At 38.3% G+C, this 288,358-nt stretch overlaps 5 protein-coding genes and 1 long non-coding RNA gene across 14 annotated transcripts; 2 read left to right on the plus strand and 4 right to left on the minus strand.

Annotated features, from left to right (window-relative positions):
* The first annotated feature begins 15,071 nt into the window (after nt 1-15,071).
* LOC139676624 (uricase-like) lies at nt 15,072-41,894 on the plus strand. Its single transcript, XM_071565792.1, has 8 exons — nt 15,072-15,160; nt 33,659-33,877; nt 34,629-34,745; nt 34,856-34,934; nt 38,095-38,281; nt 38,763-38,886; nt 39,271-39,354; nt 40,284-41,894. Exons 1-8 carry the CDS (start codon nt 15,146-15,148, stop codon nt 40,419-40,421), a joined length of 963 nt encoding a protein of 320 aa, XP_071421893.1. The 5' UTR covers nt 15,072-15,145; the 3' UTR covers nt 40,422-41,894.
* On the minus strand, nt 21,004-54,372 carry DNASE2B (deoxyribonuclease 2 beta). Of its 2 annotated transcripts, none has more exons than XM_071565789.1 (7): nt 54,282-54,372; nt 31,493-31,645; nt 27,511-27,688; nt 25,870-25,951; nt 24,714-24,875; nt 23,013-23,210; nt 21,004-22,454 (listed from the first exon to the last, which is right to left on the minus strand). In XM_071565789.1, the coding sequence occupies exons 1-7, from the start codon at nt 54,296-54,298 to the stop codon at nt 22,099-22,101; spliced, it is 1,146 nt and encodes a 381-aa protein (XP_071421890.1). In that variant the 5' UTR covers nt 54,299-54,372; the 3' UTR covers nt 21,004-22,098. The 2 variants fall into 2 exon arrangements, with proteins under 2 accessions (XP_071421890.1, XP_071421891.1); XM_071565790.1 differs by lacking the exon at nt 54,282-54,372 and adding an exon at nt 48,740-48,797.
* SAMD13 (sterile alpha motif domain containing 13) lies at nt 49,020-59,741 on the minus strand. The gene is made up of 4 exons (XM_071565793.1): nt 59,622-59,741; nt 58,253-58,337; nt 54,282-54,393; nt 49,020-49,163 (listed from the first exon to the last, which is right to left on the minus strand). Exons 2-4 carry the CDS (start codon nt 58,303-58,305, stop codon nt 49,020-49,022), a joined length of 309 nt encoding a protein of 102 aa, XP_071421894.1. The 5' UTR covers nt 58,306-58,337; nt 59,622-59,741.
* Nucleotides 59,742-68,646: 8,905 nt separating this feature from the next.
* PRKACB (protein kinase cAMP-activated catalytic subunit beta) lies at nt 68,647-135,590 on the minus strand. 3 transcript variants are annotated; one of them, XM_071564724.1, is made up of 10 exons: nt 135,118-135,590; nt 86,127-86,188; nt 85,089-85,217; nt 81,440-81,538; nt 81,026-81,108; nt 80,382-80,508; nt 78,380-78,475; nt 76,856-76,978; nt 74,749-74,913; nt 68,647-71,692 (listed from the first exon to the last, which is right to left on the minus strand). In XM_071564724.1, the coding sequence occupies exons 1-10, from the start codon at nt 135,161-135,163 to the stop codon at nt 71,567-71,569; spliced, it is 1,056 nt and encodes a 351-aa protein (XP_071420825.1). In that variant the 5' UTR covers nt 135,164-135,590; the 3' UTR covers nt 68,647-71,566. The 3 variants fall into 3 exon arrangements, with proteins under 3 accessions (XP_071420825.1, XP_071420824.1, XP_071420826.1); XM_071564723.1 differs by lacking the exon at nt 135,118-135,590 and adding an exon at nt 102,629-102,894; XM_071564725.1 differs by lacking the exon at nt 135,118-135,590 and adding an exon at nt 99,026-99,342.
* Nucleotides 135,591-136,685: 1,095 nt separating this feature from the next.
* LOC139676168 (uncharacterized) lies at nt 136,686-152,463 on the minus strand. 2 transcript variants are annotated; one of them, XR_011698611.1, is made up of 5 exons: nt 152,263-152,291; nt 150,153-150,288; nt 144,424-144,615; nt 142,167-142,401; nt 136,686-140,293 (listed from the first exon to the last, which is right to left on the minus strand). It is a non-coding gene; the product is annotated as an uncharacterized lncRNA (long non-coding RNA). The 2 variants fall into 2 exon arrangements; XR_011698612.1 differs by lacking the exon at nt 150,153-150,288 and having other exon boundaries at nt 152,263-152,463.
* On the plus strand, nt 152,426-214,440 carry TTLL7 (tubulin tyrosine ligase like 7). 5 transcript variants are annotated; one of them, XR_011698610.1, is made up of 22 exons: nt 152,426-152,516; nt 172,334-172,509; nt 172,658-172,789; nt 173,671-173,792; nt 174,449-174,516; nt 178,508-178,666; nt 180,583-180,799; nt 183,415-183,579; nt 184,376-184,534; nt 187,982-188,076; nt 188,724-188,871; nt 188,954-189,027; nt 191,903-192,038; nt 192,842-192,928; nt 197,222-197,417; nt 198,115-198,395; nt 201,218-201,352; nt 202,601-202,681; nt 206,365-206,525; nt 209,113-209,286; nt 209,621-209,739; nt 212,544-212,632. XR_011698610.1 is itself a non-coding variant. In XM_071564835.1 (22 exons), exons 3-22 carry the CDS (start codon nt 172,485-172,487, stop codon nt 212,662-212,664), a joined length of 2,736 nt encoding a protein of 911 aa, XP_071420936.1. In that variant the 5' UTR covers nt 152,446-152,516; nt 153,966-154,089; nt 172,334-172,484; the 3' UTR covers nt 212,665-214,440. The 5 variants fall into 5 exon arrangements, 4 of the variants coding, with proteins under 4 accessions (XP_071420935.1, XP_071420938.1, XP_071420936.1 ...); XM_071564835.1 differs by lacking the exon at nt 209,621-209,739 and adding an exon at nt 153,966-154,089 and having other exon boundaries at nt 152,446-152,516; nt 212,544-214,440; XM_071564834.1 differs by lacking the exon at nt 209,621-209,739 and having other exon boundaries at nt 212,544-214,440.
* Nucleotides 214,441-288,358: the final 73,918 nt, after the last annotated feature.

The following is a 288,358-nucleotide window of genomic DNA, read 5'->3' on the forward strand; positions in this document are numbered from 1 at the left end:
AGAAATATTGTTTTCACTGTTGGGTGGTCAGGCATTAAAACAGGTTGCCAGGGAAGTGGTGGAGTCACCATCCCTGGAGGTGTTCAAGAATCTGGCTGTGGGGGGAATGGTTTAGTGGTTTAGGGGTTACAGTGGCAGTGCTGAGTGGATGGTCAGACTAGATGATCTTGAAGGGTTCTTCCAACCTCGATGCTTCTGTGATTGTGTGATTGTGTCACCCAGACCTGCTCACAGTACAAGGACGCCCCAGTGCAGAGCAGAGCGGGACCATCCCCTCCCTCGACCAGCTGGCAGTGCAGTTCCTGACGCCCTCCAGGACACGGCTGTCCCTCCTGGCTGCCAGGGCACACTGTGGCTGTTGTACTGTGTGCTAGGGACACAGCTGGGCCTGGGGCCAGGGTGGCACAGCCTGCTGCACTGCAGGGACCTGCAGGGCCAGGCTCACTGCTCAGCAGGCACTGAACCTGGAGATAAGATCAAAGTATTTAATAGGGATTATTGCAGCAGTGTAATTTATAATAAGGTTAGCTATCAAAATGAGAAGCTTTGAGCAAACATGACACACCAATGGGTTTACAGAAGTGGCAGTAAGTAACATCATGGCCCAGCAGTGTCTGACCATGTGCACACATTTCACCTTCAGACTTTTGCTCACAGTGACTTAAGTTGTGAGGAGGATCTGCTTAATAGGAACCATAGTGGTTTTGATAATAATGTTCCCAAAAGTTATTTTTATTCCATTAAAGTTTGTTAAAACTTGATGTTAAAATGAAACAAGAACTCCTACAGCAAATTAGAGATTCAATTTATATAAAGCTAGAAATGAAGTTTTCTGTTCCTGAGCTGATTGTCCTGCTCAGAGGTGTGCAAATATTTCTGCACTGCAAAGACCACATTGTATCTTATAGAAACTGAGTAGTCAGAGATTTGGGAGGGCTTGGGCTAAATTAAAAGCATTTTTAATCTTAGGCTGCAAAATTCTGAGCCTTGGTGGGACTGATTAGTTCCATTTGTCTCAAGGATTTTTTCAAAGATTGAAGTATGTCTGCTAATTTTATATACAAATACTGTTTTGCCTTACTATGTTTCTCTTAGTAGAAAAGTGCAAAAGAAATCTGTTAACATAAACATATGAAGATAAAGGAAAAATATCTAGAAATAACCAGAACTAGACAAGGTCTAGGCCTTGTTCTGTCCTATAAAAGAATATTGCTCTGCAACTCAACTTGCTTCACTGAGATTACTTCTACTTAACACAGACATAAATGGAAGATCAAAGCCTTCATTATGCACAATCCCATATTTTTCTGGCCTCACTCCCATTTTTGTCAAGAGAAAATATTTCAGCGATCTTAGTGCCTTAAGGATAAGTAGTTTCCATGGTAATTGAGGTTTGGAGGATTTTGTTGAGAATATGTTAACCAAGGACTTGCTGTAACTTTATCTCTCTAGCTGATTCAGATGTCAGAGATTGCAAGGGCATCTCCCAAAGTCAGTAGCAGAGATTTTCATCACTGCTGTTAGCAGCAGAGCATGCAGGGAGCTCTATGTTGTTTGTAGTTGCAATTTGCAATGGTGTTTTTGTTGGGATCCCTGAGTACTTACCTGTGGAAAAAACACATTATCTTTTCTCCCTTCCAGCAAGAGGGATGACAACCTCCTAACATTATTCAAGTACTTTTCTTCTGAGGACTCACAGGAACAAAATAATGATACACAATAATACAAGAACTTCCTAAGGCAGGGGAGGGGCAATAAAAGACACCAGAAACACATTGTGGACTGGGTAGAGATCACTAACAAGGTGCAATTATAATTTCAGTAGAAGGCTCAACTAATAAATTCATGCATAGTATTAGTTTAATTTTTTCATAGAAATTCCAAGGTCTTTTGCTTGTTTTAGCTATGAACTCTATTCTGTGCAAATAACACTTCAATCAGGATACTCGTATTTTAAAACTTCTGTATCATTGCCAAGAAACCATCTTTTGGAAGAAGCTGCTTGGTTCAAAACAACAACAAAAAAAAACCAACACCAAAACCAACCAACTAACCAACCAACCAAAACCAAACAAAAAAGTCCCCCACCAGTAGCTTTGATTTGTATAAAACAAGAAGTCAGTTCTGCAATGGAGAGTGATGAATGAAGACATTCGTTTCATGTCAGCACTAAGGAATTTCGGAAGAAGCCTTTCTGTAAATTACCACTGACCCAGCTGCAATAGCGAAGCATTATTTTGAGTTGTATCAACAAAGCACTATTTTTTTTTCTGTTCTGTCATTTCAAACTATTGAAAAAAGAGTTTGTTATTAAGTTGAAATGAGAAAAATTCATCTGGGAAAAGAAAAGTAAGGCAGAAAATAAAGAAAGGGGTGAGAAAAGGGGGTAAGGTGCCTCTGAATTCAGTAATTTAATATTAGAGAGCTGTTTGTTTTTTTCTTAAGGTTTTGGGTGTGGATTCTTTTAATGTAATAACCAATGTTTTGCTATTTTCCTGTTTTGTTTTTCTTAATTTCATTACCTGAAGATTGACAGGACATACTACCTGTCTTCAAGATTCACTATACTGAACAAAATGCCCCAGAAAATGCAGTGCTTATAACCAAACAAACCTTTGTCTGTGTTGGAAGATAGATATGGAGAGATATACGCTACATAGGATTCTTTATTTCTTTATACAGAATACTGATTTTCACTTGAAAAAATGAAACACAAAGCTGTTGCATATGTTTTTAAATGGATTAATTTTGATTGTAGTTACATTGTCTTGTAAACAAGACAAATGCAACTTCCTCTTAGGATCAGTGGGCCAGAAATCCTTGAGATTATTGTTAAAACAGATAAACCACCAATTGGTAATAGTAATATGAAGAACACAAGATTCTGAGTACAGTTTCTGCCATGTCTCTGGTCTAAGGATTCTTGGTGTGTTAGTAGAGCACAAGGGAGAAGTGACTGATTTTTTCTCTAGAACGAAATGCCCCATGTTACACAGTTGGAATCAGTATCGTTGTGGATCTAAAACTGGTGAGGAAAGGGGAAATATAAGGAACATGAAGTCACAACAAAAGATCACTAAGGAGTGAGGTGGCTCAAGGTTCCATCAAGGGTTAGCTTTGTTGAGGCTCACGTTTATGGCCCTCAAAACCTTCAGTGGGATCTTTAGGCCCTCTGAACACTCTGGTGGTGGAGAAGAACATACGTGAGCTGTTGAAATCACTGCTATGTATCAGTGTCAGAGGGGCTCAAACATTTAACAGCACAGGTGGATGTGGAGGGGGAACATGAACTCAGTCTGGCAGTGTCACTCCACCAGGGGGTCCCCATGCAGCTGCCTGGGGGGCCGACTGGCAGGAGCAGAGTACGGAACTAAGGCAAGGACACTGTCATTCTTGCATTCAAAGCTAGCTCACATCCCTTCATGGTGCTGTGTAGATAATGAAGTGGTACCCCAAAGGTCTGGTTTTGCTTTGCCTGTAAGCACCTTAGCCTTGAGACTGAAGAGCAGTTAGTACAGCTTTGATCACATCTGAGCCTTACCAGACCCCTCAAAACAGACATTCTTGGTGCTCTTGCTCGCAGCTTCTCTCAGGGACTGCCTAACAGCATGAACTGTGTAGCAAAGTTAGTGACAGTGGCTTTCCTTAACTGGTAGTTCAAAAGTTAAAGTAGGCTACAGAAGACAGGACTTTCCAGCCTCTAGAGTTTATCATCTTACCTTTCAATGGAACAATCAAACCACATGCCTGCAGGTTTTTCTGAGGTGAGAATTGTCTTCATTCTTCCATTACCTTCCATTCTAGATGAAGCTATGGCTGTGTGCAGAATAAGAGACAGAAAATGCTGGACCAAATAGCTAGTGGCTGGAGCACCAGTGGCTCTCTTCCTGAAAGGAAGGACCAGTGGACTCCTGGCCAGGTCTCAATATTCTCCCTGTAGTTTCCTTTACAAAGTTACACAAAGCAGAAAAAACTATAGAGAATGGATTGTAATCAGGTTCAATATCTGTGAGTGTGTATGCCCTCATCACTGGGCTGAAGACTGGTTCCTTCTACACTCTTGGCCTGATGCTCTGTTGTTTTTTTTTTTTACTCAGTGAAGAAAGGATAATATGGTCTCGCCAGGGTGGAATAGTCAGAGTGGTGGGAGACACTCCATGTGCCAGGGGCATCTGTCTTTGAGCCCACATATCTTCAACTGAGGAAAGAGCTGGGCATGGGCCCACCAAAATATACTGTCCTATGAAAGTGGACATTTCACTTTCTGAGTGAAAGCCTGCAATTATATTTTGTAGAGATCCTAGGCCTGTGATGCTTGGTGTGTGTTACTTTACCAAGCCATCTGTTATCTCTGCTGCAGAAAAGCCTCTTGCTTACCCAGCTAGGCATAAGCAAAAAATAAATAATAAACTGCTTAGCTCTTTCTAGACTGTTCCCAGACTTAGGCATACCCAGAGCTGTTTCTCCAGGGGTGTGTTTCACAGGGGAGCAAAGTAAAATTATAAGGTGCCTACACAGGAACTGCATGGGTAGTTTCCAGGATCATCTGTTTGAGACTTACAGGCTTGCATTCCTTAGCGGACCTTGTTTACAGTCTTAATTTCAGTGTTTTCAGTTACTCAGGGCAATCTCTCTAATGGATAAAATGGGTATCAGGCACGATAAATCTGAGTACATTTAACATTTCAGAATTAACACTAGATCTTACTATGTGCTCCCAATTCCTATCCTCATCCCATTACTCAACACAAAAACGCAATTATTTTCATATGTTTTTCTGGATTACTCTTGTTTACAGTACCTGAGCTGCATACAAACTTTAAGGTGTTTATTGAAAGAAGGCATGATGTTCATTACACAGATGAGAAAATTAAACAAGTTTGTCAAAGAAAATCTATTAAACATATCTGTGAATTTAGAATGCCCAGTGTAAGATATCCAGAGGTTATTTTGTGAATATTTAGACCATGACTTGAAAACACAACCATGTTCAATAGGTTCACAATTAATGTTACCATGCTCAGGATCATTCTAGATACCAGATTACAGATATCTCAAGTTCATCAGCAAATGAGGAATAGAGACTGTCTAAAGAAGTTCAGTTTACTATGGCTGAATCTGGAGACCAAATAAAATTTTCTTAGTTTTAATCCTGTAATGCTCTGGCTGTTGAGAATTTCTTTACAATCTTCATGCTTTTGTGTAAAAATTTCTAGGTTTAAGAAACCAAACAATGGTAAACAAACAAATAAACAAACAAAAAGAAAACAACAACAAAGGCCCCCGTGACCAGCAGCTTTATCTTCCAGAGTATTGACATCCCTGTCCCTAAGAGGTATCACACCTACATGTGCTGAGAGTGCACTCTTACCTTGTCTAGGCCATTAATAAGGACATTAAGTTTTGATTCCTGTATGGGTCCTTGAAAAACACCTGTAGTAACCAGCCACCTTTTTATGTGGACTTAGCACTTCTGACCAACAGCCATTTTACTGCACAGCCCAGCCAATTATCAGTCCACCTTGTACATTTTTCCACTGCATATTTCACCAGTTTGACTGTAAGGGCACTGTAGGAGTCTGTGTTGAAGGCCTCCATAAAGTCAAGGCAAATAGCAAGCACTGCTCTTCCTCCTCTGTTGAGCCAGTCTTCCCATCAAAGGTTTGCCCTTGGTAAAGCCACATTACACCACCTCTTCTGAGTCACCTTTGTGTATCTCAGGTGCTAGGAAATTTCTTCCAGAAGTATTTGCTTCAGAGTCATCCTGGGGACAGAGGTGAGGCTGGTGGACCTGTGGTTCCCTGGCTCTCCCATCCTGCCCTTCTTGAAGTCAGAGCAGTTCAGGCTCGTGTGCTCCTCTTGCTGTACCATGCAAAGAGCAGCGATCAATCAGTGATGCATTCAGATGTCTGTGTGGAACATCTCCGTGTGCGTGTGTGCGTGTGTGTGTGTGTGTGTGAGAGAGAGAGCGAGAGCGAGAGTGAGAGAAAGAGAGAGAGAGAGAGAGAGAGAGAAGAAACAGAAGAAAAGCTTCTGGAAGCCTGACAGAGCAAGACTTAAGTAATCTAAGGAAAAATGAAGCAAAGGAGACCATTTTAAGAAGAGGCATTTTACATAGCATTCTTGCAAAACACCTTGAAAATGTATTATTCAAAAATTACAGAAATTCCATACTCTGCTATGTTGAATTTTGCACTCATTAGAGTTTAAAAAAATGACTTCACAGTTGTTTTATGTATGGATGTCAGCACAATAGTAATCATATAGCTATAACTGATATTACAATAATTTCTTCCCACAGGATTTATCAAGATGGCACAACTGGCCATTATCTTAATCTGGACAGATCAGTCTGATTAATACTGGGTGTTTGATTTACTACAATCTGTCAGCACTTCTGGTTAATAGATTATAACTTCTAGATAATGCATTAATTGTATATCAGCTGGGGAAAAAAAATTGTAATGGAGATTGCTGGAGTTTCAAGTGGCTAGTGCAGGAAACTTGAATACTTCTCTAAATAGAAATTCCATGAAGAACTTTATCCAGTAGCTACCCATAGCCAAATACTAAAGGAGCATGTACTGTTTCCAACCTGGTGTTTTGCTGAATTCATCATGCTGCTTCTGGAGATCACTGTCCTTCTCTAAAGAATTATTCTGTAAAAGGGATGGTAGGCAATGGCAGCATTTCATCAACATTGTGGGTATGTAGAAAAACTTGTGTTTCCTGGAGGGTGTGGTTTGTAGAAAGTGATGCTGTATCTCTCTGCTGGTGGCAATTACAAGTAGTTTGAGCTGCCTTAATAAAACATTCCTTCACGTAGGGAAAGAGTTTATCCAAGATTAGAGTATGACTCATTTCTAGACAGGTATTTTTCAGAATATGCTACTTTATGCTTTCATTTTATTTATTATATTTGTTACTTTATATTAAGGCATATTTGTGCAGTGGTGGAATAATTTTGCTGAAATAAACAGAACTTGATATAGCAAAGAATTTTGCTTCTTTTTCTGTATGCAGGTTGCTCCCACATAGACAAAAATTTTCTCCTTGTCCACAATTATTGCAATATAATTTGTAGGTGCTACTATAGAAATAAGGTAACTATTTTGCTATAAAGTAAAAGGTGGTCAAGCAAAATTGCTGTTCCCTTGCAAACCACTCTTAACTTCATGGTATCAACATGTATGTTATCAAGAATAAGCAAAATATATTGCTTAAATATTTTAATAAATTTCAGTGTCTGGCTATATTACACTTCATTCTTAGTATACACTTTACATTTTAAGTTGGGAAAAAAGAGTTGGGATCATTTTCTACTTGGCATTATTAATAAGAGAGAAGCATTTATAAATGGCTATGACAGCTTTAGTTATTTTACAAATTTGTATGATAATATTTGCAAAAGAAACAGAAGTTGTAACGTCCTACATGATAAGGAATTAGTCCACAGTACTACAAGAATCTTTGGCAAGGTGAACTAACTTGAACAATGTGCATTTTAATACAGCTAAGTAGAGGTATATTGCTAGGAAAGAAAGATGTAGTTTAGTTATCTGATGGGAGGCTGCACTATGGAAAGCAATGCTACAGAAAGCAATTAAGAGCACACAGAAATGCTGTCCTTGTGGATACATGTGGGGAGCATGGCAGCAAGAGGGTTTGGTTGGGGGAGCAGAATGTCTTGCCCTGATACTGAGACAAAACCCGAGAAACTGGTTAAGCAGAATTGCTTTGGGATCTAGAAACACTTTGGACAGAAGAGACTTAAAAAATCTAATCTCTAGCCCATCAATGAATTACCTAAGTGCTAACTCACCTTGAATTACATAAACAAAGAGAATAATCATGGAAATCTTGGTTTAGCAGACTAAGATGTAGTGTTTGAAAGCTGAGCCATTTTTTATTAAAAAACAAAACCAAAACAGAGAAAACCCTTGGACGAACTAAGCCTTGGGGAAAAAAATTGATAGATAAGCCTGGGAAGTAATTCCTTGTCACTTAAAATCTTTAAATCAAGAAGGTGTATTTTTCTTTTCCAAAGGCAGTGTTCTAGCTCCACCAGAAATGGTGTACACTTCACTTGATCTAATTGTCACCTGTACCCTGCAAAAAGTCAGGCTGGAGAGTCATAGTGCTTTCTTCCACCCTGAAAACCTCTGATGCTATGAAACCTCAAAATGGAGCAAAAAAAAAAGCCCTTTCAAATGTTTTAATAACTGCTATAATATTCATATGGTATGGGGTTGAACACTGCAACAAATGGACTTTTAAAATACTTAAACATGCATTTTTAGCTACATTATGAGTTTGGGTTTTCCTTGCCTATTTGCATTGCTAGATTTTGATGAATAGTCACTAGAATTGCAGTATCTCATTTATTTAAGGCCACCCAGCCCCTTTCCCCATATAAGATTCTGTTTCTTTATTGGTTTATCAATTTTAAGACTGATATTTCAATACTGGCTGTTCAGGATTACTTTTTGGAAACCTGTTTCTGTATTTGGCAGTGATTATAAACAGCATCAAAACCAAAATGTCTAAAGAAAGTAGAAAGAAATTCCAATGCAAGAAGTAGTTCCAAAATGTTCGACAGACTGATAGGATAACTTGGAGGTCTACCAGGAGATTTCTTTCTCTTTCATATTATAAACTCCCTGTAACAGCACCTTTTTTCTTATGTGTTGATAAAATATGAGCATGCTTTTGGACATTTAAATGTGCTAATCACAAAATGACAAAGATAACACATAAGGGAAGACATTTAGCTGGTAACATATAATCGCAGTGTCAGATACACTTTTTTTCCAGCATACATATGTAGCTCTCATTAATGAAACTCAAGCTGCACGTAATTACTAGTAACAGAAAAACACTGGCGTTTTCCTCCCACTCATGGAGCCACACCTTGCCCTCCAGGAAATCCAGAGAGCTTCCTAAGAATTATTCCTAGCTGTGGCCTAGATTTCAGTCTCTTTTGTATCATTTTACAGTAGACGCTTGTCAGAGCCAATCCTGACTGGTGCACGGTGTTTGACTGAACAAAGAAATTAAACTCACCATGAAATCTAGTCTTAAGTTAGACCTTCTGTCACAGGGTCTCTTTTGCTTGGTCTGCATGGGTCAACAAGTTTGGTGCTTTGCTCAACAGAGACTGATGGGGAAGACAATATTTTACCTGAAGTAGAGGAAGCAGAGGACAGAATCAAATGCACCATTTCAGTAAAAGTTATTGTACAAATGAACAAGGAAGAATTGGCTAAATTACTTAGATAAAATAATATTTCCTTTGTCTGTATTTCCAAATGGATTATATTTTCCTCCTGTTTGGGAAAATACTTTATTTTCTAAATTTGTGAGGGATTATTTATGAAAGAAAAGGTTACCTTTGGGAGGAGAGACTTAGGCTTCAAGCCCTGCTTTCTTATTGCACCAGGAGAGTTTTAAATACATCTGGAAAGAAATGACAGCATTCAATTTGATACTGGGATTGTATCCATCAGATGACATCTGATGGATCTGGCCATTGCCTCTGTAATTCAGCCTCATATGGAAATATGCAGTACTGTAGTGCCAGTATGGGATTCAGGAGATCTGTCCTGTCCTTGATTTCTTTCTTCAGAAATAGTTCATGGTAAACTCTGATATGTGCCTTTGTGCCTTATTCTCCTACGAAATTAGTGTGAAAGCATATTTGTTTTATATGAATAAATAAGCAGAATGGATGTTCTAGAAAGAGCAAGGGCCCAGAAAATCTCATGGGGAATCCTCTTCTGGGAAGCAAAGTCACTGAAAAGGAACTGGAGACTAATAGACCACAATCACTACATCTCTAAAATGGTGACTAGAATAGGAAAGCCAACTCCTGATTGCCCAAGCAAGAAAATGTTGAGAAAGAATAGAAAGGTTTATACTTCACCTGCATTTGGCACCAATGCAAGGAAAAGTGGAGTCTTGTAAATGGGGTTTGAGTCCTAAATTCAAATAGAGTGATGAAAAATTAGAAGGATTTCATAGAGTAGAGATGAGACATGATTAAGGGATACTCTCCATCTATTTACAACCATTTTATGTTGTAAATACCCATTTCAAAATCCATGCCTTAACTTCAGCAGACAAAGATCCAAGACCTACAATCTCAGTTACCCCTAATTAACCATTGAGAGGGTTACCAAGAATTATGGTAACTTTTCTGTTGACATTTATATCAAGATGTATGATTTCCCCCTTGAAATGATACCATCTAGTTCAGACAGGAATGAGTTCAGGAAAGTCTGCTCTCCATTATACCAGAAGTCAGACTAGAAGATCACACGGGTAACATCAAGCTTTCTAATCTGTTAATTAAATAGTTTATATAAATTCAGTTTAATTGGATCTGTGTTTGTTAGTAAACAGCATTTTGCTGGTTCATGTTTGACTGCAACCTCATCTAATCTCAATTATTTCTTACTGTATTCGTGTGGTGGAACTTTGTCATTCTACCAGCACCTCCACGTTCTTCCTTAAGGGTTGCATCATTAGCTTGTTACACAACCTGCAGGGTTGATATTATGCATATGATGCCAACCACAAAATCATTGAGAGATGGAGTGATGGCGTTGCTGGAGATCCCAAAAAAACTGCTGTAGATGCTGCACACAAGTTATTTATCAAGACTAAACTCTTTTGTACTTATTTTAAAGCTTAAGTAGAATATACCGCTCAGATGATTGTACTTTTTCACAGTTGTTGAGGATTTTTAGCATGTCATTCCAAACTTTTTTTTTCCTTTTTACAACTAAATTTTCCAGGCTTTTATCCAGGTTGAGACTCATATTTAAAATTTTGTTCTCATGTGTTCTTTCAGCTGTATTTTGCTTGGTAGTCCTGGAAACAGACTGCCACCCTGGCGAGGATGAACCGCATCCATCGGGTGGACAGTTGTTTCTGTGGGTTCCCCTCCAGCTGCATGGAGAGAAGCCTGTTCTTAGCCCCATCTCATCAGGAAGCAGTCCATCCCTTGGGGGACACAACAATTTGCCTTCCTTTGGGCTCAAAATCTTTCATTCCATTAAGCTTGTTGCCATAAAATGAATCAGGTGCCTCTGTTGTTTCAGGTGAGATGTCAGTCTGGTTCCCTCATCTGCTGGCTGTTTTTCTAGGTATTATCCTGCCTTGGGAAGTAGCAGGCACTCCACAACTGTGCAGTTCAAAACTCTTTGAAAAGTGGTGTCCCTTTCATAAATTGTTTCCAACTCAAAAAGCAAGATGCAGCAGATAACTCTCTTCACTCTTTTTGTTGTCACACATTTTGGTGCCAATTAAACTCCTTTTTGCTTCCTGAACCATCTCACCTTTAAATACTTCTTACATTTCCAAGAATTTTTAACAGCCCCTACCTAAAACTTCAATGCTACTGGATATTCCAGTGTAGTCTCAAACCAAAAGTCCACCTACTGTAATTTAGAGAAGACATTATGTATGTATAATACTAGCAGAGGACTGTGTGGCAGAAACCAAACTATGTACTTAGGGTAAAAAGCATTTCACCAGGTTTTAAGAAAAGTCTTGTTATACTAAGCCTAGGTAAAGGTTTAGCATAAAGCCAGGATAATCTTGTGACTAATAATAGATTAAACTCAGAAAAATTGTTCAGGAGCAGAACTGCGACAGTGTACAGGAAGGAAACCCACAGAAGGAAGGAAATCAATGGTTTGAGGCTGTTAACAGTAAACACTCTTCAGCCCTCCACCCATAGATACTCATCTTATTTGTACCACTCCTACATATCCCAGACCAAACATGAGAGCCATAGTACTTAGGGAGCTAAACATATCAAACTCCTGTGACAGAATTAAGTTCTGGGATGAAGACGGCTAATGAGCAATAAATAATACCAGAGGACTACACACTTAATACAAAGGATTAAAAGACCCCCTACACATCATCTGAGAAAGCTGTAGATTTTGTACACAAAACAAAAGATGGTCCAGTTGCAAAGGATAGCCATACACAGGCCAAGTCAAAGTTGTACAGGCAAATGTAGTTCTATACTTCCTCACTTTTTAACGCTTTATTTCATAGTACTAGAGCTCTTCAGGTGTAAATTTCTCCTCATACATAGTATGTGCATACAGCTGTAAACAAGACTTACTGGAATCCTTTTTAGTTCTGAGCTATCCAGGACATGGTGCTATGGGAGTTTGAAGTAGTCCTGGAGTATCCAAATCAGAAAATTCAAGCATTAACAGATACAAACCTTCATCAGCAGTGAAAGAAAAGCATGGGCGTCTTTCTTCAAGAACAAAAGCATGCAGTCTGAGAATATTAGCTAACAGTGTCTACATGTGAAATATTTTAAAGGTTTGTGCCTTTGAATGTATTAGGGTCCAATTTCCAAGGCTATTGAGAATTTGCCAACTGCATCATTTTCAGCTGTAATTATGAAAGATTACTGTCAGAAAAGCTGACTTTCCTTTTTGAAGCCAAATCCTGAGAAGATACTGAAAAACCAGGACTCACCCTTGGTATTTCTGATCATCCTTTTACAGTTTCTTCAGACAGAGGAATGCTGGTAACATAATAGCTTTGCTAGAGAGCTTTTGAAAACTGGTCTCTCAAGCTTAGAAAATCTGTGTGAATAAAGTAATAGTTATCATTCAAACTTGACGCCAAACTCTAATTATTACTTCAAACACAACAAGAACACAACAACAGGATTTTTTTTAATCTCCTTGGTACGCTGCAGTAGCCACACCTACATCCTTTTAGAGGAAACATATTTCTCTTCTCTTGAACACTTTGCAAAAATATGCATTAATTTGTACACTGCATTCATAAATTTGTCTAAAGTTTAGGTCTTCTAATTTTTCCTCTGTTGACCTTATTGTCATACTTAATGCAATACTACATTTAAATTACACTGGACTTACTTCAAATGCTGTTAGGTCTTGAAATTTCCTTTGCAACTTCCCTTGCTTTTAGAAGACACTGTGCTTGTGGTATAAGTGGCAAGGGCCATGAAGCTGCTCAGTTTCACTTTGGCTTTACCACACTAGTTTAACAAAGATAATCAAACCAGTTTTGCTCAATAGTGCTACACGTAAGAGCATCACTTGATCCCGCCAAGCACGGCGCTTATATACCCAGAGAAGATGGGGACTGTGAAATACTGATTAGTTTCTTATCTGCAATACTGTCTTTCAGCTTTACTGCACTGTCTGGCTGACACTCATATCACTTGGACTACCAAGCTAAACCTACAAACCCAAACAGCATTATTATATGATTTTCAAAGCAGCCAGACCACAGGCTTCATTCTCAGACTGATTGTAAATGTGCTGATTGTTAACAATGAGGGCATTGGAATCCAAAGGAATTTAGCATTAAAGAAATACTGTATTTATTAAATAAATTCTTGAAATCTCAAGTTCTATGTACTGGCAGGGTCCTGAGCACTGCTCACTCTCTCAAAGAAAGCTCAACTGTATATTTTGACATACAACACCGGTCTGACTTGAAAAGAGCACAGGTTTTGAAATTTCCCTATAGTTTTCCAGTAGAAGCACAGGCTTCCTTGAGAAATTAAATGTATGAAAAATATGCATGAACTTGTATTTCATATTCACATTTGTGGCTTTATTAAAGGTTGTCCACTAACCTCTTTAAACCCAGGGACTAAAAGTCACTGTATAGTACACAGACATATTAGCATATATTAAACATTGCTCTTTCAAAGGAGCTTTTCTGAAAGTGTTTGCCATTGCTTTCTTGATATGGCCTGCAATGGTCTCGTGGTACAGATGCCATAAGAAACAGAATATGAAATAATGGAGAAGCCTTAGTGAGGGTACACACTGGCATGGAGCATCTCCCTGAAGCACCTACCATTCTCTGGAGTTTGGTTTATCTGAACAAGTCTGTATATTAAGACTTATTTTGGTGACCAATAAATAATGAAGGATGGAGGGGTACCTTTTCTCACAGAGATAAAATAGGACTACGAGGAGCAGATAAACTCACTCATCAAGACTGTAACAACCTCTCCAGGTTGTACAATACACATATTATCATACAATGACTGGATACTGTGTCTCATTATGAGCTCCCCGGAATGGAGTCATCCGAAGGAAAGAGGGAAACTAACTCTGCTGTTACTGGAAGAATGGTGCCTCTTCTCTTTTAATTGCTACTTTGCTATATGGTGCCAATGTCAAAACAAGACATGTAGAGATGCTCAGGAATGAGTTCCCTCATCCCGGCTTTCCCACATTCACAGAATGTAGCAGGCAGTGTGCACCCAGAAGGGGTTCTCAGTCCTCAAGGGAGACCTTAAATCTCCCTGGACAAGAAAAGAGTCTTTATATCCACACTGCTCATCTTCCTCAGTTCTAACAACACAAAGTAGGACAGAGGGGATATAACTTTCAGCCTTCATTCTGCCAGAGACAGGTCTTAAAAAATTACTGAGATATAAAAAATGTACCTCTAAAGGTGGGGTTATCATTTCTTTCTGACTCAGGCACTGAAAGTAAAGCCATGAAAAAAGAAGAGAGAGTGTTCACCAAGAGGAAGTTCATCTCTCCCCAGCTCCCGTGTAGTCATGGCTCAGAGAAGTCTTTCTCTCAAAGAAGCTGCCTGTGCGTGAGGCCTCTGAGGACTGTAGTTACAGCCACCCTGGCAGTGCTGAGGACAAGGCTGTGGTCAGGCCAAGAAGGCGCAACTCCTTCTGGGGACGTTTTCATCACATTGGGGTTGCACTATCACCCTCTAAACACAGTTTGTGTCATAGACTATGGAAAGTTCAGATTTTACCCTTCAGGTTTTATGGGTGATTCCCATGTCTTTGAAGTTCTGTGCCCACTGAAGATGAAGGCAAATTCCTTCTGATATTAGTGGGGTTAGGATGTGTCCCTGTCTCTGTTTTGGCTGTTATTTCCTTTGTTGCAGTAGACCTATTCCTTTATTAAAGTTTTTGCCTGGGGGAAAAAGAAAAGCCACGTTGCTAAATAAATTATGAAATATTTACATTTGTGAAGCCAACCCCTTATGCCTAGCTCCTCCTCTGATACTGAGATGACACTTTTTATAGAGCTACAGCTTTTATACTGCCTTTATTCCTCTGTAGGATCCAAGACTGCGAGGTGACAAAACAGCCACCATGAGCCAAGTGACGGTAAGTAATACCTAGGAATACTTGCCGATTTTGACTCAGTGCAGTGAGAAACTACTATATTAGACCAGTGGTGGCTTGTTTAGTGCTGGAGAGCAAAGTAGGATCAGCGATGAAACTGAAGAAAACATAAAACTGGGGAAGTTTCTAAACAAAGCTTGTTTTTTTAACCTGACAATAAAAGAGTAAATGTTGTCAATGTATCTATAATAATAAATAACAAAAGCAAAGTTAAAGGCATGAGATTGCTTATCCCTATGTATATTGTGCTTATTTTATTTTGCATTTACATTTTTTTGCCTGCAGTTCTCTCAGTGCTACAGAATGAATGCAGCTCACTTCAGCATTACCAGCTGTAATGAAATGATAGGCAGTTACTCTTGTAAATGTTTTGCATCTCTTTTTTTAATTGTATTTTTCTATTGGCTTTAAAGATTACTAGTAGCTTCCTTCTTTTAAAAATAGTGGTTTAGTATGTTGTTCAAATATTTGTGGTTCAAACTGGCTAGCCTAGCTTATGGATTTCTCCCACCTACTTCTACCTATTTAATCTTTTTGACTTTGCCTTGCCTCACCTCTGGCAGGTTTGGTAAACAGAGAGGCAGCGACTTTCTCTCAGGTGTTGGTTTGTTTTGTGTTTTTTACTTGGCTAAGTCATTTCAGTTTATTCCTTTCATTTATATCTCTGTGGTGTAGCCTGTGAAGACTGTATCTGTAAAATGGATAGATGTTAAGTATCTATCATAGGAAATGAAACATTCTGTTAATTGGATTTTTGCAGTTAACTCCTAATGTTTCTCTGTCATCACATTCAACGTCTCTGAGTATTTGGTGGAACATCCTAATGTTCTTTCTGCTCTTCCCTAGCTCTCTGCCTCTTGCTCACCTTCAGTTGTCTTGCTCCCTCTTTTCCCTTTTTCCTTCAAACTCTCTTTACTCCCATTTCTCTGTTTCTTCCCATCTTCTGGCACTAAGACGAGGGCAGGTTGGTGAGTGGCAGGGAATATTACTGCCCAAATTAACCCTATTTGCTGTGCAGTATTTCTTCCATGGTCTTTCTTTGGAAAATATTCCAAGTAACATTGTCAGTTTCTTTATTCTCACCTTCACTTTCCTGAAAGAAATATTTGGAGCAGTTAGAACACGAGAGGAAAAGGTGCAGATTTACTTACACAGTGCCTAGGATTTACAAGGTCAGGATGGGAAACGGAGCATCTTTCAGAGCAGGGAAGGACAGTGGTGCTGACCATACTCATCCCAGTGCAAAAATACATTTTTAAACTGCATTATGGCAAGAGAAATATTGATGTTTGGCTGGCAGAATGTTAGCCTAAAAAGGAACCCTGAAAAAGAGGCAGACACAAAAATGCCCTGGAGATAAATACTCTCACAGTTGAGAAAGTCAGAAGTAAAGAACAAAAAGAAAACACTCAACATGGTTTTTAGTGAGTTTTTGACAGGTTTTGGAATGTAATGGGGAAACCATGTAATGCTGCAGTGTGATATCCATAATCTGCAGGCATTAATACATGTGAAGACAGATTTTTGGATTACTGTATTATGATGCACAACTCTGTGGCTAATTTGCATGCAACATTTCTATGATTAATAAATTAGGCAATGCTAGAACTACTGTACTACAGTGAACCACTTGTAGCAATTGCCATTACTCCAGCAGGCACCATTAAATACTATGCTCTGCTCCTCTAAGCTTTGAATATTTGAATTTCAGTTTGCAGTTCCCAAGCTACAAAGTGATCAAAGGAGTGGAACAATGGTCCTTACTTTTACCACCCTTACAGAAGAATCAGAATAGTCACCAGACACCTCATGTAGAAATGCCAAGCAAGTGCAAATGAAAAAAATAAAATCAAAAGGATTTACTAAAATCACTTGAGTAAAAGTGTAACACAGCAATTTATAAAAAGCAAGATATATTTTTCATGTCTTAATGTTCTGTGTTTAATAGTTTTAGTAGAATGCATATATCACATATGCATAGAATATGTTATTCTTAATACTAGGATAAATAATTTTAAAACTTTAAAGAGAAGCATACAATGGGCCTGCAAAAAAAAATTAGATTATGCTGTCTGAGGCCAAGATCTGAAAGTGCTACAACTCATTTCTGGGTTCATACACAACTTCTTTTTACATTCATGCCAAATTTGTAAGGATTATGAGAAAATTCTGCACATTAGATCTTTGATCTAGTCCAGCCTAAATAGAAAAGTGTCAGATATGGCTAAGGTACTCAGGTTATCAGGATATCCAGAAAACACTGATATTGCTATCCTAGCTTGGAATTGCAGATCAGGCTCTCTGCCTTGTACGGTGAAGAATTTATTCCCTATAAGGGTTTTTTTTCACATTTAGCCTAACATAAATTTCTGTTCATTCTCATTGTTAAATTCCTGTCTTTTTAAGAAATCTCTTATGAAATTAAAGAGGTGCATCATATTCTTGCATCACATTCTGAGCACAGTTAGGCTATGGCTTACTGAGCTTTCAGAGGACGCTGCCAGCACTACTCTGCCTCCTGAACATTTCACCGCAGGCATAGGCAGCTTACATGTTCTGAAGCAATTACTATATTAAGTACCGAGTGATGTATCTTTCCCAGAAACTGAAAATAAATGTACAAAAGAGATTCACACAATAATTTATGGGCGTTAACACATGAGCGTAAGTTTCTCCATGGATAATTATGTGACTATGCTAATAACACAAAGGATGGTTTGATACATTAAAAACATTTCTCGCAATGATGTTATTGAGCATTTCATTATTGTCAGAAGACAGGAGTGTGTATATTTAAACAGGAGAGAGGGATGAGAGGCCCATATGTCTTCGTAAAAATAACCCTCTCCCTTCATGCTGCAGGGAAGCTGAGGAAATCCTGTTTGACACAAGAGCTTACGTTAGATGTGTTTACTGGAAATTTCCTAGTTTTGGGGAGTTTGTTTTTGAGAGCAGAAAACTGCACAGAACGTGCTGAGTGGGGAGCAATGTGTGTGGTTTGCAAGGATAGCTGGAATACTGGGCATTACTGACAGCGAAATTATCACAACCTCCTGGGCTTTGCAGGACTGCTGTACTTTTTAAAGTGCCATCTAGCACACTTTGAAGCAGACTTTGCTCTGGTTCAGAAGTACCCCTGTGGACTCCCATGACAAGTCCAAGCGCCAGGCTAAGTTAGCATGCCTCAGAGAAGGGAAAGCTCAGAGAAATTTCTCCCAAAACTTCCTTTGACTTGCTGACAGGCAGCTGGCATGGAGCCCCAGGTGCCCTTGAGAAATTCTTCAAAACATTACTCATCACTCCCATAATGAGAGCTCAGGGTATGTCCAGTCACTGTGGAGACACCAGAAGCAATTCCACCACGAAGGCTGCCCTGTGAAGTGGGCTCAGGCTGCAATGCCTCTGCCCATTTTCCAGTATTGTAATTGCCCAGATGGAATTAAGCTTCACATAGTTTAAATTTTTAAGCCTTCCCATGTTTTTTAAAATATTTTTAGCTTTTCTTCAATGTCAAATCCTTTGACCTCTTGCTTTAAGCCTGTGTAAAATTGCAGTGTTCCAACACAGCAAACCACTGCCATACTAACCCACAATTACTGGTGTTAGAGAAGCATCCTCAGGGATACAGGGGTTTACAGAAAAGTCATCAGGGCTTTTTGAGCAGTGACAGGGAGGCAGAATCCTGCCCTTGCTCTGGGGTCCAATGGCAGGTGTGAGGGCAGGAGATGCAAGTGGCAGGCCTTTATTTCAGGGGGCTGTCTCTGCATTTTCTGCACCCCATGAGCATGTCAGGCATACTGGGACTAAGCCTCGACTTGTAGAAATGATTACAAGGCAATTTATACCAAACAACAATCCCTACTGCTGTGTTTGTTACAAACTTGGCTGCAGTACAGTAATGTTTCGTGGATTAATAATGTTTGCTTTTGGCCTCACCTATTCCCTCAGCAAACAATTTTCATGTATAATAAATGTTCTCATTTACTCTAACTAGAACAGAGCCCAAGGGTCAGAATAGTCATACCTGTGTGCTGAAGAGAAGAGACCCCAGGTTTCCAGACAAGAGAACAGCTTTCTTCCCTCTCCATGCCAGGGCCCAGTGCTTGTGCCCCTCTGAAGGGTCAGTTTTGCTGGGCATGTCCCCCTTGGTATTGCAGAGGGGTCACACCACATGTCCCCTTCTGCAGGAACCAGTCTGTCCAGTCAAAACGGTCATGGTGGGCAGCAGAGGCAACACAGAATCACCAGGACAGGCAGATATTTCTTAAATGTTTGGCATATTCAAATAGAACAGCACATTTCAAATTTTAAAACTTTATAAATATAAATATAAATATAAATATATATATATATATATATATATATATATATATATATATATATATAAAAAATAGGGAAAAAGTAAGCATTTCACACTAATGATTGATCACAGTGCATGCTGTGAGGACATATGACATTGAGTAAGTGGCTTATGGTCTTTCATTTGCACAGAAAGCCTTTGAGTTATAAACCCTTTAAAAATTAGTTTGTTTTGTTGATTATCATTCTCTTTTTGGAAAACAAAGAGTCTGCCCATGTTTCATCATGTGTGTAGCAGAAATACCACAATATGCAAATATAAAAGTTATACAACAACAGCAAAACTGAATTAAAGCTGTTTACAGCTAAAACATGAGAGAACCAGATCTGCAGCCTTTTTATTGCTACACCACTGAAAAAAGTGTGTGCACAGCCAGGCTATTGAGGTGCTTGTAATGCTATATGGTACAGCTGTTTCTCTGCATCTTCCCACTGCTCTTTATACCTCCTCAGTTACAGCTAAAATAGAGGCAAAGCAGTTCTAGGTATACTGAAAGAGGAATGTTTAAGTAGTCTTGTACAGCTTTATGAAAGCTATCGATCAAATAATTTAGAACAACAATCAGCACTTAAAGCCAAGTGATGGAATGGTGACCCCTAGCTTAGGAAGCAGACCTCTGGTAACACTTCTGTGACAGCCAGTGGGACAAAGACTCTTTGCTATCGAGCTCTGTGAACCCAATGCTGTGGCTGAGCATTTAAAAATACCATAATTACAGGTTGTGCTGTAGGTCCATGTGCTCTCTGCACCACAGGGAGCCTCACCAGCACTGTCTCCAGTGGAGGATTTCTTGCAAACCTACAGGCAAGATACAAGAGCTCAGACAGGCAGATTAGGTCAGTGTCTGCTACAAAAAGGTGGACAAGAGAAAGTAATTTCATCTTGGCTTATCTGAGAGATGCCCTACCATCCCATGGTGCAGTGTTCTGTGTCACTGGCAATTTTCACTGCCACAAAAGGTGTTGCTGGACCACAGCTAGCAAAAACAATGAAAGGTATGTTAAACAGCTTGACAAGCACCAGAGAAAGAAACATTATCACGTAAATTGTTTATCAAATGTTACCTGGTCATACACAGAGAAAAGAAAAAAAAACATTTTGAGCAGGATATCTAAGTTATCTACACCATTTTCTCTGAGCTATGAGACTCAGGTTTGCCTTTGATTCAGATTGGCTAATTTTGAAATCTGCAATTCTACAGTCCCCTTCATTATGAAGGTTTGATATATTATTTCTATCTCTTCAAGAAGTATGCACAAATGTTTTCTGATATTAATTTGTTTGATATTTCTTACACTTTGTTGTTTGGTTGATTGGTCAGGGTGAAGAGGGAATGAAATCTTTGACAATCTCTTGCAGTTGTGAGGATTTCTTTCTGTCTACTTCCTTTAAAGACACTTGTGGAGAATCAGTGATAGGAACTATGAACACAGCAAAACAGAAATATTAATGGGACAGCCAAGTCTTCAGATTGGAGTTTGTATTGAGAATTCAGGAAAAAAACCACAAGTGAGATAGAATCCTATACATACAGATACACTTTTGAACTCCAAACCCAAGAGTGTATCAGGATTTTGCAAATTAGCCTTGTCTTTATAGAAAGTCCATGCAAACTTCAGGTCCTAACCCTGAGACTGGAGGTATTGAAAATTAGTTCACATTTGTTGTAATGTACTTTAAATAACATCTTCCTTAAAATATTTTCTTCTCTTTTCGTTTTATTTTTTCCTAATTGTCTTCATTTTTCCTTTGGCAGCTCTAAAACATTGTAACCAACCTCAAAAAACTACACAGATGGAAGAGGGGGACTGTAAACAGTTTCTGCTCTTAATTTATTTTGCTTATTCATATTTTAGACATGTTTATTTGTTTATATGGTTGCTGTATGTGAGTAAAAGCACTATAAATATTCCCAAGCTATTTGTTACAGATGATTTAAAGATGATTTAAAGCTAATTTGTTCTCTAAAAATGAATCAAGTAAAAATGAAGCCTTCCTGTCCACAGATCTGCTCATCTTCCTATCTGGATTCAATCAGCTCTTTAAGAGATTCAGCCCAAACTGAGCAGAAAGGCTGTGATTTATCTCAACAGTGCCTGAAATATGGAGTGATTTTATAGTATTTTGGGGTACTTGTCCCTTGCTAACTGGCCAGTCCTGACAAAAACCCAGCTCAGGAGTTTTCTGTTGTCCCTCCTGCGCCACATACAGCCTCACGCACAAGTTGCTCCAGGGATGCCTGTGCAGGACACTCACAGCAACGTGCTTTGGTGCAGCCTTGTGCAGCAGCATCCCATTCCATCCCATTCCATCCCATCCCAGTGTGGATGGTCAAAGCCAGGGGAGTAGAGCATGACCCAGCATACCCAGAGCCTGCGCGACCCACACCAGAAAAAACAGCCATAATTTACCTCCCCACCACCTGCTTTTATAGCTAAAAAGGTGATGGTCTAACACATCTGGCAACACACAGGGCCATTTTTCAGAGAGGAAACAGAGTTTAAGGCAGACATTTCAAACATTTTCTATGTAACAAGGGCTAGTTGGGAGGAATGGTCTGTTATATCCCTGTGGAAGCATCACTGCAGCTTTCATAATGGATTATCAAATGTCTGAAGGCTTTGTAGATGTGTTCATTCTGTGTACAGATGAACCCACCACTTCTCCAAGCCTGCTCAGCAGCACGGTTTAAGTCTCCGATGCAGGTCCACTGATCTCTGTAGTTCCTTGAAACAGCCCATTTGGAATGATCATTAATGGAATGAAAGGTGGAATTCAGTGGCATCCCTATTAGGTTTATGTTGTAGACGTGGTAGTCGAGAGAGCAATTTGAGTAAAGTTTTTGGCCAGAACGCTGCCAGGATTCAGCCAACAAATCAGTCTTCAGTTCCTGAGCCATCCAGGCCACATAAATATCTGTGGAATAACACAGGGTGTGGGAAATTAGTCTTTCATGTTCCTTCATTTAAGAATAGACTGAAAAACATCATCTAAATTGTGCTCATTTCATTGCAACGCATAAAGTCAGACAGAGGGGATTTTGCCCCCTCCCCTTATTTTGATTTTTGTTTCAGAATTCATTTCTACTTTTTCTTCTTCTAGAAAACCTCTTACAAACTATCAGCAGGAAAAAACAGGAAAGGAGAAAAACATTGCAAGTCTTCTTCATAACAAAAAGACCCCAGATGATTCAAACCCATATTTCTTCTTTGTTGTTACTGTTGAATAACAGGAAATAAATTTCCTGAAAATATCATTGTTCAACACCTTAGGATGGACCAGATAGCTTTTTGCCTTGTGAGGCTGAGAGAATATTAAGATGGGACACCATTCCTTGCTCTCTGTTACATTTATTTCTGAAGCTGAACTTCTTTTCCCCCCTCAGAGAAAATACTAATTATCAAAGAATATATAAATTAATATATGAAGAATTAATTGAGAATGTGAGATAGACAGAGCAACAGGTTCTCTTACCATCTATGAACAAGTGTGACTTTGCAAAGTGGAGAAAGGTTTCCCCATGAGCTGACTTGAGCTTGGTGAGGTGGTGCAAGGGGACCACAGGCAGCCTGGACTTTGCACAGAGTTTCTGCAGATTTGGGAGATCAGCTTGGAAGATGTTAGGGATGGAACAGCTGTAGATTCCTGGATTATAACTCAGCATCTGTTGGTCTGAGAAAAGCCCACAGAAATGAACACATGCAGAATTAAAATGGGCTAAAGCAAAGCAATCAAGAAAGCAAAGTTCTGCCTTGGAAAGGAAACCTAAATCCTTCTTAATCTTCACAGCCTATCTCCTGGATCAGTTTGGTGTTAAAGTATCTTATTTTAGCAACTAAAAACATGTGCAATTGTTTTGTATTCTGATTGGCCCTGCAGCACATAGACCGACTGGGAGAGTGTCTTCAGGTTTTTCCATTTACACCTCACTATTAGAAGAGCTGTTAACCAGTGGTCTTGGTCCACTGCCACTTCCACCCATGCTTATCTTCAAGCCTTTGTGCAGCCACATAGCACTCAGACACCATGTGTAAATCCAAACCTGTCTATATTTACAAGAGTAGTTTCCAGCCAGTTACAGCTGCCAAGCCAAATGCAAACAGAAGAGCTGCCCAAGTGTCTGGTTTGGTTTTAGGGAGAACAGAACTCGACTTTCAGTGTCTGGATTGAATTTGCAGAAGAAATTCACTTTTCTGAACAGTGCACAGCTTAACTGTAGAAGTCCTTGCCATGGATACCATAAAGAGCAAGGGAACAAATGGGCTTATTAGATGAGTTCATGGAAGACCAGTCCATCAGGAACATTCCAGTCTTTCTGGCTCAGGAAATCCCTGAACCACAGATTACCAGAAGCTTGGAGGATGAGGCAGGAAAAGTATTAGTATATGCATTCTCATTGTCTTGTCCTCCTTCCCTAAACATATGCAGAGATGAGTTTCTACAAACAGGAACCTAGTTTACAATGCTCTAAGGTGTGGCCACCCTGGCAATTTGCATGGCATGTGTGTTTCATTAATATGATTTGAGGTTTGCAACTAAGAAAAGAGTGAAAACCCCATGTGAAAAGAGTTAAGGAGCATGCCAGCATGATTTCTTGTCCTTTGCAGGATTCCAGTACCAGTTATCACTGTCAGATAGTTCTGAATCTTACAGGTATATATTTTGTTGATTTTTTTTGTTTTTAATATATTTAGTTTTGGTGATTTTTGTGGAAAAAAATACTCGGGGAAATCCTGGGCAATATTCATTTCATATTGCATTTTTTTGATGAGTCAAGGTTACTACTCCAACTCAAGCAGTGGTTGCCTTACATTTTTAGAACTGCAGATGATTGTAGCTGAATGAGCTATTACTGTTAAAAATTATTAATCATCAAACTTTCCAAAGACTTTGTATGCACAGACTGAATTTACCCTTGATAAGCATTTTGACTATTATTATCCTAATAGTCCCCATGGGAGATGGAAACAGAGTGGAAGAGCGAATTTCCCACATTCATGCAGGAAATAATTGGATAAACATAACTGAAACTAAGAGTGCTCTTTCCAGACCCAACTTGGTTTCCCAATCTGACAACAAAGGTCAAGAGCAAGGAATTTTTGAGGTGAAGCCTCAAGGAAAGCAATCAGAGAGGTGTGGGGGGGCAAAGGCTTTCTTAGGCAAACCTTTTCGTACCTATTTCTGTGAACTGGCCATATTTGAAGGTTATACAGATGGCTGTCTGTCCGAAGGACTCTCCAGTAGCTGGATACCCATAACCATCCTCAGGCATGGGAGGAAACAGCGGCACACTGTGAATCACCCAGAAGCCTTGTGATTTGTCCAAGAGCAGAAATCCTGTAAAAAACCAAACAACAAAAACTTACTGCAAATGAATTAAGGAGGAAAAAAGCCCTGAGACAATAGAGCTGTGTCCTACTCTGGTTTTGCTGCTGCAGACACCACATTTCAATGTGTTAATGTCTACAATAAACTGGTTCTAAAGTAGATTAATAGATCATAGGAGACACTAATATTGTTTTAAAATTGCATCAATTCTTTCCTGCATAGACTAACTCAAACTATCATCATGTTTCATTTGAAAAAATATCTTTTCGAAATGTCTCTTCTTCTGCTCAAATTTTGTCTTCAAAACTTCTGATGACTTAATGGCTGTGACTCTCCACTGCTCATTTTTCTTCCCTTCATAAAGGGAAACAGATTCTGTCAACACTGTGTCTTCTTTTACAGACCAAATTCTCCACCATGGAGAAGCAGTGGAGAGATGGGCTGTGCTTCCCCCCACAGCTCCTGAGCTGTCCCCATTGCTGTAGCCTGAAAATACAGCCCTCCAAAATGCGTTCATCTGCAGGTCAGGGTGGAAAAATGCCATCTGCTTCCTCAAGGGAACATGTAAACCTTCACAGAAGTTTATTTATAGTCTTGCTTTTCCGTAGCTGCATACTATAGTGCTTCCATGATCTTGGCAGCAGTTTCTTGCCCTAGAGAGTTTGGAGGGATTTATGTTGAGTGTGTCCTTCCCTTCACATCTTGCACTGCTGTTGCAATCAAGAACAGGTTGATGTGCTTTGTACTCACTAAAAGGACCTGTATGAGTTTCAACTCTTGAAACAAAGGGTCCAAAAGCCCTAAGATCCTTCAAGCAGCACAGGCATAGCAAAACCAAAACAGAAGCTGCAGCCTATGTAACTATACAACAAACCACACATTATGCAAATAATTCTCCAGTTATGCTTTAAGCAGGAATTTCAGATATGCAGATATACAAACAAGTAGATGCTATCCATAACTTCGGAAAGGAGAAAATAGAAGCTTGAATCTCTCCCTGTACCTTTGGTGTGCCCACTTTTCCACCCTTTGGAGTCAGGTTCAGGGATCTCGTCGTTGTATATCGCATATGCAATGATGTTCCTCTGCAGGGAAACACGACATTCAGTAAAAAGAAGGCATTTAAGAGAACATCTGCTGTGAATAGAAGAAAGAATTCAGGACTCCTCTCTGTGAGAATCAGGAGCCTAATCCTGCTCCCAGTTCAGCTGACACAGTCCCTGCAGATGCTACAGTAAAATAAACCTGAAGACTCAGCATTAGAGCCCCAGTTAACATGAGAAGTGCAAGTTCTCCCAATCATTGCAGCAGCCCTTTCTCATGGGGTTGAATATGCTTGCTAAGACAGTTTACATGGGCTTAGTGGGCACATGCTTGCAAAAAAGTTCCCCTCTCTGTTTTTTGTGCCTCTCTCCGATTTAGTAATCAGATCCAGGGAAATATCTGCTGAGTAAAAATAGACATGACAAGTCTTCTTAAGAAGGGCAAGCAATTAAAGATTTTTGCAAAATATTTGCATATGGCCGCACCTTATTTCCCCTGAATAGTGAACTTCCCCTCCCAATGTACTAAGAGTTTGTAAACAGTTTATTACAATTACAGTGAGACCTGTGGCAGGACAGTTTTCTGGACTGCCAATATTTGACTCACTTCTGGGAATCTCTTCTACATATAAATTAATGACACTCTACCACTAACCCACAGAAGAAATGCAAAGACACACCCAGACTCTCAACAATACCATGTAGATAAAAAAAATAACTATAGGCAGATCTTGTGATATTTTATAATCACTTCACACAAATATATATGTGAGGTGTCTGACTGTGGGAGCAAAAAAAAAAAAAGGCCAACAAGTACATATCACTGCTGGAGAAGTTGCAGTGATTTCAGGGAGAAAATCAAAATCCAGATTTTATTTGAGACAATGTGTGAAACACATGCACATAGGAAGGCTGAGGACAAGTGTCTGTAACAGTCATCACTGGCCCTCGTCTGAGTTCAAAGCCAGTTCACAGCATCGGATGTTGCTCAACATGAATTGCAGAGAAGCCAAAGGGAGTATGTACCAACATGCTTTTTTGATGGGCAATACTTTAAGTGTATGAAAAGCTTGACTAGAAACTATGAGTTTGAGGATAATTGCTTATTGTAGCCCAAACTGTAAATAATCTGCCCAGCTCTCAAGGTGCTCCCCTAGATGTGCTTTAGTAGATGTAGTCAGTCAGGTACAGACATACCTCTATGTGCTTATTTTGGGAAGTTTCATTTCATTTGCATGTGTGTGTGTGTGTGTGTGTGTGGCTCGGCTTCGCGAACGAAGATTTGGGAAGGGCTCTCCCCATGTGGGTGTGCCATTCCAGCCTGCGCAGTGGATTTTAGGTGAGGCTCAGCGTGCGCAGAACTGGCCCCACCGTTTCAGTCCTGAGGTTCATCTGCCACGGCCGAGCGAGCTTGGACAGTGACAGTGAAGTCCTCAGGACTAGAACCTACAGCACCCGGCATTTCCCAGGAGGTCTCCCATCCAAGTACTAATCCAGGGCTGACCCTGCTTAGCTTCTGAGATCTGACGGGATCGGATGTCAGGGAGGCATTTAACTGCATGTAATATCAAGTAAACATACAATAAATAAATATCACTTGCCTTGGATTTGTATGTCTCATACAGCTGCTTCAGTGTTTGTCCCAGAGCACCCTCTGTCATGTTGACCAGGTATTTTCCAAGCTGCCACTGTGGAGCCAAGGCATCCATGTACATGTATTCCAGTCCAAGCATGGGAATCTCTCCTTTGGAATGTTTTGGCAACTTGTAAAGAGCAAACCTGCAACAGTGAAGAGCAATTACACCACCCTGTTCAAATGCGTAAATCAGTATCTCTTTCCCACCTGAGGAAGTGAAGGGTGACTCCAGGGATATCTTGGTTGGAGAGGAGCCGTGCCATCAGCGCGCAGTGTGGACATCTCAGCCTGGAAGCAATGACCCAGCACAGGAACTAGCTGCAGTTTGGCACCATAATCTCTGCTGCAGACAAATTTCTTCTGCTTCTTAGCAGGCAAGGGAGCACCAAACTCCTGTGTCTGCAGCCAGATTGCTGTTGGTACCCCTAAAGAATTGGAGATAGCCCTTCTTTGGAGTTCACCAAATCCCTATTGCTCCTGCTTCTGGTAGACAACCTCAGGTCCCAAACTCAGTTTAACATTCTCAGGGTCAAACAATTTATACACATAGGGCTTTATAAGTAATACATAAAATCAGGTATTAAAATTTAAAAATGCATTATGTTATGTTTATACATATTACAATCAAAAAATAAGTATAAAGCAATATGCTAAAATGTTGCTCCAATCCTACTCGTCACAAGAGACTTTCACTCTGCTGAACTGTTGAAGCCTGGATATTTGCAAACCATTAGCCAGAAACACAAATCTTTTCAAAACTGTAGAGTACTCAACATTGTCAGTAAATGTTTCAGTTCATACTAAGGTCCCTAAAAAAGTAAATATGTTTTCCCATTGCACAAGTCCATGGGATTAATCACAACATATTAATTTAGTCACTTTCTTTAAGGGCTGTACTTGAGTAATTTATTAGTTATGTCAATAGTAAGGACTAAGTAGCATTATTTTCAATCTATAGTATTTACCAAAAACACAGCCTATGCTTAATCCTTCAAGTAGGAGTAAGCCTTGCCCAGCTGATTTACAGTCTCAAGTTGGCCACAAAAGGCATCTCCAAATGCAGGTAGGAAGTGGAAAGAAAGCATTCTGCTAGAGGAGAAAATTTAATCTGTGGGAAATGTACATATAGAGGCAGAAGAGAAAAGACACACCACTGGTCACTGTGGTAATCCACCTGCACTGACACTGACTGAATGATGTTCCTTAAGTATCCGAGAATAAATAGCTTCTGATGACAGATGGATGAGAAGAAAGTGATTTATATAACAAGGCTGGGGAGAGCTCCCCATGCCTGTCTGTGCACCAGGAGTCACCACCCCCCCGCCCCTTATTTGAAATGAGGATTTGGAAAGGAGAGAAATAGCAGTAGTTACAGTAGTACAAGCTAAACCAGGAATTAGTAGATGAAGACTTTTCAAACTGCTTTGAAATGTAGTGAAAGATTTATGCTTTGGAGGTGTTTACAGCCTTGCATCTAACAAATCCTCCTTAGCAGGTATGCTTATGGAAAAACTAGTCAGTGAGCTATCAGTAAATTGCTTGTCCATTCCCAGTGGATACATGTTTTGGCTCTCTCTAGAAAGTCAGAATGCATTACCAATTGAAGTTGTATAAAGTCTTTACTGCTATTTGTGCACAGGAAATTTCTCAAGAGGTAGGCACTTGTGGGAGCAGAGTAAAAGTTATTTTCCTGAGAACCAAGGAAAAGAAAAGCTGCTTAGACATGACTAGCAGTGTTACATTGTTTGCTTGTGACTGAACATCATCTTACAACAAATAATCACGTTTACTTCTAAATAATATCTTTATTTCTTCCCCTCCCTGCCACTGAAGCAAACAAACAATATGCATCTGTGGCTTCAGTCCTCAACTCAAAACTTCTCAGCAAGCACAGTTTTGCCTTTCATTTGCAGGAAAAGCTCCCACAGAATACAGGGAGGTTGAAAAAATAATGGAAAGACTCTCTACCCTCCTTAGAGAGCCAACCCTACAGCCATTTGCTCCAGTAGCCTCTGTGAGAGACGCAGTGAAGATGGTGGGATGATCTCCTGAGTGGAATGAATGCACAGGGGAGAGACTTTTGCCCACCCAGGCACTGCGTGTGGGTAGAAGCTGCTGGCCCAGCTGGGGAGCACAGATGGGATTAGGTCAGATAAGGCAAGTGATTCCTCTGGTTTAGCAGCAAATGAAAGGGTGTGTGAATACTAATAATGAGTAATTATAGAATACTGCAAGATGAAACCACTGGATAGTAGGAACTCACATGAAGCTTGTGCTAACTGAAAAGTAAACCTGCAATGCTGTGTTTGTTCGAAAGGGCACTGACATCTTTTGGTTAAGAAGCAGTTCTTTTCAGCAGTTTCAGTTCTGCTTCTGTCAGCTTCACAGCAACGAAATCCGTAATCCAAAGGCTGACTCTTTTCTCAGTAAACTAGGATGACCCTGGCAGACAGTCAAGTTTCTCTTTCGTTTGATCAGGGCACATTGAAAAGGAAATTCTTCCTGTCCTTCCTGCTAAATTTGTCAAACAGAACATGGACTTGCCTGTGCAGACATCCAAGTTCCCACCTGAAACAGGCTCCATGACACTGGATTTCATATGGAGGCACAGGTGAATTACTCCTAGTCACAGCTTTCAAAGAATTTCTCAGAGAATTTGGATACAAAAATTACCATTTAAGAAATGGATGGTAAAAGTGTTTTTATTTTTGTTTTTTGTTTGTTTAGATTTTGGTCAGGTTTTTTGTTTGTTTGTTTGTTTTTGTGGGGGTTTGTTATTTGTTAGGGTTTTTTTTTAGCTTTAGCACAAACGCCTTCATTCTGCAATGAATAACTGCAGTTTGGGGAGAAATTGAATATCTCACACCTTTAAGTTGTTAGGTAGCTGCACCAACTAAGAGTCTGATTCTTGAAAAAAATCACATTATCCAGAAGGGCCCCGAAAAGGGTGACAAGTCACAGAGATGGAGTGGACCCTCATACATTTGATGCTACAACAACACAAAGCAAAGGCAGCTTTGTGCTCCTGATGAGTGAGGAGCACCTGCCTTCCCTGCAGTTAGCTCTGTGTGCAAGCAAAGGGATGTGCCTACTTCTTTATCACTTATACCCAAACTAATCATTGTTCCATGAGAAAAACACTTTTATTTTGAAATTGGTCAATACTTATCTTCCGAAAGCATCTGTGCTCACTTTTTAAGAGCCCTCATTTCACTTTTTAAACCTGAACTGGATATTATGGAATGGTACTTTGCATCTTTCATCTTCAAAGCGCATCAATCCCATTAAGCATTTAATACCCAAAGTTGGGGTCGCTGCTGGCACTGGGGTCGTACCAGCTATAACGTGACGGCAGCTCCGGCGGCCGGGAGCGACCTCTGCTCCTCAGCCACGGGGCACAGGCGGCACTACCACAGTGCCTGGCCATCCCGTGTCTCTCCCGCAACCCTCTTGGGGCGGCTCAGCCTCCGCTCCCCTCAGTGACGGCAGCGAGGGGACGAGTCCCGCACGCTGCTGTTCAGGCAGGAGATCCGAGGCAAAGGGCGGGCTGCGATGGTTCTTCCTGCTCGGCTGTTTCATCTGCCAGATGAGCCCTGTGCTGGAGCCCGGGCCCGGGCCGGGTGCCCTCGGGGCCGCCGCAGCCTTGGCACCCCAACACAGGCTGTGCTCCCTTTGATCATGAGGCATGAACGCTGTGTAAAACGGTTATTATTTTGCAGTTAGTCATAATGCGGCACGGTGGTTGGCTCAGTGAAATGAAATCACATTTCAGTAACTTAACCTTGGTTTTCCAAATGCAAACTTCAGCCACTACTTACAGACAAACCGGACTGAACCAGTGATTGCCCTGCATTGCCTCTCAGTGATCCACCCACTTCCCGCGGCTTAATCTCAAGTGCTTTCATTTACTCAATCCAGAGTTTCTGCCCGGCACGGTATTTACTTACCAGTCGACCATCTCCCCATCTTCATTCCTGCAGGAAATCTCAGCTGCCCACAGGGGCACGGAGGACAGAAGCAAGAGCAAAGCGAGGTGGCACCACGCAGATCCTGCGGGCATTTTGGTTTCTCGGCTGCGCAGGACGAGCACCGAGTAGGCTCTAAAAGGAGAAGTTGTGTTGCGTTAGCTGTCAGCTCCTGCCTACGGAGCAGCGAGCGCACCCTGGGCCAGCATGGGAAGTCGGGCTCCCGCAGCAGGGACGGCCATTGGCAGCGGGGCGAGGGCTCCTGGGCGCTTCAGGAAACTGCTCACGATTTCCTTGGGCAACAAAATGATAGTTGTTAACTTATGTTTTTCACAAAACTGTATTTTGACTATTTAGAATATTCACAATATTCCGCTAAAAAATCCCCCAAAGTAACCTGCAGGTCCAGAAACCCTTTTTATTTTCCTTTCTAGTGCTGCGTGTCTGATGCATACATTTTTCACAACTATCTGGAAAGAGTCTTGGCGTTCAGACAAGAAAAACAAAATAATTTCCATGCAACTACTTCTCCACCCAGCCCTCGTAGTGGGCGCAGCCCTTGCACGGTGCCTGCAGAAAGGGTTTCTGGTGCAGCGCTGAGCCCTGTCTCCGGCAGCGGGGACCTTCATTCATCTCTGGGGACTGAGCCCGTAGGGACTGACAGTCAGAGAAACGCTCTGATCTTCAAGCCAAAGTAATTTACTTACAATTAGTTATATTTTTCATTGTCTTTTAAGTGCATTAGCATTACCAATTTCTCTTAGGAACAAACATGTCTGAACTGAGCAATTTCACATCTTATAATCTTTTAGCAACTCACATATAAAAATCTTCAATTTATATTTTGGCATGTAAAATGTTCATTCTCCCTCCTCATTATTCCTACATTAAAAGGGGATGATTTACATTAAAACATGTTGCTACTGAGTATGGGATATTTCAGCCTCAGGGCAAGTTTAGTGCAGTGAGCTCTGGATATTTTAGCGTAACAGAAATTCTCACAAACTGCAGTATTTTTTCACCTTGTGAGTATAGCTTCTCCAACACTGTAGAAGATGTGTAAATGGGATGTGTTTGACAGAAGTAGGGTAAAATTTAGTAATACAGCTTAACACAAACAAAACCAATGATCCCAGGAAGGCAGGATTTTGGAGGTGTGGATCAAGATCTGAATTTTGCTGCTCAGGTTCACTTCTGATCCTTTTTGTGGGAGATCAGAACTGTGACGCAGTTATAAGGAAATGGTTTCAACCAGCCCAGCTTAGTGTCTTTTGTCCTTGCTCTTGAAATTGCAAAGGTGCACAGATGGGCAATGAAACACACAACATGCCAAGAACATGACAGCAGTTTCCATTTTCTGTTTAGGATTTCTATCTGCTTATGAAGCAACATTCCTGCCTCTTGTGGGAGAACTGGTTTGATCCTCATTGCTTCTACTTGTCCTTGGAGCAGGAAGTCCCCACACCCGTGTCCATAGGATGAGACAGCCCTGGCAGTGTGCAGTGCCTCCTGGGCTCTGCTGCTTACAGGGACTCTGCCATGCAGGACACTGACTGTGTTTGCCAGCTCCTGCCGAAAACAAAGAGGGTTCAGTTCATCACACACATAGAGCCTGACAATGGTTGTGAGAGCTGGGAGCCAGAGGAGTAGGAGGTGATGAAAGTCTGTTCGTGGCAGGGAAAATCAGGAGCTGTCTCAAGAGAGAGGCAGCCAAGCTTGGCAGGTGAGGTGCCTGCAGAGGGTGTAGGTGTGAATGCTGCCTGTCCTCTGCACAGCTGTACCTGCAGTAGTGGAGTGTGCTGGGACATGCGTTCAGAAAGAGGTGACAGAAGGGAGACACTGTGAAGGTCTATATAGTCAGGACTAATTCAAAGATGACAAATGAGAGACTAGTTCACCGTTACTCCTGTTCTCTAATCTAGCCCCAAGAACATGTTAAAATGCTATCACAGCTGCTACTTATGTAATAATAATCTCCTAAAGCACTTTTTCTTCCCACCAGGACTTTGCAATTTATAATGGAAATATTCTCATGATCACAGGTAACCACAGAAATAAAGGCCATAAACATTGTTTATGTTTCATTGACTGAGAATAACTAAGGCTTCCACTGAGTTCCTTTAAAACTGCCATGTATTTTCTCTGCAGATCAAGGATGTGGAAGTCCTCAACTGTGAATATGGCAAGAACACAATAAAGTTCCTTCGCCTTCATAGAGAGGGGAAGAAGCACTTTGTTAAAGAAGTGGAAGTGTGTACTCATCTCCGGCTGACTTCTGCACAGGAGTACCTGGAAGGAAACAACTCTCTTGTGATACCTACAGACACCATAAAGAATATTGTCCTTGTGTTGGCCAAAAAAAATGGGGTATTTTTTTTAACTAGCCTTGCTGTTTCTCATGACTTCATTTGGAAATGTTTGTTACATTTTTTATTTCCAATTGGCATGCCAGATCACTACTAAAGTCATCTTAAGTGACATGAGAGGGAAGTTTTCTTCCCCCACTACTTATCCTGCAGACTCCCCCTTAGTTTTCCAAAGTCTTTTTTTCTTAGTTAGCATTATTTTTGTAATTTTGTCATATAAAATCTTTTTAAAGAAAAAAATAATAGCACATAATACTTCATTATTCCTATATACCATTTTTAAACAGGTCTCAAAGTATGTGAGACTCCTCTTAATTCTTGTGTGCTCTTACCTTCATCAGTTGCATCTATCATAATGACAATCTGTAGCACTGTCTGTCTCTGTAATGAAACCCCATCTTTACCATGCAAAACTTAATCAGAATATTACTATGATGAATTTATCAGAATGTCACTGTATCACTGAATCAGAATAATCACTATTCACTATTTCAGCATTATACCCTCACAGTGTAAATCTCCTGTAGCAGTTTATCTCAGTCCAAGGACAACAGCATGGGAAGCTCCTGACACAACCATAGCTGCTGTTTGCAGCATATGCTGCAAGCTGGTCAGTGACTGGGCACACGAAATAAGAGAAATCTGTGTTTTTAACAACACCGATTCTTCTCAAATATTTAAAGCAACCAGAAAAATCTACTTTTGTACATCAGATAATTGCTTTTTTCTAATAATGCTGTTTGCTGTCTCAGATCCCAAGTTTAGAACAATTTGCTATAGATATCTGCAATCACTTCATGACAACATTTTGCCAAGTGGTGTACGTCAAAACCTACGTTCAGGAAGTACCGTGGCAACGTCTGCATGAGGTACATTCTGTTTGTTCATGCTGTAGCCATTCCTCACTCTTTTAGCTCCTGTTTTCAAGGTAAGGTAGTATTTATGGCACTTTTATTTACATATCTGCTCTAAATTGCAGAATGGCGTTCCACACATCCACTCGTTCATATGTGTTCCTGATGGGATCCGCTTTTGTGAAGCTGAGCAGTGCCGAAATGGTGAGAAAAGAATTGGCAACTTCACCTGCTTCTCTGTAAATATTTCTGCCATTGAGAGATAAGATGGCTTTAGAGATAGCTACAGGCACAGACAAACTGCTCCAGAGGTCTAAAACAAGGAATATTTTTAGTCTAATTTTGCAATCGTTGATCTCTGAGACATGGTTGAAGAACTAATGTAGCTCACATTTGTATGTATATTCCAAGCACAGAATGGTTACAACAGCCCATTCAGCAGAACTGTTACATATTGCCACATCATTTAATAACCTTCCAAGAAGAGGCTGCTTACTTTTTTTACCTTACACTACATTCTGCAGTTTTCCATCATCATTACCCTATATCACACTGCTGCAGGCTAATTGCCTAGTTTGCAGTTATTTTCAAACCCCTGTCAACACACTCGAATTTTATTTCCAATAAAGCTGACATTCCATTGCTGCACACCAGGCTAGTGTGAACATCATGAGCAGTCAGGTCTACATCCAAGAAATTTTTCACGTGAAAATACTAGAGTGTGCTTACTATTTCTGCACACCAAAGCACTATTTGGCTTAAACAAGAGTTTTGTGACACTTAGAAGACACAGGCTTTCAAACTCAACTGTCTTGTCCATAAATTTGCATTCTAAAGGAAGTGTAAAAATTATCTCTATTTGCTACGGCTCACAACAAAAGTGTAAGTTCAGTTTCACTGTGATGGTGTTTTGTTTAACCCATCTCTCAGACTACTAAGAACTGAGCTGAGATCACTACATCATTTCACACAATGGATTTAGACATTTGAGACAATAGTTTGGTACGTATATAAACTGCACTAACAAAACTTAGAACTATTTCTCATTCTACAACCAGTGGCAAGACCACTTTGATTTGCAGACAGGACACAAGTTTTGAAAGGCATACTTGAGCACTGTCCCTGTGTTCTGAAGAGGGAGGGAAGAAAGGAGCGAAGGAGGGAGAAATAAAAGCCTCCAGTGCCTCTTGGCCTCATCTTTTTTTAATGTTACTAGTAACATTAACTACTGCTGTACTTCTGGGACCCTCAATAGTACGGACTTTGATGTCTGGAAAATGCTAAGAAAGAAACCCAAACTAAACAAAAAAAAAAAAGAAAAAAAAAGAGAGAGAATGAAAAAGAGTTTATGCTTTCTTGAAAAGCTGCTGCTCTTGAAAAGCTGCTGCTCTTAATGTAGATTCAATTACATTTTTCATCATCTTGAAAATTCAGCATGAAATTCTACAATTTTAGGTTCTACACAAACAAAAAGCCTTTAAGGCTTGCTGAAGAAACCACCTTTCTTTCTTAGACTTCTCTTTATGAAGCCCTTTAGTTGTTTCTTTAGGATTCCCTGCCTAGGTGAACAGAAACCAAAGAGAATCACTTTTAATTCTAAGAGAATGTTCTCTATAGCATCCTCCTATGCACCCATCAGCCAGACACAGGAGTTCAATTCTCAGTTAATCCTATCTTTTAACACTTCTCATCATGAAAAATAAAAAATCTAGTGAGGCTTAATAGGCTTATTTTTTGCCATTATATCAGCTGATAAAAGGCTCAGAGTGTTTTGGAAACTGAAAACATCATAGAGTAACAGAGTAAACGTTTGACAACCAAAGACTCGACAAGCACAAAACATACTGAAAGCACAGCATGGGCTGTTCAACTTGGAAACTCTGCTTAAGTGTTATATCTGTCAGAGTGAGTTTCAGGCTGATTGCTGCACAGCCAGCCTGACTTTCAGTCAATCATTCATTGCATGGTGCTCTTTCAAGCAAGGTTATGTATTTGAATACAAGAAAAATGTATCTCCAGGTTCACTGATAGAATATGCACTACTTTAATACCTGTGTATTACAACCCTATATCCAAGTAATAAATTAATCAATATGTGAACAAACCCCAGAATATCCTGTCCAAGGACAGTCTCAGTCTCTTCTTTAGATTTTTTTTAAAGCTTTAATAAATAAGAGAAGGATATAGGCAAAATTATAGATGCAGCTCCACAGACTTGTTCAAAACCAATAATGAATATAAAGAAGAAAAGAGATAAAAGAAACTCAAGATGCAGTTTCAATAGTTTCCAGTGTCAGAGCAGTTTAAAAAAACCTCTGAACAACCACATGCAATTCAGAAAGATATATATATATATCCAGTATAAATTCCTGCAAAGACAAGGTTTAAAGTCAAAAGTTGTCAGTCTTCCCATTCCAAGACAGGATTATTATGCACCAGAAGTATTCAAGGATTACTTTTGAACTGGCTAGTGTAAGCAGTGTAAGCACCAGGAGCAGCACAGAAACAGCAGGTTGGCTTCAGCCACTGACTATCTGAGCAAGCCCTGAATGAGCCTGCGCGCCACGAAGTTTCTATTTTCTGAATCGGCTTTTTGGCAGCTCTGGTCATTGAAATTTTCAGTTATCAGTTCGGTGTGCTCTAAACGACTCACTGCTTGTAATTGTTTAGCCACCATTCAAAAGATGTGTCAGGAGAAAAAGTTCAGGACACAGCTGTTTCATCTTTAGAAGATGAGAAACCACACATGCAGCAGTGATCCACAACAGCACATTTTATAAATAGTGGCTAAAAGCAAAGTCACTGTCAGTTTGAATCTGTGGGTGGCATCTATATCAGTGCCAGTTCCTGCTCATTAGCTGAGCTGCAGGGATTTGCACTGGCTCCTTACCCTTTCTTTCTCAGGGATGCGAAACTTCCAACAGGATGGGCACTTAAAGCAAATTTCTCACTGCCCTAATAGATTGTTTTTACACTCATCTATGTTGTCAGAAAAGGTGCACCACATCTCTCCTGTACACCACAGCACTAGTAGCCTATTTCATTTCCCTTTAGAGAAATCAGTCACTCCTAAGTTGACATCAGTGACAGCCAATGCATGTCCCAGGTTCAAGCAGGAGAGATGAAAAAGGCTGTCCTCTTAATTCTCTTTAACTGCAGGTCTCTTGGTGGGATTCTCCATTTTCCAGATTGAGCTCTGACTTCAGTAGTTTCTGTCTTGCTTTTTACTGTTCTGCTAACATCAGTGTGCAGAAAATTATTATCTGCTTTCTGGCTCTGGAGGTGTCACTGCAAGTATGCACCCAGATGTTTTTTCTCTCTGCCTGAAAACGAGCTCATATTGTCTTGTAATTTTGGAACATAGGTCCTCTGGTTGTCTTTGCTGGAATTAAAGACCTGAAACTTATGAAGACAACACAGTCTGGATTTGAAGGCTTCTATAAGAATGAACACACCACACTTCCTGAAAGGCATGACAGGATTCTATGTGGAGAGCTTTTCTGCAAATGGTCATATGGCGAATGCAAGGATTTTGACTTTGACTGCATATGGTATATGTCATATCAAATAATATTTATTACCTAAGCTATGGTCACAAAGTCCCTCTACACAGTACAGCAGGTGTAAGGGCCAGCTCTGCATCTGCTGTGCACCAGCCACTCACAGGTCTCAGTGGAGGCACTAAGCTTGTTACAAGGGGTGAGGCATGCCTTGGGGGTACTCCTCTCTCTGATGGTGTCCCAGTTAACAGTTCAGGGTTCAGTACAGAACACTTTAGGAGAATAAAATAATGATTTGTTTTAATACTTTTTGCAAAACCTATTTGTGAGTTCTAGAGTTGGTGGGGGGGAGCTGGGAAGAATTTGGAGGCGACAGGACAAATACATCGTTCTTCCACAAAATCCCATGTGCTATATAGTTGTCATAAAAAACCCACAAAAAGTATAAACAAACTCATCCCTCAGTAAAACATTTTGGATCTAAACAGAAACAGCTTATACAAGGTTTTGTAAGAATCTGTGTTACTTCTAGGAACAAAATCCGTGAATGTATACTCGAAGCCTTTTCTGGACCACCTGACTGTGGGGAATATTCACCCTCTTACCAGAAAACCGTCAACTGTATCCAGATGCATGTCCTTTCTAAAGTGTCACAGGTATCTTCTTTCCTCCTTGTGATGTTTTATTTAAACAGTAGTGCATGTTAATTGGATCACTGAGAAGACCAATATTATGAGTATTACTTCCTCTGTCAGACTGAAAACTGGTGGTACAGCCAGATGGTCAGAAAAAATATGATCACACTGAGAAGTTCCTGTGCTGCTCCCCAGCTGTGAACACAATGGGAGAGAATATCACTCAGTGCCTGGCAGCACTTGAGTAAAAGTGAAAGGTGTGCTGCACATGTTCACTAGATTGCATTTGGTCAACTGTACAGGGAGGGCTGCATTGTTCTTTTTTTACAGCAAGTAAAAAGCCTGCCAGGCTGTTGGCTACAGAGGTGCCCTAATTCATTGTCTCATCCATTTTCATGGTTTCAGGTACAGGTCATAGAAGTGGTCTTGAACAACACTTTTTATAATGTCCTAGACATGAAGAATCTAGGCTTGACCAATGACAAAGAAGTAAGTAAATGCTTCAAACACAATTTGTCTGCACTCTTTAGAAACAGTCAGCCTTAAAGCATAGAAGCAGTTCTGCATATAACAGAGCCAAAGGTCTTTCTCCCCTAGACCCAGTAAAAGCTCCACCTTACCTCTGAGAGATTTACAAAAGAAGGATAATTAATTGCCTTCTCACATTGTTGATAAAAGCTAAAGGAGCATAGTGGAATGCTTTAGAGATCAAAAGGATCTGTAACAGAGACTCTGAAAAATCATTCCTGTTTTCCTGTTTTCAAACTGAAATTTTACTTTCAGTTGTAATGTCAGCCTGTGGAGTTTTAACCAAGCAAAATACACAGCCAGGCAGTGGGCAACACTAGCCCACTATAGCTCTTCTTTCTGCTCCACTGGCAGCACCACTGAGGCCAGGGAGCATCCTTGGTGCAGTGGGGTTACAAGTAGGTCAGCGAGACCACAGGTTAACTCCAGGTGACAGACCACCAGAAGCCTAAGGGAACACTGAAGGGATGTTTCTGTAGCCATTAGGAGCCAAAGCAGATTGGCCCAACAGTGGACAAGGTACAAGCTTGGGATCAGGCAGAGGGTGAGAGATGTAACTGCCAGCCAGGTCCAGATGAAGGTCTGTTACATTATCCTCACATGGAAGAGAAACAGGGTTATTCCATTTTGCATCGACAGTCTATAGTCTGTTCATGCTCTAAAGTCTTGACACTGCTGCCATCCCCTCCTATCCTTGCCCTTTTTCAGGTGGACATTATAGATCCACTTCTACTTGTGATAATACCAGCATCTACTGTTATATTCATGAGAGAAGGAAAGGGCCTGGGCATGATTTTATACGGAGGTGAATAGCTGCAATTTCTGCTGTGATGCTGCTGGCACATCCCTGTCTCAAAAATAACCTCTGTGTTTGTGCTCATCCCTCTCAGGTTTTGATTCCTGTGGAAGCTCCTTATGGCTCCTGTGCTTGCACACTTGGCAGGAAGAAGTTTTTCGAAGCACAATGCCATATGTTGAAAGACGAGAGGAAATGTCAGTTTGGACTGGCAGCTGCCCAGGGAAACTAAAGCTCTTGGCTATACTCACACCTTTCTGATAAACTTAACAGCATGGCTTTTCTATCAATGTTTACTCCTTATTGGCCTCTTCCATTGCTGACTCTTTTTCCCTCTATGAACTCCTGAGGATGGGATTTATGAAGGACCCTCAGAAATTCAGAAAACAAAGTCTGTTCCTGGATTTCAGCCTGATTTCCAGACTGAAATCCCTTACGCTTTTTGGAAAATCCCAGCTGAAAACATTATAGTCAATCAAATCAGCTATTCCCAGACCCCTTAATGAAACAATTAATTCACTATCTGTAATGGTTTTGACATGTAAAATCAGCAACTCTGTATATTCTATTTATTAATATTTCTTCAGTAAAATTCATATACAGGCACAAGACCTGCTGTTTCATTGACACAACTTGTCATAACCCCTTGATGCTACACTGATCTACAGAGTTGAGGTTCTGACCCAGTGACTGAATAGGGAATCAGTCAGACTTGGATTTCTTTGCACAGGAAATGAAACACAGAAAAAAAAAGAATCATATCTCCTTTGTGGTGTGAATAGTTACAGCTGTTGACTACTTTTGCTGCTGCTACTCATCAGAGCATAAAGTTACTATATAATTTATAGTAATCACTGAGGTGTTTGAGGGTTTGGGCTATCTCTGTAGGCATAATTAGTTTTCTTCAGTCTAATAATCCTGTCATGACATGTGAGCAGGCAAGTCAACCTAAGTAACCCTATTACTTTTGGGAGGGGTAGGGAGGAAGCCAGCCAGCCAGCCAATGTGTATCTTCCTTTAGTTACCCCAGGTGATAGCTTCGAACATAGAGATAAAACTGTACAGTCAACAATTCTCATCTTGCAAACTGTGGCTACCACATTTGCAACAGAAATCTTGCTCAGCCTCTGACAGCTGCTAACCATTGCTCTCACTTTCTCTGAGCGTCATTTTCAGACTCCAGGTGACAAGAGTGCAAGTCCAATGGGAAGCGCACAAAGTAACTTCTAAAAACTGCAATTCAGTTGCCTTAGTGCCTCCTGAGTTTGGCAGACCTGCAGCATTCCTCTGGGTAAAATCATTAAGTTCATAGGCACCAAATACAAGAGAGATGTCCTGCATTTGTGACATTTTGAGGTGCTTTGCAAGATAGAAACTTGCCTTGGTGAGCAGGATGTAATGGGTTTGAAGGGAAGACACTGTTCACAAGCCAGAGGTATCTCCTGAAAAACAACAGGATGAATGATACCACAGAGTGAAACTGTCCCAGAAAGGATGTTTTCTGGTCACTAGCCAATTCTGAAAGCCTTATTAACAACACTTCTGCTGGGGACAATCTTGCTTACCTTGTGAGATTGTGTTGTATTGTACTTGCAGGCTTATGTCTTGCTCCTTCTGCCATTTCCATGAGCTTGTACTTTATTAATGTATCTTTTATGGGCAAATAAAGAGCAACATCAAAAAAACCCCTAGTTTTTGACTATTTACCAAAAACGAATTAAACCATTTACTATGTATATATAAACACTGTAAGTAAAAGAAATATTTTAATTCAGCCAATTTTACCTCAAAAAGTGACCAATTTTGTTCCAAATGACAGTTCACTACCAATAAAGGGAACAATAGATGAAAAAGAATCTTACTGAACATTTCAGCATTGACCTCTTTTCGAAACAAGGCAGACCTGCACAGCCCACTTCCTTTCTATCTTGTAAGGCATTTATTGCTTTAGGCAGAAGGTTTCCTTCATTACTCTCTGTGCTTCATTTGTGGGCTAGTAAGGTAACAGTGGACTAACCTTCATGGCAGAATGAGGACACAAAGCAGTAAGCAGTTGTTTACTGAGATTTTCCTGTGGCAACGACCCCACATGTACACTCGTTCAGTGTGGTTTGTATAAACCTCCACAGACATGCAGAGATTCAGTAAGTCCTTAAAAGCATTTCGGAGCAGCTCCATCCAGCACTGCAAACCTGAGTCACTTATGTGGGCAGATTGATTCTAAAGAAAGTACTTAGGCAATCGGAAGCAGCCCAAATTTTCCATATGGCAATTAGATTCAGATAACAGAGGCATAAATCATTCTTGAAAATGAGACTCAGACAGACTTACTTGGGTCTGAAATTTGACCAAATTCCCATTGGCTTCATTAGATTCAGTCTCCACAATGGACTTGCATTTATTTCATTCAGACAGATTTTTTTTTCAGTTTCTGTCCTGAGGAGCTATTGAAGTTGCTTACTGCGTTTAACTCAGAAGCAGCTGTGAGGCTTTGCTGACAAAATCACACTTGATGAAAAAGAGCAGCAGCTAGCAGATTGTAAAATTGCTGTTTAAAATACAACTTCTTGCTGATAACATGAACCTTGCTGGTCCTGGGCTACATCCCAGTAGCTTATAGGGCCTAAAGACTCCTACCAAGAAACAGGGTATTTCAAGTGCACAAACATATTATCATTTTAGTGTCCGATTCTTTCACATCCTGTTTCTGTTCAATTCTGACAGCTGCCCAGGACAGCTCCCCTCAGCTGCTGATCCTGCTCTGCATATAACCAATGTCACACAGATAAAATGCACTAGGTAAACCAGAGAGCAAATATCACTGTCAGGGTCAGCACAAGTGATCTGTCTTCCCTGACTGTATTATTCAATATATATTCAGGCTACCTGCTTTCCAACATACATTTAAACATGTCAGCTTTTGTTAACTGTTCCAACTACTCCCCCCCCACCACCCCGCTTCTTTAAAGCTGTCTTTTTCTTTTTTAAATTTAATGTTGCTTTTATCAGGAATACATAATCCTTATCGTTCATTGAACTGAACTACTTTAAAGTGACCAAAAAACCATTTCTGCCTAGAACTCTGAATATAAATACTTCTGAATTTAGAATTCCACTATTAGTATATAAACAACAGCCAATGATCTTCCTCCTGGGAAATGCACAGCTGTATCTATAAAGGAAACTTTATTAAATGTCTCCAGCTATAGGATCAAAAATGTCAACTCACATCTCAGCTTCAATATAAACTCTTTTCTGATTCTGAGATGGAACCTTACCATTCATAGCAACTGAGAAAGAAAAGACACATTTGTACATGAATGTTTGCATACACACACATATTCATAAAACATGCATAAATAACACTAGATCAGCTGATGTATGACTGATCCATAGCAATCAATAAACAACAGGAGCTGGGGTTAGTCCTTACTAAAACAAAAGTCCAAACCAAGCAATACTGGAGGGACTCAAATTAATAAGGGGGTAGAGAAATCTTTGTACAGAGAGAAATGTAACAACAGAAGTCAGAATGCCTGAGTACTGTGGGAAGGTTCTGCCACTTCTCAAAGGTGGCATTAGGCATGAATTCCCCCATTAACATAGACATCTGTCTGAAAAAGACAAGAGTTCAAGTTTGAATGGCATTGTACTCCCACAATGTTTTCAAATGTTTTAGACAGATATTTCCAGGTGGAAAAGCCCAGGCAAAGCAGCATGTGATATTTATACTGAAGGGATCAGTCCTTGTGAAACAGGGTTGCTGGGGCACACTCACTTCCACACTTCTCTCCCTATGGCTTTGCTACCAGCTTGGGAACAAACTCAGCTGCAAGTTGTTTATGCTCTACTTCCTGCCATCCATTGGGACAACACAAAGCAACATTACCCTTGAATCAAAGACTGTTGCAAATGATGAGCATTCCCTCACTTTTTTGATACAATTTAGCTGCTACAAAGACAGAGGCATCCTCAACATACCAAGTACTGCAGAGTGTTTATAGAGGGGCAGCTGGATTATAGCAATCAACCAAAAAGAGGAAGAGACATCTTGAGATGAGTGCAAGCCTGCCAATGACATTTGCTGTTGCGCCTTATCAGCAGATCAGCTGATGATACAGCAGTTCTAACAGCTGACTGCTCCTTTAACAAAGATCCTCATGAGTGCAGCATATAAATAAAATAATAGTCTCCAGTACTAACCAGCAGCCTCCAGCAGCAATAAAACTCTCACACAAACAATAAGGACCACTTACAGTCTTCAAGGTGCTCCTCTTGGGCTCTCCAGGTGTTTGAGGTTACAGCTGTATTCCCTAAATTTACAGTGACTACCAACCAATGTTACTCTGGGAGTTGAATACACATCTGGAATCCAAATGAACATCACTAAATCAATTCCCTAATTACAGGGACTAAGCAAAAAATAATTTAATGACCTTGCTACAGTATCATATTAAAAAGAAGACAGCCTTTCCCAAAAGGAATAAAAGCTATTTATTAAATGAGTCTACCCATTCTTCCAATGGACACTGCACCTCCTCTGGGGAAGTTGCTGTACAAACTGAGCAACACAGAGGTGAAGGTGAATGGAGACCTCAGGTGTGATGGAATGGCACATGAATGAGCTCTCTTGGCTGACATCCCAAAGCACCAAGTCATCTCATTAGATGAAGCAGAAGCCAACCCATTCCCTGTGTAAATTTTCCCTGAAGTAAAGGAGAGGGTAGAGGAGACCTTTCTCCATACAGCTCTGCTCATATTGCTGCTTCCTGAGCCAGTGATAGTTACACTGTTCACATGCACAGCAACAGTCATTTAATTTCCCACGACTTCTGGGCCAAAAGCCATTCTTGGAAGGGAAGGAACTGCTGTTCTGACTTGGGAGTAAAGAACTAGAATGGAGACAAAGTGAGGTAAGGTTTTTCTGGTCTTAGATTCAGCCTTCAAATTTTAGACAACACTGCCATTAAAAAATGAGAAATCAATTTGTAGCTTCCTCCAGAAAAAGCAAGACCCTCTGATTTTAAAGCTAGCTTAAGTGTGGTAGTAGAAAGAAGAGTGTTGAAGATAACAGATAATTAAATGCTGATTTATAAAAGAAGTAAGACATAAATAATTTGGTAGTATTTGAACACAAGCAGTGAGAAGAGAGAAGAGTTCATTTAGCAAGTAGTCACTGACAGTGAGGGCCTAACAAGACATTTTGCCTGAGCCTTTTCTGACCAGGAGTGATGCATGGGTAGCTACTCCCTTCATTACAGTGGCCAAATTTTGTCCTATAATTGTAAGACCAAAGGATTTTCTACAAGTTGGTAAAGTGCAACACATTAGAACAAATTTGGAACAATAACATGTAGGGATGGGAGATGTAGTCAGAACAATTTTCTCTGGGCTGAGAAAGTGATCTGGAGAAAGGCACAGCCACAGACCCCATACATTGCTGACAGCTTCCTTATCTGTTCGCTTTTTGTGGTACTTCACACCATGTTTGGATACAAAGAGAATATACTATGCATTGTGTATTTACAACTTGAGAGGAGACTGACCAGAGCTGCTGAACAATACTAATATGTATTTCACAAGCATTGGATCAGAAAAGGCACACAGTAATGCTTTCAAATAATTTTTCAAAGTGTATGAAAGATTCTGATAGATATGCACTACTGGTATTATGCAAAGGGTAAGAGGAAGGACAGTAAAGTTTTATGCTGATCAGCAGCAGGGCAAGGAGCTCACAGCTGCTTTGCTCCTTAAAGCTTCCTCTAGGAGAAGGAGGGCAGACCCTAAATCTGGTTCAGTGTGAAAGCAAAGACCATCGTCAGGCTCACACCCAGTATCAGCTCAGCAGTCCGACACTGGCAGCTTAACTATCACCCAAAGCACAGGGAGGGCTTTTTAAGGGAGAGGGACTCAGCTGCCTGCAGGCACATTTAAGGGCATGTTATAAATTGGTTTCCTGCATAGCTCTACGACTCAGAACTGCAGTAGTGACATGGTATCCAGTAATGCCTATCAGTCGCTTCCTCATCTCAACAGCAGCTGTGTTTTCTGCAAGAGGAATCGTAGCTAAAAATAATCTGGCTTTGATTTCCTCTTTCAAACGCTCCAGTCTCTTTTAAAAAGATTTTTCTGTTCTCCCAGAAACAGCAAGGAAAATGTAAGAGACAAAACCAGAATGGTCACTCACACAAAGAGAACAGTAAGAACCTACAATACAGATCAGGAATAGTAAAAAAATTGTCACAGTTTTGAACAACATCCTACAAATTCCCTTTTGCACTTGCAGGAAGCTTTCTGTTAGACCTTTACTTGTATGACTCAGTTAGTGGTGCTGAGCAAAATGGGAATACAATCTGGATGTTTCTGAATGCAATTCACTAGCTCATTAAAAGAAATCACTGTGCTCAATAATCATCAAATGCATTCTCACGTCTGCACAGCAGAGATTTGTACTCCCTCGTAAAACAAATTTGTTTTACTTTTAATTCTGTGTCATCCATAGATCCACAAAGTATGTGAATCCCACACCAAACACACAAATGGAGAAAAAGAGAATGTTCAATTAATCAATCCTTCAGTAACGCAGCACTATGTATCCTCATCCAAAAATAATTCTACAAATAGAAGGCTGGTAGGCATGTCCAGACTGCTACACGCAGCCTTTTACAATCCTTTTTATAAAAGTACTTAATTCTATATTAAAATATTTAGGAGTTTCATATATAATTTTTCCATTGCCCAAAATTAGCCTGATACAGACTATAGCTCAAAACTCCCCAAGGAAGCGATGATGATCTCTGTTTGAATCTAGTCTTCCATTACTCTGCTTCCAGTAGGTACTTCTGGACATGACCAAACTATAAATAAAATCATAAGCAGAATTCAGACCATGACTTACAAACCTGCTGCTAACAGCTGAAGTAAGCACAGTACAAGGCACAGAAAAGGATGTGGTGAATACATCTCCATCCTATTGCCTCAAATTCCAAGTAAATACATTGTACCATGCTAAGGTTAGAGAGTATACAAGAAAGCAAGCTGCTGTACATACTTGATGTATTATAGCATATACCATGAACTTTACCTATGGCATAGCTATTAACATGGGTTTATCCCTTCTCAAATCTCAACACCAGAAACCATAAGCAACCCTCTGAGCACTGGAGCATGAACAGCCACCTTGCACTTGGTCAAGTCAGAGTGAAGACAAGGCCACCACCTAAGCAGGACACTACAGGAGCTTCTCCTTTCTCTCCCTAAATCCTTTCTCCACTTGGCAGAAAGCAGCAGCCACCCCTTCCACCACCCCCCCCCCCATCATTTCCACTTTACCACACTCTCATGCTTATTTCCTACTTCTGGCTCCTTTGCTCAGCCTCACTAAAGCCATCCCACATCCCAATTTCAGGGGTCACCACAAAGTTCTCTGGGTCAGAGATCATGGTGAGCCCAGACAGGGCTAAGCACCATCCATGGGGTGTCTCCCAAACATTTTGGGGGAGATCACATCACCCTGTGTACCAGGGCCAGCACAGCAGCTCTGCACCACTGATAGCTCCACACAGGGACAAGGGAAGGTGTCACTGGTGAACTGTGACCAGGGCTTCTCCTTCATCAGTATGTAACACCAGATAAGAAAAAGCAAAAATAATTAAATCTTTAAATACCATGATAAGTGATGTTAAAAGTAATCACAAGAACATAGAATATTAAGTAGGTTTTGGTACCTTTTTAATAGGAAAATGGAGAAAAACAGGAGCTCTGATATACCACAAGAAAGAAAGAAAGAAAGTAAAAGATCTGTAAAGTAAACTGAATTCAAACATAAGCAATGTTTTATTGGGATATAGCAAGCAACCTATCAAATAAGGAACTGGTACAAACAGATTGAACAAGACTCTCTTTTAACAGAGATGTATGATGATGAGACAGCTTCTTTCAGTTCTTAAAACAATATTCAAACTGTTAAGTAAAGCATTAAAACCCCCCGATCATTACAACACCAAAGACAGACAGTATTAAAAATGTGCAGAATTTCACTTTTTACAAATTTCTGCATAATGTTAGAAAACAATCATAAATTAAAAAAGGAGTAAAATGAAGCTTTTTTGTTTGCAATGCAACACAAACCTTTAAAAACCAACTATATTTTACATATGACTACTATTAAAAACAGGTGAAAACAAGCTGAAAATTTAAAGAACAGCAAAAATACACAAACCAGTTTCACCTGTCAGCAACGCCTTCTGCTATCGAAGGAGTTGTTAGTTGTATGTACAGCTTTAAACATTGCAGCATACCACAAGTAAACCTTAATAAGGTCAAAATAGGACCCTCTGCAAAAAAGGGTGACTTGGCAAGTGTCAGTCCCATTCTAAAATTATAAGCAGTAATAATTTTAGTAGGTCTTCAGTTTAAACCAAAACCTACTTTAACTGGTTTCTCTCTCCTAAAGATGCATGTAAACTTTATTTGGGGTTTGTTTAGTTTTTTGGTATTTTAATTAATGAAATCAAAACCATGTCTGGCTCAAAAATGAGAATGACATACCTCCCTTTTGTTCTGGATACAGTGATGTAGCTATCTCAACATGCTCATTGACACTTCCTAAAAGAGAAAATCATTATGTACTACATAAAAAATACACACCACCTCTCTCAGTTCACACTCAGTAGATAGGATATTACCAACTCTATCCAATAGGATATATATATAGTAATTTGGTTTAAACTCTTAATAGATATATTCTCTCTTTACAAAGTTCCATCACATGAAACCAAATTGCTTATTTTTCCTTTGAGGCACAACATGACCCCAATTAGACAATTCACTACAAAGAGTTGTTCTTTAGATGTTGTGTCTGTAGAGGTTTTACGTGATATTCATAGATTTTCAGCGCAGGCCCCAGTTTTAATGAAAGTCCAGTCAGTACATCATTTCTTGTCATCAACAGTAATGATTTGCCATCAATTTCCTATAAGAAGAATTAAAGAGTTGATAAAGACAAATGTACAAATCTAACAGATGAGAACAGTCATGCAATAAAAGACTACTACAGAGGATCAGTGAGAAAAGAAATAGCAGCCTTTATTTTCCTGAAAGCATGTTTATAGCTGCTGAATTCTGCTGTCTGCTTTTCAAGTGTTCACCTGAGCTGACTAAGGCATAAATACTATTTAGTCAAGCACAAAATTCAAATGAGCCTAATTTCAAAATTCTCTCCTTGTAAATCTCTTTCAAATTAATAGGTACAAGCGGAGGTTGCCTAATTATCAGCCATTAAGGAAAGGATACTTTCAAGAAGGCAGCTTACGAAGCGCATTTCAGAATTACTATTGAAAGCAATATGCAAGTTTAGACTAGACAGTATCTGTAATAACTTCAGGTGCCTTCATTAAAATGCCAACCTTCCCATGTATCCTGTGGGGGAAAACAAGTAGAAGATTCTTGCCATCAGAAATTTTAGAGGGGCCTAACTAGAGACTGACACTCTGAGGGAACTTTTCTTCTTCCATTAACAATGGAGGAGGAGGAGAAAAGCAGCAACTTGCCAGCTTAGGTGTCAACAACCCTTACGCTTTCCCGCTTAAATACCTTTTGTAAATCACAGATGTGGTGGCATTTTTTTTCTCTCAGACCTTGACTTTCTGATCTGCTTAGGTTAAAAATCCTATACAATTTGAGGCCTTTTCCCATCTCAAAACCTTGTCATAGGTTTGAAAACTACCTCTAAATTATTTTTCAAAGGCGATAAAGGAAAAGAAGGAATCCAAATCTCTCAACTCCCCCCTCCCTTTTAGACACAGGACCATCTTTTTCATCACACTTTCCTAGTTCAGTCACACTGCAGGAACAGGAGCTACAGCTACACAACAATGCATGGATTTCATAAAACAGCCAGACCTCCAAAGGGCATCACAGCTCAAAGTACTATATAGCCTTTTCTGACATTCTCCTGCACCGGATTTCACTCTGCTGTTGCATTCTGGTTTTTTCACTTTTAACTAAAAATACCTCACTATTAACTGTTGAATTTGTTATCAATAGTCAACAATGAATTCAAATGCTGCTATATTGCTGTTGTCCTTTAATATATTGCCAAAATTTAGTATTTTTATAAGTACTGTAAACACACACATCAATTTATCAAACTGCAGCATGTTCCTTAGGAATATTAAATGTTGTCTTGGAACTGTTAGAGGTCCCATTCTTGATTACAACTCAAGATGAAAAGAGGAAGACATATTACAGTTCAGCATGAATTTGTCCAGACTGATCTCTCTTATGATTTGATAAACTTGATAAATACAAAATACATGGACAAACCACAATATGGTCAAAGATCAGCTGAAAGTGTAATTTCTTTAAAGTATCCCCAGGATACATAGGACCGTTAATCCCTCAGGAGCACAAAATAACAGTATTTCTAAAAGAATAAAAAGTTTCCAATAACTTTTTTACCCAATTATAGCAGGTCTCTTTCCAATTACTGTTGAGAATGTTAATGGTTAAACCCAGTTTCTATCCTCTCTTTTCCATTCGTCACAATTCTGTGGGAATTTTGACACCAGTGAGTACTTTGCTCATTGCTATGACCGATCTGAAGTTGCCTTTTCTGATGCTGTTCAACGATGCTATGGAGGAAGCACAGCCTCCAGCTTGGTAGGATCCCAAGAAGTAAATCCAGTACCTGGAACAGGAGAAACTCCAAGAATAGGAAAAATGCATCTATTCCTTCCTGTTCTTCTTCCACAGGGTTCCCCGTGATTTCTAAAAATGCTGGTAAGTACTAAGCCTTTCATTGAATAGGAAATTGATTCTTTAAACACATCTGTGTAGAAATGGGTATTCAGAGTTCAAGCATTTCATACTTTTGTGTCTATTGTAAGCTTTACCTCTTCCACTTCCTTTAAGTTTTCCACATAAACATGCTTCTGCAGAATTGTCACTCCATTTTTTTGGCACCAGGTAAGATTTTGTATGCTTTGGCGACTTCTCTGGTTTCTTCTCTGCTACTTTCTCTATTTTCTGGATTTTTTTTCAGGATGCAACTTCAATGCCAGCTTTCAGTACGCCTTTTTAATGCTACCTTCAGAGACCTCTCTGCACAACTATAGCTAACAGTAATTCCCCACTGTGCCAGGATGACCTGAACAGCAGTTGAGTACTGTCTTCAGTAAATAACCAGAGGACTGGTCAAGGTCCTCCCGCCACTCTTTCTGCCCTTTCTTGAAGTGACTGAGAACTGCAAGGTTTTACAGTACAGCCAACACAAACACACAGCAGCCAGCATGCTCACATGCTCCTCCATGCCATGGCTCTGGTAGGAAGCAGCAGTGGACACAAGCTAGTATCAAACCCTAGTTTTCCTTCTGGTAAGGGATTGCAGTGAGGACACTAAACTAGCACTGGGTTCTTGGGCTTATCTGGCTATTGCAATACTAATGTTTAAGAAGGCACATGGACAATAACAAAGGGTATAGCACTAGTATGTCTTGAGACTTTGCAAACAGCTTCAGGTGTTCACACTCTCATCCTGCACCTGGTGTTCCTCCCTCTTGAGGTATCCTGTGTCCCAGACTTCTTGGCTTGTCTGATTTGCTTGCTGCTATTACAGTTTTTTATTATTGGGCAATATCTTTCAGTTGAATCTGTTTTCATCAATGAGCTCTTTTGATTTGCTGACATCAGTGGAACTCCAAGAAGGAATAATGTATAACCATCACACAATCATCACTTATTACCAGCACTTACAATACAGTTTTTATAAAACATTCTGTGGTCCTTAAAATGTCTTCTCATCTTCCTTAAAATATTATAAGACAAATTCAGGTCTTAAAATTTTTTGAGTCACTTGTTTTAGACGAGTCCAGACATACACAGATTCATCAAAAGAACGTATGGACTCAGTTACTGCTGTGTAAAAGCTGAACAAAATAGCAGAAGCCATGACTACATTCTGGGCTATGGATGTTTTGTAAGGAAACCATTGTGCTACCTCTACTGAAGCAGTTCAGTTGAAAACGATTTCCCAGTGTCATAAGGTGACACTGAATACTTTCCTTTATGACTTACAACCTCATTCCTCTTCCAGTACATATTCGGGGCAGTAGCGGATCAAATGAAACTGGGTTTCTGGGGCCCACGCAAACTGCAAATGGTAGAGGAAAATAGAGATGGCCAGAACTTCAGCTGCATGACTGGTGGTCTATAGCCAGAGGATGGCCGGGGTTCAAAGGGAACTTCTCTGCACTGCCATACCTGGAAAATCCTGATAACAGATACCGTAAGAAGACAGAGCTAAAGTTAGTGGCTAGTAAATAGTGTAGAAGAAACTGAACATCACCACTAGTAAGAAGTTAGGGACAGGGTTGTTTATGGGGCTGTTTCAGGTGCAGACAGGGAATAGGCTGGCAGAGCTGGCATGTAGAACCAGGCGCTCACTGCTCCTTGTGCTGCTAAAGGAAAGGAGGGGCAAAGAACTGCCAATCACTTCGGCTGTGATTGTCCATCCCACAGCTCCTGCCCACAACCTGGTGGCAGCTGTCTGCCTCTCTCTCCAAGGCTTTAGCATAAAGTGAAGTTGGCAGCAGAATCACAGCCACATTTCTGCTTATAGTTATCCTAGCAGAGTCCTCAGTTACTCTACTGAAACCACTTGCCCTCACTGCAGAATACTATTAAAACCTTTATACTCTACTTCTATGCTGCTTTGCATAAGGCTGTTCAAATTGCTTTGCTAAAACTCATGAGTTCACCTCACCTTGCTGCTGCAAGATCAGTAGTAATTATTGCAGTGTTATTGACGGGCAGCTGAGGTGCAGAGAGGTTAAGATATTTGATGAAAGTCAGAGGTATCTGTCAGTATAAGGAAAAACCTCCCAGAGGACACAAGTACTTGGCCTGTGTGGTTTTTAAGCCACATTTCCAGGGCTGTTGAGGAGACATGGATGCTGGTATTAAGGAGTGGATACATTTAACATTTTCTTTTTTGGTCTCTCTATCCATCTTCAAATTCTTAAAAATCAGTAGCAATTGCAGAAAGAGCCTTCCTCTGCAACCTGCCAGAGAATCATCCAATAGCAGGCTTTTTAACTCCAAAACGAAAGAGCTAAATTTAGATAATTCATTATATTCATCAATTACAATCAGATGGGATTTCGCAGACATGGTGTTGAAGGTCAGCAACATTAACCTGACCAACAGCGTTATTTCATATGAGATGCAGTGTCCCTGCAAAGCTGCCAATAACTTGCACTAGCCCACTGCCTTGGAAGGTCAAGCCATCTGTTTTGATAACTAAGTACAAATGTTGGTGACTAATTTGCTGGTAGTCCCATTCAAACCTACAGACTTATCAGGGAAGCTGCTGAACTGACAATCCGAAGATGTAAGTTACTCCTCTATGGAAGAGGCGGGCTGTAGGCCAAGCAAGCCAACTTCTCTACTCTGCTCCACCAACACACCTTTAACAGTGTGCTAGCAGGTGAGTTACAAGGGACCATCCGACTGTTTAAGTTCTTTGCTGATCAAATCTACCAAAAGAGCCATCCATTACCATCAGCAGTTACAATGCCCAGAAACACCCACACTCTTTCTCAGACTGAGTCCTACAAACACACTGCTCCCCTGTCAACTTATGCTTTCCATGTTCACTTGTACTGGAAAGTTCAGTGTAACACAGCAGCCCTTTTTTCACTCTAGGCCTTCAAAAACAACTTATTGCTTAGGAGTCCTAAGTTTATAAATACAAGTGTATTTGCACAATACACTAAGAAAGAAGGGAGTTACTATTCACTATTCAAGACAGTGAAACTGAGTGGGTATAGGGAGACTGAGGTCAAGCTACAAAATTTGTTTAGATTTCTCACCTTTCTAATGACTATTTTAAACAATCTCCAACCCCTTATCCATAACTTGTAGAACAATATTATTACTCAGAGATCACAGACCTACAGATTGTCACCCAATAACAGACTCAAATTTCCCCATCAAGGTGAGATTTTCACTCCCATTTAATGTTATATATATGGCAAAAACGTGCAACATGAGAAACTGGTGTTAGTCAGAAGGTGTTTGATAACAGATTTACCTGTTCTTGAAAAGCATTGGCTTGTTCTTCAAATCCAGCTGTTCTGAAATAATTCACAACATCGGTAACAGCCCAGTCAGCAGGATCTGGAGGTCTCCCGTTCTCTATTGAACTGCAAAGTGCAAATCCAGACAAGTAATCACTAAATGCATGCAGAACATCTGCTGCTTCTTTGTGCACACCCCACGTACATCCCCTCCTTCCTTGTATCTTCAGGAAAAGTATTGTTTGACATACCTCCCCCTGCCCTGATACAGAACTGCCATTCCTGTTCTTTTCCATTTCAAAGACCTAATGCTGGGGACAACTGAGGTACCTTTCCCTTCAGAAAAGAAAAAATATATGAATCTTCACATTGGTCAAAGGTAATACGTCAAGATCTTCCTACAAGTTTGCAGACTTTGCTGTTGGAGAATGAAGACTGCCATAACTGAGGTACCAAATTCCTATCTTTCAAGCTTTTAGCTTGTTTTCAGCTACCAAGTACCTAAAGAATTGTACAGAGATTGTTCTTTTCCCAGATGAGTCTGTGTTTCCTTGTAACATGGCTAGAGATTACTGGTAACCATCTTTACCTTCTAAAAGAACAACAACAAACAACAAATAAAACACAAACAAACCCCCAAACAAAACAAAACTGTTTTTAGACTCATCTTTGGAAAAATCTGTGGACTTTTAAAACAGCAATGAATCTGAGAAAACATCTGTTAAAGGCAGTTGTTTTCCACAGTAGCAAAACCAACCAAAGATTCACATTACTATCCTTATCCTGCATTTCTTTTCCTCAAACTGTATTCAACATATCACAAAGATAACGTTTGTGTATCTGAAATTTCTTGGTAAAAAAGACACCAAGAGAGCTTGATTGCCTTTCCTATTGTGATTTATGAGGCTGAGAAGCAAGATATCAAAGAGCTTCTTTAATGTGTTTGTCCAACTAGAAGTCCTGAAGTTCATGAAGTATTTTCCACAGTTCTGCATGCTTAACCATAACACTAATGAAGAAATACCAAAAATGTACAGATCAAGGCAGATATCAGAATCTTGTCCATTTCAGGTCTGAAGCTTAGAGGCAGGACTTTGATTTCAACAGCACCAGCTGGAAAAGAAACAGATTATACTCTGCTGACACTATTTTTGTTCTGTCCTCCAAATTTTTCTTCTCCAGCTGTCGCCACCTCTGCCTCGCCTGGACTTTCAGCAAAACAATTGGGTGAATCAAGGGCTAACCGTTTTTCAAAACAGCCAAACGAAATGACATAGAGCCTCCCAACATCCCAATTTCTACAACTATCTGAACGCTGGGAAGGAGGACTAATGAAAACCATGTTCTTTGCCTCTTCCCTAACTCTTGAAGTGTAACTGTCAATATGGCAACAAAATCCGACCGTAGGGACTTGTCCACAACCTATGCTGCACTTGGCATTCTAAAAGCAGTTCCTTTCATTTATCACACTCAGAGCCATGAACAAAGGACCAGAGTTTCTTACTTTTGCTCATGCCATAATGACTTACTTTGTGAATTGCTTCACTGATTGTGATTCTGTAGAAAGCAATACTTTCTACAAAGCTGCACTTTTATCCTTTTTATTTTTTTAAACCAAAGAATGCCTTTCAATTAAGATTTTTTGGTGTTGTGTACATTCTGAGGCCTAAGAAGTAAAATATGAAAAGCGCCACACAAAATCTACATATATTTATACAGGCAGCATTTGAAGAATTACATTTACATCTTTGCATTTTCCCTAAGACATAGACTATCACTTCCAATAACTCAACTTCTACTTAAAATTAAAGATAAACAAACAAAACCCCAACAACTCAGTATTAAGAAAAATCCTAAAAGATACTGAATTTAATCCTTCCTAAACAGCAAATAAAAGGTTCAATCCATAAAAATACCTCCTAGCTGTAATTTGCTTACTTCTCCAAACAATTTAATTTCAAGTTAAATATAGTCTCAAACCCTCTTTCCCACAGTTGTGTATCAGCCCACATGCATTAGAGGTTTTTGTAGCTCTTCTTTTATCACTAGGGAACTACATCTTGGTCCAGCCCTATCCTGGGCTCAACTGCAATGACTTCAGGAGCTCTATGTCAGGCATTAACTAATCGCAGGAAGTAATTGCAAGTTCCTGCCTCAAGGAATAGCATCATGCTGGACCTCAAGTGGAGTCAATTTCCACAGCTACAGCTGCAGCAGACTGGAAGGCATGTGGCAGACTGCTGGAGGCTGGCTGGATTTTAACCCATCTACCCAACCAGATGCTCATTTGGCTTCTAGACTTTATTAGTCTCCTCCTTGCCCTGCTGTTGGCATGGGTCTATTCTTTAGACAAGAAAAGGGAATATATGACATCCATAGCTTAGCTGCTTTATGCCTGACATCCTGGATGCTGTAAAATCTTAAGAGGACTGGCATTTTAGGCTTTGAAATGAGATACTAGATGCACTGACAATGAATAAAGATTAGACTTGTCTGCTTTTCACCAGTGTCCCTGTGCCTCTATTGCCATCATGTGGCAGAAGCAGCAAGGTCTGAAAAGATACAGCTGAGAACAAACAGATTTCATCCAAGCTATTTATAACCAAGTGTCAAATACTTCCTTTGTAGATATGCATACAAACATTCTCTACACATTCATCTAGAAACCACAGCTCCTGCTCAGTTTAATTACAATTCCCATGCATTCTAAAAAGCTCCCACAGCAATCAGTATTTGAGACTTTACCATCCAAGCCTTGGGGAAAATTATTAAATGTGAACAGTCCTTGCTTCAACTGCCTCCCTTCTCTTCCCACCAGAGTATCCATAGTAGAAGCCAGACTTTCAACTGAAGGTGGCTTCTGAGGAACATACACGATAATCAATTCATAGTCACTGAATAGGAAAATGCTCTTTATGTTGGTGTGGTGTAGCCAGCATCTCAAGTGAAAGGGCAGGATGCTGATTTTAATGGCTGCCATCAGATCTTTTGATACTGTGTCATAATCAGGTGTTCTATCAGCATCCTGAAGTGACCATTATTATTATTATTTATATTACTCTAGTGCCTGGTAGCCTGAGCATTGTCACGTTTTCACGGACAGCTTACATAAAAGGGATCTGAAGGAGAAGAATGAGGTGCAGCTGTACAGAAATGTTGCAGTTTGAGAGGACAGACTACGAACTCACTCTAGCAGCTTTCTTTGTGGTTTGCTTTCTTTTTTTGTCTTTTAATAAAAGCAGCAAGGCCAGATTTTTCCACACAGAACTTCACTTCTCAGATCATGCCTTCGTTCAGAATCGCTAGTCCATATCTTTCAGGATAAGTAACTGCCTACTAAGAAGTAGCTATGCCTTAAACCTGTAGTTTACCACACAAAAGAAAACAGTAGAGCAGTGCACACCATATCTCTGTCTTATTCCCACTCTAGGTCTTGAAGTAAAAATGCAGCAGTTTAGCCTTCTCCAACAAACAGCTTAAAGTATCTGTTTCAGAAGAGAACTGACACTGCTGCTGCTACTTCTCAGCCCTGGACAGACAGACTGTCAGCAGAGAAGGGCATTTGTGTGAATGAGACAGAAAGCAGATTTCCACACAGGATACTTCTCTCCATAAGGCATTGGTTCTGCAAAAGCCATTAGCAGACAGGTGAGCAGATGTTGAATATTGGTTACAGTGCTACCACTTTAGTTTGTAATTGAAAGGAAAAAAATCAACGGAGAAAGGTATACCCCTAACTTTAGTTAGTAGCGTCTACATCTTTCCATTGCTATACAGTCCTTCTGCATACCACTTTTAAGCAAGTCAATGCCCTAGACTCTTCTGTTTCAAAGCTGAAATACAATAAAAATAATTGAGAACAGGGAAGGTTTGAAATGAGCAAAGATGGAGATGCCTACAATTGCCAACCACATTAAGTCAAAGAAAAACTACATTCAAAATCTGTGTGCTGTTTACATAAAATGAATGCTATGAATTCACTTACTTTTTGACATCCAGAGAGCCATTTTCTTTGTTTTCCATGTCAACAATTAGCATGGGGAGGGTAGAGGCTTCTTTTACTTCAGAAACTGATCAATAGAGAAGGAAAAAAAGTAGCGTTTAATTGTTGCCAGTATGACAAGAGCAACAAAATGTAACAGGAACAGGCATTTTACAGGGACACAAGCAAGCTTTCACCTGAGAGAAATGGTGCTATCCAAGACTGATTTCCTCAGGAGCTTGGCAAAGCTGATAGGAGCTAATGAACTAGAAAAAAGCTGACCTGTGTTTCAAATACAAGAAATATTTATTGCCTGAAAATCAAAGAAGCTAACACTACATTTGATCCCTTTTTAAAAGTGTTACAATTTTTATCAAATTATATATTCATGTACAAGGAGATTGACCTACAATATATAGCTATGTATCAAGAGAGCCTAATGGGCCTTCAGTCATTCTGCGATACAAAGGGTCCAAACAAACACATGATCTTATCCTTAGAGAGGCTTGGAAATCCATAGCCTTGTTTTACAAATGGGGACTCTGGAATACAGATGAGCACCGTTACTTATGCACATTTCACACTTAAAAAGGGTAAGCAAAATTACTAATTGAGCATCAAACTCCTGAGGCCTAAATCAGTATCTTATCCGTAAGACCATCCTTCCCTGCACTAGCTTCTTCTATAGGTATGGTATAGGAAATTCCAAATAGGAAAGGAGCACATGAAGGACACAGGAGAAAATCCAGCTTGTTTCCCTCCTTACGGTGTGCTGGAGTACTTTCACCACATCGCTTTTTCCACTACTCCATAGAACATGCAGAAATGACCCAAGCCTTTTCTTTCTGTTCTCCAAGTAAGCAATTTATATTTCAGAGAGCTCCAGAGAACTGACCAAGGACTCAGGATGTTCTTGCTGTAGCATTAATGGATGCCAGTGAAATATCACAAGCTCAAGGAAGTACAGAACAGGGAAAAATCGCGCTCTTCAGCTAAAACTTTGCAAAAATAGAGAATAGCAATTAATGCTGCTGTTGAAAGAAAATAAAAAAGACCCTTTATTAATTATCTAGCAGCATGTAAGGCACCTCGAGCACAGTAACAAACTCATCGAGAAGATGTTCTTCCTGCAGCGGTGACCGAACAACTCCACGCGTTCCCTCAATCACTTCTCGGTTCACCTGAGGTGACTGCAGGCGACACCGCCCGCCCTCCCCGCGCAGCGCCGGGTTCGGGGGCGCCGTGCGGGGGCTGCCCTGCCCTTCCCTTCCCGCGGCTGTGACAGCGCTCCGGGTGCGCCCCGAGCCCGCTCGCCCCGCACCGCATTGTCAGCTCGGGCTGGGGGCGGGGAAAGCAGGGCAGAAAAACCTACCTCCGAGCAACTAAAGCGGCGCATGGCTCCCGGCTGCGGCGGAGCGGCGGAGCCCGCGGCCCCCACCCCCCCGGCGGCAGCGGGCGCTGCGCGGCGGCTCCGACTGACACCGGGAGCGGCCCCGCCCGGCCCGTGACGCGCCCGCCACACACGGCCCGCCCAAGTCATGGCCGCCGCCTTAAAGGCGCCGCCTCCGCGGGGCACCCGCCAGGGCGCCAGGCCGGGGCCGGGGGCGGGGCGAGGAGTTGCGGGCGCGGCGCCTCCGGCGAGCCGCTGCACACCGGCCTCGCCTCCCCGCGGGGCAGCACCGGTACCGCCAGTGCGGACCTGCCGACGGCACAGCGAGGGCGGCATTCGGCTCCCAGTCCGTGACCTGAGTGCCCGGGGACCTGCTCATGGATGTTCCTACTCCTCCTACCACGCGAGGTGTGTGAAGTAACGGAAAGGGAACAAAGCCGCAGATGTTTTTTGAAGGATGCAGTATCTGCCGAAGAAATTTTACACGAAGTGGAAAATAGGAGTAGCCAGATTTCAGGAAAATCGATAAAGTTACAAAAATTCATTTCTAGAATGAGTTGGTGAGCACGCATGTGAATAACAAGCAGGCGCTTGGCTTTCTCTGGAGCTTGCGCAGCTGCAGGCGCAGGGTGATGGAAGGGAATGACACAACCGGGACACCAGCACCGGGGAAAGGGGGAGAGGCACACACCGATTCCCGGGAACATCCACATCTCTTAGTCGTCTGAGCTCCAGACTTCATTTCACAAGAAGAGCATACCCACGGGATTTGCTGTATGGGAATGTACAACTCAAAGTGCCTACAAAGTCTGGCCCACTGGCAATAAAATCTCACCTGCAGAATTTAATACAAAACTTGTCCAGTTTCTCTGGCAACAGCACTTCTTTTTTCTTTTTTAATTATACTATTTTTTAATTTCTTCAAAATTTCTCTTGATTCACACAGTGTTTTCTAATGGCATAGAAGCATTACATGGATGACATGCTGTCAGTGCTAGGGAAATCAAGCAAGCAATACCAAGCAACACATCCTGCCTTTCCTACACATGGGCTTTGCAGCCAGGACTGTGTCCCAACCACAACGCGGTTGCTATTACCATTTGACTCTCCCTATTAGCCTGAGTTATTTCAAATCTGTGGGTTGTTTTACTTGCAGAGTTTCCATCTGAGTTAAACCACTCAAATTACACCTTTGCTGTTTGCTGTGAGGCAAAGGGGATGCTGCAAACTACCTGGGGATTTGTACAGAACCTCCTGGTGACTGGCCTGATTTCTGCAGAGCTCTGTGACACGAGTGCCCGAGCTAGCACAGCCAGAGCCTGCTGGCCAGCAGAGGAGGCACACGGGGCTGTCCCAGGCACTGCTCACTGTCTCACCCCCAGACAGAGCTGACTGTGCCCTGGTTGTGCCGAGATCCAGGTCACCTAACTGCTAACCGGACACAGTTACGAGCACTAAAATCACCAGAAAAGTGAACTTTTGTTCAAAGGACTGTAGACATGACTTCCCCAACCGCGTCATTTTGTCTGATTTATATGCTGTCATATAAATAACCAAAACTTGTAAAAACAATACAAATAACGGCACTTAAGTATCAACAGAAGTGTTGAGAACAGAGAGTAGTGACAGTCCTCACTGCTTTGGGATTTAAATAAATGCAGATAAACCAAGTATTAAATGTACTGTGCCCTAAAGAAAACTTTAATTCACATCCCAAAGCATACTGTAAAACGTGGCATATTTGTGTTGGAAAAGTAAGCTCAGCAAGGCAATTCTTTTCTCTCTCTCAAGAAATAAGCATTCTAAATGAGGCCATAATGAGTTTTCTGCATCAGCTGGTTTCTAACTTTGGTAATGAACTGACATTTGAGTATACAAATATAAACGAGTTATTTTACTCACACTCTCCCCTTCCTTCCATCATGTTCTTCAATTAATCCTTTGAGTAAAGTTAGGCTCACACAGTGCATGTGGTTCCTTCTAGAGGACCTTGAACAGCAAAGAGAGGAATTTTATTAAAATGGGTTGTGGAAAAATTCAGTGTGAAATATGATCTGTGGCTTGTATTTTCATTCATTTGGGTAAGGTAATTTAATTATAATGAAATTATGTCTGGGGGGAGAAAAAGCAGAAAAGTGAATTAGTCTTCTGTTTGACTATTTGCAGCCCACTTCTGGCCAGAGAATATTTCCAAGACAGAGGGAACAAGGTGAGAGCAGGGTTCGTAGATCCAGGTGAAGGGCTCAGCCCTGGCTGGGTGTGTCTGACCTGCTGTCACATGGGGAAACGTGCAGAGGTGTCAGTGCAGGTATCAACCCTGTTTTATGGATATTGGAAAATGCCAGTTTTCTACTGAAAACCCCTTTTTTTTTTTTTTGTCCCTGGCGATGAAAACAGTAGATGAAGACAAAATGCACGGCATGTGTGGCAAAGGAGAGCGCAGCACCCTGTCAGCTCTGCTGTGGGTACTGAATTTCAGCTCCCCCAGAGCTAAATAAAGCCCTTTAAACCTTCCTTATTCCAGCGTCCTAGGTAAAAACACAGTTATACATGAGGGAAAGCTAAATGAGGTAACAAGACTTGTGTGGTTTCTCAGTAAGCTAGCCTTATCCCTGTACAAAATACGGGTTTTTTTGCCAGGAAGGACTGAGCCTTCCAGAGGGAGCTGCAGCCTGGCCGCAGCACCCGGAGCGGCTCTCAGGCCCCCCAAGCCACACATTGGAATTAGCACTGGAACAAGCTCGCGTCCTCCTCTGGCTTTTCAAGGAGGCATTTCAGCACTGGCAGCGATCACTTGAGGTTCCCACTGCTCACAGGGCAGAAGAAATCAATCCAGAGGTAGCCAAAATGTGGAGATTTCACCAAAATGTGCTGGCAGCCAAAAAATCGTCAGGTCCTTGAAAGCCACAGCACTGGCGGCAGGGGAATCAAACGGGGGCATAGACTTTTTTAAATAATTTGTCACAGGAGTGGAGGTGACACTGGATGTAATATGATAATTTGTCCCCCAAATGATTTAAGACATCCTTGTCTAAAGTACATAACTAGTTACTTAACTAACTTAACGACTTAACTAAATAACTAGTAAGTAGTTACCAAGTAAGTAACTAAAGGTCTATACCACAGTCTCTGGCAACTACTGTATACCCAGAAAGGGGCAAAATACTGTTATTGCTCCAGGTTGCACCTTTCCAGCACTTTACTCTTGGAAAACTGTCTTTCTTCAGTTGAGATCTTTTCAACTCCTGTTTATAGTCTTTATAGTTTGCTTGAATGGAACATTGCCACTTACTTTGCTGCACAGCATCAGCAGTTTAGTATCTCTTGTCCTGCTTTCCCTTCCCTAATTCAGCACTGCATAGAGGAATGAGTAACAGTTCCTTTCAAGGTACTCTAGTCTGCCTATGAAGCGCCTCTATTCCATTCCTGCCTTGGCCAGGAAGATCCTCCAAAAATCTTGCTCTGTCTTCTTCACAGTCTTCTCCTGACTTGCCAGGATTTTCTGCATGGCTGAGCATTGTCATGTTGCTCTGAAGTTCTGCATAAAGCCCAGACAAAAGGCTAAAGATAGCACTGGTGTTAAGAAGTATGGAGGGAAGGGAGGCAGAAAACCCGTATCCAGAGTATGGCAGAGTGTCTTGGTACCAGCCTGGCATTCATTTTCAAAGCAATTAAGTGTACAGTGCTATATCAGAGCACAACAGCCAGCCAGCCTCAATTTACATTCCATGCAGTTACCTGGGTACACTCTTATAAGGTAAAAAAAAAAGATCTGTAGATGTGCAAAAACTCGTCAAAGCTCTGTGTGTCAGGACCAATGCATGTGTTGAGAGCTCTGCAGGTGCACACGCTGAATCAGTGACACAGCTCCCAGCTGCAAGGCTGGGGGAGACGAGCCCAGCCCAGACTTACTGACAAGGCAGGGGGGCAAAGACCCTCAGTTTTTGCTGGAGTCCCTTAAATCTTTGCTTTAGTACCCTTAGGTACTTTTTATACAATATGCATTATCCAACTTCTTTTTTTTTTTGTAATCATATGCATCTCCAGTAAGATGACTAGTGTTCCACTCTCTTCCTACCAGTCTAAAAATGAACATGTACAGCAGCTGACTGCTATGCAAGGCCAGCAATACCTTTCTACTTTTGCTTCCTCTTGTTTCCAGGACTGAATGGCTTAAATAAATCTTCCTGCATGTGAATTATATCCACTTCACTGAGAATTTCCTGCCCTACTTATTTGGTTGTGCAACTCCTTATTGTCGTAGTGGCTCATATTTAATAAAGCTTCTGTCCAGACATAAACCTTTGTTATTTTAAAGCTTATATTTTATATTAAAAAATCATCATATAAAACACAGCTCATTGTGCCCATACTAGCAGTACTACCTGCCACATATTTGTCCAGCTTGTAATAATGTAGCAAGAAGCTTATAAAAAAATATTCATGTCACATACCAACATTGTTAAACAGAATCCAGCCTAATAAAAATATTTTATATAAACAGGGCTCAGACGCCTCAGTGAAACAGCTATGGTAAATCTGAAAGGTAGCACTTTGGTTCTATGAGGTGAGGCAAATCAAAAGGACAACATGCTCATGCACACAGGGATGGAAAACCAGTTATAAACAATAACAACAACAAAAAAATCAATAAAACACAAGCAGAAATACCAACTATATTTCAAACCTTAAGAAACTAGTGCTAGGTTTTTTCCCATTTTGCTGGGAAGCTTTTCTCCCAGGAGTGAAGAACCTGCCTGTGAGAAACACCCACATTTTTAAGATTCGTAAAGCAACCATGTCCTGGTAAATACTGGCATCTTCTTTCCATGTGATTATTTTGGTATAACTGACAAAACTGATGCCAGCTGTGGAAGACCAGAATACAGCATTTCATTCTTTGATCAGCCTTGGAGGATGCTGGACCTCAGTCCTCTGAAAGCACCCTGGATCTAGAGAAGGGCATTTTCTGCAGCTCTCAGTTACTGATGCCATTATGGGTGCTCTGTCTGCTTATAGGTACTGGACTGTGAAGAAACCAAAAGAAATTACATCCCCATGCTTTGTGTGTAAATACGATGCTTTGTGCTCAAAGGATGCACATGTTATTTGGTGGACAGCGGTTGCCAGAACTACCACTGGCTGCAAGAAAGGAACTGCTGGTACAACGGTGTAAGTATTTCAGGCTCACACTAGATGACCCTGGTTTCCCCTTCTCCTCTCCTTTGACATAAACTAAACCCAGATATTCACATCTGACCATGAGCAGACATGGCATTCAACAGTGCTGCATTAAGGTTGTAACACAAACTGACCATTTAAAAACTTGCTCAGCTCTTAAACTGGTTGATGAGGGTCTGATCAGAGGTGCTCTCAAGCGTATGTTTGCTGTAACTTTATTTTCTCTCCAACTACTCTGGTGGTCACATCATTCAGAAAAACATAACACAGTGGTTTCCAGAATTATGGACAGTGGATACATCTAAATTTCATCAGCATTCAACTTCAAAAAAATTTATATCCCCTCTATTATAAATACTATTTATTTAATGAATCCGCTTAAGTGCACTTTTCAGTTTCGGCAACAATCTTTGGTTAAAAGAAGCATTATTTTTGAACTTTCAAGCACACATAGTACAGAAATGTGACTGTGTGCTATTAAAGCAGACACCTCTCTCTGAATGTGGCTTCTAATAAAAATAGGATTTACCAGTAAGGGATTTTTGGTGAAATTTTCATATAGTATGTGCAATGATACATATTCTGAAAAAAATGCTTTTGTTCAAATTACTGTCAAAACCTCCTTTTTTTGCTGATGCTGATATGAAAAACAGAAAAAAAATTGCAACTATTAACTCTAAAAGAATTTAAAGGCAAAATCTACTAATGTATAAAGAACAAATACTCATGGCTGGTATTGCAGATATTATCTGATAGGCACAGTCCAAATTTCTCATTTCCTACTCTTCTTAAACATTTTTCAAGTCTCTTGTTCTTACTGTGCTCTGCAGCTGACATTTCTTACACAGTGTTCCACACACACCATGTAAATGTGACATCTACTGGCAAATGAACGTAACTAGAGCAGCTGGGTATAGGAAACTAGTAAAATTGCAATCACAGAATTCTTTGGGTTGAAAAGGACCTAAAGATAATGTGGCTTCATGACTTATTTTAGTTTACAGGGTTTTGTAGTAACATGGAACATTAAAAAAAAATCAAGAAAAAGTCAGAGTTGAGTTCTATTAGTTAATAAGTAATTGCAGAATTAAGACCAGTTTAGTAACTTCAGACATATTAGGAATGCCCTGAAGCATAGCTTTGGGTTGTACAACGAGGGTTTTGCTAAGCTTGCCTGCTCAGTCTCTCCTAGTTTTTCTCACTAGTAAGCAAGCCTGTCAGATGTGTACTTCCTGATGTATATGGTAAGAGAAAAAAGGGAAATAATGTATTCACTGGAGACACATATTTCATTTTTTAGGGAGCCAGTTGAAAATAGATTATTTTATAAACATTGACCATTTATAAAATAACCAGATACTGATTGCTGTGAGATAGGTGAATCATGTTTTACTTATCCAAGGTGTTACCTGTTGTTAATGGAGTCCTGACACAAGATACCTACTTCATGCGAACATCAAGTAGAAAGATGACAGTAAAGATAAAAGAAATTGAAAGGACATCCCAATCAAGCATTCATTTTGTTGAACTGTAACCTTGATAACTATGTATACACTCCAAGTAGCAATGCAGATACACAGTAAAGAGCAATACTTCTGGTAGAAGGCAGTTCTACCATTGCTATGTAGACCAAAGCATTAATACACCCCTAAATGTACATGAGGTGTTGCACTGTTTTGGTTTTTTTTTTTCATTGAATCAGATCATCTTTGTAGGGGAAGAAATTAAGACAGTTAATCAAGCGCTCCAGCACTCCAATCTTCTCTTTGTTGCCCTAATCATCAGTAATTTTTCCTGGAACTGACTGGACACATCTGGAATGTACCACAGTCTGTACAGCTGCTGACACCTCGCTCCATTTGGGTCAACATACCTACAGCTATGTCCTTTCCAATCTTCCATAGCACCTTGGAAGCAAAGGCAAAGAGAGACATTTCCAATGGCTACTTCCCAGCAAAGGAAAACACGTTATTGTGGTTGTGTACATACAGGAACAGATCACCAACCGCGATCCTCAAACTCCTTCCAACTACAACAACCATTCATCCTAAAAACCTTTTGTGCTGCAACCTTGTGCACATGTAGGGCAGTGCCTTTATCTCGTCCTTAGCACAGATGCCTCACCTAGACAGGCTGCTTCCAATACAGAGCAGCATTTGCAATCAGACTCTAGACTGCCATTGTGTGATCTAACAAAATCTAAATCACATAAACTGAGCACCAGTAAAAAGTGTGCAAGTTTGTCACTGGGCTTTCCATACATGCTTCACTGATCACAAACTCATGCAAATGAACATCCCAAGTATGTTGTTTTTAAATTTTAAAGCAAAGAGCTACATAAACACAATTTTTAGAAATAAATTTTTGCAAAGACATTTGTATTTGACCCTCTGAGGGAGGGAACAGGACAACAAGGCTGTAAGGATTCTTTACTGGCTTTTAAAGATGCTGTTGGGAACTCATCCAAAGATTTTGTGGAAACCTCAAGCTGCTGCCATCCCACTGAGGTAAGAACTTTTTGTAGTGGTCAGTTATAAGCATAAATTTTCAATATATAAAAAGTTCCCTTCAGGCAGGTATCCCTTTTTGTAGTATAAAAACCCTCTCAAAATCCAAACCAGAAAACAATAAAAAAGGTAAAAAATGTGACTAGACCTCAGATTTTATTTATCCTTTTACTCATCATCAAATTCAGAAGTTAGGGAAGATACCCTGAGATCCTATCTTGCCTCAAAATACTCATACTTCTTAAAAAATCCAACACTTCACATGATCCTTACGTAAGATGACAATATTTACATCTATAAGGCATTTAAATATCCTTGCATAGCTCTCTTACTGCCCAGCCTGATGTTAAACACTCTTTATATCAGAGGACTCAAATTAGTTGATTCCTCAAGCCTTCAACTAAAAACATTTTTAAAATGTGTGCAAGACCCACACTCGTAAAACTGTGGTGGTCAAACTCTCTTTTTCTTTTTTTAATCACCAAACACATCCAGATCAGCTATATACACCCCAGTTGGAGAATGGAACTGCCTTTTACAATTTTCTTATGGAACCATTCTCAAATTCTGATCTGAGTCCTCCTTACACACAGAAAATCAAAAGAACACATTTGAATGACACCTTCAAATCTATGGCTCAACATGCTGTGTTTGCATGGCAGTTGTAGTAAAAGCAGAAGACAATATTTCTGCATGCTTTTTAGCTCAGCTTTAGAAAAAGTACAAAGGTCTTTCAAATGCAACGTAGCACTAGTACTACGAAACCAAGAACACAAACCTGCAGTCAGGAGGTGCACAGCAGCAGAGGCAGAGGCCAGAGCTCAGCTCAGACAGTGGGAATAGCAGGAGCTTTGTTACAGAGCAGGTCCCAGGGCCTCTCCAAACACTACTTGCAGAAAAAGCCTCAAGACAGACAATGCCAAGACCATGAATAGTCTTTACTTCTATCAGTTTGACAGAACAACGAGGCACAGCACAAAGTTTGTACAGTGGGATCTGCAGACAGTTTAAAAACAGGCAATTATCTTTAATAAAAAGCATTGAGTCTGAATGAATATGGAGACAAACAATACTGAAGCTAATGAACACCTTGCTTCCTTTTGATTGTCTACGAAGTCCAAGACTTCTCATAGTGCCTTTAATGTTCTCCACATCACCTTCTCCAAACACCCTAGTTAGTGTAAAGCTTCATGTGCCCCAAATCAGACATGTGTGAGGTTTCACAACCTCTTCCTCTTGCTCTCAAACCCTACTTGCAGTGTATGGGGAGATGCAACAACTCTCATCATACATTCTGATTCACAAAGAAGCAGCACAAGTGTTGTACATAATTTAATTTGCACTTCTGTATATAAATGTTTACTATATTGCACACTATTGCAGCACTTAAAAACATTTAATTATTTGCAAAAATTAGTAAAATACTTTAAAGGATTTAAAAATAAGGGTTTTAATGCAACTGACAAGATAATAAAAAAAGCAATTTACTTAATGAGATACAATCCTTTATGTTGGAAATGAAAGTTACATACAACTAGAGTACAATTAAAATATACCATATAGTTCAACACTTAATTCCTCAAATGTGTAAAATTAACAAGCTTCTACTGTCATAGATATACAATTTTTCCATATTGTGAAAAGGATTTTTCAAATTAAATACAGGTAACATAATATTCTGTAGTTATATTTCATGACTGTGTTTAAATGAGAGGGTTGTATAATACTCACATTGTCAAATGTACTCACTAATGCCTTGGAAATTGCACACTTCCCCTCCTTTTCCAAAATAGAATCTCATTTCCATACTGAAGTCTATTATGCCGTATTGGAAAAGTGTTTAACTTGCTGACAGGATTTTCATAAAATTAAAAAACAGCATAATATCATGGCATTATGATGACTTTTCCACTTAGACCCATGTAGAATTTAATCTGGATATCAGACAGACACGTCAGAACCAATTTCCTAGACTTTTGTCTTATTGTACACGCAAGATGAATGATTACAGTATTTTACAAAACAGAAAAATCTCTGAACCTTTCTAGAATTATAAATGTAATGATTAAAAATTAAAATCATAACAGAATCAAATTGTGATCTCCAACATTTATTAAAATCTTTAAAGTTCATAAACGACAACAAAGTTACTGTAGAATTTATCGCATACAGCTAGCATACAGCAGCATGTCCTTGGTCTAAATGAAATACAAAAGATTTTAACATTTTCATACAAAGGATTTCTTTAAATTTATTAATGTGACGATATATCTTTGTTACATAAAATTTGCTACAGCAAAGTATCTTATACTTTTCTTGCACGTATGTAAATATGGGTGGACAAAGACTGCATTCAGAGTCAGCCTCCTAATGACGTTGTGCAAAAATGCTCAACAACCTAAACATACAGAATGTCAGGTGGGATGTTTCATACTCTTTTGTAAAATGTCTACAAAGGCTTTTCTTTAGGGAGAGTCGTACAGATTAAAAGGAAGGAATGCCAGCTGTTTATCTGCACTGGCATTCAAACAAACACAATGGCTATGTACCAATATAGCTCAGTTTTTTAAAAAACAATTCATCCTTGTATGCATGTAAATTTATCATAAAACATGAGTCTAGTTTAAATTGTTTAGATGTGCTGTTTTAAGACAGGTCACTGAGACAGCCAGAACCAAGTGTACAAATAAAACTACTATGAATAACTTTAAAAGCAACCCCCAAAAAAGTGCTGAGCCGCTGATTATTAACATTGAAGTAAATGTGTGAAAGTGCTCAAAGCTAGCACATGGTAGCAATATTCTTTAAGTCAGTTGGTGAGAGTATACAAAACATAATTAAACCCAAATACCTGTATCTGTGTGACCATACATTCTGGTTGATTGAAAGAAAGTAGGTTAAAAATGAAGACACAATGCAACTAAAAATAAACTCAGCTGTTGCAGTGTTTAAACTTTATCTCTTTTCTTCATGAATGAAGTGCTGTAATTAAAAAGAAAATGATTGTAGCAGTACTCCATCCTCAGTTTACTAATATAGTATACCAGAATAAAAACTTGGCAATAACCTCTTATTCTTAACAGCAAACAAAAAATAACCGTGTTCATCCAGCGATGCATCTAGAACAATATTTTGCATTTGCTAAACCATTTGTTTTTCATAGCTAATGGCAGAGCGCATTTTGCTTTTTGTGGCATGATGGTTTTTATTTTAATGGATACCTTTTTTAAACAAAAAAGGCTTGAAATAAGGAATACTTTGGGAGCCCAGACACTGGCTACTTAAAAAAAACAAAACAGTGGATCAAAATGAATCATATTCTCTACAATACTGACCAAAACTTCCTTTAAAAGTTTAGGGTTCTTGATCTTAAAAAAGCCATTTCATACCTGCCAACTGAAATGCTGGTAAGTTGACTTGATTTAATATGGTCCAAAATCCAGACCAGGTGGAATTACTCCCTCTCACAAGACTGTACGAGATGGTACAGTCTGGTTATGGCAACTTACCTACTGCCTAGGTGGGAAATATGAAGGAAGGAGGCAGTGATGAAAACTGCAGGGATGTAGAAAACCAAGGCACGGGGTCTAGCTACTGTCCCCTACTTAAGCCATCCAATTGATTCTACTGAATTTTGGTCAGCCCCCAGGAAGAAATGTTTTTAAGTTAATTTAGCAGACATTTATATGGCGATAAATACTACCTTCAAAAATGCTAAAAATGTTGGCTAGGTTTAGTCTGAGCTACTAAAAAATTATTATAAATTGTAGCATCAGACACATGACAGACATGAATTATTGGCTGGCACAGACTAGAAGCAACATTTATCTTTCACTTCAGTCTAAATCACACTAGCCGCAACACCTTCCATTTCACTCACACAAATAATACATTATTCAAAATAAAATGGAGCATTCTTGGGTAAAAAACTACTTCATTTCAAAGGGGGAAAATGAACAATACACAGAAACAAAGAACGACAGAAACCAAAGTTAAGTAGGAAAGTGGTCTATTATTCTGTGTTACTGCACAAACAGTGCTTGCTTAATTGTGCCTAGTTAGAAGGGTTGGTGCAAACTGCACACATGGAAGATGGCAATAAAGACCTCAGTCAGCTTTGTGGAATGAAGTAACTAGGTAACTGTTTTGACATATGATGGTCTCAGCTCCACCTCATCTGTTAACAGAGTGCAAAGATCCCAATGTGAGCCCTGATGTCATCTTGTCCTCTTACTCCTACTAAAAATCAGCAAATTCTTTTGCACATTTTTCTGTTAGAGACGCACGAATATCCTCTTCTTCATAGTCATCGAAGTTGCTGGTATCCCCAGGACCTCTGCACTTTGGTATGAATGGAGCTTCTACCTATATGGGTGGGAGACACAAAAAAGTGCACAAAATGTTACTGGCCTAACACCAATAGATTTAACGTCGTTATGAGCGCAGCAATACTTCTGTTATCCCCCAAATCCTGCCAAGAAATGAAGTATTAGAGGCTAAAGTTGTGGTCCATAATAAAACCAGCCTAGGAAGGTACAAGTCTAGATGTGTGAATCTAAGTTGAAAAACACTAATATGTCGCCGACAAACTTCATTCTTCCACTTCAAAACAAAGTTTAGTTCTCTCCTGCTCCCTTCACCTCATCAGTTCTGAGGAGCAGTTCCCAGCACAGTCACAGCAGAAGCAGAGTGACTGCCATTAACACTACACAAAAATCTTAAGGCAGTTTGGAACAACTCTCCCTCCTACTTTCCAACAATCCTCTATTTCCAAATAAAAACCTAACACGAGTGTAATAGAATTTGTTCTGCCTCTCCTACGAAGTTCCTCCTAGGACCTTACTGTGAGAAGCTGAAAGCCTTCTCAAAATTAGGCCACAATGAGACACAATGACTGTAGAGCAAAATTATAACAAAATTATGAAGGTGATGCAAATTTAAACTTGGAAATGCAAAGTCATCAGACAAGTATCTCTCTCCTGGACACCCCAAGGAGTAAGTGTGCCAGAGGGAGCACTGTGAGGAGACAGCTAAGCAGGGCAGGCACAGCTCCGGCTGTGCTGTGTGCGTAAATCAGTAAATTAAAGAGGTACAGCACAGACTAATACAAATGATACTGTGCTGACTTTGGGCAATACGCCCCAAGACATAACAGTAATTCCTGTCTTTGTGTGTGCAATTTTCATATGTGTATCCTTCTGTTTCTAAAACAATACACAGGTTTTAGTGATTTACCATGACTGAACACACACAGCCTGTGTACACAGCTACCCAATAAAGCCACACGTCTACCATTATCTGAGTTCTGTCTCTGTGTCTTCTGAAATTGATTTTCAGTTTACTCCATTACAACAAAACTAAGAGCACTGAAAATATCTAATTTACTGATGGAATTTTAGAAAACTGTCAAATTAGACATGTCAGACCTTTTCCTATTATCTTCACTATGGACATCACTAAAAAGAGATTACAGGAGATGACTCTGGTTTATAGTGGAAATACCTGTTTGGCCCTAAATACAACCATATTATCAGGCAGTATGTTAATAAATAGGCATGAAAAACACAAGGAAAACATAGCCAAAATATTAAGTAACTGACTGGTTCACTTATGACTGCAGCATTACATTAAAAAAAACCAAAAATCATTTGTGTGACATGAGCTGCTAAGGAACACTATGTTTATTGAGGAGGGAACATGCTGTGGTAACAGCCACTGTGAGAAGCTAGTACAAGCCCAAAGTTTATTGCTGTATTTCTATGACTACTTAAGTTATATTACTATCCATGCTGTTGTTTCATACCCTTAGTATTACAGGATTTATTCCTTATAATTAGAAGCTTCAAACTTATTCAGCATCAGTTTTCACAACCCTTTAAATCTAGTAATAGCTATTCTGAGTGTACTGCTTGTTAACATTTTAAAATATTTCTTATTTCTGCAAAGGTAATTCTCTACAGCAGTACACTAGCAATGCTAAGAATATTTAGCACAGTTTTAATATTATGGGGCCTGGGTGTCCCCAGACAGCCTACCAGCAAATGAAACAGTGCATATAAATCTGCCTTGAAAACAGACATTAAGAAAGCAAAGAACAGACAATTACAAAACTAAAATGGGGAATATTTTCTTAAAAATATGTATACTTAATGCAAGGAATACAGGATGCATTAATTGCACCCTGTCTACTAGTAATTAATACATTAGTGAATACTTCAACAACTGTACTGTCAGTTTGTGAAGACAAACAACCAGTTTCTTTTTATAAACTATTGTAAGTATCTAGGTTTGGCCTTTAAAATACTACTGTTACAAGCAGTAAGGTCATGCCTCTATTGTCTAGACTGCTAAGGGTATCAAATTTAAACCAATTTTTAAAAATATCACTTATCTCTAGCCCTTTTTCCAATATCAAGACACAAAATTATTTCACCACCTGAGTCTTCCGGGACAACACCAATGCAGTTCTTTTAGTCTTTTATTGTTGTCTACTGAAAACCCATTAATTCAGAGATTGCATTTAATAGAAAAATAATTTCTTAGGAATCTGTTTCTAGTTAACTCACTAATCTACAAATATTTAACTTTGACTCTACATTGAAAGGGAGAGGGAGCTTTGCAGCTACTAGAACCTAGACTGAATTATCATCATCCTCATCCCTTTTGCCAGCTCTGCTTTGTTCATCCTGGCTGCACAAATGTATTCCCCTTTAACTTGATACATTAATAGCTGCTCAAGCGCTGAAAATATTCCCAATTGTCTCTGTTCCTTTCATTTTTATGCAGGTCCAAAGCCCAGTGCAGACTGAGCATGGATTTTCTAAAAACTGTATTGCAAGTTGTGTTGGTCAGGCAACTAGAAAATGACTCTTAAAATGCCAGGCAAAAAAAAAGCATTCAACACTTCCCATTGCTGCAGCTTATGGCACCGCAGCCAGTTAAAGTGCTGTGTCAAGAGACAAAAATTCCAAGCAAGAAGGAGGGAGCACGTTCCTTTAGGAGGAAAAAGAAAAGCTCTAGCTTTGGCTGGAGCTTCTCCACAGTGAAGCACAGCCTGACTGCTACGAGCTGGCTGGAAAGCAAAACAGATTCCTCTCTGCTGTGGAGAATTATTTATAGATGCCACTATAGCAGGGGTTAAATAAAAAGCGAGAGAGGCAGGAGATGGCTCATTCTGAGATAATCCAGAAATAGACTAAAGCACAGAGAACATGAATGCACACAGAGGTCCAAGATAGAATACCAACAAGAAACAAACATAATTCAAACAATACTCCTTTAGAATCTTAATAGATTAAATTACTTCCACCTTTTCTCAATTTAAAGTGACATTTTTAGGAAAAAACCCCAAACAAAATAATTAGAGAATTTTACTTCAACCCGTTAAGGACTGTAATAGTTTTGATCTGAAAGGGTCTTACCTTTCTCTGATAAATGGCAATCCAATCTGTAGTTGCAAACCACTTGTGGTTCTTTATGTCATTTACACCATTCTTGAGATTTCCATATCGTTTGGTCAAATCTACCTGGAGTAAATTTCTTAGAAGATCCTTTAGGTCTGAACTGAAGTGTGATGGGAACCTCACCTAAAATTATATACCCACAACATTAAAAAAATACAAATTTGATTCTTCTCCCTATGAAGTGAAACACTTCACTCAAAAGGGAACAGTAGGCCTGTTTTCTATCCTTCCTCTAAAACCAAATCAAGTAGGAATGCATGAAGACAGAGATTATTATTTTGCACATGCATTTCTACTGTCAGAGTATTATCAACAGCGCCATCATGTCCATCTACCATTTCTGGAACTGAAAGGTTCTAGTGGGCAAAATATTAATTTAATGTGATATAAAACCCAAGTTTAACTTTGTGTCTTGCCAACATAACATCACCTTAAGACATTCTCAACTATTTTCTAGGAATAAACTTTTAGATTATATTACATGAACGCACACATGGGAGATAGTACAATATAGCATATATACAACATATAAATATACAGACTCACTCTGAAATAACTGTACCTTCAGCAATCATACATGAAAAGTCAATCAGGAACTTTATGATGTATTGCAATCTATTTGATAACTAAATGCACCAACATCAAAAGCCTTTTAAAACTAGCACAGCAGTATTTGAAGATCACACACAAGTGACTTGCAATTCATTCAAACCTGGCTAAAGGACATTTGAAGATTATTCCTGGGATGTAATTACAAAGCACATGATCTACTGACACCATTTGAGATGGTAAAGAGAAGGAAGGGAAAAGAACAGGCAGAAAGCTGTATTTGTCATCCTCACAGTCTCAGTGTTGGACACTCGCTACATTCAGCTGATCGGTTATGATGTAAATACAGAACATGGAATTACTTAACATAAAAATATGTTATGAAATCGAGAAGTCCAGTGATCAAGGACACAGCTTCAGTTTACCTCTCAATACAGCTCTGTTGTATATTATGAACAATTTAAGTAGAAAACTAAGCGAATGAGGTAGAAATGAAACACCTCAGGTTATAAAGAACTGCTAGCTGAAGAGTGAATGTCAGAGTTTCCAGAGTTCATGTCCAGTGCTGTTTTTGCAGCCATCCATGGACTCAGTAAAAAAGGTAGATCATCAACAGTACAGGTGTCAAGCCAATTAGATAAAACTGCAAAACTGCTCAACTTTTTTCTTTTTTTTAGAAGAAAAAGATTTCTTTAAAGATAGCTCTTTGTAAATTAATTCCCATATATTCATAGAGACAGCTGAATGTTCAGAGTATTAAAGCCTTTCAAAGAGCAACCATCTTCTTGATTTAAATTAGAATCCATCTCAGTGCAGTGCATCACAGGCCTACTGGGGTACTGCCCTTGATTAGAATGCCAGAGGTACCTGGGATGCAGCACAGCATGTGTCTGTGTAGGGACAAGGAAGACAGGAGCTCGAACAAATCAAGTGAGCACAAAGAAACACAGAGAGACAAAAATGGCTTGGCAGGAGAAACCACAGAATGGCTACACTTGGGTGCTATTCAGCACCAAAGATAAGAGCCATTAATGAAAAATAAAAGGGAAACATTGGAAACGCTCTTAAAAATTTTGTATAACAATAAAAGCCAAACAGAACATTAGCCATGTCTTGAACAACATGACTGCAGAAGTAGAGACCTACTAGGAATTATGGAAACTCTTTAGATCTTCTCAAAAACTGCACAAATGTTCTAGAAAACAGCTAGGCAAATTAAGCATACAGCTAAGTAATTGGTAATAGTCAGAACACTTCAATCCAAGCATGAAAGGCTTTAATACCTCAATGTCTGTAAATTTAATAATTTCCATTTTAAATCTGAAGGCAGGGAACAGATTTTCAGAGCTTTGATTTTCAAGTAACAATGTCTGTACACCTAAAGTGCACATGACACACACTTTTCCTGTGTTCTTTCCAAACTGATGGCTACTGACCAGTAAATTCTGCATCTCCACCAAAAAAACATGTTCTACAAAGACAAACATCTTGTGTTTGTGAAAACACACAAACTAACCTTGCCAGACACAATCTTCTCGTAAATTTGAATGGGCTGATCTGCAAAGAATGGAGGATATCCAGCTGCCATTTCATAGATTAACACTCCTAATGCCCACCAATCCACTGCCTTGTTGTAACCCTGGATAAAAACATACCACTGTTAGTACCATTTCTAACAGAGAGTAAGATTTTCAATATATACCTATGGAATACCAAGAAAGCAAATAGACTGTTTGTTTAATACAGAACTTAATACCTAACTCAAACCAAACTGGCAGTCACAGATTCCAACAGCAATACACTTAAAACCTAATACAGTGATGACAGGGAAACCATGACGGAAGTGAAACATTTTGCATACATTCGTGTGATGAGTGCCAGTGGTGTCTTTACACTGATGTGACAAGACTCTCTAAGTGACAGAAATGGGCACAAATTATTTATTTAAAATCAAAATCTTGTTAGAGAATGATTCAAAATTCTTCAAAGCTTAGAGCCATTTCATTAAATATAACAATACTTTCTGGACCGTATACTGTCATCATTTTGCTTGATTATCTGCATTTCAGAACATTCATTTTCACATGCAGTGCACTAGCTACAAGAGCTTAGAAGCTTAGTTAATTAGCTGTTCTAGCAAGTTAGGATATGATTTCATAGGTGTTCCCTGAGATCTTTTACAAAGCTCAGACTCATCTTTACTGAAAAATCTACGATGAAGAATTTGTAGTAGATATGTTGCAATTTCTTCTGCTGTTTTAGCTGCAGTGGGACAAAAAAGGTGCAAAGAACTAACAGTTTTTTCCCCCAGACAGAAGTATTTTTTATTTTTGAAGACTTGCTAGGGGTATTTAATTAAACCACATACTAAATGAACAATTTAACATTATGCATTATGATTATTTATAGCATAAGCAGTTCTATAAACTATATTTCCCCCTTGCAAAATTATAGGGCTACAGTTAAACTGCTATATGATTAATACTTCTGTTTGAATACTTAGAGCAAATACAAGACAAACTGATCAAAAGTAAGCTTAGCCTGCATGTACTTTATGTGTAAAACCATTGGATCGTCATGGTTGATGTCATGTAAACTGCCTTAAACCTGAAACATTCTGCAACTAGTTATGTAATGACTACTGATTCATCCCATATGTGGTTCCTGTTACCTCTGGAGTTCCTGTTCTAGTCTGTTAACACTTCAAAATATAACCACTCAGATCTGTTCTGATAATGATGTTAGTTAAATAACCTCGTTACATATTCTTTAAATCTCTTTTTCCCTCACAAGCTGCATGGCAAGAATATGTAGAAAGTACTATACAGTTACGTGAAAATTCCTGATTTTAGCATAAGTTTTAGTATACTAAAAAAAACATTTACAATGCAATGATTGCATTTTAGGTAATTCACAAAGAACTGACTAGTCATGATTTGATTTTTTGAAGTATCAGCAATTGTTTATCCCTTAGAGTTTAACAATTAGGTGATAATTTTTAACTGCATCAAATGCATGGCTGAGTAACAAGCCAGAGTACCTTGCTGAGAATTATTTCAGGTGCCAGGTATTCTGGAGTCCCACATAACGTCCAAGTTCTTCCTTTTACTCTTTTTGCAAAGCCGAAGTCCGTGACCTGTCATTAGAAGAAATAAATTGACTGTAAGTGCATTGCTCCAAAGAAACTTAAAATTAAGTACTTTTAAAATATTTTGGAAAATCTTTTTACACAGAGGAAAAATTTATTTCTCAAATCACACAGTCAGACATATAGTCAAATCATATAGTCAGACATACCTTTAGTAGTCAGTCCTCCATAAAAAGAAGGTTTCTCATATAATTAATAAAGAACACAAAATAGGTATTATCACCTAACATAAGCTTCTACTCATAATTTAAAAAATCAGTAGGAACTGTGGCTTACTAATCTTCCACGTGCACTGCAATTACATTATTAATTTTTCCCATACTTTTCACATCAGATTGTTTGTACTGCTGAAAGTTTAAAGACCATGAACAAGATATTTATCTTTTCCCTTAGTTAACAAATAAATGAATCTCAAAAAGGGTCAAGACATGAGACAGTCTTGTAAATTGTGGATAAAGGTTATATGTAAAATTAGTGTGGGAATAAGACAACATAAAAGAGGTCTTCCAGTAAGTTCGGATTCTGAGTATCTCTGAGAGCATCACCAGAGTCAAGTTTGTTTATTTGAGGCCTGGGGGAAAAATGTAGCAGTAACTGTATTCACAAATGGCAAGTACATGGCCATTATAAATTCCTCATTCCACTTATCATCAGTTTTGGTAGAAACAACAGCATCAACAGCTGGAACTGAACAGAATGGGTGATGTGCTGACTCAACAGACCTGCTTCAGTCAGGAAGGAATCATTTCTGTGTTTGGGAATGCACATCAGTCTATGTAAGAAAAATACAATGCAGACGCAGGACAAACAGTAATGGCTTTAAAATGGAAAAAGAAAACAAAGTTGGAGCTGCAGCATCACCATATGAACACAAATCTCCCTCTGCACACCACCACAAAAATATACTGCTGCATACAGAGAGTTGCCAACTCCCGAGTAAGTCAGTCATAGTTTTATATTAAAGATGCTCCTCAACCACATTAAAGGAACTTGTATTTATCTTCTCCCTACAGTGTTATTTTAGTTCCCATGCAAAATTATTTTACAGTTATGAACAAGGTATTTATCTTTTCCCTTAGTTAACAAATAAATGAATCACAAAAAGGGTCAAGACATGTGACAGTCTTGTAAATTTCAGAATTTCCTTTCCACTTGTCTCAAACATTTATATTATGTATTTTCTTGTTAGATCCTGCTATGGCAAAAGGGAATACAATGAGGAATGAAGAACTTCCATAGTTTAAGGACTGCACAGAATTGCAGAGTGCTTGTTCCTGCACACTGCCTTCCCATTTGCCGTTTAGGTTAAAAACATAAGAGTTAAAAGGAAGATAAGAAGGTGCTGTGAGAGGCTGTTGTAAAACCAAAGTCGTCATCTGCAGCACTGCAGTTCTGATCTGACCTCAACTCAGCTCTTATTCCAGATGTGCTGAGAAGGCCAGGACTCTCCAAGGGTGGGATTCATCTGATGGACATTAAGCCCTACAGTGTCAGTGTTAACATCTAAGCTTGTTTTCCTAAACTACTTATACAGACAATGCAGAGAAACAGACATTTTAGGGCACCTTCCATCTTGTTCCAGGGCAGACGTATAAAATAGGTCAGATGAACAGAGCCATGTAATCACCTACTTCTCACTACAGACCCCAAGGGAAATCTTGACAACTGGCTCAACTGCAGACAGCTCCACTGTGCATACTTGATTTTACTCAGAGGCAGTACAACCTAGTGGGTTTAACCATTACTAAGCAGTAGGGCATTTGAATCCTCCCCCAAAACAGGCTAACATGCAAAATAGCTTCAGACCATTTATTCTAAACACATTTTCTAGAATTACCTAAATTTACATGGTAAGACAAGACTCCACTACCTAAACATATGAACAATATCATACCTGGATGTATCCTTGCTGATCAATTAAAAGATTTTCAGGCTTTAGATCTCTGTAGATAAGGTCTAATGAATGGAGGTACTCAAATGTTAGCACTATCTGAGCTGCATAAAACCGTGCATGTGGTTCACTGCAAAGAATTGAAAGAATATTAAGTACCACCTCAGTGCTATGCAAAGGTACTGAAACAACCATGTAACTGCCAGGGACAGACAAATAAAGCATCTTTTAACTAGTTCTTTTACTATGTAACAAGAAAAAGCAAAAGCAAACATTTTAGAATTGATACATGCATTCCCTAAATTTAAGTCTTGCAGCTAAAATACATATGCAAATCAAGATTAACATACCCCCAAATGCAGAGCTTACACTTCAGATTTTACTTTTACAAATTATCATTGGTTTTGGTGACAATATGTATAGGAACTCCAAGATTCTACAACGCATAGATCACAAAGGCCTGTATTAACTAACTGAAAAAATAAGAAATAATTACAAGTTCTTTACTGCCTGACTAATTTAAATCCAGTAAAAGAGATGTAGATTAAATGCATTCAACCCTTCAGAATTATTTTTCATTATAAAACCCTCTTCTGAAATTAGCAACCTAAACCCTTAAAAAGGAATAATATAATTAATACTCTTACCTGAACCTTCCGATTCTTCTTAGATGTGAAAACATTTCACCACCAGGAACATACTCCATTACCATGTATAAATTAGAATTGTCCTAAGGAAACAAGTAAACATACACAAATACACATCAGGCATGCTATAGTCTCTGTAATTCCTTCATAGACTGTATTTTATTGAAGAATAAAGTGAAAAATTGGACTTTGTCAAATACAAAGCAACGTGAGTAGAAATCCTTGAAAAACTGCAAGGGAAGCATCATGAATCTCAAGAAATCTATTTTAAAATAAATCTGAATAAAGACAATTAGTGAGTTCCTGACACAGAATGGTGCATAAGGCACCTGAAGGAAGAGAGAGAAGATGTTCAGTGGAAATTTAACCACGCACTTCCTGAAACCCAACAACTACTTTCAAAATAATGATTACCTTAAAAGAATACTCCAGTTTAACAAGGAAAGGAAAGTTCACCGCTTGTAATATTCTCTTCTCATTCAGTGTGTGTTCTATCTGCTTCAGTTTGACGACCTAGAAGAGAAAAAAATACTCAGTTTAAGTGTGCCATTTTATAGTTGTTGATAGATTTTTCAGTGTTGAACAATTAGTTGAAAGCAAGCTTGTAACTTTACAGATAATTAAAAACCTTACGGATTACTAGTACAATAGCAGTGCCAAGAAAGGATTAAAAAGTCTGAAACAATTTAAAGAGTAATACTTGGGCAATACAGTTGGCAGACAACTCTACAAACACTGTTTCTTCCTACTTGCTGAGCACAGAAGTCAGTAAGGAAAACCTCTCTGTATTTTCTTAAGAATTGCTTATGCTTGTAAATGAAGATACTTCTGCAGCAGTTCAATAAAATCTATTTGATTTTTGGGCCCTTTGCCAAGAAAGACAGGAGACTCTGATGGACAGATTTAATTATGAATTTTGTTATCGGGGAACAGGAGTAAACAGACTTATTTTATACAGCTCACACACTAATGAGAAAACTAAGGAGAATACAAATTCAAAACTTCTGTTCTTATAAGCAATAGTTACTTCTTGGAATCCATTAAAATGCTAAGCTGCTAACAAGGCAGCAAGTAGGTGATTTCTGATCATTGCTCTTTCTCAGTAATTAATAATTGGTTTCCTTGTGTTAAACCCCAACATTGCATAATCAATTATTTCCATCTTACCTAATCCCTATTGCAAAATTTATCTGTACTTATTTTGAGAGTGGCATGATTTCCAAGAAAAATTACATTTTTTTCTTGCTTTCTCCATTGAAAACAAGGAGAAAATGTACAAGACCGATCAAACAAGTCTGGTTTTATGTTTGGAAATCAAATCAAACTGCTATAAATAACAGATAAGCAAGATATTTCAGCCCTGACTGAAACTGTATTTAAATTTAACTTTCAGATGCAAAAGGTAGTACCTATAAAAAATTCACTACTGCTTTGAAATAAATGTCATGCAAAAGTAATTGTGACTTAAAAATATTAAATGTCTTTTGAGCCACAGATCTTTAGGGACCAAATAAAAATTTTGCTCAAATAAGCTCATTTGTGGAAGGTGTCCCCTTCATCCCTGAAAAACTTGATGTTCTTGTTCATCCAAGCAAGAAAGCTGAGGCTTTAGTCTGTGAGGTGTTCAGCTGCAATGCCAGATGGGACTTTACTCCCCTTCTTGCATCTCCTCCCCATGAGGTACCAGAGGGGGATGGTAGCAAAACCACAGGCTGATGTTGCTGTTTAACACTCCATAACATCAAACTGGGGCCTCAGACCACACGGCTCTGCTCAGGGGATGTCCAATGACAGCTTCCAGTACACCAAATATCTGGTAATCGCAGATTCTTCAACAGCTCTTTGTGCCCAAGCTCTTGTTCACATTTTCTTTCCAAAAACGATTACATAATGAAACCAGCCAATGTTACAGCCTTCCTAATGCAGGGCAGACAAAGGAATAATATCCCTATACACAAATTACTGGCTACACCAACATCTGCTACATTTTTTTTCCAAACCTGATGAATTAAGCATAAGTTTGGATAACAAAGTCATACACTGTATGCTTTCTCTTATTTCAAGTAAAACGGAAATGAAAAATTATAGGCAGCCTGCCCATTGTTGAAATTCAGACATCTGAATGTTTTCTATAATAAACAAAGCGACAGAAATGCTTTATCTCCTATTTTTTCATCAATTGATGGAAGCTACAAATAGAACACAAATATATACCTATATATGCTAACTAAGTTGTGTTGAAAAAGCAGGTACTACATAAAGGAACACATCAAGGCTTCTGATTTTAGACAAAACTACCTAATTTACCAAGAGAAGACTGATGTCTGGATGCAAACACCTTTTAATCCTGTGAATCATTTACTGCAACCCCACTGCAATTGTTAAAAATATGACCTTTTGCTTTTGCCAGATAATTTTATATCTATGCTTTTCCAATTTTGAGAGGTAGTAATGAATTTAATTAACTTTTTTAAAAAATCCTTGAGTATTTTTATGGCAGCATTCTGAATTAAGATGTAATTTCTGAAACTGCTCCAGTGACAACTCAGTCATTCATAAACAATGAAACAGCTGAAAATCTGGAATTTGGTGATGGGGTCTCTGCACAGCAGTGGTGATGCCACAGCAGCTCCCCTGCAGGATGCCACCAGCCACACTGAGATGAGGATGGGGTGCACTTCCACACTGACAGAAATGGTCTGGGCTGCTTTTCACTCATACTATGTTGGAATGCCATTTTGATTTACTTGGATTTAAAAAAAATAAAATCTAAGTTAGAAACCATTGTTAGAGAAGAATGCTGTAGTTGTGAAAAATTGAGCTTCTCCAAGTAAAATCAAAGGTTAGATTTGGCACTAGAAGAAAACTTTAGTTTCTCCTTATCTGACGATTGTAAAGTAACCCTTAAGTAAATGAGCCATGATTCAAGCTCCAGGACCCCAAATCCCATATAAAGAATCCTGGAACTGCAACTCAGGGAAAACAGTTTCATTATGTCATTGCCACAGTTCCATTACATAAATCTAATAATGCCTAAGTGCCAGAGTCCACACTGAGGCAACACTAAATTTGATTTTGTTAGTTGCTGATTATTAAGTTCTCTTTGCCAGATTAATATTTTCTTAATATGATTTTCGTTACACAGCAGTGAAGTTATGTATAGTGTCTTACAAAGTAAGAAGAGCTCTTACACTGAGAACCTTTGAATTTATTAATCTAAATAATGCACTTCTGAAAAACTTGTCAAAACCTTGTATTGATAAATTACTTTAAAATAATTCTTTGAATTCTGCAATTCTATTTAAATTTTAATCGTATTTAATTAACCCATTTATATAATTTTTACATAATTTATTCTATTTAATTCCATTTAAAATTTACCAAACAACACTGCTTACTTAATCTAAGAGTAGTAACTTATTAAAAAAAAAATCAGGCTGGAGCAACAATACAGGTTCACACAACAGCACTGATGTTTTCAACACAGAAAATAGCCATTATGTGACAGCTGTTTCCAGAGGGAGACCACTGTTCTATCTATGCAGTCACCACAGACCCAACAGGATTATTACATACTTCATGGGATCAAGAATGGAAAAGAAATTATTTGTGCAAACAATTTTAATTTCAATTATGGTACACAAATGAAAATGTTGAGAATTTCTGATCCAAAGAGTCTTCCAGGGTTTTGACTTACCCTTCAGAAGTTTCTTTCTTTCTTTGTTTACTTAAACCACAGCACTACATTTTGCATTTGCCAAAGAATAGGCCACCTTACATAAGCAAAGCAAAGAATTTACCTGATAACATTTTATTAATGCCTTGGATAATACTTAGAGCCTCTTTGGCCTGCTGTTAATGTTATTGGACATTCTATGAACTCCACACAATACCAACAACTGAATCTACTGGCTAAAAGAGAAAGTCAGGTGTAAATTATCACTGATATCCAAGTGCAGTAAGAGAAAGCACAGTATGTACAACACATTTCAGCCCCAGCTACCAGATCTTTGTCTACCTCAATCTCTTTTGTACCACAAAACCCACTACAAATTACACCAACCTTCTGTTTGTCCAGTATCTTCATAGCATAATACTGTTCTGTGGATTTATGTTTCACCATCATTACTCTCCCAAATGATCCTGTTCCAAGGGTTTTTTGCCTTTCAAAATCATCTAGGCCAGCAGTATTCTACATGTACAAGGACATAATGACATTATTTACAACCTAATACCCAAAGACAATTTTAACTATCAATTAAATTAATTTATGAAAATGCTGGGTAAAATAACATTTATCAAAGACAATTATAGCCAACTATATTGTTGTTATAATTTCATGCTTGTTTAGTAAGAGATTTTACATCGCACTCATTAAAACAGAAAAAGACTTAACTGAATTTTATCACCGTTTCTGTAATTTGTCCATACAGATGACACATGCTTAGTAAGAAACATCTAGCAGTAAACAGATCATGAATTTAACATGCACATAAATAACCCCCTCATGCTTCACAAGCAAGAACATTAGAACAAGTAAACCCCAAGCTCCAGAGACAGTTCAACATGGAGAGATTATCACTGGGTACATTTGCTCAGATATTCATTGCCATAGCATTTCAAATACTGCTTTAAAACAACAATGACCCTTCCCCCAGCTCCCCAAGCCCATGTTAAAATTTTACAAGATTTCTCTCTAACAAGCTCCTTAACCTGCCCCCAAGCCCTGTGTAGTAGTCTTAGTTCCCTTAATTCCCCGTGCTATCATGGGGGAAATTATTAGCATGGTAAATTACAGATGTGGCAATGCTTCTTTTGTTATTAAAAAAGCCAACTAAAACATGTCAATAGATACTGAGTCTTGTCATGTTGATTGTGAACATCATTCTGTTGTTCAGTATGAACATTACACCAGCTCAAATCCAGAGAAGACCTGAGAGTCTCTTCTGATGAACTTCAGTGACAAAGCCAACATGAAAAATGGAAACTCCTCTATAAATTGCACTACAATTATTTCTGGGTTTTGCACTGCTCATTACAGACTGATAACATTATCAAAAATGCAATAAAGAAAATTATTAAACGCTTAAATAAGTGATACCTGAGGGGGGCTTTCCCATTTTCTTAAAAAGTCTTCTTTGGCTTTGGCTAGGAACTCTTTCACTGAAAACACAAAAAAACGTACACTGTAATTAATATAATTCATCATGGCTGCAATGGAGATGCTCTGTTAACAAAACATGTAAACTTCATTATCAACTTCTTTCTTCAAGTCATAGTATGCTATTTTCACCATGTATGAAAGCAAGCATCAATGCCTCTAGAACTTCTACCATATCTCTAGGTGGCATCTAAGCTTTCTCGAGTAACTACATCATTCTACACAAATCACGTAAACTTTGTCAGCTCTAATAACTGACAATACTCTATAGGCAAGCAGGCTTTAAGGTGATGTTACACATTCTTAATTCAACTGGGAAAAAACCAAACACCTGACATTTATAAATTGCCATTTCACAAAGATTGACTTTTTATCTACTTTTGCTACATAAACGTTGCATTTTCTTTCAGCTGCTTGAGTGTAATGTCAATCTCATTGCTTTTTCCCCTCATCACCTTTATATAAAAGCTGTTTGCAAGCTCAAATACCAAATGGACAGCATACTGCAAGCAAAGATAAAGCACAGGGCTACAACAACATTGCACATTAAGCATGCCCACAGTCAGAGAATATGCAGTTTTAATATTGATTTTCCATTGAAACTGAAGGAATGTATAATGGCAAAATTCTGGATGACTGTTTAAAATGTGCACCAACATGTTTTGTTGAATTGTCTCTCAGGTGTTCTCTTTTTTTGAATATCAATGCTCAGCTGATCAGTGCAGATTACTTCATGCACAGTCACAAAGGGGAGGTGTTTCAGACATTATTGTGGTTCTGAAAGTTACTGAATCAAGAAGAAAATATCATCCTGGTCTTGTGTTCTCTGAATCATTTCACATAATACACTGTACACTGTTAACAGTGGATTTTCTGCACTGTGACAGTCTGCCTAAAGCAATTGCTAAACACACACAGCAATATGCCCAGATTATTCTGGTCAATATCGAGAAATATGCATTTTAGCAACTGTATTTTGCATTCTGACAGTCAAAAAAATTAGGTTTATAATATGTTGTAAACAATCATCTGATGAATCAGACCTTCTTTGTACTTTTCAATGACTAGTAATGTTGACAAAGATAACTTTTAAAAAAAATTCTCTTCTTATACCAGTAAAGTTTCAACAGCAGTAAAAAACAAGAGCAGCCTTGGAGAAGGCTGGTCATGAATTACTTTTTTTCCTTTCTCCCCCCTCTCAGGTGTGCTAGTCTTGATTATCACAGAACACTCAAGGGAGGTTCATGGCTCCCACCATCACTGGCTCTGATGGAACAGCATATATAATGGAAATTTCAGAAAAGTTGTCAAATGTTCTGGCAGACCTCAACATTAGAAAAGTGCTTAAAGCATGATATCCACTCACTAATTTTATTTTAAGTGCAATATCACAGAGGAGGAACATACTCAGTATCCTAAACTTATGGTTAAGTAGAGCAATAAAAACACAGTTTATATCAAAGGAACTATTTTAAAATGGTATTAAAACTTGCTGAGAGCTAAAAATATTTCAGTAGCTAATCAGTAAAAAATTTTGACATATTTATCCTCTGTGTGGAAAATACTTCCTTTGTTTTTAAATTCTGGAATTTACTCATGTAATGACTTTTAATGATCCTAATTTGAGAAAAGGACAGGATTTCCTGTGGCATGAAATAATTTCTCAACGCAAAAAAGGGAAACTAGCAATGTCCAAATTCATGTTTGATGATCCTTCTTCCATTAGGAGAACAGAGATGATGTGATCACGTGATGACTGCTGCTAAAATTTTTCAAACATCGATTTCTGTCAAAGTAGCACAAGTATTATTTTCTCTTAATGACAAGAAAAGTTCTAGAAAGATGAGTAAGATTGCCAAAAAGCTGAGCCTTCAAACTTCAGTGGCTGAAACTTAGAAGTGAATATTAACACTATTTAGCACAACCAAAACATGAAGGAGTTGGTCTTATGCTTTTCATATATGTCTTAAATATCCTGCATGCTCTCTTCATTGTTCATATATAGAAGTACTTTAAGTTTCCATGTATTTTGCCCTGAAATATGACCACTCAGTATTTATAAAAATATACAATGACATTTACACATTTTTGTCTCTGTTCTACTTATGGAATAAGGAATGCTGTTTATGAAATAAATGTGATTCAGCTGGAAATATTAAAATTGTGAATATGTGAGAAAAATCTCTCATTTTAGTATATCACTAAGCCACAAGCTCTCCTGCAACACAAGTTCTACTTTACTTTGGCTCTCTTTTCTTAGAAAGCAGTGCTGAACATGTATTTTCAAAATAAAGCTACCCAATGGTGCTCATTTATCTTAAACCCACCATCTTTTAAAAACCATTTCATATTTTGTGATGTGTTTTATTAGAATTACGGTTTCTTTGTAATAAGAAAGTGGGTCAAATTGTGTCTGGTTCTCACTTTCAGAGGTCACCTGGGCTCCTACACCTCAACACAATTCATCAGGTGCTCTCAAGCAGAGCTTTGGCAACTTAACTGCATTTCTCAAAATAGGAGGTGGAACCTGAAACAGGGTAGGTACTTCTGAAAATTATCTCTCAACACATAACAGTAGCTCTTGCTACAGGAGAACACATTTCATTTCTATTTTTCAAGTGCAGCATCAAAATTTATGCCAACTGGGTAGCAGTGGCCCCTGGTATCAACGTGATGATGCAAACAAATAGGTTTGTTAGATAATGACTTAGAACTTTTCCTCAAGTGCACATTTTTAGCCACCTTACATCGTGATGATGTGGCTCCTGTTTGCTTTTCTAGTCTAAACTGTACCTAGCATCTGTGACTTTGGGCACTAATGAAGGAATGAGCATACCAAACGTCTCTATAGGTTCCCCAAGGATTTGCAGGAACATTCACCCACACAGATGAGATGATGAAGAGAGGAAAGAAAGAGAAGAAGAAAAAAAAGTTTTATGCATTTCCACAACAAACACATAGAAAACACAAATACATTCCACCCTTTCCCCTCCCCGCTCAAGAACGGACCCTGTAATAAACCAGCCCCTTCCCAGATAGACAGAATGACTCATGCTAAATCACAGAGCGTTTGAGCAAAGGAAGGAAAAAAAAAAACCACCAAAGGCAGCTAAATTCAGTATGAAAATAAAAGATGATGAATCACAGAAATAAGCGCAGCTTACAAAACTTCAGGAGATCAAGTTGGCATCTTTAATAAGTAATCTATTCCAAGACACACACATCCAAGGAACTGTTGCTAACAAAAGTGTATCTATCTTCATCATAGCATGCCGGATCACAATAAAACCTGTAATCGGGTGATCTTCCCACTACTTAGCACTCTGTTCCAGAAGACAGCATGTGTGAATTGCATGGCATGTGGTGGATAGCACGTGGTGAATAGCACAGAAAAGGAAAGCAGTCTTAAAAAAAAATCATAATCAAATTTCAGTCCCATGCAATTTGAAAAGCCAAAACTGCACAGCTGGAGTTGCTGTTTGCAAACTGTAATGCACACAGGGATCTGATACAGTCACCACGCAAGGAGAATTTAGTTTTGTAAGACTGTCAAAAAAAAGAATCCAGGAAAGATATGTGGATATACAGGTTCCCATAAACATGGAAGAGCAAGGATCACTTGCTGAGTAAAGATGAGGGTAGTGCAAAGAATGTATGCACAGACCAGCAACAGACCCTACTCAGACTGGTTTCACTGGTACGGCAGAAGCTGGAGCAAAGGAGGCTGAAACCAAAGGAGGAAAAGCTGTTGCTCAGAAAGGAAGGTACTGGAATGAGACAGCAAAGCACAGGTAACAGCACTGGCACAGCAAGGGCCACAGCAGGGGTGAAAACAACTGGACATGGCAAGAAGGGCACCAGCTGGAACTGGACAGGACACACCAGCAGTCTGGAGATCAGGCAAGCGCAAACACAGAGCACAAACCAAGCTCTTTGGGAGCAGCAAGAGCAAGCGCTGGCAGGAGAGGCAGGTTCTGTGCAATGCAACACCCAAAGCAGGAAATCTGGTGAGATTCAGATGGTAGTAAGAAATGGAATAATGGCCAAGGAGCAACAACTGAAAGACTTGAAGAAGTTTTATAACTCCTGCCTCCCTCAGTTCAAACCCAAGTCAGAAGCAATGCTGCAAGTGCACACAAGATCTCAGCTGATGCCCTTGCATATCCCAGGTGGCCTGTGGAGAGCTGTACTCAGACCCAAGGCAACATGATGATAAGCGGGAAAGTTTGCTGGAACAGAGTTTTAAGGGAAGAGGAACCCAAGAACCAGAGGTTCCTAGGTAATGCCAGCATAGGAGGAGGTAGTAAAAACATGTAAGCAAACAAACGAACAAACCCCAAACAAATAAAAAAACTATACCAAATAAAAAAATCAACACCCCTGAACCCACCCCCAAATAGGAGATTGCTCTCTCTCAGTATATTCACACAGTTCACAATACTTTTGCTTGGTTTATGGATTAACTTTTGTATGGAAAATTAGCAGGCTTATAAAAAATTAACAAAGTGTATGAGTATTATAATCACTACTTTGCCCTAAAACAGTTTAAGAGCAAATGAACCAGAGTTCCTGAAAAAATTAAAAGGGTGAGGATCTCTTAGTTGCAGGGTTGCAATGATGGCAGAGGGAAAGAGGCCGCAGATGGAGCAGTTCTGAGTCCTTGAGTTACTCTGCCTGTATCCCACCTCCCACATGCACTGTATTTGCTATTCTCAATCACAACTCCCCCAAGAGCCAGCAAGCCAGAATTTTATTTTTTGTAGGGGAAAGAAAAAAAAAAGGTATTTGGCTAGGATTCACGGCAAGAAAGCAAGAACTAAACTGATTAAGACTAAACACTGGGCAACACTACAAACCCCCATCTGCTGTGCTAAATGCCAATCTCTGCCTGGTATTTAAAATGCCCTTTATCAAAATACAATTCAAATTTTGTTCCAAAACTGTAATATAATCATTGGAAGTCTGGAGTTAAATTGGCTATTTAATTAAATAATTTAATTGGAAAATGAATATGTATGAAGAGATTCTGGTAAATGTATATGCATATTTCATATTTATAAACACAATATTTAAAGCCTTAAACCTTATCAATATGTATCTGGATGCCTCAGTGAATCCTGTGGTTATGGTATCACATTTCAGAAGCAAGTGAGAAGCTGCTGATTCCAGTTCTAGGTCCCATACTCAGAGCATTACCTTGCCATCCTAATTTTTTTTAAATTTCTCTTTTGATTACCAGGAATTATATCACAAGGTTCAAAATAAGATTTCTCTACCCTGGCAAGTGTTTCAAAATTAACATGGCTAAGCGTTAAGTGTTCTTATACACTCTGAGGAAGCAGTGTGGGCATCAGTTAACATTTTAATGGCTGGAAAACAAAGTACAAACTAGAATAGTATCATTGAAACACACTGCCAGCAAAACCAAAATGCTTTGTTTCTCACAATATTAAGATGGTGGAGAAAAAAGGGTCCAATGTGATATAAGCCTGGTTGAGGGCAAGTCCATCTTGTGTGAATGCTGCTGTGAGGAACATTCACTGGTCCTCCCATGAAGAGCTGATGAATGAGGAGGAGACTGTCTTGTTTCTGCTAAGTCTGTATTAATGAACTGCATCAATTTAATATCCCACTTATCAAGATTTTGACCTTTAGAGCAAGGTTTTGATTTTTTATTCCTATTTAAACACTAATTATGATAAAAACAGAGCAAACTAACTTACCAGCTGCAATGGATAAGAAGCTTCGTCCAGTCAACAAACAAACAAAACACCAAACCCCGAAACTCCCCCAAACCAAAAAGCCAAACACATGGAGCAGTCCTGAAAGAGCCCATTTGCTGAAACACAAAACCTAAAAGTACTCAGTAAATGCACAATCATATAAGAATTATTAACTGCATAAAAGTTTGCTCTTTAAATGGAAGCACTAATTACCAGACTGCACTGTAAACACTTCTGTGGAATACCGGAAAGGACTGGAAAGAAGTGGAAAAGAGAAGGGCATAACAAAAACCATGGAGAAACAGGGAGAGGAATAGGATAAATTGCAAATTAAGGCCAGTTACAACTACAGTGCCTAAACACTAGAACAGAGCACTAGAATCTGATCTTTAGTTTTCAGTGCTAAAGGACATAATTTTAAGCTGCCAAATGAAGCTGAAGTCTTACTTAATGTTCACCTCTTTACTTGGCTGGCTATACAGCAACAGCCTGCACAAGAGATGTGACAGATTCAGACATACCAGAACAGGAGCCAGGTTTTCAGCTACCAGAGATAACACCAATCTTTGATGAATTCTGAGCAGTATATCCTCTGCTGCACACACACAACTGCCATAGTCAGACTGACTTCCTTCTATTTTATCAGAGATAACAAAATGAGTTTTTTTCCATGTTCAATGGGTAGTCTTTCTCCCCTGTTCTTAAATACCAAAGTACTGGTTCAGAGGTGATGAATCCTGCTAATGCCAAAGTACAGTGTAACAGAGGCCACTCTGGGGAGACAGGACCAAACACAAATAACAGTCACTTAGGATGTGAGTTCCTGAAATCGTGTTTAAAAACCTCCAAATGTGTAATGTCAATCATTAAAGTTGCTCAGTCACAAATGCAATCAAGTCCTGTGCTACCACTGCTCAGCAGAGTTGTACATGCACATAAGTCCCAATCAACCATTTTCCACTGAAAAAATACAGATAACATAAAAACTGCTTTCATATCTTAAAAGAGAATCCAGACCCTGAGATTAGCTCAGTTGGTTAAAACTTGACTGTAATAATGCCAAGGTCATGGGTTCAATCCCCTATGTGGGCCACTGACTTAAGAGTTGGACTTGATGATCCTTGTGGGTCCCTTCCAACTCAGAATAGTCTGTGTGTGTGATTCTGTGTGTGTGACCCAATGTTCATCAAAATTTATAAACACACTTAAAGGAGTGACTTCTCTCTCAAGAGAAGATAAATGGCAAAACCCCCAGTAGTATCCAACCAAAACTTGGGATCTAACCTGGAATTTATTGGTCAAATCCTAAATTAGTGATGATATGCAAGACTTCCTCAATGTTGACAGGCAGAATAGCTTCATCTGAACTTTCAAGCATATGACATGACCCAAAGTCTTCTGCGGATTCCTGGTGGCTGAGAGTTGTTCCACCCCACCTTCAGGTATTTTGGTCCTTCAGGCTGGCACTGCTTTTTATTATCCAAGCTTTCTTTCCAAATTAAAATGCTATTAGCAACCTTTTGCTGATTGATTAGAGTTGGGTTTTTTTGTTTCAATTCTCTAAATGGACCAGTTAGAACTGGCATTCAATTAGCTCTGGAGTATGTCAAAACTAGGCTTTGACCTAAGGAAGGAATCTCTCTCATACTTTCTTCCTGTCTTTCAAATGTTCATTGAAGGAGACAACACTGTTGTAAATTTCCTTCCTCTCTTGCAACAATCCATATGATTTGAGGCTTAGAAGTCCAAGAAATACAGTTTGGTTTGTTATGCTACAGTTCAGTGTCCACTACAGGTTGAGAAAATCCCCCAGACCCTGCCCTTCCACAGTTATTCATTCCTGCCTCTCTATCATGACCTTCTGTGAAACAGAAAAGCATCTCTGTGTCTGACTACCAAGCCAGGTCAGGGAATCAGCCCAGACTAAAAATCAATGGACAGAAGGCAGAGGATGATCAGAGAAGCAGCTCCCACTTCTTTTCATCCCTTGAATGCTTCTCTTGGGGTGAGGAAAGGAAGAAGGAGGGTGGAAACAGGTAAAATGGGGGGCAGAACTGCTCCTTTTCCAAATGAGTGACAGTTTGTACTAGTGTGAAAAGACATTGAACATGCTGCACTGGACTGCTGAAAAGGCTTCTGAGAAATAATTCTAATTTTAACTTACTGATTTTCAATTATTGTACTGAATAATTTTATTAACGTAAATTTAAAATTAATATATGTTTCATACAATTACTTTCAAATGCAGTACATAACACTCCCAACATATAAAATTAGTTCATGCAGAAAAAGCTAGGTGAAGAATCTTAACATGCAATGTCCTCAGTTACCCTACACTGATGTGCTTTATAGTTCTTGCTGAACTTTATCCAGCAAGTAATCTGAAATGTTGCAACTACCACAGGACCTATAGTCTAAAAGACCATCTGCCCGTGTGAAATATAACAGCTCTTAACAATATAAGGAAAAGTGAAAACTCAGTGAAAATTGTGAAAATTCAAACTCTTTTGTTTCTGCAGTGCATCTGTTTCCATGGTTACCATGTGGGAAAAAGAAAAGAATACAATTCAAGAATGAGTTCCAAGAGTAACATTTTCTAGTGCATTACTATAAGATACCTTGTAAATGCATCACATTTTTGAGCAAAGGTTTTTAGCAAATTCTAGCAGTCAGCACAAACACACAAATTAATCAGATTCTCCTCCTACAGTCAAAAACATTTACCAAGCAAAATGTTCAGAGCACCTGCTGCAGTTTCCCTCCAGTGAAGCCCTCTGCACCATTAGGAACCCGGCTATCTGCCTCGCACCAACTTTCCTCTCCCTGTTACTGCTCCACATTCCCTCTCTGTTAAAGTTCAGTGACTAAAAAGGATAACATACTATTGGGCAGCTATCACTGAGACAAGGTTTTATGGCTGGATTGTTAGCAACAGTAAGCATAACACAAATACCCTTTCCTTTAGAAATAACCTTTAGAAGTTTACGTAGTAATTTCTTCCTTCTACTCCAAACTAAACAACTGCAGGGGCTGTTCACTGTATGGATGCTTTTAGCAAGCTACTTGAGAAGAGCAACTCTTGTGTTGCCTTTTCCTTTTTTCAAATATTTCATACAAGGTATCAAAATAATAGTAGACACACCAATCTTGGTCAATGTGCACTCATGTCTAAGTGCACTTCCCACAAAGCTACCTCGTCCCAGCCCCTGCATTAACAAAACTCCACAAATTCTCATCCAGATGCTCTGGGATCAGCAAGACACGTCTTCATGGCTGTCAGGGTAAATCAGCAAAACAGCTCTTCATCTCTTCGCAAGATGTGAGGTCCTGACACATCTCTACACTGACACAGCTCACAGAGAACATGCTTTCAATATTTACAGGAAAGGGTTGCCTGCAGTAACTAACTAGCCAAGCAGGAGAAGTTTACGTGTACCCTTAAATAGCAGAGGCTGACTTCCTGAATGAGGAAGTCTTATGTAAATAAACAGATTTCACAATTCAACACATCAAGTGAATAACAAGTTTTTGTTTGCCTCAGGGTTACGGCAAGCAAAAAGTAGGTAAGAGTTTTTACTATCGATTCTGATAAGAGAATGGAACTTTGGAGAGAAACCGGTTAAAGTCAGCACTTACTTGTCTAAAAGACAGACATAAAACTTGCACAGAATTGCACTCTAAAACATGAAAAAAAATTAAAGCAACTAAACCAAATGAATTCTTAATGGGCTGCAGTATCTGTCAGCAAGTAATGAATAAAGAAAAACACCAAAACCATCATGCAAGTTACAATGTTGCTGGTAAGAACCTCAATAATTAAAGCTGGGAAACTCCCGTTGTGAACTTTGGCCTTCAATAGCAGGACCAGCAGCAACTCTTAAAACGAATCAGCAACAAATATATAAACAATTTGAGATGTAAACTAAAAACCAAGGAAAGGACAAAAAATTTTCTTGTAACAACATATATGTAAGTAATGTAATGGGGACCAAACTAAGTCACAGTTCAAGATTACAACACACCAAATAACCTTTCCTTTGGAAGGAACCTCAATTTTATTAAACATTTTTTGCTTCTACCCCAAACCAAGCACCCTGAGGGACTGTTCACAGTGTGGATGCATTTCAAGAACTACGTCAATGCAACAACTCTCGTGTTGCCTTTTTCAAGTATTTTGTACAAGGAGCAGCACAAAACATGAACCCAAGTTAGCACCCAAGAGCCCTAAGTCACCACCAGAGGCTAAAAGGTAACACTGGGGAAGTTTTGAGAAGAAGAAAGCGATAGTCCCATGAGACACATACAGGAAGATGTATACTTCTGGCACTTGGAAATCCCATGGCATTCTTCCATTTTCTACAGTCTTTTCAGCAGTGGGAATTATCAGTTGCTACTCATTGACCCTTGCCCTTAAAAATGCTCCCAGTGCAGACAGCTATTTACACTACCTCCCTTCACTCCTTAAACATTCCTATTCTCTAGTGTACACAAAACTGGACAATAATTCAGCAGTCTATTAGCATGGCTCAAGCCTTTTGCACATACTTCTCCATCTAGTAAGTACTGTCTCATGAGTGCATGTCCATATCAGCCGTCACCTCTACTGGCAGTATTGGAAAGGAGTAGCCCCATCATGTACTTGGTGACACTTGGGAGTATTAAGACTATTCTTAGTGAAACAGAAGATTTAGCAGAGTAGTACCTTTCACTCCTGGGAGATGGTGCTACTGAAGTTACTTGGTCTTCCAATTTTATCTGTTCAAGAATGTTCTGCTGTTCAAAACAAAAGCCCAAGTCCAAAGAAACAGAAAAACAGCTTTTTCTTTGAGTCTTTCTAGATTAAAAAAAAAATCTAATCATATAATTGGAGATTTTCTTGGGAAGGAAAAAGAAAGAAATAAAAAAAGAAAAAAATTAGCCAATTCTACTTCCAACTGAAAAAAACATATCAGTTTTTCCTCGAGGTTTCACTTGCGTCTTCGCCATCTTTCACAAGGGAAGCATCTGATTTTATCTGCTGACAGAGTGTAATGTAACACTGCTGCAGTGAAGACAGCCACAAAAGTGCATTGAAAAGCGCAAGTGGTTTAAATAGGAAAATGTTTACAGCAAAGACTTAATCTTGATGGAGTCGGAGATGGTCACCTTCCCCTTGTCAAAATTGTTTATAGATAATTTTGGTTGGGAACTGACACCTGGTAAAAGTTGTAGGTATTTGTTTCTATTTTTAATGGAATTGGGAGCCTGGGTGTCAAGATGAATGAAATCTACAGATCCAAGTTGCAGAATAAACCTCAAAGGAAAATTAAAGTAACTCCAACCCTAAAACACCACCACCACCTTCCAAAACAACACCCCCACAAACAAACAAAAAACCAACACAACTGTTGAGGTTACAAACAACTGTAACCTCTTTCTCACACAGCTTGTATCAAATTTATTCCTTTAAGACTCAATCGTAAGAGAATACCCAAACCAAAATCACCCCATATTCAAAATTGATAGAGCTGATTTCCACAAACCTTAATTCCCATGGAAGCTACAAACTAACTGTAAGAAACAGAGGAGAATGTGATGGAAAAACCAGCCGGGTGACTGCTGAAAAGCAGAGACCTTCTGGCCCAAGGAGAGCCCTCTCCATGAGCAGACGATGGCGGCCGCGTGACAGGAGGAAGTGTGGGCAGGCTGCTGGTTTGCCCCCGCTCCCACAGAGCCTGAGCGGCGGCAGGCAGTGGCAGGAGCTTGGGATGCCACCCTGTCCCTGCAGGGCAAGTGCAGGCCAGCTGTGCACCTGTGTGGCCACACCAGCTCCCCACCAGCTCCTCGCTGGGCTCCCACCTGCCAGCATCCCTGCAGGGATGTGGGGAGCGCACACCCAAGGCTGGGACACCACTGTCAGAGACAGCATTTAGGGTTACTGAAACAGCCATGAATGATGCTGGACCACTAATTTCCATCACGTACGTATGAAGTACTGAAGCTCTGCCCTAATAACTGTACCAGTTTTGACATTTGTATTCTGTACTTTGCACACCAAGGAAATGACAGCCACACTTTCCATTCTGGGGAAGATGACCTCAACACATTTGTATGAGATAAGTATAGACAAGCTGATATTAGATAAGGCAGTAGGATAACTCCTCCCAGTCTTTATGTCATGCCATGTACACAAGTGAAACCTTTGTAAAAATGGTCCTTTAAATTTGGAGGACAAAGCAAAACCACACAGACAGAGACAAACCCCATAGACATGATTAACTGTTCTTTCTTTTCAAGAAATCCCTGCCTCAAGTCATTTTCTAAAGCTCCAGAATATCTGTTTGAAACACAAAGGCATCATTTTGAAAACTAAAATATTTAGGCTTTTTGTAATTTTCAAAGGCTATTTTTTTAAGGAAATAAATGTACAGAGTTCATGTATCCAAAACCAACTTTCGATATATTCCAGGTAAAAATTTAGCACTTCATAATTCCATTATATTCAAAGTATCTTTTAGTAAGTAGCCACAGTGGTTTTGGAAAGTAAATACCTGCCTGATAAGTTTACTAGATCTATTATAGTATCTCATTTCAAATGAGACTCCCGTCCCCTACTTCCACGAATGACCTGAACTATTCTGCTATCCCAGCATTTAGAAGACTAAAATCCATGGAAGAATAAGCTGGCTCAGATGAAAAACAACAAAAGCCTATTTAGAATTTCTAGTTAATGACTACAATAATTTCAGAAGACCTCTCTGATTTGTATCAATTCATATAAAATAATTCATTGTAAGTGGCACAGTAAATTAAGTGAATTGATATGTATATATTCAATTATAAAATTTTCCAAATCAGGTTCTGTGCCTTAATGATTTGTAAGTTATTACTAAAAGGAAGCTTTAAAATAAAATTTAAAATACTAAATAGCAGTTATGCAAAGCAAACTGTTTAATAAAAAACTGTGAATCTTTAAGACTAGTAATTGTAAATAGAAACACACAGTGAGCCGACTACAAAAACAAAGAAATCAGCAGTCGATGCAGCTATGCAGACAAGAAAGGGAAACCTGGTAGATTTTTCCTGATTGTGAAGACCGAACAAAAAATAGTGTCAAAGGGAATAGAAAATACTTACCATTCATGCTGAAGAGCTAGTTGTCAGAAACATATTGCTTCTAATATTAATCCAACAGTTGATGAAGTATGTTAATCTCTTCCAAATCAGTGCTTCAATCTCTTATACACTTACACACTAACTAGAAAGAGAGAGCACACAGAATCCAGAGAGCTGCTCTTCCTTATGAGCTCCTTGTGATGCAAAAAAACTACGAAGCACAAGATACCAGGAGAATATGAAAATCAATATTCAGGGCACGGGTATTTGGTTTTGCTCATTAAATACTACTGTTCTGACCAACGCTACCTATTCATGTCTAAAGCAACTCAAAATGGCAGGGGAAAAAAAGCATGCAAACACCAGGAGGGTTTAAGATGTTCTCAATTATATCAAGCACTGGTTGTTTCCATGGCAACCTTAGACCAGAATTATCTGTTGACTTGTACCCAACTAGTAGTTATTCTAAAGCTTTAAGCAATTCATACTGTACATTATTTCGTATTTCACGTCCATTTTCTCTCTCTCTACACACACACACATACATATAGTAATTATTCAGCCAAATCTCTATAAATCATTCCGCGGTACTTGGAAGTATACTGGTATTATCTTGAATCAGTTAGAGACCACATAATATTCGACTGTTCATCACCACCCATTTTCAATTTAGAGACTATGAAGATGACAGATGCACTCGTGGTGACTCTTCTGACCATTTCAGTTATCCAAGTTGTTAATGTGTTCTTTTATGCAGATTTGGAAAATCCGTTCAAGAATAAAAGATTCACACTGATCTTACTGGCTCTATGTTCAAAATCAAGCAGACTCATTTTCCTTTTCTTTCCCATTTCAATCTTTCAAAAAGCAACATGCAACTAAGAAAACAAAAAAAAATCAAAATGTAGATCCCACATAGTTCCAAGTGGTCACAGTCACAACTATATGGAGAATGAAATGCATCATTCTGATGGCCACTATCATGTCCCTGTCACCCTTGGGCTGTGCAGCACAACTGACCTGGTTACCAGTCCAGGCTGTACAATCACATGTGTGCTCAGTCAGCTTTTTAAAACAGATTCCAAGGCCTGTAGTGCCCTGAGCCACCTCTGCCCTACTGGACTCTGAGGATTTTGCAAAACACATTCATTTCATGCATTAACCAAGAATCCAAGGCACATTGGAGAAACTGTTTGCTTTATATATCAAAATAACAAAGCAATGATGTTAAATTTCAAAATCAACCACTGAAAAACCCCTAAGGTCATAGACCCCAAAGGCAATTTACTCAAAACCCACAATACTATTCAAGTGACAACACAAAGTCCACCCAACAAGCAGCAGCTACTTCCGCTTTAGCACAGCCAAAGCTTCAGCAGAAACTGCTTGTAAAAGAACATACACAGAAACAGACTTGTTACTGTATTTCATTACAGCATAAGGTATATTAACTTTCTTCTCAAATGGATTCTACCTGTAGCCTAAAATAACAACCATTCTGAGGAGTCATTTTCCCAACTTTTTTCAGGGATTAAGAGTGCTTTTGCCTTGAACTTCAAAACTAATCCATGTTGTCTGCCACGGAAGTTCATCTAAAACTTTATAGTAATGTTTCTAAGTTGCATTGATATGGGCAGAATAGTTGAGACTATTCAAATATCCTTACAAGACAAAAATCAGCATGTTTCTAACACACTGCTTATACATTCAGCTTTCTGTGAAATTAATCTACAACCTGAATTCAGTGACACTAAGCAATTCTTTGACATTGAACTCTCACTTAAAAAAATGCAAACAAACAAACCAACCCCAAAAAACAAAAAACCCAAACCAAAACAAATAAGCCAAACAACAAATAAACAACACTTTGTTTCTCTTTCATGTTTCACAAAGAATTTTCACAGATGATGTATTTTTCTGAAGATCTAATTAGGAGTCAAGAGAAGACAGAAATACTCCCTTCCCTTTACTTCTTATCTTCGCTATCACTCACTCCAGCTAAGTGTGAACTTAATTCATGGGTACCTACAGTAATTCAAATTATTATTTTTAAAAAATAATCTTGAAATTGAAAGCAAAGTTTCAGGATAGATTCAGAAATTCACCCCAAAATCAAAGCTACATAGACACTCACCATTCAGCTCCCAGCTCAGTAACTTGAGCTCAGAAAACTGCAGCCAACCACTCTGCTTAATTATGACTTAAAATAGCATTCACAGAACAGCCATTTTCACGTTTATCAAGAGACATGACAGTCCATTTCCTCATCAAACATGTCACTGAGGAAGCCTGTCTTAAATAGAGGTGAAAAAAGTACAGACTGGTACACAAACAGGTCACAATTTGTAAGTGTCAGTAGGTCAATACAATTTTTTTCTTCATATTATAGAAACAAAAATGCTTCAGTGTTATCTTTTCTAATAGCTATTTACATAAAAAAGAGCTTCTACATAAACACAAGTATGTGCCTATTTTTACCAAGCTGAAAATATTTTGGAGAAGTGAAAGCTCAGAATGTATGCATTTTCATCATTTATCTTTCCAACAAAACGAGTCAATTCTTTCCCATCGGGAGACCTAGATTTAATCTATTTTAGGTCAATGCATTAACACCTTTTTGTTTCCATGTTTACTGCTTATCCTCTGAGAACATATTCACTCCCTACTCATATAATATTTTAAGTTGCAAATAAGATCTATAAACACTGATTTTCTTCATGGCAACACAGTGATGTTAAGCATTTCCAACACGGCCTATCTTCAACTGAAATTATTGTGCTATCTCAAATCCATCAATGAATCTGAAATTTGGAACAAAATTATCATAAATTACCATATTGTAACATTTTAAAATGAGTATTTAACCAGAGACAAGAATTGCTTTGCAAAATACTGCATAGCTTTAAAATAAAAAAAACACCAACAAAACCTAAGACAACAAAAAACAAAATGTCAGTTTATTTATGATTTTTTTTGAAATCTCGTTCATTGCCCAAAATATAGCCATGAACACCTTTAAGTCATACAAATACTGTAAACTGTTGACTAATTAAGAAATAAAATCTGATGATAACCAGCATTTCCTCACTAAGTTAATGCATAATAGTTAAAATCAAAGACAATTTTATTCTGTTTACCACTATATAGAGCAATTTTAATGTTTATATCACTTAAAATAAAACTATGAATGACAAACGCCCCAATAATTAGAAGTTTAATCTGTGCAGCAACGTCTACCTATTCCAATATTTAAACATTACAGCCTTTAGTTAGTTTTCTATTTCTGCTAAAGTTCCTGATTTAATTTGAAAATAAAGGAAGTACTTTAGAAGTAAGAACTGGGGTGGGGGCCTGCTAAAACAAGTCAACTGGGGTTTGAAAGAAAAGAAGGAATAAGGGATAAATTCTCCTGCCAGACACTAGTCCATGAACCAGCCCCCCTGTTCCCCTGTCTGACACAATGTGCTGTTCTTCACATTAATACCTTTAGGTAAAGAGTTGTAAAACTGTCCTGGAATGTATCACAACCAGAATTCATACTTGACTACAAACATGAAAGTTCTTCACTTAGAAGCCAAACTGAACTGCAAGTAGCTGTAAACAAACCAAACCCCCACTACTTACTTGATTCATCCCACTGGGCAGTGGATCCACAGCACTGTTGGCCCTCACTTTCCTGAGTCACCTTCTGCTCATGTGCACCATTCCTGGAGTGCCTGTGGAAGAGGCGATTAGCAAACCCTTCCAGTCTCTGCAGGGCTGTGGCTGTTCCGCTGCACTGGTTACACGGCACCTCTTTGTGCGCTGCCATCTACACACCCCAGTGACTTTTACAGACGCAAAAGAGAAAACATCTACAGGGAGCTGGACAACCCAGCACCACCAAGAGCTGTGCATGTGTCAAGCTTCCTGCTGGCAGCGTTTGTAACCACTGCTCTCTTCCACTTCCTGTTCAGAGGAGCTCTATGATGTCCTGGTTTATACTGTGAGAAGTCTCTTTTCATGCAAATTTAAAAGTGGTTTGTTTTTTAAAAAGCAAAGGAAAAAGCACTCATTTTTCTAGTATATGTTCTCACAACTTTTTAATGCATTACATTTTATATTCAAATATAAATTTTATGTTAGAATACTATAAACAACTTGTTCAGAAGGTAGGTATATAATTTACCACAACCACGTGTGAAAAAAACCAAAAGTGACTTTTTCTGCAGTTCCTCCCTTGTTACTAGGACAGAGTACTACATTATCATAGCAAACATAACCAGCTGGAATCTAATCATTAGTAACCTCATGCTTTCAACTCATACACTTTCTAAGCAAGGAAGTTACTTGCAACCACTACTGAATAAGCTTATTTTTTTATTGGGAGGGAAAAAAAGGTATTACTTTCTTCCTTTGAAGAAAATCATTCTAAAGAAGTTGAGTTCTATTGTACATATAAACAGAACTGTATTATGCTTTTTCAAACCTGGTTCTACTTATTCCAAGAATGAACCAAATCCATTTAACTTCTTGAAGAATAAGATTTCACTCTTCCACAAGAGTATTTTCAATACTTCAGTATTTTCATACTTTCAATGTTTTAAGTATTTTTGAGTATTTTCAACTCTGGAGTAAGTCTAGAAAGCATAATTTTAAATGGTGCAAAACATAGGGAAAATAAATGGAAAGTTGTATTTAACATTATATTAGTTTGCAAATTATGTAATTTTGCATGCTTACAATAGGCAGTACTAAACATTCATTTTTGTGAAAATGGAAATAAATACATTGGACAGGTATACCCTATGCATATCTACAATGTGGCTTCTTAAAAATTCAGGCTATTCTTAAGAAAGATCGAAATAACTTTTCCTCAATCTGTCTCCTGTCTTACACTCAACACGTGTTAAAGACATACCTCTTCTTTTTCACCGCCATACTTCTCACTGCATAGTTTTCAAATGTCAGCAGATACCCACCCTTGGACATTATATAACCATTTCATAACAGCCCTATGCCTCAGAAAAAACTCATGATGACAAACTGCCCATTACAATGATAAAACAATAAAAATGCCGACAGACAGACTTCACAGATTCCACTTCATTCTTTGTAACAGGCCCAGCTACACTCGTGATCAGCCTTGGCCAACACCACAGTTACATTTCTAGACTCTGTGCAAGGCACAGGAATGTACTTTGCTTTTAGGCTCCAGATACTCTGGAAATGTAACTCCTTTCTCCATCACTTGTTCAGAATTTGGAACCAACTGTCTAAATGCTTACATTTTACACAGCCATTTGCAAATTCAGGTGAGCACCAGATCTCTTGGTGACCAGGCTGCTTTCCTATCAGGGTCTGGTGCTGGAACCTTCCACGGAAGTCAGCGCGTTACATGTGCTTCCTCACACCTTCCAGCCATTCACCTGCTCTGTTCCAAGACCAATTATGACATCCACAACATCCCATCAGTTCAAGGCTTTGCTGCCATAAACAAGAGGTAGTGAAGACCATGAGGATCTATCTGTTTGCCCTATCAGGGGTCACAAACAGGCAGAGGGGATATATTATATGCTTTATATAACCAACACTTTATGACAGAGTAATGCCATGTACCTGCCATACAGCAATATAGAAAGTGCTTAGACAACTCTTTCCTGCCTGCTGAACTTTGCAGGGCTGATTAGCCCCTTTGGAATTATACGACCGTGCTCCCTTGTAGCTCACTGCCAATCTTTCAGCATTACGGGAATCCTTCCAAGAGACTAATATTCTTTCTAACCTTGTCTGTCTTGTCCAGTAAACAAAGCCACCTGGTATGATGGTGTGCTTACCTTGACCCTCTCCTCTCCCATGGCACTGAGCCTTTACACTACTGTCATCTTATCTTTTCCACAGGTCTTCAACTAAACTATTGTTTCCCTGATCAAAAGGAGTATATTTACAGAATTCACACTGCTGTCAGCCATCTAGAATCCATGGAGAGATGTGGAAACTGCCACACAGCAAATGTGACCAGCAAAATTCAGAGCTCTGAATGGACCCAAATGACTAACCTGGACACTTGAATCAGGTCCCAGAAATAGGAATCAGAAATACCCATTTTCAGAGATTACGGAAGTGAGCTGGTTTAAGTGAAAACATGTTATCAAAATGGAATTGTTAGAAGAGATCCTAAGAGAAAGCCTGAATTTTACAAATTGCTGCCAGCAAACACAGCTACAGAAATTCCACACATGTAGAACTTGAAAAGAAGTGCTGGTCACGCTCTTACAGATAGTAATACACTTTCCTAAATTAGGAAATTACCCAATGACAATACAAAATACCACCACACTGATTTTATGTGAAACCCACATCCCACATGGTCTTCACCGTCTTCAAGTGAAGTCCACAATTTATAAAGGTGGAACTTCCTATTTTCTTCATCTTTCATCTTCTTGACACTCTGGTGTTCCAACTAAATTACCCGCCGTAATTATTTTATAGGCTATATACAAAGGATGGAGTCCAAAATAGAATCTAAAATTTCTGTTCTACAAGAGGAAATGAAGTTCAAACTTCTTGCAGTCAAAGTTAACACTGAAATGTTAAGAATTTCCTTTAGACAGAATTTTTTTTTGCTAAATTCTACCCACTGAATCTCGGCAATATTTTACAACACATTAAAAGCCTCAGAGCAGCAAGTAAGAGATTCAACTATGAATTCAAACGTTGCATGTGCAAGTTCCGGTATTTTGATAAGTATTACTTCAGTAAAAACTTCTAAGGCACTCTCCCACAGTTTAACAAAATGGAACATGATGATGATAGCCACAGACAAGGGCTGACATTGTGGTCCTCTAAGCTGATAAAGCCAACAAAGCCATTTTTGCTCCTTGGGATGGCCAACCCGCAACCTGGCACACATTTCCCAGGGCCGATGTCCTGGAAGAGGTGACACACAGCACTATAACCCAGCCACAGACCTTCCACATACTTGCTGAAAAAGAATCAGAAATCACATAGCTACGTGGGCAATTTATTTTTAATAACCTCTGCTAAAACAGCATTTTTCAAGAAGCAATTCTGCCCTAGCAGTGAAGCCTTAAAAGTGAAGGATTAAGAAAGCAAGTGCCCTCCTCTCATCAGAAGCCCCAGATGGTTGGGTAACAGCGTGTTACCACATGCCATAACTTTACTTGAAAAACATCTGAAATATTTTTAAATGATAATTGTGTGCATTTTTCAATATTCAAGCAAAGCAGGACTGTGCAAATACGGCCATTCTCTAGTGTTTAATGAAAGTTAATACTTTGAGTATCTTGCAGTCAAGAACCGGAGTTTTAAGACAATTAACTGTATTCCTTGAGAGAAGCTTGAAAAATGGATTTATGACGCAAATTTCAAATCACCTACAGCTAACTAAATTTCAGATTTTAATTCTAAAACTTGAAACCTAGTATTTTCCTGGTTTCATGTTTTATTTCTCTAAATCAAAATATTCTTTTCTTTCTTATTTTAAACAGTAAACATAATATTAAATTTAAATATTTCTTATGTTCACAGGAGATCTTTATCTGCATTAAAAAAGACATCCCCTGACACCTGACATTTTCAGCATATTTATTTGCAACCTATGGAAAAAAATAACTTAAAGAAACCTTATAAATAATAATAAAGCACTTTTTTCCTAGAGGTTAAAGAGAGTTTATTTATTTACTTTAAAAATTGATGACTTGACGAAACATCTTTTCCTTTATGCATCAGTTATTTCAAGAACGAAAGATGAAAATACAACTTTAGTATTTATTATTTATTACAAAAGGACTGAGCAATTACTTGATACAAATTGTTAGTGAGGGATTGTCCATTTTTAAGAGCTTGGGGATCTTCCTGAATCTTGCAGGCATCTTATTGACCAATAAAGTATTTTTAAGTTGAAAGATGGAGACAACACATTTCATAAAAAGAAAACAATTTAACTGTCCAATTTTCAATTAAAAATACAAAAGTTTATAAGCACTTAATAACTCAAATTTGTTACACACTATATACTAAAGAACCTACAGTGTCTTTGCTAGAAGTCTGAGGCAAAATGTGTGGTATTTTTCCAGTTGCTATATAAAACTTGAGAGAAAAGGATGTAAAAGAAGTATACAGATATCCATTTTGTAACTTAACCCCCCCTAACATTTTCATCAGAAATTATATAATTGAACACAATCCATTCTGAGTCTTGCCAGGCGTGCATTTTTTCGGAAGGAATTGTGGGTAGAAACAGAGGCAGAAAAAGGCTCTTGAGAAAGCAGATGTGTTTTGATTTTCACTATACATCCAGCACTATGCCACTAGGTTGCATTTCTCCTTAAACACATGGAAGGAGGAGCAGTATTTGCTCACAGCTTACAGATTCAATGGCTCTCCATTTTGAAATAAAGAGTTTTCAAAACGAATGTGAAGAAAAACACCACCACTAACTACATTGTTTAAGAAAACAAGCAAACAAACCCATGCGGTCTTGGTGTGCCTTTACATCTACATTTTTCCTAACAAGGTTAACCCTTCCTAGAGAGTCCCTCCGAGAGCTGCGCCGAGGCTGGGACTGCAGCACGCTATAAATAGCCCTGCCAGGAGGAAGTTGTTGCTATGGAAACGCCGGTCCTAGTTCTATTTTGACTCGGTAAGTCTCTACTGGCATCTGCTGTACACCCGTTTAACTGCAGCAACATCTCACACCTTCACATCTCATCGGGAAGCATAAATTTCAGCTTGCATGGTCTAACAGCATCATTTACTTGTTAACCATGATGGTACAAAATGAATAAAAAACCTAAGTGAGAACTTGGAGGGAAAAGAACAAAAAGTCAAATTCAGTATCTGATTTTTCATATGCAAGTTGAGAGCTCACTCTTCCTGTCAGTTTTCTTGTCAAAACGTGACAAATCATCATCTAAGATGATGCAATTTTCCATGTACACATACCATGGCAGCAGATCAAATTTCCTCATTTCTACCAATATTTTATAAGTTTTTTTTAAATCAAATACTTTGCAGTCATAGCCCCAAATCTAGTGCAGGCAAGAAGGGGACAGAGAATCCTCTCATTACAAAAGCCAAATCTTCCACAAAACTGTCCAACTCGCCAAAGAGAACTGGATTTCTCTCCCAACACATCACCTTCCTCCTTGCTTTTCTCACAGCTTCCATCAAGGTGCTGTGCTCACTGGTGATTGCCAACACAACAGTTGAGACCACAAGATCGATGCTTTCAGAATGTGAATAAAAACCACACAAGTGCTCCATAATAAAACAAAGGTTAGCCAAGAACCATCTTTGAAACAGCTGCTTTCACATATGTACAAGAAATCTGAAAATACTCTTGAAATCTGCTTGGTCTGTGCCCTGTCCACATCACAAGCTAGTCAAATAATGTTCCGTAGTTACTTTCTAGTATAATTTAAGATAGTTTGACACACAAACAGCGTTCTGTACAACACTTGTTACTTTTCAGCAAAAGTGAGTTTTGTTATATAAAATAGTTGTCCCGCCAAGAGTAAGAAAGATGTTTTTGCTTTTGGACCAACGAGGTCTAGAAAAAACATGTCAGCGTATGGACTTACTTAAATTAAAATCCAAGGTTAAATTTTGAAGCAATTTAGTGTATTACCTCAGTAGCTCTGTCTCTGAAAAACCTAACAGCAGACAAGGTTTTGGTCCACTTAATTTACATAAACCAATTACTAATGTTGATTAATAATGAGCATTAATGGGTTATTGATCTAAAATGAGTACGATAAAATTCCTGAATTAGAAGAAGCACATGGACATTTTGCCCAGTATCTGACAGGGTTCAAGGAGAAGCTACTGCTTTGATTCTGGCTCCTCTCCCAGCAGAACAATGCTGTTGAACACCTGCCTCTCACAGAAACCATAAAGACTCCTGCAGGTGAGCAGGTTCTGTGGAGCAGATCTTGGCTACAGGAAGCCTTGGGAAGAGGAGCTCTGCTTTTTCTGGAATCTGCAGGTTTGGCCTATCCTTCTTTGGTTTAGCCACTTAGCTATTATAAGGAACTGCCCTATATGAGGTACACTTGAGTTTGAAAACCTTACATAATGAATTATTACTAACTCAGAGATCTGGAGTCATGTTTAGAGATAATTTTTTATACGAGATAGTGGGAGAAAGTAAGAGGAGGGACAGCAGTAAAATGTTCGCTTAAAACTAGAATCTTGTAGGCAAAAATTGTTCACTATATTGGCAGCTATACTCTACTATCAGATCTGTACAGTGGAGTAAAAGACCAGAAAGCTGAATATTAGAGTAACTAGAGCCATTAATACCTCTTTCAGGAAGTCTCATCTGCATTTTAAATCATCAGCACATTTCTTACAGGAAAAATGAACAGAACAACTGACTCCATCTTGAGCTAACTATTTTTAATTCATATCTTTGTTTTCCTCTAAAATTGGATTGTTCCTTGACTTATATGATATCTAGGTTCAATTAAAAAAATATCAAAATAAAAAAGAGAGGAAATCCAAAATAACTCCATTGGAAGGGATAGTGCTTTTTCATAGAATGAAAGAGCACAGAGTGCAAATTAGAATACAGTAGTGGCTTTCATAAAGTGTGGCCCAAAGTACAAAACATTTGGCCATGTGCTGTAGAGATGAGCACGCCACGAGACAAACCCTGTATTCCAGTGCCTTACCCGTGGATTACAGGCTGCCCTAGAGACCATCCTGGTCCTCCCACTCCTCCCAGCCTGCTCAGCTCCAGATACTCTACAAAACAGTGGAAGGACTGAAGCACTGTGCTCCACAGCAGCTGGAGTGGAACACTGGCATTAAATCCCTGAGAAGCAGGGAGGATGCTTGCTGGCCACGAGACAAGAACTGCAGAATGTGTAAGAGGGTATTCTCAAGTTTGCCACATGCTCCTAATACACACTGGGCTAAGTGAGCAGTACCTCAATTATGGAGACTTGCATGAATGCAGAACCATCAGAAATACAGCTCAGACAACAGGATTTCTTCATATACTAAAGTTAATTACACTGAGTTGCAGTAGCAACTTGCATAGAACTTAATTCTTCCCCCTACCTGGAGTTTAATTTATAAATTATCATTTATATCCAGTTTGTTTCACATAAGGTGAATTTATTTACTATCAGTCTGAATATATTCTTAAATAGTATTTACATTTGGATATAACAAATAATTTACCATGTTTAAAAAAATTGCTTAAAATGGAACATTTCTCTTTTGCTATTTATGAAATGTGATTTCCAGCTATCAGTAAGCAACAGGCATTCCCCTCTCAGCCCACAAAGCCACTTGGCATTCGCAAGTGTTACTTTACAATAAAGGCCAAAGCAGCTAAAGCTTGGATGGGTAGAATGGTCCGAAGATCTATCTTACACTATTATACTCACTAAGAATGAGAGAAACGTGACTAAAAATACATTTCATTTATTTTTATATTTGTTTAAAAACACAAGAAAGCAGAAAGCACTTTCCAGGATAGAAATAATACAATATTAAATACATAGTGTTTCCTCAACTCCTTTTCTATGGATAGAAAACACCATTTCTTTTAATTCTCTGAACAAAATCAAACAATTCACATGGCATGTCAGCTCTGAATGCAGTGTGAATGTTAACAAAGATATAATTCCTTAATACTGTATCCCCAAGCAGCCTCTTTCAATTGTATTTTCACTTTCAAAGCAAAATGATCAGATTTTTTTTAGCAAGATCAAAAGAAACTAATGATTCCTTCATCAGCTTACAGAGAGTAAGTTACACGTGTGCTAAACATAAAATTTTTGCTTACTTTTAGTGCAAAAATCAGTGCTTGATAATATATATATGACACCTTTATTTCAAGGTTGACACTTTCACATTTTGTTCAAAAATCAAATATTTTCTTTCTAATAAGCAGGGTTTCATTATGCTGACTAGCTGTAATAGAGTTCACTCAATTAGATTTCACAAAAAATAAACTTTTCCACAGTTCAACAATATTTAAATTAAGTAAACAAATAATTTTAAATCAAATGTCATACAAACTTTTAACTGACAGGCAAACCATAGTAAATCTTCTTTTAAGTTATTTTTAAATAGATACAAGAACATCCATTAGTTGTAATTGTATTTACCTTTCACGTTCTCTAAAGAGAAGTAGGAGCAAAGAATAATTCAAAATGCATTCTGAAAATCACAGTATTTCAGTGTGAACTGTCACTAAAAGCAGCTTCTCTTGGCAGTCACCTCAAAGTGGTGACCATCATCCCCAGCTCCCCCTGAACAAGGATACTGAGAGACTTTTCCGTACCACCCTGTGCTTCAGCAGACCCCTCCCCTGCAGACTGCACATGGCAAAATGGTTCATTTGCCTACACAGGTTTTAACATTTAGGGGGTTCCTGCTAATAACTGGGAATGTCATCCTTAATCTTGCAGTGGCCACATCATAGCATAGGCCATCCTAATCACAGTTACTCTGAAATAAAGAAAAAGTTTTGAATATTCCTATTTTGAATAAGCGAAGCCCATCTCATGAGAGCATCGTGCAGGCCATTTTAATTTCTGGGAAGTAAAAATCTCTCTATTTTCCCAGAGCTGGAAGACACATTATCTCTTGAGTTTGTTATCTTAGTTTACTTGAACGATTTTGAGAAAAATGCTTAAAAGTTTGTAACTAGGCAGAGGCTTCATTTCTTCCTCCTGGAAGAACAAACATGTTTCACTTGGAGCCGGTCTCAGATGCTCAATGCAGAGCTGTTATTTCTGGGAGTCACATGGCATGTGGGAAGGTTCTGGTTTTCTTCCAATTCCTCTCAAGTTAAACTCTACCCAAGAAAACTGTCAAAATGAGGTACCAGTTGCAATACATTAGGCAATTTTTTCTAAACTTATTTCCACTATAAGATCCATCTTCCTCCACTCTTGGAGGGGGGTGGGTGGAAGGAAACACATGGCATCCCATTTAAGTGAAATATCAAAATAATGAACTTAGTAATTGCAGTAACTGAGCCCTGTCCTCATCTTTCTTATATGCTAAAAAAAAGTCCAATACTTAAATTACGCAGAAATAAAAGGCTAAATGAATACTGATCTAAAGTGAAAAATATTGCTTATGTATTATTAGGTAACCTACTTTGACATTTCCATTCCTTTGCCTCTGTAAAGTTAATACTTTCAGGAGAAAATATCAACTGTTTTATCAGCCCAATAAGTCAAACGAAGCATTTTTGTAATTTTTGAAAACACTGCTGATATCTAAGTTTTCAGAAAAGTTGTACAAGGCTAGCAAAGCTCATGTTCTGTCTCGTGCAACTCTGGCCGCTCCCTGGAGGGTTTGGTGGGCACTCAGAACAACAAGCACGGCCATGTTCTGAGGATGAATGGCTTTTGGGACTCCATGTTGAACGTGACTCTAAGTTCTACTCAGTCTGAAAGCTACACTTGAATTACCTTTTCAGGCACACCTTAAATCTGTGCCAGCCCTACTGTATTCACCAAAGTAAAATACTATTTAGGCACACTGAATACAGTTTCTTACAGAACTTTTCAGACGGTAGAATGAATAGATAGATCTTGAAAAACACCCCAAAATGTTACTTTTTAGTCCTTAAGGATCCCATTTGGAAACTATCAAGGTGCTAAAGACATCATAGGGCTAAAATGCATATATGGAAAGATGGGTAGGAAAAGAAAGGCGGAAATAGGCAGAAGGTGACTATGAAGGACATTATTTAAACTAACTCAAGTTTTTCTGCTCCTTCCTTTGCTAAAACAAAAGCAGTGCTGGAAGATTTTATAACCTGCTTACTTTCTGTCCTTTTTGAAGATTTACTTGTCACAATTACCGGATTAACTACATCTCTGTACTCTGGTGTATGTTTATTAAAACCTCTGCCTATGAGGTAATTAAGAGCAGATTAAATACAACAGTAATCCATACTCCATTAACGATGACTGCTTCAGTAACTCTGTATTACATCCACCAGCACTGGAGCAGTCTGTGTGCAGCACCAGCCTCTGGAGAGATGAAGATCAGTATTCTAATGGCACATGGACGTCAAGCTCTGAAGGTATCTTATCTCATTGCTTTTTGTAGGATAACCCAATTCATGAACTCCAGGAACAGAGCAGCATATTCTCGTAATTAAAAAGCTCTACCACTAGTTCAGATTCAAGAACAGTTTTTACTAAAAGGATCTCGTTAATGTTCATCACCACTCCCCACCAAGACTGTACCATTTCAAACTGTATATAGTTCCTCAATCTATTATTTCACAGAAGTAACAATAAAAACTTGGCAAATTGTCCAAAAGCAAATATAGGATCCTGAATGAGTTCACACCTCTTATATTTCCTTCATATGCATTCATTTGGATGTAGCTTATTGAGCTCCTCCTAACACTCTATACAGCCTACACAGAAAAGATTCATAAATCTAACTTAAAATCAGTTTCTCCTACTCCTTAATTACTCCAGCTAGAAGATTAAAGCTTTATGCATTGCTGGAAAATTTGCAGCCTCATAGCCATTCATGTTGAAACACAAAGTTTATCTTCGTTCCTTGCTCTAAGGAAAGTACACACTCTAAGAAAAAGAAAAGAAAGGCTGATATCCTGGGTACTAATTTCGTTCTACTTAAAGCAACCAGCTCACAGAATACATATAAGAAAAGAATACTTTCAGTATAACCCCAAACAAAACTATAACTAACAACCCTGATAATAAAATGCTGGCGCTCACCTAGAACAGATAAGAAAATAGCAGGGCAACAAATTTAGTATGAACCTTTAACTCTTCTCCTTTTCTACAAATATAAATTCCTCTCAATACCACTAAAAAAATTCAATTTATGTCTCTTGGTAAATATTTTAATTCCAAACATCATATATGTACATTGTTATACAAATATATATGTTATGCAGTGTTTTGAAAAGCAGAATCTCCTCCTTCCACTCATTTGGTCAGTTTTTATTGAAATTATTTACCACCCTTAAAGAGTGAATTCACATGTAGAGGTTCAGTTATACAGACACAGGACTGGATGCAGCCACCTGAGAGCCAAGAGGCCACTCACATCCTGCACACTGTGCACAGAGGGCCAAGCTCAGATGTTCTCTCTGTCTTTTCTCAAAGCATCCTTTTGCACCCCTGGTTTTGCATATACCTCTTTGATATAATTTTGTCCCACATATTATACATTCAATGATTTTTCAGTTCAGTCTGACTGCTCAATATGCCAAAATTTCTAATCATACATTCCATCTGTTCTCATTAATTTATGTAGTCTAAAAATAATCAGTAGCCTGAAATTTAATAGAAAACTAAGCCATACACATGGAAACAATTTCAACTAAAATTGACCATTTTTTGTTTAAATTAAAAATAAGATTTATTTTGGTGTTTCATATTCTTAATCTGGCATCCTCAAATTCAAACACTTGTTAAATTTTTTTTGCATCAGACAAGAAGATGCATTAACAGACTTCTGACAGTATATAATTTAAACTGGCTGACATATTACACATTAAGAGAATGAGAAGTACAAAGAATAAAAAGACACATTTAATAAGGTCTTATTTGTGTCCTAAATTGCATAAACCCCAAATCAGAGCCTCCTAAGAAAACATGGTGAGTGAAATAGATCTTTTAAAGATATGATAGCAATACTTACACCAGCAACTGGAGATTAATCATTGATACAACAGGCTGAAATATGAAGGCTAAAGGAAACCAGGCTCGCTTCTTTACTTACAAATAATTAGTGAGCCATGAAAACACAACATTAAAATATTTTCCTGTTCTCTGCCATTAAGTGCTAACTTCAAGAACAACTATGATATAAACATGGGGAAATAATATTAGAATACATCAGTTTTGCCAATACCCAGTCAAAAATTAAAATTTTGCAAGAGAACTGGAGGGAGGAAAGGAAAGAAAAAACAGAGGAAGGGTTAAGAGGCAAGGACTTGAATGCTGACGCAAGACTGCACTGGGGAGCTGACACAAGGCAGAGGTAAAAGTGAACTAAGGAGCTGAGGAAGGACAGGATGAGTTTGAGGGTAGGTTATACAGCAAGAAAAAGCACCTTCACCTGTATTGTCTCAATTAGAATAGTTTTATTCTCTCATATTACTAAAATATATAAATATGTTGTACAATGCAAGCCCCCAAGAGCATAGCACAGATAAAATTTTTCCAGATAAAAAGAGATCTGGCCTATTACTGTTGATGGAGAAGAAAATGGCCTAACCCCTCACTGCCCCAATTCTTCAGCCATTTAAACTTAAAGGACAATACTCCATGCCTATATACAATTCCACTCTTAAATCTGTTTCAGACATTAATTTTAGAAGGTCAAAAGCCAAAACTTATTTAACACAATCTCATTATCTCAACTTTTTTCATTTCAGTTCTCAATCTGAATGAAAACTTAATTTTGTTACTAACTGCCAACTGGGCATAAATGAAAGACAAAACACCCACTTCTTTAATAATCTTCTATATTTTAGCAAGTACTGACTTGGCAATAGCTGACTCAAATATGAGTACCAAACAACAGATACACTTCAGGCATGCTGAGAAAATGAACTTCTCTAACATGAACATTTGTTAAATCTGTCTTGCTATCCTTCTTCATTTATACCTGATATTGCTAGAGATACTGATTAAGATGTTCAAGGCGTAAAATTTGGTGGTTGCGGCATCACTAATATGTTAATGTCTTCGTATGAAATAAAAGAAAGATAAAAAATCTGCCTTGGCATTCTGTCTCTTCAGCCAGAGCCAAGACTGCGGCACGAAGTAATTTCAGAAAACCCACAGAGTACTACTGCTACTTGGCACATGGGCTGAGCAATGAAAACATCCACAGTCTATTGTGCATGGTATTTGCCCATGTTTGCCACCTAAGGGTACTCTCTTGGATCCCAAATTATGATGCAGTAGAGACTGCAAAAGAATTAACATTTCTTTTGTGATGTTTTGTTAAATACTGGTATCTCCATGGTGCTGCTTGTCATTGGTATTTTTGCCTTTGTAACTCTCAGACTGAATTACTACAAGCAACAATTACACATTTAAGGTCAAAAACCAGACTACAATCAACATACAACACCACTGTATGCTCTGATGGAACCAGGGAACTGACCGGTTTAGTAGCATTTCATCTGCTCTCCTTGGATTTATCTGTTGTATTTTATATCAGCCTTTCACCAAGAAAACACTAAAATTCTTCACTGCCTTAGTGACACTCTCTTACTTTATCCATTTTCATGAGTATAATTTGATGAGGTGAAATCCTAATAGAAAACTCCTAACATTTAATTTGGACCACATGCAATGGGGACAAAGACATTCCAACTGACCATTACAAAATAAATATTAACTTATCCATAACTTTTGAGCCATGACTCGATCATTGCAGAGTAGGAAAGGTGAAGACTGTTTGTCTTCCAATAGTTGATATATTTTTAAGAGACACTAAGTTTTGAAAAGCTTGTAACAACACACAGGAAAACAATAACTATTTCTTTGGTGTTGAATGTAAGCTTACAAACATTTATAAAACAAAACACCATTAATATGAGGTCATGACTTCCACCATACATCTCATTTTCCTTTGCAATATCTGAACATTTTGAGGAGTGAAATTAAGTAGATGGAGTTTCCCCAGCTTGCTCATTTTGAAAAAGGATTTACACAATTCACCTGAGTTTTGTTTCAAGGTTTTTTCACTAACATACATAAAAGCTTGAAACATGGCCAGAAAGCCCAATGGATACTACAGGACCCCGTTAGGAGGCACTTTACTCAAGAACACATAGGAAACCTGCTCTGCAACAGAAGCCAAAAGTTTGCAAAGTACTTTCCCAGAGTCCATTTAGATTTAAAAATAGATAAGTAGTATTATGATACAGCAGTCACATGTGGTACATTTGATCTATTTTGAGCTAAAATTAATAAGCACTTTGAGAACGTGAAGTAAATTGATATACTAATTGCCATAAAATAAGGTATAGTTTTCTCTCTATAACAGACTTGCCAATTTGAACGCATGACTGGCAAAAAATGAAGATACACATTATTTTAAGTTACTACAAGTGTTACTATAAGCCTGTGGTAATTATAAGAAGTCACTTCACTGCACTGCTGTATGCCTGGGTCTTTTAAAGAGTTAATAGATTAAAAAATATTTGCAGTTACTTGCCAGTTTTCAGACCAAAGGTGCTTAATAGTGCCAACTAATTTTAAAAGCTAATTGTTTTCCCAGAAGCTCCACTTCCCCTAACAAAAAATCAGAAATGGTTAAAAGCCACAGGACTGTTAAGCCTGATTGAATTGCCTCGCCTTGTTTTTCTGGAACATTGCGAATGAGAAGTAAGGATTTAGACAATCATATGACTCCCAAGTTTAACAGCCCAGATTTTCAGTGCATCAAGCCTAAGTAGGAAGGTCAACAAATACTGTGGTTTGACCTCGGATCAGAGTCAAATAGTATCTACAAGGAACTCTCATACTGTGATAACCACAGCCTGACATTTCTGTTGCTCTTACAAAACATACACGGGTGGGCTTTTAGTGGGGTTTTTAGGAATACTTCTGAGTTTAGAAAAAAGAACTCATTAAGAGTTTCAGAGAGCAAAGGCTTATCTCCAGTACCTATTCCCCTCTCATCATCCCAAATTGTCTTTGCTAGAGTTGATGAATATCTAGACAAAATGATGTCTTCTCAAAAATTTTAATAAAATTCTTCTAACTGGAACATAAAAACATACAAGCTACAAGCTTTGGCATGAAAAAGTTACTGTATTACCTCTTAGCTTTATTGTACATTCTAAAAATAATAACCAGAAGTTCAGCTGACACTGGATAAAGTGAACTAACCCACTACCAACCTATTGTCATGCTAATTATGAATATTTACGAAGACAGACAATAATTGACTAGTAAAAGTTACTGGCTTTTCATAAGAAGACGTTTACAAATCAAACTGTATAAACAAGTACTTGTCTACATAACTTAAACAGAAAACTATGTTTTACAGACATTATTTCTATTTCATATTTTGGCATTCAAAGGCATTAAAAAAGCCAGAACTAGCATCTTTTTAGTAACCCCTGCATGGCCCTCTTCCACATATTTTGTAACAACAGATACAGGCATGTATTTACTATTCCATGGACTGGTCCCTTGTGCAGAACAGAGGACTGAACTGCCCTGGCACTCACTGGGGATTAGGCAGTGAAGGAAATGGATCTGTGGAGCTCCTTTGGGCAGGATGGAAAGATCTACATAACTCTGGGAGCAGGACAGAGGAGCCCTTAGGAGCACTAGGACAGGCTGCTGCTGAAGGCTACTGAGCACCAATCTTGAGGAGCACACACTCTGCTTGCTCTGTGACAAGTTACTTAAACCACACTATTTTCAGCTGCAGGTACTGCTGCTTTTTTATCTCCATGATGATCGAATGGTATTTGCCTATTTCACAGAGAAGAAGAAATAAAGTAAAGAAAATAAACAGGGAGGAAAATAAGGCTTAATTTTATTCTCCACCCTCTGAATTGCTAAACTTTTGGTAAGAAATCTAATAACTTTCACATAGAACTTCAATGGAAAATAGTTTGAAGAGATGTGTGTGTATGTACATTATTGTATAAATTCCAATTTGAACAAAACCATGATGGAGACATAAACCTAATCTGTCCAAAACAGACCTGGATAGAAAGAAAGCTTGGAAAAAAGGTGCAATAAAAACCACAGAGGGTGTGTGCATGTGTGTATATGCTAATTACATCTGAAAGAAGTTCAAGAGGAATTGTAAGACGTACACACAGGAATAAGAGAAGTTCAGTTCCATCATAAATCCCTTCCCCTTCATGAAACTGATTTTGATTTGCCCAAAAAAGGAATCCTTTAATTGTTATCAGAGCTACACAACTATAAAAATTAATTTTTTAAGCTGACTCTTTATTATGGACAATAGAGGTCTGACAGAATTGTAAAAGTTGCACCAGCACTTTTTTAAAGCTTATGAATTTATGTAAGAATTGCAAATTTTCTAGCAGCAAGGAGGCATCAGTTTGGCAAAATATTATATCTGGTGGCCTGGGATCACAAACTGTGAGAAGCTGTTTCTATACAGAAAGGATATCCTGGTATTTAATTGCCCAGGAAAGGAAAATGACATAGTTTAAAATTTACATCTCAGCCTCTTGATAGAAATCATAAACCATAACAAAACACAAAGAAACACAACCAGGTAATACAGCTAAAACAAAAATCTTTGGGACAGTACATATCATTATGGCTCTGTCAGTCAAGGAAAAACCCCCATGCTCTTCACATAAATGCACATTGCTACCTACTTGACCTGAGCTGTTACTTGTTTCTATCATCCACTCATCACTTGAACAGAAATAGGTGAGATGCTGCTCTCTGCAGATCATCTGGATTTCATCCTGGGTATTTACAAAGAATGTAAAACATTCTACCTCTACAAAGAAAGAAATACAAAAAGTCCCTAATATGATTTCTTTAGACATGCTCAGTCAAAAAAATACCTTGCTCTATTTTTCATGGGCTGTGTTCCACTGTTTGCTCAAGTCTCTCTGAGGCTTTCTTGCTGTGTCTTTCATTCCCCTCAGATAAACACACACATCTTTTCCAAATGATACACAGGTACACAAGGGCTATAGTTATCCTTCCTGAAATATTTCACCAGAGTGCTGCCTATTTTTTTAATTGGAAAACATTAATTTGAACAGTTTGAATTTTGGCAGATTTTTTGTTTGATTTATCAAGAACAGGAAAGTTGCATTTCCATCCTTCAGTGTCCCTAAAAGTTTATCCAACCCATAATACTACAAATGTGATAGTAAGAACAGGCAGCATAAAAAGGGTTTGAATAATCCTACTCTCACCAAGTAAGATACTGAAAACCACACTGAAATAATTTAATCTTCACTCTAAGCAAGGCAAATTTTAACTACTATCTAGTAGTTAAAAATAAGAAAATGCATGTTTTTTAATCTACAATAAACATCACTGTTTACTATTAAAAGCAATATTATTTTCATGAAATATGAGACAAAAATAACATCTTGAAATACAAGATGTTAAAAAACACCCCATGACACCTTGTTTCAACAAGATGTACATGTCTGTTTTCTTTTTTAAAAGTGGAAATGTCTTCCCGGTTACCTGAACAAGTGTGGGATTTGAGGGGTAAAGTTCAGTAAGAATGACAATCTTGGCAGCCCATGGAACTTTCTATACCAGATTTTAATAGACAAAACAGGGGGCAAACACATGGTGTATAAACACCTGTTGGCAAGAAAGACACAGCCCATTCAAAGTATTTTCTTTTTGTGAGAATCCTAATTAATAGTGCTTGTCATTAAAATCCCTCAGTGGAAAGAACATAAGAGCAAATACTCTTCAATAAAGAAGATATTCACATCTTCTTTGTTGCTACACGTACTAAAATAGAAACACTGAAATAAGACAACCTGTGTCCATCCACTAAACTAATTTGTTCCTAAGATATATTCTCTTTGTTAATAAATCACCAAGTAATACTGCAACATATATCTTGAATTAATGAAATTGCTGTACTTCCATTGTCTAACAGAAGACCAGAATTCCTGATTTCACTGTAAAAAGATTTTCAGTTTCTTACAGTCAAAGTCTTCTCAAAAATGCTAAAAGTTCATTGAGGTAAGAAAGAAGTTAGTGGTACCATACTAGCATAGCATAAGCAAGTGTCAACAGAAGAAAAGCAGATCCCTTATCTATTAATGATATAATTTAGAAAATTCAACTTCAATCACAAGTGTCATAATTTTTCTACCCATACCCAGACACCCAAATTCAAAATTAACTCCCACACCACCACCATCAGACTGCAAATGATTTATGGCCTATTTACAAGAAGGTTATATACATATCATTATCTCTAGATCAAAATTACTGCATTTGGAAGAGCAGTATGACCCACACTTTCTGAGATTCAAATGAAAACACAAAAAAATTCTCTAAGAGGTTAAATATTTTGAATATACTTTATTTGTTTCCTGTAATATCTCACATAACTCTACAGAATATTAATGCATATTACAAAATTTTAAATTACTAATATATGAATGTTTTAAGATGCAACTGTTGATATATGAACTACCACTTCTTCACATTTTTCTAATTTCAACTCCTCTGTATCACTCACCAACATCTTATCTGTCAAAATACAATAAAATGTTTACAAACAATGATATTGTGTGGAGCATAATTATATTTGTTGTAACAAAACTGTAATGCTGCTTCTCACTTTCTCTAACCTGAAAAATCATGAAGTGGTGGTGGTAAACATCTCCTCCATGTTCAGAGCTTTCCCTTCAGTTAAGTGAATTCCATCTATACATACAGTATATGCATAGTTCAGTATAATGAAGCTATAAATATTAGGCTACTGTTAGGACTACATTTTTTCCTTCTTAAATTGCAACAACTTGAAGGACCAGATTTGTATCTGCTTGTAGGTCATCTTTCAAAACTGTTCTAATTTTGCTGCCCCTTCTTGCACGCTATCACCAGTGAAGAAGTACTAGAGCAGAATAATTAGCTGGAAATACTTTTTAAACAGCAACAATTTCTAATTCTAAGCACAGTATTTTAGTACATCACATAGCAGTCCTCTAAATTAAGTTCTAAATTATCCAATGCTGTGACAATTAAGCCATGTTTAGACCACAAACCCACCCCAGCAAGTACAGACATCTATAATACTGTTTTTGTTGTGGTTACATTTTGTCTCCTATCAGAGGATACTGCAAAGTTGTTGCTGCTGCACCAGACAAGTAACTGATTCAGATAACCCTCCTCCAAATACACAAAGAAACAAGAACCTCCCAAACAATAACAGATGTCAGCAGCATCTGCAATTTAATCTTTCATGAGAAAATATGCTCTACCATGTGATGAAATGCCAGAAAAAATTTAATGCTACCTTTCACTCAATAGTTCTTGATGTAATCACAAATAGAATTCAGTTTCTCCATCTCCTTGGAGTGCAAGCAAAGGTCCAGTGGGCTCTTATCGGTAAGGAAGTGAAGGGCCCAAAGAAAAGTGACATTAAGAGACAGGTCAATGATTTTTTTATTTTTAAATGCATAACACTAGTATATTTCTGTATTTTGAAAGAGGAAAAATACTCCTCATGCTATAATGCTTTTGCAACTGAAGAAAACATTTTCCCCAAATCCACTCCCTTTTTCATTATTAGATGTACATTCAACAAGACATCAAAACACCTTTCATTTAACTCTTGCCCTTTTGGCACTACCCAACTACAATCACACCATCTGAGTGGACTCAAATTCTCACCATGCCTTTGTTTCATAAAAATGTACCTGATCTCTTGTCTATTCTGTCCTCCCCAACTTCCAATTACTTTTTATAAACCCCTCTCTAGCACTGCACAAGTATCAAACAATCTCCAGCTCAACAGACTTGCTCTAGTCACCTTCCTCATAACACGTCAGAGAATCAGAGAACAGCAGGTTGGAAGGGACCAATCTTGGAAAAAGCACACTTTAAACAAGATGGCCCAGCACTAGTCAAACCTTAAAAGTGTTCTACTGTTGGATAGTGCCCCACTTCCCCTGGGATATTATTGTAATGGCTGACAGTTCTCATTGTGAAAAATTGTCCTCTTGTGTCCAAGTCCAAAGAGGCTGCATGTGAAAGGCTTGCACTTACATGCTTTCCATACTGAACATCTACTACTCTGTTTCCTCAGCCACTCTGTTTTGGGCTAGTCCTCTTAACAACAAGAAAGGCAGGAGAACAACTAATTTTGTATGCATTAGTGGAAATGAATGAGTCAATTTAGTTGGTGGAGAAAATTATAGTGTTCTGAAAAGAACTGTGGAAAACCGGCCAACTACTATTTTCTGATTGGAATTATTTTCATACAAAGAAAGGCAGAACTACCACAAGTTATCTTTTGAAAGAAGGGACAGTAAGGCTATGAGCTTCATTTTCACTTTAAATGAAAAATACATCCTGCAGAAAATCAGTATCTTCACCATTAAGTGGAAAATTCAGTTTAACTACAGAAAAGGTAAATGCAAGAGATGCCTTCATTCCTCTTGTCAAAGAGCACACTAAATTTGCAGTGCTTATACCTCTCCGTTACCACATCACTTAGGCCAACTTCAGTATTGGATTCTTTCACATCTCATCGTGGTGCTGCACAGTTTCGTACATCTCCTCTTCCTCCTATTACTCCCTACTCACATGCTGTATCTAAAATGAGTGTGTATGTATTAGTCATCTTCCAATTTTATTTGTCCTAACAAATACTTGAGTACATTCTGGAGCAATTAAAACATGAAGAGGAAGGGTAGTGATCTTTGTCAAACTTTGTCAAAATAAATTGTGCTCTGACAACAGCGAGGCTAATCACATTTAGCAGAACTAAAATGATACAAACACTATTTTAGTCTTAGTTGTAAGCCAAAATGGGACAACTTTTGCTGATACTATTTCAGAATGGCATGGTGATGTATATCATTACAGAATCAGTCTGGTTCAAAAGAAGGCTCCAAAGAGTTCTTCAAATTAAAAAGCATCTCATGTTAACATATCTAAAAACTGAGATCAATACTGTGCAACACTAGCGCTTTTTCCTTCTCTTCAGTGAAAAGTTTGGGGGTGTTTTCTTCAACGGTAAAATCCACTTGCAACAACATTTCACCCTTGTTTCAATTCCCTCCTTTTAATCCACCCAACACAATGTGGGGCGGTGTTTTAAGAAAGGTCCATGAAATTAAAGGGTTAAAACAGCAGGGCAAGGTGGGGGCAAGGATCTTAACCATTTTGGTGACACGTCAGAGCAGTCCTTGAACAGCTGTATCAGCACAGGAGGAGCAGCAAATTGCAGCTATGAGCAGAGCAGCAGGGGTGATAAGGGGAGGGATTTTTCAAGTCAGCTTTACTGCCAAAGAAAATTGGTCATGTAAGTACTCCATAAGCAGCAAGTAGAACGTTTCATAATTATAGCCTGAAACCTCAAGTTGGAGATAGTACAAACATATTATGTTTTTTTTTCAGAAAACATCATATCAACAAAAATCAGGTTCTACTCTGAAAACTCCTGCCTACCAGAAACTATAAAATTGGTTCTACAGAGGTCCTGAAAATAAACACTCTAAGCAACAGCAACAAGTAATTTGGGCTATAACTGATGTAGAAATTCAATCAAATCATCATACAACACTGTCATATGGTTGAAATGCATAACAGTTATTTGGCCAAATTATGTTCTATATTTCTGCTGTCTATTACTTAGTATATGTTTTCCTTTAATAAATGGCAGTTTTAAACATCTCCTTAAAAAGAGAAAACAAAAGAAACGTAAAAAACCACCACAACCAAAAAATCCCAACTCTTCTGAAGGGAACAACTTCATACCACTTCAGCTCCTGAAAACAGCAATCATCTAAAGAGACACCATCCATTAAGCAAAACAAAATCAAACAAAACCCCAAACAAACATCTCCTACATGCTGCTCCCCCGCAACAAAACCATAAAACACCAACCCCTCAAAAAACCCACAAGAACTGGCTGAAACTGGAGCACATGCCAAATATACCTAGTGCCAGTGGCAGAACAAAAATACAGAATAGAGCTTAGGGCATCTGGCATGAAAAGCTGGTCACTGGTGGCCTGACCTGCAATGCCACCTCTGCAGGAAGAGGGTTAACTCCTGACTACAAGACTGAGGGAAGTGTAACACCAACAGAAGATTGTTGTCCTGTGAGAGACACATGCCTTCTCCATGCAGTATTTCTGTAGGCTTCATGGCATTCAGTTCATCTTCACACCTCATCTTGGAAAATTCCACTATGCCCTCTTACTTCACTTCTGACCATTTGCCCTGCCCAGACAGCAGGGGACGGGATCTCCTACCACCAAAAGAGGGATGATGCCAGGGGAACCAGCTTGTACTCTGGTCTACATCCAAAGCCCAGCCAAAAAAAAATACTTTAAAGATATAAGCACATCCATAATGCTGTTCCTGGCATCCTGAGAGTTAGTTCCCTCTCAGGTAAGGTGGAATACACATCTGTCATGGCCCAACTGGGACAAATGGCAACTCTACTCCAGTTTCTCCAAAACTTCTTTTAAGATACTCTAAGGTTCTACACGATGCAGGATCTCTTCATCAACTCCACTGCTGTGACCGAGCTGCAACTAGGTGGAAGAGGCTTTCCAGGATGTCCCAACTCCTGTGGTATTTAGTCTGACCACCTCAGGCAGAGCATCTCTGGCCGGCATTCATCAGCTTCTCCTTCTGGGATGGAAGAACAAGACCCAGACCATACTCTACTTCGTGCTCCCTTTGGCTCCCTCATTTTACATTAGTTGACCTACATTGCATTTACCAGCTGTTGCCTGGATTTTCTCCATTCGCTTTTTCTGTAATTTCTCATTCTCAAGAAGGGCTCTAATGTTTTATTGGGAATAAGCTGGTACCTGTTCCGAAGGAAAAGCCAACAAAAACAGTGACTCCGAGCAGCTGTTTAGCAAATGCAAGAAGAAAGCAACCATTGGACACTTCTCCCTTTCCACGTCACACACAGTTTTACAGATCATGTCCTCTAACCTTTCTAGATAAGAGATGTCACTTGCATAGCAATTACATAATAATTCTTCGCATGGACATTATTCCATCCTTGCCAACCTTTTCCTGAGTGTTCACCTGAGATGCAAAGTGTTTGATGCTTGTCACCAATCAATGGTAATAAGCATTGTTAAACAATTAAAACAGGAGGAAAAGAAAAACAAACTCTGAACATATTCACTTAAAGTTTAAGAATGTGTTACCTTAGAGTTCAATATAGAAAAACTAATTTAATATGCAAATGAAATAAATTCTGTATTTGAACATTACATGAGCAGTTGGATAATGATGTAGGTAGACTCAAAAGGGCAACCTTGTCACAGAAAGCATGTCATAACAAGTGACCAAATTTAGATAGAAATGGAACTTTCTTAGGTACTAGCACAATTTGTGTGAAAAACTGAAGCCAATTTTGTTTTGTGTCAGTTTTGCATCTGATCATTAGTCCTCAAGAAATTCAGAGAAGAAAAAAAAATTTGCTAATTTGCAAAAGAACCAGGAAACACCCTAAGAATCACTACAAAGAACTACATACCCATAAGCTCACAGAGAATTCCACATCCCATGAAGCTTCTGTACACTCAAACAAATTGCAAAACTCATTTGTTTTGCAATTTGATATTCATACAGGCCATTAAATTAAGCTAAATGATCTAGCACATCATTTCACTCCGAAGTTCAGTTCAAATAAACACATACCTCTAAAACGCACATTTTTCAGCTAATGGAGAGGATCCAGCTCCACCATGGGATGCACCATTGCAGTCTACTTAACCCAAAGTTCCCAAAACAGGTCCCAATGCTGGAATCTCAGTGCATGCTTAGCCCTAGATTTCAGTGAGACCCCCACTTGTCACTAAGCAAGTTTTCTCAAGGAACAAATATGCCACTGAAGCACTGAATTTTTGAAAAACTGCCGAATGTAAAATAGTCCTCAACAAGTCAGTGAAAACGTATCTCCTTTCGTCATGATGACACCTGTTTGAGGGAAATACCATGATCTTTCAAATGGGCTTGGCATGATTTTAGCTATGTTTTTCCTCTCTCACTACCTACCCTGTTTTTCAATGAAAAACCCTGATTAAAACCTCCATCCTCCACATTAATCTATGGATCAGTTAATAAAATGCTTGAATACAGGTAATTTGTATTAAAAACTTCATCTTAATGAGAGACTTTGGTGCAGTTAAGTCACATTTCCTCTCTGTGCAAAGTCAGGCTAGATGATCACATGCTTAACAATCAGAATTCACACATACAATAAACCTGTTACTACTACCTATAAAGAATTTCAAACTGCCTAATTCTATAGTAATCAAAACTAGCCTTAATTACTATCACAATGCACCTGCTGATGTATTGGAGTACATACACCCTTAATTATGTCATTTCACGAGAGGGAAAAGCGAACAGATTCTGAGCACAGGCAAAGTAACAATCTTTTCTACCTTTCAAGTTTCCATCGTTGTGCCAGAAATGCACTTTCCTTTATTTTAATCTCTTGAACCACACAGAAACTGTGGATGTCTGTGGGTTTACACACAGGTGCTAGCAGCAAGTGTAGTAGGTGAATGAATACACACTTCCTGGAAGCAGCTTAACCTGAATGAAATAAAATATACAAAAAGTTCCCGATGTCCTCAGTTTAAATGTTACAGTATATTAACAAAAGCATATAACCTAACAGGAGGCAGAAGAATAACAAGACCTTTAAAAATCACCTAACAGATATTCATTCATCTAGCAACGTGTTGAAGAGGGATTTTCTGTAGTCTCTTGTTTTAGTATCACAGGTAAGATATCTTGCTATGGAGTGCTATTACAAAGATACCATATCTTCTCTGAAGGAACAGTCTGTGCAAGGTAAACAGCACCTCTCTGGCCTTACTAAGGGGAGAATTTGGCTCAGATGCTCATCAGGCTTTCCCTGGTAGAGAACAATTATGTCACAGAAAAGACATGCTTTCTCAGAATCTGGACACCTAAGTGTATACACTTTCTTGATTTTCTGAAAAGATTTTCTAAACTGCTCAAAACTTTTGCTCAGAACTACAGATAAATGATATCCAATGTAAGGAACTGGAAGTTTATTCTGAAGCCACAAAAACTGTGTCTTTTAATAAAACCCTACAAACCCCAAAAGGTGTTCCACCCCTTTACTGCATGGCAAAATATTACGCAGGTAGCCTAACCCTTACTACATGTGTATCATGAAATATGTACCAGAACTCATTCTGCCAGGAGCCAGCAAGCCTTTTTCTGTCTGGGCAGGGAAAAGCAAAAAATGGTTCAATGAAAGAAATAAAAACTTTGGTACTTAGTTTGAATATGAAATTAGCAAAAAAAGAAGCTAAATACAAATAAAAACAAAAACCCTTTTCTAAACTATTATCATCTTAAAGATCTGATAATTACGGAGACAGAGAAAAATAGAGTAAAATGTTGCTTGTTTTTATCTTTGTATAGCTCTAACTGTCCAACTGCTAGGTGCTAACATTCCTCACTAAAAACTTGAAGTCTTGAAGCAACTCATTATATGAACAAGGGCAGATGGAAAAGTAGTAGTTTGGAGTAATCGTTTTTCAAAACAGTTAGCAGGGTGAAGTCTTAAAGAGCTCAACACTAAGAAAATAGACTCCTTTTTCTGGCCACCCAACCATTTCATTGCCAACAGTGCTTTCAGTGCTTCCTTTGAATCTGTCTCTTGCCATCTGACACCTCAGTGAATTGATCTGGCGTGCAAAATAATATGGATAACCCAAAGAGATAAAACCCACATAGTTTTCTGCCTATGTAAAACAGCTTAACAATGGATCGGAAAAACACGTGAATTGTGACCCATGAAGGGTCTAGGAATAAAAATGGATTTTTCAACTGTGCAAGTCACCAGATGGGCTCAGCTGTCTTGTGAAACCTTACTCTTAGCGGACGTTATTCTGCTGAGATGCTGAAGAAACAGCAAGTGAGATGCCAAAGAGAAAAGCTAAAATGAGCACTGAAGAGACTGTTGTTTACCACTGCTGATTGCGAACACCACAGGCAGGGCTACCCCAGAATCTTCCTTTTAGCTCCCTGCACAGCATACCCTCTAAATTGCTGTATCCAAATTCTGCTACACAAACTAAGAGTCTTGCTTTCATCTCGTATTTCCCATCTGCCTGTATTCACCTTATTTTCCACAACAGAACACTGGGTTTCAAGGAACTAACTGTGTTGTGTTTGTACCAACACAATGGGGTCCTAACTCACGAACACCAGGATAACACAAAAAATAAAATTAGAGAATATGCGTAATCCTTTCCTAACCATAGTAAGAAAAAAAAAGAGACAAAGTAATTTTATCTTCTAGTTTTGCAACTCTAAACCAAAACGTTTCTCACTTCACTTACCTTCTTACAGCTCCACTGCTACTTTGTTCTCTTTCCCATTCCTCAGTAAGCACTTCTACCTCACGGAGTACTCCGTATGGTAGGAAAATACATGTAAGCACAACCTGAAACAACACCACAGCTCTCCTGGCAACAGCAGTAGGTCAGGCAGCCCCTACTCAGTACTTCCTATCCAGTCTCTCCACTGTACCATAACCCACCTGCACTGGTACAACTGTTTGTGTAGTTGCAGTGAACTGGATCAGGAAGCCAATCCAGGTTAACTGCCTTCCCTTTTCTGCAAGGTTATTTTTAACCTACATCAATCTCAGATTCAGTTCACCTTGTTGTCTCAAATAGTTGCTCCAGCACACTTAAGGGCACAGTGGCAAGAAAACAAGTGGCAGGGAATAGAAAAGCAGAACTGTGACTGAAAGCAAATCCTGCAGAATAGCACCTTGCACCTGTAACAAAGACAAAGCTGGAGAGCAGCACTGCAGGGCAGACTCTCTGCCAAGTTCTAGCTCTAAATTTCAAAAGTTGGTAAGGAAAATCACCACTGACTCAAGTTTCCCAACACTGAAAGCTCTGCAAGCTTAAATGCTAGAAGCACAGATTAAAAAAAGGCCAGTCTACTTAGATCTGATCTAGAACTCACCTGCTGCATAGCAGAAACAATATCCTTTATTAAACCAATTGTTGTAGTTCTGGAAAAAAAAGCTTTTGGGCAAACAAGTCCTTCATGATGTCTAGTAAGGACACAGGCAAAACTCAAAATCTGACAGCCATCCAAAAGCCCTTCCACAGCTCTGTCCAAAGGGGAGATGTGTCGGTCTCAGAAGAACTTCACTGACTGGAGGAGATTCCTGGGCAGCCTGACGTGGTGTGGGGCACAGCCCCCTGCTCTGGCAGGGTAGCCCTCGCACACACCGTAACCTGCAGTGTTGTATCCTTACACACAGCTCTGCCCACAGGCTGCTCCCTGTACCAATGAGATGGTTAATTTTTGCAGCATTGCCTTAATTAGGCTAAGGAACAAAGTGACTGTTGCCAAAAATAGGAGAAATCTGAGTATTTTTCAGGATACTACTTTTGATTATATCATTTACAAATGTGGATATATAAAGAACGAACACTAAAGAAACCCAGCAACAAGGGAATGTCAAGTAACTTAAGATATTCTGTCTTTAAAGCAGTCTGAGCCTGCACTAAAGACCTAACCACAACAGCTAAACACAAACTAAAATTCATCACTTGGAAGTTCTTCTGACCTTTTGATATGCCACCATGTGGTTATCGTTTCTTGAGTGATAACCTCTCTTTGCTAGTCCAAGCTGGGAGTATTTTGTTTTTAATCAAAACAGAATTCTCAGATGGCGTACACTGGTAGTCTTACACTGATGACTACAGTAAAGGAATTTTCAGATATTTCTTCAGCATTGCAACTATTTCTGATATTCAGATGATAGAGTTCCTTAGTGCTGAAACTTACCTGACCAATAGTAAGATGATACAAGCCTAAAAATACTGTGAAAGAAGCTTTAAATATACTGTGTAGAGATATTATCCATGCAGACCATTCCAGCATCACTGGAATACGTATTAATTACCCTTTATACAATACATACTATAGCTGATGTTCTAAAATGTGTAAACAAGGTTCCAAAAGTTATCAATTTCAAAACCAGAGAGCATAAACACAATGAAAAAAGACAGTATCTGTTCAAAGTACACTCTGATCAAAAACACTGAAACAAGGGTCTCTGGAAAAGTGACTGAGAATCAGAAGCCTTGGGATAGCAGTGGATAGGGAGCTTTTCCCCTCTGCTTCCCCAATTTTAATCTAACCATGGTCAGCAGTGACAGAGCCTTGCCTCAACCAGTCTTTCCAAGAAACAAATATGGGGTGTTGTTTGGTCCTCAATGAGTAAATACCCAGAATGACCCAGCACTGAAAGCACAGGAAAAATAAGAAAAAATAACTCAGTTCTTAAGAAACATACCCTGAGGAGGTTAAAATCTCTTGGGAAAAGAAAAAGAAGGCGGCTGCATCTTCCTGTCAAACACACTTCAAAGGAGCACTACTTACGGAATAATTATAAGAGTTAAAAAGGAAAGAATTGACTATAATAGGAACTCTGTCATACTGAAGATACTGTAGTGGGAACACTTTGAGGAGGAGGAGGAGTGAATGAACATAAAACTCACACGCGGAATACACATCACACACACTGTACTTGGCTATTTAAAGACCACAGGAGTCAAAGTTAGTAAAATCATGTTGGATTAATAAACTCCTCGTGCTCTGGAAGCTGGAGATCTGGCTACTACGTAAGAAGACATGTATACAGAACTATGCTTTGAAAATCACGTATAGTTTAATTTTACAATACATTTTAAATTTGCTACCATATATTGCTACAGAAAAAGCAGCAAGGGCCATATGAATCCCGCAAACAGAACTCAGAAGTCAAGCCCATACGTTTTCAAGATCCACTGGAAGAAGAGAAAGTACATAAATCTTCCAGTCACCAAAGACTGTATTCTAATCATCTGGTCTCTAATTCAGTTTGGTGATTACAAAGAAACACATAATATCACAATTAAGTATTCTTGAATTGGGGATGGGGGCGGGGGGGTGTGTCAAGTTGGGAGGCAGAGAACAAAAAAAGAAGAAAAACAAAAAAAAAACCATAAACAAAACATCAAGTGGGATTATTATTAATTTATAGCCAAACTTCTTGCTATCATATATGACGTTACCTTGCATATCTAAAGGGGCAAATAATTCAGGGCCATACGTCATAATTACTTTAAAAATCTGTATTATTATTGGAAGAAAAACACAGACACAACTTTCCACAAACTATTTGCAGGGCTGACATTCATTCTAGTTTAGAAAGTAGCTCTAGTAAAGTTTAAGGATTTCTGTTTCACGTAAAACCAATAATGATCTTAAAAGTAACAGATTCACTTACTGAATTAAAAAGTTACTATGTGACCTTTTAAAAACCTCAGACGAGCTGCAGTTATATTTCAGGCTAGTTGAACAAATTTTTCCAAAATAATGAAAAACAATAACGCTAACATTTTCCTACATTAATTGCAACAAGGAAGACTCCCTGTGGCCTTTTTTAAAAAAATGTAATTTGCTACATGTTGACATTTTTAACTTCTAGGTTGCAAAAGAAGTCTTCAACTACTGTAAATTGAACAGCTGGAAAAAATCCCAAAAAACAACAAATAATGAAGTGAATAATTAAAGGAATACTAGGATGAGGGATCAAACTTAGAATAACTTTTACGGCAACTCATAATTGTGTCTTCAGATTTCAAAAGACAGATACTTCTTACTATTCTAACAGGCTCTTAGAATTTGTAGGCTGCTGTGCCCCATAGAAAACCACAAAGCTGTTTAAAATGGGTGCAGAATGCCTAAGCTTCTCTTTACTTTTACTTTTGGTCCTCCAAATCAAAACCCAGTGCATATTGGAGAGCCTGGAACACAAGGGCACAGAACTAAAGCCCTAATGGAACACACTGAAGTTTCTGTCTTCCCTATACACATAATTCTCTTGCCCTCCCTGCTACACAAGTCCAATTCACTGTCTTGGTGGCTAAACTTGAGAAACTTCACCAACATCCAGATTTCATTCACCTGCAACTTCTGTCTAGAAATACTCCAAAACTTCTGCTCCAGTCTACTACTGGTGCTCACATACAACTGATTTTATTCCACTTCATAGCCTAAGTGAAGTAACAAGTATTAAAGATGTTTGAATACACATGGAAAGCAAAAATAAACAGGAAGAATATAAGGGCCATGCTTGGGTGAACAGCATTTACTGTGCTGACCACAGACAGTGAAAGAGGTCTCAAATTACGCTTTATGAACTAGTAAGTACAGTTATCAGTGGAAGCTGCGTTACCCTTCATTGTTCTTTCAGGGACCTTAGCGTGTCCTTGATCCACACAATACCATAAGCTCCATGCATGGATCACGGGCATAACATCACCTTTACAATTCAAACCTGGGTATTTTTCTGTTACCACTGCAAACAACTTCAATTCAGCATCCTGAAGTTTGGAATATGTGCTGCTATGGACAATTAACACGCAAAGATGGAAAACTGGCTCAACAATGCAAATATGTATCAGAAATATTAAAGCTTCTCAAATTTCATATTTATTTAGTTTTTAGTTGCCACGTATCACTTGAACAGACTACAATCAACACTCACTGACAGTAAACCAAACATTGCATCTAATAATTTGTGTACAGTCTTCATATATTATTGATCTTACATAGTAAGTAAATCCTGGTCTTCCCAGCAGTATGTCCCTGATGACCAATTTTTTCTCCTAGTTACAGAAGTTGTATCATTATAGAGCTTTTTCTGCTAAATATACTGAGTAATTGAACATCTGAGATTGATGTCTCTAAAAGCATTTAATTTTTAAAACTTACAACAAAGGGAGAGAGAGAAGTTCTGAAATAAACTCCTTCTGCGACTTAAAAACTACTCTATTAGGTAATATGAAGAAAAAATTAAAATGGAAGTAAACACTGTGTGTTGTAGTGCTATTTAACTGCACAGACTAATAGCAGTACAGTTATTGTGAAGTACAAAATGTAGCATTTTGTCATCTGAAGTACTTCACACAATCCACCTTTCTCTCTCTCCACATATATCTTTATAGTTTGGTTAAAATACTTCCTATCAAAATTATTGCATTCAGTATACAATTTTTTTAAAAACCCCTAAATAATAATGGTCAAATACTCATAACATACTTGGATTGTGAAATCTATAATAATAGACAAGGCACAAGAACTGAAAGACAAACCCACACATCAGAAATGCGGGTGGGTCAAGCAGAGCCCCAGCCCCCCAGCTGGAGGCACCCTTGCAGATCCCTGGAAAGCCAGAGGAATGCTGTGCGGGCGGGCACTGGCCCATGCAAATCAGGTTACCCGGTTCTACCCAGACATCAACACAAACACACAAAAAAGTAAACAAATTAAAAAAAAAAGGTGACTTCAATATTTAAAGTTCTTTTCCATTTTAATGCCCCAGGAATTTCCAGTAACAAGGGGTATTGTTGTCAGAACACTGAGCTTGCACAACTGGCTGCTCTCTATGTCTTGTCTTTTCTCTTCTTATACATCAAAAACATACCCAAAGTTTTTCACTAGAAGCGAAGTAAGGAAGTTAACTTACTGAAAATAAAGCCTAGATACGATTTTTACAACAACTAAATCGGCTTTATATAATTTAAAGTTATGCTGAATTGCTTAGGTGGAAAAAAGCCCCAAACCCCAAACAAAACAAACAAGCGAACAGAAACACCAGCAAAAAGCTCCCTGCCATGGCGAGTTCAGATCAATGCTTTTGTCTTCCATTTTACCCAGGGCTCAGGAGAGCAGCGCTGTACCGAGCGCTCTCCCAGCGCTCCCGAGCGATGTAAACACGCCCGGGGCTGTGGCTGCGCCGCGGGGCGCGGGCAGGGCCGCGGGGTCACCGGGGCCGCGCGATCCGGGCGGGCACCGGAGTTTCTGACCTACATTCCCCGCAGCGAGATGAAAACCCTCCCGCCGCAGACAGAGCGCGGCGGGCGGGAGGCCTCCCGCGGCGGCAGGGTGTGTTCGGGGGTGGGGAAAGAAAGCGGGCCGGGGCGAGGATGGAGGCTGGCGGAGGCGCCGACACCTGCCCAACACCGCGGCCCCGCCGGCGGCTCCTCCTCCGCCGGGGCCGGACACCTGCTGTGGGACAGCCGCGCGCGGCCCGGCGGTGGCCTCGGCCCGGCGACCGCGGGCGGGTTCGTCCCTCTGGTTTCCCGAGACCGCGCACTCCGGCGGCGGGGCCGGGGCCGGGGCCGGACGGGCTCCCCTGCGGCGCCGCGCAGGCCGCGCCGGGCCGGGGCCGGGCCTGGCGGGGCGGGGGTCTCGGCCAAGGCCGCGGGGCCTGCGGCGGCGCGGGGCAGGCGCGCTGGGCCCAGCCCTGGGCCCTCCTCTGGGAGCGGCGCCGGGAGGAGGCGGGCGGAGGCGGCGGCCGGTCCCCCTCACTCACCGCTCTCGATCTCGTTGCCCTTCTTGGCGGTGGCTGCGTTCCCCATGGCCGGGCCGGGGCGGGGGCGGGAGGGATGCCGGGCGAAGGCCGGGCCGGGCTCGGCTGGCGGGGCGGCGCGGCCCGCGGGCGCGGCGGCGGCAGCGGCGGCGGAGCTGCCCTGGCCCCGCGCTGGGTCTCTGTGTCTCCGGCCGCCGCGGAGGAGGAGGCGAGCGCTCTGCCCCCTCCCCCGCCCCGCACTCGGCGGAAATGACGGCCGGGGCGGCGCCTCCTCCCGCTGCGCCGCCCGCGGGGGCGCCGCCGACCACGGGCCGGCCGCTGTCGCTGCCTCGGGCAGGGGCAGCCCCGGCCGGCCGGGGGCAAGGGCTGCGGGAGCCTCGGGCGGCGTTGCCCACACGGCGGCGGCTCTCGGGGGCAGGGCTGGCCGGCGCCCGCGGCCGCCGCTTGCGGGGGCGCGGCCGCCTCCGTGGCCCGGCGGGCGGTGGCCCCGGAGCGCCCCCGCAGCCGCAGGGCAGGCCCAGCCCGCCCGCGGGGCAGCGGCCGCGGTGGGGGCGAGGCCGCAGCGCCCAAGGTGACCCCGGGAGGCCGCGCGGGCCGCGGCCCTGCGGCTGCGCCCGCCCCGCGCCCCCGAGCATCCCCCGGGACACCCGCCGGGCCTGCACCCCGCGGCGGACGGCAGCGAACTCGCACTTGCCGCCTGTTCGCTGGCTGTTTTTACATGGCTCATCAGACTATAGAAAAAAACTGTAGAAAGTAAGCGGGCTGCCAGGAAAGATTTTTTTCCTCCCCCCCCATTTAGCTGCCACCCATCATAAATAGCTACAGCTACGCATTTTCAAGCGGTATTGTGACTTTCAAGTTGATGATAGCTCTCTTTATATATTTACCATATGAAATGCTTTGGGTGTTTTAGCTCTGGAAGGAAATGCTTATCAAAAAAAGCTCTACTTTTTTGCCTTAAAGTAAGGAGATTGGAGAACAGAAGTTCTAATCTTATGGATCACAAACAATATATTCTGCCAGGACAATGTATGATACCCAGCCTTTTCTGGCAGCATTCTTTCCCCAAGGCTGCAGGGATTGTTGTGGCTGCAGCCGTCCCAGCTACCATCCTTCACAGAGGGGCTATCAAAATCCTCTCCCAACACTGTGTGGGCTGCCTGCGTGTGAAGCACATGCTGTCATAGCCTAATAGTGAATTCCCTTACTCTTGAAGGCAAGATTTTATACATAGACACTAATACACAATAAAGCAGATACTTCTAGGAAATTTCCAGTCACCTGAGACTGTGCAGCAGAGCACACTGCATGTGAACACTGGGCAGATTTAGCCAGTGTGTGGCTCTGCTTTGATAGTTGTACAAGCTGCCTGGATAATAGAACTACAAAGTTTTGGGAACACTTATTGGAATTATCTTGATATATTGCAGTTTGAGGTTTGATCAATGAACTTTTCAGTTAAGGGACTTTCTCTTGACTTTCTTCACCTTTACACTTGCATTATCCTTATCTGTGTGATACTGCTTGCTTCAGGGGAGTACCTTTGTTTCTGTGAGTAAAGAAGCAGTCTCTGAGGAAGCCAGGTCTTTATTGCTTTGAAGATTGGAAAGAAGACTTAGACATAGTGAGGAAATAACCTGCAAACCATTGGAGGCAGTCAAGCTGCTACTATTGAAGCTGCTACTTTTTCATTTTGCCAAAGCTGGAATCTGCGTTCTGTAGGCGCTTACCCAGAGGTTCAGTGAGTTATCGGTAATTCCCTCTGCCGAGGAAGGGCATGGAGATTGCAATGGCCAGATCTGCACCCAGAGGAGAAGTTAAGCATGGGAAAAGGAGAGGGTACTTCTGTCATCTATGATTTGGGTCACTCGTACAATGGCAAAAAACAGAAATCTGAGATGCTGTAGTGTTTAAATAAATATCTGAAGATCCTACATCAGATAGGTAAAGATCTTATCTCAGTTTTAACCATTTTTCCACACTCCAGCGATCATTTTCATTTTGGCCCGATTGAGTCTGAGTCAGCTGATTTTCGTCCAGGTGCTGACAGGCATTTTGATATCCTTGAGAAGACAGCAGCAGCATCACTAACAAATGAGATATGCTGCAGCATCTTTAGCATATTCTTGGTGTTACAGCTCATCCCTTCACTAGCAAATTATGCTGCATAGGCTGCATATGTGGGGATCCACCAAGGTCTAATAGTCATTATTGCCTTTTGGGATTTAGTGGAAAAGGATCAGTTGGTCATTGCATGTACTCCAGTAAAATCCTACATATACACGTCCAGCACCACCCATATATATATATATGTATGTGCACCAATGCAATGACACTGGTTCTTTAAAAAGCTCATGGTGTGAATGCACATGGAGCACTGATGGATTTGCATAAATGCATATACATAAATGCTCTCTTAATCAGAAATATAACAAATATAAGTCAACAGTGCTGTGAAACAATAAATGAACCATTTCTGTGGTCCTAGCATTACACATCTAGGTGAAGATAACAGAAACAAGGACTTAGGACTGGACATTTGTATTATCATTCACACCACTTACTCAAGTTATGCTATAATAATAAGTTAATATTCGTTTATTAATTGCAAAGCATACCAGTGTAGTATAGATTATAGATGTTATAGATATATAATTACTTAGCATTCAGACTGTCAACTTATTCTAGCTCTAATCTTCAGTTTTCTTACATAAAATCCTTTTATGCTGAAATGCCTGATATCACTGCTCATACAAAAGTAGTTTGTTGTCTTTCAACTCAGTTGATTCAAAAATCAAATCATGCAAATATGAAAAATGTTTGTTATGTTAAAATATTTCACTACGACTGCAATCAAAAACTTTCAAATTTCATTTACTGATCTGTATGAGATTTTAAAAAATATCTATACTCAGCTCAGCAGTTTTAGAACTGTACACCTTTAATGATGTAGTTTCAGTGACTCCCAGCAAGTTTTCATCCATGTGTCTACATATTTGTTGGGACATATCAATTAGGAATATCCTAGTAAGACCAGTCTTATTCTCTGATAAAGCCTAAAGCTCTGTAGCAGAGGTATAGTTCCCTCATGAAACTCACATATTTTACTCTATATAGACTTAGAACTAAAAATGAGAGGATCATTTCAGGACAGAAAAGATAAATTTCTGCTAGATCAAAGACTCATGTGCTTTTAGTAGAAATCACCTGTTCATACAGTAATTACTTCTGGAGCCACATATCATTTCACTCCATAATAATTCTGATTTCTAGATGATACAGCAGCATTTCTGTAGCAACTACAGCAGTTGTTTTCAATACATATTTGAAACAAGTTACTAAATTTAAATCATTACACATCTTCATTTTCTTCTCTCACATTTAAGGTGTGCCTGCATTGCAAGGGATTGGCATATACAGATTGATGGCTTTGCCCATCTGCCCTGATAATTCTTACCCTGAGGGTGTAGGCTCTGCTCAGGTTATGAATATGTACCTGCCTTAGTTGTAGTTCTCTCTTTATGGCCAGCCTGCCTTAGCATTGCAGGAGTGCCTGTAAACTGCAGGGCTTGCATACCAAATTAGTCTGCTCTTCCCAAAATCCCACATTCCTGCATCTTTGAATACCCCTGGCAGCCTCCTTCTCTGCTCCTAAACATTCTGATATATTTGGCATTTAACTCTTTGTTTTCCTTTCGGGTTGTTCCAGGCTACTGGCACATCTCCCGCTCTCAGCTAACCCCTGCTCTGCCAGCGTGGGATGTTTTTCTAGCAGGTTGCTAACGTGCCAAGAAGCATATGTATCTCTTTGTGAATATGGAAGATATTTTCCAAATTTTACAGCTTCTGACCCAGAAACAGGAATATTCATCACTGCAGCATAATTTCAGACCTGCCAAGAATATATCAATTATGTCATGTAGGCGTGCTAAGGGAAACGATGAAAGCAGGAGTACAGCAGTTTCCTCTGCTCCCTGTACCAGCTACACAGACAGCAATAAACTACATCCTTGTACAGCTAAGGCCAACTCTATTGATGCCAAATTCCTGTTGAGGACCCACCTACTTGGAGAGGAGTAAAATGTCTTACATCATGTTTCCACAATATCTGAGATTGCCAGCCCCTGAATCCATGATGAAATTAAAGCAACTTGCCCAAGAACTTGTTCTGCCAGATCTCCTGAAAAATGTTCTTCAATGCCCTTCAACTGTGAATCCAAATGGAATCTGGAGCCTCAGGAAAGTGTTCCACACATCATAATTTTGAAGGACATTTTGGTTCAAAGGAGGGAGTCTTAATTAAGGGAAAATTGGGCTTTCTTCAACATGACTAGGTAGACTTAGAGCAAAAAGCTCCAAAGAAAGTTTACTCCAGCAGCCAACACTTCACCACTGCCACCCTTCCTTCTTGGCACGGGATGTTTCCCAAATGTTTCCCAAGATAGCCACTGGTCAAAAAAGCCCCATATAAACATGAAAGCAAAGGCTTTATGTATCCCCTTATTGATTTTTAATTACAGTTCACCACAAATCTCTTAAGAGCCCGAAAGTTGCAAGGTGGGATTTTTTCTGATGTTTTAAATCTTCTCTAATGAAACAGGTACTATGCTTTTTCTGTCAGTATTGGCCCTTGGCAAGAGAGCATTTTATCAAATTTTCTATGGATGGGGGCTACATATTCATTTGGAGGAGGTGGCAGATGCCTCTTATGATCAATGTGGTGCTGAGTAGACATGTTTTTTTCAGAGATAAACTATAGACTTCCTTAATGGGCAAGTCCAGCTGCTCAGTCCTTGGTCTTTATCTCCTCCAATCATTCAGCAGAGTGGGTGTCGCCTCTTGCTATCGGCCAAGGAGCAGTTTTTTCAGTTGTTTATAATTGTTCTGCAGATTATTTCATATTTGTAGAGGATACTGTCTGTAAATTTGTGATTCAGAAGAAATTGCTAATTACTGTTATGGAAGATTCACACTGACCTGTCTATGTAACTGGTTTTGTGATCCTGTTGTAGGATCCAGCTGCCATCAGGCTAATTTGAAAAATTTCCTTATTTACATTAAGAGAAGTCAATGATCTTAAAGGCCCTTTTCTGATCTAAATAATGCTATGATTCTGTAAGTCCTTTGCTTTTCTACACAGGTGGTCCAGGTCTTTCAAGTCCATGGTATGTTCCTCAACCTAAGAAAAGCAAGATATTTTACATTGTCTCGATTTGCTGCATTTATGAAAAACTGATTTTGTACATATTTAGTAGAGGAAAACAAACAAACAAACAATTACACATTTTTTCTTGTATTTTTAGTATTTTAGCAACATACTTGTATTGCTGCATGTGAATTATAGAAGGAATGAAACATAAATCAAAATTGATTATATAGTTGTCTGACATTAGATTCCAGTTTATTCACAGAGATTTGAATAGAAATTTGACTACTGGTGTAGTCTGAGTTATTAAAAATGCATAGCTGTTTAGAAACCTATACAGTAAACCACTTTCAGGGTAGTTGACTTAATTATCTGCATGCTTACCATAATTGAGAGGGGATCAATATTATACTGATGTTTATTTGTTCTTACTTTATATTGAGACTCTGAATCACCTTCTACAGAATAAAGATTAAAAACAAAAATAGTAGTGTTTTTTAATTTATCTTCTCAGAGAGAAGAGATTCTACAGAGATCTCCAAGTTAATTACAGCTGTTAATTTAAAGTAGACTAAACTATATTAAATGCTTCAGTATCTATTTTTCTTCAGAATTAAAAATGACCTTAATTCAATTTAGCCTAACACTCTGGAAGTGAAATATGCTGGGTTAACTGAAGGTCATTTAAATTCTGACTAGGAGAGTTCACACAAAGAGTTCACCAAGCTTTTGTATATACTCTGCATCCAGTAAGTGAGGAATGATGAGGAAGTAAGTCACACACCTACATCTAAGCTTTACTATATTCTGCTCAAATGTATGTCCTCTAAACTGTGTCCCACTCTCACTGTATTGCATAAAAAAGTTTAGCTAAAAAGGTTCTTAATGCATAATCAGCTCTTCTGCTGTAGTATCTTTAGTAGTGTCATCTAAAAATAGGAAAACAATCTAAGATGGTTTTCCTGGTTTATTATTTATTTCTAGAAGCATATATTTTAAACAGAAAAAAAATAATTTTCATAAACCTGTAATTCTACCCACTTGTCTTTCTACAGCCTGTTGATTTCCTCTTAGCACAGTTCCTAGAAATACTGGGAGTTGAGCACATATGCCTCACTGAAGGCAGGATGTCCCATTTGCTGTCATGGTTATTATTTCTTTTGCACACACCATCTTTTGCTGCAAGTGTCTTCTATTTTAAAGAAAACAGTGATCCAAGGGAGCAACATGCAGTTTGTTCATGGTTCAGACCCCTGGCATTTGCAGCCAAATTAATACAAGCTTTGGCTTAATGTTCAGCTTCTTCCATCTGCTTTATTTGTGTTGTTATTCCTTCCTCGTGATTTCAATCTCTGTGTGCTTTTCTGCTTCTAATATGTGTGTCTTATGGTATTTTGAGCACTTGGTAATATCTAAGGTTCCAAAACACTGTCCAGTCCAACACTTATTCAAGTGCTAATATCTTGGTGGATTCTAAATTGCCTCATCTGGAATCTGCCTCTCCCAGGAGTCTATTTCTGTATTATTTGCTCCACTTTCTGTTGAAAACCAGTGGCTTTTTAAAGGTGAAAGGGTTTTTTAAATTCTTTTCCATTATGCAAATCTTGACTAGCTCTTACCCTAAGGCTGGCTAATGCTATGCTTTATCATACACCTCTAGGAGGTAAAATTGTCACCCCAATCTTATAAAGTATAAGATGCTTTTAAACCTTAAGGATCAAAGCAAATGGCATTTATATGCTTCGTTTTTATTTAGAATGCAACACTTTTTTTTTGGGAACAGCTTCATGAATATCCTCCTTCTCTTGGATTTCTCAGAACTGTTAAATATGCCAAATGCATGAGCTCTTGCTATTTTCAGAAGGAAAACCTCCTTCTGATAGACTTGCTTTTAATAAACACTTACTGCTTCCAGATGTACACTGAAGTTCTTGCCTTCTTTTCCAGTAGTTTCTGGTATTGCCAGAGTCTGAACCTTTAAATGCTTCCATTTCTTCTTAGTGTCTTTTCTTGATTTCTTTTTATTGCTAGTGCCATAAATGAGGAATCGTTCCAGGCTCAGAGGGTTTCAGTAGATATTCTTTAATCGTTTGTGTCTGCAGTGCCTTTTCCTCATAGTTTTAAGTCAGAAAGCTAAATCTCTGAAAGAACATTTAGACCAGTAACCTTTCATTAGGAGAAATAATAAGGAAAAATATTATCATATTCATAGGTGAGAATCTGTTGGAAAAAATCCATACAAGAAACAAACGGTAAAAGCCACTTTGCATATGAAAAAATGCAGCTAAGAAAACAGTTTATAAAGTTAATTTACTACTTTTAGATTGGTTTTGGTTTGTGTTTGACTGCCAAAGCTAGAAGAAGAAATATCTGTGGTGCTAGCCAAGTAGAACATATTAATCCTCATTAGCACAAAGAAGTGGTTATTTCAAGTATTAATGCAAATGTAAATGTAAAAGCTTTTCCCTCTCAACTCCACGATCTGAGAAGCCATTGGCAGAATGTGCTTTCATATTAGTAGATGTTCGGTGTATTTGGTAGATGCATGACTGATTCACCAAGAAAGGGAAGTTGAATGTTTTCAAGCATTTTTTTAAATCTTACAAAACAGAGAACTTTGACTTCTATTTGCACTTAATCCAAGCCAGATTTTCTTTTAGCTCAGTTTCACATCTGAAATGCTGAGGTAATTTTCTCATAATAGTTGAAATAAATGCAGTGCTTCCAGTGAAACTTTTTTTTAAAATCCATATTAAAAGATGGTAACCACGTGAAATACAGTTTTTGCACATGAACGTGGAAGACAGGGCTTTTTAATTGATATTAAGTATTATGATTTTAATCATCACATTTACAAGAGAGAGTTCCGGAGTAGACCAATTCCCAGTGTCTACATATAAAAATTATCCTTAAGCATTTCTCATTTCCAATGCTGTAATTCCTCTCAAATAATTTCATGTAAAAACAACCAAACAAGGGCTCTAACAGAAGATCTGTAGAAATCTGACTTGCTTTAGGATAATGTCTGCACTTATTTGTTATGTTCAGGTGCAACATTTTAACTCAGAGGTGATGGGATTTTATGTGTAGAACACTTGAAATAGCTGCTTTTTTGTCCTTTGATATCTCCCCTCAGGAATGTTGCCTTCTGTCTACTTTATGATAATAAAAGTTATCCTGCGATTTAAATATAATTTTTTTTGTTCCTCCTAGTTTTACTTCTTTTTATTGCTAACAGAAGACATTTCCATTCCTTCCCAAGAAATGTCCTTTTCTGTACCCCAAAGACTTCATTCATTAGGCTCACACTCCTCTTTCCCCTTTTTCTATCCCTTTCACTTACTTACATTCTCTCTCCCACCTTGTTCCATTTACTTGCCCTTTCCCATCACTGTACTGCAGATTTACTACCAGAGTTGTTATTTTGTAAGAGTTCACAAACCTGATGGAATTCAGCAGCACAGTTTGGTGGTGTTCAGCATCCCTTTTCTCCTCCAAATATTTGGTACATTAAATCTTATTTTCACTAATAGCATTGAACAAAGATGCAGGAATGACTAAATCAGCCAAGGCCCTTCCTGGTCATTACTGAAAAAACAAACCAGATTTCTCATCCTTTGGCACACACAAGCAGGGACAAAGGCCATAAAAGCCATTGCTGAGGAGAAAATATTTTTGTGAAGTCCCAAATGAAATCTTGATTTCTTCATACTCAAATGAAGTTTGCTGCCAGTGACATCAAGATGTTCCCTGCAACACAGGGTCTGGGTGGGTTTTCGAGTTTTGTGCCTGTTACTCCTCTTAAACTATCTCAAAGAAAATACTTTACTTGCCTCCTCTCTCATTTCTGCAATAACGGTCCAACAACTTATCGAAAAGACAAAGAGTATAAATAGCCACATTCATTCTGTCAAAGTTACCATAGGATGGTATGTTAGACATGTTAGAATTGGTTCCCTTGACTAAATAATTTATCCCTATAATTTCTTAGAAATGCTAAATCCAGGCTGCAATTACTCTCCTTCAGTTTAAAACACTTTCCATAAGGAAGACAAGAGAAGGATTTTTTCTATTCACTGGCTGTTTGAAGCAGGAGCTAAATGGTTTGTATATTGATCCTTTAACATGCAAGTATTAGTAACACGATCAATGCCAATACTTACCATTTATGCAGTGCTTTTTCATCCACAAGTCTCAGGGTTAGACAGTTGGATGAAGGAAGCGGATTCTGAAAGTTTCAGTGGTGCTAGAGAGCAGCAGTCTGATGGCAGCTGGAATCTCAGGGACGAGGGAGCAGAAAGGCTGGAGGAGGTACAGGCAGAGCAGCAGGGACCCCTGGGCAGGGAACCTTCACCCTGCCATGGAGAGAAGAGCAGTAAAGGAATGAAATAGTGCAGGACACCAAAGAAGGTTTGAAAATGGCAGAGAGAGGAAAATGAAGCCAGGAAAATTGGAGCACATACATGTGCAGAAGAAAGGAGAACAGATTAAATAATTATGGAAGAATTGTAGAACTTGCCTCATGTAATAGAAAAATATTCAATATGATCTTTTCAGAAAGAGAAAGGGAGGAGATAGTAACCTATCTCACTTGGTGAAAGAAAGTGTTGCCTATGGCTAGGAGAACCTGTGATTTTGTTACAGTCTTGCCAATACATGCACAGTCCAGGCTCATCTCCATCCCTGCCTATGTCTGCTCCAATGTGGTGCTGTCCTTTCCCTGATGGCTCTGAGTGGAGTAATTTGCAGACTTCTGGTCCAGACACCATCTTTTAATATATGTTTGGAGAGCTGCATCACAATAGGGGTCTAATTTTAAATGGGGTCTCTGTTTCCTACCATAATTGAAATAATAAGTCATAATCACACAATAATGTTGCCACTATTACTTATTGGTCAGAAAAATGTAATGAGATAATAAGGAAATGTAAATTATGTTAATATTATCTGTTATATAGAAAAAAATTACAATCCATAGTCTGAAACTAAACTCCAAATGTCTTGGTAAAGTATAATTGTAGTAGTCTTTTGTTTCTTTGCTATAACAAGCAGTTGTACCAAAGGATTTGCTAAAAATTCACAGAGTTCTCCTACCCCAGGCTCTGTTACTCCACAGGCAGGGCGCTCTGCAGAGTTCCTTTCTTGGTGATTTTGGAGACTATAGCACAGTCAGGGTAGGTCCCTTTAAATCTCTCTGTTTTATCTGGTTGCCTGGGACAACCCCTGCAAACATCAGTGGAACTATTCGTGGTCTTCAAAAAAGCTGAGGACCTTGAAGAGAAACTGGGTTATTTGGGGACAGACAGATCCTGTGTAACCACACCTGTATGAGCAGACACACAGCTGTGCACAGACTTACTGTGCACATTTCTTTTTGAATGCTTTATGCTTTTAGAGTCAATTTTAATCTGTGATATATGGCAAAAATAAACATGTTTTTTGTCAGCAGCTTTTTTTCTTTTTTTATTTCCTCCTGTTGTCATAGAAGTATTTACTGATTAAATGTTTATATTTAATGAAAGAAGAATATCAGAAAGAATGCTCTGACTATACATAAGTGACAATGCCACTTATTTTATTTTGATAATGTGCTTTTATTGTGCCTTTTGTGGTGATAGCTTTAGAAAGGTGAAAAACCTTTTAGAAAGTTAATTAAAAATACTGGGGAAATTCAAATAAGAGGGAAAATGTTACCCTTTGCAATATGAGTTGCCATTAGACATGACAAATACAGGGGTTATATATTTGCTAGCTGATAAATATTTCAAAGCTTATTCTTACTGATATGAAACAGCAAGTTCTATCTTATACAGAATTCTGAAGAAATAAAAAAACCTCAAAACAACAAAACCATCTGGGAGTTCTGTGTCCCTGATACTTCAGAACTCATTTTTCCTCCCAGATAATGTTTTAAAATGAGATTAAAAGTTTATCTGGTTTGCCTCCTCTCCTGGCAGTGTTTCCATACAGCAAGTTGCTTCAGAAAATTATTACTATTGCTGCTGTATGTTATTGTTAAAAGTAGTAATCTAATTTATTACATGAGTGCTTTTCTGGCTTTAAAATGTTATATCCCTCCCTTTTATTGCTGTCTATGGAATAATTGCTGTGGGAAATATGTAGGCAGGTGAACTTGGTCATAGATGAAAACAAATTAACTTGGAACTCCATTTTAAGTCTCTAATATTTAAGATTAAAATCTCCATTTAGTTTGTGTTAATATTGTAGCTCTACAAAACTTGTATTCAGTATAAAAATATACCTCTAAATTTTTAGCTATGAAAATCTCTTATTATTTCACATATAAAACCTGTGGGTTTGTGATTAGATGATGAAAATGTCTGAAGTAGTAACTTTTTTAGACTAAACTGAATATTAAATTATTTGGAAGTTTTGGTTGAATTCTGTGAATGTCATTCTTCCCTTCAATTTTTCTGAAAGAAGAAAAGGAAGGTAAAACAATTTTTGCTTATTTAATCCAAATTCATGTCATCTTAAGTCTTACTTAGTCTTTCGGATGAGAACAGAGTAACTGGAAGACATAAATGAGTCAAAATAGGGTAAAATGCAGAACAATTAAATTGAATGTGAATTTGAATCCTTTGTGACTGTGGCTGGAACTTTGAATGGTGAAACCTTCATGGAGCTGCAGATTCCAGTGCATTTTTTACGAAATATGAACCGTCATTTTTCTTCTACTGTGTTGCAGTAGACTTTTAGTCTGACATAGAAGTAGGATGGGACTTGGATTGTAGCAGACCCTAATCTGCCATTGTCTGCTCTGGATCATTGACTGAAAAACTCTTATTTTTAACAGAATCACTGTGCTTTAAAGAAGTAACTGTTAATATTGGGCTATCTGTTCTACATTGCATCCTAATCATTATCTTAAAGAGGGATAAAACAGATTTCAAGACATGAGCTATTTTTTGGCATGGAAATTCACATACACTCAGTGAGATAATTTCATAGTGTGCTATTCCACGAGTCCTAATTCCACATGTTTCAGTTTATTTTATAATTTTTGTTAATAGTTCCTCTTGGTGAATACTACACAATAGAAACAAATATTCAGTCTCTAAAATTTACAGGACTAGAGCAAATAGAGATTATTCAGCCTGTAGAAAATGTTCCCTATGTCAAAGTATTCTTAGCTGTCCAGCAAGTTAACCCCTATGTTGTTTATCCTCTCTAGAACCAGAAATTCCTGTTGTAAATAGCAAGCAAGATTTAATTGAAAGGGTAAACAAAGCTCTACTGCTGAACAAGGAAGTTCCTTCTACGCTCCAAATTAAATCTCATACACCTATCTAGACAAATATTGGTTAATATGAGATATGCAGTACAAAACTTCCTTTTGCAAGATAATACAAAAGGTAAAATCCTACAATCTGTACTACAGAATTTCAAATAAAATAAAATAAATAAATAAAATCTAAGGTTCCTGAAAAGCCCGTTGTGTCAGGGCACTGAGGGCATTAATAAGTCTTAAAGGCCCTGATGAACCTCAGGTGGAACCTCCCCATACTCATGGGCTCAGGAGCTCTATTTAAGTTCAGTCCTGAAATCTTAGCTCTTATTATAGCAGTGCCAGAGGAGTGCTGGTTCCCTGTGGAGCCACAACAGAGTTGTGGCTCATGTACCTCCTCAGCCTGGATTTAGGCCTGTCTTATTGTGATAGATCTGCTTGGTAATTGCTGGACCTTATCCTTGTCTGTTGACTGACTTCCTGGCCTGGCCCTGGACGTGCCTTATCACTGATATTGCTGTATGATATGGGTTCTTGGTTGAGTCTGTCCACCATCTCCAGGTCTGCCTTGCTTGGACACTGTGGGGCTGCTCTCTGGAATTGTGGGAGCTCTCTTGCCTCATGTTCTCTTAGCAAGCAGCCTTTCTCCTGCTGTCTCCTGATATGCTGCATCTTTATAATACAAATCTCAAGTCTTAAATGTTCATTTCATTTGCAGAAGACTGAGACTGCTGCATGTAGCCCAGACACAGTGAATACTTCCATTCAGTGCCTTCTTATGTTCTGTGTCTCTTGTGTGCAGAGTTGACCCAAACAAAACATGGCCTGAACTAAAGGGGCCCCATTAAGCTTGAGGGTAATTGACTGTATTCTGTGGATACCCTTGGTGTTATGGTATCTGCTTACATCAGTACTGAATTTCACCCAGAGCATGTCTGGAGTGATGAGGACTATAAAAAGTTATTGTATATGAAATGCTATGCTATGTCAATATCATAATGCTACAGCTTGTAAATTCACATTGATCTATATAATAAAAGATATTTACAGCAGTAATGAACTCAATCAAGTGCATGTTTGCTGACATATAAAAAAATAACAAGCCATCTTGCTGGGCATTTGATTTCCAGGAGATAATCCCAGACAGTACTCTGAAGATTAAAGAGAGAGAAGATAAGAAGCAGGCTGGCAGTATCTGTCTGAAACACCATCTCCTATTAGCAGGTGTTGGTGCTGCTGGGAAGCTGTTGCATGGATTTTGCCTACACATTGAGTAGATGGCTTATAAAAGAAATGGGTGTTGCTTTTTGAAATAAAAACTATGTATGGGCTGAGAAGTCTTGTAGCAAGAATCCTAAGGGAATACATAGGATAGGGAGGGAAGTTGAGCTGAAGTTGTTTCTTCATTGTTAGTGTTTCTAGTCCAACACTGAGAAAGGGGGGGATCGACAGCACAGACTATGTTTGGACATGGCTTTATAGCAAGTGGGAAAATGCACCTGTTTAGAAAAGCATAATTATCTATTTAATAAATATATTCTAAGGTGAATGTTGTGCAAACAGAAGAAAATGGTGGGATTGGCTATTATTCCTATTATACATCTACATTCTTGTTCTGTTTCAAAGCTTTTGAACTTCATGATTGCTGCTTTAATGTTTTAAAGTCTTTTTGGCATTTGCCAGTGCTAACAAAGATAGAATCTGTTTCAGTAGCAGAGGGAAAATGCAACTTCAAGTTTTCTGGCCCATATCAGACAGTGAATCCTATTGCAGCTTTCTAAGCTGATGGTTGAGTGGGCAGGAGAAATAGGTTTACATTTCAAAGCCTATTTTGTGACTTTGTTCAAAGCCCAGTGTTCTTTAGAGAATTTAATTATCCTCTTTGTAATCTGAAGACATTGTGTTTACTGACTTTTGAGATGGACCACATACACACAGCATTACAGTGCTCATAATTATTCAGGGTGTCTGTTAGTAGTAACAGGAAAGGTGAAATAGGAACTATGCTCAAATAAATCATCAACCTTTCTCTGAAAGATAGAATTGATCCAATTGCCCCTGTCATTCTTTTACTGTAACAAATTCCTAAAGGGACATGGACAGAAAAAAATACGAAAAAACTTGGGAAATCCATAGAAATATGTAATTTCAGAGAAAAAATATTCTTCCTTGTCTCTGGTTTTCTGTTTTGCCTATGTTTGTTTATTTGTGAAATTCATAAGATAATCTTCATGACATATAAAAGGTATTTTTATTACTAGTTCTATTTACAGTAATTATCTAGGCACATCTGTTCTCAAGTGCATCAATGTTCAATATTTAAACTAGCTCAATATTAAAAATAAAACTCTATTTAATGATCCTAATTAAGCATCTGTGCATTTAATACCCTGCTTTGGTTTCTTACTACATTTGGTTAGCTCTAATATTTCAACATGGAGGTAGTGAGTACCATCTACTTTCAGAGTGATTCAGAATGCAGATCGCATTAACAAGGGTAAATCTGATCTGCTGCTGGGAAACAACTAAAAGCATGTTCTGGAAAACACTAATGCCTCCTAGGAATGGAGATGAGAAAAAGCATTTATACTGATAGGCTCTGGCCTTTACTGGCCCCCTGTATCACAGGCTGTGATTTCCCACCTGAGACCAACACGTGTTTCCACCAGTTCTCCTCTGGAAAGGGGAAGCATTAGCTGCACATTGGAAGGAAGGGTGTCAGGAAAAGCCTGCCAGAAGCAGAGCAGGGCACGATTGTACTGCCACTCTTCAGGTTTGCCTGAGAAGAATAAAGCAACAGTTGGGTACAATCTCTCACCGTAAACTTCCATCTGTGATTTGTTGCTCTTTCCAGGATAAAATAATTCACTCAGCAGAGGTGTGCGCCTCCCCTGAGAGTACAGAGACCTGATTTAGGGTATGAAAGGTGGACATACAGTTACAAGAAAGCTGTAGGCCCAAAGCAAGCTTTGACCCAGGGATAACATGCATTGCATGTAGAGCTTCTAAATAGTTTCATCTGCAGTCAGTGGCAGCATTCCAAGTGACTAAGGGAAGGAGAATCAAACCTTTCCTTAGGAGTATCCTGTAACACAGCTTTCTCACAGCTGTGTGAAAATAATGAATGCTTACGTGGGGTCCAGCTTAGATCCATTACTTTATCATAGGATTTCTCTCATTAAAATTTAGATCTGTTACTACAAACACCTCACCTACACAAACAAGCATGTGAGTTTCCATCATGTTTGTGGGTAGAAATTATATCTTTGCTTTTTTTTTTTTTTGACAAGCTCAACAAAGGCTTGAGTGGTAAACAAATGATAATTTCTCCATATCACTAAAACCCACAATATAAACTGTAATCAAACCCAATGAAAAATACAATGTCTGTAAGAAATAAATTCTTCAACTTTACAAGCTATAAATTGATATCACACAAGGAAACGATCTGACATCTCCCCAGGATGTCCTAAAGGACTTTTCATGTGGCTTTCTGTCCTAAACAATCATTTTAGTATTGGCAAGAAGCCCACAATCTGTTCTTATTAAGTATCATCTTACCTTGCAAAATGTTAAAGTAGAACAAAAAACTTAATGCTGATCAAGTTGCAATTAAATTTTCAATGAACATTGTTTAATATCGTGAAACTTTCTTTCTCCGTTCAAGTTCTTTCTCACAAAGAAAATAAAACTTGAAACTAAGCCGACTGAATATATTAATTTCTAATTGCCGTAGAAAGGTATCAGTAGAGATACTCATGGAAGGCCTACTTTAGCCAAGAGATTGTGCAGAAAAGATTAGACTGGAATTGGTTTTAAAAATATCTGGTGGTGAGAAATGTGTGATGTAAGAATGTAACACTATGAACAAATTAATTAATTGATAAAATAGAAGAAAACCCAAGCTTAGCCAGAATAAGTCAAAAAAACATTACAGCTTGTTTTATGGCAAACTAATTCAGCCTAAATCAAATGCCACAGTGACATCCACTGCTTGTAAATCAGGCTCCTAACCTTGACAAACGCTGAGGATACTGCTTAATCTATTGAGATAATTAACTAAATTTCAGTTGGGCTTTTATTATCTATTCTTAACATTTTTTGGAAAGTTTTTAATTTTTTGACAAAAAAAATTAACATATTTCTCTCTTTTCTTTAATGCGTATATCTGATTATGTCACATGCCTTATGCGATGATGCAAAGTATGTCAGGAGCCCGAAATGGCTCTTTCAGAGTGCCAAACAGCGGGTTGTGCGCACGGGAGGGCAACCTTTGCCTACGGGCCAGAGGGGAGGAGGAAAACCGCGGTTCGGAACGGAGTGGGGTGGGCACGGGCCGGGGCCGGGGCCGGGCAGGGGCTGAGCGCGGGGCTCGCCGGCAGCTGCACCCGCCCCGGCCCCGGCGCACCCCGCGGGGCTCGGGGAGGCTCCTCGGCCGGGCAGTGCCCGCCCCGCCCCGGCCCGCGGCAGCGCCCGGCAGCGCTCCCGAAGCGCTTCCCGCACTCGGAGCCGGTCCCCCGGCTCGGAGGGGTCCGAGGGAGCGGCCGCTGCCAGCGCGGAGACCCGGGCCGGGCGCTGCTCGCGCGGCCGCCGTGTCCGCTCGCGTCCTGGGCAGCGAGACGGCGCGGGCCGCTCCACCGCGAGTGGAGGGGGGCACACCGACGGACCGGCAGCGCTGCCCCCGCCCGCAGCGCCGAGGGGCCCCGCTCCGCGGACACCACCCGCCGCCCTCCGGCGCTCTCCTCTCACGTACCTGTGTGGGAGGACTCGTCCGGCCCCGCCCCGCCCCGCCCGCCTGGCCGCCGGCGGTGCCCCCTCGCGGGGAATGGTTTGTCCCAGCTCCCTGCCGTAACCTCCCGCTCCTCCTCCTGCCCGTGCCTGGCGCCGATGCTTCCCCCCGGGATCGCCGCTCCCGGAATCGCCGCGCCGCGCCGCCCGTGAGGCGCAGCACGCACCGCCCGGCAGCACCGGGAGCGCTCCGGGACCTCTCGCCCCGCGCCCTGACAGGTGAGATGAGAGTGAGGGAGCCGTGGGGCGCTCCCCCACGCCTCTGCTGCCGCCCCCGAGGAGAGGCGGCGGAGCGGCGGCCCGCCGTGATTCAGCATCGCCCGTGGGGAAGAGCAGCCCGGCCCGGCCGGGCGGGCTGCGGGGCTGCGAGGCAGCCGCGGGCGCCGGAGCAGGGTCTGTCCCCGGCTCGGGGCAATGCTCCGTAACGGGAGCGCGGGGAAGTGCCGGCAGCCCCCGGCTCTTCCCGGGTGCCGCACGGCCCGGGGCAGGAGGAGCAGAGCTGCTCGCCGGGGCCACGGGCAGGTGCGGCGGGACCGTCCGGGGGCAAGGGCAGCGGCCCCTCGGGAAGTTTCCTGAACGCTGCGGGCAGCCCTCGCGCAGGGAGGGAGGATGACTGCGCGTGTCGCAGTGTAAGGAATAGGGAGCCAGGAGGCGTTTCAGGATTAAAGGTATTAATTGTTTCTTCTCGCCCCTATCCCCTCGAATTTGTGCATGCGAACTCCATCATCTATGCGGGTAGTGTTGCACGTACGGCCGGGTCTCTTCAGAGCCAGTTAAGGTTAAAAAGGGATCGTCTTTTGGCAGTGGTACCCGGTGGAGGCTGAAATGTAGAACAAGTTAAATCTCTCGAGATGCAAATCAAATATCTTCCTGTGCTTTTCTGTGGTTAGCTAGAAGCCCATAATCGGAGGGGTCTTTTGAATTTCTGATGCTGAAACCACATATAATTGAAAGCAAAAGGGGAAAGCAATTGATCCTGGAATTTGAACGTACTGCCAAACTCTGAGAAACTGACTTATGGTCTCAATCAGTATTGATCGCTTTTGTGCCTTTCTTACGTATTTGCAGTTTGAGTACCAAAATTAGATTTAATGCTTTCTCAACCCCCCTCTAAACCAACCAAACATGCATATTCCTGCCACCCCCACCCCACAATTCAGCATACTTTTCTGCCTAAATCCCTCATTAATTTTATGTACCATGGTGTTAGTACCTACCTAAATAATATTCAGAGAAATCCTGCTGGTTCTTTCCATGCTTGAAAGAGTAGAAGTACGTTTCTCTATTGGAATTGCTTGTCCCCCAAATTCTAACAGTATCTCAATATATACAGTGACTTGGCATCTGTAGGACTTTTGCCTGTTTTAAGTGCTGCAATGTGGGTTTGAATAGAAATAAGATACGTGTCAATGCTACTTTGAACAAAAAAATGTCAGAAGCAGTTATGCCAGGGGTTTTCCTATGTGATGAGTTACTATAATGTCTCTGATGACGTGTAGAAATACTACTTCTGAAGCAAGATTCTCTGGAGGAAAATGTTACAAAGTTTCAGAAAATTATGTGAGCTATATATTCATGAGGAAAGAATATGTTTTTACCTATAGGTATTGACAGTATTATGCAAGAAAGCCTAGAACAATGGTTGTCAATTTTTTGTTTGTTTTTTAGAAAAACACGCCCATTCTAGATTTCTGATGATTTGGGTATATTCTATATACTTCCAAAGGGATCTGCCCAGCAATCTGGGAGTGTTAGAAGAGGCCAGGAGATCAAGCCTGTCAGCAGTTATTAGGTAATTATTCCAGTAATCTAGCAAATATGTTTGTAATCTGAAGCTGAGGTTTGCAATCACAGTAAGTTTGTTCCCATGTTCTTCCAATACAGACAGTGGTAAATAGGCAGTGTAGATTTAGTTGTGGACAAGGCTGAAGAACTGGGAGGTGAATTGATCAACAAATAGTTAGACACTAAGCTATCTTGTGGTTTTCTGTGTAGTTTGTATTTTTTCTAAAGTGTATATAATGCTATATGCTGATAATGAAAGCCATAAATATATTTTTGAATGTGAAGTGTGGCAGACTGATGCTGACTGTTGAGTGTGCTTGCTCTGAATTGTCAGCATCAAGAATGATAGAAATATGATTTCTTGATTTGAATCTCCATCTGTGGATATTTACTGCAAATCTTAAAAATCTCTATATGATTAATATGGCAAATGAGTAATTTCTTGAACTTCCACATTTTCTAATGTTCTGGGAATTTTTTCATTAATTTTCTTCTTTCTGCTGTTTTAATGTTGTGTTAAGGCGTATTTCTGCGTTTAATAGATACTTGCAGATATCTCATACTAAATGAAACCACATTAATCTAAGGATGTAAATCCTTAGAAAATAAGAAATCAAAGTGAAATCTTAATGTCTGAAATAGAGAAATCGATGACATCTTCCAAGCTACCCTGTGTCTACTTTTACAAAGATTCTGTCTTAAAATATGCACTTGGCAGCATGTTGCAAGATAATTTCTTGATATGTGAGTTATTAATATTTTTTGTTTTTGTACTATAATTTTATCAGTGTAAAGACATGCTTATTTCTCACTTCTATATGTTTCTGTATATCTTCCAAAAATTCCAAGTGTTATTACTGCCTTGAAGTGTTGTGGCTTTTGGGACAATCCTAAATCATAAACAGTCTGATTTTTTTATAGGCTTTGTATCAGTCCCTGATGAAAAAGATGAATGCTTGCCAGTCTTTTTCTTTTTGATGAGGTATTTCTGTCATCCACAGTTGACACAGTGACTCTGCAATGGTCTGAGTGGGGAAGGAATGGTTCATATCTTCCTAAAGAGGAAGTTAATTTTATTTGGAAAGATGCATACAAACTGTCAAAGTTAAGACATTTCATTGCAGGTACCACATCACACATATTGGAGGATATTAGCTGGATTTTGTTTTACTCTTGTGAACTTTAGAATACTTAACCTTAGATTCATTTTTATTTTCTACACACCTAGAACTTAATTAGGGCCATTTGAATTCTACTGCCAGAAGTCAAACAGCCCTTATTAAGCATGAGCAGCTCTTTAGAGCTCCATTAATGCTTATGTAAAATCCTGCCAGAATGGTACTTTGCAACTACTTCTTTTGCAGACATTATGAGCTTCCTTGAAAGTTTACTGGAACCAATGAACCTTTTAAACTTTAATATTTAAAATATTAATGTATTTTAAATTTAGAATGGAGTTTGTTAATGTCTACTACACTGATGGGTAAGGGAATCATTTGCAATTGAATGGATATGGGAGAAAAAAGGTGACACGATATGCTGGAGCAGCCAACCTTTGAACCTGATGGGTTTTGTTGCAAATCTCCCCATTCCACAGTAACACCCTCTTGGAGCCAGAGGCTCTTTCACACCAGGAGCTTCCATAGTGCCTTGGTCTACTGAACATTCTTCTTCATGGTGGTGGATGCAGGAACCTACAGGTTCTGTAAGGGTTAAAGTAATAGCTTTTTGCTAAGAGCATTTCCCAGTTTCTTTCCTTGCCTTCTCTCTTAAATGTAAATACAGTTATACAATATAGTTTTACAATACTACCATTAATTTATACTCATTTATCAATTTTTGCTCTGCCTTGAATTCTATATGCCACAATAAACCCCTCTAACATATTAGAATAAATTTTGCCTTTGTGTTTTAAAGGACTAAATACAGCAAACTTAATTGTTCTTGCCTTCAATATTAGGTTTAATTGGAATGTAAGATCTCCAAAATGAAGATCAGTGTATACAATTGTAGTACTTGTTTCCCCAGTGATAAAAATAAAAGTGCAGAGAGTTTAAAGTGTGGAAAATATAGGTCTATGCTGTTTCAAAGGCAATATTTAAAAATGTCATCACATAGGTTTTAGATGAACATTCATTTCTGGGGACACAGGAATAATACTGCTTTATGATGAGCTCAAATTAACAATAATAATGAAAGAAAGACAAAAGAAAACTACATTCTGGTTTTGGACTCACTTTTCACTTTCTGTGGAGTGAGTGTCTTGCCAATTCCCACTCTATGCTTGTATTTGATTTTGGAAGCATTCCAGATTAAAATCTAATATGCACCGTTGCCCAAATGCACCTTAGATGGCTACGTTATTGTTAATTGATAGAAAAACTGACTGCCTAAAAGGATGGAAGTGCTTTACGCTGCAGTTCAGAAGCCCTTTCTGGCCAGCAGTAGTAGCAGAGTACTAACAGTCACTGTTTCAGAATAAAAGAAAGACTAAATTCACCTTTCATATATAATAAATGCTGCAGAAAGAACTGAGTAGGGTGTAGGTTTCAGTTAGACACAGAGTGTTGGCAAGTTTATTTTCATCCTTGCTTAGTAGCAAAATGCTAAATATGTTCTTCTTTAGTTACATTAAAGTATGTTTCTTTCAGCTTTGTACTTCGGTTGACATGTGTCTATTTTATTTTTAGCACTTGAAAACCAGCACAGTAATATCCCTATAGGGTGCAGTGGAAGCTCTGGAGTATAGCATGAGAAAATGAAATCAGGTGCTTAATACCGAATTCTTGCAGATCAAGAGGCAAAGATCTTGATACTAATTATGAACATAAGAAGTGAGTGGACTGACAGGGTAGAAGATTGCGAGATTTGATGGGGAAATTGCCCTTATCTGCTTGCTCAGAATGGACTTTCCTTGAAAAATATCAAATAGAGGCATGTGATGGAAGTCTGCACTTTCTTTGCTTTTGTGGCTGGTTGTTAAGTGTTTAGTGTTCATTGAACGTGAAATTTCTATGAATTTCTTATATTGTTTTATCCTTCTGAGCTTATCTTGGGGGGTGGAAAAAACATGCAAAAACACTTTCTATGAATTATTGATGAAAAAAATCTCAAAGATGTGCAATTTATTCACCCAGGAAAGACCACACTTTTAATTACATTTTATTTCATGGGGATTTTTAGAGGTATATAATAATATCCTAACTTCTTACCTTTATGTCAACCTGAAGTCTTTGAAAGACTATAAATTACTGATGAGCATTAACAATTAGGCATTAATTTGAATAAAAGGGTTTTTTTTTTTGCTTAAAAATGAACAAGAATAATTTGAGAACGTGAGTCTGGTACATTTTGTGCCATTTAAAAAAGGGAAGCATTTACTGAAAATAATGTTTCTGAGGATGGAAAGGAGATGTTCAATGAGTAAAATAAAGCATGGAGGTACAGGAATCATTGCTGTATCAAACCAAAACTATTGCAAAGGCACTTATAGAATTGGGAATCTTGTAGGATATTGTGGTGGTTTTGGCTTCACAGTATCTAGTCCAGGGCAATGTTTTGGATTTGTGTTGAAAACAGTGTTGATAATAGAGATGTTTTTGTTAGTACTGAGCAGGGCTTACACAGAGCCAAGGCCTTTTCTGCTTCTCATACTGCCATAGTGACAAAGAGACTGTGGATGTATGGGAAACTGGGAGGGGACACTGCTGGGACAGGTGATCCCAACCAACCTAAGAGATATTCCATAATGTGTGATATCATGCTTATATAAAGAGGGGTGAAGAAGGAGGAAGGTGGGAATGTTTGGAGTGGTGTCATTTGTCTTCCCAAATAACTGTTAGTCCTGATGGAGCTCTGCTTTCCTGGGGATGGCTGAACACCTGCCTGCCCACCCATGGGAGGTGGTTAATAAATTAGTTGTTTTGCTTTGCTTGTGTGTGTGGCTTTTGCTTTCCCTATTAAACAATCTTTATCCCAACCCACAACTTTCCATACTTTGACCCTTCTGATTTACTCGCCTGTCCCAGGAGAGTGAGGGGTTGGGGAGTGAGCAGGTGCCTGTGTGGTGCTTAGTTGGCATCTCAGCTTAAGCCCAGAGCTGACCCAGAGCACCATCCACAAGTGCAGAAAGAGAAGACCAGCAAAGGAACAATACAGAGCTAGATTTGAAATTCTAGATACCAGTTGAAAAATTATGCAGTTAATGACCCCAAGCAGTCAATTAAAAAACCCTATATATTACTTCCCTCTGTTGCCTCTAGATATGAAGAGAAAATGAAGGGACATTGTGGCCTTTTTATGCCGAAAGCAACACTCAGGAATACAAACACATACAGGAAGCAAGTCTTCGATGTTTTATGAGAAAAATGAAATAAAATTTATGAGAGGTGAAAAAGAAGATATAATTTTGTGAGCAGGTGTTTGGGAATGTCTGGTGCAGATAGTCAGCAGACCATTTAGTTTCATTGAGAAAGAAGAAATACCTCTCAGTCATGGGACATGCATGCATAATGCAGTTCTAGCTGTTTGAGGATAATAGATGAATGGTCCAGTTCAAGCTGACTCTGCAACAGCTGGATGTAAGAAACCTTGAACCAGGATCCTATGAGGAGCAGTGGGTAAAACTTGTCTGTGGGAAGAGACTTCAGGAGAGGTGTCCAAATTTCTCTCCCAGTTCTCTTCTTCTGCAGGAAAGTTTTTCTCAATTGCACTGGGTATCCTCCTATAATTTCCCACTAATTCAATGTTCTTGAAGTAATTTCTTCAATTTTGGAAGAAGTACCGTTTCAATTGTGACTGAAATAGAGGCCTTAATCCTTTGTGTGTGGGGTTTTTTGTTTGTTTTGTTGTTTTGGTTTAGTTTGTTTTTAAGTTTGGTGTTTGTTTGGTTTTTTTATGTGAAGAGGAGAACTATACTTTTATGAACTGGGGAAAATGGCAACAAACTGGTAGAGGTAGTGAATTTTTAGAGCCTTATTTCTTTGTACTTATGGTACAAATCTGCATATTTGTTTGATTTTCTATTTCACTTGAATGGGCAAGCAAGAGAGACATTCTCTGTGGTTCAGAGATAATATCTACTCTCACAATTTGTAAACTAAAAGACCAGAAAGTAAGAAGAAATATCTTTTACATACATTGTAGTCTTTACACATTCTGCTTCCATCTGCATTCTACATGCATATGATTTCCAAAGGCTGATGTTTCAGCTGGTGGGACTATCAACACTTTATGTGACTATATCCTTCTCCCTATCACTAGAATCTACCTTTCAACAATACCAATCTTTGTAGGATAGGTGTGACAGTATCAGTACAGTCAGTTTTATCTGGCACATCTGATGGGCCTCACTGCTACAAAACTAATGCAAAAGAATGGAGTGCAGTCAATTTTTTCAGTTGTCTTCAGTGGTGGGGTTTTTTTTGTAGGCTTTTGTTTGTTTTGTGGGGTTTTTTGTTTGTTTTTTTTGTTTTCTTTTTTTTTTTCCTGTGGGGAGAAATAATCCATTTGAACAAAAGAATTTTCCAAACCTTTTATTGTCAGAGACCCTCTGTCGTCCACAGTTCCTTAAAATGTACTGAGCTGTCAGATCAGACCAATCTTTTCTTACTGTAAAAGAATAATATGACAAAGAAAAGTCATCTTGCGAAGTGATGTCAGAAAACAATTTTTATTGATGTAAATTGACATTGCAGAAGAAAACAACCTAATTTAAGGAATATGAATGGTTTCAGAATATTGCAGAAAAAGTTATTCTAGTAAAAGAAGTGAATTTTCTCTGTCCATCACTTCACTTAAGATTTCATTTGGTTTAAAAATTGTTCTATAAAATTGTAATGCTGCCCTCACTGGTACCAAATAGGTTTGATTTCAAAGCTCGTTGGTCTAGGGCTGGAAGAGAATTACAACCTTTTTTCTTACAGCAAGTTATTAACTTCTGCTTTAGCTTACTTCTGTGCTAGTGTCTTATGTTATTGTGATCTTGACCTCTTAAGTCTACATTTGGAGAAACCATTGTCCTGCTGACAGTAGCTCATAGCCCTTTATATCTCTTTCCAGTCACTGAGTCATTTTCTGTTTTTAGATTTTACTTCTTGTCAGCTTATTGTTATGACTAAATCCTACTGACTTTCTTCCCACAGCTCTTGTCACACTCTAAGTAAAGAGGGAAATAATGGATTCTTTTCTTATAGCATGTATTGTGTCTTTGTCTTTTCACCCAAAACACAGAGAGAAAATACCTAGAAGGGTTAAGAAGGAGATCTAAAAGTGCTAGGGATAGGCTAAGTGGGAAGGAGCTGCTGCAGCGGCCTGTCTTTCCCTGGTGTATCTCTGACTGAAACTGTATCAGTTATTGATAGGAAAATGTTTCTAGAGGGCTGACTCTTCAGGTAGTTTCAGCAATGCAACACTAACAGTAAGTGATTTCATTTTGCTACTTCTGCTGCAGAATTATTTTAAATCTGTTTCCAGATCAGTGGGAGGGTCTGACGTGACTGTATTCTGCAGTATGTAATCTTGTCCGTTAAATCCATGATAAATAAACATTTTGCACTGTTATCAGTAATTTGTATGCAGAAGAATTTGTTATATCATCCTGCCACATGCTGCTTCAAAGGTTGTTTTTATTTGTTTGGATTTTTTGTTTGTGTAATTATTCACTGTTGCTCTCTATTGCAGACTGTTTTAATTGAAATTCATTACCTTCAGTTTCAATGCTTATGCATTCTGTCTAACATACATTTTGTAATAAGTTCTTTTTTTCAGGATTCATGCTCCTTTTCTTTGGTTTTATGCTCTTTCTCATCCATCCTTGAGCTTGCAGTTTATCTTTCCTTATGACAGAAAATGAGATTCAGAAGTATTTACTGAAGGCAGTAAATTGTACAACATTAGTTAGACAAAAATAGAGTTCTGGAGAACAGCATGAAATGTTTTCTGTGGGAATAGATCTATATATCACCTGCACAGTAATACCTGTTTCTGAACATGTGAATCCTACATGAGTTATGAAATATGAAGTGCTGCCTTCAGACAGCCAGGCAGTTCTGAATGTGATACTTAAAGCTTTTAATCTTTGTCAAGAAAGAGAGAAATTCACAGGCAACTCAGTTAATTTGAGCTGTAATCTCTGCTGTGATGGTTTTATTTAAACAGACTTTAGTTTTGACATGGATAACACCAAATGAGTCTGCCTCTTAATTACAGTTCCTAATTGTATCACCAGCAGGTCTGCCCTGGAACTGAAATATCATGATTTAAAGGCCACAGAAGTCAATAGACATGTCTATAGTTACTTCACTAGGCTGCAGAGAAAATCCTGTTATGTGTGGCTTGAACTCAGTTACACTACAAACTTGAGACAAATTCTGTACTACGTGTACATATCTCCAGGATCATGGAACTGGGAAATTTCTTGGAAAAAGCTCTTTTTTCCTGTGAGCAATCAAAGGAGCATAAAAAATTGTGAAAAAGTTTCATATTTGTGAAGTAATATTCAGAGTCCTGCATCAATAGCCAACCATGAATCCCAGTTTATTCTCCCTTTATTTCTGTTTGGTATGTCAGTTGTGTTTTTCTTCGTTCTCATTTGTACTAACATTTTGCATTAAACCTTTTTGGAAAGATTTATTCTTCTGATTTTTAGGTGTGTTGTAGCTTTTCAATACCTTTGTATTTATAAATGCCTTTGACTCAGTTTGGTACATTTCTTTTTTCCTTATATCTGGTTATCAGGCAAATATACTACTCTGGCTACAAAAAAGGTTTTCTATAGCATGAGGATATGATAAGTCAGAGAGAGTCAGAAGCACAAAAGAATAAACTTCGTAATTTTCAGCCCAAGATAATATGATTTAAAAAAAAAAGTGTGTGGATCAGTTCCCAGTCATGTTTTGTTTTGGGTGGCAGGGATGTAATTTGTGATGACACAATAAGAAATTAATGTATTTGTTTTCTTTTGAATATTTGAAAAACAATTAGCTGTGCAGTCAGCATGTATTTGACTGAATAAGTTATGTCTTTCTGATTTATTAGGAATGTACTTTCAAGAACTGTAAGATTAAGCAATGAAAAATAAAATTGAGCCCTGCTAAAAGATTTGAATATCCCACTGCTCTAGCCTCTGGCTGAGTACTTTTATTCCAGAACATTTCTAAAGTGTAGCTCCTAAGAAACACAAAATACCTTTTTTTTTAATTATAAAAAAGAAAAGAAATACAACACATGTCAGAACCAATTGCTTTTAAATATTGCTTTTTGGGAGTTGACAAAGGTGGATGAGGAAAGGACTAACTGTGATATTGTTTTGAACGTGGAAGTCTGCTTCTGCTGTCATGAAAGCAATGGAAGCAAATAGTCCTGCTTAGGGCAGTTATCTCCTCAGATTTTGGAGTTATTTTAAAATGCATTAAAAGCTACGATAGCATTGTCAGTATGGTCTGTGCAGCTCAGAGGCAATGTATGATTACTCAATAAATAAACTGTTGAATACTACAGGGTTATTCAGTAATGCTGTACTTATCATTCAGAAGGTACATTATCCTGCTCCTATGAGTTCAGGGAAAATTACTTTTTGTTAGGCTATTCTCATGCTTTGTTCTTTTAAGTAAAAATTAAAGCTAATGTGTGTAAAGTCTGATGCACTTCACTTTCCTCTCTTGTCTAGTCAAAGTGTTCAATTTAGGGTCAATATTTAAGGTGTTATTTTTCCAGGCTTTGTGACTAAATGCTGTATTTCTGTACAAGTGAGCAGTATATACACAGAATGTTCCTACAGTAGGGTACTGGAGTCTCATTTCATTACTGATGAGTATAGTGACTCTATTGAGATCCCCTACAATGGATAAAAACAGTATGACACAGAGGATTTGGAGTCAACCAGCCTTTTAAAAGAATTTCTATAAATCGCGTCAATTCCAGTTAGAGAAGCTTCTGAGGACTCACATCCTTTTGAACTGCTGGTGTTCTCCTGTTTCCATTTTCAAAAATATTTTCAAATCGGTGACACCCCACTGGGCCCCAAGTACTAAGCTGTGGGGAGAAAAGCATGTTTTTTGTGAAATGTTTTGTAGCTGCTGAAGTTTCTGACCTATTTATCAGTTGTTTGCAAAACTGTTACTAGCACGGTATTGGTTACAGTGGTCTCAGTGTTACTGCAGGCCAGCTGTGAATATTTCTGTCACTTATTCTTTGCAGAGTAGAAATATATGACACAGTCATTATTAGAATTCTACCAACACTCATAGAAGCATACGAGTGTTGCCAGAGTGTTGCCAGTGAAGCCGAGCAGATGGATTCATGCTTGGCAGTGTCAGGATAATGTGGTAAAGATGTGTTAATTGTGTCAGAGCACCTTTCTTGTACGGTCAAGAAGCCTTTGAATAGGTGTTTCTTATAAGTGTATGAAACTTTTTCTTGGCAGCTTATTCAAGGCCTGATTTTTGTCTAATGTTTGCACATCAGGTGCTGAAACTGCAGACTAATGTCTGCCAATTTGTATTTCAGGCTTCTGTGGGAGTGTCACCCTTGTTGCTAAACTATAAAACATTATTATGTTGCAGCATGTGAATTAAGATGATATAATCCTCAATCAGCATTGTCATAGACTGTAATGACTGCAGTCCATGTCTAGAGATGCTGAAATGGATCTATGAATCATAGGCCTCTAAAATATGAGATGAAAGCGGGCAGAGCATGTGGGACTAGGGTGTGGCTCTTGTGATACAGATTGTTCTGCAGAAGCGAATTTAACCGTATTTGTGTTCTTGTGTCCCTGAGCTTGAGGCTGTTTTCACACTAAGCCAATGCTGCCAGCTTGAAGCTGGGGAGAGAAAATAGGATGTGTGAGGAGGAATCATCTAAATATGTTTTTCTTCTTTTGTTCTTTCACAGGATCCTTAGTAAATCTCCCCCCAAGGTCTATTTATAATATAATAAATCACTGCAGACATATCAGCTTCATTAAAGGATTAGTGCTTTTTTTTGTCATATCAGCAGAGTTCTCTTATTATATGTAAAAGGTTAAATTATTCTATCTTGTAGATCCCTAAGACATCTAGCTCTTGCTAGAGAAATGAATCTTTTGAGAAGTGAATGTTAGACAAAGAAATGAGTAGTATAATTCCAGCAGTGATTAGTGTGTGGAGCACAGAATTTAAACCACCCTGTGAAAGCTGGTGATGTACTTTTGTGCTGTAATGAAGAGCATGGAAGGCACAATGCAAAGTCAAAAGCAGAGCAGAGATGTTCCCACAGGTCCCACAGCTCAAATTCCTCTCCTAACTCTCTCTTGTTTACTCTTTCCTCTACCAAACCCACACTGTTCATATCACATCGTAATACTTCTATTCCACATAAACGTTATTGCATGTTACCATCTCTGTTTTTCCCCATTAGCGGCCATGGCTGTCTAACCACTCGGAGTGTCGGCCCTTGGAGTGTGGTGCCCGTCAGTCGGCACAGCTTCCTGCTCTCAGTCCTCAGGGCAAATCAAACAAGGCTGTTCCTGTTTGCTCTAAGGGGAATCCTTCATTGGGGGTGATGGGCCCAGCCCTCCCCTGGGCTACAGGTATTGTTCCGCTCAGCTGCCACTTGCACAGCTGATGTGGCCAATATGCTCTAATGCAGTGGATGTTTCTGGGCTGACAGTGCCCAGATCACACCCCTGAGGTTTCAAATGAAGGTGGAATGGTTGAATGTAATATAACATAAATATGCACACAACCATTATATCTATATATAATATTATATGTAAATGTAAGTATATATAAATGGTTGTATATAATGGCTCTATAATAAATAGAGATGGGTTTTCATTCAGCAGAGTTCAGTGGAACTTACTTGTGATCAGGGGCTAGGAATACTTTGTGTTCCAGAGTTGGTAAAATGATGCCCTGCTGACAGATTTATGCTGTTATCAACACTTAATGAAGTGGAGAACAGTAGTGCTAGACCTATGCATTGTCTATGCTTTTTGCTGGCAGAGAGTAGAATGTGAAAGCTGATATTTTTTTAGCAGCAAGTGATAAAGATATGTATTTTCTGAAATTTAGATTTTTACTATATAAAAACTTGCTTACACTTGTTTGTTTGGACTATTTTGTCAATATTTTTCCTTGCCATTTTGAACGCTAAATAATGTTTATTTAAAGTTCCCTGTATTTTATTTTTGGATTATTTATTTGTAGTTCATGCAGGTTCTTTTCTCTTGCCTTGTTTATTAAATATTTTCTATGTTTTACTCAAGAAGTTAAAGATTCAAGCTTTATCCTTTTACTGTAGTATTTTAATTTGGTCTCGCTTTCTTTGATGGCCTTCTTTCAATATTCAGAACATAACTATGACACTCTATAGTACTCAATTTTCTAACAGTCTGAAACACATTATCACATTAGCAAGGGCTTTTGAAGGGTGAGAATGAGCTAACAGATAGTCACATTGTGTACTCTGCCATGAAAGACAGTTTGGAGGTCATTTTTTAAACAGAAAATCAATCTTCATCTTTGAAAGATTTGACATTGATTTAAATTTGGCCAATGATTTGAAGTTTCTTTTGGGGAAATGAATGAATGCAAAAAGAAGCAATATTACTTCAAGACAACACTGAAAAGAAAGAAAAATGCTTCTATACTTAATTCTGGTTTCTGTATATTGTGAGTAGGAAATGATTAATGCCTGTGAAACTTCTACCATCTTAACAGCTTTTAATACATTTCCTGTTTTCTTAATTGGGAAATCTATACTTGTCATTTCATAGACATTTTGTGATACGAAACAATGAAAAAATTCAATCCAAAGCTGTGAAGTGCAAAGTCAGGAAGGGACCAAAGTGAAATCTCCCATGAACTAATACTGCAAAGCTCCCAAGGCTCTGTGCCACTCTGTGTGGCTCAGCCTCTGAGCTGGCACCGAAGGGTCATCCCCTGGCCAGGCTCCAGTCATTTAAAATAAATGTGTCCAGTAAAAGACACAGGTTCACGACTGTGACACAGGCTCTATTTGGCATCATGTTTTGAAGGTAGACTGGAAGGGTCAGGATAATTTATGTTTTCAGTATTACTTAAGAGGTGTTGTCGAGCTATGTTTGGTATATATTCCGTGTTGCAGAAAACTAACACTGTTTCTAGGGCCTTTACTGACTGGGGTCTCCAACGGCTGCTCTGAGGTTAAACCAACGCTAAAGTAAGTGTAACACCTGGACTTGGAGTGCTGTTACCATAGCTTGGCTTGGTTGTTTTGTTTGGTAGCTCAAAGAAATGTTGGAAGTTTTAGAAATGCTGGCCATTCAGATAAACTCGTTCATAGAATTATTTAAAGAACTGCATGATTCAAAAACGTTGTGTAAATCATGCTGTTTGGATTCCTTTTTAGCTTGTAGCTGTCCATTTAGCAAATCAAACACCTGAGAACTTGGTACATTCATTGTATCTGAAAGAACTGCTGAATAAACATCTTACCTCATTGGATGGTGAGAATGAAGGATGTGATGTTAGTAGATTTCATTTGACTTCAAACTATTTTGAACCAAACCCTAATTATATGCAATTTTAAGCCAGCTGACAGATAGCCTTTTAAAAACAAGCTTTTCACTTTGACATATCAAGCCTTAAAATGAGGATTGTTTTTTGCATTTAGAATTTTACAAGAGTGAGAACTTGCCACCAAATTGTTCTTTGAGCATGTAACAATAAAACTGGTTGCTATGCTTGCTTGTAGCAGGAGCACTTTAACATACATTTTATTAGGAAACGTATTAAAAAAATCATGAAAGTGTATGGGACTTCTATTATGTGGTTTCATTACTGAAAATTGTTATATACCTTGCTGTGGGTAGTACTGAGAAAGGCATTTTTCTCTTATAATTTGTGGTAATTTCTTAATCTCATTGTGAATCTGCATTTTATAGCATATTTCCAGATGAACGGTATAATTTTACATAACTGTAGTAATACAAACCCCTTGCTATAGTGTATCCAAACCTCCACATTCTAAGATTAAGGGAGTAAAAAATGTAATTATTTAGAATAGATTGAAAAAAAAACCAGAACTCAGATGTTTGCTAGGTCAGTGTCCTGAAGACTATTTTGACTTCTTTCTTTTTCATGTTGATGTGAAATTTTTGTTATTTTAGTTTTCCAGTTAATTGGAGAGTAGGGATTGCAGCCCTGTGATTTTGTCCTTCCCGCCCTATGGTCACCTGCCAAGTTCTGTAACTCTATCTTCCGTGTGTCTCCATTTCATAGTGAAAGCTCCTTATGTCAGGAGCTCTGTGGATTTCTTTCCAGCTACTCTGCATTTCCAGACACTTGTGACAGCACTGAGTAAATTGCACTAATGGGCTCAGAGAAAAGCAGTCTGCTAGTTTTAAAATCTATTCTAAAATATTCCACTGTTGATTAATGACTATTTATCTGTACCCAAAGAATGCAGAAAATTAAATTAAAACTGGCAGTCTATTTTTTTTGTAGCAATTCACCTAGGTAAATAGGAAGACACTTAAGAAATGTTAGTTGTCTTTGAGAGGTCTTATTGTATGTACCATGTCTGAAGTCATGTACCAGGTCTGAAGTAATTTCAGTTCATATATGTAAAGTAAAGCAAATATATAGTCCATGGACCCTTTTAAACTGGGCACCAGTAGTGTCTCAATAGCTTAGAAAAAAGGAAGAAGTTCACATTAAAAACAGCTCATTGAGTGCTAGAGTGTTGTCTCTGTTTTGGAATATGGAGTGCTTTGATAGCAGATGATTCTGAAATTCTTAATGCTTAAATCAATTAGATTAAATCCATTTTAAATGTGCATATGCAATCTAGTCTCTTTTTATTAGGGTATACGGTAGTATTTTTATAGGTACTGGTATGATTCAAGTTAGGTTGAAGAATCTCATTGACTTCTTTGGAATAGATTTTCAACTTGTACTGCTTTATTTTCAGTTTGAAATTGACTCTCCCTTTTCTTTTTTGACCTGATTAATTAAACCTTTTTCTGGGATGCTTACTCTTTGGGGAAAAAAAACCCCAAATGCTGTCTATATGGCATGCAATTCCTATTTAGAGATTAAAAATAGTCTTTTCAACTCCTTACTTCATCAAGGTGTAAAATGAAGGATCATGAAAGGCAGAAGTCACTTGTGAGCAGTCTGGTGCAAATAACAGGAAATGAGAGGGATTTGTTAAAAAATACTTGTATCTTGCTCAGACTGTTCCCTTAGATGGACTCAAGCATCTGCTTTGGTCTCTGTCTGTGTGCAACCCTTCCCCGGCAAGAATATCCTGCCTCTCCTGTCCCTAGTGGAAAAAAGATCCTTCTTCTTTTCTTTTTCCTTTTTTTTTTTCATTCTCTTTCTAGGACAGGATTGTGTGCAATGTATCTCTCCTCCTGGCACTCCCACACCTTTGCCAGGCAGCTGTAAAGATAACATCTTTTTTTTCCCTGTAGAGCACTTTTAGTCAAAGTGCTTTTTTATGTAAGAATGTGGTAACCTGAGGAAGATGCATACATTTGTCCTTCACAAATTTTCTCCATTTATAGGTTAACCGTTTTTGTTCAGTTACTCTTGAATCTGTGTGATTGAGCAGCAAACCTTCACCAATTTATGTGGATCAGGAGGGAAACGGTATATGCAGCAGGAACTGCAATCCTTTTCTGTCTGAATGTGAATTCAGAGATTTCTGACAGCTGACTTGCTCCCTAAGTCCCAGTTTGAAAATAGAATGCTTTCTTCTATGTTATTAAAAGCCATCTGTTAGAAACAAGTCTTTCAGGTAGATTACCAGCTACTTTGTTGTAGCTGAATATGGGTTATGGGTCATGCTTATTTTATAAGTAAAAACTTGTATAAGAACTGACTCAATCTGGTGTAATCATAACCTGATAATGCTGCTGCTGTTACTGTGGATGATCCAGGTGTGTCCTGCTATAAGCTTTGCTCTGTAACTGGCAACTCCATCGGGCTGGCAGAGGCTGCCCACAGAGCAGTCTATGCTGCAAGTCTTTTCCTTCAGCTGTGCTCTGGTCTGAGAGTAGAGCTGGGCAATAACAACAAATCAAGAGATGTGAGCTAGAGAAGGTGCCTGGGGAGGACCTGGGCCTGAGAACAAAAAAATTCTGGGATGATTGCTGTATAGAATTCAAAAACAGAGTGAGACAGAAGCATTGGAGCTTGTGGCTGGAGGGCCTGTGCACTGCAAGGTTGTGTCTCAGTGCTCTGTCAGAGTAGACCCCTCTCCTTCCAGCTCCCTCCCCTCAGCAGCAGTGCTTCAGGTACTACTCTCAGAGATGTTTTCCTCTCTCTCCTAAATGACCCATTTCCCCAGTTAGGGAACAGCTTATCTAAAGGGTAGTTTGAGGAACAGTTGCAGTTTACCTGGGAAGATTGCAGCTTCCAAGGCCGATATTAGTTTTTCTTGCTGCCAAATTGGAACTTCTCACTACTGAACTGCCAGGGACATAGAAAGCATGGAGATCTAACCAGGAGCAAGTCCACTGCTGCCAGAGCTTGGCATACAATGCACAGCTAGTGCTCTGGGTAATGCATTGCTCCAGATGAGATGCAGTGTCTCTCATCTGTCACTTGATATGGTGGGAAGAAAAGCTGAGACTGTCCCTTTTCACTGGACCTGTATTTGCCCTTCGGAAAGGAACAAAGGAAAGGACTACACCATAGGCAAATTATGTAAATGTTTTTGAAAACTACTGATTTAAAACTGCTAGTGTTTTGGTATTCAGTGAAATGGTTGTTTGGAGATGGGCTACTGAAGAGGAGTGAAGCTATTGTAAAACAATTTTGAATTATTATATACAAGCTTAAGGCAGAATACAGTTTAACTTTATTGTTATGGGACAATGCTTGTGAAAAGTCAGGATCCTAGAGTAAGGTTAGAATCATAGAATCGATTGGGTTGGAAAAGACCTCCAAGATCATCAAGTCCAACCCTTGGTCCAAGTCTAGTCCATTTACTAGATCATGGCACTCAGCGCCACGTCCAATCTGTGTTTAAAAATCTCTAGAGATGGTGAATCCACCACCTCTCTGGGCAGCCCATTCCAATGCCTGATTACTCTCTCTGTAAAGACATAAAGTCCCATTACTTCATCTTCCATGCTGCCAAACTACTAATTGTCTATAGAATACTCTAAAGTTGACCATAAATCTTTATTCTCAGCTCATGTATGTGTGCTAAAAAGTTGACTGGTTTTAAGTCGCAGACCCTGTACATTCTATTTAAACATTAAACAGTAATCTTCCTAAAAAAATAAAATAGTTCATATACAGAGAAAAGCAGTCATTCAACAATGTGGTGCAGTTTGGAGCCTTATGGTCTACCTTCAGAATACAGTGTATTATAGTAACTTAATGCAGCTATTTTGCCGTGATTGTAAGCTGAATTTATTGCAAGCTCTATGAGCTGCTTGCTTTTTATTAGCACATAATAGCAGCTAGTAAATCATGCTGCATTAGTAAGGGACTGGTATTTCTCTCAGTGAAATGTTAGTCTTCTTAACATTCTTCCAAATTTGTTAAAAGTTTTTGGTCAGTACAGCAAAAAAACAACTGCCAAGGATTTATGTATGAGCATCAAAGTCCTTAGTTGGCTAACAGACATACTTCAGTATTGTTCCCAGGAACTAAACATGTCTCATACTCTGGTGGTATTCTTAGCTTGAGAAATAGACAATGTGCACTGTCCAGTGAGTCACTGTGCCCAGCACTGCTTTTCCTTTACAGTGCTTTTAAGGAGGATGAATGCTTTGCTTTCCCACCTCTTGTCTAATTTTAGTATGCCAGCAGGCCTGAGGACTTTCAGGCCACCTTCTTGGATAATGTCATCCAAAACATTAAAACTTCAAAATGGCTGGGTGTTACCGCAGTGCTGGCTGACATTGTGTATAAAACATCTGTTCTTACTTGTTGGACAAATACACGCGGTCCACCACATGGACATGAGGGAGATTGGGTCATCTTGTTACAAAGCAGAATTTGGCTCCTGGTACGTTTGTGACAGTCAGAGAAGAACTGTAATCTGTTCTTTTTATCCTTTTTTATTAATGGATTGCTAAGGGTAAATGTCTTGAAAGGAAGTAGGATCTTACAGGGCAAAATACCTGTTTTTATATTTTCTTGCCAAGCATGTGACTTGTCCAGAATATACTTCCATCTCTGTCTTCTCTCTCTGTCATCTGTGTACACACTGACACAAATTTAAAAATGAGGATTTATAAGTATTGTTTTGGTAATTTTGTTAATGCATATCTTGTCCAATCTTGTGACCAATCTGAAGTCATGGCTGAATTTGACTTTGCTGTAATTTTCTGCTATTTATAGCAGGAGAAATTCCTTGTGCTCTCTCTAAAGCTATTTTAAACAGCTTTTGCAGTCCTCAAAAGCAGCAATATAAACTAATCTAAAGCTGGTGTAAGGAACTTTAGCTACACATATAACTGCAGAAAAGAAATGAAAGCATTTAAAAATCAGTAACATATTGTATATGTTTTGAAAACTTGTAGATTTGAGGTAGCCTGCCAAAAACAGCACTTGTTTCCTTGCAGACTTTGATATGACAGTGCTGCATGCCTGAAGTCATGTAGAAATGTGTTTAAAAGTGGTTTATTCCTGAGCTTTTTCCCTAATATTTTAACCCATTGTTCTTAAGCTGGATCTAAAACCTTTTTAATACATGTAATTTTTACATATAGTACTGGATTTGGAGGGGGGGGGAGAAGAAATTTTGCATGACTGAAGGCATGAAAAATTGCATTTTATGCAAATAATTGCTCATTTTAGAAACTGACAATTTAGATATTTTCCAACCCAAGGTGTCTTTGAAATGATCTCAGTTGTTACACGAAGTGGTCATGAAAGTGCAGCCATGTGTTACCCTGTGGTTATTAGGCAATTGCTTCAAAAAAACATTGAAAAGTGAAAAAGAGGAAACAGATTATTAATGTGATTTCAGTTTTTTCCCATTTGGTATCTAAAAACACATCATACAATGTGTCTGCTTTTAATTTTTTATTAAAACATGGTTTAAAATGGCTTTAAATTCATTGAGCTTTGTGGAGATAGAAATTGCTGGTATTGATTGAATTCAAAACAAAGTTTTGTCTGTACAAGAACTTGATCAATCTTTTAAATTAAACAATTCTTTATACTTGTTATTAAAAGTGCTTCCATATTTAGTTTTCTGCTGTTTATATTTTTTCAGGACTTATCTATAACAAAGTCTCTCTTACATTTTTTTTAACACAGATATCTATCCATTCCAGAACTAGTATTTGCTACATCCAGAGACTGAAATGGCATGACTGGAATTTTAAGTAATTTGCCTTTGACAGTTTCACCATTTTCTAAGAATTTGGAACAGAATTTGAACTCTACTTCTGCACTATCCTAGATTATAATGCCATCCTTTTCTAATGAGGGAGGTATGCTACTCTTGGATTTTTAATACAGCCTATTAATTATTCAGTATATTTGTACTGCTAAATTGCAATGAAGTTTGTGTTTTTAGTTCATTTGTTTATGTTATTTGAGATATGAAAATGTTGAAAGTTGCAATGTTATTTTTCAAAGATAACAATGGAACTGCTCCTCTCACTTTGAGATCGGAACTACCCTATCAAAGCACAATTAACAGAAAAGTCAGAAAGAAGAAGAAGAATGGAGTCATCACTGCAAATATCGCTGGCACAAAATACGAAATTGGTAGGAAGTTGCGTATTTTATTTTCATCTTAATAGCCATTGATGTGAGCTAATTGCTATCTAATGGAGTGAATTAATGGATATTGCATCAAGCTTACACTGAGACATTTCCAAAGGAGTTTATTTTGTACCAAAGCTGGAGTTTTCTTGTAACATTGAATTCATAGCTTTGAATACTGTGCATCTATTAATCCCCATTTGTTACTCAGGGAAAGGCTTTGAAAAGTAAAACCTTAATTAATCAGGAAGGGTGTTGAAACGCCCTTGAAATATGTGTTGCCTATGAAAGTCTACTTAAATCCTTGAAACATGAACAGTGTGAATTTCAATACTCTAATTATTGTACAGTGGCTTCTCAACAGTCTGCTAATATTTTGTATTTGCATGCTTGATGCTAAAATCTTGTTTGTTAGAGTCAGAGTTATGCATGGCACATAATATTTTTTTAATTAAAATAACGCATGCATTTGCTTTTGTACCTACTGTACCTTGTCTGAGGAGGCATTCTTGTCCCTGTCTGCAGTGACACTTAGAGGCATCACTGTTTTAAAATTAACTTATGTCATAATCAAGGTTAAGTCTAACTGCTGTACAAGTGGACTTTAACCTGATGGTTGGGGAATACATGAAAGCTTTTTTCGGTTCCCATCAGTGGCTGTGCTCTCCTTCCTGCCTTGGCACAAAGCACTGTAATGTTGTAATGGCAGGTTTGCAGTAGACTGATGGAAATATTGCAAGATAAATACCTTGCATGCTAACATTGTTCTCAGACAAAGGGTCATATACTGGAAGTGTTTAAAATCTCAACTGACTTTTTACATTTTGAAAATGAATCTGTTTTACTGTTTCAAAATAGTCCCTATGTATGTGATTTCTTCGTAGTACGTGTAGTAATACAAGAAATGGGATTTGTGAAAACACGGGATGAAGATGAAACAGCTAATCTTATATGGAGTGATTGTGCTGTGCAACAAGAGAAGATTGCTGAACTTCGGAACTATCAGGTAGAGTGGTAGTCAAGACTTGGAATATGTTTCAGTAAACTGATTCACTCCGAAATATTCAGCAATCATTTGTATGGAGAGCAAAAAACCCTACACAAAACACAACCAACCAGGCTGCAATAAGACTGTACCATTGCATATCTTAAAATCCTATTGTCTTTTCCAGAGTTATTTGTTCATAGCACTTGGAATTGTTTTTTAAATATTTGGGGCTGTTCTTTCTTGCTTTTGTCTGGCAGTTGGGTGTTGTGAATGATCAGAGTTTGAAAGAAGATGCAAAACATCGTTTTATAAGTATCTCATAAGTTTTTAAGCAGTAAGTTAACCAGAGCTCTCTCCACAGTTTCTGTGAATAATTTGGGTTTTTTGACCATTCCTTTGTGATAGCATTCTTTGTTCCTAGATAGCTTTGTGAATAAAAGTATGATAGTCTCATGTGTGTAATGGACCCTTATGTTGATGAAAGAGAATACAACTTACATCATCTTTAGTATTGCGAAGAATATGTAGTATAATATAAGCTATTAATCTTAAATGATTTAGACATAACACTAAATATGTTTGCCTGAGCATGCAGTTGACTATTTTAAATGATTGTATTAGGTTTGCCAGGAAAACTAAAAATATCAACTAACTTTCTTTCTTTTCTTCCTCAGAGAATCAACCATTTTCCAGGAATGGGAGAGATATGCAGAAAGGATTTTCTGGCAAGAAATATGACTAAGTAATATTTCTTTTAATATTGTGAAGTTTTCCAGATATAGTATTTAATGAAATACAATATGGAACTATTGCTTGTAAGGTTTATTCATGTTTATTAAGAAACTCTGAGAGAACCATGAATAATTTCCAAAGTACTTTAATAACTTTAGCTTTGGTCCTGGATCTGTAGTATTAGAGTGAGCTACTGTATCTCTCCAATTGACTTCAGTGGAAAATAATGTGGGTTCAGTTCTCTGTCTACACATTGAAGGACATGGGTGAGCCTTGAATTATTGTGCAATAAACTTAATCCATAATACATCCATGTATAAATCCTATAAGGGCAGAACAGAAAAAATAACTAGTGTGTGGATGGATGGTGAGTCTGGATGCAATCCTCTGCAATGTGCTCTAGTATAGCCCTGCTTCACCTGGGAGGTTGGACCAGATGACCCACTGTGAAGCATCTTACTGTTTCTATAAAAAAGAAGTCAGTGAGGCTCATTCGTATAATTGCAAATTCTCCTCACTCTAGTGGAATAATTGGGTTCTGAAGAATTATCCTAGCTGGGAATCTGTGAGTAAGACATGAAAAGCCAATACTATTTGGGGGAAATGCACTTCAGGAATTCCTTTTACAGCTAATATCTAGGATCTGGATCACAGAATAATGTGGTTTTCATATGCAGAAGAGTAGAAGGGGGCACTGTAATATGTAGCATGTGTAATATGAAGGAAGACAACCCAACAAAAAAAGTGTAAGAACATGGAGTAATGGAACAGATAGAAACAGCAATGTAACTGAGAACAGAAACAGGCATGAGCATAATTTTCAAGGTTAATAATCAGAACACAAAAAAGAAAAAAATAATGGAATTGTCACTGTAGGGCCAACTAGACAAAGATCAGTAAATGGGGGAGAAGGTCCACAGGATGAAAGGATCCATCTATGAGATGGTGTTTTTTGCTGCCCCTTTGTTTACATTTAAAAGGTTCATGAAATGATCATGGGCCAAGAATCATTCTCATCCATGCCTACCCACTAACCTCTTTTCATACCTGTAAAGTCTGAGGATTTTGAAACCTAGGCAGTGGAACATGTGTTATTGGATTGACAAGTCATGTCTTTAGTAAACTGTGTTTTGTTCAACAACTTAGATTCTTCTGAACAGAAAGTGCTCTGAGATCAAGAGCACAGTCTGACCACATCTGCGAGCTAAAATAGCACTAAGAAGAACAGTAATTTGCTGTTTAAGTCTCAGACTTTCTGGTAATGACTGCAAAGACTAAAGGATAGAGCAGCACAGTGAAAAAGTGATTACACACAACACTGAACAGCAGATGTGCTGAAAAATAGGGCTATTGTAGTAATACAGGCCTTGATTCCACTCTACTTGATGATGTTCCTAAGCCCTTTCTGAATAGGGCCAAGTGAGGAAAGAACAGAGCTGAATTCTTTTGTTGAAAGTTTTAGTGAGCCTCAGAACTTGTAAACAATGGTGAAGTATTCCACTTCATATTGTTAAGTGTTTGTAATCTACCCAGTTATGCGTCAAAAGGAAAAGGCATACAGAACTAATGTACTTGCAGCCATAGAATTATATTAATACATCTGAAATACCTTGAAGCTTTATTCATTGTGTGTATTGAAACCCTTGAGTAAGTTAAATGCCAAGTCTCTGACACCTGATCCTGTCAGATCTCAGAAGCTCAGCAGGGTCAGCCCCAGTTAGTACTTGGATGGGAGACCTCCAGGGAATCCCAGGGGCTGTAGGTTCTAGTCCTTAGGACTTCACTGTCACTGTCCAAGCTCGCTCGGCCGTGGTAGGTGAACCTCAGGAGTTAAAGTGTGGGGCCAGTTCTGCACACGCCGAGCCTCACCTAAAAAATCCACTGTGCAGGCTGGAAGGGCACACCCACGTGGGTAGAGCCCTTCCCAAATCTTCATTTGCGAAGCTGAGCCATCATCATCATCATCAACATGTAACAGGATGCATATGATAAATAGTCTGGAGAGGGATTTAAACTAACACACAAATTGCTTTTTGCCTAAAAATTAAATAATTTCTGCCTAGATAAGCCACTCAGTTGGCAGAGTAATAACACTTGTAAATATAAAGCAGATGGAGAGTATTTGAATAATATATATGAATCAGGAGTTCTAATAACTACTTACATTTTTTAGAAGTTTTCCTGAATATTTAGTAATTTTCATCAAACCAGATTTCTACAAATAATAGTTATGATGAAGCTGCAGAAAAACTTCAGGACTACTGTAGCTATTGTAATTTCTGCAGAGTACTTGTTGGGGAGTTGGCTACACAGTTTGGTGACAGCGTATGTATTATACCAGTAGGGCTTGGCTACAGTACTAGCCTTACAGATGTGGCTGATATCTCTATTTTTTCCATTAGTATTTAAGCCACTTAAAGAAAAAATATCTTATACTGCATCAGGAGTATTATGTAGGCTCACAGTAGAAATGAAAAATAGAAATGATACTGCCGCTTTTACACCTAAGTTATCTTGATGCTATTAGCTTTCAATTCAAAAGGAGAAGTATTCCTAATTCTGTATTTAATTAAAAAGTTTAAAAATTCATCACAGTGCCATTTTTTAAAAAATAAAAGTTGGGGGACTTCTTATGTCTGTTAATGTCTCTTTAAACTTCCAGTTACTTTCTTTTGGTCTGTGAATATTTGTATTTTAGATGTGTCTACTATATGTAGTAAAGTAGTTTTGAGTTACCTGAACTAATTTTATATGAGTTTATGTATGTACTCTGAGTACCTGAAACAAGCTACCTGCACCAGTATTTAACTCAGCAAAGACTAAATTTATTCTGCTGGGAACCATGATAACAGTTTTCCTAGTACCAACAAGTCGATATTGCTCCTATAACTTGGCTGTTAAACAGTATTAAAATGACCCATGTATATCTAAACCATACTGACAGTGTGATGTGTGTGTATCTTTCTGTGTGCCACATATACACAGTTTTAGGTGGTGGAAACTTCTATTACCTGAATTCTTTACCACTCTTCCTCTTCTATTTTTCTTTTCTACACAGACAACAGAGCTATAAAACCTGATATATTCACTACCTCAGCTGTTACAGCTATTAAAGCAGGACTTTGCTGCATCATTTAAGCAGATTTAGTTTCAGATTCATTGTTTCCCTACAATGTCTTAACATTATTTTTATTGTAGTTCTTCTGTTCCACTGCCCCCTCCCCTCTGCCCATTCCTCATGCCCACCCCAGCCCACCCCTGCCATTTGGTCTTGCTTTGCATGTCTTTGCTTTCTTTTGACTAAATAGGGTGCCCTTGGAATCTTAATCCAAGTGCTGCTACTGAACACAAATCCATATAGAAGGTGGATGAGTTGCTTGGCCTGTGTCAGTGTATATTTACTATAATTCCTTACATTTTGCTTTTCAAAAGGAACAAAAAACCCCTCTTAATTGCTTCCATTTTAATTTTTAATTCAATCCTTGTTATTAATATTTTTTGCATCCATGAAGAAAATCTAAATATCTGCAATCCTCTTTTTTGTGTGTGTTGATCCTCATACCTCCCCAAACACATAACAGTATGAAAATCAAAATACTTGCCAAATATCTCCCTGTCCTCCACACACAGAAAAAATTCCATATTTCTAAAGTATTTCTAAGAACAGGAATAGCATTAAATCATCTGAGTAACTGGCCAAAAATTGTCACAGGAATGAGATGGATGCCAAGAAAGGAGATGGATGCCAGCAACAATAAACACATTTGATAATAAGCAAAAATGCACAAAATAGTCTACTTTTGAATATAACATATGCACATGCATATGAATATGTTACAGAGCTCAACCTGTTCTTAAAGAAATGCAGAAGTTTGATTTCATATTGCAGAATGTTGTTGAAAAAGTTCCCTTGTCAAATTGTCTCAAGTGCTTTTTAATCGTGCATATTGAAACATCCAAGTAGGCAAAAGATTTTAACTCAATTAACTTTCTTATTACAGAATGATCAAGAGTCAGCCTCAGGAGTACAGTTTTATTCCTCGAACATGGATCTTCCCTGCAGAATACACACAGTTTCAGAACTATGTAAAAGAACTGAAAAAGAAACGTAGACAGAAAACTTTCATCGTCAAACCAGCTAATGGTGCAATGGGACATGGGTAAGTTGTGAGTTAACTTCAGTCTTCTTACCCATTAAAGGTGAAATCCTATTCTACTTACGACATTAACAAAAGCTGTGTATTAGGAGGAAGATTGTATTTCAAGTTTTATGAAGGTCTATAAATATAGTGAAGGCTTCACAATGCTCAAATAAGCTCAAATAATTACTAAGATCATGATATTTTTATTATGAATTTATCTCCTGCACTTAGACTTATAGGCTCAGATCATATTGGGCATAAATGGGAAGGTTTGGTGGCTGGAGGCTTCAGGGGTGTTGTGTGAGAAAAGGTCAGGATGTTCTGCAGCTCTGAGACCAGCCCAAACACCCCTCTGCATTCCCAAACTGTAGCCAGTCAGAGTAGTAGAAACATGTTTGAGAGCAGCAGCCTCAAGGTGTAGGAGAGACAGAGGAACTAATGCTGGGGATGTGGCTGGAGGTGCACTCTAGCAAGAAGGTGACAGCCATGCTGGTGGAGAAACACCCCTGAAGGGACTGCGACCTGCAATTGAATTGAAAAAATTTTGTCTATGACAGAGCTGCATAGTAAGAATCCACCAAGATAAATACTGCAATTGTATTAGTTCTTGTTTTCAGATATTTCAGTTTTAGCTTTTATTGCTTTTAATATCATTTTGGACTATACAATATAGTAAAGCTCTTAGTTATTCAGAATATATAAGAATTACTATAATAAAATTTTCCATTTCCTCATTTTTCAGTCCTCTTGATAAGATAAGCCAAATGGAAAGGTACCTATAGGGGGAGCCCCTTATACCAAGCTGGGTTGTGGACTGATGGTCAGAAAAGCTCAGGCACAGCAGTCATCAGAAGGCTTGATCAGAAGGCTCCTATCTTAAGGAGTTTATTCAAGATACGTTAACAGACAGTTCTTCACAGCACATAATAGAAGCTAGTTCCTATTAGTTCCTATTACATCACTTCACATCCTATAGATGTAGATCTGACTCTCACACAGTAATATCCACACCTTTTAAGCACTCTCATGTCTAACATGCTATGACATAATTGGTTAACCAATTCACCTTGCATACACCACAGCCTCTCATTGGTCTCTTAGCCACCACACATACTCCAGGTAGCTCTGTTCTCTTTAAGGTAGAACTCCAAACAGCTTTCATTAAGGGATGCACTTACACTCACCCTTACAGGTACCAGTTCAGAGAAGTGCCTGGAAGGTACTTCAGTACATTATGAGTATTCAGCACCAAACCTCTGAAATGTATCATAAATTATAGAGAATAAGGTTAAGGTAGCAAAGTTCTGGGCATTTTAGGTTAATAATTGTATACTTAAATATTAGCTTTTACAGTTGCTTAAAAGTCTGTGTAATTATAGACTGGGAGTTCATAATTCTTATATAAACTTTTTTTGTTCTGATGTGGGGAAACTTGAAATAAGAAATACCAGGCTTAATCTATACCATTCGTAGTCATGCAGATAAGTGTCCTGCTTTGCAAACATTATCACTAAGTCAGGTTAGCACTGGAAGTTCTTTGCAGCCTGTACCTCGGGCAGAAGTTGTGACAAAGACTGGAAGTCTATTTTTAGAGCTGCATGGGCAGTAATCACAGAAGTGGGAGACTGGTCGTTCTGCCAAACAATTTCTAAGTGTAGGGCAAACCTGTTATTACAAATTGTTGAATCAAAGCAAGCAGAAAGTTATTTTGAATTGGCTCACTGCCTTTTTTCATCCAGTGAAGCACCATAAAGGACAGGAAATCAAAAGCCGTGTAAGGGATGGAACTTTTCTCTACCCTAAAAACTAGATATGTAAGTCTCTTTCTCCAGGTAGACTTTAGCCTGACTACCTGGCTGGGTGACCATGAAAATGTATTTCATAGAGTAATGTTCAAGTTCCACATTTTTAAAATAACTTCTGTTTTTTACCAGGATCTCTTTAATAAGAAATGGAGAAAAGTTACAAGCTCAGGATCACTTAATTGTTCAGGAATACCTTGACAAACCATTTCTTATGGAAGGCTACAAATTCGATTTACGTGTGTATATTCTTGTAACCTCCTGTGATCCATTAAAAGTATTTTTATATCATGATGGACTGGTGAGAATGGGCACGGAAAAGTATCACCCCCCTAGTGACTCAAATTTGGTAAGTTGGAGTTCATTCCAATTTATTGCTTATACATACAGACTTTTACCTGTTTGGAGGAGGTAAAACTAATATAAATCGAGACATTAGATTTACTTTCATGCTCATCTGGATGAAATTCTGCATTATCATTGAAGAGTAAAAATTTAAATGAAAGTACTTAACTCATGCTTTTCCATCAAAATCACAAGTATATCATATTATTTCTTATATATAAAAATTTTATATAACTTTGCATGTATGTATGCTACATACATACATATTTAAATATTTCCTTCAAGAAAGCAAAAGATATCAATTATTGACATTCAACCTAGAAAAAAATAAAGTAAATCAACTCATTTCAATAATAGTCACTTTGCTTTTGTGTTCATCCGAGACTCAGTCTGGGCTGGGGTGGGAGGTGGTAGTAAGGTTTATCTCCTGATAGTTGTTGTTTAACATCCCTGAAGTTTATGGCCTGTGCTGAGGGTCCGGCAAGGTTTCAGCCATTGTATTGGGAGCTTGTGTAGAAGAGAGAGAAATTGCAATACAAGGGACCAGCGTGTGAGGGAGGATCTGCTGCCTCCCTTGGCTGTGTATCAGTGACCACTTCATCACGGACAGAAGCACAGACTTGGCAGCTTCAGGATGATTCTGTAGGGCTGCCTATAAACTTAGGGAAAACCAAGAAATGGTAAGGGACAGGCTAAAGACTTTGGACACTTTCATCTTCTTGTTCACTGTGTAGCTTCTTACCCTGTTGAGAGGTGTAACCCTTGTCTTGTGGCACAGACCAAAATGCAGATGTCTAAGAAAGAAGTAGATTTGAAGCACTGGGAGGCATTAGTAGATTTGAGTTTCTTATACCTCACTCTGTATTCCATTGCTACTGTATATTTCTTTAAAACTTGGTTGTAATAATGCCAAGGTCATGGGTTCAATCCCCTGTGTGGGCCATTGACTTAAGAGTTGGATTCAATGATCCTTGTGGGTACCTTCCAACTCAGAATAGTCTGTGATTTTCCATACCTTACACTTTTAGAGCTGCTTCAGTGTAATTATGGAGCAAACAACAAATGTAGACCCTTTCTGCCTACTTGCAACTTAATATTGAGACCGTATCTTTCTGCACCTTTGAAAACGCAGGTATAATTTGTAGCCTGGTACAAATCCTATATTTGGAGGAGTGCCAATACTATATTTGGAATAGCTTCCTTTTAATGTTTTTGTTTTGCTGCTAATCTCAGCATTAGCAGCACTGAAATATGCTCTGAGCAGATAAGTGGGACAGGCAGTTGTTTCTGTATTCTCACAATTGCTCATGCTGTGGTTTGTCTATTGTATGAAATAACCCAGCTTGTCACTAATGACATTGTTCTCTGTATGACATTGTTCTACAGTGACATTATTCCAAATAGTTCAGACTGTTCAGATTTTTAACAAAACATTTACTTTTTTTAATATAGTCTGAAAAATAATTACTTTTGTCTGAAATAATTTGAATTTTATGGGAAGATTACAGTTATGATGACTCAAAACCAATAGATTTGAGACTGTTTCTCAAAGGAGTAATTGGAAGCCATAGGAGAAATTCATTACTTCTAGTGCTACTACAATATAATGTTATCTAGCTTGCAATTAAACTTATTTGTTTTGTTAATTTCATTAAGTTTTTTTGAACATAAGGAAGTATAGTGGGATAAATGACAGCAGAAGGCTTGTGTTATCTATCAAAGAGGAACTGGAACAGAAGGCTTATGGTCAGCTTAGAATATCAACTACTCTTGTGTATGTAATCAAATATGGCGGAGGACTGTGATGAGGACAGTCATCATGGTAGTGTAAGTGGAAACCTGAACTAATATCTGCACTGAGAGATAATTTAAATGTACAGATCATGATTTATAAATTGGCCTTGGAAAGGGAATTTTTTTTTAAATTTAACAGATAACATGAATCTATTGCTGGTGACATTTTGCTCCTTAAAGTAACTGTAGTACTCATTTATGTAATGCATGTCTTGAAATTTACCTCCCTCTGATGTATGGCTACCAGCCAGTTAAAAATGAGCAATTTTGGCAGATATCAATGTGGCAGATGAGTTTATATGTAAAAGATATTTTGAAGTATTACTATCATGAGAACATTTCTCATAAATAAGCTACAGTGAAAACTGAAATGTGGGATTGTCTATGAAACAGATGCTAGACTGTTTTTTAGCACTTTTAAAGTAGCACTTCAAAATACCATCTTTATTGTTTGCTTCTTGTGGAATGTAATCATTCTGTAAGTTATCATAATTGCTTTTCACATCTTTAAGGGCTTGTTTACATACAGACCTGTAAAAATGGCAGATATGATATATTATTTAACCAGATGTTGAGTGGTAGAACAGTTGAGTGCAACTGGCTTAAATATGAGCCTGGGTTTTGTTGAAAGAAGGTTAGAACATTCAGCATTAAGTAGAGGAAATCTCCAAGAACTTGAAACACTAAATCTGCATATAGTGTATTTGCAAATATGAACTAAGTCATTATTAGTTTAATGTACTATTTTATTATCATTATTCTGAACTGACTATTCTAGGGCTGTATGTAAAGGTTTTTTTTAATGTTCTTTCTCCCTTTTTTTAGAGTCAATTGTATATGCACCTGACTAACTACTCTGTCAATAAACATAATGAACACTTTGAACGGGATGAAACAGAAGACAAGGGAAGCAAACGCTCCATAAAATGGTTTACTGAGTTTCTAGAAACAAATAATCTTGATGTCTCCAAATTCTGGAGTGATATTTCAGTAAGATAAACTAATGCACCTTCCTTTATTTTGTGTATTCTTTGAAAATTGATTGCTTGTTTTTACTGCAGTCCAGAGTGATTATTGCAACTTTATTAATCCAGATTATCAGCAAAGCATGCCACAAAGAACAAACTATAAATGACTATCATGCTTTTTGAAAGAGTAAGTTCAGAGTCTGATTACAAATTTAATAGCAACATTTTTCTGAGGATCAGAAGGCCTTTCAAGCAGTTATTCACAAAGTAATTTGATACAAAGTAACCATCCCATTTAAATTCTTGGAGACTTTTCTGAGTATAAAGTGAATTTCATGTGTGAATATTTTACAGAATTGTAGTCAGTATTGTATATATCTGTGAACTTAAACCAGCACCACTAAAGTGATTGTGTTACAGGTGTCTTTACATGAGGAATAGGCCCAAGACTGTTAGAGCTGAGAGCTGTATGTGTGATTCTCAGAATACCTAATGAAAATTATGTTTTGAAATGAAATGGGTGAAGTTTGCTATGCTGTGCTATGTTCCCAATGTACTTTTATTATTTGACTTATTATATGTCTCAAAGTTCATATGTACCATGGAAAGTATAACAATATAGTTTAGAACTATATAAAATTATATATGTTTACTCTGTAGGAATGGTTTATTTATTATAGACTATTTATTTGGTATACGAAATTTTTTTTTGGTAGATACATAAATGAAATTTAAAATATGAACGTATAAAACATAGTAATTCAGTATATATTGGTGTCTTCTCTCCTGATGACTTTTTCTGAAACAAATCCTTACAGGAGCTGGTAGTGAAAACTCTCATAGTTGCAGAGCCACATGTCCTTCATGCTTATCGCATGTGCAGGCCGGGGCAAGCACCAGGAAGTGACAGTGTCTGCTTTGAAGTCCTGGGATTTGATATTCTGCTGGACAGAAAACTAAAACCATGGCTCCTAGAGGTAAACCTCTTTATAGTGATGTAAATTTTTAGGAATAAGGCTAACCAAGGCCCAGCTGAATCCCTATCTATGTCAGAAAACTTGCAAAGAAAATCTTTGTGTTACAGGAGGTACTGTTGTTGAGTGCATAAATGGTGCTTTTTCTGTGGCATTTGTATGGAAACAATACCTTGCACTGATCTGGGAGACTCAAGTAAAAGCAATTGTTTTCCTGGGCAGATGTTGCATTTCAGGTATTTTTGAAAGTTTTAATGGGAGTTGTGGTGTTAATCTAGCTGTTATTGTAGCTGGAGGACATTGATTATAGCAACTGGTTGCTACATAGATTTCCTTCATGAGTATGGCTCTGTAAGATGGCTCTGGCATCTTTTGTGAATGTATGCTCTTAGTTTTCTCTCCTTTGAGAATATATGTTCTTTTCCTCTCCTATGCTTTTTAAAGACACCCCCATAAACACAGGAAACTAATTCAGTGTACACGAACTACTACATGGCATAAATGTACTGGAAGAAACATTTCTCCTCCACTATGCTTGTTAGTGGTACAGTTAAGCTTAAGTGGTGCTCACACACATTTTCAAACAGGAATATTTCAGGTTTGTCTGTTGTATCTCTTTAATTGCATTATTAATAACATATAGATGAAGCTCACTTGTGTTTTTACTGATTGTCTTATCATTCTGTTAATTGATTGGGAGGATATGCAGCTGGATGAAAAAAGCAAAATGTATTAAAAATATGTTTATTGACAGTAAAGCATGAATGTGATTTGGCTACTGGTAATCAAAATGTATACAATTAATTTACTGAATTATAACCTCATTCTCAGGCCATTAATACTGCCAGCAATTGTTTTGTCATGCTTTATTTCTCTCAGGAGTTCATTATAATTTTAATTAGAAAAATAAAATTCCTCCACTGTTGCCATGCAGACATAGCCATATTTGGTGGCTTTGATGTTCTTGCCAAAAGCAGCACATGACATGAACTTAGTCTGTACTACATTGACATCTTCTGTTTTTGTCTAGTGAAGCCTACTGCCCCTTTGATCTAGTGCTACACTTCCAGATTATCATCTATAAATTGCCTGTAGTTTGCATATAACTTTATGTAGTTAGGCCAGTGCAGACTGAAGGTGATCTGTGCAACATTTCATCCAGCCTTGTAGCAAATGGTGACAGAGCTCTCTTGTGAGAGATGTTGAGTCAAGCTGTGCAGTAAATCCATTCTGGAGGACACACCTCTGTCTCCTCTGATGTTTACATGAGGTATGGCGATTTTGGGGGGTTTGATTCACCACTTGGGATGATGGGTCTCAGAGAGGAATTATACTACCCCAGACTTCCTGTCTATGAGAGAGAGAACTCATAAAGTAGTAATTGCTTCTCTAGTATTTGGAGTCGCTGGGGAACACTTCAAACCTTGAGAGTTGTGTGCCTGGTTACTATTTTTTTTTAAATACAAAAATTTCCTTTTCTGCTTTTGATAATACTGGTATCCTTCAATTTTGCCAGCCATTTAACTAAACTAACAGAAATGTTAAACTTTGAGACTTGATTATTTGGTTTCTATATTCATCTACTATTTTTTACTGTGCTTATTCATGTTTTTTTGCAGCACTCTCACAACAGGGTGTGTATATGTATGCACACTGTATGTATGCTACCTGTAGTATAGTAAAGATCAACCATTCAGTGTATATAAGTAGACTATACATAATATATACTCTGTGTGTACACATGGGCACATATATAGATTTTTTTTTCTAAAACAGTTCTGGATTCTTCCCCAGATTTCCACTCATAATCTCTTTCCACCATTTCCCTGTGGCCAAAACTCTCTTAGGGGAATGAATCATTCTTTCTAACAGGGGTAGCGAGTACTAATCACAAGGTCCTGAATGTTCCCAGTGTAATGGGAAATTGGCCAAAACAGGATTAGGATGATAAATCTAGTTTCATGTTTCCATGCCTCATGTAGCTTTTCTGTTATAAAGATAGCTTAATAAACTATTACAAAAAATAAGTTTTGCAACATATTCTAATGACTCTGCTTTTCTGAGTTCACTTTTGTTTTATATTGCCTTGATGCCTTGTCGCTCTCCTGCTCCTTGATGCTCCTAAACTTCTGGAACATTCCACCTAATGGAGGGCTGCGGGAAATGCATGATTGCCATCTTGTGGCACCAAATGTTTCTCACAAACATCTGTGCAGTCCCAGCAGCCTCCATCCTTTCTGAGTAGCAGCAACTACTTAGATCTCCCTTCAGTTCCCATAAAATTCCGTTTTACTCTTTTTGACCAAAATTTCCAAACTAGTTTATTTTAAGTAAGGGAGAAAAAAATCATACGGTTGAAGTTCCTGGATGGATTCCAACCTTGTTCAATTTTTGTAACTGCCTCAAGTGCTGGGTTCCCAACTTCCCTTGTAATTAACATGGGCAGCAGAAACCACTTTTGCCCTCTGCTTTGGACATACAAACTGTATCTCACTTTAGATTTTCATGGGGCACAGCATGTGAGTATTCATTTCTGAAGCTCTTTTGTATTTGTCCCTTCTGAAACCAGCACTGCTCATTCACTATCAAGGTGAGATTCCTGCATCTCATTAGCACCCATTGCTCAAATATTAATTTTTATACTGGCCTCGGAAGGGTTCGTAGAGTAAATCATTATTCATCCTCAAAGTTTTCTGAAACCTGAAGTTCTTCTGCAGGAACTCCACAGCTTGGCAGGTTTATAGGGTAGCTGGTTGAGACTCCTGGCTGTTAAGAGTGTGCTTTAGTCTAGTTGATTCCTGGCTATGTTTTCCTTGTTTTTCTATACTTATGGTAACCTTTTAAATCTCTTTTCTTGTACTTAGCTAATAAACTTTTTGTGAGTGACACTTTCCATTATTTTATGTTTTCACACTATGTACTGATTTACTAACAGATCTCTAGGTGTCACTGTCAAGTGCATCTGTAAAGTTATTTAATATGCTTGAGCAGACCTTGAATTAGAGGCTCTTTTTATCCTTGTATAGTTGTTACTTTTTAGAGTAGCATTTAAAGTTCCTTCCAGAAAGGGGACTAGGAAAGAATTTAACTCTTCCTGTGCTGGACCCCCAAAGCATCATCCATTATAGTGTGTTTAGCAGCACTTTGCATGGTGAATTTTCTGGTTGCAGTAACCTCGAGTAGTTTAGACCGGATTCATAGTGCCAGTACTTGAGTGGTGTTCATTGTAAGTGTCTGGACAGCTTGGAGACTGAAAAGTACATCTCCTGGCTCCCAGTATCTGTGATCCTCAATAAAATATAAAAAATATAAATGGAAAAGAGCTTTTCCGCATGTATTCTCTTAAGCTGAGCTATATTTGAAAGAGTCATTTCTCCAAAATCTATTTGAATAGGTGTGTTCCCAGTGAACCTGAACATTCCTGAGTATTCTGTATCTCATTTTTTTCAGATTAATCGTGCTCCAAGCTTTGGAACAGATCAAAAAATAGACTATGATGTAAAAAAAGGTGTTCTGCTGAATGCATTAAAGCTTCTCAACATACGGTAACTTGTCCTGTTTTGTTCAGTCTAGATTGCTTCCTGTTGCTTTGACTTTTTTTTTTATTTCTTTTTAATTTTGAATTAGACTAGGAGAAAATCAAGACCTTTTTTTCACCTTCATATTTTTGGAATGTTAATGTTTGTCTTGTTGTCAGTTTTGCTAAAGAAATTAACGCAAATTTAATTTTTCTTCTTACATATGTGCTTGAAAAAAATTAAATAGTAATAGTAACTCTTGTACTTTTTTTAAAAAAATGATTTCTCAAAAGGGTTTCAAAGTTGTGATAAATGTACAGTCATAGGCATGTGGTTACATGGGAAATTTGCTTTGGTGATAGTGTTATATACAGTCAAAGCTCATACCCCACTAAAAGAAAACTTTGTAGTTGGGATATGTTGGAAAAAACTACACTTCAGGAAAGTAGATGCAACCATGTTTGTACATTAAATTATAGCACAAAGTTTATACAGTATCGTTAAAGACTGAGAATATTGTAGCCATGAAAGTTAATATGAAAAATATCTCAATGAGTGTTTAAATTCTAATTTTATATAATAAACCACAGATGACTGATTGGAAAATATACTTGATAAAAAAGTGCATCTTAGCTGCATTGGGTTGACATTTCTTAATATCATCTGTGTTCCAGGACAAGTGATAAAAGGAGAAATTTAGCTCAACAGAAGGCTGAGGCTCAAAAAAGACTGTATGGTCAGGGGTCAATGAAAAAACTGTTGCCAGGTTCCTCCGACTGGGAGAAGCAGCGCCACACGCTGGAAAGGAGGAAAGAAGAACTGGTAGGAAGGGGAAAAACGTGCTGTTTCTTGCCCATGGTTTATACTTACTTTATTTTAATTGTCTTGTTTTCTTGATTTGTAGAAGGAAAGACTTGCACAAGTACGTAAACAGATTTCCAAAGAGGAGCATGAAAACAGACACATGGGGAACTACAGGTGAGTATTTTTGACAGCATTAGTAGGAAGTATTCAATGCATTCATCAGGAATTTTCTGCCAAAAATATGTAGGCATTTGTAGAAAATGTATACATCTACATCAGGTAGTTTTTTTCCCCAGGTAGTTCTTTTCTTGATTCCATTCTTTTCGGTGCACTTAGGAATTTACATGACATCAGTCACCTTAGTGTCTGTGTGAGACATTTGCTTGAAAGATGTGATTATTCACATTCAGTGTACAAGATGCATGACTGTTATGGACCTGTTCTGTAATCACATATGATCATTCTTATCTTGTTGGGGATGGGAGAAGGCAATAGAGAGTTATGATTATTCCTCTGTAAAAGAAATCAAATCTGAATTACATCTCAGAGTCTTGCCAAAAATTCAGAAAATTTATTGGTGCTTCCATCATTTTTGATAGAGTGGCATTTGAAATACTATGTCATGTTTTTGAACTTTGATTTTGAACTACTATATCTCAGTAGGCTTAAACCTTCAGATTCCTTGCTAAAATGTGTTCAACAGAGAGTTTTATCTTGTCAAGTTACGCTAGGCATTGGCCAGAAAATAAAAAATTTGTTTTATGATATTTTTATTGTTATTTCTCAGTTTTTGCTTCAATGAGAAGTGAAAGCAAGGCCTATGAATATTTGTTGAAAGAGAGCAGAGTATGGCTAGGAAGAGATGATGGGAATATTTGCCCATACTTTATAACACTCATTCAGAATGTGGGAGGTCTGACTTCACATATTTTATTCTGAATCAGTCAGAAAGCCTTTACTGCTGTTCTTCATCACTGTTTTTTTTGAGCAGATGTTCTGTAATTCCCAGTAAAGTTCTCATTTAAACAGATAGATGTTTTTGTGAAATTTTCATTTTGATGACTTAAAATTTTGCTTTCAAAAAGTCTTTCTTTGTAACTTTCCCAGTTTAAATTACATCCTTTCTTAACATGTGTGGAGTTGAACTAGTATGTATAAAACCCCTAAATGTACAATGAAGTGATGAAGTGGTTATTTTCATGCTATTTAGACTGTATGAAAGAGAAACATCATGGTGCTGTAATACATTTTTCTTTTTTTGCTCACTTTAAAGTCTAGCTTATTAAATGATCACATCTTAGGGTTTCCATTCAGTTCTTGACTAAAATTGAGCCACATGGTCTCCTTATTTAGGTTTTGGGGTTTATGTCAATCAATAAAAACAACAATATTTTTTCCTCAGGAAATATTGAAGTGTCACTGCATGAGGAATGTCCACTTGTAAAATGGCAGAACAGCTTTGTGTTTTCTTATAACCATGTGTTAGAAAAAAGACTGTAGAATCAGTAGAGCCTGAGAAGGAAAGTAATCTTGGCTAGAGATGCAGAGGAATTTTGTCTGAGTGTTATGCAGTATTTTCTCCATGTGATATTCCTCTGCAAAGCAGGACTAGCTTCTGTCAGGCATTGACACAGAATCATGGAAATTTTGGGTGCTAGTAATGCTGCATGGATTAATATTATACTGAAACCTCAATCAACCTCAGCAGACTTGGATTTAACCTCTGGATGTCAGCTCAGCAATTGGCTTAGTTGATGCCCACCTGCAAGCACAACTAGTACCAGTAGAAGTCTGGTGGCGCCAAAGTAGGAGCCATGCTTTCAAGTTTTTGTGAATTCATGAGGAACTGAAAATGATGTATATGGCTTTGAAATGGCCTTTAGCTGCAGTCTATTTCTACATATATTAAAAGTATTATCCTTCCTTCAAAGTATTGTTCTTTGCCATTTTTTCTGCAGTAGAATCCACACCATTAAAATGTGTTGACTGAGCCTAAATTAGAGTTCCTTCAGGTGTTTTATGCAAATGCTCTAGAACTGCCTTGAGTCTAATGGTATCATAACTATCCTTTTTTTATTGCAACAAATTCCTCATGATAAACGCCTTTTCAAGGAGAAAAAGTCTAAAAAGGAAGAAAGAGAAACAACCTTGTAAAACGTTCTGGAAGGACTCACAAATACATAAAAGTCACATAATCCTGGCACTGCATAAATGGTGTCTGTGCTTTGCACACTGCAGGCAAAATTAACTTACGGATTACTCTTTACATTACATTAGAAATTAAGTTTTCCATTTTCATAATTTCTGACTGGGTTTCAGACATTTGTGACAGATGGATTGGAGTGGTTTTCTTTAAAGTCCATTGTTGCTTGATGAGCATGAATAAATCACCATGTCTTGCTTCTCATATTGTCATAATCTTCTCACCTGTGATTTTAGAGAATAATGGCATTGCTGCTCTGATGGAAAATCGGAGTCACCCTATATATCCATGTACTAGAATTATTTTTCTTTCTTATAGTGCCTACTTCTTCCTGTTATTTTTTTGAGGATTGGAGGATTTAGCATTTAAGTGCAGTACATATTCAACCTTTAATTTACATCCTGTCCATGAAATCAAAGCAATTCTTCAGATTTTCACTGTTTTGTGTCCTTTTATTGCTACTAAAAATTAATTTGTAGCTCTAATTTTACATACAATGTTTTCCTAATACTTCATGAATCATTCACACCTGCATGCGTCATTCACACACCCACTGAAATTTGTGAGCACTGCAAAGCTGGGTGTTGCTACACCTCTAGAATGACCTGCATGGTATTTCTTTTGTCTGGGTAATTGCTGGTTTAAACATGGATGTGTTGACTGATATAAAATATTTAAAGAGCAATGTTCAGAGTATATGCCTTATGGTATGGTATTATATAATTATTATAGATGAGATGTGTATGCATTATAGAAGAGACTGTATTAGCAACATTACTTTTGTTCCTAGTCTGATGAATAGCTCAGCTTGCATCTTAAACTCTTCTATTTTTTCCCTTATGTTAGGCGAATTTATCCTCCTGATGATAAGACACTTCTTGAAAAGTATGACAGTTTGTTAGCCACTGCTTTCCAGACGTTTCTTGCTGGAAGAGCAGCTTCACTTCAGCGGGAAATGAATAATCCTTTAAAAAGAATGAAGGTACTGAAGTACATGAATGATTGGCTTTAGGAGTTACTCACCTTTGAGTTCATGATCTTGTGACTTTGTTTCACGATAATCATGTGTGATGGCTAATAAATAGCATTTGATAATATTTCCATGATTTTATTATTATTCTCTGTACAGCTTGTGGGCCAGATCCTTGAATCTGGATGAACTGCAGTGGACCCAGGGTGGAGACAGGCTAGATGGCTTTAAGCTACTTTACTCTATCCCTGATCCTCAGCCTTACCCCTGGCCAAACCAGAGGTTGGCAGAAACTGCTTTTGAGCTGGTAATTCCCTCCTTCTTCCTCCAGAAATGTTCCCAGCCTATTCATCGACTTGTATGGTCTGGAACAAGAGAGATCCTAAAACTGGCTCCACTAGTTTAAGGCATCCAAAAGCTCTGCCTGATTGCCAACTTATTTAGTCAGAGACAGTAGGAAAATGGCTATATTAATAACCAGTTAACGTGATTTAATTTGAAATCTGATGATTTTGCACCTTTGTAGTTGGCATCATCCAGCAGTTTTACAGGAATCTTTGTTCAACCCATTCTTCAGACTTTTACCTTTAGTAAATGTTAAGACTTGACTTTAAATTTCAATTTCATTTTGCTTGCAAGGAGAGAGGCATGCATGAGAAGAAATACTTATATTTCTTCCTGTGGAGGAATTCATAGTCTTATTTCAGGAATTAGTAATGAGAGTATTTTCAAATTCCAACCACTTGGTCCTTGAATTTTGGAAGAACAGGATATGTCCTGCTTTGAATTAATTTTAGTGAAATTCCTGTTTCTAGGAGGAGGACATTTTGGATCTTCTGGAGCAGTGTGAAATAGATGATGAAAAGCTAATGGGAAAGTGCAGCAGACAGCGAGGACCTAAGGTATTTGACTTCCAGACATCAATTTTTTATTTCGCTCTGTAGACAGATATTCTGTGAATTTTAAGTGGAGAATTTAGTCAGTTGATCCTGGTGGAAGTTTTCGTCCTCAGACTGCCATTAAGTTTTTTCTTTTTTTTTTAATTTAAGTATGGAGAGAAGCATCACTACCATTTGTCCAACTAAACCCTATTAAAATTTTAAGTGTATATGAGGTCCTTCTTTCCATCTTTAAACTATTTTGAGGAATTACCATGCATGGCAACAACTGTTGTACAAGAGACTGCTTGATTTCAGTGTGTGAAAGGATTTTTATGTCAACAGCCTATCTCAAAAAATGCTTACATCTTTAATTGATTAGTGCCAAAATTAGGAATTTTGAGATCATGAGATTAAAAAGCACTGTGGAAGGTCAAAGAATTAATTCTAATTTTGATGTGTCTTGTAGCTTGCTCACTTGCTAAAAGAGTTGTACAGTGTATCTTGGAACCTGTTTTGTATCCAAAACCTGCTTTTAATGTGAATGTATATGACTTTTAGCTTAATGCTTTCTGATTGTGTGCATAGTTCATGTGAGTCTTTGCCTTAAATAATCTGCATATCTCTGTAAGGCAGTAAAGATAAATAGTTTGGGCTTGGCTAGAATAAATTTTCTTATATCCTGCAAATATTTTAAGTCAAGTCTGCTTAGAAGAGCCTACATCTATGTTCCTGAGCTATGATGGCTTTGGTTATTGATGCATGTAAATTTTTTTATAGTGTTTTATGTTTCTGATGACATGGTCTATGAATCTGTGAATCTTAGTACCAAATGAATGCTGACAATTGTTATGAGCTTGAAGAGGTACTCTAGATAGGTGCGAGAATCCAAAGAGCTGCATCTTATTACAGGCATGCATACTGGAAAGAGGATCTACATACCCAATCTGGTATTAAGATAGATTTGCAGGGACCTCATTACAAATATGGGGATTTTGTGAGCTAGTACTTTAACAGCAGTGGATACATTTAAAGAAAAAAAAACCCAGTCCACCCAAGCAACACAATCCACATTCTTCAGGGATTCTTTTCCCTGAAGTTTTGTTTTCAGTTCTTTAACAAGGGGTCACTTAATTCAAGTTGAACATCTTGGTCACGTTTTTTCCTTTTTCCAGGAGTGTCTTTTCCCAGCAGCCCTGAGACAGCATCTTTGTCTGTATGCACACAGACCTGATCTCTTCTATCTCTACACTGGTTGCGCACAAGGCATTCCCAAGCTGGAGGCCATGAACATTTAAAAGGATACTAAACCCAAATGGAGAAACCTCTCTCAATTAGTTTTAAGATTAATTTTGATTAATTCATGAGTCAGACTATATGCTACAGTCTGTTTTATTTCAGCCAAATGTTCTTCATAGCTTACAAGCTGCTCTCAGTACAATATTGCTTGCACTTAGAGGAGAAAGAAAAAATTGCTTATGACCAAAATTTCCATTTTTTTTGCCATAAAATGGATGAAATCAAAAGGAAAAGCAGTGAAACTAGCTTATCTAGGGAGATTGTGTCTTTTCCTTGCAGTGTGCACACTGATTTCTATTCTTGCATTTTTTTTATAATCCTGATACCCTTCTCAGTCATTTAAATTTTGCCTACAGTAAAGCCATGTGATCAGACTTCCCTGGTTACAAAATGTCCTATGCACTCCCTTTGAAATACAGATGCCCGTGGTGGATGATCCTTGGATCTTTCAAGAAAAGAGCATTGCCTCTTTCCTGTTAGGGGTAAGGTGCATGTGGCCAATGGTATGCATTTAATTGGTCACCTCTTTGTGAAGGTGCTGCTATGAGATGTGTAGTGTCTAAATGCATATTATATAGAAATCTGGTGAGTGGGGCAGGCAGTAGAACTTACTATTGCCTGTCAATCTGTCAGGAAAGATAATTATTCAGCTGTAAAATTCATCTTCTTATAACCATAAAATCCTACAAATAAAGAACTATTTGCATATTAAAAAAGTAACATACGCAAGATTTAACAGAAAAAACCAAAATAATCATGGGACCAATCCTTTTCACATCATGTCACCCAACATGAAAGGTTCTTTTAGAAAGTCATAAAGTTTGCCCCCCCCCCCCTTACAATTCAGTGGCTGGCCTGCTGACAGTACCTACTGTTAGGAGGCCAGTTGCACTGCCTTGGGTGAACTCTCTTCCTTGGAAAAAAGAACAATCAGGACTCAGAAAACTCTGTACAGAATATCTGGAATAGTTAGGGGAGACACATGCTTTCCTCCTCATCCTCCTTCATACATAGAAACATATATAAATATCTCCATTTGCACATACGTATCTATATATATGAATGGTAGAGAGGGGCATGTGTATAAACAAACTTTGCATGTAACAACTATTCCATAATTGCCAGGAATTTCAGCCTTATTTTTATTTGAACATGATTAGGAATTCAGTGTAGGAAAACCAAGATAAAGAATTTCTCAGAATGAAGGCATTTTTTTCCTGCAATTAAAATGTTACCAAGTTCTGTGTAAATTGAGAAATGCATTCTGGAAATGTCCAGCCTCTTTGTAGCCTCTAGAGGTCTCCTTACACCTACATACTGCCAGTGTTACCCGTGTATCATATTGTACCCATGTGTGCAGGATGAAGGGCTAAGAAAATAACAGATATTATAGAGGAAATGAGCAATTATTTTTATTTTAAATTCTTTTGCTATAAGATCAGGTGAGTTTAATCACAGACAAATCAGGTTAGCATAATGGGAAAATCAAGGTGATTGCTACGCAATCAAATATCTCTTACTTCAGAGGTTGATTTAAACCCAAATCTAGGTATCATTTGTCATTATTGTTTTTCATAATTTCTTTGACTTTTCTTTTTATTCTTCTTTCTTAATTGATGTGAAGTCTTGGTCAGGATGTTCTTATAGTTTAGTGTAGAATGTGTGAGGAACATGTAAGTGGAAAGAGATCTACCTTAAAGCCCATGTGAATTTTGATGAAAAATATTTATTATACCTCGCATAACTCGTCGGGGATGTCTGATCAATGTATCTCCATCATGCACAGCATTTTGTGATTAGGACAGCTATTTTTTAGAAAGCAGTAAGACACCACACTTTGCCCTTTTGGCAGATAGATAAATACATATCAGTGTATTCTTTGTGTAACAGCCACCGTCAGGGTTTTCCTCAATGGAATATTCTTCTTTAACTTCTCTTTATCTGGTCAAACATCATGGGATTGCATAAACATACTGTTGCTTTTTAGTTAGAGGCAGAAATCTTCCCTGATTTGTCTGTAATGGAAGTTTAGGTAGCATATGTTTAGTAATAAAGTGTATCTTGCAGCAACGGTATGTTTTGTGGCTTTTTTTCTGTTAGCTTTCTTAATAAATCTAGGTGCATTACATTATGCTAATACATTAGGAAAATTTAAGTTCCTTCCAAGAGTTCTTCTATTTCACTCTGACTTCAAGTGTATTAAAAATTATGAAATTAATTTTTTTTAATCTGAGCTTTAATTGCAATCCATTAGATGACTAGGAAGATGATGCCATCAGCATAGCTTCCTATAGCTGAGAGTTACTGGAAAGAAAATGTGTAGGAAAAGAAGGTGAGCAGGTAACTCTTAGGATAATAGAGGTAATGGAGGATATTGCATTTTGCATGTCAGATCGATGGCAGATGGAAAAAGAAAAATTTTCATTTCTTGTTTCTGTTCTTACATCAGTTTTTCTGTCTCCTACTCTTTGATTTTTGTCTTGCATTATCCTTGAAAGTAGCTCAAGATTAATTAGTCAATGACACTGAAGCCCATGGGCATATGGGACACCAAGAACACCCATCACAGCTTTCTATATTCTTCCAGTTTCTGCTCTGCAGGATGTGGATTAATCACTTTCTTTTTCAGAAGTAGAATAGCCGAAGTTCCCTGACATATTTTTTACTTCATGTTGATAATTGTAAAACTGTAACTTCAGTTATTGCAAATATTACTGAAGGACCTAAAATGATTGTAAATGGTATTCTGTATCACTTTACTCATGATTTCAAACTATAATTCAGTATGTCTAGTAGTGCAAGCCATATGTGAAATAAAATAATTCCCCCCCTTACTATATTACACTGCTCTTCATGTGAAAAAGATTAGGATTACTGTGGAGTGAATTTAATGAAATATTTAAGCATTTATTCTAAAATTTAGGACAAACTTCCAATCTAATTTGAGAGGGTTTATAGCTGTGCAGACCCTACATGAATCTGCCTGAATCAGGGACTTTTTTTTCTTTTTTTCTTTAGCCCTTGTGTTCAATGCCAGAAAGTGCACATTCCTTAAGGAAACATAAGAACCACAGTAGTGGCAGTAGCTGTGATAGTGGTAGTAGTGTGTCAGAATCGGGAGAAGAAACTGAAAAGGAAGATCACAATGAAAAAAAAGAGAAAAAAGTTTCGTACAATCTTGAAGAAAATAAGTACAAATCTTTGGAACGATCAGGTAAGTTAAATAATCACTTTTCCAAGTAAGCCCTGCATTGATGATGAATTATATGAAATTCTTGAGTATTTTAGAATGTATCAAATTTGTCTCTTAGGGTTAAACACTGGTTTGCTTGTTTCATTTTCTTTAAAATATTTTCTAAATTAAAAGATATAGCATGTTATTTTTAGTGGTGTATTGTCTCAAAGAATTTCATAAAGTAATTGCACTTGTGTAGTGCTGTTTCCAAAATTTTGCTTTGGGTAGCATTTATTTAGCAGAAGACTGAATAAAAAGACTACAGCTATTCAGGAGCAGATGAGGGATACCAGATCTGCAATATGGGTTCCATAGAGGAAATTTTCTCTCCTGTCTCCATATTCTTACACTCAGGAAACCAGGCACAGTAGTCACATACTTTATGACCTATACTGCACGTGCCCTCTCTTGTAAATCTCATGGATGTTATAGAGGACTGGTGGTCTACCTGATTAAAGCTGAATATGGGAAAGAATTAAATGTTCTTACAGAGCGTGGAAATTATGTATTATCAAGGGATCTGACATGACTGACTGCTAGGTACATAGTTGTTAGCATATGGTGTAGTACAACATGTGCACACATGTTGATCATGTATGTTGTTAGTTATGAAGACTGAAAAATGAGTGTTAAGAGAATAATAAGTAATTCCACGATTCATTTAATTTGTCTGCAGGTAGAATGAACTGGAAATCTTCCAATAAAAATGTAAAATCTCCATCATATTCATCCCCCACATCATCCACAGGTCCAATAAGGCGTTCTGTGAGCTGCCCTCGTTCGATATCAATATTCACTATGCAGTCACAGGCAGCTGAGCAACGTCCCTGTTCAGCCAAAGCATCTCTGCAAATCCAGCGTACATCCTCAGTGAATAGGTCTCATTCTTTAAACCGTAGCCCATCTTCGGCCAGAGTCTCTCAGACAGCCACCCTGGGAACTATGAACTCTTCAGGGGTGAGTTAAAACAGCAGGTGCATTCAAAATGCGTTCCATTTCTCTAAAAGTCAATAAATACATTACTAATTTTTACAATGTCAGAAAAGCTGAGGTACTCCAGTCAAGGTTATTTTGACAGATGCTTGGGAATATAAGATCTCTAGACCTGTATGTGACTCAGAGTGAGTGCTGACCGTAATGTTTCAGTGTTCATGGTGCAGCAATAGAGATGTTACATTTTGAGAGAAAGGAAACCTTAAGAGTTTTTGTGAATTGGAATCCTCTCCTGAACAGAAGATAGAAAGGGTCGTTACCCCTTTCAAAAATTTTCTGTGATTTGTTTGGGGACTTCTGATTCTGAAATAAGGATGCTCCTACCTTCAACAGTTTTACAGTAACAAAAATACATCCATATTTCAAATCCAGTATATACTCCAAGGGTAAATACGTTGAACCACAATAAACCATTAGTAACACTTTGTACAGGTGTCCATTGTAGAAGAAGGTGTAATTAATTTTCAGTCTACTGTACCTATTTTTTGCATATGCTATCCCACTACTTCTGAAGTGAACAATTGAAAATTTGTATAGTGCTTGTTGTCTTCAGGATTTGCCACCAGAATAACTGCCTTGGAAGCCATTTTCTTTCTTTAAAAGGGAAGTTAAAGCTTCTTTCATTTTGAAACCTCTCCTTGAGACAGATAAGCAACTAGACTAAATAATTAATAGATCAGATTAAACACTTTTAGCTGTTTAGAATTTGTGTGGTTAGTTTTTTCACAATGTTCTTCTGAACTATATATATTTTTTCATTTTGTTACCAAACTGTCATCATCTTTGGCATCTCCTTCACAGCCCAGGCATTTCTTGTTTTGTGTTTGCATGATGGACCACATGTTCACTTATCCCCTGGCAGCGTTTGCAGGGCTCAGTCTCCAGCCTCATATTGCACTGCATGCAATGAGTATTTCCACTCATGCTTTGATGCCTGACCTATATATTTCATGACCCACATAATTCATCTGGACATGGGGCAAAACAAATGGGCACTTTTAACCTGTATTTGCAGCCTTTCTGTATTGTGGTGAGCTTTGATTGTAAGAAATCCTTTTCTGGTGCTAATTAACTTGCTTCATAGTATTTACTATCTCTAATCATCATTTTTATCCAGAGAACACTCATTGTCTGTTTTGCCTGTGAGGCTCTGTCTAAATGATGAAAAAGGATCCTTTTAAAATTGTTTGCTGACATCTTGTGAAATACTCCTTAACATGGCTTTCCATCTTTAAAGTCAGTTAATAGAATTGGAAAGACATTAAGATTGTGTCTTCACAACAACGTGTTAAAGGTATTTTTCATCGCATTAGCTATCTCAAGTTTAAAAAGTACCCTTTTATCATCATGATGTACTCTGAGAGTTTAATGAGACAGGGCTAATATAGATTTTTCTGTTCACATTAACTTTATATAAAATATAAATTACTGAAAGATTAAGAACAGTCTCTTACCATCTGACGTTAGAAATGGGCTACTCACTCAAATTAACATTAGTAAGAAACCATACTCTCTTTTTCATTGAGAAAGCTCCACCACAGAAATGATCTTGATATGCAGAACAATTACATTGGATGACAGAGCTTAGGTCATACTTCCTAAAAATAATGTTAATAAAATTACTTACAGAATGGATAAGAACTACTCATAATTTAGCACTGTATTCTGAATGGAACTCTGCTCATAATTATTTTTGCAACTAAGAATAATATAATATATATTACTGCTAGAATAAAATTAAAATTGATAAACTGTGACTTCCTAAGAAGAAATCATTTGTGCATGATAAAGTGTTAGTTTATCTATCCTTTGGGCAAAAAGGAGCAGTATATTGCCATTTTTGGAGGGTGCTGAGATCCAAATGTTCTAAATGTATGAAAACAAAGTTTAGAATGAGTAATTTGCAGTTGGGAATTACAGACATGTTATTATAGCACTTATAAACAAAAGTGGATTTGGAAATATTTGCTATCTTATTATTTCAGCCGCATTAATATGTATCAAATAGCACACTATTTTTTTGTGCTTGAAAGTATTTATCCCTCATTTAAGAAAAAATATCCTTAAGTGTTGTGGTTTTTACAAGATACAAAGATTTAGAAATGCCTACAAATTTTGAATTTCACTCTTGAAAAAAATTAAAATGCAGAAGTATGTTAAAGAAAGAGGTTCAGAAATAATTCTATCTAGTGTCTTATGTTTTAAAGAAAACCCCTAAACCCTCCAGAGGAGGTCTTTTGCAGACACTCTAGGTATTCAGATCAGCATTGGTATAAAACCCATTGATATTTTAAACAAAATTCTGGACAACAGGAGGCACTGTCAGACCCCTTACTGACTGGAACAAAGTGTCCTTACTTTGTAACACTTTCTGAAATCTTAGCGCAATGATATATTGTCATTTTCTCTTCAATTGTTGAAGTCAAGAACCAAAATTATTTTTTTTGTGGCTAATAATATTTTTCATTATGTTGAATTTAAATTCAAAGTCTGTTATCTAAATTTCAAATTTATACTTTAAATTGTGGGCATCATAAATATTGAACATATATTTGTTTATTCTCTTTCAAACAAACTTATATTTGAACTGTTTTTCTTGAATTTCTTTACAACTCTAATGCTGATGCATTAATCTATGAGACGTGTATATACTATTTGTGTTAGATACTACGTTAATAATATATTTTATATCACCCTATTTATATTTTTTCTGTCAACCAAACATCTTTGTAATGTGATTTAATTACGTGCTTGAAACTTTTCCTCTGCTTTGTATTCATTTTTAGAGTGAGTCTTTGCTGCAACAGAAAACGAAAGAGCAAGAAGTTGCTTTGACAAAAGAGACTCTCCACCTTATCAATGACATGAGAATCAGGTTCCCAGGAAAAACAGATGAAGAATCTGAATTAATTATAGAAGATGTAAGTATCCATAAATTAAATAAAAGAACAGGCTAGACACTGTTTAGGCCACTGAAATGAAGGAAAGTGAAAAGCTCACCCTATGATTCATGAACTCTCGTGGCCTTAAAACTTCCAAAACTCAGGATAATTCAAAAGATAAAGTTTGGAGCTTTGCATACTTTCTGACCTTAAAAGAGCAGCACTGAAAGCATTCCTATGTCCTTATAAAATATATGACAAACAATCAGGAAGGTTAGGAAAGTTAGTTTTTCATTGTGGAGAAAGTTCAAACTTTTAAGTAACCCAAGAAGAATGTTACAATTAATATTTCATCTGATATTGTTAAAACAGATCCTGACATGTTTAACTTGCTTTCAAATATGCATAATAGACAACTCAGAATAGTATGCTGCAAAGGAGACTGGAATTTTGCTGGTCATAAGGAACACCAGTCACACACTTTTTGGCTCTTCTAGTCTACCAGCTTAGCCTTTCTCGTATCCAACATTGTCCTGAGCCTTGGAGTTTATCAAAGATGTGTGAAAGAATGCCCAATTAAGGGTCAATTAAAGACCAATATTTAAAATATCTAAGCAGAGATTACATGCTATCTGAATGCCTTTTAAGTATTTAGTGCAAAGAAGGTTGGAAAAGAAAAATATTAAAATAGAAGTTCTTTTCTCAGTTTAGAAGAAAAATGAACAGATCTAGTAATTTAAATTCACACCTGTATCCCAGTGTAGTAAACACAGTCCACGGTGGTTCATTCATCTGATTCATTATCTGACCTGATACGTCCTTTGCTCTTTGAGCTTTCAAAATTACGTATCTAGCAATCTCTGCAGCTACACTGGAGTGGAAAGGAATTCTCCTCTAGTGATGGTTGGTTTGGGTGATGCTGTAAGATAGCACTCATAACCATTATATTGGCATTCTCATCTTAGAAGCAGAACTAAAATGCTTCATTAAATTTTGTCTTTGATACATGTGGGAGTGTGTGTGCATTTATGTACGAGTGGGAGCATGTGCTCCATCTAGTGGTGCTTCCTCATACCACTTAGCGTGGTTCTAAATGCACACATCTCTGCAAACGTTCCTCCATATAAATTTTCAAATATTTTTCTATTTCTTTTAGGGAAAATTTCTTCTCACAAGAGTCTTTTAGATGCTCACATTTTTAAGTATTACAAGTGCCCATGAATGAAATACCAGCTTTCAATTGTTTTCATGTGTATTTTTTTATCTTGTGTTTTACGATGACTACAGATTATGGATAATTGGAAGTATCATAAAACAAAAGTGTCATCCTATTGGTTGGTAAAACTGGATTCAGTAAAGCAACGAAAAGTAAGTGACATCTGAAGTAGATGCATAACAATATTTCTACAGGTGTTTAGAAGTAGCTGGGAATGACGTGGGATGCTAAAATACTGGCTATCAATACTAATATATATATATGAATTAATTCTATTGTAGGAAATTATGCTGCTCCATATTTGTAGAAGCATCATTATCCTGGATTATAATTATAAACCAATTTCTTAAAAAATTAATTTGGTGAAAGAAAAGCAAACATAAATGATTAGCGCTTAAATACCCAATTTTATCCAACATTCTTAGAAGTGTATTGACTCAGCAAATTTGATTCATAAGGGCTAAACCAGTCAGCAGTTTCAGACTAGGCATATTAAAACTCCATTAGAGTTAGTGATATTGCACTTGGCTATTTGAGTTTTTGACCCACAGTATTAGAATAGAGCATATTAAATAAAAAATGGGCCTGCCAAGCAAAGAGTTTTCTCCTTTAAGCATTATTTCACAAGGCCTACACTAAAGGGAGGTTCTGCCCTTTATGTGAGTGGCAGTCATGTTAAACCAAGGGCACATGTACACATCGGGATGATACAGATTGATCCAGGTGGTTATTCGCAAAAACTGCACAACCAGAAATGTGGACTTTTTGCTCTCTTGTGAGGACATCTTTTACAACTTAGGAGACTCATAATTCCTGAAGCACTAGTGAGCCCTTCATCTTTGCTTGCACTGGAAATGATTTGCCTTTTTTTAAAACTGCTTTTAACCTCAATCCCTTCAAGCAATCAGATAGTTATTCTTAGAAGGGTAGTTTATAAAAACGGATTAACTTTGACAATGACATTGCAGCTGAGAACTGCCAAATCAAATCTTTTGTTGATTTGAAAGAAGTATGTTTTATATTCTGATGAGGTGGGTGAAGGAGAAGTGAGCACAAGGTGGAGAATATTTATGCAAGTAAGGAATCTGTCTCAAAGGTACCTTTCACAACTTTGTGAAATACAAACAGAATCTCAGTCCTCTTCACTATACTTACTGGGAAATTCTAACACACAGAAAGAAAATATCTGGGCAATATATGAATTTTCACAGTGTTCATCCCTGACAGCTGTATTTGCTTAACAATTATTCAACATGGTGTAGAAAAATTAAACTTCTACTTATATTCTTAGAGTGTAATATTCTAGCATTACAGCGCAGGTACAGGAGGCACTCAGAAGCAAGTTGAGAGTAAACCAATTAAATCAATACATGCTCAAAAGAAATTTAAATTCTAAGACTTTCAAGAAAAAGAGACTTTTGTATGGCAGAAGTTATGACTGCTTCATGTTACATAACTTTACGTAATTTCTTTAGAAGTGTTCTGATGCTTACCAGAGTGTTTTGAATATACTTTTTCATAACATCTTGTTCTGTTACACCTAGATAATTGGTTTTGTTAAAGTAAATGTTGTAAATTAAACAGAAAGATGAAGGCAAGCTAGGGATATTAACTTAGAAAAATGAAGCGGTATGTTTCGTGAAATTCCAGCCCTTGTGCAACGCCTTGTCTCATCTTAAATGGATGATTGAGGCTATTTTTGAAAATTAAGGACAATTAACTGGTAGCTTTCCTGCTCTGTCATATTGGCAATATCAATGTAGTTAAAACAGCAAGAATTTTTTTCTTCCCAGAGTACCTGGCATTCTGTGGCTTGCACTAAGATATTCAGATCTTAGTTTTCTTCAGCTCCAGGTGCTAAAGTAAAAGATCTAAATTGGCATCCTTTTTCTTAGCTCATGTCTGTTGGACTAGTGAGAGAGTCTATACAGGGTGGAATTGTTTGGTTTCATACGGGGAGATTAATCAATGTAACATTGCAAAGAAATGTACGGTTGATCCTTGTGTGGTTTAGGGACTTGGTTCAAATGGGTATATACAACCATGGATACCTGCCAGTTGTGTGGGAAAGCCTTAGACGGTGAGACACAAGGCAAAGTACTTGAGATGCATGAAGACAATAGGTTAATGCTGCTACGGAAGTGTCTGAAAATCTGGACTTGTTCCATAGGCATGGGACAGGCCAAAACCTGGGTATAGCTCCTGCGTTCACTAAGAAAAGATAAGCATTCTTAAGTTATAATTTCTTACTCTTTCTATCTCATTCTTTGGGAGGAGGAGACCTTGGGTGGGGTTTTTAATGCATTAGACACCTGCATTCATAAAGACTTCCAACAGAGAGGACAGTATTGTATTTGTATTGGATTATTATGTACATGGCATTAGTACGAGACCTATGCATGCAGGCTAATTCTGGGTCTTCAAAGAGAACTTAAATAACGTGGAAAAACTATATTTCATCAAGGCTGTCATTATTAGGTATCTCTAGATTTTCTGCCCATTAAGCATTGCTGCACAGCTTACTTGTGCTATTGCAAGTATTTTAGTTATTTATGCTTTGTTTCCTTCATTGTGTCCTATCAGGCTATTTATAAACAACAGTCTGTTATGCAGAACTAAAAAATTGCAATTCTACACCATGCTTTCATGCTTCACTGTTCTAATAAATCTCTTTCACCTTTTGAGAACCATGTTTCACCATGTGAATCAGTTTGTCATATAGATCTGAAAGTTTCTTGGGAAAGCACTATACCTTCTAATTCACAAAATCTTATACCAAATCTTATACCTCCATCTGTTTACCACCTACTTGAGTCTGATTGGTTTTCGGAAGATGATGTTATGCCAGTGAGGCAGAGGGAGTGTTTCATTTAGAAGAAATTATGTTGACTTAACTGACTTCTTTGTTAATGGGTTGCATGCACTCTAGGCTTTTCGTAGGACAGATTTGACACAGTTCAGAGTTCCAGTGTCAGGCCTAAGCACTACTCTGGTCACAGAACTATTCCCAGACTTACTGATAGTATCTAAATAGACAGATTCCATGATACTCTGGAATCTGTTCTCTCCAGTGATTATGATGGGAACATAGGGGACTGACATAAAAGAACATCCAGATATTTAAAACCAAGCAAGATGAATCCCACTTGCCTTCCATGCCCCAATTCAATGGGATGTGCAAAGGTGTATCCAAGAGGACTCTGACTCAGATGTGCAGCCGCCTGTAAGTGTGTCTGTGCTATACTGAATGCTGCAAAGTGTTTTTTCCTCCCACATCTTTATTTTTCACCTACATTTAAAGGTAGTCTGTATATAATAAATCCATGGCATTTCTATAATCATTGCTATTTAAAATATCAAGCTGGTTATTTTCTTATTTACTGATTTCACTACATTATGTCCTGCCAGGTAAACTAATATGGTTCCAGAACATTTTAGTTTTTTATAAAGTAGATGATATTTTAAAAGGAAGTGGGAAAAGAAAATAGATAACATTTGGGTTGTTAATTAAATTGCTTCTAGTCTGTATCCCTTGTGTTTCTTTTTAAACTTACTGTCATTTAAATGAACTAGTATTAAACAGCCTGAAAAAACTAGAAATTAACTTTTCTGTAATAAACTAAAATACTTTGATTTGGCTTTTCAAAATGTTATTGACAGAAAAAGCATATAGTAAAAGTTTGGTGATGAATGCACAGAAATGAAACATAGACATCTGTGGGAATTTATAGCTATGTAGTTATCTGTGTCTATGTGTGCAGTCAATCAGCCATCAGTTGGTATTTGGTTTTCCAATATGCCTTTGCTTTGATTTACTTGCAATACTCCTTCCTAGGTTTTGGATATAGTCAAGACAAGTGTTCGTGCAGTTCTACAGCATGTCTGGAAAGCTCCAGACATTGAAAATTTACATCTGTACCGTCTTTTTAACCGTGTCTTTAATCGCTTACTTTGGAGCCATGGTCAAGGCCTGTGGAACTGTTTCTGTAACTCAGGGTAAGCATGTATTTTTTTTCTTAGTCTTCTGCATAACTTCACAATTACAATCAATGCTGGCATACTTTGTTGCTCATTTTCATTCAAGAGAATGCTGTGATATATTGAACTTGTTTTAAAAACATCTATAGTATTAATTAAATCTAATAATCTAATAAAAAGCCAACCTTTTCAAAAATGGAATCCAACATTGATTATTGTATTTACAAATAAATAATCTGAGCAATAAAGCCAAATTTTAAAATATCTGAGCCCTAAGTCAACTCTTCTATGGGATGGTACATGATTTTAAGGCCAGACCACTGTGTCAAACATGGACTTGCTGTCAACAGAAATAATTGTCCATCGATCATATTGCACAATCAAGTAAAATACTTTATTTTTGATCTGGTGAGGACTCCGTGATTTCTTACTAATGTATGGAGACTAAAGTTACAGAATAACAAATTAAGCTTACTTAGGAAACAGTAATCTGAACCCTCTTGACTGCAGTATAACGGAGAATAAACTGAATCTGTGTAGCACACGGAGGAGGTTGCACAGGCACATTTATATGAAAGTTCATTAAAATTCACATGTATGTTTCCAAATCTCAGCCTTTATTATTAGGGTAACAGTATAGCACTATGTTCATAGTCAGCCATAGTTAGAGCAGGACATATATTATTTTTCATTGAAAAAATTCCTCTTAACTGTAGGAGAGTTATCATAGACCTCAAAGTCCAGGACTTAGGGAATTTATCAAGAGAGTTTCTTCTAAAGGATTTGTGAGATTTATGGATTGAATTACAATATAATTTTGTGTAGCACTGTGAATCTGTTGAATGAGTGTAATACTTAGAACTTCATCTTGCTACTTTCTACCAATCCTCACATGACTTCATGAGGAAAGAATGAAGACAATAGATTAATTTCCATATAAAAATACATGTGGAAAGTTCCCAGACAGGAAACAATTGAGAAAAATATATTAAAGAAAACAGTAGCTGTTCAAGTAGTACTATGACTCAATGATCTTAGAGGTCATTTCCAGCTTAAATGATTCTATAATTTTATAATTATTCAGTTTGGGAAATGAAACACTTTTTATGTATACAAACAATGCTTCTTAATTAATTGTATGAATAAAAATTAAGGAGAAATGCTTGCGTCATTTGAAAATTATGTTTGCAATGAAAATTCCGCAGGACTGAACCATTTCAGCTGGAACACATCTGGAGAAGCCAGGCTGACAAATCACTTAGCTGTACATACAGCTTATCTTTTAGTCACTAATGCTCAAATTCCATCCTAATTAGAGAATCATAGAATGTTAGGGAGTTGGAACGGCCCTTAAAGATCATCTAGTCCCAGCACCCCCTGCCAGGGGCAGGGACACCTCCCATGGGCCACGTTGCTCAAGGTCTTATCCAGTCTGGCTTTGAACGCTGCCAGGGTTGGGACATCCACAATGTCCGTGGGCAACTTGTTCCAGTGTCTCACTACCCTCACAGTGAAATGCAGCCTAATTTTAAAAATCTAACTAGGCAGAAGTAAGCTTGCTTGTTCTTTGATGTTGCTTTAAGGACCAACTTTCTACACCAACGTTGTTATTGCTGATCTCCGTGGACAAGGCAGAGTCATTTTGGATGCAATGTTGGAGCCAGATGCAGCAAATTTTCCTTTCTCTGTGAAGTGCTTCTTTCATACGCAAACAAAAACCCTCAAGTGTACAAACAATCTGTGCTACAAGATAGTAACTTCACTGAAAAGAAGGCTTCACAGGGACCATGCTGCCTTTTAAAATAGATGGAGATGGAATGATCTACAATTTGGTCAGAATTCTGCACAAACAGGAGTGTTGAGGTGTATGCAATGAACTATGATAGTCTTCTGTGCCTAAAACACACCTGATTTATATTAATGTGGTAGGGTTTGGTGGTGTTTTTTTTGAAAGAGAAATAGCTTTTTAATAAAACAAAAGGAATGTTTCTGTAGATGTACCTTTCAAGTTGCACTTAGTTGTAGAAGACCAATCCCATATGACCAGATGAAGTAATAAGTAGAATTTGAATGACTAAACTGAGAGACACTCCTCATATGTTTCTTTTTTTTTTAATAAGGAAGCAGAGCACATACTAATCTCCTGTAAATTTATTTCATATTTGTTTCTTAGAATCATGTATTAAGAGTATTATGCTATGAAGATATTGAGAAATAATTTATTACTTTTATTAATTTCTTTTTATCATATTTGCATTCAGGTGGTAACCTCTTAAAAATAATAAGTGGTTTTTGTTACTCCCATTGTCAGACACACAGACAATTATGTGACGGTAAATCCTTATGTGATAAACCTAAGCAATGACTCTATAAACACTTTAGGGAACAAACCAAGTGAAAAATGGCAGTGGACATTTCACATATGAAGATTATCTTCTGAATTTATGTTTTGGACTCAGCATCTGCCAGTATAGACCTATCTGTACATGGGCAAAGTCAAGCTTTTTCTCTCTTCCCTCGGCTGTTAAATCTGTTATAATGCAGTAAAGCTCTTAGGTTGCAATTTGTGACACAAAACATGAATTTGCGTCTTTTTCCATAATAGGAGCTCTTGGGAAACAATATTCAGTAAAAGCACAGAGGTGGTGACTCCTGAGCAACTCCAGTGTTGCCAACGAATAGTACAGCTTTGTAAACACTGCCTGCTGGTAGTTTACAAATATTCATCAGATTCAAGAGGCTCCCCAACTGGGTTTAGCCACCGCTGGGATGATACAAGGTATAAATTTGAATATTCTCCTCCTGTATTATAAAGGATAGTGTTGGAACAGGTTTCAGTCTATGTTGCTGCCACTACACTTTTCTTTAAGCCTGGTTCACTCTGTGTTTAAGGGGGAAAAAAAAAATCAAACTTCCCAACATTTTCCTTGCTCATGAGTTTCGGTCATTCCAATCTCATTAGCCCACTCATGAACTGCCACTAAAAGAAGACTGGATATACAGATCTTGTGTGAAAGTACACGTAATAAACTCTTGATTGCCTACTGCCTAATTAGCTGCAGCAAAGGCTTTCCATAAAGTGAACTGAAAATTTCCTTTCTTCCCCTTCTCAGATCCCTCAAAGTCACTGTTTCCAGATTTGCATTCCTAGAGGTATCCTAATATGTCAGATACTTCTGGCTTCACATTCGCAGTGGGATGCTATAGGGGCACAGCTCCAGCCAAGGGTCAGGTAAGTGCCATTTGATTTACTGTATTGCACAGTTTTGCAAAGTTGATTCCCGAAACCTACAGACTAAAAGTTTTATTATTTCATCTCACAGAGCATAAATATACTTTCAAACCTTGCAAAACAGCATCATATAGTAAAAAAATTATTTGGCACTTACCCGATTCTCCAGTGGCTGGTTTAGTTCTCCAACTGGACACAATAGAGGTTATAATATTGTCAGTACAGGGATTACTGGAAATGCTCCAACTGTGAAAGTCAATGATTTTAATAGTCATAGGTGGAGAATTAAATGTCAGTTTCAGATTACTTAGGTTGCAAATTCTATCCATAATGGCAGTTTTAATTATTGTGTATATAAACTTACAAATGCTTTGTTTATATAAAATATCTTACATATATTATTTCATAGAAGAGGTTTATGAGTTAAATGTTATATGAAAAGCAAATTTTTGATATATTATCTGTTAAACTTATTTTATGACTTAATTGATTACTTGATCTATCTCAGATTAGTTACTTGATACACTGAACCCGTTTGTTTTTGACATGTGGATCTTAAGACACTCTAACTTAATTTAAAACCAACCAGAAACTGAATTTGTTTGGTCACAGCAAAAGTAGAAGTATGTTAGCCACAAACCAAATCATGTTCAATATTAACATCTACTCAGCTATAAGCAGGAGTATGGTAAAGTCATTTGGATTAGCTAAGACTAGAAAATCTTCAACCTTGAAGTTTTTATTGCTTTTACTGTTAATACTGCAGAAAATTTTACATCATGACTAACCACAAACTGATCAGATTACTCAAATGTACTGCAGCTAACAGGCTTGCATTTGGAAAGCAATGAGAGGAATGATCCAAGAGAACTTTGTCTCCAGTTCCTGTGTTTCTCTGGGTGCTGAATGGAAGTTTGTTCATAAATTTCACAGGCTAGAGGAATTTAAGCCTTCTATATCTGAAGTATCAGTACTGGAGTGTCATGACAACTCTGATTGATCCGAGTTACGGTTTTTATATTAGTCTCCACAAAAGTTCCATCTATACATGGACACAACAACATGCCAGTTAACCATCATGTTCTGAATTTGTGTATTGAAATAAATGCTTTTGCCTATGGTCCACAATTGTAAGGGAATGAAATATTTTTCTAAAAATGGGAAAACCACAACACTATTTCACTCTTCACTGAGGTGTCTGTTTTTAATGAATCTGCACAGCTAATAATAGTTTTCTTGATTCACCATTAAATTGTTTGCAAGAAAAGATCATAGTATAATTTAATAAATGTATGAGAAGTCAATTTTTTCAAGACTGTAAAATCTAATTTGAAGAACTTTGTTTTTTCTGAGCACAAACCAATTTTTTAATTTACTTGTGTTTAGGAAACAAAGTTTGTGAAACGAAAGCTTTCAAATATTTCAAATAGGTACCTCATTAGCTGGGAAAATTTATAAAGGGAGAGAGAAAAAGATAATGAAAACCGAGAACAAATCAAATTTATTCTCAATCCTATTTTAACTGTAAATCCACTGTATGTCATGAAGAATACAAGGCTCCTGAACAAAAGCATTGATGTAAATGTTTATTAATGTCACTTTTTTCATGCAAAATTAAATTTAATGTAAATAAAACAATAAGAGAGCTCAAAAATATGCCAAAATATCTTTAAAAAATAGCTAAAATCAAAACTGTATAAAAATCAGTCTTTTAATATTTTCAGAAATTCACTTGTGTTATAAAACTAAAAAATCCCCAACGTAGTGAACTGTCAAGCTCAACATCAACCCATTCCAAGTCTGACTTTATTTTTTCACATGTTGTTTAATGATATATTGGTGATAATATTTTGTAATAACAATTTTTCTCCAGTTTAAATATACCTCACATGTATGTTTTCTCTATATAGTCTCTCAATGACACTGTGACACTGTTTCTATCCATGTGATCAGTCAGATCAGTCTTTTAACTTACTCATCATTAATCAACATGATTCACTAGAATTGTACAACAACTTTAAAGCAATAATTTATATAATGTGTTGTGTTAATACTTCCTAACATTGACATGATTAATTGTGAAATTCTAGTTTAGCATGGATGTTATTTTTGCACACTTAACTATGTTCATTTAATGACTTCTACACTAAGGTAATTATAACATGAGAATATTTAAGAATGAATATTAGGCATATGATAAACTGTTGTTTGTTGTATTATATGAAACACAAGCTATACAATTGCCTGAATTTAAAAGTTAAATAGTCAGTGATGTGAATTACTAGCTTGTAGTATCCTTTCTTCCTTTACTAGAATAGCGATGTTAACATGTCTGTTTTTAGAGAATTAGAGCAGGAAACCAAAGCAAAAAATGTTTTTTATTCTCTTAATAATTTTTTTTACAACTTTGTCTAAGCTGGTTAACACCACTTGCAGTTTTTGCCCAGTTTAAAGTAAATAAATAGTACTATAATAACAGAGGCCAATGATCGAAGTATTAATTTTTGCTAGTAGTGTTACGCAGGATTCCATTGTTTATTTATTAGATGACGTGAAACAGAAAAGACTAGAAGGATGTTTGATCCTCATACAACATGTTGAAATTTTGCTAGGGATTTCTGAGAGGTTAGATTCCTGTTCTGAGCTAGCTTGTGCCTATTGCCCTGTGTTTTATAAATAGTATTTACTGTAACCAGTTTCTTGCATACAAAAATTATAAGGTATGGTGCATAAACAACTAATTCTTTTGCTCTTGCATGTTGCTTTACCTATAAACTCTGCTGTATTTTTCATATCCTTTCTAGGTATTTATTGCCAGGACCTTCACTGTTCATCCTGAAACCATCCTCATGCAAACTTAGCTGCAGCTCATCTGGAATGCCTCGCCCTAACATTTTGTTCACACACAGATACAGTCACTTGTGAAGTAAAAGGAAACTTGCTGTTTGTAAATAATAGCACTCTTTTTTTTTCAATTTAAAATTTGTGATGGAGCTAAATATAAGCAATGTTATATATTTCCTACCATCATATTATGATAAAATTTAGCTGAAAACTTACTGTAAAAGCATAGCTTTTCTGGGAACATAATAAATCTTGTTAAGTTGTTTACACACACATGTGAATGTGTAGATCTTGCTAGGTTTATAAGTAATTTCTTCTTACTAGAAATGTTATTTTTGCTGCAGAATATATAAAATGGAATTGATCTTGAAGATTCTATTACAGTATTACATTATTTTGTAAGTATAATTCTTTGACTTGAAAATTATTTATTGTAAACTATATTATTTATTGTTTCAAATGTAAACGATCCTTTAACAAGGCAGATAATTAAAAAACTCTAGTAGAACAGTAAAACTGTAAAGGTCATCAAAAATAATCTGATCAGTTCTTGGACATGTTTAAAATAAACCCCAAAACTCTGTAAGCCAAACCTAAAGCAGACATATTTTTATTTCTCCTCTGAAATGACAAGATCTATGTAATGCTGCTATTTTTCTTGAAGGACATGATATAGTATCTTTTAGCCAAAGCAAAGGCATCTAGTACACAAACAGTAAAATATCAGTTAAGGCATTTACTTTCTCATTGGATTATTGTAATAAAATGGAAGGCAATGTTTGTTTCCAGATTTCTGTTCACATTACCTATATCCTGTGCCTTTAGGTTTCCTTTGGGAGCAAGCAGTCATCTTCAGCTCACACAAGCATGCATAGTGCATAGTTTTTCTGGTTTACTGCAGAAGTGGTAAAGCAGACATTTTAGGAAATACTGCAGCTGTAATGTATTATTTTAAACTAATTGGTTTGTTGTAGTTTTTAGCATGCAATCCAGTACCTACTGTAGAATGTATCCTTGCAATGGACAGTATTTTCTAGATTGCTGACACCTTTAAATGTTGGAAATCTAATGCATTTGAAAGCTCTTCTTCAGATCCAGCTTCCTGGGGCTGGCTGAAGGGCACAAAAATAAAACGAGCCAGAGCAGGAACTTAGTATTAACAAGATTTGTAGCCTGAAAACATCATTCAGGTCTTGCTACATGCAGCCATTCATGCCACTCAGCATTGCGTCATGTGAGCCTTATTCATTATAGAAATAATTATTAAACAAATCAGTTAATCTACATTTAAAAATTAAGTTTTTTTAACAAAGTAAAGACCAGAGTAGTTATTATTTACCAAAGACTTGTGTACTTATAGTCATTTAACCCTGAAATGTGTTTGTAAATTATAGATGTATTTCAGGTATACTTAAAAAAATTAATTTTGGGGCTAATTATCCTCAGGCGCTAGTATGTTGTTTTTTGATATCCAGCAATTTAAGACAAATTTAAGAGACTTAAGAAATTTGAGATTGAAGTTGTATAGATTTTTTTTAAAAATTTTAGTTATAGGATATATAAAACTGGGAATTTGGGTGAGATTTTTGATGCCTGTGCTGTAGTGCCTCAGCTCTAGAACTGCAGAATATATGATAACAAGACTGTTTGTAAACAATTAAACAACCCTCTTGAGACTAGCCAGATACAAGCAGTCTTTTGGTCTGGTAAAGTCTTTTTAATTTTTGTTGTAATACTAGTTCAGTAATACAATATGTTCACATTATTTGTATATCTCTTTTGGTCCATACAGTGACTATTAAAGCATACTCTGGTTATGTGTAAGACCTAATAAAAGCTCGAAATTTTCTCTTCATAGAGGAAGCTTCCACTTTATTCTATTTTTGGCCATAAGTACAAGATCAATTTCTGGCTTAGCTTGCCGACTCAAACAGAGCTTTAGGACAGGAGATTCATATGTCTTTTTTTTTCATTTCCCCCTTTCTTTCTCTTTCTTTCTTCCTTGCCTTTCCTTTCCTTCTTTCTTTCATCTTTCAACTTCATTATGATTTCTATTCTCGAATGTCAGTGCTGGGGTAGGTCAGTCTGTACAGAATAATACTCTGCCAGAAGAGAGAGGGGTATTAACCATACCAATGCAGTATGGACAGATCTAGGAAAAAAAATACATTTAGCATGTACAAAAGCGGAACAGACTGTGGTTTGAGTCTGACATTACTTAATATATTTGTATTTCTGATAACGTTTCCTGAAGTGGTACTGTTTTCCTAATAATGTGTGAATCGATCCCTTCAATAAACATCATGCAACGCGATGCTGCCACAGCTCCTCAGAGCCAGTGCGTGTGGTCTGCAGGTGAATTATGGGCTGCACCTGTAGCCCAACTCCAGGTGGCGCCAGGGGTGGAAGCATTTCCTCCTTTCCACTGCAAAACAGCAGCTTTTCCTTTGTGAGCCAATCAGTGGTCCTAGTAAATACTAACTAGTTCTGGTCTTGAGCTCCTCCAAGCTCTGTTGTGGCAGCACCCTCAGCCTGGTGACCAGCAGGTGTGCCCACTCCTCATCTTGGCCCTGGCATCCCGGCTTTGCTTGGGGAGCAACAAATTTATCACCCGTGCAGGTGAGAGCAGCCCCCCAAGTGCCTTTCATAGTGCAACACGATCTCGGGTGTATTTCCAAGTGCTGTGGGAGCTGTAACGAGAAGGAAAAGAACGTAGATAAATGTCACTAGAGGTTGATTTTTACACACCTAAGACAGGAGCGAACTAAGGTTTGGAGAGGGGTGTGGTGTGTGCTGCGCACCCAACCTCTCCCGGTGCCATTCCCGGCTCTCCGCGGGGCGCACGAGCGCACCCGAACCTTCCCGGGACCATTCCCGGCTCTCCGCGGGGCGCACGAGCGCACCCGAACCCTCCCGGGACCATTCCCGGCTCTCCGCGGGGCGCACGAGCTTACCCGAACCCTCCCGGAACCATTCCCGGCTCTCAGCGGGGCGCACGAGCGCACCTGCAGCGGCGGCCCCGGCGGGGGCGATGAATTCCCAAGTTTAAGTTTTATTAATGACGGGAGCTCCAGAAGGCCCGCGGGCGGCGGCCCTTTACTGAAGGCTTTTGATTTCCGGTTACGCCGTTTTTGTAATTATTTAGTGAGAGCAGCTGGCAGCGCGGGTAGTGCCCTTCCATGCTCCGGGAGCAGCATCCCGGGGCCGCCCTCGGGCGCTCCACCGGCCCGGCCGCCCCGAGGAGGCCCGCCAGCAGGCACCGCAGGGAAGGGGTGGGGTACAACAGGGCCAGGTGCCGAGTCCTGCTCTGCTGTCGCAGCAACCCCGGCACTACTAATGGCTTGGGAAAGCGTGGCTGGAGAACTGCCCAGCAGAGAAGGACCAGAGAGTGCTGGTTGTCAGCAGCTGAACACAGGCCATCATAGGCTGAGAACACTGGCATCCTGGCTTACATCAGAAATGCCATGGCTAGCAGGACTAGGACAGTTAATTGTCCCCCGTACTGAGCACTGATGAGGCCACATCTCAAGTAGTGTCCAGTTCTGGGTCCCTCAATTCAGGAGGGAGATTGAGGTGCTGGAGCAAGTCCAGAGAAGGGCAGTGGAACTGGCGAAGGATCCAGAGGGTAAGTACTGTGAGGAATGGCTGACGGAGTTGGGGGTTGTTTAGCTTGAAGAACAGGCAGCTCGAGGTGACCTTACCACTCTGTACAACTACCTGAAAGGAGGCTGTAGCCAGGTGGGCATTGGCTGCTTCTCCAGGAAACCAGTGACAGGATAAGAGGACACAGTCTTAAGCTGTGCCAGGGGAGGTTCAGGTTGGACATTAGGAAGAATTTCTTCACCGAAAGGGTGATTAAGCATTGGAGTGGACTGCCCGGGGAGGTGGTGGATTCACTGTTCCTGGAGGTGTTTAAGAAAACACTGGACATGGCACTTTGGTACTCTGGTCTTGTTTGGTCATAGGTTGGACTTGATGGTCTCAGAGGTCTTTTTCAACATATTTGGTTTCTGTGAAAAGACTGAATTGCTTTGACAGTTACAACATCTAATTTAGGTGTTAGCAAGTGTAAGTATTTGCAAATTAGCTTTGCATGCATTGTTAAAACAGTTAACTTGAAGCTGAAAATGGGCATCTGTTTCCAGGAGGAGATAACTTGCTGTTGAATGGCATGCTTACTGGAAAATCTTTCACTCCAGCATTTGCTAAAAACATTTGTAATTTTTCCTGTATGTGGTAAAATTCCCGTGTATTAGTTGCTATTCTGCATCTGTGTTCTTTGTTCTTTGCTAGCTACCTCTGTGCAGTTCCCTACATTGTTGAAATCTTTTGTTAACATAGAAAAGTCTTTGTTAGTGTGTAAATACCTATAGCACTTTACGGCTCTTAAGGAAATGGGGGTAATTTTATCATTTACATAAATGGAATGAAAGATTCTGCTTGTGGGGTATCACGTCAGGTTCATTCTTGGTGTTTTTTAACATATCTTCATTTCTTTTAAAACAAAAAGCAACATTTTTTTCAGTAAGGAGAACTCTTTGTACTGAAGTGAGTATTGCCTTCCTTTTGCAACAGATGCTATAGGTTATACTATAAAATAGTGAAATTAAGACTGCTGTATGGATGGAACCAAGAACCCTCTGAATGGGTCAGCCTACTCTTAGCACCACAGATCCAAGTGGAGCCTGTACCTGCTGAAATGGTGGCTGACATGGATGCCCAGAAGCTACTCGGCAGGCCACGCTGGCTCAGGTGGCTGCACAGCAGCCGGTCACGCTCTGTGCTGGCCCCTGTCAGGAGTTATCAGCAGCATTATGAAGGGTAGAAGAGTGTAGGGAAGTGACCCCTACCAGCCTTTCCTGCTGTGCCCTCACAAAACCGCTGCTTACAGCTACTATCATGCAGTTTTGTTGAGCACTATCATACAGTGTGCTGCTGTAGTGAGGTTTGGCAGCACAAGCAGTCCCCTTGCTGCAAAGCACTGGCTTTGAAGGCTGAGAGTGATGGTCATGAGTAGATTAGAACAAAAAAGGGTATAAGAAATAAAGGTAGCTGGTGAGGAAAAACATCCTGGAGAAGGTTTCATATTAAAGGTTTTTTTTGTGCCCACCTTTGTGGAAATTATTTGCTTTGTCACAGCAGAACAGACTGTTTCATTTAATGCTATATGTGATTTTTAGCTGAGTGGCATAGTGTCATCTGACCATCTATATCATTATACCTACTCAGTTGTTTCTGCCACAATTCCCCACAATCCACTGTCTTTCATGGTATCTTCTCAGAAGGACATAGAGGACCTTATTTTCTAAATAGGTGCTTTCAATTTCAAGATAAAAAAAAGTAATTTGTTACTTGTATTGCAAACTTCTATGTAGTGCACAGATTTCTTGATCTCTCTCAGGTATCGGAAGCCCTCTGGCTGTCCTTGCACAAGAGGGATGGGATTAATTTACTTTGCAAAGAGAAATACAGCTCTGAGTGACACACAAGTGGACTCGGCAATGGTGCATCTGGCACAAGGATAGACAAATATGAGAACTCAATATGTGTTTCCAGGAGTATGTACCTGTGTCCCGAGCAGCCCTTGTGTGCAAGCATCTTTCTGCTCAGTGCAGAATGGTCTCCAGCTCAAAACTGAAGGCACTTCCTCTCAGCTCTGACATTGCTTGCTCTGCCAGAGACTTGTGGATCACATACTGCTGCAAGTTTCATTAGTTCTAGTGTTTGGTAAAATAACTGATATGGAATACCTCTTACAAAGGCATTAAATTAGTCTGACAACAAAACACTGCCAATGAGAAGTAGTGCAAATTGTCTTGTGCAGACATGTTCACTTTTCTCTGGTAACTAATGAATTAGGGGGCACTGTGCAGTGTAGACGTATTTTTTTTTGTAACTGACTATGTTGGTAAATAGTTGTCAGTTGCAATCTCAGATACGTCAGTGTTAGATGAGTTGGACTTTCTTGCATCCCACCTACCCTTCCCTGTTCAGCCCAATTAGGTGATTGCAGATGTTCTGCTGAGTCTGGCCATGGGCATACAGCCTCTTCCCTCCCTATGCAGGGTTTGTGCTCTTCATGGGAGTGAACTGCTTTTTCACAAGTGTGTAGGATTCAAGCCATCTGATTTATTTTTTTCTGATTCAGAGAATGAATAAAGTAGCTGCATCAAAATGGCACAGTATGCTGTGGGCAGTTTAACTTCAGTCACATTATTGTTGGTTGCTTTGGTGTTTAATGCATTACACAACCAGGAACAATTGAGAAAACTTTCTGACATAGTACAAAAGAGGTTCCTCTGGCACTTAAAATGATTTCTACCAGTATTGGTAAAATGGACCTGACTGCACCTTTCCAATCTTCAGCTAATCTGTGGGATGATTTGCCAGATTAATCAGCATGTCTGCCTCAAGGTGTGTGGTTGGGTTATACTCATGGTGCCCTAAGCTTGACTATGTTGCACACCAAGCACAGAGTTGGTGCTTATCTTTATTTTGGTCTGCAGTGGTTTCATCATGTGTGTTCCTCTGCTGTCACCACACCCTCTGGTTTTGCTTTGAAACACAGGACATGAACCAGAGGCGGCTTGCAAACTTTCCTCAGCTGTGACATGCCTTTTGACATTGTGAGAAGCTACATGCTTTCCTCCACTGGTGTGCCACTGAGTATGACAGTACTGGTCACAACTGGTGACTAATGGGCACAGAGGTAGCAAGGGAATTTTTTTGAAAAGCAGTGCATGGTGCAGCAGTTTTATACTTGCCGTCTCACAAGCTGTTGGTGTCTTCTCAGCCACGTTGTTACAGCTGTCAGAGTAGCGTGGCTGTTCACTGTGGTGAGGAAGGTGTTGCTAATGCCGACTGTTCTTTCTAAACTCTGACACTTTGCAGTTTTTCTTCCTTTGCTTCACTCCACCCCCCAACCTGCTCAAGTGGAGGAAACAGTAAACTTTGTAATCTTATAATTTACAAATGCCAGCCAATCTGGGGTTAAGGAAAAAGCTTTAATAGCAATATGAATAATCATTTGATGTGAATCAATGTTCAAACTATCCCAGTATACTTTCTTATCTGTGTTTGAATACAACTCTTTTTATAGAAAACATATTTCAGTTGCCCAAATGGTATTCAATTATTATACTTTGTAACACCTCTGCCTGTTATATATCTTCTTTCAAGTACAACAGTTCCAGGTATTATTAATGATAATAGAAAACCTACTTAGGATTAGAATGCTGAAGTAATTGGATGTCTGATCTTACTTGAGAAATACCCATGTTGGGAAGAGGCTTGGCTCTGAGTCAAGATTTTGCAGTGATGGGATCTATTTCAAAGTAATATTTTTCCTCCTGTACAGGCTGGAACAGAACGGTGAGAATAGCTTTGCTAACTATTATAGTTAATTCAAGTAAATAAAGTTGGTATATGGTTTTCTTTGAGTTGGCTGCCATATAACTTGTTCTGCAATTCTAGGAAGACAATTGTGTATCTTTTTTTTTTGTATCAACGGTAGTAACAACATCAGTATCTCTAATATGCATTGTCATGTCAGCATTTTTTTTATTTAGGAATAAATAATCTTACCTGAGTTGTAGCTTAGCTTGCAGAGCCTTAGCAGGAAGTATAACACTGTACTGTAATTATTTAATCAACAATAAATTGTACTTTCCTATGTTGTGCTATTGTATTTTATTATTTTTAAATAAAATGTCATGTCTGTCAGAAGCAACTTTACTTTCATTGCACACCTACTAATGAACCATCACTCTTCAGTATAGTCTAGTAACTGGAGTCTAGCAATGCTCCCTTCTTGTGTCTGTACACCTATAAAATTTAATATCAACTTTTGTTGCTCTTTGGGGAGAAATTGTTTCACAGATTGGTCGTGTTGGTCTTAGACTACTGAGCGTTGAGATTATTTCTGGTTCAGGAACTTTATGTGGAAATCTGAAAGCAATGGAGCCATATGACAAAGCACCAAGGCCCTGCAGATTGTGCGCTGTCATCCTGCCAGCGCAGTGTATGTCACCTCCTGTCCTCAGCAGATGTCAGTAATGTCACCTGTTACACTGCACATGCAACCAGTGTTCCCAACAGCAAAGATGCCGATAGCAGGTCTGTGTCAGGCAGAGCTTGTCAGGTGCAGGAAATCGCCTTCCTCCCATTCCTCTAGTGCTGGGCTTTGTATTTTGACACTGTAAGTCTGCACTTTCTGAGCAGAAAGGGCTGTCTCAGCCTGCAGGTTATGCTTGTTCAAAACACCAGTGAAGGAATCCATTTCCAGCTGCTGCACCGTGGCACAAAGGACAAAGTTTTTGCAGTGCCATGGCAGTAAAGGAATTGCTTCAACACTACCAACAATGGTTTTTCTTACCTATTATTATTTTTATTATTTTCTTCAATATTGATTGGGGAAATTTTTTCCCAACTTAACTCTTTCTTGTTGCCAAGGTCAAGTGAGGGCAGTCTAGGAATAATTACTCAGGATTGGTGTCCTCTGCCCTGGGAGGTAACCAAAGGCAAACCCAGTCTGCGCTGCAGCTCCTTTGTGCGAGCTCTCGGAGGTTGTGAGAGCTGTGGGCAGTGAAGCTCTGAGAAGATGGGCTTGGGCAGCAGGGGTGCATGGGTTTAAGCTATCAGTATTAGATTGGCAGTTTCAAGGAAATCTGCTATGATGATTTCTGGAAAACAGGAAGCTTTGCATTGAATTCAGTCAGGCTCCATTGGGTTGTGATGCTTCTCAGACTGAGTAGTTGCTAATATGAAGGCTTTCTTTTGAAGCCTGGTGAATGAAACTTAGTAAAAAATGCTTTCAGCATCAACCCTGTAATTATTACGTACAAAAATACAAGTCAAAGATGACCTGTTTAAGTTTTCTCTTTTTTATAAGCAGTTGTCTTTTCCTACATTTTTTTGAGTTGTGCAGCATCATGGGAAAACCGTATTTTTAGCATCTTTTACCATGCAGCATAAAATATTAGTGTTATTCAGGAGTCTGAAATGTCACTTACATGTAATTTGCATGAACTAAGTATGTCATAAATAATTTGCAGACTATTTTGCAAACCTAGTTCATGTAGTCTTAGTGATATGGAAAACTTGCAGTTGTTTGGAAGAGAAAAAGGTAGATTATCAGAGGTATAGAAAAGCCAAGTATTTTCTAATTACTGCTCTAGTTAAGGAAGAAAAACCCAAACTCTTCTTGGGCTCCCCCCAAAGGAGTTCTCTAGTTTAAACCAGTAATTGCAATTAAGAACATCAACTAAAAGAATTATTTAATGCTGCTCCATTTTGCTATTTAAAGGTTAAACTTATTCTCCATTAAAATTGAAAGAGAAGGGGAAAAAATTCAAAGAGGATTTAATTAACTAGTAAACTTGAGTGTTTATCAACTGTAAAAATGATTTGCTTTCTGTGGCAATAGGATATAAATCAGTGTGGAGATTTTAAAGATCAAAGAGTAATTGCAAAAACACTGATTGGGTATTTATTTATATTTTTAATTGAAATTTTAAAGCTTAGTATTTTTGGATATTTTTTCCCCACTTACTATGGGTTATTGGGATTTAGTGTTTAAACCTGCATGCATTCTGTACACTGTAAATTAAAAGGCAAAATAATCTGTGTGACCCTTATAAAACCTCAGTGCTAGAAAGTTGCTCTCAGGTATACCAGTTGTGCCAAGGGACTGTAACTAGCACATTTCTGCCCTCTGTTCACCTTTGGGCTGAAGAGTAACTGCAGTCATTTCAGTTAAGGCGTTACTCAGATCAGCAACAGTGTCTGAACTGTGAGGGGTCACCGCTGGAAGAGGCTGCACCAACCAGCTGCAGAGAGCTCCAGCCTAGAGGAGTGTACGGAGCCTTGCCTTTCCTTTCCTCTTGGTCTTCAGGCTCTGACAGCTTCTCTCCTTCTCTCTGGAGCTGGCTTGCAGGGTGGCAGGAGAGGAAGATGGGCAGGATGCTGACCTGATGGGGTGGTTCTCTTAGGGGAGCAAGAGGCAGTTAATAATGTTGCATAGGAAACTGCCTTGCAGTTTTGTTGGGACTGGATTCTAGAGAGATGCTCCACTGAATACCATCCACTGCTGCAAGTGATTTGACAAACTTGGGGCAGGATGAGTAGATGTCACTGTGACTACCCATGCCAGCAAGCATTAGACCTAAACTTGTGTCAAGTCCTTGAAAAATTGAACTCTTATACATTGCAGCACAGTTTTAAAATATGTTTCCTTGTGTTGTAGTTGGTCTCCCAAGTGACACATCTGTATCTGAGGGTAGGAGAAAGCTAAAAGTGTTTGTTCTGCAATTAGTTTGTGGGAATTCATATACTTATCCATTTGAGCAACGCTGTCTTCTGCCAAAATTTCATTCTGGAATGATAGCAAAACTCCCATTGAGGGGCTGGCCGGCAGGATTAAGTGAGAAACGAAGAATTATGGCTGTATAACAAATTGCAGAAGTACCCAGGAAAAACACGTGACCAGGGAGTGTAGGTATCAAGCACTTACCCACAACATTTGTCCTTGTGCTGAGCCCAGGTATCTCCTTGGTTTTTGCCCCAAGGTACTCTGAAATAGTAGCAATCTGATACTAGGGTTGAGTAGAATGTTTCCTCAGTACATTTTCCTATCCAAAACATGGTCCTGCAACTGCATCCCGGTGAACAGACTGATGGCCCAGGGTGAAACCACTTAAGGGGAAGGGCACTGAGAAGTGCTCTAGCAGAGTGTTTCTCTGGGTCCTTCCATAAGTCTTCACTTCTATTGATTTAAGGGCAGTTTAAAATTTTGTTAGTTGTGCTTGTTTGATATCTGATTGAAACTTCAACTGGCAGTAATTTATTACTTCTATTTCATGCAGATAACACTTTAAATAGGCAATAGTTTGGTCTTCGCTATTTTCTCTATGTTATTAGTGATTATCTTATGTCTTCGATAATGTTATAACCTCAGTTTTCCTATCATCAAATCAGGTGCTGGTTAACAGTTGCTGAACTTAAGAGAGCAGTGTGCCCAACTGGCCAAGAAGGCCAGTGGCATCCTGGTCTGTATTACAAATAGTGTGGCCAGCAGGACCAGGACAGTGATTGTCCTCCGGTACTCGGCACTGGTGAGGCCACACCCCAAGTGCTGTGTTCAGTTCTGGCCCCTTCAGTTCAAGAAGGACATTGAGATGCTGGAGTGAGTCCAGAGAAGGGCAGTGGAGCTGGTGTAGGGTCTGGAGCACAAGTCTTATGAAGTGTAACTGAGGCAGCTGGAGTAAAGCAGGCTCAGGAGGGAACTTTCTGCTCTCCAATTACCTGAGAGGACAAGTACTTGGAGAGAGCAATAGGTCAGTCTCTTCTCCCAGGTGACAAGAGGAGACAGCCTTAAGTTGCACCAGAGGATATTTAGATTGGATATTAGGAAAAATTTCCTCACTGTAAGGGTGGTCAAGCAATATAACAGGCTGCCCAGGGAAGTGGTGGAATCAGCATCCCTGGAAGTATACAAGAAGATGTGGGTGTGGCACTTAGAGACATGGTTAAGTGCTGGACTTGGCAGTGATGGGTTTGGACTTGGCAGTGTTTGGACTTGATCATAGGGGGCTTTTCCAGCCTTGATTATTCTATGATTTTACAATAATTCTGTTGTTTTTGATATCAATTTCCCTTATTACAACTTATCTGACATCCTGTCCCCTGAATTACACTATTGTTTTGATTTCGTTGTGTGCTGCAAAGATACACATTTGAGCAGCTAGTTAAAACAGCTACTACGATTTTTACTCCAGAGGTGTGTTGCTGTTTATGAATTATTCAGTTTATGTTCTCACCATTCGTGACTTTGGCAGAATCATTTTACCGAAGTATCGCTCCGTTAATCTCTCTCTTCACTATTTATCTGTAATAATTAGTTTAAAATTTCACTCATCAGGATATCTGCATTAAGTAGAACTTCTAGTTACTTCTGGGGCAACAGCTGTAGTGGGAATATCCATCAAATGGCAAGGTCGCAAAAGTTCTGTTGCTCTGCTTTGTGTATGGATGCAGCAATTTAGCTACACAAGTTCCCTTAAGAATTCTTAGGGAAGTTTTAAAGAGGTTTAGAAACTCTCCTCTGATTTAGCTCTCACTTCTGAGTGTGATTTCTTTGGTTTACAGATTAGGTGGGTGCATCTGGATCAAGTAGGATAAGCAGCTTTTTGAAATACATTAAAAGATAAGATTTTTCTAAAATATCACTAAGTCCTTCAGTAGCTATTTCTTAAAAAAAAATTTATACTTATGCAAAATCTATCTGTTCCTTTATTTGTTGTCCACAGAAAAAGGAGGACAAAGCTTTCAAATAGTGGTGGCTAAAATTATACACTACCCGAGTTAATATGTGTCGGTAAAAGAAAGAGGTTTTAAAGACACCGAGAATTTCATTTTGGGCCGTTGAAATCCAAGACAACTGATAAAGGTTCTCCTGTGTTAATGAGGAACGATTTTTACCTATTTTTATTTGTATAGGTTTGAAAGCTTTATTTCGGATGCTTATTTTAAGAAGACTGTCCTTTGTTGATTAGACTTTTTCACAAAAATAAATGGAGCAAAGTATTTGCCCTCCTTTAGTACCTTAAGCTCATGTGTACCCTAAGGATTAATTTCTTTAATTTAGATTATTTGTCCCAAATGAGAAATAGCCTGAAGGTTACTGGGCCCTGTATAACTAGCACACAGAATTAGTTATAAACATTATTACTGCAGTTCTGTGCAGCCCAGGTGGAAAGGACAGGGATTACTATTAAACATTTTTATAGCACAACATATGTACAAGCAAACAGGCTAACACAGATGAGACAAAACAGGACAACAGCTGAGGAAAACAAGGCTGTAGAGATATCACTGATGAGAAGGTGTTGGGCTCAGAAGAATTTAAACCAGGAGGATGGGGAGGGTAGGAAGGCCACTGAGAGTGAGATGCAGGAGAGTATAGAAAGAGGGAAGGGCTGTGTTATGATGCTGTGCTAGGTCTCTGCTCTATGAACAGGATAGGGTTCTCTCAACAAGCATGAAGTGAATTAATCAATTTACTTTAATTGTTAGATCTTGTTTATTCTGTTGCTACACAATACACTGTATTTACACTGAAATTTTCAGTGAATGCTTTACTGTTTACTGGCCTTTGCATTTCCTGCCTTAACCTCAAGAGTAGTAAAGTACAGCTGCCATTGCCATATAAAGGAACCAAAGTAATATATCATAATATTGTTTCCAAAATTATTCTTCCCTTTCAACATACATATATTTGATTTGTGCATGTAGATAAGGTATTGATCACTTTGATGAAGTAGCCCGTGGCGTGTAAGACTATAACCCTGGAGAAGGAGCTAGGACAAAAGCAGCTAACTTTTTGGATAATTAGCAGTTTATTAGATGTAATAATAATGAAAAAAGAATCTGCATTTTAATAGTATGAAAATCCAAAGCTAAATGTTATTTGTAAGATCAGTTTTGGAATTAGAGTTGAATAATTTTTTTTTAAGAGCTGCAATTGTTGCACAGAGAAATTTGTGTCAGTACTGCACATTCACCAAAAGAGAGCAACAAAGGCATGCTGTATGTGCTTAAGGCAAGGGGCCATTTTACACTGTAAGCAGGAACATATTGTCCTCTTGTTTAGAGTCAGTATTTTACCTGCCTCTGAATGTGATGGATGTGATGCAATTATTATTTAGGTTTATAGTTTTTGATGATGTATATTTTATGGATCATATTTTTGTCTTTCAGATGTTTATGTACAATATGTTTCCTCATTCATTATGATTGCATTTAGGATACATGTTTATACATTTGCTGAAACATTGCTGCCTTTTTTTCCTGCTAGAAACTTTTTACAGCAGCAGAATTTGTATTCATGAATTTTCTTTGGCTAAAGTCATTGAAATGTACTTAACAATTTTAGTTTTAATAAATGCTTTGACATGAGATCAGCTATTATTTTGATTGCCTCGAAAAAACCCACTTGTAGGCCTAGAAATGAACTTTTTTCCTTTTTTTTTGTATTGATGATTTTCTCCATCCTGAGTGCATAGACTGTTTTATTTTATATTCAGATTAATTTTGGTGAGTAATCTTTTTAGCCCCAAAGCTGATAAATGCATTCAGCTATGTCAAAATACTTATTTAGGTAAGCGTGTGGAAGTTCCTTGAAGTCTCTTTCCTGAAGTATTATGTCCATCTTAAATTCATAGCTGTGAATTTTTTTAAAGAAAACTGAAGATAAGCATGGGGTTGTTTTCAGACAGTAAGTACTTATCCGCAGTGTCCAGAACCTACCTGCCTTGTTTCCTGTAACTTGGATTTGGAATTGGTTATTAGCAAGTTGGTTGTTTACATTGTCTCTGTCTTAGTGTATCTCATGGTTCTTGACTGACATAAAGGTGTTTGGGGCAGGTCTGGTGACCTTGTTTAGAGCAGTGCAAGATCCTGGGATCTTTGTAGGCTGAGACAAGGGTTGGTAGATCGTAGTGCGGCTGGGAAGGGAAAGGGGGGGATGAGCAACAGTCTGTCCAGAAAGAGAAGGGTCAGAGTGCAGGAAAACAGGAAGAAAGAAAAGTCTGAAAAATGGCTGTAGTAAACCCATCATTCCATCATGTTTATTATGAGTTTGGATAATGCATAGTAACAGAAATTAAACATGAGATGTATGTAAAATAGGAGTGACTTTTAATGTAAATGTGCCCAGAGGCAAAGAAAATGATGGTATGTTTTTAATAATTAAAAACCTTGCATGAGAGGCTTGCTGGAGCCAGGAACTGCTAGATGTGGGTGTCACCAGAAAGAAAATGATATTCCTCTATTGCCTAGATTTTTGAATGTATGTGCCCCTATTTACTTCTGTTTAAAACTAAATAAATAGTTAATTTCAGAGTTCAGTGTTCTGTGAAAGTTCCCTGTGAAGAACAAAAGGGTAGCCCTGATAGATGCTCAGTGTGGGAGTGAGAGTATGTCGGGCTCTGGAGAGCTAAGCAGAGATACAGCAAGATTTGGCTGTGCCAGAGGCTTTGAGCTCGTGTTTGTTTGTTGTGCTGTGTCTGTTGAAATAAGTAGCTCTTCCTCTGAGACCTCTGTGCACAGAGGGTGACCCTGTGTGTGCCAGGCAGACTCTGCCCCTGAAGAGCCACTCTCACATCTCTTTGCCAGCTGTGTATAATCTTTGGATTGAACCTCTTTTTCGCTCCCGCTAGAAGAGATGTCTACATAAACTGCCCAAAGTGTAAATTTAAGGACTGCATCTAAATAAGACAAAATGAGTATATATTTACAGATCTACATGTATGTACACACATGAATTTTCCTGAAAATATTTAGATGCAGTTTTCTGGAAGAATAGATTGTTTAATAAAAATATGTTTTTCTGACTACTAGTCAAGACATCATCTCTTTCCCAAATATTTTTAGACTAAATAATCATTTGAAAGAAGCTTAAACTAATAGTTCTGGGTCTGCTGAAGCTTTCAAGCCTTAGGAGTCTGGATGTTTCACATCTCAGATTGAAACAAAATTTTGTCTAGTCCTATGCAGTGGGAGTACATTGATTTTGTCTGAATGAAAAGTGTTTAGCATAGTTTAAAAAGCTGAATTCAGGAAGGCTGCTGTATGGATCACTTTGTTTTATAGACTGAACTTGCTTTCCTAATTCTGACTTCCAACATGCAGCAAGAGTATTCTCTCTTCCTAGATTAATGAGGTTCATCATGGATTATAAAGCCAGGCTAGGGAACCCAGCTGAGGGAGGAGCATTTGCACAAGAGACATCTAAACAAGAGACCCTCAAGGATTTCTGAATCTATGTTTTTGCACAGTTTCCTAGAAACCATTTTCTTCTTAAAAACATTGAATTGGTGAACTGACTGCTCTTTTGATTCACTACAATAATATTCTGTGTATGCACATAATCAACCATGAATGGTATTTTAACTTTTAAATTGTGTAAAATTATCAAGGTGAATTAAACTGACTTCAGAATGAATGCCAGTGGTACACGCAGAGAGAAAATATTTCTCAGTGTTTCCAGACTAAATTTTGTACAATTTCAGTTAACAAAAGGTGTTTATCCTTTACTGAACAGTTATCTATTCATCAATATAATCTGTAATGCTGTGATTGAACCATTTTTATTTACATTGGGGTGTATATTTTCATGACTCTTGCTGCTCTGTTCTTTAGTTGGTGCAAGCCTTCTGCTCAGGATGTTTTGGTTTACAGAAATACCAAGAGCGAAACTGCCACTCTTAGACCACAAGTTCTGGGAGGTTTTGGTGAAATTAGTTTGTGTAGCTGAGAACACATTGCCTTTAGACTCCCACTCACAAAAAGTATAGGCAAACATTAAAAAAGAGTGTGACTGTGTAAGTGGGATGATGATTCTGAAATGGTAAGCAAGTGAGTGTGTCTGCACTGAGAGCTTTGTGTGCTCAGGAAGTGCCCTAATACGCGCTGTGCATCTGCACAGGAGTTTCTTGCTTTAGCCTGCGCCCTTTGAGAATAATGGGTTATTGCTTGAGACTGGAACCCTGTAGCTCCAAATTGTGATAATGTCAGTATAAAAAAAAAGAATTTGATCCTTGAGCAGGGATTACTTTTCATGATCATACTGTTCTCCTGTGAAGGTCAGGTTTGAGATAACTTAGACACATACACACACATGTACATATATATCTATGTCTCTTTAAAAAAACCTTATCTGTTCCCCCATATTTTGGCCATATTTAGTAGTAGTCATAATCTGTAGTTGATGATTCTTAGCTTAGCCTTTTCCTCACTTCTATCTGTTGACAACTGTTTTCTGTTCATCTGTCTATGCAAAGCAGAGCCTAAAATGCTCTGTGGAGTTGATAATGGAATTCCTGGCAAAGGTAGATTTCAGGTGCTGGGAGAGAAAAATTATTGGAATGGGAGAAACATCCAATTCATCTCTTGCTGTGTTTGCTTCTGTGCCTTGTTTGTGTAGCACAGTACTGTAGCTCTTACCACCTAAACGGCACTGCATCATCTGGCCCCCTGCTGTAAGGGCGAGATGTCTAAAAGAGCACAGCAGGGGCATGAGAATTGCAGAACTTGAAGACCAGAATTGACCAATACAGAACTTACAATAATAGTTTAAATCTGTAGTATCCAACTGGTGGTGGATGATGACTTCAGACTTCTACTTCTCATAATAATTTTAATGAAGCTGCAGCTTTCCAGCCATGTGTGATGTGTATTTAGACTGGTCATTGCTCTGCAGTGCCCTCAGCAGCAGGATGTGGACACTGCTGCCACACCACTGACAAGGGGAAATTATGTTACCCAAACAAAGCATGTGAGCAGTAGGATGATATTTGGTATTTTTCATAAAATTATTTTGGCTTTTGTTTTAGACAAAAAAGCTACCTAAGTTCAGCAGTCATTTAAAATGCTGTTAAGCATGGAACTGGAATGTACCATGAATTATCATTTCATATTTCATTGCTATTCTTTGCATGCTGTCACTGATTCCTGGCTGTGTAAAGTATAGCTAAGTTAGGCCAACCTACAAATCCTGATATCTTTGCATAATCTCTGTTGTGAACAGTAAAAGCATGTGTATTCTGCTAATCCATATTCAGATAGAAGCCTGCAGTCAGAGAGCTAAATATAACTTGTTTTTAGGCCAGAGAAAATAAGTTGTCTTTTTTTCCCATGAAAACACACGTTGAAGCAAATGAAATATTGCCTATTTTGTGTGGTTTTGTTTTTAAAACTATTTTTAAATATTCCATAGTGGACATTCTACCCACAGAAAACAGCAGGAGAGTCTTCTTACATAATAATCTGACAGATGTGTCATGGTATCTAATCCCTTAAACCTCCAAAGCCCTCTGATAGTGGATGTTTTAAAAGGCCAGATTGAAAAGCATGCTGCTCTTTTATTGAGTCTTTTCCTTCAGTGCCCATTCCACACTTGATCGCTTCATTTTGCTAAAGCAGAGTATGTGATAACTGGAAATCAAGAGGAAAAAAAATTGTATCTTAGAAGGCAGAATTAAAAATACCATAAAAATAATAAATCTGAAATGAAAATACCATTTTAAATCTCCATTTACATGATTTTTTTTGGTGCTTTCTCTAGGATTCTTTCAAGAAGTAAATCAATAATAATTACACACACAAAATGACCAGCAGACTTGCAACTGAACCATCAAGATTTTCACATTCCTTAACTATGCAACCGTGTAATCATATTACTGTAACTCTTGTACTCTTTCGTCTCAGGCCTTTCTGTGCCTTCAAGCATTGTGTCTGAGCACATCATAGGCCCTTCAAACTGGGGGACTCTGTCTTCTACTTGCCTGGGTAAGCACCTGGTGTTCTTTTTAAAATAACAAAGTCTTTAGAAAAGTCTTTGCCTCTTAGCTCATTTTAGCCTTTTCTTTTTCAGTGCAGTTATAGCTTTAATAATCCAAATGTCAGAGGAAACATGAATTCAGAGGACCAGAGTTTCAGTTAATCATGTTAAATAAGTTCCCCGATAGCTGGGTACAGCAGCACACAACCTTATTTCAGCTAGCAGGAATTTTAGATAACGGAGGTTTGGGTAATCAGCATCGGAATACATGGGACTACTGCATCCTTTGCCATAAATTTGTGTTCCACATAATTTAAAAAATCATATAATGTACTATTATGTGAGTGTTGTATCTGAATTTGTATCTAAACTTAAAGGAAGCAAACGTTTGGAAAGCAAAGCTGACTTATTTGGGATTTTGATATTTGCAAAAGTGAAATGTGGTGTTAAATGTGTAGATGCAAAATGATGCTTTAAAATACATAAGAACACCTAGAATTGCTTTGAAAAGTCTTGTTTTTATTTGTTTTTATAACATCACAGCTTTCTGGTTTTTATAATCCTGGTTTCTCTTAGTAAGGCAATTATTTAGGGCTTTATCTTTGAAATGTGAACTGACTTGAGTTATCTCACCTGATGAGGTTATCAAAGATTTGTGAAATGACACTCTGGGACTGAGAAACTAATCATCTCTTGTTTGATGACACAAACTGGTCTGTCTTTCATGAATTCCACAGCTAACCTTGACTTTACATATGATCAGTTTCTACATCTTTTGCAGCTTTAAAAAGATGTTTTTCAACAGATTAATCCTGCAATGCAGTGATTTCTCTTTACAGTGAGGATTTCTGAGTGATTTTTGGTTCTGTTCAGGCTAAGGTTCTTTATATACCAGCTGTATACACGTAATATGTGAGATAAAAACAAAAGAGGACAGACAAGAAATTATGATACACAAAGACTTCTCAGTTAAAGTGATTCTGCCAGTCCAGTAAAAGTTAAATACAAGGTTAAAAATGAGGATTTTTTTATTTAAGTGACACATGTTGCATTATGGACAAGAGCTTTTCTTTTTAATGTGGATTATGATGCTGCCTAAGGATGGCCTCCAGTCACTGGAGAGCCTCTCTTACAGGGGCAGGGCTCCTCTGCCCTTCCTCTGCTTTTCTGCAGAGAACTGATAATTGTCAAATTATCACCTCTCTATGCATTTACTTAATTACTGTGTGTGTATTGAGGAAAGTCTGAGGCTTCAAAATGAACATTTTGACACTTTATTCTGGGCTTAATATTACGCTATGCTACAGCATGTGTACTCCTGTAGTGGTGAGATTGGACAGTGGATTTCAGACCCTTGTTCCAACGTTGACAAGCACTGTTTGGGAAATCAGTGATATAGTATAAATTTTGCAGCCTAGGCAAACCTGACAGCCCCTTGCTTGATGGGACTGTTCAGGTCTATAAAGAAGGGGCAATGTGAAAGAAAAGGAAAAAGTTGTTTTCTTCCTTTCAGGCTCGCTAAACAAGGGAAACCTCTGTTGGTTGGTGTGATGTTAATTTTACTGTCTGATGAATATTAAGAATTTTCTGAAGCAAGGACCTGTATTTCCATGGAACATTTAATTCCAGAATTGGTTTTTTATTCTGTCCTTTTGGTACTGTCCTAATCCTTCTAAAACAAAATAGCTGTTACTGGGGAGTACAGTGCCTGCCTGGAGAACTGTAACAAAATTGCTGCTGTCTGTTCTTTGGCAGCTATTTTGGGCAGTTTACCTTAGTTGATGTGACTTCAAGCCTAATACTTTTTCTATTGCTGTGAGCACTCTACCAGTTGACTGAACCAGTTAAGGGACCACTGTAGCCTTCAGCCCTGCAGTAGATGACAAGGTGAGGGGTCTGCTCAATTCTGCTGTTTTTCTAAAATTACAGATATAACCTTCTGCCGGTGCATGCAATATGCTAAAATAACAGTCTGTGATTAAAGTGCTTTGATTTTTGGAGGCTCAGACTTCCTTTGGGACTTTTAAATGATAATTCGGGCTCAGCTTCTCAAATGTACTTAAAAACTGTGTAAGCCCTTAGGCATTTGATTTGCCTTTTAAGAGGCAATGGCTGTTCGAAAATTATCCAGCCCTGGTTACCTCCCCCCATTATCGATACCTCATAGCCAACAGTTTTTCTGAAACAGAGCTCTGCAAGAAGATCAGCAAAGTTCAATTGCAGAGGCACTTTTTGAGCAGAGTTGACAGCAGCTGAGCTGCTCATGCACAAAGCAGCTGAAACCAAGAGCAGAGAAGCTGTGGTGTGCTGAGATGTTGCGATCACAATGCTTGCTCAGAGTCAGAAAAAATTCTGTGTTGGGTTTTTTTCCTTTTAATTTTTACTTTGCAGTACAAATGTAAATTTGGGGCTCTAGTATCTTAGCATAATATCCTAAATACTGAACTGTAGATAAAGTATCTTTTCTCATTATGAATATTACTTATATCAAGCAGAAGAGATTCAACAGAAAAGAAACACCCCATACTTACCAATATTTTGATGCAGTGGGATTTTTATTCCTGCTTCACCTTGGTGGCTTGAATGCACACTCAGGGCTCTGAGGTATTTTAGATTTGTTTGGTTTAGGCGCATTTTTTGCTTCAAATTAAGCAGTGGTGGGCTTTTGCGGGTGGAGAAAGAGAGCTTAGCTCTATATTTTTAGCAGGTAGTTATCAATAACTGTGGACTGGATCAGTGAATTGAGCTCCTGGGCCTAGGCTCTCTCCCCCGTGTCTCATCTGCAGCTTCTGGGAGCTTCCCGCAAGTGCTGGTGTTGTGCTGAGTGGCAGTGCTTGGTGTGTGGGACTTGCACAGCCCAGGATTAGCTGTGCAAATTGCTCTTGTGGATCAGGCCCTTCATTTCCCTGCACCTCTCCTCTGCAGCTGAAAAACACAGAGCCCCACCAGCGTGCCTCGTGTCAGCGTGGCACGGTGGAGATTACAGGGTGTTCGGATCCCTCATTGTGCTGGTGGGGACCATGCAGACATTCCAGCCAAGTGTGAAATGGCTTTGCTAAGCCAGCTGCAGAGGGGCAGTAAAGTGTCAGATTTTCACATAACTTAGTTTTGGTTTAATCTACTGTTTCCATTTGGATCTTTATTCAAAATCAGCTGGTTTTGCTTGATGAATGCTCAACTTTTGCACCTAGCCTGGGTTTCATGAAATAAGACTGTGTTGAATATCTGATGTCAGATTGTTTCTGTCTAAAATACATAGTTGCTTGGGAAAATACTGTTAAATGAAAAATTGTATTTTTTTCCTGTGTAGTTACCACACAACATTTTCTGATATTCTGTTCTCTTAGTTTTGATGTACATTTTGATTTACTTTATGAAACACCTTAGACCTGTCCTCTATGACTGAGTTTCAACTGTGAAAAAAATCAAGACATGATTTTTGAAATTCTTTTTTAATGGTCCTAGTTACTGATTTTTTGGCTCTGCTAGTATTATTTACACCAAATATATTCAGCTTGCAAATAGGAGAGAATTATTGTAAATGACTACTGTTCATGTTTTTGTGAAGCGTTTGCTGCATTCTTGAAGCTTTACATTTAAAAAAACCCAAATAATAAACCTGTTCCCTGATTCTAGAATCACATTGCAGCACTTCCAGATGTCATATGCAATGCTTTACAACAAAGCTAAGCCTTGGTTCTATGGCTTTGGATAGGGAAGGAGCTTTCGAGAATGAAACCAAAAAATCTAGAATAGATAAAAGCTGAAGGACTCAAGGATATCTTCAGGTGGTATATCATCCTTTTCTCTTGAAAATGGGGCAGGAAACTCAATGGTCCTGTCTTAAACATTTAGGGAAATTACAAGCAAGTGGTAGATAGGCTGCTTCTCTTCCTCAAGTCTATATTCCACTGGATATATAACCATTTCTATTTTAAAGAACTTTCACATGTTTACTGCATTTATTTATTAGCAGAAAGGTTACAATCACTAAGAAACTGTTGAAATGTGTCATGGTCCATCTGTCTCCCATTAGATTCGCTGTTCTCTTTCTACATACAAAATTTAGATGCCTGGAAATCATGAAGTCAGCTGGCTGGCTATGAAATGTTGCAGGAGAGAACACATAAAATTTCTTGCACTGAAACTCTTAACTTTTTTACAAATTAACTAATTGTTCCTGTAGCCAAAAAAGGTACACTTGAGACCAGACATTAGAGATGCTATCTAGAAGAGGAAGAAATATAGTCCTGCTCTAATTACTCTTTGTTTAAAAGAGGTATTTCAATCTAACTTGATTAAAAAAAATAGTGTTTCTAATTTAGAGCTATGGATTTCTCCAGGTACCTAGAGTTAGGTGGCTACTTAATAAGAAGGATGTGCAGCAGGGAAGGCCTGGCTCCAGGGGAGAGGATGTGTGACAGCCTCTTCAGAACTGACAATTCTGCAATTTCTGGGGGTTGCTCTTTGTGTACCATCACCAGCAAAAAGGTGCATCAGGCTGATTTCTGTTATTGCATGCTTCTATGAAGAGCCCACAGGCTTGTGCAGGTGTAATGGGTTGGAAATTAGTGAAATTAGACAATAATTCTGCTGGCAGTTCAGAAGGAGGAGTAAAATTCACAATCCTCGGCAGCTGGCTGGCGTGATTACCTACATAGGGCTAGCAGGAGTAAAGAATAGAAAAATGATCTGTCTGAATAGACCCTTTTGCAAATGAAGCTATTGGTTAAAACTAGTATTATCTCAAGACCCCTTCTAGTGAGCTATTAATCAGGAAACCTGGAGATACTAGGTTCAGCTTTGCTATGTGACTCTTCTCTGTTACCTAATTGTTGTGTACTGTGCCTGCTGTTGGCTGAGAAGGCACAGTATGACAGCTGTCAGTAGTATCGACCTCCATTCAAAAAACCCAAATACACTGAAAACCTCATGTCATCTTGTGTTGAATGTGGGACTTACGATACTTTGGTGTGTGTGGGGTCTGTTTGAGACACATCTGTGGTTTGAAATCAGAAGAGATAAGAACTGTTAGAAGACAGGTACTAGGGAAACTTCCACACCATGGATGAGTTAGGTTTCTGATTTTGTGGAGGGGAGTATTGTTCTTACTGTCATTCTGCTGGGTGACTGAGGCATGTTCACAAAGACTAGAAGCAGTGGGTACCATTATTGTAACAGTTCTTGCAGAATTAGAGAGGAATTGGGGTAGACTGGAGATGCAACCCTCCTGTTCAGAACAGGGTCAGCTGGAATAGATTGCTTGAAGCTGTGTCGAGCTGGGTTTTGGACATCTCCAAGGATGGAGAAACTTCAGTCTGTCTGGGCAACATGTTCCAGTGTTCAATTGCTCTTACAGGAAAAAAACAGGTTTTTCTTATGCTTAAGTGAAATTTCTTGTATTTGTTATGGACAAATCCTGTACATTCTGGGGAAATAAACCCCATGGTAACAACACTGACAGTCTTTAACAACAGCCTTTAATCTTTCCTCCTTTCTCTGCTCTCCCAGCATTGGTCCATAGCAATGACTGCAAGTAGTACAACCTAGGAAAATTTAAAGATAGCACTTTGTTGAAATTTTATGAAAAATGCATCACTAATAAGAACTGGACTTGATTCTAGTACTGAAAACCAATATTGATAAGTGTGTACTACTCAAGACAGTACTTCTGCAGCTCTTTTCTGGCGGTCTCCTATGTAGTGAAGGTCAGAAGAACACAGCTTCTTCACCAGGCAGAGCTGAAATCTGAGACTGTTACTAATTTAATTGTGTAAGTGTGATAGATATAAATTGCTTCAGCACCGTAACCTGAAAGCTATAGCTTGTAACATTTCCTGTCCTGTCATTAGCACTTACACAGTTGTTTTCAAATTTCAGATTGTAGTAAAGTTGCTTTTAGTGTTTGGATGCTCAAATTCCAGTAGTTTCTGAAGGTGGCTATGGCTGTCTGCACATACTATTGCAGCTGCAGCTTTACAGTTTGTTCTGAAGGTTGTCCTTTTTTTTTTTTTTTGTCCCTTCTGAAGCTGTGTTCTGTCAGTGCTCCCTCTCTTCAGTTCACATAGAGAAAACCTGTTGCAAGATCAGGATCTGAACTGGGACCAGTGGTCTGTGCTTATTAACAAAAATGCTTAGGGAGTGCAGATAGGTTAATTGAAGTTAGTTGTGTGTGACCAGGTTGGTTTGTCTTTAATCTCTTATGTTTAAATTTCATACGCATGAAGACAATTAATCCTCTTAACTGCTGTAGACTTTGAATTCTTAGTAAATAAGTGGCCTCTTTAATTGATGCTATGGTGTTTGCCTGTTTAAAGCAAAATAAAAGTAAAGAGCTACACTGGGCCTTGAGGGAATCTTTCTCACTGCAGTGAGAGGTTCTATTATGCAAAAGGCTTAAGAGTCTTCCCAGCTCATTATTTTTATAGTACTGTCTGCTTTGCTCTTTTAAGACAATGCTCTTTTATTTTGGTATCAACAATTTTGAGATCAGAGAGCACTTCCTGAGTCAAGGCAAATTGAGCAAGATATTTCAGCACCTGGCAATCAAAGATGCACTTCTCATGCATCCAGGTTAATACTTTCTCTTTTTTACTGAAACCCAAAAAGGTTCCTCAAGTGAAGGGCTTGTTATCTTTGTAGTGTGTACTGTAAAATAATGATCTAGAGCTTATTTCTTTGCAGCCAGTCATGAAGTGCTTTACAGAATGTATATCTAGGGATTAATCACTGGCCAATTGACCAGATTACTGACATCCTGTACCAATAAATCTGTATAATAGTTTTAATGAGATGTGAAGAACGTGTTCTCCATTTTTAACTGAGTCTTGAATTTTCAGGTAATATGTTAATGCTTATTCCTGCACGGGCTCAAAGGACACACCCATGTGGGCAGAGTCCTTCTAAAATCCTCATTTGCAAAGCCTAGCCATGATTCCATTGCATACTGTGTTAGTGACAGCGAGTGACACGTCCTTTTTTAAAGCAGATTTCAGATCACAGTTGGATTTGGACTATGTGGTGCCTAGATCGAGGGGGGGGGGGAAGGATCTGACACTTAGAGATAATCTTCATACTTGAAATATGGTGGAGAAAGGGACAGTTGTCTCACTTGCAATGAAATATAAATTCAGATGAGTTTCACAATAAATATTTGGCCAGGCTGCAAATGTCCTCAGTATTATGCCAGGCAGCAGCTGAGCACAGATGAAAGTTTTTAGTGCCTCAGCGAGGCTTTTTCCTTAGGTGTCACACTCACTCACTGCCTCAGCTTGATGCTGCATAGCTGTGCTCTGAAGTTCTCAGATCTGATCACATTTACTTACCCATGTAATTGTGTTCATATGTAACTTTTTATTAAATTCAGTCATATTTAATAATTTGGGAGAACTAATAATCCATTTTAAGTATAGTCTGTATTTTTGAATAGTTTTTCTTTGAGGTTCTTAATTTTTTAGCATAACTTTTAAGGTCAGTGGTCTGACTGTGTAAATTATTAAATACCTCTGAATTTTTTATAACTTTCCCCAGCAATGCAGACTGGATTTTCCCTTCTCTTCATAATTCTTGGATGTGCAGCATGGAGGGTGATACTGTACATCCTTTGTTTTTGTTTCAGAACATAGTTGTTAATGTGAAATCTAAGCTCTCATTTTATTAGTTGTAGTAGTAACATAGAAAATATTTTGCTCCCTTCAAATAGAATTGACCTATGTCTTTAATCCATATGAAATTGAAGAGCAAGTATCACATTCAACCCATTGCTTGGACTTCCTCTGTAGTGGGTCTAAGGTACCTCTGTGGATCAGTTCTCAAGGCGAGGCCCAGAATGGAACTGTTGCAGCAGAATTTGATGGTCTCTACTTCTACTGACTCTAAACCTGAAGATTCTGCCCTCAGTCAGACATTGCTCCTCTGTAATTGTGGACAAACATGATACCTCTCCTTTTACCAGGGTAACAGTGCAGGGACAAATTCTGCAGGGCAGGAAGAAGTAAAGTTGCAGTCCATTTGAAGAATTATTCCAAAGAAAGATGCAGCCATAGGGAGATTTTGCTGCTACCAAGTAAAGAGTCACACCTGGAGGGTACCTCTCAGATTGCTTTTGATTTCTGTAGTGATCACATTTGATTTTGTCTGTTACATATTCCTGGTTGGAGATCCTTATTTTCTGTATGAGACCTTGACTGTTTTACTTCAGGATCTGTGTGACTGAATCTATGGCTGTGCTGAGGCAATCCTGTGGAGTGGGTGCCTTCTCTACAGTCTTGCTCTCTAAGCAAGAATCAACTTGTAACGAACATTTGGCAACTCATAACAAAAACCCCTGTGATTTGGTAGGCAAGTTTATAAAATATCTGTGTAACATGGGGAATGAAAAACTACCAAATGCCTCTGGACTGTGAATTCCTTTCCAAGAATCCCATTCTTCTGTTAAGAAGTCACACCACGGCCACACTGGTGATGGAGAGTGCCACTCAACCAACCTTCCTGGGCTGGCTGCACAATTTGCAGTCAACGTGATTTTCCCCTTTGTAATTCTTGAGTGGAAGAGATTAACACCTGTGGGTGCTGGCAGCTTATTTTGTTTAGAATTTATTTATCAGAGAATGCTGTACTACTTATCCTTCCTGAGCCACAGGGAGTAAATGGGTTTACCTGGTAACAGCATATTGCGATGGGCACACAGGATATTAATTATTTGTGGAGTGTATAAACACACCGCCAGTTACTTGCTGTAGCAATGAAACTTGTAAGTCACAATGAGCTAAAACTGTCCCTGTGCAAAATTTTTAACTGGACTAGTTTATGCTCAAGGAAATCAAGAGCTATTGGTATTTTGGTGTACATTACCAGATTGGAAATGTTCGTCTTTAAAGCATTGCTAGATAAACTGTAGCTTTAGAAACAGTTCTCTAAATTCTGAGACTTGTTTCATTTTCGCACAAGCACATGTCTGGAACAGTTCAAATAGTTCTCAGTTGGAGACCACCATTAGAGGGTTTGGTGTCTGCTTCCCCCTCAGTGGGTCTGTTTTAACATTGTGCCTACATCACCCTGTAGCCAAAAAGTGAAAATTCAGTTCAGTAATTGAAAGCATTTAAATTCTAATGTGAATTCAAGTCTTAGCAACCATGACAACATTTTTGTTTGGGTCAGCCTTTGGATGTTTGTTTCCCTTAATAAAAATCAGTGCAATATCTTTCTATCAATGACAGTCACTTCAGATGCATAACCAGCAACTGTAAAAGAAGCTATAAAACAAAAATACTGTTTACTAGATTTTCAAAAAACAAAAATTACACCCTCACTAGGAAAAAGTTGCTACACTTCCTAAACCAAGAACTTTCTTCTCTGACTTGTCCAAATGTAGAAATTTTGGTGATATAAATATTCGATATATTGTTTGGCACTCTTATGAATAAAAGAAGTGTGAGCATTTTGGTTCTGTGGTCCATTTTAGCTGTGTTAACACCTTTCTTGCTTTTTCCTGAAAAAAAAGATAATCTATTTCTTTTACTTTCAAAGTGCTGGAGGCATAGGGGATTATCTTCCCATATCCTTTTAATTCTAGCATTATTGAGACATTTGGTAAATTTACCTAAATTTCTTGAGTTTCATTCTGGCTGTAAGAAGTAGTTCCTGGTTGTACCTTATAATTTTGTGCAAAATCTTAGGGAAAGAAATAGAAATTAAGAACAACTTGAAATGTAGAGAATACATGCCAAGATAAATGAGTCTGTACATGAGATGCTGCTCATGCTTAACTCTGCAACAGATACACACCAACAGATGTCAGAGCCTTCAAAGCAGCAATTCAAATACAGAACAGGGCTTTTTAATTTTACTTGTCCGTTAACAAGAATCTTAATTTTATGCTGATGACATGAGGTAACATGTAACATTTTCTGTTGCTGCTGGGTATGCATTCAGACTGAAGTGACCACCCATCCCGTGTCTTGTAATGTCTGGTCTTCTGATCCATCTCTGCGCTTCAGGCTGAGCTATCTTGTGCTGTTTTCTGTTTCAACATGAGCTATGAATGTTCAGCATTTCTGGAAATCAGACACAGATTGTCTCAAGTTGGGTGCCCAAAATCTTCAGAAAATGCTGCTAATTAGGCATTTTGCTGTAGGGTGCTCTCTGAAACCACCATGAGATTGGGTTACTGTGATTGAAGTCCCTTCTACTTTGGCATCTAATTTCAATATGAGTGACAATAAACACAGTGCCTGATCAAAAGACATGCAAAGCATGGGGTCCCCTCCTGCTGCATATTTATATGTTGCAATGTGTTATAAATACATTTAACTCAGTAGAAACCATTGTAGTTTATATAAATCAGCTGTTATTGAAGAGCTAGCCAGTTTGTTAGTGTATGGGCTTTTGCGTAGGGCTGTGCTGCTGGAGGCAGAGAGTTTCTGGAGCGTCAGACCTGTGATGGTCCCGTTGTATCTTTTTCTATTCAAAGTATCAGCAGTTAATTACTGAAAACTATGCAATAGGTTTTGCCACTAAGATATCTGAATCTTTGTCTTCTAAAAATGCCTTTAAATCAGTTACAACACAAGCAGACACACAGATATGAAATATGTTTCTACCTTTTAGAAATCGATCGTTTATCCTTTTATTATCTTTTTTTGGAGTATTTTGTGTCAAGGTTGAAGAAGGAAGCTTTGCCTTTGTGGCTTTATCTAAATCAGCATACCCAGTGATACATATGTGGTTTTACCCCACAGATAAATATTTTTGCATAGTGAAATGAAGATCATGAGGACCTCCCTGACATTAGGACCACTGCCATGATGTGGAACAGATGAATTTATCCATGGACTCAGTAAAATATCTATATATGACACAGGGTTTTTGGAGGTGTATAAGAGGCATAATTGTACTGTTGGAACTAGCTATGCATTTGAATTTTCTTGCGTTCCTGTATATCTGTGAGAACAAAATTGAGAAAGTCAAGAAATATATAAACCAATGATAAATATAAAAGATAATTTCATTTGTTATCTGCTGTAATGTGTTACAGTCCAGTAGAAGCACTGACCAAACATGCCTCTAATATTTACAAGTTTCCTGGAAAGAGAAGGAAAAAACAAAGCAAGAACACATATGTAATTTTTCAAATAGAGAAATATCCCTTTTATTTAGAAGGTGTTAGTTTCTCCAGAGTATAGTGGTTTATTTGCCCAAGACAAACCAATAGTTTTTTCTTTTTGTGAAGTTAAATGTTAGTAGTGGGAAAATACCTCTCAAAATGGAGAAGTTACTTCTTTGGAGGACTGGTGGTAAGGGGAAGGAAGGCTCTTTCTCACCATCTGTTTTCCCTAAGAGGTGGCACATGTGGAAAATTGCATGTTTAACTGTAAAGTCAACTGCTAATGAGCCACTGGGGGCGATCATGGAGTAGGATTAGTAAACCTTTTCAGTCTCCTGCTCATGGTGCTTTATGGATATTCATGTTTGCAATGTTCCAGGAGTTGGTGAAATGTTGTTATGCAAGTATTAGTCCCTTTTATACATCAGCAATAGAGCTCAGAAAGAAAATAATGTTCTTGCAGATCATTGATGGAACTCAGAACAACTCTTAGGGAAACTAAGAGTTGCCTGTCCTGTAGTCACAGATGCATCATGAAGATCCTTCTGTTTTCTCAGTGTATCTGTAGTGGGACACCAACTCACTGCCTGTGCAACACCCGACATCTCTGCAGTAAGCTGCTCTGGCAACCAGAGAACTAGGGAAAGAAGCAACCACCAAGCAGTGCTCTCAAGTGTGTATTTAGCTTCAGGGTCCTGGGACCTTTGTTTTTGCTGGGACTGTTGTCCTGTTTAGATGTAAGCACTTCGTTGAAGTAAGGTATAGTCATAGGCAGCAAACTCTAAAAATCTGGCTTTAACAAAGCTGTCACAAAGTGGTTTGCACCTCTGCAGAAGTACAGAGCCAGAGGGCAATTGCTGCCTCTGTGCCTTGTTATCAGGAGCTGTCTGTTGGCTCAGGAGGTAGCACAGATCCACTGAACCACAGCATCTGTAGCCATACATAATTATAATCTTCCACTGAGTCTTGATTCAGACACTTGGTTGCCTTTCTAGCTGGGGGACTTGCATGTTGATAATAGCTGCTCATTTTACAGAAAAGAAGGAAGGTCTGGAAGAGAAGAAATTATTCCTTATGGTAACATTTGCCAAAATCTGGTGGAATGTAGCTAAGAGTTGTGGTGGTCACAGACAACATGGTGGGATATTATTTGTGGGAAAATGTGAGCAGCTCACATTTTTTGTTGTTTACTGGCTCAGATAAATTAGATTAGTCTGATGGAATAGATAGAATAGGGCAATTCAAAGTATTTAAGTTTATGAAAGTGTTTACTCCCTGCTTATTTTGTTTAGTTACACCAACTAAAAGATAAACAGATTGACATAGACTATATACATCTCATAAGTCTCAACTGGTTTAGACCATGGATTTTGTTTATTTAATGTCTCTGCTGAACTGTTCTTAATAATTTGATGTATGCTGTAATCTCAAAAAAAGATTATTGGACTTTTTGTTTGATATAGTAAAGAGAATATTTTTTCAGAAGTGTGTCATAAGACACATTGTATAGAGAACATTTTCTCATGTTAGGCAGCTTCCTAGTGGATTAAATTCTGTAGCAGAGCCTTGATCAGGTGTTTTTTGTGTCAGTCTGAAAGGTTGGTGGCACTGCTGCTCACTTAATAAGTCAATCCTAACTTGTTTAATGCAACCCTGGAATAACTGTTTGGGGCAGTGATAGTTTAAATGTAGGTAGGATTGGGAAACAGACCCTGGACAAGAGCAAATTTTGACAGCAAAGACTGTGCTGGGGAGCAGTGTGCTTTGTTTATATATTCTCTTTTTGTTAGAGATTTCTCATCGCCAGCAGATGAACGGAGGTTGTGTTTTCTCTGTTTTAAACATAGTGATACTATATGAAGAAACTTCTTAGTCACACACTGATTTAATGAATCTGTAATTTTAGGCTTGTCTATTCGGAAATAAGGGATTTTCCAATGTTTCCTGAGGAGACTTTCTGAAAAGCAATAACTATGTAATATTAAAACCCTCAAAGTTACCGTTTTCTCATCACAGGAAATAGCACTGCTTTGCCTGCATCGCTGGCAGTATTTAATTATACCCAAATTCTTACAGAATGGCAAATGGCAGGTTATCTTAGTGGTGGAAGATTTGAATTTTCAGATATGAAATGCAGATTTTGTGGGTCCTGGATAATCTGGGCTTTGCCTGCGTATTGGAGCTCTGATAGATTTTTCCATTTACCTTTGTACTGTAGAAGACACTGAAAGAAATGCTGCTAAAAGATGTGAACTTAGCAGTGTGTCTGTAATGTTTTTGATGTGCTCCTGACCACGACACCTCAACCTGATTTATTGTCTGACACTAGACCACTCCAGTCCCCCATGGAGTGAGCGTGCTCGCTGGAAAAGGGTGGTAAATGCAGATTTATTTACAGAAAGCTTCCTCATTCCTTCTGTGTGTTTTTCTGGCTTGGTAACTGCATGCAGAACCTTCTTCGTGATGGAAAGATCTTTGCACCTTGGTCTGAGTTTCTTTTTGGACATTCCACAGTTGAGTCTTTTTGACAAACAGCTATCAAAAAAAGGAGATTTGCTGACCAGAATGTTTGGCAGAAGGGTTAGAGGCAGACTATTGCGTTGTTTGCAACTTGGGTCCTAATTCTGACCTTTGCAGGTATCGTCTCAGCATGGTGGCAAAAAATATTGCGAGGTGTCACCTCCTTGGAGAGTTAATGGTTTGGATTTGTCAGTCCATTTCATGCCCCCCAGCCAGCCCTTGTGAGCAGCTCTGGAGCTGCAGCTCAGGGGTCTGTGCGGCAGCTCGCACGGTGGCTCCGAGTGGCGGTCCCGGAGCTCGCTGGGGTCAGCGCGGCACAGGCTGGCCCGTCGTGCAGTGCGGGGCGAACTGGGCCATCCTGCAGGAGCAAATCCCACCCGTGTTAGCTCCTTGGTTGGTTGGTTAGTGCTGCAGGGTGAAGCCTGGACATGCATCGGTGCTCAGAATCAGCTTTTAGCTTCTGCCCCTGGGCTAAGGAGGGGAGGGAAGACGGGCACGGCCGAGCGGGGCTGCTGTCCCCTGCTTTCCGTGACCTGTCAGCTACTCGCTAGAGCACTTCGCAGTGCTGCTGTCAGTGCTGTCGTCCCCAGATCACGACTTTTGCTGCAGAAGTAATTCCAAGTTAAGCGCCGGGTGTTCCCCTGGGAGCGGCGGGCGGGAGGCGCTGCTGGCGCCAGGGGGCGCCGCGGACCGCGCACAGCCCTGGCCCGGGCTGCGCTCATCGCCGCCCTCCTTCCAAAGAAAAGCATTTCAAGACCATCCAGCCCCACATCAGCTGAAAGTGGCAGACACCAGGACCAGCTCTATGAGAGTTTTTTATACTCATAATTTGGAAAAAAAAGTAAATAAAAATATATAGTAGAGGAAAAAAAACCACTACCCCATTAAAGCATTTCTTTTTGTTGTAACTGCTGAGAAATGTGAATGCCTCCACAGATTGGGGCTGACCGAAACTCTAATCATTATACTGCAAGAATATTTTTGATGGATTTTCAACAGCTCCAGAGTTCCTGTCAGCATCACTGTGTGCCTTTTTAAAGTTCTTTCCTTTAATGGGTCCCAGGACCCGTGAAAACATTCAGGTCAGTTTAGTACCTGAGTCTTCCCAAGTAATTAGCAGGTAGAATTACCTGGTAACAGTCAGTGTTTTCTGCTGTAATCCATTCACAGAAGCTGCAGCAGAGTAATTGCTATCTCTGGCGGCCCTGCAAATATGTCTAATTTAATCTGTCAATAGGGATTTTTCTCTCAGTTTTTTTTTTCATTCCCAGTGCTAGGTTGTGAATTTTCCGTTCAGAATGCCAGACTCAAACTGAGATGGATATACTGAACATGTGGATTTAAAGGAAATGTTTTTCCCAGCAACTGTAAATGTGTAAAAACATTCAGAGCTCATTCTCCTCTCCACATGACTTTTCAACAGGTTAAATAAATGTATGTAGCAGACATACTCAACTACTACATGATCCACAGATACTGTAGGAGATAAATGCTAAACTGACCGTGGTGTCTCCTTGCCAGCAGTGCAGAATTTCAGTCCTCCTAACTTCTTCGGGCATGTTCTGGGTGTTCTCTGGTGCTGACTCAATGATATCAGCTGCTGGTGAGACACATGTAGCTTTTGAGTCTTCCCTCCTTAAACATTTGCCAATCCTGAAGGAGCAGATGGGCTCAGATCTACTCTGAGTTCAGATGTGAAGTGAGGGTATTTATAGGGTACTCCACTGGCAGATTTTTCCACCAGGCTCTTTTTTGTCCTGGCTGCCTCCCTGGGTACTTGTGCAGCTGTGTTGGGGGCAGTGCTGGCTCTGGGGGCTGCAATTATCTTATCTGCTCCGTTTGTCTACATGCCACTTGCTTTCCTGTCACATTGCAGGGACTTTTGTGAGCTTTTGTTCTGTATTGAAAAAACTCAAGGTCTTATTCTGTGCAAGAGAAAGCATATATTCTAATGATAAAAAGTCTCTCCCAAAAGAGACATCTATCCTATATATTCTCTACAGAACTATAAACAGTCCTTTGAGTCCATTCACTTCATGCTGCAAGTCACTGATGTTTCCTATTTAGTTTTCAGTGAAGACCCCAACATCTCATTTGTAAAGAAAATATAAAAATAAAATAAACTCATCTTGAACAAACCTACTGGGCGTGTTTCTGAACAGTTTTGGGTACACAACACACAATATTCTTAGATATTAAAGGAGAATCAGAGCCACATTGTGTCAGGGGTTGCAGGCATAGAGTAAAACTACCCTTCCTCAGAGCATGAGCAAGACCTCATCCTTGGGTGACCTAATTGGCACTGCTAAGCTGGAGGCAGGAGACCCATATTACATTAGTAACTTGATAGTATGGTCCTCTCTTTCTTTTTGTTTAAAAAAATTCCCTTTTGAAAGAGTAATTAGCATAGATTTGAAACACTAGAGGACTGTGGTGTGCTACTCAAGGTCTTGTTGCTTTCCTTTTCTTAATTTAAATTTCCCAGCTTTAAAATTGACCCTTTGAAATTTAAAATACTGGTTCCAGTGGCTAGCACTCATGTATGTAAATACTTTTATTGTGGTGTAAGTGGATATCAAGTTTAAATAACTGTGGCAGAATATATAGTGAACATGAGCAGCACAATTTTATTAATGAAATAAGACTGTAATTTCATACAAAACAAAACTAGATCCTATGTCAATTGAAAGATTCTACTGCTTAAATAAAACCAAAATTGCTTGTCTTCAATTGTGAAATTTTTAATACTTAAAAATATTTGTGTTTGGAGGCCTTAAATATATGCAATATAGTAATGCTTCAATGTAGGCCTTCTCAGAAGGAAGACAGTAAAGTTTTAGAGAGAACTCACTCCAAACTGCCTTTCTCTTCAGCAGAGTAAAAACTGAGGTCCTTCTCTGGTTTAAATGGCAGTCAGAAAATCCACAGGTAATCCCTGTAACTTTTCATATAAATTTGACAACAATAGAAAGGTGTGCTACCAGTATCTCTATAACACAAGTAAGCTTCATTGCATAACTCAAACCATGATGGAGATTTTGACGTGCTTACTGGCAACCTGACAGATGTGTCATAGTGTCTAATCCCCCAAAGCCCCAAAGCTCTTTGAAAATGGGTGTTTCTGAGAGACTGGATTGGAAAACATGCTGCTTTTATATTAAGCTTTTTTTCTTAATGTCTGCATTACTTTCAGTGTCATCTTGTTGCCAGGCTGACTGTGCAGATCTGCACTAACTATGCTGGTAACACTGCTTTGTTAGTAAAGAGGTAAAATATGTATAATTATGTGTACTTAAACTACACATTTTATATAAATGATGTCAAAATATGCCTTTTTTTTTTACTTACAGATTGAAAATATGTTTGGAATTTAAATACCACGTTTTCCTGTTTTGTGGAGATGTACGTCTGTTGTGTCCCATCCTCAGTATTTCTGACATCTTAAAAAAAACCCCATCAGCTTTAATATGGATTTGTGATAAGTTCAGAAAGTATTCTGGAGCAATATTTGAAATGCCAGTTTTAGGGAGGAAAATAAACTATGTACTTGAGAGTGTGCTTGATAAAACAATCCTCCAATCTATATGCAGACAGCATCTCTATTTGTGGGATTTGCCGGCATATCACTAGGCCAGACTCATGGGAGACTGAAAGGAGGTTTTATTGCAACATCACCATGTCCTATAGATTGTGCTTAGTGGCATCTCTGTTATTTGGATGACATCCACACTTGGTAAAAAGAGAAAATTGGACCAGTTTGCGTTCTGTTACTGAGCAGCTTCCTGGATGACAGAATAATTTCCAATAAAAGTTCCCTGGATTACTCCCTGCTGTGAACTAATAGGGTGCTAATTAGCATATTTCATTTATTTACTTAACTGGGATAAAAACAATTGGGCACAGGTCCCATTTACAATGGGTTCCTGGGGAAGCTGCAAACGGCTGTAAGTGTAACCGCGCTGCATTAAAAAGATGTAAACTCACATAAACATAACATGCAGATTGAACACAAACTGGCATGGCTGTCCAATCTCCTCATACACTGAGAGTGGTTTAGAACATTAAATAAAGCTGTATTTCTGTTTCCTTCAAGTCTTTAAGTGGGCCAAATGAAATTAGAGCAGCATTTTTCCAGCAGGTCTGCTGGTGACAGTACTGAACAAATGCTGTGTTGCGGACAGCATCATGCTTTGCCTTCTGCTCTCTCTTGTGCTCACTGTTGCCTTAATATCTCTTGACTATTAACAGTACTGAAGCCTTTTGCAAGTATTGGGTTACCCATGAAGCATGGGTTCGGAATTGCCCTGCAACTTTTTTCCAACTTTATCCCATCCATCCCCAGGGTAAGACTCCCTTGCCCAGCTCTCTGTGTTGTTCTTTAAAATCTAAGTGTAGAAATGTTGAAAGTGCCCATTTATTTATCCCTTGCCTCCCAGGTTTCCCATGCACCAAATTTCCTGCATCTTCCATAATTTATAAAATTTTAAGTACCCAAATTAATAGCTCATCTGGGGAAACCTTGAATGTATATTTTGAGTTTGTAGGTGGTGAGGCAGGAAGGAAAACTCTTCTTCTTTGTTGAACAAAGGTCTTTTTCCAAATTGTTTGACATTTTAAAGCACAGTTTTGCATTTTTATATCTTAAGTAAGAGTTTTACTTAGAATGCAATTCCTTATCCATTTTGATTCACATTCTGCTTAGTTATGAAAATCTGGATATGCCCTAAGGCACTGTAATATCTGTCTGCATCTGGGAGGCAAGTTCATTAAATGAAATGGAGATTTTGTGATCAAGAGACCTGGGGTCTGTTTCTACCCTCTTTACCTCTTATTGTGTGACATTGAGTAATCTGCCCTTCTATTCTTCAGTTTCCTTATTCATAAACTGGGGAGAATGCTGCTATATTGCCCTCCTTAAAATGCTTTAAATTCTCAGTTGTAAGATGCTCTTTTTTGGCAAATATGTGTTAACACCCAGTGTGATGCACTATCCCGATGCTAACTCACCATCTCAGTCCACATTAACCTCTTATCTGAGTATTTGTGTCATGATCTACTTTTTAACAATTGTCTTGTTTCCAAATTCAGCTGCTACTAAGGTTATCAGTCTTGTTGCAATCATTCTGGTTTGTACAATTGCCTTCCCTCTTCTCTAGCTTGGTGGGAGGCTTCTCTTACTCTCTTCTGTGGGAGAATTTTTGGTCGTATTTTTCTGTTACTCAAAAAGCCCCTGAGCTTGTAAAACATATTTTGAGCATCCAAGGATACCAATTTATAAACCATTCAGAATAGAGATCTGAGCATTGGAGGAGACAGAACCTTTTTAAGGTTAGTAAGACCTGTTCCCCAGGAGGTGTGTTTTGTGTGTTGTTAAAGTTATCACATATTCCATTAAAGTATCCTTGCAACCATTTGGTACTGTCCTGTCCTTGGAGGAGATCCTGTTCATCTTTTCTGATGCAGTGTACATCCTGCAGAAACAAATATAGTTCCATTTTGGGGTTCTAATTGCTATGAGTTACATTCTGAAAGGAGCTTAAACATGAAATGGCATATTCTTTGGTTTTTATTTTCATTACACCCACCTGAACATTGAGAAAAGTCAAATGGAAGGACCCATTGAGGACTAGTCCCACAGTTTGAGCACACTAACTAGCCAGTCTCATTGCTACAGTATAATGCTAAAAATTTAGGAAAAGTAAAACAAAAAGAAAAAATTCCTCAAGCCTTGTGAATTCATGACCAGAGGGCCAGAAATGTAGCTGTTGATTTGTGTGCAGAAGAAACTACTGGTCATGTTTCTAGGGCCATTTGAATTCCATCAGAGGCCAAGAAATCTGGATGGTGGTTCTGTATAATTTTAGTGTGCACAGTGTTGGACAGCTCATCGTTGGCAAGTGAACCAATTTTTCAGTAATCTTTGTCACAGCAGGCAAGATAGAAATTGGTCTGTAATTTGTAATCATTACTCCTTTTCTTGAGATTAATCCTGGATCACCTACAGTGAAAAAAGTTGCCTTCTAACCTGAGGAAGGATCATTCTCCATTCAGAAGGCCACGGAGGCTTGCTGTTCACAAAGTACATTTTGTCTTGACCATCCTTCTTTTTTATGTCAGATGAACTTTTATCTGTGTTCTGCTTTTCTCAACAACACTGAATACTCCAGACTTTTACATAAAGCAATATTCTCAATTCTTAACACTCTGAAAGAGATTGGATGGTGGGGGGTGAGCTTTGGAGTTTTCCTATTGATATATTTTTCAGAAGAGACAAAACCTCCAGCTATAATGCACACAAGGTGATGTGGGCAGTGAACAGAAGTAACTTTTATTAGTACAGAAAGGCTCTACTTACTAACAGGTAGTTAATATGAGAAATTTTGGCTGAAGGATACTATAATTCTGAAGATCTGAATTGGCTTCTGAAAGAAAGGCACTGACAAAGCAACACAGTTATTCCAGCACTGCACTATATATAGTGAAACCTGTCCATTGGAAAACATCTAATACTCAAAACGATTTCTTAATTGACCTCTTTAAGGTAGTACCAAGGTTTGTTATACAATGTTGTGGGGCTTTTTTTTTTTTTGTTCCCAGTCAAAAGGCATCTTTGTTTGGTCATTGATTCCTCTCCTTATCTCTCCACCCCTGGCTTCTGTTGAAATCAGATGGTTTTCTTTAATACTGAAGGGCTTTAAAATGAGAGATAACAGAGGAAGGAAAATAAAGAAAAGAAAATGACAGCTATGTGAATCAGTTGCAGCAGTGGCTGGGAGATGCCAACACTGTAAACAGTAACTGGTCAGAGTAGTCATCAGGTGCTGCGTTGTTGCATTTCTAGTAGGAAAGGTAAGAATTTAAACTGTTGTATATTCTCAATCAGCCCTATTCAAGAATGCTAAATTCAGTGTAGGATGGGTGAGAGAAGTCTTCTGGAATGCTCAGAATAGAGGTGAACTGTTTTTATGACAAAATACTAAAGAAAGAAGTTATGGAAGCTGAAGGACAGTGCTCAAATGCTGATAGGTATGAATGGCCTGCATTTAAACTGGAAATGCAAAATTTCTTACCGTCATGTACCATTGTTGGGATATGCACAAATCCATATGGCAGTATGACAGTCACTGAATAATCCAGGAGGTCCTCTCCAATGTATTTCCTATAGTGATGTGTTCCTAAAGAGCTGTGTTCATGTAATTTTCTTGAATTGGATAAAATGTCAGAATAACGTGTTGAGATCTCAGTTTTCAATGAGTAATCATGTGAATTCAAATACATATGTAATTTAAAGCAAGATTTAGGATTAGAAATATTTGAATAGTTTGCTTTGGTTAACTTTTCATCTATAAACACTAGAATTACTGAGCCTACTATAAAAAGAGCAGCATGAAATACTGGCAAAAATTGTCTTATGTAAATTATTGTCATGACTTAATCACTACTTTTATTTAACCAGGAAGTTAGAAGCGTCTATCTTGTACTTCAGATTTAAGATAATTCCAGGAAAGTCGTACTGGTAAATTTTGATTTTTCTAATATGCACATTTAACCCATTACTTATTAATCAATTATTGGAGTGTTACTGGAGGCCTGTATTAAATTTACATTGGTGTTCGTATTTGATGTGGGATGTGTATGCTTAACTGAACTGAGCTCCATACAGAATAAGGGCAAACTTGGCACTGTTGTTATCTGTGTTGGAGAGGTTCTTTGTCTAACTGGGATGTCTCTGGTTTGGAAAGTTTCCAGGATGACTTTCATTTATCATTTGTAGTGTGGCATTCTCTTGCAGATTTCTCACAGTCCTTCCTGATAGATCTGTTTATTATGCACTGAAACAAGGGAGAAAAATGTCTTGTGTATTTAGGAAGAAGGTCTGTGACTCTGACAAGATCTGAACGTTGTTCTTATCTGTGTCCTGCTCCTGGCTCTGAACGAAGGGGTGTCCCTCATGAAGGAGAAAGTGGTATCGTGCTGAGTGAACTGATGCTGGTGGCTGTTTGGAGCATGGACTGACTGTGTGGTGCCCTCTGTCTCTGCTTTGTTTATGCTCAAGGAACACAACATGTATCCAGCAGAAATAAAGGGAGGCTGAGCAAAGAGAGTCTATTTCTGTCCCATTTCTTCAAATATTTTTGAAGTATAATGGTTTTGCATGCCAGTCCTTGTTGCCCCCTATATCTGCACATCCTGATTCAGGGATGTGTAGCTGAGAGGTACTGAATAGCTACCCCCGGCTTTCGATAATTTCTAATGTGAACATTTATCTAGAAAAATTGGGGAAAGGGGGATATTGTGGCAGCAGAATGACTGCTCAGAGGAGATAACTGGACATTCATGAACTAATGAAATTTGTCTGTTTCTGCTTCCATGCTCAGAAGAGATGTACTCAGGTATATTTACTTAATTAATTTTGGCTATTGTCTCATTTTCTTTATTCCTTTGTTGCCTGACCAGTTGTCTTGTTGTTTGATCTTGGTCTTTTTCTTCTGCTGAAACCGATATGGTGCATAAGGTGTAGCAATGGTAGCTGAATATTGGAGATTTTGCATCTGTGACTCATTCTACTGTGAACTGAATGTATTATTTTCTTAGGCTCTTTACCCTTTATAAAAGCACTGGTATCTATCTATCTATCTATCTATCTATCTATCTATCTATCTATCTATCTATCTATCTATCCGTCCATCCATCCATCCATCCATCCATCCATCCATCCATCCATCCATCCATCCATGTTTCTTTACATGAACAAAACCCACCTCTGGTTAAAGAATGTTTGGTAAAAAAAAAAAAAAGTTACGTGGCTTATGTTTTACTTCCAGAATTCAGTAATTGCAAGGACTTAGTGGAGGATACTTTTCGGCATACATCCTCATAAAAATCAAATTCACAACTTTCCTTGATCTATTCTATACCAACTTAATTCCTTTACATTTCAATAGAGAAAGAACAACCACAGAAAAAACAGTAAGATATAAAATAAATCAGCCAAATTTAAGTTTTGGGTTGGAAAGACTATTCTCAGTTTGTACAGCTTTGAATTTTGCATTGCCTGCAGGGCTGTGTTTCTTTTCCTCCATCAGATAAGTCCTGTGTTATCTCTTGTGAACTCAAGAGGAGGCTGCATGACCTACTGGAGAGTTAAGAACCCCCTTCCTTGTCTCTGAGCCTCAGCAAATCCATGTTGCTCTGCTTTTCATTCCTTGTTTTCTCCTTCTAATTCCACAATGAGGTGCTCAAAACAAGGACTGTACCTTACCCTTGGTCTGGAGAGGACCTCTCCCAATGCAGCCCAGTTCTCTATCAAAACTCCAGTTTGCTGTGGCTGAACCAACTTTACTTTGTTTTGCTTGTGAATATTATTAACTAGGAATGCTTCACGAATCAAACGCAATGTCAGTATTGACAGCATGTGAGTTGTGTAGTAGGTCCTACTTGTAAGCAGTTCACAGGAGAGACTCCTTCAGATTTGTGGGTACCAGCTTTTGCTTTCACAGTATTAGATGGAGAGCTAAGTGCTTACTTTCTTAATGCAAAATGAGACTGGTATTTTTGCTTAGTGCAATAAATGACTATGACTTAAAATGCTAGCAGCTGCAACTGTCATAACTTTAATATGCAAAGAGCTTTTTATAGCTCGTTGTTTCTATTAATATTGTTTCCCTCATAAGGTGATGGTTCTCAATTGTATACAAGTATGTATAGTAATAGCTATTTTTTTTATACTTTATCAGAAGTCTTCATACATCTATCCTTTTGTAAATATATGAAGCTGTAGACAGAAAAGCAAAGCCACAAAGAGAATTGTTAAATCAGACTTGATGTGCTTTGCCAAACGAAGGAAAAGTTCAAACTGCATTGTAGATATAGTGCAAATGAATTTCTTTGCAGCTATGGACACTGATCTAGTCTAATAAAGACCATTCTAATTCTGTTCTCTCTTTGAGGCTTTTCAGCCCTGTCTGTTTGTCTGGGAATTCTTATCAGAATTCTGTCAGATGGGGTGAGAACCTGGATTGCCCTGGGATGTTGGTCAGGATCTGAACGAGGGCCAAAACCAGCACAAATCACAGGGCATTTCAAATATCCTACAAAAAAAAAAAAAAAAAAGAGAGAGAGAGAAAAAAGAAAAAAAGATTTAAAGAAGCATTTTAGGTAAAAACTCAAATGTTCCTCTTTATGTGAACTCTTTTGAAAATCATCAAAAAATTAAGACAGTTACAATATGTTTGAAAGTGCTGCAGGAAGAAGAAAAAAGACAGTGTTCACAAAGACTAATTGAAGCAGAGAGATAGATATCTTTTGTATGTTCCATTTATTATTTTTCACCACTTGTTTTATTAACATGCATCTCGAGTTACATGTTGCTTTAATCTCCTTGATTAAGACTTGCTGAGAGGATCTGTCATTATTTATTGTCTGAGTGCCTCAGGTCCCACTTTTTGTTTTACATTGGCTCTGCCAACTACTTCTGACTTGTAAAGGAAATACTGTAGTTTTTAGTAAAGTTTAGTATACCTGAATTTCTTTAAGAAAACAAAAAAAAAATAAAAACCAAACCAGAAACCTCCTAAATCAGTTGTATGAGTAAATATTATTGATACACAGGAAACATTCTTTTAAAAAGATTTCCAGAGCTGTTTTCCATGTTCTTTTTTTTCCACAAGTTTGCTATGATAATGTTTTTTTGCTGATGAAATACTTGGGCTTTTTTCTCCTCTGGTAAATACATGTCTTCAAAGCTGAGGTAAATTCCTTTTAGCCAGAAAGAGTTAACTCAGCTTGCCAGTGCTTTGCTGCTGAGCTGCATTTAAGCACTTCACTGGGGCATTGGGGCAAGTTCCTAGAAAGAAATTCACAAGCGTTGGCTATTATTTCAGTGCAAGAGGGGAAAATGTGTTTTTAATGTAGGATTTTTTTCCCCCCTGTTAGTGAGTTCAGGAAGATACTTAACAGGGAAATGACATAAAGGCCCATTGTAAAAGTACCTAACTCATCATTACCACATGCAGGCTGTACGTTTCTGCTGGGCTGTTGTCTTTGATATTATAAACTTGGTGCTGATTTTTTTCCTAAATTGGCTTTTATGATTAGGAATATATATAAAATTATGTAATTTAAAGAATATTTCTAACATATGGTAGAACTATTTGTATGTATACAAATACCACCCTGGACCCCTAAACGAGACATAGATACTGTATTTGGATTTTCGTGTGTGTGTGTGTTTGTTTGTGTGTGTGTGTGTGTGTGTGTGTGTGTGTGTGTATCAGAGGGTGAGATTCCACTTATGAAAGACTCCAGTTATAATACCTATTGGTTAGGGAACATGAGATCTGCTTGGAGAATTGGCAGCTAAAAATGTCGTTTAAATGCTCTGCTCTCTTAATACTTCACGTTAATAACAACTGCTGTAAGAAAATATTTTAGGATATAGATATTTAGAACAGTTGGATTACTTTTGACAACAGTGCAAGGAATCCATTCAAAGCTCATTTCCCTCTTTTGTTCACTGAGGACCTGCAGAATCTAAGATAAAAATGGCAGTTGTCCTGAGGGCACCCTGAGGCATGTCATTAAAATTGGAATTTGATCCTCTTTTCATGGGTACTTGGGACAATCAACCACAGCAAACCTGAAAACTCATCAGTTTTCAAAAATATGACATGCCCTTGACTTTGTCAGTTTGGATTCAGTGTGCAAGGTTTGAGTATTTCACAATCCCTTTAGATGTCACTCTGTCTTCAAGAATACAAACAGTATGCCTTGTACTGTATAATAGATACAGTACTTCTAAGCATTTCTGAGCACTTAGCCTATTTGTGACAAGGGACAAACTAAATTATAGTCATCAAAGTGAAATGTTTTTTTAATTGAGATTTTTTAATGCTGGTAATTGTAATAAATAGAAATGTATGGAGTGCAGTTATTTTTAACTATTAAAATATTTTTAAATGAAAAATTCAACTGTCTGAAGTGATATGGACCTTACTAAAACAGGATGAAACTATCCATTCTACTTGGCTCTGTATTTTTATTTGATAACTGCAATTTTCAAAAATATATGAAAAATGGATGCAGAACAACAACATTTTGCTGTTTATTCCCCTGTTCCTGTGTTCCCGGCCTCTTACTGCTTTGAAGCACATTGTGTGTCCCCCTTCCAGGCTGAGGTTTTAAGAATTTACATGTGTTTTTTTTGTTTGGGTTTGTTTTGTGGTTTTTTTTTGTTTCGTTTTGTTTATTTGTTTGGTTTTTTTGTCAAGAACTAAATAACTGCTTTTCTGTTCCCTGCAATTGTGTTGCCAGAAAAACTGCATTTTGCCTCTGTGGCAGAGGAACCCTAAGCTGGCCACTTTGCCATCACTGCAGCTTGCCATTGGGAGCTCCCTGGTGCTGGGAGCCATCTGGCCCCCTCTCACTGCTCTTCCTCTCACTGCTTCCCTGAAAGCTGCAAGTAGAGAAGAACCAGCTGCTGACACCAAGGGCAAACAGGGACTTTGTTCAGGAGAGTAGTGATGGTGAGAGACCTTTGGCTGTACCTCAGCTTCCCCCCAAGACATTTTCCTTCCTTTTGTCCTTAGATTTTCTGTAATTTGCATAAGTTCCTCCCTTTTTCTTTTTCTTTTTTTTTGTACATCTCTTTTACTGAGTCTGTAAACTAAAGTTCCTAGTTAATATGCAAATTATTTGTAACTGAGAATCAGTTCATTTGATAATTGGCACAAAAGTGCTACACGTGGAGCAGCATAAAACTTGGCAGCACTAGGCAGGAGGAGGTTTCGGTGCCTAATCCCCAACAGGCACATGGGTTAAGGTGTTTTACTTGTGCCATTTATGTGGGAAGGAGAAACCTTGCCTGTTCATGTGGAAATTCCTAATTGCTTTCTTCGTTTTGACAGATTTGTGGGTTACAACAAAACATAATTGCAAGTAACACAAAAAAGTAACACTCTCTTGAGCACCTGTAGTGTTGCTATTATAAATAGAACTACTAATGTACAGTCTTGGTTATTGTAAAAGTACATTCAGCTGAAGTTCTCAATTTTTCTTGCTGTGCATGTTACACTCTTGGTCTTCTGCTTCAGTTTAGAGAATGCCTTCAGCCCAGACAGGCAACATCTGTTGCCTCACTTTTCTCATCTGTTGTTTAACACTGAAATGGTTAATAATGTGCTAGAGGCAAGTGAGTACCTGGTGACCTGTTACTTGTCCTGAATTTCCATTTTCATGATTGAAATTCACCCCTGGGATTTGGAGAATGCTCTGCTTTGTGAAGTTGTCCTCTGCAAAAAGCCGTTGTACTCTAAGACAGAATAAAGTAGAATTGTTCCTCTGTCATGTGAGGAAGTTACATGTCTATAGGCTCTGCAAAACTTGCAAAGATATCTTTGGATTTGCTGTGATGTTCACTTTGCTGGTGTGATGGGCATCAGGAGCCATGACCTAAGGTTAGAAGAGGTCACGGAGGCTGGTATTTAGGACACCTCTGCTGTTTGCCTACTTCTGTACTGACTCTCCTTTTGCAACAGTTGGCAAATTACCCTATTTCTTTGAGTCTTGGTGTCCTTCTCTATAAATTGAAAAGGTCTCTGCATTTATAAAAAGAAATTTCAGTGGCAAAATGCTGTAGGAACAAAAAGTTTTGCAGGCACTGTAAAGCTCCTCATATCAGTCATGATGATGCCTTTACAAATATATTAAATTTGTTCTAAAATCACATAAGAATATAGCACATCAGGTAATTGATGAGTAGTTGTGATTATTGAAGAAATAAAGAAAAAGAAAATGAGTCTGCTAAGACAGTGAGCAGTTCTCTGATTTAGAATTATCCAGTTCTGTCTTCACTGTACACACTGCTCCAGGAAAGCTTTGCAGCCCTGACTTACACCTGGTCCATTCTCCATCCTTGAGATACAGAGTGGTCTGTGTACTCTCAGGCCTCTCACCATCTCAGTCCCTGTGGTAGCCCCATGGTCAGCTGAGAGACAGGTGGAGAGGATGTGAAACCAGGGTTCAAGCTTTCTAAGAGATGAGGCAATATTCTTTTGAAAATAACTGAACAATGCCCACACTTGCATGTATAGAACTTTAATGGATTGTTTACCAGAGATCTGATGTTAAGAACGTGGTGTTTATGGGAGATGAGAGAGAAATTTTGACAACTCTGAGGCTGGGTGTGGTGCTTACACTGTTCTACAGAACTCTTTTTTCCTTTTTTTTTTTAACATGTAGAGTTTTAAAATTCTCATAGCTCTGTGGCATTGTGCTTAATATCTCATACGAGCTAGCAAATATATAGATACATGTGAGTATGCTGAAAGCTGCGTATTTTATACCCATGTTAAAAACTGAATTTTGCTGGTATTGAAAATACAGTACAAACTGAATAAATTCTGGATTGCAAATCATATATTTGGATTTCAGTTGCTGTGAGACTGAGCCCTTACAGATTCTTAAACTTTTCTCAGGATAATTTTAAAGCTTCACTCAGCCTAGGATTTTAGCTTAAATCTGTTAAACAGAAAGGTCTTAAGATTGTCTGTCAGAGTTTTCTGTAGACAGTAACACAAATACCGGGCTTAGTGAAATGCTGGCCTCTCTGGAATCTGAGTACCTTGAGCAAGGTGCTTCAGAGCAAGATCTGAATCTAATATTAAAGATAAAATATTGATTGCTTAGATTTCTTGCTAAGAAACTCATTAGCATTTTACTATCAGGACAGGTGTATTTTCATATAACATTCATTTATGTTTGGTCAATATGAAAAACCTTCTTCTGAGCCTCAGAAATTCCTATCCTTAAGACATAGTTTTAGTGCTGTGACCTTTATCATAGCAACAGTGAAAAGTAAATCATATTCAGAGCATTTAAATGAGATCAAACATAACCTGCAGAGTAGGTAGAATGGAAATTCAGCTCTTTTTGTAATGCCTCTGATAGCAAACCCTTGCCTTTAGCCCTTTGTTGTTGAAGCACGACACAAATGTGTTCCGATACCAGGGTAAATCCGTATTAATGCAGATCGATGTGCTCTGAAGTCACTGCAAATGAAATCCAAATCCAGTGCAAAGAAATGAGTGCTCCCTTTAAATTTTAGTGGAAGCCTTTCCTTCACATCCTAATAGTGAAAACATTTCACTGTTGGAGTGACAGGAGTAGGCACTAAAGACAGTGTTGGTAATACATGTGTAATACTAGTTACATATGGAATTCTTTTGGTGTTTTTATCATGCTAGGCCTCTCTGTGAGGCATCTCAACAAATAGCAGGGATTAATCATTGCTGGTGCCATAGTTTTGGTCCATTTACTTTTCTGACACCAAAAATCTAGAGTTGAAGACATTTAATTATGAATATATAAAGAGATATTTTATTATTAACATTGAAACATGCTTTTTTATTTTTTATACAATAGAACATCTATGAATTTAGAAGTTTTAGATGATGTTTGTTGTATCTGTTATATTTCCACCTTAGTTAGGGATTTTATGATGAAAGGGAAATAGCTGGGTATCTTAGTTAAAAATGGTGTAGAACACAATATGTGAATGTGGCAATTAGGTATTGAGGGTTTTTTAAACTTCATAAAGTGTATAATTCCTCTTCTAGGTTTTATCTGTCCAGATTTTTTATGTCTTGAAGTACTTCATGATCAGTAAATAATAAATTCAGTTTAATGAATAGAGGTTTTATCACTTAGAAGTACTCACTTGGAATATATATTTTTAATTGGCATCAATGGCACATTTCCCAGGGAGCATAACAAAATGGATCATTTAATAGATGCCCAATCTTTCCATCCATCTATCTATCAGCACAGCGCAGCACATGATGTTTTGACTTTAACATGGTAATTATCTCAGGCTGACTTCAGAGGAAGAAGCTGCCACCCACACAGCAGTGCTTAATTACTTTAGACTTCAGTTTGCCAAGAGAAAAATTGACTTTTTTTGCACATTGCATGGAATTGAAATGATTTCATTGTCATTTTATTTGAAATGCAGCCTGACATCACCATGGCATCATGGGAAAGAGAATGCAAAATTTCTCTGAAATTCTTAAAATAGGCTGAAAGCTGCCTTATATTTTAATGGTTTTCTATGAAGCCTGTGTTCACATTCCTTGAATGTTAATGATGAGCTGCTTCAGCTTATGGGAGGAATTTTTTTCCTGTGAATACATTTCATTTGCAAGCCAATGCAGGTTTTTCTGAAGTTGCCAAAGCTAATACAAACTTTGGCACTTTAAGGGCAGGTGACTGTTCAAATTAGTGTTTGCGCACTGTAGAGTCTGAGAACATAACTAATAAGATGGAAGAGATAATGAATTAATGGTAGTGTACAGGTAGTTTAGGAATCAGCTAACTAATTTTTTTTGTCATTGGCAATCACAGCTATTATCCTGAAATGATATAAGAAAGTTGCATATGCGTGTTTTCATCATCCGAAAGCTAAATTTAGTATCTGTGAAAATTAGTACAAGATTTTAGGTATACATTGTTAAACATGCTCCTCATTGATTTGCCTCACAAATACTGGAGGCAACCTTCTTGAATGAGACACTGTAGACAGATTTTTGTACTCAAAAGAGGAGAGTACTTGATTCTTTGGTGTCTTACTCTTTGTTTACTGAGGACAAAGAGCCATTTTGGGATCGATTTCAAAGGCCTTATTGGGTCTCTTGCAACCACTAATGCCAGTGGTGTTAAGATTTTAGAAGCCTATGGGGCAGGAAAGGAGACTGAGCAGCCCAGTAGCCTGGGTCCCATAGGAACAAGCTCTTTGTTGCCAGAGTGGAAAGCAAAAGGCTTGGGCCTGGGCTCTGATGCCTCCCAGTGCTCTCTGTGGGGACCCAGGCTGATGAGGACTGAAAAAATATTTAAAGCAACTGTTCTCTAACTACCTGGCATGCTACTGGCTGTGAACTACTGTGAGTTCTGGCCAGTGCTTGGACACCATATTCTATGCACATTTCTCCTGGCTTTGCATGCAGCACTGAGGCAGGAAAAAGCATGTGTTTATCTGTATCAAAATCAGTAATAAATCTTCACACAGTGAACGCTGCCAGTCTTGCTGTTAAAATTTTACCCTTAACATAAAAATTCAATATACTGTCTTCCCAAATGGCAAATAAGTAATATTGAAAGTGTCCTTTTTAAGGTAAGATGTATCTTCTTTTTCAGTTTAGATATCTATATACTGAAGACTCACTGAAATTATTCCATTGTCACATACACTTTTCACAAAAGACAAATGCAGAGAAGCCTTTTGAAATAAATCTGGTGACACTAGAGAGTTTACAAATACTAGCATATTAATATACAGCTAAAATAATAATAAAAAACACCATGCTGCTAAAGATGTTTAGAATTATCCGCTCGCTGCGGGAGTTTATTAGAAACTCCAGCTTTCTTTTATTAAAATTTCAATTGGCTTGGTGAATGAGATCCTATGTTAGTGTCATAAAGTGAGAAGCCAGAAGGAGAGGATATTGGCATTTAAGTGCAGATTTCATTTTGAAATAGTGTATATTATAATACCAGAATATTACATATCACAAATATTACGTATTAGTGGTGTTAGAAATAGTTGCACTGATTTCTATATTCATCAAATTGTCATTGTTTTCTGTGCCATCTGGTAGTTTTTACATGTAATTTTTAAATATATCCTAAGAAGTTTTTAATATAAGTAGAAGGCAAATACTGCGTAGTTCTGTGGAGATTTTAAAAGATGCTTGATGCAGGTATCTCCCAGAATTTGTCAAGGGATGAACTTAAATCAAAAGACCAAACCTTTTCCAAATTATTATAGGGAGGTCATGGTTTCAAATTTGACAATTGTATCTTTTTAGGTTTGTGGTTTAATAGCGATTTTTATTTAAGATTACTTGGTGATTTTTCAGTTGCTTTCTCACAATGTGAAACAGCTGTGTGGCTGTGATACCTTATCTCAAATGGAAATGAACTCTTAATTTGGAATTCTTCCTACTTCACTGAGCTTTGGTGGGTAGTACTTTATCATGATGTTATGAGCATTGACAAGGTTTTTGCTGCAAATCAGTCTCTATTTCCTGGCATCTCCACAGAAGATGAGCTGGAAAAGATGAGCAGGTAATATGCACTAAAACGGGCAGGGTGTGCTTGTCACTCCTCTCTGCTTTTCCAAGACTTACTCTCCTTTGTGCATTCTTACAGGAATTTATTGTGTTGGTCCTTTCAAAGGTGCCAGGGGAGGCAGCGAGTGAATAGTTACTGTGTCAAGCAGCTGAGACCACAGAGTTAGTAAGGGAGGAACATGACCTTATTCTCCCACTTCTCTTCAGGGATGAAGTGACTTGGGTGAAGAGGTGCTCAAAGTTTTGTTCCACATAAAATCCTATAGAAGAACTATGAGGTAAATGTGATTTTGAGACTGTGTTTGGGTGTACGTCTATTCTTATATGCACAGTATAAAGACATATAGTTCAAATATCAGTTTTGTACCTTTGCTTTTCAGGAGCATATCTGAGTGGCTGGTTAATTCTGAACTAGTTTTTTTTCTTACTTTTTTTTTGTGTTTTTTGTTTCATGTAATGTAACTTTGGTGGTCTCGGCACAGTGACATTTGGACACGCTGCAAAATGGTCGCAAATTAGCCCACAGTCTTTCACATACTGGTATAATTAACTTCAGATTTTTTTCTATTTTATTTTTAAAGATATTCCTCTGTTCTGTTGTTTGTGATTGGATAATCAGTGTTTCATTATTTGGTGAAGTGTTACTTTAAAAGTTGATGGCACCAACAACTCAATCCAGCTGGAACCCTCCAGGATGGAAAAAAAAGTCTCTCTCACAATCCCCCATCTGGATTCTTCAAGATGCAACGAGAAGTTTGCACTTCTGCAGCTGCAGTTCTTTCATGACAGGTTCTGTAAATTTTACACATGGCTGCCTGCTTGGAAAATATTTTCCAGATTTACATGTTTACAGCATTGACATGTGAAGCTGGAGAGCCGTCTCTCTCCATTATGGCACAAGTACTCACAGATTGCACACTAACTTTATAAAATCTGGAAATGGATCATTTAGAACTTTCAAACAAATCAAAGTGCCCTTTGATCTTGACTCCAAGTTTCCTTAAGAGCAACAAATAAAAATAACTTTTTTCGGTGTTTTTTTTCTCCCTAAATATGGTCAATATTAATGTAACTGTTACATTTCTCTGAAAACTCAAACAACACATTTAATACATTTTTGTTTCAAAGTGTGTATCTGGGAAGAGAAATATGTTTCAACAAATGTAGGCATCATTAAAATCACTGTATGGCTGGTAAGTGCATCTGTAGAGCCTGCATGAACTCAGCAAGAGGTAGCCTGGTCTGGCCTTTACTCCCTCCTACTTGTGTGGTTTTGTTTTCACTAATGTTACCAGAAATTTGGAATAACCTTGTTGGAGGAAAAGAACCGACACTGCAAAGTCTATGGAAATCTGTAGTTACTTTGATGCAAATTAACTTATCCCATAACCTTCAATTACATTTTTCTGATTCCTACAGAACCGCTAAACACATTAAAAATGTATGCTGTTGGAAGTGTGGAAAATCTGCAACAATTACAGAACACTTAAATTTTAAAATATTGCATTCAGGCAGTCATCATCCATGATGCGCTTCAAGTCACCATGTTGCCTATAGTCACTATTTCCTTGGCCCATCACTTTAACTTATGTTTTAGATATATTTTTGAATGTTATAAAAGTTTAAAAGGAAAAAATACAGCTTGCTGACAGAAGAAATATGCATCATTTATTAACTCTGGTGGAAAAGATATTTTTATTTTTGTTAGACATCGCCGATTTTTGCAAATGTACTTCTATATCTTGCAAGCTCACCAGACCTGGAATCCATGGTGTAGTATGCTCAGTGTTTTCTTAATATCAGTCATGGTGCTGCCTGAAATATTTTACCTTTATAACGGATAAATTCTGGCACAAAGCACATTAGAAGTGATCTTTAGTAAAGGTAGACCTTGGCAGGAAAAGGCTGGGCATCTCAAAACTAAAACCAGCCTTGGAGAAATATAGTCACACACGTTGGTAGAGCAGGTGTCAAAAACCTCATCTGCAAGGGAGGAGTGAGGCATCTGTGAGCAGCTGAATCATTTTATTTCCTGCTTTCAGAGATCTGAGACCAGACCAGGTTTGAGCTTCATGGTTGGAAGCTCAAATGTTTATTAAGATGGATAGGGGCTTCAAAAGGGTTTGTTTGAGTTTGTACAGCAGATTCTGAGAGGAAGACGATGTCTTGGCTGTGTCTGTGGCTGCCTGAGAGGTAAAGCTGTGCCCTCTAACCTGACTCTGCTGGCAGCGTTCCCCCAAGAGGCATGGAGGACTCCATTGACCAGTGAAGGTCAGAGCATAGAGCTCACCCTTTCTGTGGACAAGACAGGTCACAGAGATGAGTTTCAGATGAAAGTACAACATCTGTCACTTTAGATCAGCTCCTTGTTCATTTTCTAACACATGTACACAAGCCACTTGCAAACAAGGAAATAATGTTAACATATTTGATGCTTCCCTTACAGGCTAAGGAGAGTGAAAGATTTAAATAGAACTGGAGCTGAGCCCTCCCCTTCTGACCCTCTAATAGTTAAAAGAATACCCTCCCATGTTTTGTGGTAGAAGCTGCACAAATATGAGAAGATAGAAAATCAGATGACTTTAGGACTATTTTTGCATTTAATTCAGTGTGATGAATGGGTAGGGTAATCTAGAGGAGCCAGATGAGCTAATGAAAGGGTGATGTAAAGCACAAGTCAACTGTTTTTTTAAAAAGTGGCATCATCACTGTAAACAAGATAAATGAGAACTATCACTTTGTATTTAGTTATACAGTACCCTCATGATGGGCTACAAGGATGCATAGAAAAAAACCAAAACAACAGGCTCAGAAGAAGAATGCATGTATGCCTCAAGAAAAAGATCAGCTTTTTAACAGAGCTGTGATGCTCATAAAACACTTAATGTTAATCTCTAAATACAAAAAGCCACACTATATAAATGCAGTATACTAGACTGTACACAAGCAAGATTTCTGTGACTTCCTTCTAGCTTGAATTTCTACCCAGCTCTATTTCATCTCTGCATAGCTTTCTGATACATGGAAAATTTTATTTGAAAATGAGCCTTATCATCTTCTGCATATCTGAACTAAAAGTTCTAACTGTAGTGCTTTAATCTCAAATTCAACAGTGTACAGTTCATAAAGATTTGGGTTACTTTATCAAGGTAAAATAAAAAATCTGTTGTATAGCTGCAAATGATGGCTATTTGAAATAGGTGCCAAACAGCTTTCAAATATTTTCTCCTGCTGCTTTTGTATAGCATTTCTTTACCATTTTCCCAGAAAATAATTTTGTTTTAAAATTCTGTCGCATTGTACTTTTGTCTTGTAAAGTCTGAAAAAATAGGTGATTATGGAACTCAAAGTCTGTGGCCTTGTTTATTCCTAATTGGTGGGATTTTTTGAGAAAAGAGAATGGACTCTGTTGGGCTGGTAGGCATTAATATGTTAAAGTTGCTTTTTGAGATTATGACTCCTTGTTTGCTTCTAATTAGGATTAAACTGAAGTATAGTAGATTGTGATTATGGAAATGGCAGTGCTGAGTGGAGAGAAAGAGAACAGAGTATTTTATTTTTATCTTTGTATTCCACACCCCAGCAGTCAATGAGAGGGAGGGTTTACAGTAAGCACAAGTACTCAGGGTTATCCCTGACTTGGGATGGTGTGGGGAATACTGGCAACACTGTGGCTGCAGAGTTCTGATCTTTCTGTTTGTCTGAGGCCTGAGAACAAAAAAGGAAAATATTTTTTACGTTCTGAAATTTAAAATATATTCTCACTTCTGGACCCCTTCAAACACCTACAGTGTTCATGACTTCTGCATTTGGGCTCCCCTGGAGGGAAGTGGGGAAATGCTGAATGTTAGTAATGAGTATTTTACACTGAGAATTAAATTAATGTCCGAGTGGCTGCTATTGAACTTCTTTGCCACCTTCTACTCCTTCCCAAGCTGATGGAACCAGTTCTCCAGAGTGACAGGGATTGTGGAGGAAAGGCAGTGTTAGCTGTAGGATTTGGCAGTCCCAGACAGCCACTGTGGCTTCCAGCCTCTGGTTAGTACATGCATATTGAACCCCTTTTCTCCACTTGCTGAAGCAATGACTAGTATTTGATCTATTAAATGGTTGTAAGAGTACATATGTGCTTTTCTAAGTTTTCATGCCTAATGTGAAAACATTTTATTAGATGGTTTTCATTTAATTATTAGCTATGTGACCCATTTTATCAAGAAGAGATTGGAAATCTTTGTGGGCATATATTGAAAATTTTGTAAAAGCAGAACCCCTTGCCTATTGTTGTTTGTGTTCCCTGAGACTTAAATCTTCAGACATAAGGAGCAGTTCCAAAATTCTTCAGTTGTTTACTAACATACTAACAACATAAGAAATTTTATTTCTTTATGTAGAGCTTATAGTGTTACTCAGCTTTGTGCATAGGAGTAGTTTCTTTTATGTAAGACAAGTATTGCTGTGTGCTGTTATGCATAGGTGGATGCAGATCTGAAGATATACTGGCTTTCTTTGCTAGTACTTAAAAAATAATAAAAAGGTGTAATTTGGAAGGACTTTTCCAGTGGGAAGATCTTCTGGTTGTTGAAACCATTACAGATCATGCAGCCTTTATATGCTTATTGGTGGCAGGTCCAATACTTGCATGAGCAGGATGGCTGGAGAAATTCTGCATCTGTCATTTTGTAGCTTGGTGAGGACAATTTCAAATATCCTTTTGTTTTGTTCAGATAAAGCTGAGGGAGAGTGTGCTGGAGTAGTTAAGAGAATAGAAACTGCTGATTTCAGTCTGAATTTTTTTTCTTGTTTTTTTTTTTTTTAGACTTGAGACTTGAGCAAGATCTCTGTACCCCAGTTTACCTCTCAGCAAAATGACTGTTATAATACTTTCTGTCCAAGGGTGAATGTTGTGGTAGATTTCAAAAGCCCTGAGTTTAATGGATAAAAGGCAGTTGATAAATAATTTTGCCATCCAGATGTTTTCCCTAACTGCTACTTCATCTCACTATAAAATTTTTAATGAGATTTTTAATGCAACTTGTTGTTGTTTTTGTTGTTTCGTCATTCACAAAATTAATTTTTTCCTTGCTAAATGTCTTGCCTCAGAGTGGTGAAGGATGTAAGCTGTGTAATCTGATAACAAATATTTGGGTTTTCAGTAAACTGTTTGTGAAATATAGGGAGTGTTTTGCATTCCAAGGTATTTGTTAGAGAGAAATTGATTTTAGAAGATACTTTAAAATTTCCTTTGCATAGCATGGGATGTAAAATGTTATCTGTTTAGCCCCAATGAGAGCCAAAGTGCTCTGGCTTTGTTATGAGGAACACATTTTCACCATTTATGAGCATTTTAAGGGTGATTTTTGTCTTCCCGTTCCCTCTTAGTGGAACCAGCCATGGTAAGTGTGGTGCTCTAACCCTATTCTTGTACACTACAGAACAGGGATTGGGCTAAGGAAAAGATAATATTCTCCCAACTAGATCATATTATGCTTCCATGTGGTGGCTGCTGCCATAAGCTTCTTCAAAGAGGTCTTCTTTCTTATGTAGCAGTTTCTAAAACATGAAACAGAGCCCCACCATGTTCCTTAGTTTCTGGTCTTCCTTTCCCTTTTCATCTCTGCAGAGCTGTCTGCATCCTGGCACCCTGAATTAAACTTGCTCCAAGGTTTCAGTTAGAGGCAGTGCATCCAGACAAAAATCTTGACTCATGGTTCTGCTGTAAATCCACTTTGTTCTATTTTTCCAAATATTACAGTGGAAAAAAAATTGTAAATTATAAGGTACAAATAAGAATAGATTTAACCCCTAACCCCACCTTGAATTACATTCTCCATATTGTGTAATTGAGAAATTATTTCTAAGCATTTATCAGGAGATTTTAACTTGATTCCGCTGGGGATCTATCCTTTGTGTGCTTGGGAAAGTTCTCAAAGAGAATGGGAAACAGAGCACAGAGATCTCAAGAAGCAGTTATTTCACAGAAAGCAATCACAAGGCTTCCAAATCATGTGAAGGATGGTATCTCTTTAATGCCATTTTGACCAAGGAAAAAAGCAGTTGTTTGGAGTTTCCTTCCCCCTGCCTTTCCAGTTTTCTCCTAATAGGAAAATCTCTAGAATAGTGTGCCCCAACTGGGAAATGCCGGAAAAGCAAAGACTTGAGAGATTCACCTTCATGAAGCAGAGGATGACCTGGCTTGACTCTTAGACTCGATACTGTGTTTGCATGTTGGCAAGCAGAAAAGTAAATGACATTTAACTTGTAAACTTAGAACTTAATTAATGGTAGTAAAATAATTGAAAGAATGTGAATATAAAATGCTAAGATGCTGTTTTTATTGCACCCTACACAAAGCAGAACTGTAGTAAAAATAAGTTATTCTACAGTGTAAAGCGGTATGCATTATTAGTACATTAATATTTGTTTTTATTGGTGCTTTTAATGGTTTATATGTAAATTGAAACATAAATCCTCCAAATCTTAGAGACTGCCAAGAATCACAAAGGACAAGAAGTATGTTAGGCTATAAAGTATAATGTAATGTGTTTCTAGAATATCCCGAGGAAAAGGTAAAAGCCATATTGGTCTGGACATGACATTCTGTCAGTGTTGCCTGTGTGATGCACATGGTTGCTGTGAAAAACCCACCCAAACAGAGCCACAACTCATTGTGTAAGCTTTTACTTGCACAGCTTTTATTTTTTACTGGTGGATGTCTGGCATGAGACCTTAGTGGTGGATGCCAGACATGTTGTCCTCTGGCAGCCGTTGAGAGCTGTTCCTAAAGGCATTGCCATGTTAGAAGCACAAGCTTGTTGCAGGCGAGTCTCTCAGACCTACATATAAGGTGGTAGTGACACCGCTCACAGCAGATGAACTGGTATTTCAGGGAGAGATCAGGATCAGTTTGATTCAAGAAACCAGACTTTCAGTTATGCACCACTCGTGTTTGTGATCAAGGGTCAGGGGAGAGAGAGAATTAACTCTCCAATGTTTATTTATGTAGGTATAGGGGTGAACAGGAATATAATTTTCATGGGAATTAATGGTTAATGCAGTGTAATTAAATAACCTCCAACACTTACCAGTGTAACATTTCTGATGGTCATAATGCAATTGCAGTGCTATTAATTAAGTGGGTATGTAGATAAATATGGACAGATTATCCTGGAGGGTAATTGAGTCAGGTAAAGATGAAATGAGAAATTTGAATATGAAAGTGAAGGAGATGGAGAGAAAAGAACAAAATAAAACATCTGAATTGAAGACATTGTCATATAGTTGTATTGATATTTATTAGGTAACTGAATTTGTGTGCAACTATTACATATTCCTATGATTCCTACATAAGTTAACAGGTGAACTCCTAAGAAAACTGAAACAGAACTCCCTTGAATTGATTGATTCAGAAAATAAAAGTTTACAATATGATCTGTATAATATATTTTTAATCAATATAAATTCCTCAGTTGTTTTGCAGAAGACCTTTACTAAAATGAAGAATAATAATTCTGCAGAACTTGAATGCACTTTTCTAGAGAAAACATGACATACTTTCTTAGCAGTTTTTAAAGCTAGTCTGTGGGAATTTGTGAAGAATGTATCCTAGTGGAATACTCCTTGGGATCAGTAATCCAGTAAGCATTTATATGTACATGTATGCACATATGCAAAATATATCCTTTGGTTTTCAGAAGGAACTGAAAACACTGTGGTTGTGCATACATTACTGCACTACAAATAATGGTAAATCAAAAAAAGAGCTTTGCCAGGTTTTTAAGATCTTGGGTTTTATATATGTATAGTTTTTCAACATTGTATGACATAGAGGAATATCTTGTGGAGAAAGTAGTTCAACTTTTTGTTTCTAATTAGTGATGTTACTAGGAAATCTTCCTGAAATTAAACTGTATGTCACCTTCAAACATACTCTTTTCTTTAAGTGTGCAATAGCATTTGACCCTGACTAATGTTTTTCACCAGTTGTAGTGCCTGAGAGAGAGAAAATATATTTGCTCGTTTTCTACCCTATAACTAAATTAATAGACTCAGGGACCAATTCATTAAAATTTTATATCTGATTTGTTTGGGTCATAGCTCTGTTATAACTTGTTATAAATATATTATATTCCTTAATATTGCATACTCTATTAACATAACAGACATTAACAACTGTAGCCCATCTGGAGCTAGAGGGAAAAAGCCATAATCATTTACCTTGCCAGCTGAAAAATGACATAAAAAATCATGTGTTACAAAAGTGATTTGACCCCCTCACATGTAATCAAGGGGATTATAAATAATTAAATGGCCTCAGGAAGTTCAGTAGAAACTGTCCATATCCCTCCCCTGATGTTCCGATCCTTTCATTTACTCATTCAGGAATTCACTAAATGAGAGACTGGGTTAAGGCTCTTCTCTGGGTTCTTTTATAGGAGATATTGAGCTATAGGTGTCCTGCTTTATGACAGGATTAAGATAACACTAAGTGTCCAGCTTTTCTATAGAAATTATTTTGTTCATTGTTCTCTATAAGTATGAACTCTAACTCAAGACCTGTAAAAATGTTGAGCTGGGGGAGCTCTGCTCTAATTCCCCAGTTTCATTTGGCAGGGAAGAAGGGCAGGAATGGGACCCAAACACCTAAGCATCATGTTGGTTATGGTACACCTTGCAGTTTCTAATGCTTTTCTTCATTTGTTCCAAGCTAATATCTTCTCCCTGGTAGAGGATCTCTTCTGTCTGGTATCCAGTGATTTGTTATGTGGGAATGGCCAAAGTTGCACAAGGAAAGTTTAGATTGGATGTTAGAAAGCTTTTTGTTACTGAAAGCGTGGACAAACTGTGGAGCAGACTTCCTAGAGAGGTGGTTGATGGCCCAAGCCTGTCAGTGTTTGAAAGGCATTCGAACAAGGCCCTTACTTACCTTGCTTTAACTTTTGATCAGCCTTGAACTGATCAGACAGTTGGACTAGATCATAACTGTAGGTCCCTTCCAACTGAAATATTCTCTTATAACATCTCCTTTAAAGAGAGGAAAAGCAGTCACTGTGGCAATAGAGAGGCAATGTTTGCATAAAGCAAAAAAAAAAGAACTCCTTGTGAGAAAAAGGGTCAGAGTTGAACTGACATTATTAGAAAAGCTATAAAACACTGATCTTGAAGATAACTGTGTATAGACTTCAATGGATATCTCCCCTGAATCAGAAGGGACCACTGTTATGGAAAGTTTATAAATTACAGGAAAGTAAAGAAAGAAATCTTGTCCTTGTGGTAAAGTGGTTCCTCCTGGTCACATCTGAATTGCTAGGTTTTAAATCCATATGCTAAATGACACTGGTTGTGTCCTTCTCTCTGCTCCAAATGACCTCCCCTGTACAAGCTTGGAGCACAAGTCTTTATCTGACTGCTGGGTCCATATATGCCTGAGCAGTCCATGGTAATCATTTTATACCCAGAGTAGCAATTAAATAAAGGCCAAAGTGAAGAAACAAACAAACACTGTAATCTCATGTTGATTGACTGTGGTTCTTTGAAATTCTATAGTGTACAATTTGTTGCTTATGCCACAACTTGTGGCTAACTGTGGTGGAAAGGGTGGAAATGACACACCACTAATTTTCTTTCTCCTGTCCTCTGAATCTAATTTAGATCTCATATTCTCAGTGACCATACCAGAAGTGGGATGTATATGGTTGTAGAGTAAGACAGTGTGTGTGTGCTCATAAAAAGGAGGGCTGCTTTTGATCTTTGCATTTGCATACTAAACTAGGCACATTGTAGCCCTCCCATTTTGGACCGTTATCTGCATTACAGTAAGTTTAGACAAAGCATTAAGAGTAATGGCATTAGGAAAATACAAGAACCTTTTGAATGTGTTAAGAGATTTTTGTCATCAGAAGTTTCCAGGTTTTGAGTAGCTTAACTAAATGAAATAATAGGTGAGTGTTGTTTTTCCTTCAGAGAAAACTGGATGAAAGAGCCCTGTTTAATTTATGTACAGGTGGCTAGTTTGGTGGCACAGTGCCTTTCATTCTCCCCACCTTAAACAAGATTTAAATTTTCTTTCCTCTAAAAGTATGGTGGAATTCAGCAGTCACAGCAAGTGGGAAGTAACCTTCATTCTTACTAGTGGATTGTAACATTAAACATATGAAATGGAAAACCTGTTAAATGTGAGATGTAGGTCTTTTCAACACATTGCAATACAATAAAAAGATTGCAACAGTTTTCATGCAATACAATAATTTCAGGGTGGGTTTTCTTATGTTTTTTAAAAGACATCTCAAGCCTTTGTGAAACCCATTCGGGAACTAGAGAAATATTTCCCAAGAATAATATGTTTCTTGATTGAAGTTACAAGGTTTTGTCACTTTTATTATTAATCACAGTCATAATCTTTTGTCTTTAGGCCAAGGACAAGAGTTCTTTGTTGTTAATCTAGTCAGAAAGTACTCAAAGTTTGTAGTGGCATGTCATTAATATTTACGTTGCACAGGTAATAGAGTAAATATTAGGGCTATGAATTATTGAAAGTGAAAGAAAAGTGATGAAATACTGTTTGTTAGTTTGGTTGTTATGTACTTTTGCATGTTTTTGAGGAATCAGGACCTGTGGAAGAGAGCATCACTTCCAGTAGTGCTTACAATTTCTTCATTAATGGAAATTTTCATTGTCAAATGATATGAATGTTTAAAAAGAATTCTAAATGCAATTCTTATGATGAATTGTAGAACAACAAACATGACAATAATTTAATACAGCTTTAGAGAAGGTACAGCAGTGTCCTCTACAAATTACTACCCTCCCAAGAAATGTGATTCCCAGAGTACTGAGTCTTTACCATGATTTCCTGCATAGGACAAGTGCTTTAACCCTGCTTTTCCCCACTGTTCCAGGGTGAATGATGACATGTTTGCAACAGGCTTTCTGTCTCATCACCCCTGCACTTCTATTTATGGATATCAGTGTTTGATAGGCTGTATGTGAGTTTCCCACTTAACTGTGGGACAGGAGCGTAAGAAAATGATGTATGTGCAAATTGGGGGAGTAGTGGAGGGGGGGTTTGATGTTTGCTGGAGTGTAAAACAGCGAAATGAGAAAGGGGTTTCTTCTCTGGATGGGAGGGGGAGTTCTACAGTTTGTAGCAGTTCACAAGTACTTTGTGTAGCAAAGCAAGCAAGAAAAGTCAGCAAGGTCAATGTATAAGTAGGAAGTGAGTAAGACAAAGGCTTGCACTAGCTATGGAACTTCTGACCTGTACATGCACCCACAGAGTAACAGTTATGAAGGATTGCAGAGCAGTCTGGCCCTAATACCAGAAAGGATCTTGTAATCCTTGGTCACTCAAGGACAGGCAACTTATCCAGCTAATGGTACTGTAGTTTGAGTTGGCTGACAGTGAATTGATTTCTTGTTCATAAAATACATTCTGTGCCCTATGATTTTTTCACAAGTGGTTTCAAAATTTCTTGATTTGTATGGTGTGCTGATCCTTCCCTAGTTGTGGGTATTCAACCCACATCTGGCTGTGATCTTTTTATTCTGCTCTGTTAGATTCTTCTCCCCTTAAGCCTAGCAGCTTTGTGGACTGATGGGTGAGGCACTATCTGATAACTGTTCTTTCCTTGGGGAATTGAAATATGTTTCCAACAAGCCTGTGCCCTACTGCTGTCACAGAACCAGCTTGGAGATCTGTGCTCCTGTAGGAGCTGTAGAGGGTTTCTAACTCGAGCTTCTGACTTTGCTGCCTACATTAGCCTGCTGTCTTAGGCAGCTTTCATGCTTGTGCTAAACTGCCTTGGTGTGCTGGTTATTGTTTTTCACTCCCTACTAAGACTATACAGAACTTCATTATGAATACAGATAGCTGGGTTAATAAAATCCACTTCAGCATCCTCTAATACTATTGCTAGATCAGCCAGGGAATTAATGGTAAGGACAGGCACTTCTGTAGTGATCCATGCAGAAAAAAATCTCCTAGTGGTAACTCAAAATTACTGCAAAAGCCATAGCTCTTGCCAACCGTTAGCAGGGTGTGATATCAAAGTGACCTGCTTTCAGTGCTATGCATACCTGTTTTTATCATGTTTCTTGGTTCAGCTTCTGTGGTGCTTAGTAGTTACACCTGACCATATGAGACTGAGCACTGTACAAAAGACCTAAGTTAAACTTAATAAAGCTGTCTTCTCTGCTAAAGCTTGCAAACAGTAGAGAAGTTGAGACTCCTGTGGTGCTGACTTCTGGTGGAGTTCAAAGAAATTCAGACCTGAAGAAACCAAGTCCTGCCTCACCTGGAAAGGATGATTGTGCCTCTGATGTAGACCAGGCTGATGGCAGACTAGCAAATCTGTTCTGGGGTCATGATTGAGGACCCACGGTAATTAAGTAACACATCAATTCAGTGTTGAGGGAATTGAGATCTGAGACAGACTGCCAAGGACTCCAAGCAGCAAAGCAGAGGCCAGTGAGCAGTGCTGGATTTGGTCAAGCAGACCAGCCAAGGACAAGCCATAGCACAAGGAAGACAGAATTAAGAAAATGTAAGAAGAATCAGGGCTCAGCAGGTAGGAGGCAGGGTCAAGAACCAGAGCCAGGAACCAAAGTGTGAAGCATGATACTGAGGCAGTCTGTGAATTCCCAGAAGGTTGCTTGTACAGACAGCTTTTTGATGTCTGCCGTTATTAAGGAGAGGCATTGAATATGGTCTTTGTTTTCTGTTACCTGTCACTACTGACCAGTGACCAGAGGTGTCTCACTCCAGTTGGGCAGTGAGTTCATTGTATGCTTTTATTTTTACCATTGGCTTTAGTGTGGCGGGATCTGCAGTCCCCCTTGTTCCAGCAGTTTTGTACTACCTACTGAGTTTGCAGTTCTTTATCAGACAGGCAGAAAAATTGTTTACCAGAAATTTACGTGCTGCCCAACCAGGCTGCCTGGACTGAGGAGAACCAGAGGCATATTCCTCCTTGGCCTATTAGGCTGGTGTCTGTCTCACCTTTGCTCCTTTGCATCGAGTCTCTCTGATTGCTTGCGAATGGAGAGGCTGTGATTTTGCTGACTGTGCTGCTTTGGTTCAGCTGTGAAGCAGTTACTTATAATTGGTGCCAAGGAGTAGCAATCAACTGGAAAAAAAAGCACTGGGAAAAGTTGATTTTCTTTCTTTTTTTTTTTTCTTCTCTGCAAAATGTTTCTGTGAGCTGATGCTTGAAATGAAAATGTGGGTAGAAGGAAAGAAGGAATCATGGAATTTGGTTTTCAGAGAGTTACAATCAAAATCTGCATCTGGATGGTGAAGGGAAAGAAGAAATTATGACCAGCACATATGTTGCTCATGTCCAGTTCTCAGCATTGCTATTTTAATGTCTCAGAGGGGGGTGGGCTATACAAAGGAACAAAATTCAGTTTCAGAAGGTGACCATGAGCAGTTTCTCAGATTAAATCACAAGGAATATTTCATTAAAAAGAAAAGACACTGGCAATGACCAAAAATTAAGTTAGTTCAGTGTTTTGGATTTCTGAGGGGAAAGAGTAGTTTCCAAATGCTAACAAAGATGAGATTTTAATTACTTTCCATAATTATGTATTACTCATTGGTGGATCTCAGGGTCATTTTCACAGTACAGTATGGTGGGTTTTTTGATAACAAACTGTTTACTAGTACAGTTTTGTGCCTATAAACAGATGTTGAATGTTCTTACACTTAAAATAAGCAAACTAAATTCTGATGTCAGCTACTTCCAAATATTCAGGAGGCAAGAGAGAATGCTGTATATCTAATACTAGGCTGTGATCAGTAAAGGTCATTATTTGTATTTGCCAACAAATTCTTTTTTTTTTTTTTTGTTAAGCAACCCTTATTCTAATACATGAATACTGGAAGTACATCACACCACAGCTTTGCAGCACAGCCTGTTTGCTTGACTTTACCATGGGTCATCTGGTGGTTATGGTCATTTTTAATTATTATTTTTAAAGCTCTTAGTTTAATAACATCCTATTATCCAATTTCATATCTCTCTTGATACTTGAGTTATTAAGGTCATCCAGTTGTTACTAAATTTTAATGTCTCTTTTTTCTTTCAGGTCTTGCATAGTTTTGCTCTGATTGCCCTCATCAAATTCAGTTATATCTTATTTTGTAATCGCTAAAATCAATACTGGCATTTTTCAGATATTTGATCCTGTTTGTCTGAAAGGCTCAATTATTATCAAAATTTTTAGTTCAACTTACATTTTAATAGAACTTGTCTTGCAGTTTCAGCTATAACAACCTAAATAAAAATGACAGTGTTGAGAATATGCCAAGCTCAACACCTGACTTTCACACTTTATCTAGTCTGGTTACTGTATCTATGAAAGTTCTTCTCTTCGTAAAGAGAAATTTCCACTTTTATTTATTTTTAATATATAAGCACTTGCATCTGCTACTGCTGTTATTTTATACATCTATTCCTTTAAGTGCTATGAAAACCAGAATTGTGTAAGTTGTGGATTGATGAAGCTCTAGTTCCCCCAAATAAATGGTGTATCCAAATTTTTTCCATCAGTATGTGTGAATCTGGAACTTGCATACCTATGAACTGTTTTTGGCTGTTAAATGGCTCCTATTGTCTGTGTAAGCAGGAGAGTGGAGAGTATATGTTATACTTAAACAGTTTTAGAATATTTATTACCAAAAGAGTTGCTGGAAGGAAGCATTTCCTCCTCTCTTATAGGAGACTTGAGAACTAATTGAGGTAATGGCACAGTCATCTAAGGAATATTTTATGTTTCACATTTGAATCCCTTTTCTGGTTACTTCTTGTTAGGAAAGCCAGGTAAAGGGTTAACACTGATTCACTTCCTTCTCTCTGGTTACTTAAGTAGGCAGCGAAACTTTGTGTGGAAACTAGTAGAGAGTTGTACCATCATAATTGTTTTGCCAGAGGGACTGAACCCGGGGTCTCTCCCTCAGCAGAGCCAAGGCCTGATCGACTCACTCAGCAGTGAGGGGCGGCTGTTTGCTTTGGGTCACTCGCAGCAGGAGGCAGGAACACAATGCGTGAGTGTCTAAAAGACTTTCTCTTAGAATTGTTGCTTTTAGGAATTTTAGGAATTACGCATGTCAGATATAGAGGCTTTCTCCTTAGCTGCAGAGACTTCACATTGGTCACACAGAGCCAATTATCCTTCCAGAAATCTAACCATGAAACCTCTACCGGTGGCTTTGTGCAACAGCCACAGCATTCAGCCTGGAAGGGGGAGAAGGTCAGGAAAAAGTGGAATCATTAGCATCGAGAAATGTGTACAAGTCCAGATAGTACTGAAAATTACATTTCTGATTTTAATGAAAGGTTCTCTGCCTCAATAAAATTTAGAGCAAAGCCCTGCTGGTTCAAATTATTAGTGCACTCCTTAGACCTGATGAGTTTTATATAGTTTCATGTGGCTCTCTGTACATTTGCACAGCTTTAGTTCAACTCTATTGCCCTCCATGTAAGAACCCTTTTATAGTCTTACACAGAGATGGAATTAACTCCTAAGGAACAGTATTAATGGATTGATAGTTCTCATAATCTTCCTTGGAGATTAGGATGTTTTCCAAAACAGCAGTATGCTTTTGAGTGGGAGAAAAATTATAGATCTGGGATCCTTCTGGCTTAATTTAGAAACAGTGATATTTTATTTTGCTAAAATGAAACCCTACCAGGTCAGGACTGTAACTGTTGCATGTCAGTTACAGTGGAGGATATCAAGGAAGGTAGTTCTGGCAGGTAGCAGTTGGCTTCTCCCCAGTTTTAGTCCTCTCTTTTTTTATTTTCACTCAGTATTGCTATTGTCATAGTATTATTTTCTGTGATTCTGCATTCCACTACAGCATCCTGAATACAGCTGCAGTAATCATGTGGAGTAGTTTGGGTTTCCAGATAGGGATGCAGGTGGCTTTTAAGCTTCTAGGTCACAGGATTCAAAAGGTGGGAAGAGGTAGCATGGCAGAATTTCAGTTCATTTAACCATTTCATTTTAAAGCCTGTTCAGGACTGCTTTGATGACACATCAGAAGGGAGAATTTTAAAGCAGTGCTGAAGTTTATTTCATTTCTGTCATTAGAGAAGAAGGTGGAAGACTTATTATCTGCAAGGTTAATGGCAATAAATTAGGTAAGCACACGATGAAGGAAAAAGCCCCCCTTCCTTCAATTCCATTAAAAAAGAAAAAAGTCAATGTTTAGTTTTCTGAAGGTGACTGCAAAGACCTGCATTGGACACACTGTATTTTTTTCCTGCAGACAATCCAATCATGGGTTTCAGGAGAAAATATTTTATCAATACTTTCTAAATATGAAATAAAGGAATATTCACCATTCAGCAGACACATATCTGATGAGTGAAACACAGAATTTACAAGTGATCTTCACCACTTGCAGAATTTGATAGCCAAAGTTCTTCTGCTGTACTAGTTCCACTAATAATTTCTAGAAGAAGATTTTTTAATTGCTTATTTTGAAGTGATTGTATGTTTAGTATAGTCCTGCCAATGTACTCTGTGTAATCTAAATAAGTAGAATGTGCAAAGAGGAGAGACACTGATCATCCTAGAGACATTCTTGGAGTAATGCACTACAATCAAAGTCCTGGGCAGGTAGGAATGGTTTAGAAATTTGATCATGTAATGCAGAGTTGAGATTGCTGTCTCCAGAAGTCTTGACACTTTCTGCCTACTGCTAGCAAAGGCTAACAATCCCTTGCAAGGGCACAGAGTAAACAACAAAAGCTTCAGAAAGAGGCCAAGACTTCCATCAAAATAGTAACATCTCTCATCTTGAGCTAGTTATTAACCACCACTTATATTAAGTCTTGCATTTCATAGAATGTTCATAACCACTCATCTCTGGGTAGCAGTAACTTACAAAATGCACACAGTGGATAAATACATCAAGATGACAAGATTCATTTCACCCAGTATGTGGGAGTAGTGGATGGGATGTTTCCATCTTTTACATGGACCAGCTGTCTAGCCTTGAGCCACTATAACTTCGAGTGGCTGTGGCCAAGACATTACCAAGTGGCTCCAGGTCTTGCTATGTGTGCACTCCTTGCACTGTGCCCTTTGCATCTGCTTCAACTGTGGCACATTGCTGATGGCTCGAAGACACAAGGAAGCACAGCTGAGTGGACTGAACTGTTCTGTTCAGCTCTGTCAAAATTGGCAAAACTGGCAGGTAAAGTTGGGAAACAGTACTCTTTTTTGTCTGATTTTCCACATGGAACATGCTAGTGTTAGTCACAAGTCCCTTCATTGCATTCTGCTCAATAGGGTCAGTGTATAAATATATTACAGAAGACAGAAGGAAAATTTGTATTTCCAGTATTTTTCTTGCATGAATGTGACACATAACTCCTGGCTGACAGTAATTCAGCCTTATGAATTATACAATCACTTCTCTGTTCATCTGACTGATAGCACTATTAAAAGTGTAGGCTCATGTTGATTGAGAAATGTAACTTCTGAAAAGTTATTCTTTCTCCCTACCTGGTTGTCATGTGGCACTGTGTAAAGATGGCATTTCAGAAAAGAAACACATATAACAATAATTCTGGAGATATTTAATTATTGCAGCAATAATGGATGAGAACCAAAAAATAATTTTCTATCTAGGGGTGGACAGAGACTGTTATATTTTCAAAGTAAATAAGGTATTGATGGATATATAATAACAATTATATGTGTGTGTGGAACTGAAGTAGGATGACAAGACTAAATTGAATATAGTCATCACATAGCTGCAGTAATCAAAAAAAGTGTCACCAAGCATTAACACGCACACATATATATCTTGTGAAAGGGAGGCTTGCATGTACTTTTACATGTATATTTTTTTCTTTTTGAAAACAAAAGACCTGTTATTTCAATATAGAAAGCTTAGTTTGAAGTTTGAGTTTGTAGAAGTGATGAGTAGGTGAATGTGAGATAATTAGTGAAATTATTCCTGTCCCTGGTATTATTCTGCCAATGTCCGGTATTTACATTTAATTCTAGTTATCACACCCTTCTTGAAGAGTGTCAGCAGTGAACATCGTTACTTCTTTTTGTTCTATGAAAGAGGGGAGACAGAAAAGAAAGTGCGTTTCTAAATGAGACGTGAGAGATGAAACATTTTTTCTGTATTTGGGGCATTAGATTAAAATCAGCATATTTGAGTGTATCTTAACTGTAAAACTGTTTTTTCTTTTAATCTGTTTGCCTAATGTAGACCTTTGGCCTCTAAATCTTGGTGTGCTCCAAAGGGGAATATTTTGCTATTTTTCCAATCAAGATATATGGGGAGGTAAACTTGTTTTTGGGGAGCAAGGGGATGACTGTTCATCACTAGACATGGCTACTGGTCAACAGGCTATTACTGGGTTTAGTTACAATTTTTTTTTGTAATGATTTTTTTCTGCATGCTTTCAGCTTTTAATAAATGGGAAGTGCTGTCTTTCATATGAGCAGAGAACTGTCCAGTTACTTCTTTAAGAGATGCGTAGCATTCTGGTGCCTCTCTCATTGGTAAGTCAGATGAAATGCAGTTGGCTGGATACATGGAGATTAGTGTGACCTTTGAGTTGTCAGTCTGTGCTGAAAAACAGCAGGTCTACAAGAAGAATAAAGAGGCAATAGCAAAAAAGGAGAGAGGTTAGCAACAGGTATAGTGTCCTCAGTCATGATACTTCACTCTGAAGAAATTACATGAGAAGATAGCCTTCTGAAAAACAGATACCTGGTTGATATGTCACTTGTAGAAATGAGGTGGTTTCAGTGTTGCTTGAAATTTCTACATGAGCTTTGGAAAACTAGAATATGATGTGATATTGCTGTCACATTGCAGTTTACTTCATGGAACAAAGTTCTTTTCATAGGTGTGCATTAGGAACTTTCAAATTAAGTTCTACATGTGTGCTCATATCTCAGTTTCTAGTTCCAGGAAAGAGTTAAATATTTAAACCACTTCTTGTTCATCTAAAGAGAACATGTGCCATTATCAAACCGATCGATCACTTCAGTTTGGAGATTCAGTCAGGTTCGGGAGATTCCAATGTTTACATGCTTGTCCTTGCCTCAGCTGGATTTTCTTTTCCTTTCTCTGTTCTCATCCAGCATCTGCATCATTCCCATGGATTCCTGGCCCCTGTGTCAGCAGACACCTACTTCTCTGCTCTCTGCAGTCCAGTAGCAGGCTCCCTCATTCCTTTGGATATCATATTGTGAGACTCAGCAGTTCTCCATATTTTACATTTAAAAATACAACCATTCTATCACTTGCACTGTCTCTGTGTTATGCTTTGATTCAGACTCTTTAACAGATTCAAAGATAGTCAGGTGGAGACATTCTCTGTTTCCTGTTAAGCTTTTGTATGTGCTTTCATTTGCTTAAAGCAAAAAAATTATGACCTGGAAGTAGAATTTAATAATGATAAAGTTCTGGCTGCAATCATTCATAGAATCTAGGAGCACTTGGCATCTCTATGTGAACCCACGTATACCAGCATGCACATACACACATATTTATGCATTTTAACACCCACCATCCTTGCAGTCTGATAAAATATACACCCCATTATGCACACACAGACTGTTCTGCTGCATAGTAAGAGGGAGAGATGCACTAATGCGTCAGTAAAGAAGCTGATGAGAAATCTTGCTTTGTCTCCACAAAACATCTTGGAGAAATTTTGCAGCAGGGAAGAGAATGGGTATTGTGAATGAAACATAAGGAGGGGAAAAGGGGTAAATTCCTAAATATGTCATATTGAACATGAGTGATGGAGATGTAAAAATGATTAAGAATAAAAAGCAGAAAAGAAGCAAGGTGGTAGAAGAGAGGGGGAAGGAGAGCCTTAAGTAACTTGAAACAGTTGGAAAAACAAGACCTGCTGGTAGGAGAAACTGAGAGCATAAGTGAATTAAAAGTGTGAAAGTGGCTGGGAGGGAAGGGGTTTGCAATGATGTGACTGAGCAGAAAATGATGATGAAGGAGAGAAGAGCATGAATACAAAATAGAAAGGTATAACTGAAGAGGAAAACGAGTAGTATACCTACTACTAAAATTTGGGCTGTTTTGATTTACTGTATTATAGTACATATGTTTCATAGTCTAAAACAAGAACTGGCAACAGTGACAATAGTAAGTTAAGTTGAACTAAAGAAATGAAAAAATTGATGAGAGAAGTGCTGTAGAGCTGGCTGGAATCTGTGGGACCATTGGCTTAGGCTTCTCAACAAAGGATATTAAATGTGGGAAGCCCTACAAGTTGCATCACTGACTTTGATGCTAAGCAGAGTTTTCCACCTCCTTTCTTTAAAAAAGTAGGAAAAGAATTAGAATAATAATTTGTTTGAATTACATATTTTGTGAAGTGTCTTTGTCCATTTCAGGTTTGTTCGCAAAGTGTCAGTACAAATTATTTACAAGTAATAAACCAATCCCACTTATTTTCATAAGCATCTGTACTAATATCATTCTTAGTAAAATGAATTAAGCATGACCCGAATAATAGCTTAATGTTTGTCATGGTAATGTTTCTTTTGTGAGAGATGAATTATTCTGAGCCACTCAAATCTTCCAAAATAAATCTCAGACTGTGTTATTAGAAGGTAAAATAAAAAAATTGATAGGACTGGTATTTTTATGCAGTCTTCTCTTAAAATACCCATACATAATCATGTGAACAAGAAAGCTGGTGCAGTATAGAGGGCTGACGGCTTCTGAACACTTACCAAAACAGACCAGCACATTCAGAAGTGAAAGCTGTCAGCCAGGTGATACACTTCGTCTTTGCTTGTGTGCTGAAGTTTGTGTTCAGTTCCATTAATAAATGTGTACAGATTTGGAAAAGTAGGTCATCAGTGGTGCAGCATCTTTTTCTTGTGATGTACAGTCTGCATGTGTGAACAACTGAAACAATTTTCATGTGTACCATGAATCATAGCCCTGTTTTATCCCTAGTTTTCACTTTTGCCTTATATAAGCAAACTCCTAGTGATTTTGAGCAGATTTTTCTTGAATGAGAGCTGAGGAGGGACTGTGGTATTTGGCCCGAAGGATTGAATAAGCCAGTATGAATCATAAGAATTTGGAGACAATATATTTTAGAATTATTTCCTCTCAAGTACATTACTACATCTTGCATGTTACTTGGAGCCGTCTGAATGTTGTTACCATATGGATAAATAAACTCTTTCTTCAATTCTCTGTTCACTCACTTTTCAAACCCTTCCTAGTTTTCTTGGCAGGTTGTTGTTGCAGAAATACTATTGATGGGACTCTTCAGCCAATGCGCCCTGATTCTAAAGCTCTATCTGAAGAGCCTGTTGCCTGGATTTTTATTTATCCACAGCCTTCTTTTGAAGACAGTCCCCCTTGGTATAAATCTTGACAGTCTACATCAAGGTCTCAATCTTCTTTCTCCTTGCAATAGAGTTTGTGATCAATGGTAAGAAGTCAGCTCTGTCTCCCTCATGTCTCTAGAGTTTTTAGAGCTCTGAAAATACCAAGAGCATGACCCTCATATATAGATACATAAATACTTTTTTTCCCCCCAGAAAAAAGAACAAAAAGGAACTTGTCAGTCAGTCTTTGTGAAAGAAAATTGTCAGGAAGACTAGAGTCTGCATCTGTCATTGGGCTAAGGGTAGAAATGTGGCCCAAACGTGAGGCACAGTGTAAAGCAGGGCTTCAATTAATGCAATAAATTGGTAAAAAAGTTTCTGACCTTGTACAGTGACTCCTGTGAATCAGGACATAAACATACTGTTGGTTATGGTGTACTGCTCACAAGGCTCTCCCCAGAGGCTGCACAACTTGGGATTTTTGGTGGCTCATGCTATCGTAGTATATGTGGGAAAAACAGATGGTTTTGTCTCAGAATTGGGGCCTAATGTCTCTGAGCAGTTTTACACTGATTTGGAGAAAGCCAAATGAAAGAATAAGCTTCATTTTAAATTATGAGAAAGGTGTTTCTCCTGCATATATATTAACTTTTTTCTCAAACAGATTGAAGTGATGATTCAGATTGGCTCAAAAATTCCTGTGTGTTGCTTGCAGATTTTTTTGTTGTGATTTTTGAACCCAGGTAAATTATAGGTATGGATTTGTGGCTACAAATGGATTGTTTTAAATTTCAATGTAATGTTGGAAATATATGCTATATGTTCAGTAAGAAGAGATTGAGAAACAAACTAAACTAAACTTTTTCAGCCTTATGACTTGGGGGGTCAATGTGAGAGTACAGTGAATATTTGTAAATTGAAAATACAGGGGGAGAATAGTATGTTATTCTGAGAAAATTATGCATTTTTGATAAAAGTAATTGCCACTCAGGAAATGAGAAGGGAATCTTGTGTACTGGCTGCCAATCAAGTATTGTGTATTTGCGCATCACTCAAACTATTTTCTTTAATGACTGCATGAAGTACAGCTTCTCAGACATTATCTAATATGCAAAACAATATTTTTTTTTAAAAAATGCCTCAAACTTTTAGCATAATTATTTCTCATAGCAGATGTAGATCTGTAGAAACATAAATTAGAGCATTGTTCCAGAATGCTGCTGAATTTAAGGTTATGTCAGTCAAGGGCAATATTAGAGGGTGCTTAGCTCCGGGTCCCTTTGGGCAGGGTTATTTCCAGTGATATATTCTTTTTTGATATAGCTAAATAGTTTTCTAAGTGGTTGTTTTTTAGCTATAATTAATCCTTTGTACATCCATAGCTGTTCCATTAAGACACTCATAACTAATGAATTAAATCTGACAAAATCCCATTGAAGATGCATTTAATTTATTAGCTTTAAAATTCTAATGGAAATAGTTATGGACATCCAAAGAATTACTTAACTAGGAGGTCAGTAAATGTTGCATCCATTTTACAGATGAATAAACTGAGGCGATGGGAGATTAAATGATAAATGTAAAGAAAAGTTAGACAGGAATGGAAGCCAAGGCTTCAGCCCATTCAGTTGCACACTATGGAAAAAACTAGGGATTTTCACTTTTTCCTGAAGGATCCAAGATGTGTAGTTCATTGGGTTTTGTATTTAATTCCAAGAATAACATCTCTTTCAAAAGCACAGACGTTGCATCTGAACTGTCCTCCTGCAAAGTTTCTTTCCTTCTTCTTCTTTTTCCCCTCTTTGTATGTCATTTTGGAGCAGATGTGTTTTCCTTTTTTATACAAATGAAGGTATTAATTCAAACTAAAACTTCAGAGTTGGAAAGGACTTAATAGAAACATTAATAAGTACAACCTTAATAGGATTTGAACTCACAACCTTTGAAATATGAATTAGAAATTTATCTGGTAGTCTACACAGTCTTTCATTAGCAGCCGTGGGAATTTACAGGTGTTAAATTAGTTAGAGAAATGCTCCACTATTTCGTGAATGCAATAAAAACATAATGAGAACTGCAAGGAAATAAATTAATTCTAAAAAAGAAATCTAATATAAGGGCAACAAAGTTCAAATAAAGTCTGCTCCCTAGTTTTTAACAAGATCTCTGAAATGTCACTAATATTAGACTTAATATTGCATTGTTATGCTTCACTCGTTGAAATATTTTCATTGTATGCAAACTTTAGTGAATTTCCCCCTCCTTCTTTATAAAAAGAAATTCTCTACATTTAAAATATTTCCATGTAATAGGTTGCCTATTGAAATGATACTGTAATTTAATAGCTAGAATTACAAGCCCCTGCTCTGAAACCACAGCCAGTAGGGCACTGGCTGCTCACAGGTGGTGCTGAGCCAGGAGAGGAGCAGCACAGCCCTGCTGGAGGCACATGGAGCACAAAGCACTGGCCCCAAGTTTGATGGGGATGAAGGAAAATGGATCGACCAAGGCCCACTTATGTTTCAGATAAGTGACAGCTTTAAAAATCTTGAGTAAAAAACATATTTTCACTTCAAGGACATGCAAATACTGTTATCCCACTTGGCTAATGCACAAATTAAAAGACATGACCAAATGTACAAAAGCTTTGGGTGCATGGCGTGAATGCTTTCCAGTGTGTTGGGGGACTTAATTTCATTAATGCAATTTTAGGTCTTGTATTCCTTTTCTTCCTTCTGGTTGTAGAAAAACAAAAACTCAGGTGTAAAGCATTTTCAGTGAACAAATGCAGGAGTTGTATCTCAGTGAAGGGAGAATGAAGAAACTTGTTATAGGGGCTTATAGATGATAGCTCAGAGGCCAGCTCTGTGTGTTCACAAATCCATGCTATCCACATCCATGGGAAGATGTTTTGCTCCATTACTCCCTGCAGTGCCATCAGCAGTGTGTTAGTGGTGGTGTATGTTCCTTGCCAGGGCTGCAATGAGGGAAACAAATCGTACTTGCTCAGTGGAGAGAAGTTCATTGGCACCCAGAGCTGAGAGGTCTGTACAGGTTCCCCAAAATCTGATCAATACAGATGTGCTTGCAATGACTCTGGGCTCTCTGGGTCTTTTGATATCAAAACAAAGGCTGAGCAGTGAGGTGGGATGTAGTCCAATGCTGAGCCTTACCTGAAGGAAAATAGTGAAAAGGATGATACTAATGTAGTTAGGGGACAGTTACACTGAGGGCATGTGGACAGAGCATCAAGTTAATGTCTATTGTTGTCTGTGGGTTTTTCTTAATTTTATCTAGCTGTCTTATTTTCTAGCTTTTTCTATTTGTTGACATGTATTTTATAATGTGATATATCTTCAGTGTGGCATCTTGTAATGAATACAGGGAAACGAGGACTTGCTGGCAGCAAACACTATTTAGGATAAAGTTGCTGTTAACCTTCAATTCGGTCAAGTTGTATGACTTAAAATGGATTAGGAGTCAGCTCTGGTCCTTTAGAATTGCATTATTTATATAAAAGTATTTTGGTTTTATCTATTTAAATTTATATTCTTTATATTGAATATATATACTGTATTCAATTTAATAAGCTTTGAGAAAATTCTTGGGATTTGATGACATTTTGTGATTTGACTAAATTAAGGCTTAAGCATGCAACATTCCAAAAATTCAGAATTTGTAGGCTTTGCATATAGAGTATTCTTAATTTGGAGATTTAAGACCCTATGGTTTCATTAATTTAAAGTGGAGCTATAGAAACACATATATCACTATGGTTTTGTGTGAAAAAACAAATGAGGAATGTGTCTTAATATTATAATTCTTAGAAAAAAAATAAGTGAATATTACAAAATACACAGTAATCTTAACCATCCTAGAAATCCTCTTTGATCATATGTTAGTTATTTTCTTTAAAATGCTTAATATTAATTCAAAACATTTAGGATTGCTCACACTTTGTAGAACTAAAATAGGTAGCTTCAGAAGTCAACAAAAAAATTTAAAGTCAACCACTTCAGATCTTTTGGAATGCATTTTATACTCCAGACTTTGAGTTAGTCTCTATTACTCTGCTCTGCTGCATTTCATCTTTTGGAAGTATGTCTTTATGCCCTTTAAAAGGATTTCCTATCTTCTTGCAGAGTTGTGTTGCTGGATATCACTGTTAGGTAAGAACTTTTTGGTTTTGTTTTTTCCAAGGGAAGTGATGGAGGAGACTTGAAAAGGATGCAAGTGGCTCAAGATTCTGCATTGCCTCCAGAAGGTGGGTTAATTTTACCTTCAAAGCACTGTCAGACAGAAGGCTGTTGACTTTAAACTTGTCTCTAAGCAGTATAATGTCAG

The sequence above is a fragment of the Pithys albifrons genome, chromosome 10, assembly GCF_047495875.1.
Source record: "Pithys albifrons albifrons isolate INPA30051 chromosome 10, PitAlb_v1, whole genome shotgun sequence".
NCBI lineage: Eukaryota > Metazoa > Chordata > Aves > Passeriformes > Thamnophilidae > Pithys > Pithys albifrons.

Coding starts and splice junctions, on each gene's coding strand:
- DNASE2B (XM_071565789.1), bottom strand. Junction 27,689..31,492: donor GATGGGGAGATGGTCGACTG/GTAAGTAAATAC, acceptor TCACTGTTGCAG/GTTTGCTCTTTACAAGTTGC. Junction 25,952..27,510: donor ATGAGACATACAAATCCAAG/GCAAGTGATATT, acceptor GTTTCCCTGCAG/AGGAACATCATTGCATATGC.
- SAMD13 (XM_071565793.1), bottom strand. CDS start 58,305: ATGCTAATTGTTGACATGGAAAACAAAGAAAATGGCTCTCTGGATGTC. Junction 54,394..58,252: donor GGCTCTCTGGATGTCAAAAA/GTAAGTGAATTC, acceptor TGCACTTTGCAG/TTCAATAGAGAACGGGAGAC. Junction 49,164..54,281: donor CCAATGCTTTTCAAGAACAG/GTAAATCTGTTA, acceptor TTCTTCTTATAG/GAAATTGATGGCAAATCATT.
- PRKACB (XM_071564723.1), bottom strand. CDS start 102,815: ATGGCAGCGCACAAAGAGGTGCCGTGTAACCAGTGCAGCGGAACAGCC. Junction 86,189..102,628: donor TGCCCAGTGGGATGAATCAA/GTAAGTAGTGGG, acceptor TTGTGTTTTCAG/TGAAAGAGTTCCTAGCCAAA. Junction 81,539..85,088: donor AGATACTGGACAAACAGAAG/GTTGGTGTAATT, acceptor TTTCTCTTCTAG/GTCGTCAAACTGAAGCAGAT.
- LOC139676624 (XM_071565792.1), top strand. Junction 38,282..38,762: donor TTTGACTTTGACTGCATATG/GTATATGTCATA, acceptor TGTTACTTCTAG/GAACAAAATCCGTGAATGTA. Junction 39,355..40,283: donor GCTTGACCAATGACAAAGAA/GTAAGTAAATGC, acceptor CATCCCTCTCAG/GTTTTGATTCCTGTGGAAGC.
- TTLL7 (XM_071564834.1), top strand. CDS start 172,485: ATGCCATCCTTTTCTAATGAGGGAG. Junction 192,929..197,221: donor GCAGACAGCGAGGACCTAAG/GTATTTGACTTC, acceptor TTTTTTCTTTAG/CCCTTGTGTTCAATGCCAGA. Junction 198,396..201,217: donor GAACTATGAACTCTTCAGGG/GTGAGTTAAAAC, acceptor ATTCATTTTTAG/AGTGAGTCTTTGCTGCAACA.